At 30.8% G+C, this 252,886-nt stretch overlaps 1 protein-coding gene across 2 annotated transcripts; it reads right to left on the bottom strand.

The window, feature by feature from the left end:
- Nucleotides 1-13,508: 13,508 nt before the first annotated feature.
- On the bottom strand, nucleotides 13,509-237,521 carry lft (Limb expression 1 family member lowfat). Of its 2 annotated transcripts, none has more exons than XM_085946754.1 (5): nucleotides 237,115-237,521; nucleotides 178,866-179,356; nucleotides 28,145-28,308; nucleotides 23,759-23,949; nucleotides 13,509-15,870 (listed from the first exon to the last, which is right to left on the bottom strand). In XM_085946754.1, the coding sequence occupies exons 2-5, from the start codon at nucleotides 179,065-179,067 to the stop codon at nucleotides 15,510-15,512; spliced, it is 918 nt and encodes a 305-aa protein (XP_085802880.1). In that variant the 5' UTR covers nucleotides 179,068-179,356; nucleotides 237,115-237,521; the 3' UTR covers nucleotides 13,509-15,509. The 2 variants fall into 2 exon arrangements, with proteins under 2 accessions (XP_085802880.1, XP_085802882.1); XM_085946756.1 differs by lacking the exons at nucleotides 178,866-179,356; nucleotides 237,115-237,521 and adding exons at nucleotides 47,336-47,679; nucleotides 81,686-81,763.
- Between the last annotated feature and the right edge of the window lie 15,365 nt (nucleotides 237,522-252,886).

The raw sequence follows: 252,886 nt of genomic DNA on the forward strand, positions 1-252,886 counted from the left end.
AATTGAGGTGCATGTCGCCTACTGTCACGCTGTTGCGGCGACAAATTTAGTCTATGGTTTCGTCATTTTGTAGAGTATTTTGAACGATCACCATCTCTGTAAATTCACTCAAGAATGACACCGATAAAGGTGACAGTGGTCTATGTGCATGGGCGCGAAACCTGAGAGATGCAGGTTCCATTTCTGCTGGGTGTCTTACTTTTTTCAAAAAGATTTTTTCTATTGGTTATAATATATTTTCTCAGAAGTGTTTTCAAAATCATGTATGTTCAATAATTAGAATGTTACATTCTTGAATCTTGTGAATTATTCGTTAAATTAAAAAAAATGATAGGTAATTATATACTACAAATATATTACACTACCATTTATACATATAGCGGGTTCGGTATGCGAGTTTGGTTGTTAGAAAAATGTAGGTATGCTGTGATATTTTCGGTAGATAACAAAAAATAAAAAATAAATCAGCGTAAGTAGGTATTATAAATAGAAATATTTTATCACAACGTTAAATATTATATTAATGTAAACTAAATTAACAATTTATTTATTCCAGCTGGTTTACAGCGAAGCATATTTTAAAACTCGCAATAACTTCATTGTTGTAAATGGCGGGTGCAAGTCCGCATATGGCTTATTCGCATGGCGATATTTACACAGGGGAATGTCAACCACTTTTTGTGATTCGAAATTTTATATGAGAGTTGTACATATAACTATTATTGACGGTCAAAGGCCTTTAAAATATTCTACTGATTGGAATAACTTGATGAGCAGATGTAGTCGACTTTTGTCCGAGTCCATTGTCCCGAGAAGAAATGTGCGCATTTTGGAGAGATGACTTTTTAGCCAGAGACGTAGGCGCGTAGACATTTTATAAACTTTTGTTAGTGAAAAAACATTGTCTAAGACAGTATTGGAAATACTTTATTTTCCTTTATTTATGATAACCATTTGTTGTTTCTCATTTTTTCACTGTTTGACAAATTTAAGCATAATATGCTATATAATATGATATACATATTATGTATTTCCATCTAATGAAAGTCGTAAAAGAATTTCGAACAGTAAATCTGTCCACAAGTGGAGATAGTACCCAGCTATGGAAAACGGAAGGCTTTAAATTTAAATCTTGGCTAACGCTATACTATATTCTGGTGAAACATGAGGAAGCAGACCATCGCTCGAAATGAAAAAGTTTACAAACCGGAGCGCTCGACAATTTTCTGAAACTGTTTACATACTTACCAATTTTTTGTGTATTTTATAAAAATAAATGTGCTAGATTTTCTATTATACGGCCTATCTAGCTCAGACGGTCAAAATCATAGAACAGATAATAAATATAATTCCGATAGGCTATCCGCTATACGTATACCAATACAGTAAATTTTGACTCAGGTTTTTGAATGTTTGAGTGTCCTACGAAAATGAACAACACATTATATACGTACAATAGTGTGTGTAATACACTAATATTAAATGAACGTCAATGCATAAACCGAGAGCAGTTATCAGTATTCGACGTATGACTTATCCTTGACACATGTTTAAATTTATCCCGTATTCTTCCTTACTCGAGATCAGTTGCATGCTTCTCCTTACCCGTTAGGTATTTTAGTTACCATTATTTCTAAGTACCCTTGCCAAAATATTTTTTCAACGAGACGGAACGATGATTTTACCAATTTAACGAACCGGAACGGCGCTCCGGTGCGCTCCGGTCCATTTCGAGCCCTGAAGCAGACCAAGAGAGATCCAGGGCATGTTCACAGGCCCCAAGATGATATTTATAGGATGATAGACATTTATTTATTTATTTAGAAAAGAGTAATATGGCATTACAGCGATTGGCCAATGCACCATAATACATAAAACATACAAATTATAAAAATGACTTAATAATTACAAATAACAACCAATATAACAAGAAAGTAGGTATGTGCTTATGTAGATACTCGTATGAAAGTAAAATGATAAATACAATTATAAATTTTACCTATTTAACACGTCCACAAACATGATATTATTATAGTTAATAAAAAATAAATCAACCTTTATGGTGGCATCAAATAAGTTAATCGCACGATACACAGCATCATGAAACATCACATCCGTCCTACGACGGGATATCATTAAGACCGTAGAGCTACGAGTGATATTGGTGCGAACATGAAAATTAATATTCGCCAGTATACGGATTGTAAATGAACCCACGGAGAAGTAAAAAGAAATGCTTTAAAAGAGTAATCACTCTTCGGGTGGACAAGGATTGCATTGATAGCATACCTAGAAGAAAACTAGTAGGAAAATACTTTTTATTATCATTATCAAAAGGAAAGATTCCGTATGTCCTAAGTAGAGACATCTAAGAAATCTATTGTGGACTCGATCCAACTTGCGTGGACGGACCTGTTAGGACTCCAAATAATGCTGTGCATATTCAAGAATACTCAACACAAATGATACGTATAATGCACGTTTATAGCGTCATGGAAGGCGGCCGTGTACAAATCATTGCTGCATATACATGGCGGGTGGAGATGGAGTAACTTTTAAAAAGCTCCTTCGTTAAATTCTATCAAACCTTTTATGTAGGATGTGCGTCCGTCACTGTGCGATAGGTAGGTATCCTTTTGCATTTAATTGACCGATAGTGGGCTTCCGAGAACTGCGTATTCAATTGCGCATGCGCGAGTCAGTTCCCAGGTTGCGCGGCGTCTACCGACCCAGGCTCTTGCACCCATCCTTCGCCCGTCACAATTATTTCGGTGACATTTCTCCGCTCGCGACAGGACCGTACTCACCGTCAATGGCAAGGTATGGATACTCAACGATTATTCAATGTTTACCGTGACGTGCTAAAATACTTTTAAAAAGCTTGACATTGCGTTAAGCGTCAATTACATTGAGCTACTTTACGAGCTGTTTGCTGGCGAATTTAAAAGCGGGCGATTCAGCTACTGCGATTGTGATGATGACACACAAAACTTTCCATTCGCTAAGAAGCCACAAGCCAGCGACTATTTTGACAGAACATAGTTCGTTTTTTTACCGGGAGGTTGCTACTACGCTCTACTGTGCAGACGCAGTAGGCCCACACGCCGGCGTGTAGCGTGTAAAGTTGACCGGCTTTCAACTTTTCTCTGTATATCGTTGACAATCTGCTTGTTAGCTTGCTCAATGATTATACTGGGTGACTTTATAGGCAGGTCGTAAATTCGCCAAGAAACAGCTCGTAAAGTAGCTCAATGTAATTGACGCATTAGAAATAACAAAACAAGTTTTTTTGAAATGTTTAGTTATATATGCCTTTCTCAAAATGAGATGCCTATTTAGCAATCGAGACCGTAACCTAGGTCTGAGACTGCGTATGGTACGTTGTTATGTTCTCTAAATATTCTTTTCTTTGGTATGGTAGTATGGACGCTAAACCAAGAGATGTCATGGAGAATTGAAGCTTTCGAGATGTGGCTGTACAGACGCATCCTCAAAATTACTTGGACTGACCGGGTGACAAATGTTGAAGTTCTCAATCGAATGAGAAAATCTGCGTAGTATCAAAATCAGGAAGCTACAGTACCTCAGCCACATTATGAGATGAAACAAGTACAGTATTCCCCAACTTGTCATTCAAGGAAAGATCAATGGAAAGCATAGCAGAGGACGGCGCCGCATTTCGTGACTTAAGAACCTCCATGATTGGTACGAGTGCAGCTCCACTGAACTGTTCCGGGTAGCAGACGGCAAATCGAAGATCGCCTTGATGGTGGCCGACCTCTGCTAGGTGATGGCACAATAAGGAAAAGAAGTTATAATATTAAATTTATTCGTTATTCATTTCACAAATTAAAAAAATAATTAACTATTTTTTTTTACTCAACAAATAATTCACAAGATATAAGAACATAACATTCTTTTTATTGAACATACATAATTTTATTATTGATTAATTTAATAAAACGCAAATATTTTTTTAGCACTTATTCCACTTTTAAAAAATAAATCTGGACCGGTTTCGTGCGCCTCAGAGGGATATCAGGGACAGTTGAAAATGGGAAAAAGGGACATATTCGACGAAACCGGTCCAGATTTATTTAATAAAAGCGGAATACGTACTAAAAAAATGCGTTTTACTAAATTAATCAATAATACAATGTAGTTCCACCATGAATTGACAATTAACACAATAAATAAAAAATACATCATTTTGAAAACACTTTAAAAAATATACGACACCCAGCAGGGATCGAACCTGCATCTTTCGGGTTTCGCGCCCACGCACATTGACCACAATGCTATAGGTGTCATATCTAATTGCAACAAATTTTAACTAATGGCTCTTACAATACTCTCGCGCTTTCAAAATTGAGCTACTATTGGCGATCGGCTTTTGTATTTTAAATCGAAGTAGGTACCTATTACATTGTAATTGTCACGAATGACTTATTGAGTGCGTGATAACCTCAGTCTTGTGAAACTGCTTCTGAGCGTCATAACAAATACTCATGCTTGACATTCAAACGTAGTGTCCCGTGATACCTCTGGTTAAGACTGGGTGTATTTTGGTGGCTCTCGTGGTGCAGTGTGTAAGGCGCTGGCCTTCCATCCCGGAGTTCTAGGTTCGATTCCCGGCAAGGTCAAAATATATTTACATAATCTAATAATATGTAAATTCCTCAAGCGTGGGAGTTTTACCACTATTATTGGTCTTCACGGCCTGTTGTGGTGTTTAATAAAGAAACAAATAATAATAAAAAAAAAATACACGAATGATGCGTGTCACGTCATTAATCGATACGTAACTACCTAAATAATACAACACAAGACACGGCGACATATTTAAATAAAATGAAATTATTCGTTTGTACTCGTAACTAATATTTACATGAAAATACCTAGCGCCACGAATAATATGTAAATTAAACTGAAAATATATTATACTTATTCAGTTTTTTTAATGAAATTTTCATCATAAGGAGAAAACAATAGCTGCGAGTATGAAACTAACCAATTATGAAAAAAACTTCGTAAGTATTGTCATTTTCAAGTATGGCAGAACATGTCGTATCTCAGTATGTTTATTATTTATGTTAATAGATTTCTATGCATAGTCATACTTACGTTAAATATGGGCATATTGATAGTTTATGTGATACTTGGAATGGACACGCATCTTTGTGAGATAAGTGATTTATACTTATTGTCAACTTCACTTATCCCATTCCAAATAACGCACAACGCATCAGTCCTCTTATTTACATAACTATGACTGTGCATAGGGGCTTTACACTTTAAAATAGGTAATCATTTTTTGACTCGTCCTGAAATATATTTTGACTGTAAAATTACCGTAACACGATAAATAAAAAGCAATTCACATCAAATGACATTTTAATTTTTTATATTTTTTAGATGAAATAAAAATTTGTAAAAATTTACAACAGTCATAAATTCTCGATATACTGCAGGAATAGATTTTATAATGGACTGGTTCAATTATTAACTAAGTTGTAGCAGTGCCCAGATGTCCATACTCCACTTGTTTCGTCTTCCTGTTGTCCATTCAACGTCATCTAGTCAACATAATGGCGCTGAATTGTCGTATTCCCGCATAGGATGCAATTAATCACATATTCTGGGAATGTCTTAAAATGTGTACGGAAAGGGAAGAGCTACTCAAGTTAGTTCAATCAGCTGTCGGGGCCATCGAACCGCCACAAATGCCAATTTTGTTACATTTAGAAATTTTTCGGCATCACACTGGCAATGTGAAGATCTTTTGTTACTTACTACAATTTTTAATTTTCCTCAACGCGCTCCTCTTTCCCATAGGTTATCTTATTTTAAAAACATGTAAATTCAGTCAAAGCACATCTGAGTGCATGGTGACCCCAGTCTTCGGTAACTGCTCCTGAGACATTCCTTGTCATAAAAAAAAATGATGCTTCACCCATACGTAGGCTCCCGTGATACGCCAGATTAAGACTGGGTATGGTGTGGGGCAAGTCAGGTTTGGTGGGGCCATTAAACCAATGAAGTTAGTATCCCCACTTGGAACTATGTGTGGATTTGTGTCCTCATCTATAACTACCAGTAGCGAAGGGTGGAGGTAGGCTGTTAAGATCCACCATAAATAGTGCACAATAAACTTTTTTAGTCATACGTAATTGTTTTTATTGAACTAAGACTATAATTTACAGAATATAGTGTTGATTAGTTTTTAAAAATCAATTAAACCCTGTCTAATTGTTTTGGTATACTTTGGGCGATACGACAAAAATTGTGCACACTTTTTCATTCATACTCATTTGTTGTCGTTGGATTAAGTATACATATTGCACAATATAATATATTTGGTCCATTTTTTTCAAATTCATTAACCCCTGCCTAAACCAAACTATAATAGTTAAAGAAATATTATTATATCTATAAAATATCTAAAGTTATGTATGGTTTAATTGCATAATTTTAGATATTTTATAGATAGACGAGTATTTTTTGACTATTATCTATTACGGCTTGGTTTTCACAGGGTTTAATTGAATTTTTAAAATTAACCAACACCACCTGTAAATAATAATTTTAGTTTTATTTCAAAGAAAATAAATACGTATGACTGACAAAGTTTACTGTGCACTATTTCTGGCGAATCTTAACAGTCTACCTCCATCCTTCGTCACTGATAACTACAATGTTTTTGTTTTTGCATAATTACAGTAAAATATCTAGTAATAATATGTATCATAAATAAATATATCTTGTAGTATTAAATTCTTTAGTAAAGGATAGTTTTTAAATGATTTAATATAGTAATATTGATTATCAAAATTCTGGTTTTATAAAATAAAACTATTTCTGAATTAATTAAGAATCTTATAGTGGTTAACGACTTCTGCAGTTTACTTTTTATTACATGACGTAGAGTGCATGAACATTTTTAATTACAATGAATGTTGTTTGATTTTTTTCATTGCAGTGTGAAAATAACATTAATTACTTACACCAAATAAAACATAGAAAATATTTTTAAATTCCTACCTGCGCATCTATTCTATACACAATACTGCTATTGGCTGCTATCGGCGGTTATCGAACTTAGTTTATCATATTATGTTTGTATTGAAGTATTATAAGTTTTACAATAAGTTAGTTGTAATTGTTACAATAAGTGCTATGTTTTAACAGCAACTCTCCTGGCTGTGCTAAATTTTAGAGCGAGATAGACAGTTTCGACTGTGTAGACGGCTAACTTATTGTAAAAATTATAATACCTCAATACAAACATAATACTACTCTCGATAACCGCTGATAGTGGCCGATAACAGTTTTGTGTATAGAATAGTTGCGCTGGGTTGCGTTATACTGTCTGATGTTAAGAATCAACTCAGGGTAGGTACTTGGTCGAAATTGAATATTTATGTATATTCAAAATTATCTCAAATTTTATATATACGTAAGTAAAATTAAATATTTAATTTTATTTATCACAAAAACTGTATTTTTATTATTTATACTGAATCAACATTTCAAGAAAATATTGTAGGTAATGGCCTTAATAATTTTTAAGTATAAAAATCAATTATGTATGAGGCGTTTGCGATACTTTCTTTTCCCTTCACCACTTGCCACGACTCCACACCCATTATGCAGGCGTATACCGTGGCGTGGTGGCCGCGCGGCTTAAGCGTTGGACTATAACGCCGTAGGTCCCAGGTTCGAATCCTGGGTCTGGCAAGTATACGTATTGTTTTTCAATTTGTGTGTGTCAGTGTATGGACCTTATAGGTTGAGCAAGTGGCTGACATCCATTTCTCGTAAAAAACAAAATCTGTTAATACAAACCTCTACTCTGTGGAGGCCCATATTATGATCCTACTAGGATCGGACATGGTCGAAAGAAAGATACCGTGGCGTAATGAATATTGGCCCCTTCAACGTTGTGCTGAAAGTGTTTATAGAATTTTCCAAAACCTCGGTTGGCGTGCACTAGATTGTGTTGTGATTCATATTTAGCTAAAATATAATTACTTGATGAGAAAAAACCTTCAAGCTCTTCTCTTTTTCTCCAATTTCTCGCAAATATAACCTATTAACTAACCTCTTCTGGAGATCGCCAGGATCACCACTGAATTGCAGTGTTGTGTTGACGATGGAAGTATTTTATTTATTTTCTATCTTACCACCCCCTATATAAGATTTAATCAATAATAAACAGTTTTCCTTTTATATGTAAGCTCTATATTTGTAAAAAATATATAATTTACCCATGTAGTTCCATGTACGTATAAAATATATATGTGGGTATATTCCAGTGATTCTTAACCTTGTTGGAGGTATTGACGCACCAGTTTTATATGCGCAATCACCGAACCCTTCTTAATTGGAAAAATAAAATATGATTTTTTTTCAAATTCAAAACATACGTATATATTTTACTGGTGCATAAAATGAACCGTGCATCAACATCAACCATTAAAACATGATTTTCACACAAAAACAAAAACATAATAATGAATATTTACTGCAAATCAGTGTGACTTCGGCTGTTGCCTTTCAGAGACCAGTTCAGAAATGCGCGGCTTCACCTTGGCAAGTACCACTCTCATGTCATTTTTGCAACAAAGTCTGTTCCTTTTCTTCGTTTTTATGTCCAGCATCCTCGAAAAGGATTGCTCGCAAAGATATGTTGTAACAAACGCCGAACCCCTGAGACTGACTCACCGAACCCCTGGGGTTCGATCGAACCCAGGTTAAGAACCACTGGCCCATTCTATACACAAAGCGACTATCGGCGGCTATCGACGGTAGTTTATAATATTTATGTATGGATGCGGTTAATTGTTACAATAAGTTAACCGTCAAAAAGTGTTATGTTTTAACAGCCCTTCTCTTGGCTATGTTAACTTTTAGAGCGAGTCAGTTTTATCAGCTAACTTATTGTAACAATTCCGCCGCCGATAACCGCCTTGTGTATAGAATAGACCAACTGGATTGGATATATTGAAAATATTAATAGTAGGCATATTATATGTATATTATGTAGGTATAAACAGGGCCATGTAGATAAAAATGAGGCTCTAGGTAATTTATATCTTTGCCCCTCCCTTCAAAATTCAAAACTATCAGTGGAAAAAAATATAAAATGCTGGTTTTATTCATGCCATTTAATATTATTTGTTGAATATATAAAATATTCAACAATAGCTTTTCACGATTTCGAACCAGCAAATTTAGGAATACTTAGTCGAAAGAATATTGCGCAAGCTTTCGTACTTACAAAAACATAATATTATGATTTTTCTCTTCTTCTACCCTCAAACAAGGTTAAAAATTTGACGAGCAATAATCAACACCATGCGTTAATCGATATTTGTAAAACAATAAAATTTGTTATATTTTTTACAAACAAACGACCACCCCTTCTGCTCCCTCTGATATTATGGCCTGTGTATAAAGTGTAATAACCACAATATTCCCTATGGCATTATCAAACTCTTGACAATTTTTATACCACTCGTGTTATGTCTTTCTATGTTGGTTTACATACTGGTTAATAATTGCATACAAAATAATGTAAAGTAGATAGGTACACACTGAATTCATTGAATATATGTACTTTGTCTGAAGGTCCTGTAGATCAGGGTGAAAAATTAACGGATTGTAATGATAACCATAATCCAGGAAAGTGCCTTTTCTAATTTATAGAGCAACAACCTGAAGTCGATGAAGAAAACAGTAGTTTATTTTTTTTTGTGTTGATGGGCAAGAAATTATGATATCAATAATTTACTAATTATTATAATTTTTTGGCTTTTAAATAATGCACTAATGTTGAGCTTATAGAGCTCTCGTGGTGCAGTGTACAAGGCGCTTCAAGGGGTTCGATTCCCAGTGAGGTCAAAATATATTTACATAATCTAATATGTCAATTCCTCAAGCCTGGGAGTTTTACCACTATTATAAGGCTTCACGGTCTGTTGTGGTGTTTAATAAAAGAAAGAAAGAAGAAACAAATAGCTAAGCATAATACAATATCAGGTACATGGTCCCCCAACGGCTGACAGGGCTCGGGGGAGGGGGGCGCGGTTGGTCGACCTAATAAGTGAGATATACACACATCACACATTTTCTCTAATGGGAAAAAACTCACCTGCGGAGCTATTTAACTTGGAGAGTATTAACTGCTGACTAGATAATGATTTTTTAATTATCACCTTTAAAATGCACGTTAATTACATCGATCGGCCGCCTGGTCATTACGCGCCAGGTGCATCTTCAGCGTCCAAAGTATTAAGATGTGGGGCCATGATCATGTATCAATATTATTCTAATCATATATGTAGGTAACAAATTTTGTATGTCCAATAAATATTATTACGTACATTTTTATAATATATATTGTGTATTATGCATAGTACGAGTACCTATATAAAATAACTTAATTATAAAATAGGATTATTTATAGATAATAAAATGATGTAAATATTATCTTGATTATCGAAGTCGTGTACTATGATACTGGCATATTACAATACTATCTAATACGTTTTCAATACTATGTTGGTTTTAAATTTATTACTTAGGTACCTATACTTATACTTAATTTAATTCCGAATATTGAAAAAATGTCCATGGAATTTTACAGGTTTACTGCATCGATGGATTTAATTATGATGTTTTATGAATATTGACAGGATCGAAATGGTCCAGATGAAAACGAATGAAAACAAAGCATCGAAAAAAGATGCCTTAAACATATTCGTAGGTGCTACAACTGCGGAAAAGATATTAATTGCTATAATTATATCGTATCTCCAAGATAATCCAAAAGGAGAAGTTCATTGAAAGTCTGAGTAGGTCTATTAATGGGATCCTACGATACTTGCGTTTACTTTTGTTTGCTTTGTCAATAATTAGAAAATGGCAACATACTCGTATTATTCCGTGTGTTTTCTATCCAAATGAAAAGTGTTTCTTTGAAACGTAATTAAAATGGACTTTAACATATCAGTCATGACGTAATGTTTTTGTAGATTTAAAAAATAATATTTTATAGTTATTTTTATTTAAAATTAATATTCTTATGATTTTTTACCACGTTTTTATTAGCTCGTATTCTTCTTCGTAGTGCGGCACAGATTTTTTCTTGTGCAGTACACATGTTTTCTTGTTTTTCCAAGATTTTTAACTAACTTCCCGAGTAGCTAGATATTTGAAACTTTTAGAATACATCAAAACACGACGACAATGCATTCTTTTAATACTTTTGTACATCTTTAAGCAGAATTGAATTCATTTTCAGTTAATTCTGTTTTGTATATTTTGGAAGAAATTCGTTAAAACTAATATTTACTACTCACTATTATTAGTTGCTAAGGGGTCCTAGCAACTAAATTATTAATATTATATACGTGCGTTACTATGTAAATCAATATGAAATGTCAAAATGACATTTCAGTATTCTAATATATTTATTCAGTATTTCTATCAATTCTTTTTATACATAGAATTGTCAAGTTTATATGATTCCACAGAAAATTTAAAAACGTGGTAGGTATATAAAAGGTTCTTTTTATCTTGTAATTATTTAATTGGTTATGTATTATAGTATCCAAATAAATTCCTCAAATATTGTGATCTTATGCCAAAGCATATTTTAGAAATTAATACATATTAGTTTTAGAGGTGTGGGTGTATGGGAATGTTTTTACAAAAAATGACAATAATAATATGTCCAAAATATAATATCTGTATTTTTATTCATGCTGAAAGAAATGAAAAACGTCTTTTAATAATACATTTATTTTATTCATATTTATTGACTTGTTTATTCGTTTAAAAAATATTTTACATCAAAAGCTGATATCGAGAGTTAAATAGAGCCGACTCAATATCGAAGAAAATATTATACATAACTGACAATTTTTTTTCATAAATAAATAAAAATATAATTAACAAAAAAACTCTAAATGATGTATGTGTTGAAAGCATAAGAACGTTTTCAAATATTAAAAAAAAATAATGTGTATGATAAGTATGTTATGTATATATAATTCCATTTTTTATTTACCTTGGTAATTGTAGGAAAATGTTGAAACTATAAAATCATGGCAGACGGGTAGGGTATTTTAAAATTTTAAAAGTCGATATGCTATAAAAATATGTTGCAAGAGCAGTTTGAATGATGGAATAATTATTAATGATGAACGTAGGCGCAATAAAAAGTGTACCTACCAAAAAAAATAATTTAACTGAAACTAACCAGTGATAGTTAAAAGTAATAATTATTATTAATAGTTATTTAAAAAATGTGTTAGTATAGGAATATTGTAATGGAAAATCAGATGCTTCAAATTTAATAAGATATTGCAATTAAACTATATTATTATAATATAAACAAAGAACAATTTTGTGACAAGTACGTGAGATCATTATAATAAAAATATATGCTTTAAATCTTACTTTATAAAATAAATGTGTATGTTCATATTTTTAAAACTTGATTAGATAGGTATTAAAAATAATAAAATTATACTGACTAACATATAAAAGTATATAATATATATATATATATATATATATTGTGGATATAAATATACAATCATATTGGGCGTTGCGCTTTTCTGAAGTCACTCGTAAGTAAACAAAATGATTTAAAATGTATGCTAAAAATGTTTATGATTAGTAAATGTCAATAAAAAGAAAATAAATTTGTGGATAAATAAGTTAAATAATCATTTCTGATTTGCATATTATTGTATACTTCCAATGACAATATTTTTTATGCTACCAACATTTTCTATTTTAACGGATTTTCAAATGGTTAAAATATCGTAAAAAATGATGTATTAATTAAAATTAAAAAAAAACAACACGGAGCATGTATCTTCATAATTTAATTAATGATCAGGACCGGTTTTATCCGATTCAATAGTATATGCTCAATGATTAGTAAAGCTGGAAAAACTGGTACTGATTATTACTAAATTATCTGAAATAATTACTTTACATTTCTTTTTATTTCAATTTATACTATATACTTTTGCCACGCGTTGACAGATAACACCATTAAAGTGATTGAAATATTATGTTGATTTGTATCAAATTTAAAGTATACACATATTGCGCATATGTGTAAAGATAAATAAATAAAAAAAATGCATGAAAAATAATTGAAGTCGATACAAGCATATTTATTATGAAAGTATATTTTCCCTAATATTAAATGATCTCTCGCAGGAGTAGAACGTCATTCATTAAAACTATCTTATCATAATATTTAATACCACGATTTAAATCGTAAAAGTAATTATCACTTTATCATTTTGATAAATATATATTTACAAATCCAATGCATTTATAGACGTACTGCATACGATTAGAATGCATAAAAAGGGTATACAACAAAAAACAAAAACATAGTTTTTTAAGTTTACAAAAAGTTGCTTTAAATGATTAATGTTGATCATATAATAAAATTAAACCTACTATTTAGTCATGTCATTCTATAATTTTGTATATAAATATATTACTTAACCATTTTATTGAGTAGAAGACATAAATAGTTTTAATAAAGCATTAAACATATTGCAATAAAACTGAAATACATGAAATTGTATTAAACAATATTTATATTGCTAATTTTTTCACATTTTTACAAAGGACAATTTATATAAGAATGTTTTTAATGGATTGTAAAAAGGGGTTTATAGAATAATCATGATTCATGGCGAACAGTATCAAAATAGTGTTAGATCTTTAAACACAAAAACCACGTATGTACCTACTCCAGTGGAGCTTAAAAATGCATCGAAAAAATGGATTGACAAAGTGTAGGATAAAAGAATAGGATGGAAATGCAAGGAAATTAGGGAAAATCACCGAGAGGTAGGAATCAGTTAAGGATACTTGTGGAGGTGCTCAAATCCTTCTATATGGTATAATCCCGAGGAAGAATATACTAATATTACAATGCAATTCTATTTTGAATATTATGTTTAATACAATTTTAATAAAATGTTTGAAAACTAATAGAAAGACACTATCAAATAATAGGTTAAATTAATATAAATATAAAAATGTATCATTATAAGTTGACATAAAAAGTGGACAGATACCAGAAAAATCTTGTGAAAATATTTCTACTTAGATTTTTGGTCTTTCTTCTGATGGCACATTAACATAACTTTCCATCAAATGAAATTCGACTTTCAATAAATTTCATAATATTACAAAAATCCAACTTCTAATGTGATTAAATTATTCTTGAAAATTTATATAATATCCATAACAATAAATTGTATTCGTACCTTAAAATTTAAAACACAGCCAAAATATAAAACAATTTGTTTTTTTTACGAATTTAGAATTTATAATAACATCATATTAATTTGTTAACAAAAAGGGAATTACTATTTTTCATTGTGCAATTCAGAATATATTTACTAAAAATACACAGTTTTTACAAGAATTTATTTTAATATTAAAATAAATTGTAAATAACCGTTTTCAGCCCTTGTCAGACCACATGGAATTCTTAATAAAATGAACGTTGTGAAGTATTATAAAATACTGTTTAAGTAATTTATAATATAAACCAAATCATTAAAATATAAGAAGGTATTATTGATTCTGCCATCGGTTAATTTTTAGAATTAATAAAAAAAATGTGTTTTTCTTAAATTTCTGTTTAGTAACAAATAATAGAGGTGCTGAAGATTGAATTAATACAAGTGCATCGGTGACCAAGTTGAGTAAATTTTTTCTAAGTTAAATATACGATTTTAAATTCTACATGACTGTTATCAATATTCTGTAAATGATTCTCAAATGATTTTTTATTTTACAAAAGATTGAATAGGTTTATATTAATATGTTTAGTGTTTAAAGGAGGACAAGTCAAGTAAAAACATTCTAGTTCTATACGAAAACTGTGTTGAAATCCTGTTTCATGAATAAATAAGTATATGGTGATGAGAAAACTGCTCTTGACTGATTTTTTTTAAATAATAATCGTATGTCACATCTTGTACACGTTTAATCATCAGCACCTCAAAAAAAAATCTAGTTTTACTTTTGAGCTATTTTTAGTTCAACTAAAAATATTTTAATCTAAATACCAAGATAACACAGATTACATTCAGTTTTTTTTAATATACATGAAAAGATAATATAATTGTGCATGTACGTACATAATGGATTTAATTGAAAAAAATAAAATGAATAACATGCAAGTTTATAATTCTAAACAAGACACACTGATAATCGTAATAATGCACGCAGCGGGCACTAAGTAATTAAAAATTGATTAATACCAATATTATTAATATGCATATTGTTCACGAATAGTTATATTATATTCTTTCAAATATTAATGATCACAGAATCCTAGCGCTTCCGCACACTAAAGAGGCTAGTCACATTTTCTTTAAAGTTTTTCGTAATAAAATTAACCTTTTTAGCACATAACAACTGGCGCGATGCTTTGAATCAATTCGTTTCACAGTTTATCCATTTCCGGCAGCACTGAGTTGCGCATGCGCCAACATTAAGATATCCTTCTTCTCTTTTGGGAAACGAAGTTCTCTTCCAGCCAGTCTTGCCGTGCGCAGCTCCCGTTCCGCCCTGGCGAGCTCTCTGGCCAGGGCGCCGGCCGCTTCTCGTTCTCTCGCCGTCCAGTCCAGCGCCATCTGCGCGCGCATGTCGTCATCGAGGGCTCGGTTGGAGTAGTGGGCGACGACTTCTTGGCGTGAGCACTGCCGCTCTCGCATCGCCTTCAGGGACCCGTTCCAATGGAGCAGTTGAAAGACGGTCATCAGCTCTTGAAACTCGAGCATGGTCCGGCCTTTATTCGTCTCCAACATAAATCTGAAAAATTAATTAGGAGATTATTAGTTGTGTCCCCTAATTTTCCAACAATAAATACTATTCAATGAGTTTGTGATACTATGCCTAATCGTCCGCACCTAGAAAATTTCCAAAAAATTAAATGTACTTTGAACAGTTTCCTTACATACATACACTTTAAGCGATGATTTCTCGGCGCAATCCGCTGTCATTTTAACAGACTCCAAAAGCGCTTTACAACATCTTGCCGCAGCAACTCGCTCACATAACAGTAAAACCATAGCATACCACATCCTTGACCAGATCGACGCCAAGAAAAATAGAGGAGGAGATCTATGCCTTCAATGGATCCCATCGCACATGGGCATTGAGGGAAATGAAAGGGCAGATGAGCTGGCAAAGGTAGCCGGCCATTCAGGGGTACCATATCAATGGATACCAGAAAACCTGGACTGGAATGAGGCTATAAAGAAAATGTGCCATAGTATGTGGATAGATTTTCACCATAGGGCATCATTAGAAAAGGGGAAATGGAGTAAGTCGATTCTACCAACACCACGAGAGGTGCCCTGGTTTGTAGAGTCTTCTTTGACGAGGAATGAGCTTAAGTTAATACTGAGGCTAAGAACAGGGCACACCATGGGCAAAAGATTTGATGTCCTCATGGGAAGAAGCGAATCGCAGCTCTGCGATGAATGTCATGTTTTAGAGGACATTGTACATATAGCACTGCAATGCCCCAAATATGAAGTTCACAGAGTACAGCTGCGAATCGCAGATATCTATGAGAATGTCGACGAATTGAAGGGTGTCCTGGCGGTGGGTAAGACGGAAGAGCTAGGCAAAATTGTAAAGTTATTTAACAGAATAGGAGTGAGGACCTGATCGACGGATCCCCTTCTAGAAGAGAAGAGGCGATATGACAGCGAGTCGCAGTCAAAGCCTCGGTAAAATCACAAAAAAAAAATAAAATAATATAGCTTACATGATATTAAAAGTATATAAAGAATAATAATAACGTAAAATAGAAAGACCTCGTAAGGAAGTATATAGAATAATAAAAGAGAGAAAAATATACGTTTTAATAACGATTAAGGCCAATAATTAAACAATATGTTAGAAATGGCGTGTTTAAAAGAAGCATGTGAGTAAGTTATTCAATGGTGGAGAAATAACTGTCATGATTTTAACAGAAGCGTCAATATTTTGATAAATTAATTGATTTTAGAATGTGAACAAATGAAGAAGAAAAGAAAAATAAAAATACAAAAGAATAAACTTAAAACTTATATCTAATAGTTATAGGCAGTGTAAGAAATTGAACCTCACATCATAATATTCTCAATTTATTTTTAATATTTTGTATGAACACTTTTCGTAATACACCAAAATTGGATTTTCTCCGTTTCACTTTAACGTACTATTTTGACTGAAACATAAAAAAAACCTCATTTACTGCAAAAAAATGTATACATTTTCATATGAAAAATATCATAAAGTTTTGTTAAAGTTGTTAGTGTTAAATTATGTCATGAATAATGCAATGTAAAAGCTCTAACGTATTAATAATTCAAACATGTATCGCGAACAAAACAAAAATACGCAAATCGATATGCGACATACACGTAATATCATTGTTTTAATAGCTTGACATGTAAATGTCAAACTTTTCCCACGAAGGCCAATCAATATTCTCGAGCTTATCTCGAACCAAATGAAATCAAAAGCGCCTTGTGTGAAATTCTGGTCAGCCATTTTTACAAGGACATCGCAACTTTTGCACGCTGATACCATGGTAATTACCCGTGTGATTCAAATAATCTTGTTTTTCATGACACAATTAGTACCTATGATTAGCAAATCATTACAAATAAACCAGCAGAATATTAAATCTACCAAGCATTAAGAATATCTTAATTTGAACCCTATATTATTTTTTTATAAATAAAAAAATATTGAATAACTACATATTGTCATATTAATCGTTTTGCATCCTGGTGTCAAACATACCCAACTAATTAAATTTCGGTGCTATATTTGTCACTAGCCTACATTGCTATCCTGCGACTTTGTCCACCTGAATTACGGAAATGAAAATAAGACGGATATACAGATTGGTAAAATAGACTGATTTGATTTTTTAAAACAGACAGGGTTTCAATCTAGTCGCGCTCTCCAATAATCGCACCTAATCTCTTTACCACTGCAAATATGATCACTTTACCTACTTTCATTGAATTGTTGCAAGTGCATTCATTATTACGCACTTACGAGAAGTTTTATTTTAATTTCGGAACCTTTCGAGATATTATCAAGATGGAATATTAAATTGATGTTAACAATATAGGTAGTCTATAAGCGTTTAAGCTATGGAAAAAATACAGACGGATATACTTACAAGATTTATAAAAAAAGCTTTTATACTTGTAAATGATCAAAACGTGATCATGTAAAATGTGATCATGTAAATAATCAAAACGTTGATCGAAAGACAAAATTCCGAATTTAAATTAATCCTATGAGGTTATGCCTGGTTCAATAATTTTCTTCTGGGCTCATTCTCGTAATAAACATTTATTGAACATACATAATTTGAAAACACTTCTAAGAAATATATAAAAAATACACTCTGATCTGTTTTTTCAAACGCGCCAAAAAAAGTATAACTTCAAACATCTTTTTGGAAAAATTGCGACACCCATCAAAAAGATGAGTCCTAGTGGTTATATTATATTTCTCATAAGTGTTTTCAAATTATATCCCAATATTCAATAAAAGAATGTTACATTCATAAACTTCGTGAATATTTGTCAAATATAAAAAAAATGAATTTATTGTTATGATTACAATTATTTATTTGAATTGAAGTAAATTTTATCAAATAGGCATCACCGCACCGAGCACATAGTCGAAGTTCATACACACCGTGATCCTCATATTCAACCTTCAAGTTTTATAGTTTCACGCAGTATATTAAAAATCACCCAACAATAGGCACTTACTACTCAAGCTGAGGTATCAAACGAGCGTGTGAAAGGAAACGCTTTGAGCACGCCTTTCTTACTAAACTCGTCCGAACTTGCAATGCTTGACCTTTTTGCATCATATATAATTTATATTTTATAAAATGTGCATTTATATATTTAAAAAAAATATTATTGCGCATTTCTGAGAACACCTAATTGTTATTCACGCGCTTAACGCAAGCGTTCAGAACACATTAATAACGCTGTAAACGCTATGCGTTATCGGGAGGATGAACGTAGTGTTTTTCTTACCCCCGATGTTAAGTTTAATGTTCCGAAGGTTGCTTGATATTGTGTGTGACATAGTATGTTCGGGCAATGATGAATAATATACGGAGTTGGTATTTTCTTGGTTTTATACTGAAATAATAAAGTTTGGATAAACGCGGCACAAAGAAGTTACTGTCACATTGATTTTAGTTTGGGTTGAATGGTTTATGTTAATTTGGAATTTTGATAAAGTGAGAGACACAGAACAGTGAGGGCGTGTCGACTACATTGTAGGAAGGCCGAAAGACAACTGTGTCCTAGAAAGGCTCAATGACAACTATTGTTTTTCCATTTTCGTTATTGTCTATGGTCATAGACAACAACATGACAGTTGTAGAGTTAAGCCTCAATTACATTGAGCTTCTTCACGAGCTGTGTGTTGGCGAATTTATAATCTGCCCGTAAAGTCGCCCAGTGTAATCATCGAGCAAGCTAACATGTTCGATGATTACACTGGGCGACTTTACAGGCAGATTATAAATTCGCCAACAAACAGCTCGTAAAGAAGCTCAATGTAATTGAGGCTTTATATACAAAACCTCTACAGCGTACATTCATATAAAATGCTGAAATTAAAACTCGCTTAAAAAAAATCTCCTGACACTAAGTGTGTCAGGAGATTTCCATTGGTTGACAGGTCGCATCAACTGGAGGGTTAGCGCAGCCACTAGGTAATTTCATCCAAAATTTTACTAATATTCTTATTATGCCATCCCTAGCGGAGGTCGGCAACCATCAGGGCGATAGCTTTGTCATCTGCTACCCAGAACAGTTCAATGGAGCTGAACTCGTAATTTTACTAAAAAGCGTCTATATCGAATGACTTCATTGTATCTAGGTGTTAGTGGCGACGGGTGAAGGTGGACTATTAAGATCCAACATAAATAGTATACACTGAACTTTGTTAATCAAACGTATTTGTTTTCATTGAACCAAGACTACAATGTGTAGATAGTGTTTGTTATAGATCAGTGTTTCCCAACCTTATTTGTGCCATGCCCGACTTCAAAGCTTCAAAAATCTCCATGCCTCCCCCCCTATCAAAATTTCATGGTTAACTAGAAAATTTTAGAAAAATATGAATTGATTAAAATAAAAAATACACATAGGCAATACTATTTTTAATTTAAGTTTCGTAAGTACCTATATTTGTTATATTAGATGTACAACTCGGAAGAAAATTACTGCGATCCTTGTGCTTGATGTGAGCTGCAAAGAGTTTTTTATGTGAGGTACTAATTTGATTAATTTTTAAACTTAAATCTCCACGATTTCTTTTTTTTTCAGTAACAAATCATTAACAGTACTGAAGCGCCGCATTCAACTAAATATTATGATAATAACAGTAATTTTCTCGGAAAGTCATGGTTGTAATATAAAAAAAATATTTTCGAAAATACGTATTTTTACAAAAAAAATGTACCAAATATTAATGATATGCACATTGCCCCCCAAAAATATTCAAATTAACCCCCGGTGGGCCGTACGCCCTACGTTGGGAAACACTGTTATAGATGGTAGATAATAGTAAAAAAATATTCGTTCATTTATAAAATATTTAGAATTATGACATTACACCGTACATCATTTTAGATATTTTTATAGATAGAAGAATACTTTTAATCGATGAAGGTTTGGTTTAGGCAGGTCTTAATTAGTTTTAAAAAACCAACATCTATATTATGTATTCTTAATTCAACAAAAACATATACCTTAGTATGAAAAATTGTACAGTATTTTTTTCAGATCACCCATAGCATACTATTTGTCAATTTGGCGTTTTCTTGCCAGATCTTGCAGATCCAGCTTGCAAAATACGCATCTGGGCATAAATATGATAACTGAAACCGACAAGTAACGAGGCAGACAAGACTACAAGATATGATAGAGGCGGTAACGTGCCTTGACTAAATGCCGCCCCATTTTTATACAGTATATTTTATCATCCCTTCATGACTCCAATATCTAAGAAATGTGTTATATAGATACATTACTAACAAAATATATACCACTAAATCTAATTTAAATGCCATCTCTACTTCAATAGATAACATTGCAAGTCCACGGTTTCAGATACATTTAAAAATACACCTGACAACTTTCAAGCCTCGCGAGTGACTGGCAAAATAATTGGATCAATTAATTATGTAAGTATGTATCTACCTACCCTTAATTCGCAAATATGCACGTGTCATTTTTGGTCATCAAGGACGTGAGGTTCAAGGACAATGGAAATAAGCTAGACATCGCAAACCCAATAAAAAAATTACAGTCCTGTTAAACCTTTTATGTTTCCAACCAGTGAGCTGATTTTTTTAATGGACAGATATTTCCGTTGTTACTAAGTTTAGGTACCTATTTCTATATATACCTAATGATTCTTCTCGATTTGCCGCCCTTCGAGTAACTGTTGCCCCCAAGCCACGCTTAATCTGCCTACCCCCACGGGATGTCACTGGATAGAGGTCTTGAAATGAATTCAAGAGAAATGCACTGAACATTATTTCGCGAGTGGATAAGCGCTGGACATATTATTATAACGTCAAGCATTAGTCCCCATTGGGGACACAGCGACTAAATTTGATGGTTGTATGTGGCAGTAGAGCTACTGTGAACCAAAAAGAGTAGAGAAAGCTTGGAGAGGCCTTAATTATTCAACAGTGGATCTCCCTAAGTTGATTACGCTGATATCTTTTTAGTATTTATATCACATAATAAAACAAAATAATTACAAGATAAAAAGAACTTTTTATATACAACGTTTTTAAATTGTCTGTTGAATCATATAAACTTGACTTGACTAGCAAATTTGACAATCAAAAAAATTTGTACTTGATAGAAATAATACTGAAATGTCATTTTGACATGATATATTGATTTCCATAGTAACGCACGTATATATTAATAATTTAGTTGCTAGGACCCCAGACCCCTCCCCTAGCAACCAATAATGGTGTCGAAATAACTTTTCATACAAATAGAATTCAATTCTACTTAAAGATGGCTAAAAGTATTAAAAAAATGCATTGGCATCGTGTTTATCTTTATGTAAGTATATATGTGTTATCTGATATATTCTAAAAGTTTCAAATGTCTAGCTAGTCGGGAAGTTAGTTAAAAATCGATTGCAAGATTTGTACCAGACAAAGAACCACCGGACAAACAAGGATAAGAGTTAAGAAAAACGTTGTAAAATGGCGTCGTCACTGTATGATCAAAGCATCTTTTTACTAACTCTTTGACACATTTATCAAGTACCTAGATTTTGAGCGAATCACATAAACTTAACACTTTTCTCTAAATGACAAAAAGTTTATATCAAACTAGGACTGCAATTAAACTGACTGAAAATGGTCATCTCTATGAAGAGCGAGTGATACCTGGTCTCGCGTCATAAATTATGTATTCTTTTCCAAGAACGTCATTTCTGAGCGATACTAAAAACCAGCTTACTCCTATTGAAAATGACCACTTCTTTGTGTTTAGGTATAATATATCTTTATATGTGAAGATATCATTTTAAATATCAAATAGGGATTATTTTCTTATACATCCGATGACACTCTATTATCATCAGTTTTTTTTACATCAGCTTAAATTAAATATTTCAATGGCTGAGTGGACATGCAATTTGGATTTATTACAAATTAATATTATTTGAAACATTATCTTTACTTTATTATGTTCCTATTATATTCGATTATACAAATATTTCCGTTACATATTATTATAATTGTATGGAAATATATCTTTATAATAATTATAACTCAACTGTATTTTATACTTACATATCGGTGTGTTCTACCAGTAAAACTACAATTTATTGTTTGAATATATTGCAGCGTAACTTATTGTACCTACTAATAGTACTTATATAAAACAAAACGTATACATAATTACGAGTTAATTGCAAAGTCCAATAGAAAGTTTGTTGAATACAATTTTACTATTTAACAATAAATATTATCAAAATTGATAGTTTAACCATGGACATGGCGATACTTACAAAAATACCTTTTTATTAATCTATTTTTTATGATTGATTTCTAGAATGAAAATAAATTTGACATAGTAATGAAAAACTAATAATAATATACCTACATATTTTTCAGAGGAATTCTACACTACAGGTTACTCAGAGTAACGTTTAACCTTTACAGGGCATGTGGATCATTAAACTGAATATTCAACATTATTCTAATTGAGTCAATTTTTTTGCGGCCCGGGTTTTGCCTTTTGGCATCTTCGGGCACAATGCACACTCACCAATGGGTAATGCACACTGGCACTGAATGTAGTTTGTTCTTGCTTATATACCAAATTCGTATCGTAGTAAATAAGTAAGTAGGTAGAATACCCAAAGTGTTTTACATAGGAACTTATCCACTGTTAATAAATTTAGCAAGCATATTAAAATGCCATTATTTAATTTATAAACAAAGAAATAAAGTCAGCCAAATATATCAACATCATACCTACTCATATTTATCAAATTCGATTAAGTATATCAAAATTTACAAATCACACGTAGGGACACTACGTTAGAACTAGGGTGATAAAGTGTTTTTTTATAGAAAAATAATTAATTAACTTTGAAATAACTTCATCCCTACCTAAAAGCTCCTATTCCTGTATTGGGGCTGTCAGCTTCTTCAGGTCCACCCTTAAAAGAGGCTCTGGCTTCAGCAACCGCCTTTTCAATGAAGTCATCACTGATTCTGCGGCTGGGGTGCTCGTTGAATACGCTGTTCATGAGGGCGATCTTCGCGGCACTCCGCCTGGCTTCGGCTTTCGTCGGACAGTTCTATAACATTATAATGAACATTAGTCATGTTTGAACACATATTTTAATTTTAAAAGATTATACTATATTATAAAATATACACCCTACGACTACTATACAGTGGCTGTCTCGCCAGAACGCTGAGAATTGTGTGTAATAATATATAGTGAAATGAAAGGGGTATTTGTTGTATGACTAGTCAGCCACTGCATGTTTATATTAAACATTTATTGGATTTTTTGTGTTGTTTAAAATATATAATATGTTTAATCAGTTCAAAACCGCTCATGCAACTTATTGTGCTTTTAGAATTCCGAAGAAAATATAATTTAATTTGTATTTTATTATCATCATAATATATGCGGTATAAAAGCACAACACGTAGTTACATTTTTTCAAGTATAACAAATTTTGTGTTCTAAACATTCGGAACTAAAAAAATAAGTCTTAAAATTAGTTAATTTGAAATTGAGGGCAAACAAAAGGTTTTTCGATTTTTCTTTTTTCGTTTTATATATTTTTTTTTAAATCGGTAAAGCCAATTTCAGTTTGACATATTTGTATCACGTATTTATGGGAGTATTTTGCCTGGGTTTTTATGCATATTTGTGGCCTTAGAACATTTTCATACTATGTTATTGAAATCTGATAAAAAATAATAAATACATATATGCAAAATAACGTATAAATACAATATTTAATTTTACAAACTTGTCAAAATGTATATCGGATATCACATAATTTATACTAAAGTATTCATAAAGAATGTTAAATCATGAGTGGAGTATTTGTCATATTCGTCAAGTATTTTATGAATTTTAACGTTAATACAATCTTCCCATAATTTTCCTCAACTTAACCTAAAATATTTTTTACTTATTTGTATTGTATTGAGATATGAATATTTGAATATCCACCTACTTTTATTTTTCAGGAAAAGGGAGATCAGAATCAGTAGTATGTTTCTCCGTTTAAAATATATCTAAAAAACAATATTCTGCAGATTTATTATCGTATTAGGTACTATAAAATATTAATACATAGAAATACGTCATCTGAATCTTATAGTTTCGACTTGTCTATCTTTTTTTGAGACCACATAAGTAATACGTGACTAACTTACATATCAAAAATCATATATTTTTATTATAATGTGCCTATAATATGTATAATAAAAATATTTACGACCATGTGTTTTTCAAATTATATAAAAATCATTATTGATCGAATAGCAAAAATAATCTTCTTGTATAATACAATCATAACAGGTCAATGGTTTTATTACAAATATTGAATTATAAAAATAAGTGTACATGACTTGCACACAGGCTAATAACAAAATTTCACACGTTTGAGCGTCCTTGTAAAATATAATTATAATTTAAAACAGTCGATTTGTATTTGCCGACGTAATGGATTTGCAATAAAACCTGTAATAAATGCACAATTCAATACCAAACGTGACATTATCGAGGTGTACACGTTATAGAGTTATTGCATATGGGGATTTTATTGCTCTACTCATAATTATTATTCTTATATAAATGGAACAATGAATGTGCCATGGAAGTAAATAAATGGCGAGAATAATAATAGTGATATTGGAAAAGTCTTACTGCAGCTTTTGGAAAGTTTATTAGATCATTGCCCGTACGGAATGAAAAGATTAAGTTTAATAAACTATGGTGTTCATAATATGAATATTATTATGAATATACATAATTTGGAACACTTAGAAACACCGTTTCCGGAAACTTGTACATAATATGTGCAGTTTGCCGTAGCACACTTCACCGTGAAATGTTGTATCGGAAATATATGGCCGTATATTACAAACCGTCCAACCTCTTTGGGTCGTATAGAACTGACATAAAATACATGTCTAAATAAAACACGGTTCTTGTCGGATTACATGAAGCCAACAGCAAACAAATTTTGAAAATAGCCGATATACTAAATTATTTGTTAGGTTATGTTAGGTTTTCATTCTTAAATTCATGAATTTTGCAGAATCAGCTATGAAACTTGAATTAATTGGAGACCGTATAGAACAAGGTCATCTCTTTCCGATAAGAAAGCTCACGGTGAACTGTGCCACGGTGAAATGTTTTATGCACTATTTACATATAACCTAAAAACACACCTATTAGAAAAAAATCTTAAAAAAATATGGTGCCGGACAGGAATCGATTCCTGCGAATGTGTTTTATTAATTTAGCTATCTAATTACGACAAAATCAACAAAATGGTCATACTATGTGCGACTGGTTTTTATGGTTTAAATCAAGGTACCAATAATAGATACTTACCTCAATTACTATTACAATCCCGAATCTTCTGAATAATCTTAATATAACCATGTAATATGGAGTTAATTTTATTACCGTAGGTAGTTAATAATAATAAATTAATCATTGACATTTATCACAAATTTGTTTTTAATTGGTAACTATTTTGGCTTTTATTCCATTGATGACGAAAATAGATTATTTATAGTAAAATTTAATATTATTATTGATTAGTTTAATTAAATTTTAACTGAAGTGACAGAGTGATCATATTTAAAGCCGTATGTGAATTAGATTTCCGTGTCTAACAAAAATTACATGTTTTGTTTAAATGTATATTTGATTAATTAGAGCCCCTTGGGTTGGATGAATGGCTGAGAATATTTCAGTACCACACATAAACTGTATGGTATTATAACAATATAAAAATATATTTTAATAATATTTTATAATATGTAGTTCCGCTTTTTTTTCCGACCATGTCCGATCATGATAGGATCACATGGGCCTCCACAGAGTGGAGGTTTGTATTGACAGATTTTGTTTTTTACGAGAAATGGATGTCAGCCACTTGCTCAACCTATTAGGCCCATACCCTGATACACACAAATTGAAAAACAATATGTGTACTTGCCAGACCCAGGATTCGAACCTGGGACCCACGGCTTTATAGTGCAACGCTTTAGCCGCGTGGTAATATTAATTATTAATTAAGTAATATTAATTATTGATTAAGTAATATTAATTATTGATTAAGTAATATTAATTATTGATTAAGTAATATTATTTATTGATTTGTTTGATAAAAAAATCAATTTATATAGCAAAGATACTTTCATATTATTATTTTTAAATGTCTCGAATTAACGGTAGTCAGTAAAAGTGACGTAAATATAAATATATTTAAATTCTAATGAATTTAAGTGTTGTACCATTCCATTTGAGATTTTATGAGAGATTTTCAAATGGAATAGTACAAAACTTAAATCTATTAGAATTTAAATTCAAATTTCTTCAAGTGCCTTCCCATAATTTACATAGTTTAGTGAAAAACAAACAGATGCATTCTATAATTTCAATTTTTGAATGAACTGTTAAGTGGTGTGAATACAATATAACATCTAAACATAATCTTAGAACTGATTTTTATTAAGATTTTTAATATTAAGATATATTTTCTAACAAACCATTCCAGAATAAATTATTTAATATAAATATTTATAGTCATTGCGACATTTTTTCATACGAAACTTTTATATACCGATATATTCTATTAATTGGTAAAGCACATTGGCGCGGATCCAGTAGTTACAGCTTCAAGTCCCGTCGGGCATCGTATTTTTGTTTCCAAAAAAGATTCAAAATATGTATATTCAATATAATATAGAATGTTACATTCTCAAATTCGTTGAATAAAGAAAATGAATTGTTAAATTATTAGCATATAATTATTAATACGTTATAACTAAAATTTAGAGTGATCCAGGCATTGTTTAGTATTTAGGGCACTCAATTGATACCTTGATTTACAAAAAAACCCATAGCCAGCATTAACACAATTTGATAAGCATTTTATGTGGTCTGACATTAAGTATGTATACGTACTACGTAAGACATACTAGTTAAATTCGTCGTAATTAAATATGATACCCGTAGCTCAATAATTGGTATAGCACATTGGCGCGAATCCAGTAGTTATAGGTTCAAGTTTCCCGTCAGAAGTCGTATTTTTTTTTAAAGATTTTTTCTAGCAGGTATATAATTATCTGAGGTGTTTCTAAATTATGTATAATATACAATCTATTCTACGGTAATAAAAATTGTGACGTATACAACATAATATCTAGTGTCATATTCCGTATGCTGTCAAAGTTATTAGTGTATGAGATTGCTATATTACCAAACTTGTAGTTTTACTAGTATCTCACCTGAAAGCTTCCAAAGCACGATCCACCCGGAAGTGTTACGTAGCAGATGTAGGGTTGCGCAGTAGCCGGTACGGATTCATATATGACCACCGCCCCGTTGCGCAGCTCTGCCCCCCTCGCTTGCTTCATTTGCCAAAATTCCTGTAGCGCTTCGACGACGTTTACTGCAAAAAAAGAAAGAGTAAAATTATTAGCAAGGCAATTTTAAAATCAATTTATTGGTATGAAAACAGTCATAGTAAAACAATGATAATATCTGCACTCCAGATTCAGTGCGCCTTAAAAATGATTTAGTCAAAAATGAGTTAAGTGTGTATTGAGTTGGTACCTAAGTTATCATTTCCTTCAAAGATAATTAATTTTTTGTGTCAACTCATAGCAAAAACTTGATCTTATATTACATTTTCACAAAAGTGTTCTGTTTAGACTTTGGGGTGCAGATAATATTATTATGGTTGTACAAATATGCGATGTATGGTTTATTCACTGACTATTATACTAAAACGATAAGCGTGTGTTATTCAATTTTAAAATGGATTCCTAAAATTTTGACGAAGGCTTCCGTTAGATAATTCCACTAGTCTCGTTCCCTGCATCTATTAAGCGGTTATCTATTGGTGCATTGTTATTTCATTAGGTGTATTTTGGTTACATGTATATTGTACGTAAAACATTTCACCGTGGCACAGTTCGCCGTGAGCTCTCTTATCGGAAAGAAATGACCGTATACTATACGGTCTCAAATTTTAATAGATTCAATATGAACATTAATTCAATTTTCATAGCTGATTTTGACAAAATGGAGTAAAGTGTAAACCGACAAAAACCGTATTTTATTTATATATGAATTTTTTGTCAGTACTATACGACCCAAAGAGGTTAGACGGTCTTTAATATACGGCCATATATTTCCGATACAACATTTCACGGGGAAGTGACGGCTAACTGCATACGTACAAGTTTCCTGACATGGTCTATTTTAATATTAAAGCTGAATAATATGCAAGGGCGTATCCTTACTATTTATAACACTGTTTCGAACCGAATTTTTCATGATGGATTTGTATCACAAAAAATAAATTACAAAAATCCACACTCCAAAAGTTATAAAGTCCACGTTTTTAGTTATATCGGCATTAATGAAGAATTTTCACATAGGAATAGAAACGTACTTACTTTTTTAGTATCTACGAGAAAAAAAAGTTGAATACTCGCTCTATATTGTAAAAAAGTTCTCAGAACTGCATCAGATAAAAAAAGCTGTGGTGTAAATGATTCGCTCATTATTCCACTATTGCACGTGCCTTTAGCTTTTAGGAACGGTATTTTTTTCAAACCAGTACCAAGATAGTTTACAGATTTTCTAGTCACATGAGAATGTTTACTTTTTTATTTATTTTTTCTTTTGTAGCTTTTCAAGTTATAGGTATAACATTATTTGACCCGTTTAATTGTTGATACTTATTTATATATTTTTTTTTAAATTAATGTATCATTTGGTATTGCTACATAATATGAAACGATATTAATCTTGATATTATTATTAAGCTTGACTGTGAAAAAACAAGAAAGATGTATGTAAATAATAAGTTTTGATTTTTTTCTATTGGTTCTATAATCCTATGTGAATCTTGGCAACCGAGGGTGTCTTGTAAAGTGATGAAGACTAAGTGGGACATCAATATCAAATAATAATATCGTCTCTGTTTTGGCATAACACACTAACTGGAGAATACTAGATTTGAGTAATTTGACTTTGAAGTTGTTAACATGTTTGAAATAATGGTCCATCATGTGAGTTTATTAAGTAATCGTAAAAAGGATGATTTTAAAATGAAGACTGTTTATTTATTAAGAAGGTTTCCAGACGGTAAAGTTTGAAATAAGGAACATTTTGGTACTAACTCAATATGTCATTTTTTCAAATTAGTGTCTTCTGCCAGAACAGTGACGATATGTAAGTATATGATATTAGTTTTCTGTGCTAAGTACCGGTGTGATCTTCTCGGAAATGGCCCGCTGGTAGAAAGTTATGATGTAAAGTTAGTTACCATATTAGGCCTAGTTTATTTACATTAATCTGTGGTTGCAGGGTAAAAGTTCTTTAGTCAAGTTTTAACGAAAATAAGATTTTATTGCTGTAAAGAATTGTACTATTTTTTGTATATTATTATAGATTTTATCACATGTAGGCAACATAACTAGATATTTTAATTTGTTTAATTTTAACTAAAAAAATACTTATTCAAAACATTGAACATTAACACAGTATCAAAAACTTAATTTTACATACATAATGTAAAAGACATAAAAGAGAGTATTTTTAAAACTATGATTTATTTCAAAACCAATAATTATCTCAGCTCCAACCAAACTGACTTAAGCACTTTTACCTCTAAACCACAGATTTATAATAAATACTACTTAAATAAAACATAATATTAAAATTTGTCCTAATCGTAGCTACTCCTTTTTATAAGACTGTCAAAAGTTGGTTCCGGCTGTATCTCAAAAATGGTCCAATTAGTTGATATAAACCACTACATAATATGAATACAACAATTAATTATGTCGATAAAATAAATAACTACGTCTGAAAAAATAAGTCTATAGGATTTCGATTGCTATTTGATAATAGACTTAATTCGACCGGAGTTGATAATAGACTTAATTCGACCGGAGTTGATAATAGACTTAATTCGACCGGAGTTGATAATAGACTTAATTCGACCGGAGTTGATAATAGACTTAATTCGACCGGAGTTGATAATAGACTTAATTCGACCGGAGTTGATAATAGACTTAATTCGACCGGAGTTGATAATAGACTTAATTCGACCGGAGTTGATAATAGACTTAATTCGACAGGAGTTGGATGTCAATTACGGTAGTAGTTAATCTTATGGGTGACTTTCCATATGCGATATTCTAGTCTGGGTGACAGCATGTCCATTGGACACGGAACGGAAACGCAGGCCTTGTTTTTACTACAACGAGAAAGGCTGTGCGCGCCGATTAAAAGCCTTCAGCTACTTTCCGAGAATACTATAGAAAAAGTTCACATCCGGGTGGGTAGGCAATACTTGCAATCGATTTAATTAATGCTTTATAATCTTCTATTAACGGAACATATTAATTATTATTTATCTTAGATAATTTTACATGGAAACATTCTTAGCCAAAAAACTTTGACAATACAATAATTAGCAATGATTCAAATATTTTTATAATATACTTTTGAGAGAAACAATACTATAATATTGTTCGAAGCTTTGCAATATTAATACACAAGAAAACCGGTGTAGTTAACATACGTCTACTGAAACTTTCGTGTGTATTAGACTTGGTGTGTAACACTGCCACGCTTTGTTATGTCAGAAGCACAACACTGTAGTTAAATGACTCATATTATATCAACAACACAATGTTTTTAATTTGGATAAAATAAATAATTATTTTGCGGATTTGTGATACATTTTACAATGGATATTGAATTTAACGTTAACGGTATATTGCAAACAGTTAGTTTTTTTTACATAAAATAAAGTATTACAAGCATGAAAATACCGCAAGTACGGTTATTGGTTTCAGAGATGAAAATGCATTATGTTTCTTTACATGAAAAATATCCATAACACATCTGGATATAACACACCGCATCACGTATTTGAAATTAAAATGCTATTGTATCTTCCAGGCGGCACAGATATTTTGACTTATGTAATATATTGTAAAAAAAATAAGATTATATTTTATATACGCATTTTACAAGGCGCATATGACTAATACTTATATTTTAAAATACAAGTTAAAGTAATAATATTAATACTATGAGCCGAGGGTGCCTACTTGATGGGATTTGAATCTAAATTCTAATCTAAAGTTATAAGTCAACGATTTGTGAATATTATTTGCATATTATTATCCTAAACATTATTCATATCACTCGCGTGTATTTTTATAACTTTACTCGTATAAAATAACAGTCTTCAACCGATTTACAACGGATATCAATATACTTTACTTAGGTGATATTAAATAGGAGTTATTCTATAACTTCTCCTCCCTGTATTTAAAATTATCTGTTTTTTTAACCAAAGCATTTCGTTTTAATTTAAATTACTTTTAGGTCATTTTAGTTAATGATACTACTTCATTGAAAATATTAAGTAAGTAAGGTTATATTCAAATTTTTGACTTTTTATCCATGTCTATGGATTGATAATTATTAAAGTACCATCACATTCCTAATTTCGAGATATAGTTAAAAGTTGGTTCATTGTTTGTACCCCGTTTTTATCGTGGAGAGAGATTAAAAGAATATATTTTTTACTTGAGATCGTATAAATACTATTTCGCTGGTTTTATCCGACTGAATTTCTCTTAGGTATGTTTACATAATATGTCGTCTTAAAGATAGAAGAAATATCATATTTTTTTTACTTAACTATACTATAAATTACTACTCAGCCATTATCGGTAGTTTTAATCTGTATGCTCCTGATAACTATATAAAGAGTCAGGAAAATAATTAGTTTGTTCTTGCAAGGTACAGACATAACATCCCATTATCGATGGCATTTGATAGAGTAAATATTTGTTTGAACGAAATCGCTTCGGATATTAATTGGTATGTTCTACTTGACTGGGGTGAGTTAGATGGACATAACTTTATAAATTGTTAAAATTACATATTATATTTATTGCTCACAAATATTGAAATCAATTACTTATATTAATTTATAAAATATAAATATATTTTGGTTTTTATCCCATACTTGAAGAAAAGAAAAAGCTAAACATAAAATAACCGATTATTATTGTATGTAACAAATGGTTTCAATCGAAGTTTGCACAGAAATAAATTAAATTCAATTAATTATCTTAAAATACAGAATATACATCGAAATTTTTGGTAACGTATATGTACATGCCTACGGTGGCTGAGTGGAAAAGTGTCAGCTTATAATGTCGTGGGTCCCGGTTTAAAATCTAGCGTCTGGCAAAATTTCATTTTGTTTTGTTCAATATGTATTTTGACCCAGGATAAGTATAGACCTAATAAGGTGAGCAAACGGTTACATCAGTTTTTTTATAAAAAGAAAAAAAATGTTAATATAACTTATTATATCATTACAAATTATATGGGCATATTATGATCCTATTAGAATCTATTATGGTGATATAATGTGGTATGTATACCACGCGTATTAATATTCTTTTCCCAATTAATAAAAATAATATAATATGTACTATATTTTATTATAAAAATTTCTTATATTATAAATTAGGTATAATTTATAAAATACATTTGCCAAGATATTCAGAACGCATTTCAATTGCAACAGGATGCAACACTGTTGACCAAGAAGTATAGCAGAGCGAAAAAGGTAGTCCCTCAAACATTATCTAAATCGTTTTATAATAACACTACTATGAAAACTGTTCTTTCCTCTGCATTTACTTAATGTTTTGTACATTTCATCATACAATTTGGCATTTTTTTATTATAAAGATATGGCATAAACGTGTATTTATTTATAAGTACATTGATACACACTTTATTATTTGAATCTCTTGAATCAGCGCACCTCATACGTTTTCACAGCATATTTAAATAAACAAATCAATTCAACTGACGTTCAACATTGTAATATTAGTATAATATGTGTGTATCTTCAAGGCAAATGCATTATATACCATAATATAATTATAAATAAATACTGATGCAATGTACAAAATAATGTTTTCATCTATGATGATGTCTGCGATGGCCGCGCGGCTTATGCGTCGGCCTATAGCGTCGTGGGTCCCAGGTTCGAATTGCTTTTGTTATGAGGGTTTCAAGATCATTTGAAAACGTCCGAGTGCTACGTACATTAAACGTATCATTTGTGTTGAGTATTCTTGAATATGCCAGCATTATTTGGAGTCCTCACAGGTCTGTCCACACAATTAAGTTGGATTGAGTCCACAATAGATTTCTTAATTTTTTCTACTTAAGGACATACGGATTCTTTCCTTATGATAATGCTAATACGATAAATTTTCCGACTCGTTTTCTTCTGGGTATGCTATTAATGCAATCCCTTTCCACCCGAAGAGTGATTGCTCTTTTAAAGCATTTCTTTTTACTTCTTAGTGGGTTCATTTACAATCCGTATATACTGGCAAATAATAATAATTTTCATGTTCCCACCAATATCACTCGTAACTCTACGGTCTTCATGATACCGCGTCGCAGGATTGATGTGATATTTCATGATGCCGTGTATCGTGCGATTTACTTATTTGATTGCATCATAAAAGTTGATTTATTTTTTATTAACTATAATATCATGTTTGTGGACGTCTTAAATAGGTAAAACTTATAATTGTATTTATCATTTTACTTTAATACTAATAATATCTACATAAGCACATACGTGTCGCTAAATTTTGAAATCAGCCAAGTCCACCTTTAGGTGTTTTTAACTTTTTTGTGAATTGCTAAAGAACTACTACTTTCTAACATGTCTACATTATCGGAATGTGGAACTTATTAGTTTTAAATATTCTGTACTCGAAATAATATAAACTTTCACCCTTGTGACTGTGTACTTCAGAAAACAAAAAGTTCTTTTTCTCCTATTCATTTATTATGAACTTGGCTGATTTTGAAATCTAGCGACATATACTTTCTTTTCTACTTTCTTGTTATATTGGTTGTTATTTGTAATTAAGTCATATTTATAATTTGTATTTATTATGTATTATGGCGCATTGGCCAATCGCTGTAATGTCATACTACTCTTTTCTAAATAAATCCATGCATGTGTCAATGGACTAAGTGAGATTGGTTCAGGTGAACGTTTGGACAATAAACAAAAGCTTCAGTTGGCTTTGGTGGATGGAATCATCCATTATAATATTAAGCGTACTTTCGGCAAAAATAATTTTCAATATTACGCGTAGTATTTTAAGTATACATAGGTATAAGTATATACATTTTCTAATGCGCAAATATATAATATATCCTAAATAATTAATAATGCACCTCTGGCATTTGCCGTTGCGCTTTTGTTTGGCAACGGCGATTATATTATATATTTCGCTATGCGTTAATCGCTGTTTGATGACATCCAAGGCCGCCGCGACCGGCCGAGGCCTGCTTCACCGGACAACTGCCTTTACCACCACGTCATTATTCTGCATCGGATGAACGCTACTTTTTATCATTACAATATTGTCAAAGAAGAAAAAAACTTATATGGATAACTGATTGGGAATGAATAAATTGTTAAATCATTTTATTAGTTACAACATTTTGACAACAATATATTTAAGTCGTGTTTCATCTTGTAATAACAGGAAATGTAATAATGACAAAATAAAAAGAACTTTTTATATACCACGTTTTTAAATTTTCTGTTGAATCATATAAACTTGACAATTCTATGTATTAATAAATACTTTTTTTGTACTTGATAGAAATACTGAATAAATATAGAATACCTACTGAAATGTCATTTTGACATTTCATATTGATTTCCATAGTAACGCACGTATATATTAATAATTTTGTTGCTAGGACCCCTTAGCAACCAATAATAGTGTTTTACTTTTTACGATTATTTTCCGAAATATATTTCCATACAAAACAGAATTAACTGAAACTGGCTAAAAGTATTAAAAAATGCATTGTCGTCGTGTTCTGATATATTCTAAAAGTTTAAAATGTCTAGCTAGTCGGGAAGTTAGTTAAAAATCGATTGCATGATTTGTACTGGACAAACAACCACTGGACAAACAAGAATACGAGCTAATAAAAACGTTGTAATATCGGTTGATACAGAAAAAAATCACCAGTCAATTCTGTGAGAGAATAATTACTGATTTATATAAATGTCATCCATATAAATGTAACGTAGACACCTACTTTTGAGGTCTGCGCTCGTAGTGAAAAATGAATTGATCAAAATGCAAAATAAGTGACAATTAAATGAGTAGGTATCTATTGATAATAAATTTTTTTCAGATAACTACATACACACGGGTTTAATATAATATACATTTAGAATTGCTAAGTAAAAGTTCTTGATAATTATATTATGTTTCAATATTAAAAATATTATCTTTAGTGTTGACTGTGCTATATTAACTAAACCTTTTTTTAATGTGTACATATATATACAGTGACTTCCGTTAATAGGCAAAGCACCACCCTAAATCAGACTTAGAATGCAGTCCCCTTTCATTTTAATTTCAAACCTTACTTACTTACCTATTTTATTGTGTAGTTTTGACTACCTATCTTAAACAGACAATACAACAAACATATTTAAATCGGCATACAGGTACATCATCTACTGATTACGTTACTTTCTAATGAAGAGACCGCATCGTCTACTTGAATAAACAGACTGCTTCGTTGAAAACCGCCACTGCTTTCAAAAGTAGTGAGATTTGTGTTTGTTTAATCATTCGCCGCCCCTTATAATGTGCCACCCTTATGCAACGCATGACTTGCCTACCCGTACGGGACGTCAGTGTATATTATTATGTACATAGATACGTCATATAAGTATAATAATACATACATCTTTGTCAACTGGTCAGTTGATAATAATACTATCGACCAAAAGTACGTAATGGAATTTGTATTTAAATTCTAATGGATTTAAGTGATTACAAAAAACGACTCAAATGGAACAGTACAAAACTTGATCAGTTGATGTTTACGGATTAAGTGATTAAGCGTTTTTGGTTCAACTCTCTTTATAGCATTCTAATATAACAGCTACATTACCAATTGTAAAATTCAAATGAGTTTTTCACCTGCAAAGCATACAATCTTCTAATCATCATTGAAACGATATACAATAAATATTGAACAATAAATTGATATAAGTAAATAGAATGTTGTTTGTTTGCTGCATTTAAATTATAATTAAGAAAATCGATAAAAAAGTATTTTATATTGAGTTAAATTAATATTGCAGCATTCATGCATGTAAAATTATCCAGTAAACTTTATAAAAATCCCACGAGCAGCTCGAGGAAGAGAGGTTAACAAACTAGCAAGTTCTCCATTGCTACTTCGAAACAAAGAAATATTAAAATATACTTATATTTTTTGACAAAAGAGAATATTTTGATCAAAAACATTAAACATATTTCAACAATGTTAAGAGCGAAGCTCTAGCATAATTAACGAAAAAAAGTTCACTGATATTCGTTTAGTTCTAATTATATTATAATAAAACTAATTTATTAGGTACAATACCGAGTACTGAGGAATTTACAATTTGTATCACATAATAAGAATATTTTGTTAATTGGATTATTATGCAAGCTAAGTAATTAATATAAACAATAATCATTAACTTTGGAATGGCTCAGATACAAACCATTAGAAAACTTGGTGGGATATTGCCCAATAACGAAACTATTTGAATATATTTTTTAATACTGGTGACCATCGTAATAATAATATTACTAATCATTCATATTATATAAATGATACCAGGAATATGGCTTTACTTTTTTTATTTCTTGAATTTTAAGAATTAACAAAATCAAGAAAATTTGTTTTCTCGAGAATTCGAGATTAGTTTAACTATTTTTCAAGAATTCTCGAAAATTTCGAGTAATCAATATTATAATCAAATAACCTCTTCTTGCCTAAATATTTTTTTTTAATTTTTGCGCTATCTTGGTCAAGATAATTCTCAAAACAAGATTTCTCGATCACAACCTCTACCCAAGAGTAGGGTAAATATTCAACGAATGCTATATTATTGATATGTATGAAGGATTAATAATTGTATTACATGAAAATCTATATTATATTACAAATATATTATATTACATGAAAATGGTGGCGTATTATCATAATATGCCACTATTCTGTGAATACACCGATAAAATCTACCTTCCTCATTCTACGATAGTGCGTAATGTGAATGACGATAATAATACTATATTCAATTGTTTTGAAAATCATGTTTAAAAATATGGTCTTTTCAGCCATTAATATGGCCAACAAAAATGTATGAAGCGTAAAATTTAATTCACGTTTAACCACGATGTCGCATAGCCATTTTCATTTTATGCGTTCGTAAAAGATGCATAAAATATTAATACACAAAGCGTCACATTGCAGGGAGATTGTATAAGACGTATTATAATTCGCCATTTTACTCTTTCGTGAAATTGTTTTTGCAATACTTAAAAACATAACGGATGTTTCAATGATTTGTATAACGGTGGTTAGCACTTAATCTGCGAGTTAAACTTAATTGCTTTTGTGATAGATAAAAGGTTGTTTATAGTGCAAAGAGTAACGCTATTCTAAATTTTACTTAACTTTGAAATGGTGTTTATATTACAACACTCCATATTAATATATTTTTTAAATTGTAATTATGAAAATACAATATTTTGAAATACCTCATAAAACACACATATTAATAAAATCATTGAAACATAGATAGATCAGATGAGACTCGAATTTCTCACCATTTAATTATGACATAAGTGTTCTTATCATTTGAGCTATCGGTCAATCTATGACTCGTGCGAATTTAATCTACCTAATATTTGTACAATCGGAGGTGTTTCATACTTGACAAGTTATTAAGGTTTGTAATTAAAATGAGACAAATATATCATAAACATAATTTTATAGACTAGTAAGTATGCATGACGTAATGAGAGAAAAATTTGTTTTTAAACCAATATATATTGTATTCCTACCATTTTTTGCTAACACTCGATATTTAGATTTTTCAAGAATAGTTTTACAATACAACCGAATGAAACTAAAATCTATGTCAATACACAAATAATTTAAAACATGACATTTTTTTTAATTAATTAATTAATTTATTCTTCGTCAATGTCGGAATATTTAACATAATCGACGTATTTAATAAATCAAGTTTCACTCAATAATAACCATGCTTCCGACTCATACATATAGCGAAATAAATAATGGTATTATTTTGGATCGTTAGTTATTGCGCAAGTCACCCCGTGTAGGGGTCCAAACAATAACTTCTAATGCCGTGGATTATGGGTTCGAAAGCCAGGTCTGGAAAATTCATTTGTTAAGTTGTTAAGATATTGAAATAACATAATATTATACGTATTATTTACAGCTTAGATTTATTTAACGCATAAACCGTGTAATTTAATAGTGAATATCTTACTATAGTACCACCAATAAGGAGACGCTTACAGAAAGAAGGGAGCAGTTTAATTTAAAGTTTTTTGTCACTAAATATATTTGTTCTAGTCTAAATTAATAAATATTGCCAAAGCTGAATTATATTGATTTGAAAATGATAAAAATTATGGTTGAAAATAAATAACTGTTCTAATTTAAAATGATGTCTTGTGTCAGTGGCGATATAAGATAATAAATCCGGACCAGCGCATCTATTCTATACACAAGACTACTTTCGGCCGCTATCTAGGGTAAAAAAGTATTCAAGTATTAGCACTTATTATAACAATTACAATAAGTTAGTTGTAATTGTTACAATAAGTGCTATGTTTTAACAGCATCTCTCTTGGCTGTGATAAATTTTAGAGTGAGATAGACAGTTTTGACAGTTCAGACGGCTAACTTATTGTAATTATTACAATAAGTGTTGATATTTCGATACTTTCCTACCCCAGTTAGCTGCCGTAAAGGTCAAAAGCAGTCCTGTGTATAGAATAGATGCACTGATGTAATAAATAATCTGAAATAAGTATATTTTTAATTTTATTCTAATTATTTAATAAAAAAAACACCAGAGAGGCGGTCGCATCCACATCGTACTATATAGCTAATGATAATTAAACTGTGTGGCATGTCATCAAAGACTGCCCAATACTATAAAAGGAGCGATATACTCTCAAAATTTTGTGTTTTATCAACCTTTTTTACACCTGTGGACCACTGAAAATAGGAGAAACGTTTTGCGGACCACTAACGCAGAAATAAAAATATATTATTTATTTGGTATCGTATAATAACGTTTGATCGCGGATGATTGCATCACATAAAATCATTTAATCTATGCTGAAAACAAAAAAACAATGGAAAAACATTTACAGGTACATGGGTGTTGAAGATTTTATTGGAATTTTTAGCATAGGTATGCTTTTGGTTACCAAAAATTTATTCGGATCACCGGATGAGAAACACTGATGTAGACAAATCAATAGCAAAATTGGCCTCCAAATACCTCACGATATACTAAACAACAAAACACCACAAGAGCACTACACAAAATATTTAATTCTAGCCACAAAGGCTGTATTGGAAAACTGAGTAATCAAGCAATGTTTTTCAATATTTATGCCAATATGTAAATGACTCAAAACTATAATCAACTCTCTCAACCAATTTGTACGAGAAAGCAATGGCACGGCTATTTAATAAAAAGGTACATAAAAAATATGAATGAATAGATAATACGTAAGTACTGAAATTATAAACTTTTTTTGTTTTTAAATAAAATAAAAATCTCCAAGAAGCGTTCGTGGCAAAGTAAGTTAAGTATGTCGCAGACTGTTTTATTTGTTTTTGAAGAAACCGCAGGTTAAGAGTGAAAATAAAACAAAAATAAAACAGCGCAGGATATTCTTTGTCAAGTTAAATGGCCTTGACAACGTGGCTGTGTCTCGCGAAAAGCAAAACCGCATAAACGACAATTTACCGACGCAGCCCAACTGCGGGTGAGTATGCGAAGATAGAACGAATCATTGACAAGCACTGTAACGTCAATTCTGAACCCATTGCTAACACTATTCATATTTACCCCATACGCGCTATAATAAGTGTGATCACATAATACAAGTTGTGAATATGCTATTAGATATTTTTTTTATTAAATAAATCAGCAAATTGTGACAATCAGTGGTAGCTTACATAGTGTCGATAGCGCGAGGGGTAGTTTCCAATCCTGGTGTCCTAATGAATTTGAATTTACATGCGCCTGTCAGTTACCTACGTGGTCGTAGTCATGATTTATTCTGGATCGGAACCATTTCCTGGTGTCAAGCCTATCAGGCACCATTAACGAGGGGTGCTAGATTAGTAAATGCGCTCCCTAAAGACATAGATAGACATTTTCAATGATGTACTTTGCATTTTGTTTTTAAAACTTTATTTAACTGTATAAAATTATATGTTTTTTGTTTTCAAAATCTAATTTTTCTGTATAAAATTATTGTACTTAATAAGTATATTTTGAACATATATAATTTTGAAAAACACTTTCTGAGAGAATATATTATAACCAATAGAAAAAATCTTTTTTGAAAAAAGGTAAGCCAACCCGACGGGGAATCGAACCTCGTATCTCCAGGTTTACGCCCTATCCGTTGCATTACCACTATGCCACAAGGTGACATACTAATTGCCATGACAATGACAAATCAGATTTGGAAGAGCACTGATGAGCAGGTATTAAAATTGACCAATAGTTAAAATTTTTCGCAATCAGTGTGTCACCTCGTAACATAGTGGTAATGCAACGGATAGGGCGTAAACCTGGGAGATACGGGGTTCGATTCCCCGTCGGGTTGGCTGACTTTTTTCAAAAAAGATTTTTTCTATTGGTTATAATATATTCTCTCTGAAAGTGTTTTTCAAAATTATATATGTTAAATAATCAGACTGATATATTCTTCAATCTTGTGAATTATTCGTTGAAAAAAAGAAATAGTTAATTATAAAGTATGTTTTGATTTTTTTTCTGTTATTATTATTATATTCTATATTCCCTTCTGCTCTCTTGTGAGGGTAATATTTGTAATAATGTAAATCTCATGTTGTGTACGTCTTGAATTTAGATTTGTTATGTCCACAATGTTTTGTATTCTTAAATAAATAAATAACTCCAAAAGAGATTTTCTTTGACGCATATTATACAACGCGATCGATTTGTCATAATATTTAGAAAAGGGCTTCAAAATAGTCCAAACCAGTAATACAATTATATATTAAGTTTTACCAAGATCTTATAAATATGCGTATTTCTCACCAATCGAGTATAGACTATTGGTAACTGAACAAAACAGAACACGAATAAATGGAACAGCGATAAATAGAACTATGACCTTTCAGGAAAAATATTACATTTAATATTGAAATTTTCGTATCTATTTATCAATTAAACACTTAAAAAACGTAAGTTTATATTCATTATTTTGTTATAACTAGTGACCTAAGTATTTTGAACATATAAGATTGATTAAGACAAGATTACCTAGCTTGCCGGCAACACCTAGTTGAGTCCCGTTTAATTGAGGCTTTCTAGTGATTAAGAATGCAGAAATTATATATTTTGTTTTTTTTTTTACGGCGTATTGAAAATCTGTGTTAATAAAAATCAATACAACGTAATATAGAGATACTAAAATTTCTATAGTAAATGTCATAGTTCTATTTATCACTGTTCTATTTTGTCACTGTTTTATTTTGTCACTGTTCTGTTTTTTTCATGTTCTGTTTTATCAAGTTCTGTTTATTCATGGAACCTAGAATATTAGCCAAAGCATAATGAAATTCCTGCAGCGAACATCAAAATGACCTACAATATAACCACTGTACACAAAAATAGATCAATGATACTTATATTATGAGTGATCAGTGTGATCACTATCATCTTCAATAATACTTATTACTAGTTAAATGATGTGATTCTAGAAAAGAGATAAATTAATATTTTAACTAAGTGCGTTGGTAGTTGGAATCTGTGACTTTTATTTTTTTTATCGTGGTAAGGGCAAAATTTGTTGGTGACTTTGACCTTCGAATCCCTAAATACAGCTACTGAATCTCTACATGTTGAATTACGAATGTTTTTATTTTAATATTTATTTATGTACAACTAGGAAGGAAAAACATATGTACATGATGTAAAAGAGTTCGCTAAAACTGCAAATAAAGATAGGCTGAACACAGCTGGTTGTACAAATTTTGTCATTGAATGATACTCAAGAGATGAAAAATGTCATACAGCTTGAACTAATGCGAAAGAACGTGACAACGCAGCTCACAGGATGGAGAAGAGCGGACTCCGATTGGAGAGGCTTTATTGATTTTTATATTTTATTGAAAATATTTGTCGTAATCGACGGATTGGTGACTGTTGTATTATCATAATACTGTCATGATTCCAGTGAACACAATCTTATTGGGAAATGGGTTACTCTACGAGGTGTGGTAGCAGCATTGAAGCATGATCTTCTTAATTATTTTTAGGTAAAAAACGAAGGAACACTGAGCAAGCTAACTGTTCGCAAACATTGAATTGGCGTTATGTTTACGTGAATGCATATTATGAGACATCAGTAACTATTGACAATAACATATTCTTTAACAAGTGTTTAATTTATCCTATATTTTCTATACCCGATAGGGTAAAGCCAGTTCTCATTAACTTTGTGTTCCCTGCATGATTCTTTTTTTTGTTGTCTGCTTCATTAAAGGGTTAAGGTAAACTTAGCAGGTATACTGTAAAAGTCATCAAACCGAACACGACGCAAAAAAATCCTGCAACATATTATTGCAACCGTCAACATATTATTCGTACATACATACATGTCATCGGTTCAAATGAAAAAGCAAAAACAAACGGAAGACAACGAACCAAACGGATAATGTCAACTTGTTTCTTGCCTCGCTCTCTACAAAGTGACTATAATGTTGGGTACACATACTTGAAATTCAAACACTGAAAAACATAGCTTGTAATATTGTGCGTTACTAGAATATCTAGTGGTCGATAAATAGTTACAAAGAAAACTGCTTTTTCTCTCATGAAACAAAATATTCTGGAGAGATAATATAAACAAATATAAAAATATTTGCTACAATTTTAGGCCAGATAAACTATTTATATTATATTCTGATAATAAAATTGGCTTGCCCATGATTGGTTCGATTATAAATAAAAAACTACATAAATTATTATGAAACGTGCACAGCTATGTTATTTGGCTACATATATATATTGTGCGTATTACATTTCGCCCTATGACATTTCACCATGAGCAGCTCTACGGAAACGAGATGGCTGTACAGCATTGAAATAAAAAATGATGCGTTATTGACGACATAAGGAAACGGAGTGAACTCATTCTTACCCTATGCTTCGGCCTTAGCGTGATAGGGTGAATAACTAAGTCATGTGTGATATATAATATAATATATAATAATAAATATAAATATTTAAATTTCCAGATTTTCCACACAAAATAAGCTCAAGAGCTTTAAGCTCTTCCTCTTAAAATATGTTTGTGCGCTTAATAGAAAATACATTAATGATTAATATAATTTTAAATTTAAATTTAACTAGGTACGTATTGTTTATTAAGTAAGTATATAAGTCTTAAAGTATTGTAATACATACGATTGTTCTGTACAAATACAAAATAGTAAATAGACCACCAACCATGATAGCTTTCGTGGAAAATCATCGTTAACATGTACGTACTTAACTATTATTAACCACGAGCTTATTTTAAATCTCCAATATGATCAATTTGTATGCAAAGCTGCACATTTGCAGAGCTTTCACGCATATTAACAAAATAAACATTGAGTTGAACCAACCTATGCCTAATACTTCGCAGGTATGCCTAACACAATATTCAGGCTTCTCCAATTTCAAGTAGGCTGTGATCGACTATCCTGTATAAAATTATATACCACACTCTTTTATTGCCATTCTTTAACGTAAACCAACCTGTTGTATTTGGAATTTATTTGAAGCGTTACAAATTAAACAGCAGCACTTTAACTTTTATTTTTCATCATCACAAAGAAATACTCAATCGTATTCGTCATTTTGGTATTTTTTGGCTCTACGCAAAGAGCATACTGCACAACGGTAATTAGCATTAATGTTAATTAACATTTTGTGTCGGATTACGTGGGCTTTCTCATGATTAATTTGAAAACGACTTTAACGAATGCTGATTAAGAAAATAAAATTGATTAATGCTTCCTAATAATATTTTACTAGAACTTTTACATTTTACAGACTCAATTCATATGGGTCTATGGAGCGATTGATGTATTGGACATGCTTACAATGTTATTATGGGGTTTGAACCTACAGTATATGGTTAAAATATACGGAAATTTTATAATTAATGAAATGCAATGTGTAATTGACATGCTGTAGATTAACAGAGTACATTGTTGTATATAGTTAAAAAACGTTTTAATAGCAGTTTTCACATCACCACATATACTTATAATATGTGTGTGAAATATTATTGAATACTATTTTAAATGCATGCTTTTTATAATATAATATGCAAAGATTGTATTCCCAAAATTATACATACTACCTACAAAGTATTCACTTATCCTCTTTCAAACACTTTATTTTTACACGTTTATTTGATTTTAAATACCTACATATAGTGTTAAATCTTTTACGTATGCAGAATTTACAATTGCATATTTAACTTTGAAATCGGTTTACTCAACTTGGTTACTGCAACGCACTTGCATTCGTTCAATCCTCAGTTGTTAAACCTATGAAAAATGTCAATAAAAACCTTATTCTATGAATTAAAGTTGAGATAAAGTAAATGTCAATATAGTGCTAACAATTAAATTAGTTACAAATCATTTTGCATTTCTGATTTATCGAGGCCAGAGTATTAATCCCACAAGCATATTATTTTTTTCCAAAAATATCGATTATTTAGAGGGGAATTCAAGAGTCGAAAAACGGGATATAAAACGATGTTTTTAGGGGTAACAAATGGTTAACAGAAAATACAAATAAATTTATATACTTACCATCCAAGTAGCTATGATACTAAAAAGTCATAATATCAATGTGATTTTATCAATAATAATTTTTATTTAAAAGATTCACTTCTTCGTAATTTTTATTATTTTTTTATACGAATTATTATGACGTCTCAATTATTATTGTATTAAAAGTTTTCCAGAAAAAAGTAATATCTTAATTTTAAGAGGAATTAACCTGTTTCAGTTTTAAGTTTCAGTTTCACTTTGAAGTCTAGTGAAGGGGGGTAAAATTATTAAACACAAAAACTGGGTAATACCAAGCTCTGACCTCTGATTTAGATAAACAACTACGTATACCGTAAGTAATAAATAAGAAAGCCAGCCAATGCAGAGAATACTAAGTTGTCAATATTATGGAATCATTGTCAAATGCTGTAATATTATCGGTTATTTTTATCACATTATAAAGTAGGTAGTTATTATACAATGATAATAATGTTTACAGCATGGTACTACAATTTACACATAGCAGCAAGTTTTGGCAATTTAAAATCAAATTATATCAATTAATTGACTTTTAACATTTACTTGGTAGAATTCCATTTTACAAGAAATAAAAATATAATTAATATTATCATTAGCATAGCAACAGTAATAACATAACGCCAGAATGTTTGCATATTTGTAACAAAGGTCTAAAATTGAACAGTTGGAAATTAATCGCAAATTATCCAAAAGTAATCACATAATTAATGAAAATTTGGTAATACATTCGTCGCCACTATTAAATATAATTTAAGCACATGATTAACACAATTATACTAATAATATTTTAATTGATTAATAATGACGATAAATATCCAAAGCACTCGAACACTGTACTTTCGATCAATTTTGTAAATTTTGATTTTTTCTAGTCGGTATATATCTGAGGTGTTTTCAAATTATGTATGTTTAATATAATATATCTACATATTATTATCTACTTGGAATTGGTAACTACTTGAATCATGTCAAACTTTATTTAACTTTAACAAATTTACTGCTGAGTGGTAGTTATTCTTAACATATTATGTACGGGTTATTGATTATATAATGGAATGCTGTGTACCTAAGTCTCAAATAATATATAATATAGAGCCATTATAAGAAGTATAGTATATTACATTTTGTAGTAATTATGTAGTAATTTACAGAGTATTTCTGTAATGCTCTGCATCTACAGCATCTATGGACCGTACGCTACTGATGCTAATACTGTACACATCGATTGTTCAATACTGGGTATTGAAATAAATAAAATTGATACCCACTAAGTGCGTTAAGGTTGTACAATTTTTTTAAAGAATTTATTAATATATCAAGTTATCAACAATTTTAAATATATTTTTAAAAGCATTCTAAATAAAGCGCATTTATTAGTTTCTTTAAATTACCTCTGTATCCGATGTCATCGTATAGCGATAGCTGAGGTGTCGCAGCGGGTGCGCACTCCCACCTAGGGTCAGGATAGACCATCATCTTTGAAAGTCTTCGTGGAAACCTTCCGCTAGTAAGTCCACTGGACTCCAAGTTTTCACAAGCACTTTTTTCACATTATTAATTGACACCGACTCAACATTGGTAGATTTACGAATGGTCTGTTGCTATCACAAACTTTTGCACAAGTATTTAAAATGAAAATTAATTTTAGTACAGGTATCTTTCTGTCACTTTTGTCATAGACCTTACTAGGTTGATTGTAGAGTATACGTTTATAACTGATTCTTTATTAATAAATCTGAAAATGTATTCAAATAGTTTTGTTTCATGGTTCAGTTTAAAAAACGGGGGAAAATAATGTAATCTTTCTCGCAGTTTGTAATATTTCAGCCTAACTGCCAAATATATATTAATATATTATATTATTCTACTTAGCTTAAACATTGGAGGAACCGTAGTGAAGATAAAATATGTTTCAATACTGATTACGACTTTCTAGAGAAGTAGTAAGTGTCAACTCATGTAACATAGAGCCTTCTTACTAGGTGTGGAAAATGGTGACAGAGCGTAGTTTATGGCAACTTTTCGTATGCAGAAATAACATTTTTTACACGATCAATAATTGCGCATATATATAAAATTTTCTACACTAAATTATTGTGACATATTTGTATACATTAATGACGTATACATAATACTTGGTGAGTATCCATTATTAAGAATTATTTTCCTTCACCTTTTTACACAAATATCTTAAAAATTACAAAAAAGGCTTAAAAAGGCTTTGCTACTATTTTACGTTTTAATTAATATAAAATGCAATTTAACACAAAATTTCTAACATGTGTGAAATTTGAATAAAGATACACGCAAAAAAATAAATCGTTTATTTTAATCAGGTCATGAAAGAAAATAAATGATAGAATACTCTTATAATATTTAATTAACTATTTCTTTTATTCAACGAATAATTCACAAGAATTAAGAATGTACCATTCTAATTATTAAACATAAAGAATTTTGAAAACACTCATTAGAGAGCGCATTTGAGCAGGTATTAATATGGCCAACAGTTAAATTTTGTCGCAATTAAGCATGGCATTCGTAGCATAGTAATAATGTACAGGGCGCGAAACCCAAGAGACGTAGGTTTGATCCTGCCGCGTGTCTTACTTTTTTCGAAAAAGATTTTTTCTATTGGCTATATTTTAGTGTTTTCAAAATTGAGTATACTCTTATAATAGTTTGACAGATGCTTACAGTGCAGAAATGGCATATCGAGTATATACAAAGTATTAAAAGAAATTACGACATTAATTTGAAGCATATTGATAGATAGATATAAAGTATAGTGTCTGATGTATCTCTTGTTAATCAAAATATTATCTGTGGATAAACGAAGCCATATCCAAGACTTTTTGACAGATGGCAGTAAATAATATTATATTCTGCATTCTTAAATCTTATGTAGCATTGAATAATATTAAAATAAAGTCATATTTTAAAGTAAAATTATCTGTATTATATAATATGGTTTTTATTTATTTTTTAATTTCAGAAATAATTATGTATTTACTGCATTAACTAAGAATAAACATCCCGTTATTTTTTGTGAGTAAATTACTTACATAATAAAATTATTTGTCGGTTAATAATCTAGAGGCCCATCTATAGACTGAAACCTATGTGGTTTGGTACCGTGAAATATATTTTCTTTATGTATATAAATATCTGACCGTATCCGTTTATATACCGTATACCAGTGGTGAAGGGTGGAGGTGGGCTGTTTAAATACGATATAAATAGTGCACACTAATCATTATCAGTCATACTTATTTGTTTTTATTGACTTAAGAATACAATTTACAGATTTTGACTGTTAGTTATTAACATTTTATTAAACCCTGTACAACCAAACCATAACAGTGTAGGTATGATATAGGGCATATGCGATCCGACAAAAATAGTGCACACTTTTTCAGTCATACTTATTTGTTTTCATTAGATAAAGAATACGAATTACAGAGGGTGTGGGTTTGTTTTTTAAAATCCATTAAGCGCTGCCTAATTCAAGCCATAATCGATAAACAATATTCTTCTATCTATAATATATCTAAAATATATACGGTTTAATGGCATAATTTTGGATGTTTTATAGATAAACGAATATTTTTTTTTACTATTATCTACTATGGCTTGGATTAAGCAGGGTTTAATTGAATTTTCAAAACTAACAAACATTATCTACACATCTATACATCTTATTTCAATGAAAACAAATACATTTGACTGACAATGTTTAGTGTGCACTATTTATGTTGGATCTTAACAGTCCCACTGCCGTATACATACATACATATACGTTTATAATATACTCAGTGAAAATATATTTCCTTGAACAGAAATCATAAGTTTAATATGATTTACTATAATATGGATGGTCTTCTAATCTGTAGATTGTAGATTATATTAAAACATGCGTTCATTGTTGATAGTCGATAATTATAATTTCACAATGTGCATTACGTTTGCAATATTATTATTATTATTAAGAATCGTTTTTCGCTCATGACGATTGACATGGAGACTAGACTGTGCGTCACTTTGCCGTTTGCATTTACGATTGCGAAATCCTATTAATATTCACTCGGCGTTCACCATGTGGCTTTTTACTTCTCTACTTAATGGTGACCAACTCTCTTCTACGCTTATTGTGAACGATAGAATTTCATCCCAAGTGTCAACTGACTCAGCTTATTCGTTGGAAAATGTGAATTTAATTGCATTCTGATCTCGATCTCACATTCCAGAACAAGGCAATACCACCACGGGGATTGAAATTTATAACTTGCAACTAAAGACCATAGTAAAATGATTTTGGGGGGGGGGATCGATTTTGTAAAAATACCCATAATAATTGATTTGGCGGAGGGGAGGGTGTAAACAAAAATCTACCGTTTTTAATTTCACATTTACTCCATATTTATTTATTTATTTGAAAAAGACACGTTGAGTACATAACAAATTATTAATTCAGGACGTTCACAACATGACATTTAGAATAAAAATTACAAGTAATCAGTTCGGAAAATCAGAAAAAACAAAGTGGAGGAAAAAAAGAAAGCAAAAATAGTATACTTATAGCCTCCCGTTGCTTCAATCACGGAATACCTCACTTTTTCAGGTACATTTTTCATATCCAGATACTCCCAAAAGCCCGAAACTTCTCCCTTTTATAATTTTATGCGAAGTATTTTTTAACCATGTTCGATCCTATGAAAATCACATAGGCATCCACAGAGTGGAAGTTATATTAACATTATATACGAGAATTTTTTGTTAACCAGTTGTTGAACCTATTACGTCCATACTCTGGGTCTAAACACACATTGAAAATTAACATATGATTTTTACCAGTGCCGGGATTCTAACTCGGAACCCACAAAATTATAGATTGACACGTTAGAGACTCGTTTATTGTAGGCGTATAATGTAAATATACCCAACCTTTGTATTGCTATTGAACAACTAAGCCCCTGCAGGGGGTCTTGCATTATAAACGCATACAAAATAAATAGTTAACAAAAAAATTCTACAGGTGCGCGCTATTGTGTATTATGATATGTATAGATTTTTGGCGGAACATGTTAACTCTATGAGAAAATTAAAAAAAAATATCTATGTTTATTAGATTTCGGAAGAAAATATCATGGCACTATCTATAATTTCGATCAAGATTACCTTCAAATATGTTCGCGAGTTAGTAATATTAAAAAAAGTTAAGTAAATACCTAGTAGTGTAGCTTCAAGGGGCGGTGGGGGGGGGGGTGTTATTTTATTTTTAGTAAAAGTATGTAATTAATAATTATTCAAATGAATAATCAGTTAAAATATTGATTCTTCAATATGGTAAATATAGGTAGCAGTTAACTGTGTGTTCCGTAATCGAAAGCTCGCTCATAGGTCACCCGAGAGCTTTATGCATACGTTCGTATAAACATCGTGACAAGGAATTATTTGTCGAGTGTCTTGTTAGACAAAAGCTTCGGCCTCGAAGCCTCGGAGGAGAGTGACTTGCCGTCAACGATACTCCCTCTTCCCTTTGCTCCGGTGTTCAGGCGTCATTTACTTCGCGTGTCTACGCCAACTTACTACTTTGTATACGGAGTCACATTTTATAACTGCACGAGTAAGTTATATTTAAGAAAATATATTCAATAACACTATTTTATTCTTTTTTAATAATTAAAAGTGTGCTTTATGATCAATTACAAATGACTAGTATTGAACGTATTACCAAATTAAGATAGCCTAATTAGGCTGGATCGGCAAAGTGCATAGAATGCTTTAGGATATACCGACGAGGCGAGCTATGTACGCAACCCCCAATGGCAAGAGAAGACTAATACTATAAGACTAATAACCTACTCCCACTCTTTGCCACTGGTATATCTACTCCACAATATTAAAACTTAGTAGAATCTAATGAATTTGCTATGTAGCAAGACAGTACTCAGCTTCTAAGAAGCATCCTAGCTCAAAATTTTGGTGGTTAGACGGTACAACAAGGATGCTAGATTGGCCAGTGCAGATTCTCAGATAATGGTCCAGGATAAGAGGAGATGGAAAAAGTTTGTAGGAGAAGGTCAGGACTCATCCTGGGTTATTAAATAACCGATAATGATGAATCATTAAAAGAAATTAATACTTAGTATGTGTGGCAAACTTGAGATGGCTGGACTGTGCCACGGGAGATTTATGCTCTGTCAAAGCAATTGAAGAGTGTCGGTGCTAGATCGTCCAGGATGGACAAAGTTTTTAAAGAAGATAAAGACCCACCAAGAGTTGTAGTGCCATAAATGATGATGGTGACCTAGTTAAGAAGACATCCACGTTAATTTCTGTTGTATATTTATATAAAAAAATGTGTTTATTTAAATCTAAAATATATCAAATTGCCACCTCAGGGTACAATGGATTGACAAAATATTTAAATTCGTGGAATTACATGGTAGCATAAAACGAGGAACTGATACTTGTGGAGAAATCATGGAAAGGCATTCATAAAGCAGTGTATTGAAGCAATCTGATATTATTAATAATACAATTATTTGAAGCGTTTGTCTGTCCGTCCATTTATATGATTTTAACTCAAAAATTATTAAACCATTATTGATGAAACTTTCACAGCATGTAGAATATTTTGTCGGTTCCAACTTAGTTTATCACCATACTTATATATATTGACTCTCGCTATCGCAAAAGAAACTTACGTACTTGCAACAATATGAGATGAAACGTATGTTTACAAGTAGTTGCCTACAAACCGAACAAATTATGTGTCAATAATTTGCAATAATGTAAAGTGAGGCATCGTCAGTAGAAAAAAGCGCGCTTAGAAATTGAACAATTAATAAGTATTATGAATCAATACAGGTCTGCGTAATACAATAACTTTATCTACCCGTATCATATGCGCATGGCCCCCACATCCTGAAGCGGGCCCCCGAGCCAGGATCTTTGGCGGACCCCCCTACCTATCGTTAAGGATAAAGGCAGTATGACGCTCTATATTAGCGTTTTCCAAATGGTGTATGCGGTAAAATTAATGTGTATATTTAGTGTTTTTTGTATATTTTAATAAATCCATTTGAATTATGGAATTGTCGAGTATTGATACACAATTAATAATTTTATCGTATAACCACATAATTTTAAATAATAATATTATTATTGTAGGAAGATAGCGCCGCAGCCGATTTTTTTTACTATTAAAGCATATTTGTGATGTGTGTTTCTTATCTGGTCGACTCAAATAACTGGGCCCCTCCTGAGCCCAGGCCCCCAGGCTAGAGCCCTGTCAGCCCCCCCCCCCCCCTTGTGAGAGCCATGCATATGCATACGAAATCGTGGGTGACTAAAGAGATCCTAGTTTCGTAATTTAACTATTATGTTACATACGTTCTATTCTGTAACTTTCCGAATGAAGTTTTACAGAATTTATTAATTTTAATAAAATCGTTATATTATAATATTATATTTAATTACTTATTAATACTCTCCATTTCTTTAGTTAGACTTTTTTGTCAGTTTTATCCGTAAATACAATAGGAATTAAATAAAAATAATTAACCATTAATCATTAAATCATTAATTTTAAAGTACAGGTAGTTTAAACAAAAAACATTTTTAAACAGTAGATATAATATTATATAATATTATATTATCGTCATAAATAAAATGTTTTCGCTACTGATTGCACCAGTATATAGTAAAGTTTATGACATGCAGGATTATGACATTTATTTGTATTAAAGTTGATTTATATTGGCATAAGTCTTTGAATACTCGGGGAGTATATACAAAATAAATGAATAGTTAATACCAGCTCTAAGTAATTGAATGTTTGCTTTATTAGTGATTTATTTGAATACATGCAATGTCCACGGATATAGTAGTATTCCGAGTTTTTTTTAAATTTAATTATTAAATCCGCAACACTCTTTTTTTGATCATTGTTCACAATTTTGTGTGTGCTAAATACATACAAATACATCATATCAATCGCTTTTTTTTGTTGGTGTTTTCGTAGATAAATTTAATGATGCTCGGTACATTTTTGTTGATTAAATGATTTCTATTTACATTATTAATTCTATCAACCGATGATACTCAATGGAATTTGTAGTTAAATTCTAATATATATAATTTTGAAAAACACTTTCTGAGAGAGTATATTATAACCAATAGAAAAAAACTTATTTTGAAAAAAGTAAGTCACCCCGACGGGGAATCAAACCCCGTATTTCCCGGGTTTACGCCCCATCCGTCGCATTTAACCAATATGCTACGGCGTGACATACTAAATGCGACAAATTTTAACTATTGGTCAATTTTAATACCTACTCATCAGCGTTCTTCCAAATCAAGCTACTTTGGCAATCGATTTTTGTTTCTTAAATCAAAGTAGGTAAATATTACTATTACTTCGATTACTAACCGACGTCGTGGAATTTCTCCAATATTTTTTAGATGTAACTACTTGCACTTGCTAATAATTTATAATTTAGAATAATCAGAATGATATATTCTTAAATCTTGTGAATTATTCGTTGAATAAAAGAAATAGTTAATTATAAATTCTAATGATTTGAGGTTTCTTGAGGCACTTCACCAATGGCAAACACGTGATATTTTAATGTGCTTACCTACTTTATGTATTAATACTACATACATGAGGTATTTACTATGGGTACACTTTATTACTTAAAACACTTTATTACTTTAAACCTACGCTTAGGTAATAAGGTTTTTTTTAACTACTTTTCTTATATTAAACTGCTGTATTGTTATATTTATTTATATGTTATATATATTGTATTAAACCCTCGTCGCAAAAAAATGACAAATAAAATAATACAAACCTGAAATCAATTAGAATGTTTATTATTTTACATAATAGTCAGTTTTGTATCCATTTCTCAGCTACATACGCTAAAATCGATGCCATAATACATACGCCCACTTATTTAAAACTGATAGTTCTACTACTACACTAAAATAGTTCAGAAGTCAGTAAAATGAATAGTACTAGTTAGTTTGTCTGTATAGCCAGATTTTCTGAAACAAAAGAATAACACTATTTGTCTAGCCACGATTTGTTACACAGACATAAAATAATATTATCGTGAGTTTACCAACAACTTCAGAAACGTCATATTGCTATGTTTTGTATTCAATTAATATCTCACTATAAATACAAATCGTAGGTATGTAGATCTTTTATAAATAGAATATTTACGCGAAACAACATTTGGCCTCATTATCATAATACTTATTTTTTCAATCCGATGCAGATCTTAGCTACTTCTTGAAGAATTTTTTTAACAGATGTTTTACGAGAAATTGTTATTAACCATTCGCTAAATTTCGTATGCATAATATGCTCTGGATTGAAACGTGCACTGAACAAACAACATACGAATTTTCAAGGTGAAGAATTTATGCAAACCACGGCTTTTAAAGTGGCCATTCACAGGTTCGTTCACGCGGTTGTCAAAATTCATGTTATTTCAAAGTGTTTTTGATCCACCGCAAGGCTTCATTGGTTTGGGCGAATGGCTAAGGACGATTCCTCGTAAAAAGTCTGTTAATACTACCACTACCTTGTGGAGGTCTATATGCTCCGCCCAGGAGCGACCATGATTATTATATTTGTAACAAATTATTCGTTTTATCTCGAGCAGTTTTCGTACATTTTCACTTTAGGCATGTCAGTTTACAAATATTAAAAACATATTTGACATATAATAGGACAAAGCGTATTTTATCAAATGTGTTTGAAACATATACTATTAATTGGTTTTCTACTAGATACATAACATACAAAGATTTATTTAATTTTGAAATATAAAACGCCTTAACAATTTATTTTATTTGCAACGTGACAAATTTTCACTTGTAAAACCGCAAATCTTGTAATATTTACGCAATGGTTAATCCAATCCATAGAGAGAAGAACTGAAATTTTACAAATATTTTAGGACAGGGATGACAAATCTTTTTATACTTAATAAACAAACAAATATTACGCCAGCCGGAATACCCTGCGTACCAGTGATTGAGTTTTTGCAAGGGTTTACAACTCTTTCGGGTGTCAGAAAATAATAAACCTAAGTGCCAAACGTAGAAAGCTTGTCATAATATTATGTTTACCATTGATTGCTGTCATAGAAAATGCAATACGCGAATCAAACGATATATCTGATTCGCACACAAATTTAATGTGTTTTTTATGGGTGCACTGTTAATATCCCTAAGCTCCGGACCATATTATAACAGCGAGACAGAGGTCGTCGCTTTATACATGTGCACGGTTATTAAAATTGTTCTTGAAATTAATTTAATATCAATACCCCTTTATTTCAAAGTTTTAGTACTGAATAATATTGCAAAATGAATTTATAGTTTCCGCCAAAGACTTTCATAAATTGGTATAAATATACTGACTTTGCATAACATCTTTAAATAGTAAAACGAACGTCATACTATTATTATCCTATAAAGTTTTACCTGACTGGAGCTTGATTTTATAGAACTTTTATTACAGATAATAGAACATACATTTACATACCTACATATACAATGATGATAATCCAGTATACAGGGTTATAATCCTGTAGATATCCCGGTGGTAAACAATAAATCAATCTCTTCTAATCATATAAACTCAACAGCTTGTCCGTATACTTAAAAATAGTCCTCCACAGCATGGATACAGTTTTACAAGCACAGAACAGATTAATCAAGGCTTGAACAAAACCTACCTGTGGGTGCGACAGAAAAAAAATCGGAAGGATTTAGTGAGAGTCAGATGGAATTAAACTGAAACGTCAGCGAAGTTTCACTACCGTGAAACTGTTTTTTCGGTGGACAGCTATTTATAATAAAATTTGGAATATAAGTGTCACAATCTTATATAACATTTCGTCAATATGTAATGAGTAAATAAAAATCCTCACCTATGCCATGACGTATTTATGAAAAGGTGGAGTATATTATATAGAAAACTACTCTTATGTTCACCCCTCTTATATTGCCTGTGTATGGTATGGTATATAAATAGATAAAGTCAGACGCTTATATTTTTTCTTCCCTAAGACCCACGACGAAATACCACGAGCTCTTCGTAAGTAGGTATACAAACGCGAGTACTAGATATGACGAATATAAAAGGCCTTGGTGCCTCATATTATACTAGATGCTTATATACAGAGGATATCTTAAAATTATCCTTAGACTTTCCATGAACATAAATCATAAGTTTAGAATGACACGGTTCCAAACCACATACGGTTTCAGTCTATGGATGGATTCATAATTCCATAAATAGACGTCATAAGTTTAGTATGCCACACGGTAAAAAAAAAACTAAATGCGATATTCGTATATGCATCGCTTACTATTCTGTAATCTTAATCTTTCGCTTTTTGCCTACCATAATATTCGTACGTAAGAACGGTTTTTGGTAAAACTGTCGATATTTAATTTCGTTATTAAAATGATAATGACTGCTGCATCGAAACGAAAGCCCAAAACATGATATTATAATAAAATTATTGAATACCAAGAAAAAGTATCGGTGAAATTATTGAACCAAAAGTCGAGCCCTCATCATCATCCAAATTAATCTCGCACGCATTCTCGATTGGGCCACGGTCTCCGATTAAATAATATGCCACTTCCAATCAAATAACATTAACCAAGCAGTACCCATGTAATTACTTTAGAGAGGGCAGCATTGGAAAGTTTGGGTGCATAAGAATCAGTCCAATTTTTTTCGAGGTTTTTTTATTGGGGGGGTCAATAATGTTGAACTCGGCGATAGCCAAAAGAAATACAGCAATAATATCTGTTATTATTACAGGTCCACTTTTGACTGATTGGATAACATGGTTAATTTTTACTACACAAATACACATCCGGGAGTTCTTGCATTCTACCTTGGAGGTCCTTCGGGTCTTATAGAGAGAATATAACAATATCATCTGCAAAATGCAGGTGACTGAGGTGCTCCCCATGAATTGGGACACCTTTTTCCTCTTAATCAAGTTTCCTGAATAAGTCCTCAAGAGTAGCGGTGAATAGTTTAGGTAAAATGGTATCACCTTTCCGGATACCTTTGTTGACGGGGAATTTACACGACCGTTTGTGGAGTGTCACGCATTTCATGCAAAGGTTTATAAACAGAGAGATGTATGCTAGGCATAACAAGTAAGGGAAAAATTGGAACATTGGTTTACTAAATTCAGTAAAATCCTTGTATGGACATATGCAGGCACTTTGTTCAAAAAAGAGACAATCGCTGGATAAGTAAAAAATGTCTAAAAGATAGACCTATAGACCAATCAATGAAATATCATGCAAGAGCAAGAGGAATTTAATCTTTGAAGAAGTAAGTTTAGACATTATCCAATACTAGATTGGCTTGGGTTGATAACTATGCCAAATGAATGATTTTAATTATTGTAATTCGGATAGTCAAACATCTGGATGACCGAGCTAATTTATAAATGGATTACTATTACTACTATTACTATTACTACAATGACTTTAATTAATTTTAAAATGTGAATTATTATCAAAAAAATGAACTATACATATACTAAAACAGTACGTCAGATAACCTTTTTGTATTATAACACGTTTTTATGAATTGATAATTAGAGAGAAAAATAAAATTCCCTGCATTGATAGCATTGCATACTACACTGTTTGTAAATGAAATAAAAGAAAGAGACAGTCTGATGTTGACATCTTGCTTTGATTAGATACTTATTTCGTTCAGTTATTTTTAATTTATCGCAAGACATCGTCTTAATTCTAAATACAGGTACACCATGTATGTTCAATAAAAAGAATATTACATTCTTAAATCTTGTGAATTATTCGTTTTATAAAAAATATGGTAGTTAATTAAATTCTAAATAATAAGTATTGCATAAATACACTTCTATTAGATTTATAAATGTGTTTTCTTATCATAGTGCAACTTTGAAATGTAAATTTCAGAGGACACGTGTAAAGTTTTAATTAAATAAATATACAATGCAAAGTGACTTAAGGTTAATGCAATTATAAGACTTAGAAATAGTATCACTGCACCACTTTGACGTGGATAAAACCCATATTTGCATAGAAGAGTTTTATTTAACATGTTGTTGACTTAACATTTTTGAATGACTATTAAAAATTAATAATTACGGTTTGCTATTGCATAGGTATACGTATAGTTTAAATGCACTTTTTGCTTAATGTATTACGTGATTTGTTATGTAACTTATTTTGTGTTGCATCATTATTTTAAAATAAAATTATACTATTCACTCAACACGTTTTTTTCATAATTTACCCTTTCGAATCGATTAGATGTGCAATTAATTTAAACAACTGACGATATTTTTTTTCCTATTCATTAATCAATATTTGTATTGATATAATAAATCCTAGTATCTATTTGACTCACTCCAAACCGGTGAGTTCACATATCGTCAAAACCTAACAGAAATTTGTATATATTCTAAATATAATTTGACACAATATATTATCAACTTTATGTTTTAAAACCTGAAAAAGTTTACGAAAAAAATGTTTTAAAACCATTAAATAAAAATATATGCCAATATGTACAATTTAATTTTCGAAAAAATTAACTTCTTTCTATTTCAAGAATTGATGTGTTGAGGATTTAAAAATCACAAGTGGCATTATAGTTATTAAATAATACGAATTAGGAGCAAAATTCACATTATCACACATATTTAGGTATACGTAAAACAGGATAGAAACTTACAATAATAAACATTTTATTAATAACATTGATGTAGCTATATCCCATAGTGTATTAAGTTTCCATTATTATTTTTGTATCGATGGTATATAGTTTTAAGGTTTTGGTTTGGCTTGTTCTTCACAAAACGCTTAAAATATTAATAAACATAAATAATTTTTATCATGAAAAACTTTATCAAAATCATAGAATCAAACCATTAAAGCCGAGGAAGGAAGTTGTATGATATTGTTTTATATGTATAATTCCAAGAAATGAAAATATAATTAATATTATATTCTACAGGTTTTTGAAAAGGTTTGTAGATAGTTATTTCGGTTGTAACACCATTATCAAGACTGTTCAGATAAGCCGTTTGCCTTTGCTTAAATACTATACGTATAGATAGAGACAGAATTCTTATTTGTTCAAACAATTATGATTTTTATGATTATGATTTTGTATACTTATTATTAATTGTAATATTATTAATACTTTGAAAACCCTAAGTGGGGTTTTAATGGGTATCAAAATTTACAAAATTTATCGAAAGTACAGTGTTCGAGTGCTTTGATTATTTCTTGACATTATTAGCAATTAAAATATTATTGATATAATTGTTGTAATCATGTGCTTAAATTATATTTAATAGTGGCGACGAATGCATTACCAAATTTTCCATAAATTTACCAAAGCAAAGGTAAACGGCCTATCCAAATAGTCTTGATAATGGTGTTACAACCGAAATAGCTATCGACAAACCTTTTTAAAAACCTGTAGAATTTAATTTTAATTATATTTTCATTTCTAGTAAAATGGAATTCTACCAGGTAAATGCTAACTCAATTAATGTATAATTCCCGTGTTGACTCTGACAGCAATAAACTCGAATTTTATATACACGTTAAATTATTAAATTACATCAGTTATCCATCATCATAATATGTATAGTTATTTAAACTGCCAACAGCGTTTCCTTCTAATATTCGGATATCTGAGATTTAAAATTCGGTTTGTAGTGATGATCATACACTATTACGTCAAGAGAATTTTTGGAAGCCCGCTAAATACCATACAAAAGTGTATACGACAGAGCTGGATGATATAAAAAGATGGAAGAAGACTGATACGCGACAATGATTCTTGGAGGCGTCGATATGGTCAATTAAGAAAAAGAAAACATATTACTCTCTATCATATCAATACATGAAAAATTCTGATTTCATTCTGTTTCCTTAATACCGACGCGTGGTATTGATGAGTGCCATATAGGGCAATGTATCCGATATACGAGCAGTTAATAATATTATTACATCCTGAGGTCGTGATTTACACAATGTACCTCCGTCAGTGACTACGAGTGCAATTCCATTTGGTTTCAACTGCAGCCTTTATTGATTGCAATTATTATTTCGCAACTTTCTTACATAACACTACATACTGCAATATCACGAGAACAGTTTGTTAAATCTTGTGATGGTTTGTCATGTAAAAAATAGTTGAGATAATGAGAATTAAACGATTACAACTATCAAATTATAACAAAAAAATGAGTTAATTAGCAATTTTCACATCACTACACACCTATTTATATGTGAAATAATATTTTTATGGTGTACCTAACTGTTTTGTATGAAAAAGATATAATCATTATATTCCCAACAGAGTATATCCGATGGATATGGAGTATCATCTTATAGTGCCATCCCCTAATGGTGGTCGGCCAATATTATAGTCATTTTCACTGTTCAATTTGCTACCCGGAACAGTTTTTAACAAAAACAAATTACGATCACGTCATATGAGCTCACGGTTAGCTCACGCCACGGTCAAAAATCATAATATATTGAGCCGAAAACGAATGGTGTGAGTTAGAAAAATCTGCAATAATATATCAAAACCACACTAAGATCATTTCATACGTGAATATTCGTTCTCAAAAATTGATATATTTTTGAGTCACGTGCTCTGTTTTAGTGGTTTGGAAAGCAGCTACAAACTATATATATTCAAAAAAGAAGTAAAAATATAATTAATATTAAATTCTACAGGTTTTTTAAAAAGGTTTGTCGATAGCTATTTCGGTTGTAACACCATTATCAAGACTATTCAGATAGGCCGTTTTCCTTTGCTTAAATACTATACGCATAGATAGGACAGAATACATTTTCTAAAAAACCTGTAGAATTTAATATTAATTATATTTTAATTTCTTTTAAAATGGAATTCTACCAAGTAAATGCTAACTCAATTAATATATATATCCACACAATATTTTGTATTATTGAATGTTATTATATTTAACTATTAAATTGCAAATTACAAATTTTCTTTAGTGGATGATTAAGATTAGTCCCGGAGCATATTATATTGGTATCCCATAAGATTTTGAGTGAAAAAATTAAATAGCTACCTGAAATATATTTTTGAGTTTAAGTATTCAAAAAATGATAGCTCATAATTGTGACAGATTTTAAAATTGCAATAACTTTTTAACGTTAAAAGATAATAAGAAATATGTAATTACATCATTTTTATTTCTTTAATGCAAACAAAAAATATCAAATACAAAATTGTCATACACCACTTGTGAAATAAGTTATTATAGATTTTTCTTATCAATGTTGGATTCAAGATATCACATAGACTATCTGATACGATTTCAAACAAAACACGCGATATACATACCATTATTGTAAATGTAGAGTACACGGAGAATGTATTTCAGTTATTCATTAAATTTCAACATTAAAAGTCCCATAACTATTATTTGATTAATAAAACGCTAATTGTCTATGTGGCAAGATTATGAATGAATATTTAATTATTATTATTATCGAAATTACTCTATTATAATAATAATGTACTACCAAAATTTAAATTATTAATATTTGAATGGGTACCTTGTTAACTTTCGTCACGAAACACACTAACGAATGTGTGCCTATCGATTGTTTTGTTTTATTTTCGTATTTTATTCGGTTGCATTGGCAGCTCTGGGTGTATATTTCATTCGGCGTGTTGTGGTAGAACGTCTCTGAGTAACTATATCGCAAATAACCAAGATATATCGGCGGCAGGCGGGCCCGGGAAACCGATAAATAATGACGGGCTTAATGAAAGAAACGGTTGACAGCTTATAACCGAAATTCAGATTTACGGCCCAATTCGGAGAGCTTATGAACTCCCGTTGGGTGAGAGTGAGGTCGCTTTTTGTTAGGTAGTTACAACTCGTATTGAGGACAACTGCGTATATTCACGATGCATTCATGACAGTTGTCTTGGCAACAGTTATATTGTAGAGGATAAATAACAAGGAAAATAAAGACACTTGACTTGTTTAGATATAGGCCTTGTTAATTTTAAGATTATTTTTTATAATAGGTATACCTGAGAGCCAGGGTATCGCATGTCTGAAAATAATAATGATGGCAATGGACTAAGTTTCTGTTATAAATAGAATCAACAGTTGAATTTATTATGAAACATAAATCTTGATACTTACAGGGATATATGGCATGATTGTCACCGGAATAATATGTTTACTAATATATTGAGTAATTGAATACGTAAGTATTAAAAACGTTAAATCCATTTGCATATCCTGGGAAATACAAACATAATGTGAAATGGATTGCCTTCTGGGTGAGGCTGTAATAAGTGTGGAGAAATATGGATTGTTATATAAATGAAGATTCTTCAAGAGTGTCCTACCATTATGTCTTAAGCGTAGGGTGTTCAACCAATGTGTGCTACCCGTGCTCACGTATGGCTGCGAGACGTGGACCCTCAACACGAGAGATGTCCAAAGGCTAAGAGTCACACAGCGAGGCATGGAGAGGTGCATGTTGGGCATCACGCGAAAGGACCGTAAGAGAAACGAATGGGTTAGGAAGCAGACAAGAGTACGCGATGTAATAGACGTTGCCAAACAGCTGAAATGGAGATGGGCGGGGCACATTGCTCGCCGAAAGGACGGCCGCTGGACAAATGCCGTCATCCAATGGTACCCAAGGGGTACGAAACGGCCACAGGGTCGCCCTAAAAGCCGCTGGATTGACGAACTGGTAAAGTTCGGCGGAAATACATGGCAGCGAACTACACAGGACCGAGAGAGTTGGAGAAAGCTTGGGGAGGCCTTTATCCAGCAGTGGATTGACCCCGGCTGATGATGATGATATAAATGAAACGCGTATTTAATATTTTTTTTATTTGACGACACTCAGTGTGCTGTTTCTTTCGTTTTATAGTCTGACATAAAGTAATAAACGGAATCTGGTTTCAAAACGTTCATCCACGGTTTATTTTTGTGTTATTAACCTTTTCTATGGTATATCCCATGACTTATATTATTATCTACAAAAAACTGCCCATGATTTTAATTGTCAAGCACGAAATGTGCGTCAGAAAATAATGTAAAAATTATTAATGACTGAACAAAATATTATCTGCCGAAAACGTAATTTAGATTGAATTGAAAACTTACATACTTAAAAATATGGTTAGTTTATTTATTAGGTACCTACATATAATAATACTATAATATATTTCATTAAATATATCAACTATATGTACACATTATATAACAAAACCTCAGAAATACACCTACTAGAAAAATCTTTAAAATATATGGTGACGGATGGGACTCTACCCGCATCCATCAGATTCTGGCAAATATGCTTTACAAATCTTGTCGCATGGAGGTTAAGGCTGTATCGTGTGAAGACTAAATATCGTCTGTTCAACGCGTACGTGCTACCTGTACTCCTGTATGGCTTCGAGACTTAACATCTTATTAAGCTTTAGAGGTCTCGGCTTTTGAGCTTTGAGATTCAATGTCTCCGTCGAATCTTAGGGGTATATTAGTACGACCGCTTTACAAACACTCGAGTGTATGAGCTGACTCGGCAGCCTTCGGTAATTATTATTTAGGTAATCACAAAGAGAGGCTTCACGTGGCTGGGACATGTGTTCCGGATGCCGTCAGAGTGTGCGACACGGGTTACATCGCCATGGCCGGTCCTCCCTCATCCTACAACGGTGCTACAAGACCAATCTACGCACTGAAGATCTGTCAAAGCGGGAGGCGATAGACCGAATCAAGTGGCGCGCACTTGTGATAAACGAAAATGTGTGAACGAATGCTGGGGCGCGATGTGGTGAAAAAAGAAAGATGAAAAATATTTCTTCTAGTAGGTATAATATTGAGTTACCTATTTCTAAATTTAATGTGAGTTATTCATTGAATAAAAAATATATATCAGCTGTGCTTAACACTTCTGGGAAAACGCAGGTTATGATTTTTCAGGAGCTTAAAGTGAATTTAAGGCTTTATAGTTTTAGATATTTCAGGTTACTTTCATGAATAGACTCTAAATATGAAATATATAATATGTCTGAAAGATACGATAATCTAGGCTCAACATATTATGTTCTTAATTCATTTTTAGCAAAATCGGACTAATGTCACAATAACTCTATGGTACAGATATATTATGTAGAGAACAATATATTTTTTAAATTAAGAATACGTACGTACTTACCTACTTTTTTTGAATTCTGGCAGCAAAATTGTAATATTACCTACATATCAAGTTTACATAATTGTGTATTGCATACAAAATTTATATCAAATTTAAACAAGAAAAAAGCTTTTTATATCGGTTTCACTATAATAAAAAAGATATATCCTTGAGTATCCCAACGTAAAGAAGTCATCTCGTTAATTAAATCAACATAATAATACGCTTATTTTGCAGGTCCATGCTAATGAGACACCACTTTTTAAGCTAATTATTACCTCTAAACTTTGAAATTCGTTTCGAATTTGGGACTTTTAATAAAGATTCATTTCCATAATTATTACCTACTTTGCAAGAAAGGGTATTCTTCAATATCCTTACAAAACTGTAAGCGTTACATCTTTACATAATCTAATGCCTTAAAATTGGGCAATTTATTTCATAACAGGACTCTCTGAAAAACGTTCCATCCCGCCTCTAGCCCTTTGTTATGAGTAGTGTGTATCTTGCAAATTCGGGTAGAAAATTTGCATATATATTTCATTTTTCATATTTTTACTTAATATGAGTAAGTATACAGTTTAAAAAAACACTTAAATAAAATTCAAGCCGTGAAATAAAAAAGCTATCATTAAAATAATAATTGATGGGGTAAAATAATGGGGTAAGTGCTAAACAATAGTTTTGGGAAAAAATATCGCACAATGGATAAATAGCATTATGCTTAACATTTTAATTTATAATGCTAGCTGCGATTATTAATAGTTGTCAGCTCAAAGTGATTTTTGGCGATATATAACTAATCATTCCTTTAAGACGGTAATTCAGTAAAACGGCAAATAATTTTCAACTATAGGTGCGACGAAATTTCGGACTGGCTGGCAATCGGAGAGCGAAAGTTGAGCTGTGAACACGTCAATTTGTTTTGTGATGGCGACTGGGGAATTAATTCTTAAATAGCGGAAAGATGACTAAAAAACGTTACCCATTTACTTGAAAAAGAAAACATTTCAATGAATATATTATTATTATTAATAATAGAAAAATAAACATAACATAACAATGGACGCATGTTGACTTTTTACGACAAATTATGTTTTTTTTCTACAAGCGTTATTTGCACAATCTTCGCATCGTGTAGTCACGATCGTTTTAGACCGTGCCCCAGCTGAAGTATAGCCTTAAGGCTGAGAGGCATACCAGCAGAGGCACCTAGCGGAAAAATACGAAGCTTGCAATTTGAGACATTTTTTTGATAATTTACAATTTTAACTGTATTAATTAATACATATGTAGCTGAAAACATTAAAAAGAAAAATATTTTTTTTAAATCAAAGATAAACTTACAATTGTAAAAAAATATTATCAAATGTGGATTTGTCACAGGACCACATCTTATCATTACATTATATTTTATAATCATGTTTATTATTAAAATTTAGTTTATTAGCTTTTCTATTTTTTCTCGTATCTACAGACTTTTGACGATGTCATAGTATTAATATTTTTTTATATTTATTTTAAAATTCATCGATTTTTATAAAAATATAAATGTGTATAAGAACTTGAAATCCATTTTATTTATATCAAATCGAGCTTAAATATTGGTATCATACCCAAATAAGATTAATAATTACCTGCACAATTTTTGATTTTTTATTATTATTGAATAAGTAGTAAGTGAATTGGACTGATTGATTGTCTAACTGACTGGTTGATTTTTTAATTAGCTATATCGGTTAATTTACTACTTATGGACTTCAGTGTTTCATTAATTTGTGTAATGAAATAAAATAAAATTTTCTGCATATTTAACTCAGAAACGGTAAAAACTGGACTTCCGTGGTTTACCTTCTAATGCATGGTTTCCCAAACTATGGGTCGCGAGCGAATATTGAGTGGGCCCTCGCCACTGTATACATGAATTAAAAAAAATAGGAAGTGATAAATTTGATATTTTATTCAGCTATTTATAACTCCTAAAACAGTCTTTCATTCATATTGGTAACACTTATAAAAAATATTTTTTTCATTTCAATTTTAAGTAGTTCCACGACTCGCCACTAGGGAATCTGAGCATTACCAATATTTATGCCCTCTTTTCTCTAAGACAGCTAAGAGGTGGGTCCCAAGATTGGAAATTTTTGTTAGATGGGTCGGAGCTCAGTCAACTTTGGGAACCACTGCTCTAATGTACAGAGTTCATTATAAATATTATGCAATCTTTCTAATTAATACACATTTTTACTTATTGTTAATTTGAATACAAGTTAATATCATTTTTAAATATTTGTACGAACTAAAACTATATTCAAGTATCAAAGTATATATTGAATTCTTTTTAAATAATGTAATATCTATCTACAAAAATTAATAATATCGGTTATTTCAACGCGTAATCATAATAAATAAATTATGCCGGATATATACATCCTCCCGGGCCAGGATGCTTGCCACCTTTAACCGTTCATTTGCCAAAATAATTGAAAACACCAGATTATAGGGTAACTGTATTATTTCTTTACTTGAACTACCCGTATTTTAAATATAAAATGATACTCGTATCTAAAGAACATTCATTATATTTTTGTAAAACATATAAAAATTTTCATCATACAGAGCGATAAAGAAATAATCTAATTTAATCAAAGTTTGTGTATGACGAACACATACGATAAAAGTGAAACTTTTCGTTTTGCTCTCCATTTTCATAATCTCCACCATCAATCGTCGTCAATGACAACTGTGCACGAAGTTTTCGTCATAAATGTAAACTATTCCAATTAACATAGTATTCGTGACATACGAAATATTATGTAAAGTATACGTAAAGGATAAAATACCTAAAGTAGGTTATAATGTAATATGTGTTATATTGTCTTGTATTTGATGTTTCGAATGAATAATGTACTAAATGTAAGTTTCAATCGACGAGTTATATTTTGGTATTATTGAATGTTTTATGAGCGTTGAGAAATTTACGCGGTTCGCCGAAATAAAAATAAAAGAAAATACACCTCGTCCACCTATATCTAACTTATCAGGGTAGATGTATGTGCTATGTTATCTATAAAATGTGCATGTTTCCAAGACCTCAGTTGTGCAGTTGGTAGTATGCTTGTCTATCAAGCAAAATATAGGTGGTTCAAGTATCGTAAGTATTTAAAAAAAAAATATGTTAAAATCGGTTATAACGATTTTTCGTTACACATCAATAATTTAGGGCTCTGAAACAAAAACGGTAGTCTTCATTTTCCCAATATATTGGTAGTCATTAAAAATGTTTCACATCTTTCTTATATGAATAATTTCTGTAAAAATTATTATAACATGTTATATTATTTTATTAGTATACAAATAACATTTCTAAATACTTTGTTTTTGAAATTATATCTATAAGAAAGATGTTAGACATTTTTAATGATTTGCCAAAATATTGGAAAAATGGAGACTGCCATTTTTTTCCTCCTCTTTAAGTCCTCAATTATAATATTATCTAAAATTAAATTATTTCGCGGCTCTTCTGGAGAAGCACTGACTTAAATAATGGCTATATTAACACACATAAAGTCAATTGTATGCAATATTATATTAGAAATTTAAACGACTCTAAAACAAAAAAAAGCTCCGTCGTTTTCCAAATATTAAAAGAAAAAGCTCCATTGAATATTCGGGTATTCCACGCAGCAAAGCTTGCCGGGTATGGAATGGAAGTATTTTCATTAAAATTCATGAGTGCGTAAGGGTTAAAATTCGGCGAGCCGATGGCGGTATGATGTATTCAGTTGTTTTTTGTACGACACCGTTTCAATTATTTTCGGAGAGTGTATGAAGCAAAGTGCATATGAGATTTATACGTGCATTGAACGCACTATCAGCCAAAATGGCGATGCGGCCCGACTTGATGTTATGCAAATTTTGGCAACTGGCTAGTCATAAAACTTTGTTACTTAATTGACTGTCATCCTTCTTTTTTCTGCATATTTGAGACTGTTACGTAAGGTGAATGATAAATAAACCGTCACTTTGTAAATTATTCAATATAATATACCTGCATCAACGTTATATATAAAAATACATATACATAAATAAAAAATAAAAATCCTCGCCTCTCAGATTAAGTTAAATAAACAGATGTAATATTGTACAGAAAAACTACTAAACAATTTGCCATATAATTTAAGCCAATTCAAAAAACCAACAAAAGAGAATACACTGTACCTACTAGGTATCTAATATTTTCGAATTATCATACGACTGAGCCATGCAATTTCATACACTTTCTCGTAAATTACGTTAAAAATATTTTAAATACCCATTACTCTCAAATAATATGTAATAATAAGATGAATTTGTTCAATAAATTAACAGTTTTTATTAATAATTGTAAGTTTAACTTTGAATAATTATAAAAATACTCTCATATTTTTCCTTTTGTTTTTTAATACGAGTACATAGGTATTAATAATTATTTTAAATACTTTAAAATTAAAATGATCAGTAAAAGGATTAAATTTTCTTTTTAGTATTTTATCGCTATATGCATCTAAGTACTTCATAGTAGCATTTAATTCACCTTGATTCACATTGTAGATTCTCTACTATTATATAGCTGATATTAGATAGAGTTATCAACATAAAACATATTTTAACTTTTCTATAGTTCTAATTGATAGATGAGTGTGATACTATTTCATTTGTTTCGAGACCCAGGTTTCTCCTTTTGATATGTTATATCTACGAGAACTATGAATATTCAGTTGTGAAACAGACACGGAGCATGGTTATATACATAATAGTATATTTGTAATTCCTATAGGAATGTTATTATGAAATGTTATAAGATACATATTATGAAATAATAATAATTTGATTAGCTTACTAAAGAAAAAAAATCATCCCTTTGGTTTAATTAAAAAGCATGTGAGTGCATTGTTTCGCCGTATCGTTAGAAATAGAAACGTTTTAATGCAAGAGAGTTAATTGACATCATTAAACATTAACAATGAAAGATGTCACTAAAAACCTTTTAATTGGTGATGAATAGAACCTAAAAACACTCGAGCTTTTGTTTCTAATTATATTTCCGCTCGATTCGTTTGCAACGCACATGCGCAAAGGACGGCATCCCAATTTGTGAAGCCTTTTGTCTTGTCGCTTTATTTTTAGAGGTTCGAATGCCGCCGCCGGCCTCAAAAGCCTCTTCTTATACTGAAAGCTTTTCAAGTTGTGAACTTTTAAAAATCTAGCGCTGCTTACTCGCTCTTAATCTTAAAATGTTATAATCTATTAATTATCAATAATCTAAAATTTGGCGATGTGTTTGTGTAATATTATAATTAAGAATTGATAAGGATTTTAGTTTTTTTGTAGATTTACACAAAAAATGTGTTTACTCTGAAACCAGTTTACCAGAATAATTACGAATACTATAAAGATTAACATCATTGTTTACATAATATAAATGAACAGAATATTGTTTAAATATAATATACACACGATCTGTATTAAAATTTATTTACTCTTTTAAAGACTGTCTTCTTTTTTCAAGTATTTTTTTTAAGAAAATGCAATATAATTAATATTTAGACACTGTGAAGTCGTGAATATAACTTTAAGATTATGGAGATCAATATTCTCCAGCTAGGGATTAAATTATTGGTATTTTATTTACGTAGTGTGCATTATTGAATTTATAGATTGATAATAGCATTATTAAATAGGTAAGTATAATATACAATTTTTTTATCGAAATTTTGATTACAACATTTATAAAATTTACTTCTGCCTTCACAAATATATATTTAGGTACTTAATAAATAAATAACTATATATTGTATTATAGATATCAGCTATATTTTTTGGTTTTAATATTTAATTTCAGTTATATTTTTGTGTGGGATTAAAACTAGTTTTAAAAACTCATTTAACCAGAGAAAACATTTTACCTTATTCAAGGTTATAAAAACCATTTCGATAAAAAAACCATGGAAGGTAAATTCGAAACCATGTTAACTTGGGGCAATAAAAAACTAAGTCAAACTGAGTTTGTCGAACCCTTTTCGATATAGCCTATTTTCGACTATCCCACGGCGTCTATTTTTGGAATTTCCGGCCGCATCAGGCGCAAAAAATCGATTATATTTTGTTGGACCTCATCTATAAATAATTATCAAACTTTTTCATTATACTGCAATATACTACACATAAAATATTCGAGTAATAAAATAAATGTAAAATAATGAAGCTACAATATTAAATGACATGCAGATGGTAATGGAAAGTTTTTATGGTACAATATTATTAATGTAATATTACGAGTATGATATATTTTAGTTCAAAAGTATTAGACAACGCATAAATAAGTACAAATTTTACTATCAACCACGATGGCCGCGCGACTTAAGCGTCGGCCTATAGTGTCGTGGGTACCAGGTTCGAATCCTGGGCCTGGCAAGTACACATATTGTTTTTCAATTTGTGTATGAGTCAGAATATGGACCTAATAGGTTGAGCAAGTGGCTGACTTCCATTTATCGTAAAAACAAAATCTGTTAATGCAACCCTCCACTCTGTGGAGGCTCATATGATCTTATTAGGATCGGACATGGTCGGAAGATAATAATGTCTCCTACTTTCCTTTTGTTAACTAATACATATTTTTTTTATATTTCACAAGTGAGACTATTCCCTCATAGCCACCTTATAAAGAACACCCCATAAATTCTCTTTACTAAATGCAAAATCCACAAAAATGCAATATTTAAGTTTCATTATCTCGAAAAGCATATTGACGGTATCCATGTTATAAATTCAAAACGTACCTACATAAGGAATCTGATGTGGTAAAGGTTCCAGATTGATAAAGTCATTAACAAACAATAAATAGTTTTTTTTAACAAATTTGTATGAATACATTATATTTGGAATAGCAGACCCCTCTAAATTTTTATTTTACCGCATTAACACATGTGAAATGAATTTTTCTTATATCTCATGGTATACCGGAAGTCGATGAAAATTGAGCGTAACAGAAAATCGTTGCAAACTTTAGCTTGATCTTTTATATTGCACAGTAGATACAATATTCAAATTATATTATTTAAAATAAAATTGAGTTTTCTGAAAAAAACATTTAATTATTTTATTAGCGGTGTTGGCTATCAATTTAAAATACATTCCATTCTATCATAAAATACAGTAGGTATACTTAGTACTTTTTGACTTTAATAAGTTTTTGAGAATTGCGATGAATTATTCTCTACAATATCCGACCCTAAATAGATCCCTAAATAGATTGTAATAATAGATTTTTGTTTTCACGAGAAATTAATGTAGGCCACATGCACATGCTACTAGGTCCATATTCTGGATCAAAACACAAATTGAAAAACAACATGTATTTTTTTAGCCAGACTCCAGAAGTATGACATTTTAGGCCAACACGTTACCTGGTTAGCCATCGTGGGCGTACGTAGAATAAGTACATACTAAATATTTTATTTTTAAGTCATATAATTTTTTTAATACTGGCAATAACATCATTTAATTAATAACTTTACTGTTGTATAATAATTCTAAATCCATATGTCAAATAATTAAAAATATTCTTGTTTGTCCGGTGGTTGTTTAGCGAGTACAAATCTGGCAATCGATTTTTAACTTCTAGACTAGCTAGACATTTGAAACTTTTAGAATATATCAGAACACGATGACAATGCATTCTTTTACTACTTTTAGCCATATTTAAGCAGAATTGAATTAATTTTCAGTTAATTCTGTTTTGTATGGAAAGTTATTTCAGAAAAATCCGTAAAAAGTAAAAGAATATTATTGGTTGCTGAGGGGGTGGTCCTAGCAACTAAGTTATTAATATATACGTGCGTTACTATGGAAATCAAAATGAAATGTCAAAATGACATTTCAGTATTCTATATGTGTTTGTTTGTTTGTTTTTTATTTACTTCATATCAAGTACGAGTTTGAGCATAATAATTCAACAGAAAATTTAAAAACGTTGAATATAAAAAGTTCTTTTTATCTTGTAATTATTACTAACTTAATTAACTCTTCACTACTCTGAATATGTACCCTCAGTTTTACTGTATATTTAAATATTGTTTTTATTATGTAAGTACATATTTAATTTCATTTTTTTTAATCTGTGACATATTGTAAATAGTTTGAATTAACAATATGTCAGTTTATATTTCAAATTATATTATAAAGGATTGAAAAAAAAACAATAGTTAAAATCGTATTATCAAAAACGCGATAATGAACTACGGCCCTGTTTCGCGAAGGGCGAGAGAGGGCGACAGATCGACCACAGACAAGCGGCAAAGGCTGTATTATATTTTTTTGCGCGCAAACCATCAACACAAAGGGTCGAGCGCGCTAGCCAGTCTTCTTCTCTTTGAGCTGTGGATTGTGATTGAATTATTCTGCGACAAAATGTCAAACCTCAAACGGGAGCCCGACAACATAGCTGCGCGTCTACCAGATTCGACCCGCGAAATTTCACATCGAGACAGACTCTGGATAAAATAAATGATCGTTACGCTCGGACAATAGACGGAGTTTTTTTTGTTTTTGTTTTGTTTTGTGTCTTTTATTTCGAATAAACCGTGTGCCAAATTTAATGAGCGCAGACCTCAAAAGTAGGTGTCTACGTTACATTTATATGGTTGACATTTATATAAATCAGTAATTATTCCCTCACAGAATTGACTGGTGATTTTTTTCTGTATCAACCGATATTACAACGTTTTTATTAGCTCATATTCCTGTTGGTCCGGTGGTTGTTTGTCCAGTACAAATCTTGCAATGACATTTGAAACTTTTAGAATATATCAGAACACGATGCCAATGCATTCGTTTAATACTTTTAGCCATCTTTAAGCAGAATTGAATTCATTTTCAGTTAACTCTGTTAAGCGTAGAAAGTTATTTCAGAAAATTCAGTAAAAAGTAAAAGACTATTATTGGTTGCTAAGGGGGTGGTCCAAGCAACTAAATTATTAATATATACGTGCGATACTATGGAAATCAAAATGAAATGTCAAAATGACATTTCAGTATTCTATATTTGTTTGTTTTTTATTTACTTCATATCAAGTACAAGTTTGAGCATATTGAGCATAATAATTCAACAGAAAATTTAAAAACGTTGTATATAAAAAGTTCTTTTTATCTTGTAATTATTTATACTTTTAATTCAATAATAAACACTTGTTTAGTTCTTCGTTTTATTAATAAATCTATCTCTATAATATAACATTATAGTTTATTCCAATTTTGAATTTCTGCCACAGATTAAATAAAGTAAAGTTTGCATATGGATTCGATTTAAATTTGGTGTTCTTTTGTTTGACGTTTACTGCTGTCAGAATTATTTTCATTTTGACATAATATTATATGCATAATAATATTGATATTGAAAAAATTAGCTAATATTGCTTTATGAAATAAGAGAAATGTATATCGATTAAGTGACCTCATGTAAAGCCGGGTATTTTAGCTAGTAAGTACTCTATAATACATTTTTATACCATCAATGCACATTTTACAACATATTGTAAAGAACGTATGTACAATTAGATTATTTTATTCTTTTAGAATGGTGCTTTTGACAGTCTTACATGATGAAATCCTAAAAATAGATTGTATGTAATAATACAATATATGGATACATAATAATATATTTATTTAACCTTATAAAGATGTTATTAGTAGGTAATAATCTCAGTTGGACATCATATTATAAACATAATAATTAAGAGACATATGGATGAGATTAATTGTTCACTGAATATGAAACATAATCATTATCTCTGTATCCAAACAAATATTGAATAAACTAGGATATGAATAATTATTTGGCAAACACGTAAATCGATCATGCAACGTATGGCTTCGCTAGCAGACGTCAATGTACCTATACCTATCACATGAATATGTGCGCAGATAAAATGTTAGTGGTAGTTTTATTTGCTGTCAATTCTTTGTGTAAATACAATTTATTATTTAAAATAAAACATTATATTTAATGGGTAAGTACCTAATAATTCTAGTAATATTGACCAGTGATTATTATTAATCTAAGTGAAATTTGTACTACATTGTGTTTTAATTTAATTGATAAGTTGGTAGTGATATTAATTGGTTACTAATTAAAGTGATATATTATATTATATACAAGGATTAATTTCAGTTATGATCTGTTTTTATGGTAATCATATATTTAAGTTTGAAGAGATTCAAATTTGTAATTTATTTTTTATGAAAAGCTTTATTTCTAACTTACTTTACCAAAAACTTAACGTGTTATTTGAAAACAAGATCAGCATTTAAAGATTTTTTTAACAGTTATGACGTGTAATTCAAAATAACGTATTTACATTCGTATTATAATTACCAAACTTTGTTATATAAGAGCATGTAAAGTATATGTTTTATAACTTTTTTGCACTTTTTACTACACTGATAGGCCTCTTTGCCTGATTACCTCGCATAAAATTAGATCAAATGATTTTCACTTGACCACAAATTTCAAATCCAGAAATGCCCACAGAAAAACTAAGACCCGGCTCTATAAAACCGTCATATTATGCACAGTCGTTGCATATGGATGCGAGTCATGGATGCTTAATATGAAAGCAGCTGAAATGGTGTACTGCTTTGAGAGAAAGATCCTAAGGAGGATATACAAATGAATGATGGTGGGGAGTGGAGAATTAGGTACAACATGGAACTATACCGCTTATACCAAGATTCAAAACTCTCCACCTTCATAAAACTCCAAAGGCTAAACTGGGCAGGCCATGTCCAGCGCATGCCTGAGTCACGGATACCGAAGAAGATCCTCGAAGGAAACCCAGGGGGGAAAAGGCTAGTGGTAAAGCCACGCACACGATGGGGTGATAACATTACAAAAGATGCCAACCAGCTGCTAAAAATCAGGAACTGGAAAAGACGTGTGGAGGACCGTTCCGGCTGGAGGACGGCGGTGGAGGAGGCCAGGGCTCAATTTGAGCTGTAGCGCCATCGAAGAAGAAGATTTTAACTTGTATCAATATATGCAGTGGGTATGTAAAAAATATATTTTTAGCATATATTACATCATTTTCAACCTAGAGCTGGAGTGCAAAGCTTTGAAGCGTATACTCTACGTAGTTGCTTTTCAATCTCAGCTTCATAATAATTATCAATGTCAATTTTTCATAATACCTATTAGTTTTACAGTACAATTTCTCCATTCTTGTTTCAAATTGATTATTTTTCAAGAAATATAAACATTTAATTATTTTTCTTTGAAAACTAATAAAATATAAAAAAAAAGATTTATATATACTTACTATCTAGTATTTACTAATCAAATTAGCTGCATATTAAAATGTTTAGTTTTTATAACTAAATTTCACTTATACCATAGGCGACGATACGTTATTTTAGATAAGCCATAACACACAAGAGGCGTTATCTTATCACTCACACATAAAGCTCGACATAAACAGTAAACCAGTTGCAATCATAAAACGACTTCGTAGACGAGTTATCTCACATACAAAAAAAATAATGTTAATGTCCTAAAAGCAATAAATGCATAAAATTAAGTGCAACCGGACTCCATTATTAGTGCGAAAAAAGTCGCACGACGTGACGTATCGGTGGGGCGGCGGGAGGGGGCCGCGCAGGGGGCGGTGGGGGGCGCTATGCCAAACCAGTATGCAAAGTCTGCTTGGAGATTTTTTTTATTTTGTGAATCGACTAACTTTTGCCAAGTGGTCGAGCCGTCAGCCTGCCGAGCGCAGGACAAAGGCGAGATATAAATAAATACATTACCTCTAATGCCTACATCTAATTTAATGCATCTAAGCATGAGTTGTATGGACTCAAAAGTAGAACTATCCACGATTCAATGTGCGGAGGAGCTATCAACGAAAAACTAGCGTATCGTAAGTAGGCAATCAAATATTATTACAAATTTACGAATCGACCTTCATATTATGAAATATAATATAGGAACCCCGATTTTACGTTCCCGGAATTTACGTTTTCCCATTTTTGCGTTTATTTTATACAGTCCAATTTCATTTTAGTACATTTAATTCCAGATTTTACATTTTTATTTCCCGAAATTTACGTCCAATATTCAATTAAAATTACGTACCTATAACAACCTATTTATTTGTACAAATCTAATTTAATACAATCGTGACAATCATGGTAATTATTAAAATGAATTCCAGATGCAAGTGACCATTTCTATTTACAGACATGTCTGCATCTGTTCATCAACAAAGAAACAGATTTTCAATTCATGAAAAAACATTCTCAAAAAGATGAAAAAACACATTATACTTATATAATGTTCTCGAAAACAATAATTATTATTTGTATGATTAAAAATAAAGAAATACCTAGTCTTAATTTACTTTTCTTGATATTTCCTTGATAAACTTAAAATTAAGGATTCACTGTGAACTAAACTCATTTTTAAACATCGGTTTTAAATATTGAATTATGGATAGTTCTTTTATTGTTTTATAATACCCACGTTATCAACTTTATAATTATTATCATAACTAGGAACATAATAAAAAAAAATTAAACATGAAATATCTACATACCTACTCGTATTTTTTATCGCAAAAATTGACCAAGAGCCACTGCCAGAGTTTGGAAAAATTTTCAGTATGTTGTGTATTCACTACCAATGTACATTTATACTAGATGTACATGTCCATTATATTTTATATTTTCTAGCTTTTTAGCACATTCAAATAGTATAATATAATATATATTTGTAATTCAGAGATTTTATAGAGAAACAGTCACATATCTACAGGTTGTGTACTTCAGGTGTCATAATTATTTTTCAAAGGTAATTCAAGTTTTGAATATACTTATTATATTTATAATATAAACCCAAAATTTCTAAAACCGAAAACCCGTGAGTCTATGTACCTACTTTAAATGGTTGAAATTTTTTTTCTCAAATGTTTAAATACGTATTCGATACACTGATTCTCAGATACGTAATATTAATTATTCTACGATTATACTATTTAAATGGGTTATGATATAAAACAAGTAATTAAGCTCCATAAAAGCTCAGTGGTGATTTTATCAAAGTGTGAATAATTCACACCTGTACTATCAGTGAAGCATTTTTCATATATTAATATTATTAAAAGTATCAAAATGGGCTTTATTCTCAATACGAGTGTAAAACATCAATCAAAGATTTTATTAAATCTTTGCAACATATCTTCTTATATCTATATTTTACATCCAAATACGATTTATTCTATAGGTACGAAAAAATATTCGCATTCTGAATCCAAATATATAAGCATATCGGTCCTCCACTGAGCAACATAGATCAACTTCGTCAAAATTTACTAATTAAAACCAGACAAATAATATAAAACTTAGTAGGTTTTCAATTTCGTTCCTAAATAGTGTTCTTATGGAATGAACGTATCTGGGTTTGGTTCTAAAGTTAACTTTTATAATAGTACATAATATATATTATCAATAAATTCGATAACCATAGAAAAATAAAAGAATATAGTACATATTCGGACAAACCATAAACAAACCTTATTTATGTCGGATAAGATACCGGGAATTTGAATGTTGATTTTATGGTTACGATTTCAGAATAAATTAAATATAGATTAAAATTTATTTTACATGTAAATCCAACATAAAAACGGCATCGTCATAGATGAGGATTATTTCTTGCACCTACATAGGGTCAACTAAATTTGATATAAAGCTTTGGAGTTTGTATTCAATCAGAATAAGTATACCAAAAAACCGACAACCAGATACGCCATGATTTCTTAGTCGACACTAATTCAATGCAAAGAATAGTCCTCAACTGTACGACGCCACATTTACATTCAAAATCAATGCAATGACCTAAGAAAACGACTAAAAATGTAGAACCTTACCGCCCCAAATTTGAATAAAATGCATTGTTAACATTTAAGTTTTTAGGAATACGGGAAGCAGGCTAAACATCCGGTGCATCATTTGTTTTTGACAAATAATATACCTATTTATTGACCATTTTATTACATACTTATATATTTATTTAAACAGATCCACACCAAGTCTAAATTGAATTTATATTCGATAAATAAAAGTAACACTATATCGGAGGTAGTAAACAAAAATACGAAATTTCTAAAAAAATCTCGAAAATTCTAATTTATCTGAGTTGTTTATGTTCACAGCTGTTTTGGGCTATAAAGCTATCTTCGAAGTGGTCGACCATGTAACTTAAATAAAGAAGAATTAACAAAACAACAACATTATAATGGGTTCTATCATGTAAACGCCAGTTCAATTTATAATTAATAAACCAATACAATTATTGCCTATTTTATTTTGCAGTCTTGTAAAGTTTCAAAATATACTGTAAAAAATATGTTTTAAGCTTAGCATACTTAATTTAAAACAGTAAAAAATAATTATAGTATGATTATCTAATTGTTTTTTTCTCAGTTATAACTTAAGCCTGATAATTTGATAATAATAATTAAAAAATCTGAAATGATTTAAGTATAATAGTATTAATGACGATATGTACGTGATAATTTATATAATATATATTTTTTAATACAGCAAAGTTAAAATGTATAATGTTATCCAAACGGCTCGAATCTCGGCAAAAAGCGCACAAAAACAAGCTCCCCGAAGTAAGCACACCAACGTCATGGCAACGATGTTGTTGTTTATATGAAAACTTTGCACAAAGCACCAGGAAACTACCTGTCACAGTGTCAACGTACTTTACAAGAACACAATATCAATTAAATATATTATTAATCACGAAAACATATCGATGAAAATGAATGATAACTATTGCATAATAATAATTTTATGTTCCACTTCAATTTCAATCTGCTTATTACAACAAGTAAACAGTCACAAGTAAAAAATAACGCAATTCTGTTTATTAAAAATGTAAATAAAATTACTCTATTACAATAATTTGGAAAACATTCTAATTAATTTTTTTTTTTTTAAATTATCGATGTTTGTTTATAGCCCGAAATAAAATAATAAATATCAACAATAATAAATTTAAAAAAAACTCATTATTATTTCTAAGCCATTGTGTTTGTTTTTTTTTTAAGTTCATTCGTAGGTATAAATGAATTTTTTTTTTTTTTAATTTCAAAGTCGTCACACATTTAAAAAATGCAAGATTTTTTATTTTAAATATGACATGTTTTGTCGGTTATTTAATTTAAGCTGCAATAAATGACAACAAATAATTAATATTGTGATGGTTATAAAAAAAACTTTATCTTTATTTGTCGTATTTCGATTAGTAATACATAGTTTACTCGTAATATTAACTGATATTTTAAATTAGATAAGTATAAAATTTACGATAATATTTTAGTTGTTGAAATAGAAAAGTATTATTATTTAGGTAATAAATATAAATATAATATAATATGCTCTCAGGGATAAGGGAGACAAGACAAGTAAACAGATACAATTTAGATTTTTCCCTATAACATTTCATAATAGTAATCAATAGATACGCCAATAGTATTTTTTTTCAAGATATTGCTAATTGCAAATTGTCGTGCACCTTAATTAAAATCATTAAATAATGGTAGCTAGCATACGCAACTTAATCTCGCGTTTTTTTTTTTACTTATGACTATTTTCATTGACATTGCGTAGAATATTATATTTTCCGTCTTAATAAAATAATATTATTACACTTGACACGAACGAAATTGATTTCAATTTGTATATACAAATAATAGCGATGTATTTTTAAATGATTACTAAGTTTATAATATTATGTTCCTGTGTAAATACAAAACTGTGTTAATTGAAAAAAAATGTAACTAAATTAATGTTATAATTTTTCGTTGTTTCATATGCGTATGTATCTACTAACGTTTATCGCGTAAACTTGTTTGTTATTTATGTTTCTGCAGCTTAAACCGTGTGTTATTTTTGTTGATTTTATTATTATAGTACAATTTACGGCGCGATTCCGGTAGTGTTTTAAAAATATTACTCAAATCTTAAAAAAATATTATCAGAATATCATAAATCAGTACTAGTTTTAGAATACATAAGAAGATCAACGCTGTTTAAGAAGAATACCAAAAACATTTATATTAAATGATTTATATTGACAATCAGAACTGACCGGAGTTGTTAAATAGAGTGTTATTATTTGTGAATGTTATATTAATAATTATATAAACAAATAAAAACAAATGCTTTATTCATTTAAATAGATCACAATAATATATAACTGTGAATGTGGGATTGACCGGACCCTTTGGAATAGTCGCGACAATAAGTGAGGTTATATTGTTGTGTGTGAGCTATTGTAAAGTGAGGTTATGTTGGAGTGTAATGTGTCAAAAAATAGATAACAATAACAATGTTTGTTTTCTTACATGGGTAGGTAAGGTTAGGTCGGCGACGGTGCGCGGCGGACGCGGCATGCAAGGGACGGCGGCGCTCGGCGAGCTCTCGCACAAAACAGGCGGCGCGGGACTGCGCGGCGGTTCGCGAGGCCCCCCGCCCGACTGGCCCCCGCAGCCCGCAGCCCCGCGAAGCCCGGCCGAGGAGCGCAGGGGCGAACCAGATTTTGCGAAACTGGCTGGTCCCATTCGATCATAATTGCCCGATATTTATCGTATCTACTTTCTTACTGCATGCATGTTATTTAGTCCTAGCTGGGTGTATTGTACCGCTTAAAAGCTCTACTATATCAAACCAAAAAATGCACGCCTCTAAACTCATATTATATGTATACTAAGCGCGTTTATAAGAGAGGGGGTCCTCGGGTCCGGATCATTTGGTGTCGACAGGTCGCAGTATCTCGTAAATGAGCATACGTAAAAGCTACTGACCAGTTGCTCGTCGCTAGACTCAAAGTGCGGATTGTCTGGATATGGGGAAAGATACTGGTCAGTCAATAGCATCGAATAGATTTTTTTAACACCCCCCTTGACCCTCTCTTCGACTATCGTAAAAAATCAATAATACAATATTACATTATTAGACTTTATTGTATTTATGTGTGCCAAACGAAAAATGGAGATATATTATACTTACATACGTTTTAAAAAAAATAACAAATAAATATGTTTGTTTTATTACATAATATTATGTAGTTATAGACTTTTACATCCATCGAAGAATATTGTTTCGTTATACACCCGCATTTTATTTAAATGTTGGTCGTAAAGTAAATACCCGTCATCATTTTGGGTGACCTGGTGACCTCCAATAAAGGATGGCACGATAAGAAGAAATAAAGTGAACAAAATAAATAACAATATGATAAAAACTTCGTTGGAGAGATTTTGTACCATTAATAATATTTTGCAATGTGAAAATGAAATGAGTAAATATTTTCCAACAGTTTATTGAGTTTCAAGTAACATAATATTATATGTTTTGGATTCAGACCACGGATTGGTTAAAATGTTACCCTCCTTTTCATGACCACTTCATTCAACAAATCGTATGAATTATGAGTTTGCAATGTGTACTGTTAGGTACCACAAATAATAGTAAGAACGATATGATTTTTAAAATCTCATTTCTATAATAACTGTTTTAAAAAAGTTTAATATTAATATCGTCTTCTATTGCTCTAAATTATTTTCAGAAATATGTGTATTTTTATATCTAAAAATTTAAATCAGTGTATTTCTTATTCACTTATACGAAGTTAATGCTCTTTTTTTTAATATGGGTAAAATATATTATATACATTTATTTTGTGAATATAAAAATAGAAAACAGATCAATGTAATTGAGTATAATTTTACAAGTCTCAATCATCATTATTATTCATTAAATATATAATCCAAATCCTACACTGATAACTGAAACCACTACTAAAAGGTGAGTCTACTCTCTAAAAGTCTCAAATCGATAAGGTAGTGCGCGTGGTGGTGGTTTCACGAATTGTGTCTTTAAGTGTTTCTCGCGAAAGGACACTATTCGGGGCATCACTCCGGCTGGCTGATCCATCCTTTTAAACGTTCACTTGCACTCTTCAACTCTTTGGCGTTTCTTTGAGTTTCTCAGGCGAACCTGTGAAAAAACTTACCCATGGCCTTTATGCGCGGCAGGCATATGAAACCAATTTTCTCATTAGGGTTAATAATTCAATTATTTTGACTTACTCAGTAATCTTTACAATTGAATGATATCGATTATTAATATAACAGGTTTAATATATCTTCTCGTATACAAACTTAGCTTTATTTGATATGTGTCAATCACTAATAAGAGAGATGCAATTTTGTTTATAGTCGTAACCTAAAATATTGATTTTCATTTCATCGTTCAGTTGATAAAATCTTATTATTTAAAAAAATATATTATCTATTCATTTGACCACATAGTTTAACAAAAACCACAAGTTCTATATACCTACTTATACAATTAAAATATAATTAATAATACAATTTGTCAGAGTAACATGTCTCATTTTCATATAATCGTAATACTTCCAACGTACGTATAATGATGGATCCCACACTTACCTACTTGTATTTTAATTAAATCTATGTAAGTATTCAAAATGTATAGATCTTTATTTTTATCTCTCCTGTCAAATTTACATGTTAGTCAAATTTGAGGTTTTAACAGGTTAGCGATGATTTATTGGAAAAAAATGAAGACGATATAACGAAATATTATGCAACTCGTAGATAAAACCATTATAATACACATAATGTACTATTTATGGTGAATGAATTAAATTGATACGGAGTTTAATAAAGATAAACATAGTATTATGTAACATTCAGCGTGAATTTGAATACAATTGATAAGCAAGTCGGAGAGAGAAGAAGGACGTCCTTGCTCAATATGCTTAGAGACTCGATTGATCTTGATACTCCATCCTTGTTCTGAGCATCTAAAGGTAAGGTAATGATGGCCAAAATCATCGCAATAACGTTCGATAACGGTTGGAAAAAGGGTGATATACCTAGTATTTAGGTAGGTACCCGTCGTTATTATTATCAAGAATTCAATTGTATTAATATATAAATACAGATATCTCAAATACAATTGCTTTTCTGGGCAATCAGGTCAATCACCATGATGATTTCGGCCAATATTACTTATTACAAGAGTTTTTTGCAAATTACCGAACAAGATTACCTAATTTAAAAAAAAAATACCCTTAAATACCAATAAATAAAGTACTTATACGTTTTATAACTTTGCACTTTTAACTATATTGATTATTTGCCTGATTACCTCGCATAAATTTAGATCAAATGATATTCACTTGTAATAATATATGTAGTAATAAATAAATAAATAAAAAGATAATAATAATATGTAAAAAAAAATTTTTTAGAATTTTCTTCCTAGAGCCGGAGTGCAATGTTATGAAGCGTATCTATAGGTACTCAAGGTGCATTTTTTTTATTTTCTCGGATAAAATGGAGTAAGTATTATTTATCGTAATACTAAATCACTAAAAATATACCTGACAATTAAATATATAGATTAATATTTTGTATTATTACTTATACTTAAATAAAAATTCTGAATTTTTTTATCAAAACATTTTTCATGTTTTTATCCATCACTTCATCGCAATCTTTGATTAGTGGGTGTTAAAACAAATAAAACAAAAATAATGCTTGAAAAATCTAGCTTATCCGCCCATTTTAATTAATTCACGATAGAATATAATATTATGTTCGTATAACGCACGAAAGCTTTGATTATCAAAAAGCTCTTCGGTTCGAAAAATTTCCCATGCCTGACACAGTGAGATTCGCAAGTGATCGCGGTCCACTATTCAGAGCCACATTGTGCCACATTCACATATCTCTGTTTATGTTTTATTCATTAGAGTTTGGTATCGATTGTTCGTGTGATAACTGTGTAGTCTATACACGAGTAAAATAAAGTATACAGCACTGTTTGCAATTTACTTATTGCTTTTTAGATCAGCCACAATATTAGATTATGTATATCGTGGAACTAAAATTTTGCATTTCGTGATGTTTTAAACTAGCCACTATATACTATCATGAAATTGTAAGAGCTCAAAATCCATATTAAACTGTATTAATTATTATTAGCAATTGCTATCAATTGAATGTACTTAGTGTCGGTTTTCCATGAAACTTATAAGGTGGTTGCTTCACCAATGGCATGAATATTTTAAAACGGTGTATATTTATGAGTGTAAAATATTAATAAATTGGGATTGAAATGCCTGATAAAATAAATATTACTGCAAGAAAGATCAAAACTTGTAGGTGCCTTGGTCCGCCATATACTTAAAGCCACTACTGTTTGTACTCTGGGCTGTTAAAGAGTGTGCTCTAGAGGTTGACTTCTAGTATAGATTCTATTTTAATATAATAAATTTAATCTAGTTTTCAAAAATTATTTACATTGCTTTATGTATTATTTTATAATAGTTTTGTAATGAAATAAAATTTTATTTTAATCTGTTTTTAAATAATGCAAATAAAATAATGGTAAAGAAGATATCAAAAAGTGAGTTTCTCAAATCAATTTCTATAGATTACTATGGAAGCCTCAGTAAATATAATTTAAGACCAGTTTTCATCAACTTAGCCTAAATTCAATATTCATCGATTGTTTTGTGTCTACCTAAATTATATTTATACAGAAAATTTATCAAATAATTTACTTTTTAATATTATTATATTGTTTTGTTTCTGAATATTTTTTAATAATAAGCATACAAATCCGATTATAATTCAGGAATACACAATTATATATGTTAGTCTAACATAAATTCGGAAAGCACATTTCCCTGGTAAATCCTATTGACTGAGTAAAATTTAATTTATTTGTATCCATAATATGTATATTTTTACAATACAATGTTTCATCATTTTCTCCAGTCTTTGACTAAGAGTTATGCATCGATCATACGCTAATCTCTATTAAAAGTCTATCATTCCACATTGTGAAAAACGAAGATTACAGCATAAATGTGATTAATTTTTTTTATAAATAATGTCGTACCTAATTGACTCACAGCTGAGTAAAAGACATGCACTTCCACACTTCTTCCATGTATAAATACGAAGCACACGACATATGTCTCATAATGTATTAAGTATAAGAAATCACCGCTACTACGGATATAATCCATACTATTTACAGTGCGCCAGTCACTTTAAATTCTAGTCCAAATGATCGCCATACAGCCACTGTAGCCTGGTAGTGTCAGATCAAGAAAGAGCAACAAATTCAATGGCACTATGAATTTGTATATTTCTAATTGATAACGAATATATACCCCATATTTTCACATATTTTATTGTCTTAAACGCCAATGCGAAATCGCTATATCTTTGTCGAATGTATAACGACGTTTATCCAAATTCGGTGTGAATAGATACGCGAGAGTAAATAGATACAACATTGTTTGATAGTTCTGATTTATGAATAATATGTTGGTATGGAGCTTAATTTCAGTGTGCATTGTGCCTAATAGACACTCAGTATTACTAATTGTACTAACGCTAACAGTATACAGGGTTGTTATACTCATATATTTACATAACCTTACTGTACCTGTTTTTACACCCTACAGCCATTCAAAAAGAATATCGAATTAAACATATAATACATATCTGTATCTACCTGCTCAAATAATATAAAGCTTTTATGATAGTACATAAGTAATATTATAACTTTTTAAGATATATATACCTTATTAGCTATTTGAAAAACTGCATATCACAAAAACGTATTTTGGATTATTTTAATCTCATAAAAAGATAATATCATTTACCAGTCCTCGAAACGAATGAAGACCTCCTCCAAATTATCCGAGACAAAACAAACCGGCCGGGTCAAGATCTTGGTGCCGGCGACTGTCCCAGTTTATTTAAGACTATTGGTAAGCCGCCTGCATATAGACGGCTACCTTCACCTCGTCCAATTCAGTTCGCAACTACTGAAAGAGCGGGATACCTGCCGCTTGGAACTGGACGTTAGAAGAGGACGGCGCCCCGCGATTCTGATAAAAATATGACAAAATGAGATGGTACTATTAGCGCTGGTGATGTCCGACAGAGATAAAAACAAATTGTTAAGGAAAATGAAAGAGAAGCTCCCGTTGCGAGGCGCAAGCAATATTGTCTTGCAAACTCACACATGCCCGCGCGTGTGGTGAGATATACGTCATAATAACCTGAAGGTACACACTCTAAAAGAAATTAAATATCACCGCTTGATTTAAAATTCAATACTACTTATTCAACATAATATAATAAATCCAGATACTAGCTGCACAATGTTCGATTTTTGAAAATTCGAGATCTTACTTTTATAACGACTCTATATTTGATTCACTATAAAACATTTAATAATTTAAAATGATTATGGATTAAAAATTAATAATTACTTCTTAGTTATAGTAAATAAATAGATATTTTTATATAAAAACACCACTTAATATTTTACAGAGAATTTAAGCAAATTCCAAAAATCAATAATGTTAAACCAATAATTGTGATACCTACATACTATTTTCATTTTTTCTGTAAACACGAATCGTCTCACAACTGTGCCAAAGGAATTATAATATTTACCACATTTCAATCATTCTGTATTTCAGACTGGTTTTGTTCTAAGATTTTGTAGAAGACTTTTTTCTCCAGATGAAGCTTTCAGTAGTTATCCAATCAAAATCACTGAAGAAGAGTTTTTTGTTTACTATTTAGAGGTTATAAGAAAACTAATAAATCAGGGGAGGGGTTATTTTGTAGTTTCACTTTAATATATTTATTTCCCATATTTATAAAAGAAGATTTCATAATTCGTTTTAATACATTTCATAATATTAAAAAAAAAAGCAACGAATTGTGTAGTACCTCGGTATAAATAAAATATGAACATAATTAACTGATTAACTAAAAGTTTACCAGAGATAATATATTTAAATATACTACTTTATGGTTGCTCTTTTTTATTTGGGCTTGAGGTTAGAATTAACCTTCCACTGGTGTAACTCATTTATTTCCTGTAAACTTATATTATTCAGTATTACAACGGAAACATTTCATTCCATATTATTAAAATGATATTATATAATAAAAAATACACAGTTATTGAAACGTGATGATTATTATTTTTCTTCGATATAAATTTATTCGAATGTATTCGCACGTTCAATCACTCATTGTTCGTGCGGTAAATTTTCTACCACACAACAAACGCAATAAAATCGACGAATGTAGGAAACGACTTCAACGATATGACAATCGCGAAACCTACGCCACATCAATGTAAAAATATTAAATAATATGAACTTATTCTTTTCATGAGATTAAGCGTTTATTTGGTAATATTTTTAAATATTTAGATACCTACTACTTACTTTTTATTATTTTAAATTCTAATTTCTTTCCACCTTCCAGTAAAATGTAAATTTACCAGTTGTCCCTCTCTCACATTGCGAGACTGTCTTTTCCTCTTCTCCTCGTATAGTATTACAATATTATGTTATTATATTCAAACATTTTTTTTTTGGTATTTTTACTCACCCAATTAAACATAAGTATTATAATTTCAAACATTTGCACCTGTATCAAAACTTGTGAACTATTTGGTGAAAGAATAGTTAATTATACAATTAAATTTAATATATATAATAAAAATTCATGCCCGTATATGTGTAAATATTTTCGTTACACGGAAATTTATTTTTCGACAAAAATCATTGTTAAATAATATGAAGGTTTTATTTTTTTTATTTACTTTATTATCATTATTCAGGAATACGTAAAAAGAAAAATCCTCTGGTGTCACTTATTTCACTAGCTGTAATGGCTATAAATTTCACCGGATTACATATGTTTATTTTTTTGACCATGTCCGAACCTAACAAGTCCATATGGGCCTCCATATTGTAGAGATCTGTATTAACAGATTTCTGTTTTAAGATAAATTGGTGTTAGCCACTTGCTCAACCTATTAAGTCCATACTCTGACTCCAAACGCACATTGAATAAAAATATTTGTATTCGCTGAGACCTGCTACCCATGACATTATAAGCCGATGCGTGAGCCGCTCGGCTATCGTGGTCATATACTATGTTTAACGAAAAGTGCATTTAAACTAATGTATATATATATGTATATAAAAACAAACATTAAATATATTTATTTTTACGGGGAGTGAATTTAATGATACCAATACACATTATTTATTTTTTATATGGTTAATAAATAACTCACTAAAATGTTTTGAAATTGCAATCAAGTTTTGAAACACGAAAAAGTCGAAATAATTCCTCTATTTTAATTAGTTTAAACTCTTTTTGTATTGCTTTAAGAACTTCATAATATCAGTTTTGTAGATATACTGCGGCGCTAATTAAATGTTTTTTTATAAAGTATACCTATTCTAACTGTAGGTACCTATCTGCGTAAGTAGTTAGGTGCCTACTATAGAAATATCTTCCATCACTTAAAACTTCAACTAAGATCAGTGATAAGTTCTGTTGGTGAAAAAAACACCACCTTGAAGCTCTGCCAAACCTTCGATTCCTATTAAATTCGTGTCAAAATTCCAATTATTTATTTTGGTACAGGCATGCCAGCCCACAAAAATATCAGGTTCTTTTAACACTCTCTGCACATTTAAATAAATAAAATATGGAACAATCAAATTTATAAATTTCTGTTTTATAAAAATATACTGTCTGATTCATAGAAGGTCAGAATTATAATAATGCTATAATTATTGAATTAGTAGTTATGTATCCAAAGCTGGTCGCTTTTCATTTGATGGAATTCAATGTAGGTAGGTACCTTAGATGAACATGGTTTTAAGTATTAATTCGCATTTTGAGCTTAGTAGGTGTCTACCACAGAACTCAGAAATAATTGGGAACTGAAATACCTAACGGGTAAGGAGTAGCAGGTAACTAATCTCGAGTAAGGAATAATCCGGGATAAACTTAAACACGTATCACGTCGAATACTAAACACGGCTCTTGTTTTATGGATTGACGCTCATTTAATATTGGTGTATTACACATACTATTGCATATGCATAATGCGTATTTCATTTTCAGGACACTCACACATTCGAAACCCTGCATCAAAATGTAGTGTATTGAATATTGCATATCGGGATTCTATTTATTATCTGTTCTGTATTGTCCACCTACTAAACTCATCCTCACTCAAGTGAAATAATACTACTAATCTATTTGGTTGAAAATGGTTAACTTATCCTCTCTTTAATTGATACCAACAGTAATCTAATCGATTAACTTATCATTTTGTTACGTAGATCCCACGTATAATTTGACTATAAAAATATAAAAAAAAATATTTAAATAATATTAAAGAATCATTAAGTTTTCCAATATAATATTATAAGTAAGCACATCAAAGTTGAATGTTGACATATAAACTTACTAAGCCGCTAAAGTTCAAAGCTCGCTCGCAGACATTTTTAATGATAGATGTGGCGGGGAAGATTAATAAAAGTAATATTGTAATAATTTGCATTTCATTTACTTTATTAAGTTGTTTTTGGAAATCCGTTAATACTATGTCTTATAAAATATGTAAAATACGTATATAATATTTACTATAAATTAATTATATACGTCATATGAATATAACATATTATAAAATTAGAAGTGAAAAATGCTTAAACGCTTGTTATGCGGTAGATTTTGGTATTTTAAAATTGAATGCAACCTCATAGAATGACTGAGGCATCTAATTCCAAAAAGCGATAAGTGCACATTTGGTCAAAATCGAGAAAAAAATACGCACGCATTCTTAGTATAATTTTACACAATATGTATTGATCTATAAATTCCAAAAGACGACATAACCCTACGAAAAAATATATTTTAAGTCTGATTTATTCCAAAAAGCGCCAAGTCCGTGTTTCATATTATTTAAAGCTTGGTTGATTTTGCGCGTGTTTAAGTCAATCAATAAGGGAACGTTCAATATTGAAAAGGGCGTCTCCCATGCTGTAGCATCTGGTAAACTCATGACAGTGCCACGGAAATATGTGCCTTATGCGGAGTGAATTAAAAAGTGAGCTACAAATAGCGCTACGTCCAATTTTATTTTGCCTATATTTATTACATTTAAGAGTTTATCGGCTGAAACAAATTGCCATTTGGTTCTAATTTTGACATAGAATACAACGGAAAAAATAATCTCACGTTAAAACAAATAATTGAAGCTTGAAACATAAAACGTTGTTTACCGAAAATATTGAAATGTGGACTTGTCGCTTTTTGTAATTAGAAGCCTCCTATCTAAAGTCGTCGGTTGTATATTTGAAACTCACGACTGGCGAAAATTCACATTACTTTTCAAAGTGTGTTTAGATCAGCACAAGATTTAGGAGAATAGCTAATATTTATTTGTCGAGCCAAATTGTCAAGCCAATATAAATTAATATAATTGTGAATTAATGAATTATAATTTAAGAGGTTTTTTAGTGGCACATTACTCATTATAATACTCCCACCAGATTGATTAAGTAACCTTACAGACAATAGCTAGACTTGACCAGGTCTACCGTTTATCATTGTATAATGAATGTCAAATCAGCAATCAAAATGACATAAGTGAATAACACGACGGCATGTCTATGCACGCCCATGACCTTACCAGGGTGACAGTGCGTTCTCTTTTTTTAATGCCACACGTATCGATTTATCTCTCATCCATGTATTTATATTTCTCTTAAAAAACTCCTAATAAATAGAGTGGAAGGAAAATGAGGATCATAGGATCCTCTATGATGGTGATGAAATGAATTTTATTATGTTAAGGGCGGACATGCTCAGCGTAGGTCAAAATGGAGCTTTTATTGCATTTTCAAAGCATGATCCTGGACATTCTTTAAACGCTGTAGATAATCTATTTATATAATTTTGAAGCCTTATTATCCTTTATATATATTTTAAACATTTGATGACTGCATAAAGTATTTTTATTACATAAAATAGTATTATTTAAAACCTCTCGCTCTAATGTTTTAGAATATAGTCATATTTCAGTACATGCATGTGCAGTGGTGTTAAGATTTTTTACATTTATTAATTTTTAAACGCATTTATCAAATCATCAGTATAATTTATGTCGACATTATTATAGTGAAATATTTACGATAAAAATTATATTGATAATCTCTGTGATCCCAAATTTGACAAGAATTAGGCATTCAAAACACGTATTCAAAAAAATGTGCAAGATTAACACATTTTATGATAATTCTAAAGATACTAATTATAAGTTATATCTTTGACCATGTAATGTGATAAACATCCTACGAATAATGATTGCTTTATAATAATTACTGACCTAAGAATACCTATATCTCTACAGCCCTAGGTGACTCTTGGTTGCATCATGCAAACTTCTCCAGTCATTTCTACTCTATGCCTTGTTGTATCGATTGATGATAGCAAGAACTCGAATTTTCTTCTCCACCAGAGTACCGAAATTGTGGTATATTTATTAGCACTACGTCTTGCATCAAGTCTAAAATGTAGTCAAACTTTTTACAGAAGCTATGTCACTCTTACTGGCAATATTATTATCCGGCCCAATGGGGATGCTAAATCTTAATAAACTTGACAATTTCACCCTACATCACACGTACAATTTACTGTATATATTTAAATATTTTTACACACGTATTTGGAATATTTGGATAAATTAATTGTATTGTTAACAAAATAAAATCATGATTTCATCATCATCATCAGGGGTGCGACAACCCGGTGTGGATCCTGGCCTCCTCCAACAGCTCCTTCCACCTGTTCTTATCCAGTGTGGCCGCTTTCCAATTTGGTATCCCCAGGATACGGCAGTCACTGGCAGCTCCATCCAACCAGCGAATCTTTGGCCTCCCTCTTCTTCTACGTCCTATTGGATTGCTGGACATCACCCTCTTTGCCGGTTCATTGTCATTCATACGGTGCACATGATCTAGCCATCGCAGTCTCCCAATCTTAATTGATTGAACTGCGCTGCAATCTTCGTTACAGCCCGTAGAGCTCAGCATTATATCTTCTCCTCCAATTGGTGCCATCCCTGATCGGTCCATATATACGGCGGAGAATTTTTCTTTCAAAGATGTTCAGGGTTCGTTCATTTCGCAGAGTTAATGTCCAGGTTTCCGATGCGTAGGTGAGCACAGGCTTTACAAGTGTCTTATAAAGAGTGCTTTTAGTTCGGCGAGATAGTATGCGGGACTTTAAATCATGATTTACCTACGTTAAACTTATGTATCATTAATATTCTAACACTAAAAAGTATCATGAATTAGCACTGTATAATAACCATCAAATCATTACCAATGTGTAGTATGTGGTTATATCAGCAAGTTTTTGCATGTGGAAAACAATCATGGCCCCCACATCCTGAAATGGGCCCCCAGGCTAGAATCTTTGGCAGCCCCCCTACCTATTGCTAAAAGGCAATGTTACGCTATACAAATATTTTTCAAATGATGTTCGAGGTAAAACTATGTGTATTAAGTGTTATTTTAGCGATTTTTTGGAATTATCTAATTGAATTATGAATTGTCGAGTATCGATGGACAATAATCAACAATTGTATCGTATTAGGTACCACATATTTTAGAATTTTAGTATTTTTGAAGTGAATTTCCGCCGCAGGCCATTTTTTTACTATTAGAGTAAATTTTTAATGTGCGTTTATCACACTTATCTGATCGACCCGCCACACCGGGCCCCTCCTAAGCCCGGGCCCCCAGGCCAGAGCTTTGATAGCTTCCCCTTTGTGGGGGCCATGAAAACAATCAAAAATAGAGACAAGACAAAAATATAACACAGAAATTGAATGGATCAAGTTAAGTTCACCTTTAGTAATATATTATCATCCTTGATCGTAGTGGTGTTCTGGTCACCCCATAGTAAAGGTCAAGCATCATAATATCTCAAGCAAAGAATGAGATAACGACGCCAATGTCTCATTGCAGACAATAGAATGTCAGTGAGATGGAGAGTGTTTTTTATTAATATGTTTTTTTTTTTGCTGAGTACTATCTACCGTTACGCGCCAAAATTTGCATGAAATTCTTCGCGTCACGATAATATAAATCATTCCCTATACTCATTTTAAAATACGGTACAAAAATGACACGAGATTTATAGATTGCTTGTGAGATTTGTAAACATAGTTCTTTATAAAAGAGTTGATCGCGACATGTGTAACTTTTCCTATTTTTCTTTTTCTAATACACAATATAGTATAATTCGAGCTTTAACATTCTCAATCACTCTCCTGTAGTCAATTTGGTAGCTGCGATTTTATACATTTACTAGATAATTATCTTGAATCTTTTATCACATTATCCTGGTGTAAGTATATACGGTTTTCAGTGACGATTTTATTGAATTATCAAGTTTTTTTTATGCATAATAAATCATTATTGACAGTTTAATATAATATATCAACAGCTATATAATTATAAATTAATATTTTACACTGGCACCTCGCAAAAAACACATTTTATACATAATTTTACATTATCTAACCTGAAATGCGTATGGTGCATATTTGACAGATAAAAGAAAATGCATTCCAAAATTTTAATTTTCTCATATATATCTATTTAATATGATTGATTTTTAGTTCAAGCATGTATGTTATTTAAATTCCACAATAAAAGGTAAACTATTAACTGCTGTGCAGAATATAGACAAACTTTTATTGGAAATGGTTGTTAGCCATTAGCCCCACCCACTGGGTTCTAGATCAAACACACGTTGAAGAAATTTTATTTTCAGAGAAGAGATCCTTAATCAAAAGTTTAGGGGTAGACAATCTACAGTTTCTTCATTAAAGGGCGCGTATTGAACGTTAAGAAAAAACACACAATAATGAAAATCTTGTTTTCCAACACAATTGTTATAAATTCGTACACTATCCTATACTGGTGTCTAATTATTATTACACTAAATAATATTATTATTAGTTCTTACTGAATTAATTAATTCGTATGGTGGCAGATTGTAGATAAAAATACACATGAATAAGAAACAGTTATCACACAGTTACCAGTAGATCCTCAATCCATGGCAGCACATTCTCATCAGCTTGGTGGACTGTAGAATGCAGTGGCGAAGGGTGAAGGTAGGCTGTTAAAATCCGCCATAAACAGTGCACATTAAACTTTTTCAAACATACATATTTGTTTTCATTGAAATAAGACTACAATTTACAGATAGTGTTGGTTAGTTTTTAAAATTCAATTAAACCCTGAGAAACCAAGCCATAATAGATACTAGTCAAAAAATACATGTCTATCTATAATATATCTAAAATTATGCAATTAAATCATACATAACTTTGAATATTTTATAAATAGAATAATATTTTTTATTTATTATAGTTTGGTTTAGTCAGGGCTTAATGAATTTAAAAAATTAACCAACAATATGTGTAATATGTATTTTTAATCCAACAAAAACAAATAACTATGAATGAAAAAGTGTACACAATTTTGACGTATTGTCCAAATTAGACCAAAACTATCATGGTTTCGTTTAGGCATAGTTTAATTGATTTTTAAAAACTAACTAACACCATCTCTAAATTGTAGTCTTAGTTCAATAAAAACAAATACATACGACTAAAAAAGTTTAGCGCGCACTATTTATAGCGAATCTTAACAGCCTACCTCCACCCTTCGCCACTGGTAGAATGTGTCCTAGGGAAGTCATGTAGAACATACTATTAGCACGCATATTGGAAATCTATTACGAAAACGCACTACTGTGAAAGTCTCAAAGATTATATCGGTAATAAATATTAAATATTTACCATATTATAACTCACAGTTTGTAAAATAAGCTACATTACCCGATTATCAAGAGTATACTGGCTAATCTATCTTTTTCTTATCTGTGTTTAATGACCCATTAGGATTATGAGGTTCGATATATAACTTTTTATGAGAATTTAAGTTTGATGATATTGAATTTTACGTATGTGACACCAAAATAATGTTATTGCTAAAAAAACGGTCGACGTTGATTGTAGGTGACAACATGAAAGTATTTGAGATAAGATATTCACTATTTTGACGAAAATAGTTTTTTTTAGTTATTCTTCTACATATAGCTATAAAACCCTCTAAAGACAATTTCAGTTTTACATAATTTCCACTTCGTATACAAAAATATTTACTCTCTTTTCAGAGTTTGTATGAAAACAAATTAGTGGATCTTTTTTGCCATTCCTTCTATACGTTTAGGCATCACCTCAGTTTTTAAGTGAAGGTTTTCGTCAACATTTTTGATTTTAATGAGACTATTACTAAGTATACTATTGACGCCCATGCTGGCTGAACGGCTTAAGCGTCGGCTTATAATGTCGAGGGTCCCAGTTTTGAATTTTAGGTCTGTCAAAGAAAAACAAATATTGTTTTTCATGTGTGTTTGGAGTCAGAGTACAGACCTAATAGGTTGAGCAAGTGACTAACATCCATTTCTCTCCATATGATCCTCTCAGGGTTGAACATGGTGAAATAAGTAAGTAAGTAATTATACCAAGAAATTAAAAGATTGTGGGTCTATACCTTAATAGACGTTATCCATCTGCATGCTAAATGGAATATATTGATCCTTCACAATGTCGAAACGAAAAATATTTTGTTGTTTAGTTATGTTTATTATACCTACAATATTTTCAATACAATAAAAATAATGATTAAACATACCTACATAATTTAGGAAAGTGTTTTATAATCTTTTTGGCCTGTGGCTCTTTTTTGGGTCTAATATTTTCTATAGCCCTCCACCCATACTAGTTTATCAGGGGGAAAATGAAAATAAGTAAGTGCTTATGTATATATTATATTATTTAAAATTTAATAAATTGATGTTTTTTAATTTTTAATTGTTGGGGTTTTTTCTTTAAATTCTGGTTGCAATGCTGTTTGTTAGTGACAAACGAGATCGGTGATATCAGATAAATAACCGACCAAATCCAGATTAAACAAGATAGAATATCGTGGGAAATGCAATAAAATATAAATTAGCTCCCTCACAGAGCTGTGGAAATGATCTCGCCACCTTACGATGTATCTTGAAATTATCTTGTTTATCTATTCGGTATCTAATTTAATCTCTCGTGTCACTTTGCAGTCTTATGACTTATGACAGTTTCTTGTAATTTAATTTCAGGACCAATTTGCATTCACATCAACTGAGTATTTTACATGTGTATGTATCAGATCACTAAAGCAAACTTCCATATTATATATTGTATTAAATACTTACTATACATAAACAGATCATTATCCGGTAGCTTATTTAAATAGTGTCCAATAGTAGAAATTTCTTTAATGAGCAACGTCCAATAATAATTTTGAAAAGATTGAGCTTTTCGAGAAAAGTTAGAAAGGTTTCTTTACATTTTTCAAAATAACAACCCTGTAGCTGTTTGTTTAAAAAAAATATATTCACATATTTCTGATAGATAACATTTTTGTCAAATATAGCACCAGCGATCTCTTCTTCAAATTGTCACTCAAAAGAGATACGTTACTGTCCCAAACTGTAAATGACGCGACGAATAAAACACAATTTCCCTTTGATAACCAACCGATCTGTAATTTATTATTTATCTTTTAAGAATACAAAACATTGGGGACATAACAAATCTAAATTCAAGACGTACACAACACGAGATTTACATTATAACAAATATTACAATATAGAATATAATAATAACAGAAAAACAAATTAAATCAAAACATACTACAGTACAATTTAATATAGAAAAATAAAATTTTAAAAACAAAAGACATACAATTTTACACAGAAAAATAAAGTTTCTAAAACAAAATGCAAAGTACATCACTGAAAATGTCTATGTCTTTAGGGAGCGTATTTAGTAATCTTGCACCCCTCGCTAATGGTGCCTGATAGGTTTGACACGGGGAAACGGTTCCGATCCAGAATAAATCATGGAAATCGTAATAATATCATAAGCACTAAAAATCTTTCTTTTCTTTCTCACAAAGTTGTCGGAAAGATGTATCTTGGTGTGGATTTGATTTGATTTATTTACGGTTTTTATTATAATAATATTAAGGGTCATACAATGCCCTCTTATTTTTTTTCCATTCGAAGAATGACAACGGATTATGTCAAATAAGACATTTAAGCTTTAAATTTTTAGGGAATTTATTGGAAATCATTTAAATAAAATTATTTTATGAATTTATATTTTTGTAATAATCTGTTATTTAATCTTAATTGGCATCATTGGTTTTTATATAATTTTATTCTGACCGTGGCCCCATAAAGTTGATTTTTGAACGGTGACCTAAAGCTACAGAACTAATAATTGATTCCCGGGTGAGAAATATTAGTTCAAAACACATTAAGAGCGTACATAAGTGAAACGGCAAATAATTTTCAAGAGTATGTGGAACGAAATTTCGCAGTCGTCGCCAGTCAGAAAGCGATAGTCGACCTGTTCGCACGTCAATTTGTTTTGTGATGGCGTCGTAGGAATATATTCTTAAATCGTGTAAAGATGACTAAAAAACGTTCCGCATGTACTTGAAAAAGAAAATATGGCAATGAATATACTATTATTATTACGAATATAATAATAAACATAACATTAAACGAACGCATGTTGGATTTTTATGATAAATTATATTTTGTTTAGCACGCGTCATTTGCACAATTCGCGCATCGCCTAGCCACGACCTTTTTAGACCATGCCTCAGCTGAAGTATAGCCTTAATACAGACATCTTAGAAAAATCGTAAAAACATGTACGGAATGGGATTCGAACCTACGTCAGCTGCAGATTGCGATGGATGTGGACTGTGAATACATATGTATGTGTATGTAATTTTTTCAATCCTGGGAGTTGTAGGAGCTTCTGTAATGTGTTTTACTAGCTATGATTGGTAGTCCTGGGTTATTGCAGTTAGTGATGTCCATGTAAAAAATGTCGCCCCAGTATACAGTATTTTACAGTATTTTTATCATCCATGCACGTGACGTTTCTTATCACCATGGATGTCTAAAGGCGATGGAAGTAAACTAAACATCGCATATCCGACAACAGTCCTGGTAAATCTGTTATGTTAATTAATACATTTTGTTTCCAATCAATGAGTTGATATTTTTAAAGGGAAGATATTTTCGTTATTACTAAAATTAGGTCGCTATTTCTATATATACCAAATAGTATTCCGAGATTGCATACCCTACCGGCCTTACCACCTACCGAAATAAGCCCCAGTCAAACAAATGAGAAATTCTCCGCAGTAATAAAATGGAGTCAGCGATCGGAAAGCGATTATAAATGAATGCGGTGTCTTAAAAATCGATCCTCGTAATAAAAATGGGGGCGTAGCTCGCGTGTACCGGTCAAAACATGCGCCAAATATGCGAACTCGTCACAATCAATTTTAGGGGGCTGCGCAGCGGAGGCGGGCGGCGATTGCGCGTTTTGATACCGAACGGCTCCCGTGCGCAACGATATTTTGTGTCGGCAAATTTAATACATTACTATAACGTAATAGGTTATACAAAACTTATTATGCCACAGATCCTCAATTACTAACAGTGACAGAATATTTAATTAATAATAAAATTAACATGAAAATCACATTTTTTTGTCGAATTTATGACACTTTTGAAATTAAATACAAATACCCCATCTACGATGATACAATGTCGACTACATTAAGGCCGTGGCACTAAATTTATAATTACGATAGTAGTGCTTTTTATCAATTATCTTTGAACCTGTTCGCAATAAATGAATGAAGATTTTCGATTGCATATTATCATTTTCTACAAATAGTTGGGCATTTACATTCGAAGTATGACCAATAACTAGTACTACTAGTGAATTTTACATTTTCGAGCCACGGTCTAACTATAGTAAGCTTTGACGACGATGGTGTATCTTATTTGCCATGTCCGATTATAAGAATATACTAATATGGGCCACCACAGAGTGGAAGTTGTGTTAAAAACTGTTTATACGAGAAATGGATGTTAACCACTTTCTCAGCCTATTATATCCATACTCTAGTTCAAACATTCTTTGAAAAATATCATGTGAATTTTCCAGACCCGGGATATACGTATTTACGATATATTAAATTAATTGGTTTATAACATCTACTTATATAATAATTATGTACCTACCATTATAAAACGTCCGGTGTTCTAGTTTAGAACTAAGCTCATCACAGTATAAAAGCTATTGAATGATATGTCAAATTTATTTTTTGGCGCCCCCACTCAGCGGACAACTTATACTGGTGGAAAGAGTGGTAAGAATCACTAAGAATTAATGATAAGTAAACAGTACTTATGTATTTTTACAATAATTAAAATCTGGTGGCAGTGGCGGGTTTAGTGACGCGGAGGCCTGACGAACTCACTGGTCATGATGCTCCCCATGATAAAAAATAAATCGTAAAACACACCTTTTATAGGTCATAAGCCTTGAGGGTGACGGTGATGTGATGACTAATAATAATATTGCTTAGTGGTTATTTTGTATGTACATGTACGTATCTGTTTGAACAGTCAATTTTGATATTAGCTAAATGGATTGTGTTATGCTTTTGGTAATATTTTATACTCAATTTGTGAGACATAAGCAAATTTTTATTATTTTTGAATAATTTAATGATTGTATGACTTACTTAAACTATTTCGTTTGATAAATCGATTGCGTCTTCTATGTCAAATAAAATTGCCACTGTCTGGTGATATCGCTGCAGACGCGTTCGGCAAGGTATAAAACAATAGTACATATATAATATTCATTATCAAGGCAGAGTTCAATTTTCCATCACTTTCGTTTGTATTTATCTGTTTATTACGAGACAATAAAATCTATGTGAGAGGGGTTTGCCAGACTGATAATATAAACGCAGCATCATGATATTTTACTGTTTGTCCATTCAATGCCTCAATGTTTGAGTATTTATGCAATAATTTTAATGAATTGGAAAAAATAACAATACTTTTTGCCTGCAACAGTTTTGAAAGCATTATTTATAACGTAATTAAACTGCATTCTTGCAGATTATATGCATAAAAAAACATTTTTATTTTATGTTATGCCAATTGGTCGATTAACTTTACTTATCTATGATTAAAGTAAAAAAAATATTTTTCAGTTCAACTCAGGTCAGTATATATTATATTTTTTTTATTCGTGTACAAATGCAATGCTTCCATGCAATTATTTGTTATTTATGTGGCACACACTTAAAAGGTATATATTTTTACTACCATACCATTTATAGATGACCTTGATCCATGCTGAGTATTTTTTCAGCGTGTATCGATTTTAGAATAAGATCATTTCAGGCAAACTCTTTGTTTATATAAAACAATTAGCCATGTAATTATTATTTATCAACATAGATTTTAAAAAGAACTGGTACGATATATTTGTATTTATTTACATAATTTTAGCGTATTTTTAATAGCAAAATTACCGTTTCCAAAGCTATAGATCACGGGTTCGAAACCTGCAGCTGCATCAAATTCAGAAGCAAAGAATGGATCAATTGGATTGCGTCCATTTTTTTCCAAATCACAAGAATATGGGCCTCCACAGGGTAGAGGTTTGTATTAATACATGTTTGTTTTTATAAGGAATGGACGTTAGCCACTTGCTCAACCTATTAGGTCCACACGCCAGACCAGCGGCTAATGCGTTGGCATATAATGTCGTGGGTCTCTCAGATTCCATTATTAGGCCTACAATGTTTATTTTGTAGCAAAAATGGTAATTGTTTTAAGATATAAATATAACGTACGTTCACAATGTTTTTTGTCTGTGATAATGGATCGAATACATAGATTCTGGTTGTATACGAGTATCTAGTCCAAAAATATAATGTGGCATAGTAATAAGTGGACAATTTAAAATTTTCATGGAAGTATATGTTCAGAAATAAAAAATATCTGTTGATGAAAAAACTGACAGATATCGTACAACGTATTGCAAGGCTAAAGTGAATATATGAACGGTAATCAAGAAAGTTGTATAATATATACCTATATATATAAGGACATCGAAGAATTGAAAGGATTGGAAGATACGTATGAAACATAGATGCGTAAAGCAGAAAGCCAATATAATAATGATGAAATGGGAAATTGAATGATTAAATAGTACAAATTACACGAACATAATTTCAAACTCAACAGCTCTTGCCAACTGTCTGTGGAGTCGTTACCGGAATAGAAATATTTGTATTTTCGTCCCGATCCAATTCGACCTTTGTGATAAAAGAATGTGTTGAAGGCGGTAGGTTCCACCTCTACAATCATTCACAGCACTCTTCGTTTAAAATTTGGTGGTTTAACGTTTGATAAAATGCGCATTTTGGCAGAGCGATTACGCGTTGGCTTATAAAGTTATGTGTCCTGGGTTTGAATTCCGGGTATGAAAAATTCACATGTTGTTTTTCAATGTGTATTTGGACGCAAAGTATAGACCTAGATTGATTAAGTAACAACCATTACTCGAAAAAACATTTTTTAATAGCTACCACCTCCAATCTGTAAAGGCTCTTAATCATCTTAGGATCAAACGTGGTGATATAATGTAATATATAATATATTTATACGTACTGATATTATTTACTGTCAGCTCTTATATTCCAGTGCATAAGACACTGGGCTCGATTCCCGATGAGGTCACAATAATAGTGTTATCTCAATACTACAACAAGATAACTCTAATTAAGTAATTGTTGGGAAAATGAAGTTTAAACTTTACTTGATTAACATAAATCTAACAATTAACTAATAACAATTAAGTAATTTTCAATTGCATGAAAACATATAGTAGATATATTATTTTATATATTTAATGCATTTATGGTTTTTAAGTTATCTAATAATTTCAAACACAAAATTAAGTCAGTTCCCATTAACTTCTGACTTACGTAGTTTTATTATATTGTAGAGAAGTAAATGAAGAATCATATTCAATAGCTATCTTAAAAACAGTGAAAATGAAGTTATCTAGTTGTAGTATTGAGGTGACGATATATTATTTATGTGATTTTCTCAAAGTCTGGTTTGTGATTGTTTCACTTTTTTTATTAATTACACTATTGCCATTGGGCCTTATAACCTGTTGTATTATTTAGTGTTAACAATAATATATATGAATCTATAATATGTATTTTCATATTTATAATAATATTGCTCTCATGTGTTTTGATACTTTTCAATATGTTTGGTATATTTGCGTATTGTTTTAATAAATTTTTATCATAGCAAAAATCAATAGACATGAAAAATAAGTTTAAAAGTGTTATGGCGCTATGTTGACAATGATTAATTAATCACTTTTTTATTATAATATATTTTAATGAAGGTAAAATCACAGTTATAACAAGAGCCTAATTTGAATGACTATCTCGATAAACGGACTGCAAACCGTGCGAAAAAATACAAGAACAATATACGAATACTTTTTTGCGAAACGTGAGCTAGATTTTTGTTGAATTATTATAATACGAGTACATTAAATTTAGAATAGTTCGTCCTTTGATATGTTCAATTTACTTACACCAATAGTGGGTATTTTAAACTATCGCGGTAATAACTGTTTATACGTAAAAGTGCTTACTGTCTCGCCAATCTCATTCTTCAAGAGTGAGCGAGACGCGATGTTGTCATTTGATGGTACTATTTGACAGGTGGTGAAAATCGGTTAACCTCAAAATTCGTTCGTAGTTCGTTTTTTGCCGGCAGGTTTCCTACTATCGTTCTACTGCACTGGCGCAGATCGAAGAAATTCTAATTACCGCGTGAAAATTCAGAAGATAATACGTATTGTCAGCGGTAAATCAATGCACATGTGAACGGGGTATTATCTTTTACATTTTTCAACTAAACAACGCGCAGTAGTAAAAAGTTTATCGACAATACAAATTATTTTACATTTCTATCTAAAACCCGTTAATTAGTGAAGGATTTCAATCGATAAGGTCATTAAAAAAAATAAAAAAATAATTTTTGTGATGAACATTGTATGAAAATCCATCGCACTGCACCGCCCCCAAATTTTTATATATTATATTTAAACCGTATTAGCACTTCTTATTATTTTTATTATTATGCACCGAATTCTAAGTAACTGGATATACGTAAAATAAGCGAAATGGTTTTCAACATGACAGAAAAACGTAACCGAAGAACTTTCAGATTTCGCATATATTTGCGGTTAACGTGTCGGTTTATCATGTCGTGGATCCCAAGTTCGAATCTTAGGCCTTACTTATACACATATTATTTTTTAATATGTGTTTGGAGTCGGAGTGTGGACCTAATAGGTTGAGCAATTGGCTAACATATATTTCTCGTAAAAAATCTGTTAATACAAACATCCACTCTATGGAGACCCATACGATCTTTTTAGGATCGGACATGGTCAAATAAAAAGATATGACATGCATTTCGGTAGACATTTTGATAATACGCTCATGTTTGTTAATTTTATCTATATTATTATATAAATTATGAACCGGTCACATTGAACTAAAACTGACACGAGCAAATTTTTTTGGTAGTTCTGATACAGCGACCTTGATCAATACGTACGAGCATTTGATAACGGTGCCAGAACTAACATTACCTTGTTTATTACTTCATAATTTCTATTATAATATATAAGAAACGATTATTAATCTTGTGCTGATATTCAGATTAGGCAAGAACCTTGTAGCCGGAAATGTGTAAGGTTTTTCAATGTTAAAAAACTAGATGTATTATTCACACTTTTTTTAAATTCACATTTTTTTCTTCTTGAAACATCTACGTGCAATGTCTAATGGTTCATTGCTCGGATGAATATTAATAATGCTAAATGAATATGTAATAAAGTACTCACCATTTTAATTAAATCACTACATATGAATAATTGAGGGTATTAGTTAGAAAGTCAGTCACCTTTACTTTTTTTATATATTTAGTATAAATTATTTATTTTGTTGATAATTAAATTTATTTAAATACGTTCTGCCGAGTATTAATATATAAATATGTGATCCAGGTCTTTCTGTTAATAATATTGTCGTAATTAGTTGCAACCAGTGCTCGAAATGGAAAATTTTACGAACCGGAGCGCTTGAGAGTTTCCAAAAATATTAAAATATTTCCTTATCTAATTTAATGCATATTTTATAAAAAGTAAATATGTTTGATTTTGTGTTCTATGCCCAAAAGCTAGCTCAGACGATAAAATTAACTTGTCCACGAGACGGAGCGATAATCTCGGAGATTTAACGAACCGGAACTGCGCTCCGGTGCGTTCCGGTCCATTTCGAGCTCTGGTTACAGCGTTGGTAGAATCAGATAGTATTTGACCAATAACGAATTATACTATAATAATTATTGTATTAATATCAATTTGTGAAAATCGCTATCTGAAAGCAACAGTTAGAGAAAAGGTTCGATTTTAAGATAAGTATAACAATGCATTGCTGATAGCTATGCCTACATGAATCACTGAGATTTAAAAGAAATGTAATAAAAATTCTACCAATATCATCTATTACAAAACGCATATAAACAGTCAACTATTTCATCTATATGACACAAACATTAAAGTTCAAATATTATTTTTAACTAATCATATTGTTTTTTTTTTCATTTAAAATGAGGGATCTGAAAACAAAAAGGGCAAAGAAGTCAATAAATGAGGCGCAGTAAAGTAGAGGTAAAATATTTTCGTAAATGTCTAGGCTTTGAGAATTTCATATACATTTATTTGGATTCAACGGCAATTGAACCTGGAGTCCATGGATGCTTAAGGCGGCTGATTATTTCGGTCATCCTGTTTTACTGTTCGCATTTATATTATTTGACAAAATAAGTTCATCTAAGAAAATGGTCTTCCCATTTTGCATACTTAAGGCTTTGGTCACTGATTTTTAACTAGAACCTTCAATTCAATACGAACAAAAAACGACCCTTACGAAAACAGTTTATTGTTATTTATATGTTTTCATTCAGCATTCGCAATATAACACAACGTGGGTCTTAGCCACCTCTAGGAAATATCTTCACTCTTTTCCGTCTATCACAAGTTTTCTTCACTGCCTTACGCCCAGGAATACTGTATCTAGGTTTCCAAACGATAATCCTTTAGATATATTTAAGCGAAGCTTCTGGGATGTTTGTGTATTTTAGATACTTGATAACATATTCATATAGCTCTATTTGTATTGTATACAAATAACTGTGTTAGATTATTTTGTTATACAGACAGCTACATAGCTCGGACGGATAAATTGTTTTAACACTCTATAAACTTGTGGTATATAAATGTTGCGAGCGCCGCAGGCGAAACTGTTTTTATGACATTTCACAAATATTATTTTTCACCATATTTTAAACTTAAAAAATTAAATATATAAAGTAAGTTAATTTAGTTACCGTACTCCGGTACGCTTCGGTACATTTCAAGAGCTGCTATTAACGTTATTTATATTACATATTTTAAAATTGGAGATTTTTTTGTAAGATTAATAATTGCAGGTATTGCCGCTACTTTTCATGATGAGCCAAATATTATTCCGGAATTGTATTCGTAATTAATTATTTAGATAATTTTAAGTTCTAATATTATGTTTTATTTTATATTTATTAAAAAATACGTATTTAATGATTTAATTACGTTCGTACCGTTTTATAAGTTGACCAAAGTAGATTATATTTTAAATCTATATCATACATTATACTTACCTACCAATAATAATAGCGATTGACTGTTAAAATATTAATTAGCCATGCTTACTCCGTGATTTTGGCGAGGATCGTAAACGTAGGTGTCAATTGAATTGATTCGAGCGAATTAAAATTATACCCGCCATTTTGATAATTACACAAATGTCCAATGTGACACTTCAACACCGCGTTCTTTTCAACATGATAATACACAGGTTTGTCAAACTTTATTGCAACTTATATTTTGTTGTAAAATAAATGATAATATTAATTTGAGTTATAATGTTATAACTGTGTTTTTTTTCAATACACTTAAACAACTGTCACGATGAAAGTAGTAATAAGTACTATGTAAACATATTTATTCGGAATACATGTTTAAATTTCTAAAAATTACATAAATATTCTTATTATTGAGCTTTCGATAAGTTTTTATTGATGTACTGCTTGTTTCACATTGCTTCATTTTTTTAAAAAAAATATTCTTAATTGTGTTCTGTAACTATAATATTATTAAGAATACTATTATCATAATCGTTTAGAACTGTTATATTTTTTTCTCATTGGGAGCTTAAAAATTAGAAGCTTAATAAAGCACACGAGAAAATAACTGTTCTTAATATCATAATATGACGTTGTCTTTCAAAAATAATGAAATAAATACTGAAATAGGTACCAGGCGTAGATGTTTCTACTTTGAAAATAGGATGACTACAGTATAATTTACTTGACCCATTTTTCTAACTATAATAGGACTCAACCATGTCAACAACACTTTTTCCATCTGTGCGGCTTATATTTAGTTGCTGAAAACGTCTTTTTAATATATTATCACGCTACGTAATACTACTAATGAAGATAGATCGCTGCCTCAGTACAAAGATACACTATTATTTGACGAAAACCTGTTAGGATATAATTGCTGTCAAAGTTCTTGAATATTAATAAAAGAGTAATTAGATATTTCTATAAAGTATTAATTATATATTATTATTATGTAAATATCCTAAAAAATGAACATTTTACCTAAAACGATAAAGAACCACCTTAAATAACCTCCTATATTTAAGTTATATCAATTAATGTAATAAAGTGCATTATTACACTAAAACTCATAATATATCTACTCCTTTGATATTCATGTTGATGTCATACAAATGTATCTGAAATATTATGGTAAAATAAATTTCTACAAAAATAGTGCTGCCTTGCCCAGAAACTTCAACTGATTCTCGATATTTTGTAATTCAAAACTGACATTTTGTCAAATAGTTATACCCTTGTACGGAGATACTAATAATTATTTAACATCCCATTTTGAGAACCGTTTTATATCTAATCGCAAATGTCAAATAGCAGAATAAATTAAGTTGACATTATCACGTCTTGAAAATTCTGTGGACGGGTACAAACGGCACTTACTAGACGCTTGACTTGCAGCCAAAAAATTCTAGATCCAAGAGGCAAGGTGACGCAAGTGAAAAAATGGAACTATTTTAACGAATTATATCACTAACTTCGTTTATTATTCATCTATTTGCTTAATATTATTTTTAATATATCATTAGCAATTATAATACAATAACGTACAAGTATCATTTAATAAATTATTGGTTTTATCTGAGATAGTTGCGTTTGTTTTTTTCCCTGTGCCAGATTTTTTTTTTAATTTACTCACCTTACCTCTCGGGACCATATTTGTTAATTTATGCACTACCACATCCTTGTATGGCGTATTCCAACATTTTTGCTAATTAGTTGATTATATATAAATATTAATATATGTCGGAATCAAGTTGACAAGTCAGTCCTGTGTAGGTGTGTTAATATATAAACATAATCAACCAAACAAGAGGAATAAAACGTGTTTTTTGTACGTAGGTATATTAAGTATTAGGTAACCATACTAAACCATTCGTTTAAAATAACTAAATATCCAGAATCTTACCATACATATTCATTGTTTCTTCAGTAATTAAATGAATAATATTTAATTGCTGTAAACGATAATGATACGTTGGTTATGCATATATATTTTACCACGTTTTTATTAGCTAGTATTTTTGTGTGTCCAGTATAAATTTTGTCTTGTTTGTCCAAGATTTGTATTGGACGATTGAAGATTTTTAATTAACTTCTCGACTAGCTAAACATTTGAAACATTTAGAATATATCAGAACACGACGACAATGCATTCTTTTAATACTTTTAGCCATTTTTAAGCAGAATTGAATTCATTTTCAGTTAATTCTGTTTTGTATGGAAAGTTATTATTGTCGGTTGCTAAGTGGGTCCTAGCAACTAAATTATTAATATATACGTGCGTTACTATGGAAATCAATATGAAATGTCAAAATGACATTTCTGTATTCTATGTTTAATCAATATTTCTATAAAGTACAATAAAAAGTATTTATTAATACATAGAATTGTCAAGTTTATATGATTCAACAGAAAATTTAAAAACGTGGTATATAAAAAAGTTCTTCTTATCTTGTAATTATTTTAAACAATTTTACTGTAGAACGTGAAAATGTCGTGATACGACTCCATTGGGTAGACATCCCATGAGGTTTCTCTTTAATATACAAAGATGAGATCTAGATTGTGGTCAGCAGTTTTTTTGACGTAAATGACGCAAGTAATTACACAAAGAAATCAAAATGGACGTCCAAATAGTTCAAACTAGCCATACGGCGCTTTTTAGTGGACTGTAGGAAAGGAATTATTTGGATGTTGGGGAGGGGAGTTTACAGGGATGCAATCCAGGCACTAATCTTTGGTGTTGATAAGACGGGTGCGCTGGGCTGGCTCCGTGTCCCCGCACTCATCCACTCCTACTATCTGTTCGATTATCACTCTCACGGTCACACTTTGGCCTTGGGATGAAGATGAGTTTATGATAGATGGTAGGCATTCACGCAATCCCTAACAGACTTAGCGGTAACGAAGGTCGAACGATTTCTTGATGAGTCACCCTGTATCGCAGCGATACAATCTCAAAACTTATACCGGTAATGACGTCTCGACAGGTAACAGGTAAGCAGGTGTTTATGCCAATAATGTTGAACTATAACTCAATTATTGATAGCGTGCCTGGTGCACAAGGGATGATGGTGGAAGATAGGTTAGGAATTTATATAGGATTAGAGACCCCCATAGTTGGTCTAAATATTAAATTATTACCTAAATAATATAAATTCATGATAAGTTTTTGACAAATACTTGCACCAAAATATTGCTGTATACAAAATAAAAATAATAAATTATTTGAATGCTTGAATTTATTTTCAAAATTTAAATTTTATTGTTATTTTTTTATCGTAGGGGGCTTAAAATCAGTCGGCGTATTGGGCTTCTACGTCACTAAACGCACCACCGATTGCGGTAGTTAGACAATGTAGAATGCGATACAACATCATTGGAGCTATGACAATGGAGGAAGCTTGTAGCAGATAGAGGGGAGATAAAAAGGGATTAAAGCTTAGACTATAGATACATGGTTAAAGTCACAGTGATGAATGAATGAAGTAAAGACATATGACGGGTATTACTATTGTCCAGTAAATTTTACTCTTGTTGTAACAAATTACATGTAATAAAAATTATGTATGAAAGTATTTATCCCAAAGTTTCAGTCGCCTGTAAATATATTTCTAAGCTACAGTTATTTTTACTTTTTATTAAAATTAAATTTGAATTTATATTCCATTTTCAAAGATAGTTGACAAGTGAACAGACACTTGGGAAAAAACCAAAAAGTTATGCATATTTTTTTAAATGTGTACAAATTAGCGCTCAGTTAAATGCTGGACTAAGACCGTATCATGCATTCACAGTGCTATTCTGCCATTTGTTATTTGAATACATGTTTACGGCCATAACGTGTATAATGTACTGAAAACGTTGTAGCCAAGGGGTGTATAAAGTCTTAATCAGGCCCTGAGTATTATAGGTCAGAAGACTCTTAGGCCCGTTTCAGACGGGACACCGGTGTCGCGCTCGATATAATATAGAAGGCTATTGTATTCTAATGAAATGGCCATTGTATTATGTTTATAAGCGCCCTGGAGCTAATGAGTCAACGCATAATTTTGAGTTATAAATTAGAACATAAAACTGGCTGCTGTAATAAAAACAGGTGTATCAGCGGCTTGAGAATGTAGCGGCCGGCGGAAAAGTGTACTGGACACGCGTTGACTCATTAGCTCTGGGGCATTCATAAACATAATACAAAGGCTCCTTTGTTCGAATACAAAGGCATCCTTATTATATACCAGCGCGACACCGGTGTCTCGTCTGAAACGGGCCTTAGTATAATATAAAGAATTGACTGAGGTTTTGAATATGTATTGAACCACAGTCATTTTTTGCCGATCGCCATTCACTTAGACACATTATACGGGTTCGTTAAATATAATGCGAGGGATAATAAAAATGTTCTAAACAATAACGTTTATGTGCGCCAATAGGTAGGTATCAATAAAAAATATTACTTTAAATTTGAACAAGTGATACCGTTAACGATATCTAGGTTAGTTTTAACGATTCATACGATTCTAAAATTACTTTAGATTAAAGAGACGTATTGGATATGGTAACATAATTTAATTTAGTTACCTACTTCAATCTATGTAGCGGCTCTCGTGGTTCAGTGCGTAAGGCGCTGGCTTTCCATCCGGTAGCTCTGGGTTTGATTCTCGGTGAGGACACAATATATTTATTTGATTTTATAAAAGCCTGGGTATTTATAATTGTTCAAAATTACTAACAACCATCTAGTATGAAAAAAGCAAAGACATGGTTATTAATAATTAAAAAAAAAACTATATCTATTAATATTAAAAATGTGATAGAGTTAAACAGAAAAAAATAAATATCTCCGTTCTTGTGAATAACCGGATCTGTCCAGTGCGATTCCAGAAAACTCTGCAGAAAGCTCACAAATTCATTAAATATGTAAATAATGAAAGCATAAATTGTACTTACCTATATTTAATTCATTATTAAGTAGCTACGTGTTAAAAATACTTATTTATATGAATGCATAACATATACTACAAAAAGGAGTTATGTTATGTGACTTAAAACATCACGATTTATTTGTATTATTCATAAAACAATTTACAAGTTTAATACATCTATCAATAGTTAATACATCCATCTATAAATCCGTTAGATGCAGGCTTTAATCTCGTGGATGGATTAAATTCACAAGTTATTCTTTATAATATTTTTTTCAATTCAGTGTCAATATGTCTATTCTATTGGGTTTAAAAAGTCAAATGCATTGCTAACAATCATAGATCTTTATATAACATATGATAATGTACATTTACCTACATTATCCATCTAGTGGCATTCAGGGGTAGAAATTATATAAAAGGTAGACCTGGTAATTGAGAACTCAGAAATAATGGGACTGAAATACTTAACGGGTGTGGAGAAGCAAGCAACTGATATTGAATGTGGAAGAATACGGGATAAAGAATACGTCACACGTCGAATATTGACAACTGCTCTCGGTTTATGCATTGACGCTCATTTAATATTGCTGTATTAAAGGTTGCAACACACACTATTGCACGTCCATAATGCGTGAATCATTTTCGTAGGACACTATGTAGTATATTGGAATATACCCTATCGGAATTACATTTATTTAGCTGTTCTGTGCCTGATGACCACCACATCGACGAAATAAGTCAGTTATGCAAATGCACGTGGCAACATAATGCATATTACCGGAATCAACTTGGAAAAGACTTCATCTAGTAGTAGATTGATCCATACTGATGACGATATTATTTGCTTTGTATTAAAGATTTTGGGTGGATGCTTAACAGTCATTTTACGGTGAGCAACTAATTAATTGAGATTCCCTCAAATCTTGCGCTGATCTAAACACATAAACTCACTTAGTGCTGACACCGCGACTGGCGCGTTTGCGTTGCCTGGCCATTAGATATAATTATCATAATATTTAAATGTGGTAATTAAAAATTAATTAACAGGTCAGTAGTGATTGTGTTAACTACCAAATTTGGGTAATACATGAGCAATCCATGGTTCGATATAATATGTAATTATTGTTTCACTATTATACAATGAAAGTTAGATATTAGTGAAGATGGTGATTTTATATACAGGTGCTATTTTACAACGTTTTTCTTAGGTCGTATTCTTATTTGTCCGGTGGTTGTTTTTCCGGTACAAATCTTGCAATCGATTTTTAACTAACTTCCCGACTAGCTAGACATTTGAAACTTTTAGAATATATCAGAACACGATGCCAATGCATTTGTTTTATGCTTTTACCCATCTTTAAGTAGAATTGAATTCATTTTTAGTTAATTCTGTTTTATATGAAAAGTTATTTTGATACCATTATTTGTTGCTAGGGGTCCTAGCAACTAAATTATTTATATATACGTGCGTCACTATGGAAATCGATATGAAATGACATTTCATTATTCAGTATTTCTATCAAGTACATTTTTTTTCGATCGTTTAAGCTATTCAAGTCAAGTTTATATGATTCAACAGAAAATTTAAAAACGGTGTAAGTATATAAAAAGTTAATATTAAATTCTACAGGTTTTTAAAAAAGGTTTGTCGATAGCTATTTCGGTTGTAACACCATTATTAAGACTAGTAGGTAGTCTTAATAGTGGTGTTACAACCGAAATAGCTATCGACAAACCTTTTTTAAAAACCTGTAGAATTTAATATTAATTATATTTTCATTTCTTGTAAAATGGAATTCTACCAAGTAAATGCTAACTCAATTAATATAAAAGTTCTTTTTATCTCGTAATTATTTTGTTTAAATTTTAAACCAAATCTATTATACAATAATTATTTATAATATTTTCTACCAATCCATCTCTGCCTTAACCGAAAATTGAATGATATTCCATATGTTCTCGCAAAGAAATAAAAATATATTCTGCAGTTACCTACTTGACCGAGAACGAAGCGAAAATACCGTTAGAGGATAATTTTCTATACAAAATCGTCATCAGTCATAAAAGAAACTACGATAATTTGATAATACACACACACATAGCATAGCATAGCATAGCATAGCATAGATATATCACAAGTTTATATCGCATTGAAAAAGCATTATGATAGATGGGTCTCTAGAATACCTCCCAGATTGTTCCATATCGCTAAGAGTTTATATATGTTTTATTACTTGGTGGCAATATCGTATATATTTTTCAAATGCATCTTTCGAAATGATAAATTTTAAATTATAATCATTGTGCTAAAAGCAACAAATAAATGAGACGTATATTTCAATAGACCAACACGACGATATCTATGATCAGAATATAAATAATAATTACAAGATAAAAAGAACTTTTTATTTACAACGTTTTTAAATTTTCTGTTGAATCATATAAACTTGACTTGACTAGCTTAAAACGATCAAAAAAATTTGTACTTGATAGAAATAATACTAATATGTCATATTGATTTCCATAGTAACGCACGTATATATTAATAATTTAGTTGCTAGGACCCCAGACCAACCAACCAACCAATAATGGTGTCGAAATAACTTTTCATGCAAAACAGAATTAACTGAAAATGAATTCAATTCTACTTAAACATGGCTAAAAGTATTTAAAAAATGCATTGGCGTCGTGTTCCTATATATTCTAAAAGTTTCAAATGTCTATCTAGTCGGGAAGTTAGTTACAAATCGATTGCAAGATTTGTACCAGACAAAGAACCACCGGACAAATAAGAATACGAGCTAAGAAAAACGTTGTGAAAATACGTATGTCATATCAGTTGTGTAATTTCTCGCAACATTCAATAATCTTTAACTTCCAACACCCGCCAAAAGCACAGATTTTTTTTTTACTTGCAGAAATTAATTAAGTAAATTAATTTTAAAACGCCAACGGTTTTTATTTCTTTTATGATATATATATATATATATATATCATGATATCACGCATATATTAAAGAAATGAAATTATAACAACATATACATATTATTTTCCATACAATCAACAGTATATTTAAGCTAAGCTTGCCAATATACCTCCATTTTTACAACGTTTTTATTAGCTTGTATTCTTGTTTGTCCAGTACTATTTTTTTCTTGTGTGTCTAGTACATATTTTTCTTGTTTTTCCATGATTTGTATTGGACGATTGAAGATTTTTAACTAACTTCCCGACTAGCTAGACATTTGAAACTTTTAGAATATATCAGTACACGACGACAATGCATTCTTTTAATACTTTTAGCCATTTTTAAGCAGAATTGAATTCATTTTCAGTTAATTCTGTTTTGTATGGAAAACTATTATTGTTGGTTGCTAAGGGGGTCCTAGCAACTTAATTAATAATATATACGTGCGTTACTATGGAAATCAATATATGATGTCAAAATGACATTTCTGTATTGTATATTTATTCAGTATTTCTATCAAGTACAATAAAAAGTTTTTATTAATACATAGAATTATCAAGTTTATATGATTGACTTTGAATAATTATGTGGAACAAGTACTACATAAAATTGTGTTTTATTTTAATGGATATAATGTTTCTCCAATAAAAATTTAATGTTTACTATATAAAAGTGATTTTTAAATAAGACGTTAAAAGCAATAAACAAACACATCGAAGGTAATCGCATTGGCGAGCAGCGTTAAATCCAGCGCCGCGGCCAAAAATTAGGGGCAATTTTCCCCTCAGCGCTGTTGAGGAGGCTCGCTTCCGACGGTGGTCACGACGGTGATTAAGAACGCGTGGCAGGCGCTCGCCTGACCGGGGGTCAGAGGTCCGCAAAGAACCACGCCCTGCAGCCACCGGCCGACTGCCTGCTTCAAAAATGATGGCCAGAGAGAGTGCGTTTGCTGCTTTGTTCAATACGGTACTTTTTCCTGATCAGTGATCACGTTCTTTGTTTTACGCAGTTTTTTCATAAGCGTATGCTTTAGTAGTCTTTTTTTAACATTGCACTTACCACAATATATATAAGTATATATATATATATATTAACTGTTGATAAGGGTTGCCAACTTTTTTTTTAAATATTCCGGGATATTTTGTAAGCAAGTGTAATCCACATTATTTTGTAATACCTAAAACATTGGTATAATATTGAGCTTGTGATTTCTTGACTTTTTTATTTCTTGAGAATCGAGAATTATCAAATTCAGGAAATTTTAAAAAAATAAAAAATTCCGTATAAAATGTAAGCCGAAAGTTATTTTAGCTCTTTCGTGCAAAAAGAATATTTATGTATTTTTTTTAAATTTCGGTTGATTTTTTTCCATTTCAACTTTCCCGTAAATGTTTGCTCTAATAATTGGGATCGTAAACAAAAACTTAAATTCTATTACGATTTCGGCCAACCAGAACAGCTGGTGACCGTAGCGTTAATTCTAAATGTGATTAAAATTGAGTAATTGACTAACATTACGAAATTTCTGAGGTCTTGCAAATTTATTAATACCGTCAAAAAAATTAAATGACATATTCTCACGATTAATTATTAAGTATGTCAATTTTGGCTATATGCCTTTGTGGTATGACTCAATGAACAAATAATGTGTCCCTTAATTCATATCTAGCTTCACAAATCTCTTAAAATTTTAGGCTAAACATTATAATTGCATTTGCTAATAGTCAGATTTTTCTAGTTAGTTAGATACCTAGTAGAGATTTTTCGATTCCATTTTAAAGAGACAAGTCATAAGAAAACGTGCCGTAACAAGAGGTTGAAACCGATAAATGTTATCTCGTGTATTATGGAGAAATAATAAGAAAAACTGAATATCGAATCAGCTTGCTTGGAAAAAATAACAAAGGGATGTTTAAACTAAGTACATACCGCGATCGGAATTTAAAAAAGCTGTTGTCTTTGATTCTGAACAGAATTCCTCTAATTTTTTGGTGAAAATTTATTTGGTCTATAGATCTATACAAAACTTTGAGAAATACATAATCAGGATTCTAAATTAATAAAACGATCTCCAGTTCGCGAGAAAACAATAATATTCTACAATTCGAGAATTCGCGAATCTAAATAAATGAAAAAAAAGTCAAGAAATTACAATATGCTCTAGCTAGTTTTAATTGTTACGTTAAAGTTTGTGAGAAATAACACGATAACAGCTAGTTCTCATGTTAAAACAACGTATTATTTCAAGATATATTAACACATCTCTTTAATATGCACGTATAAAATAACATGTTAATACATAATACCCAGATAGAGTGACAGAATTGCAACATGCAAAGTGAAACGCGTCGTTGATTTCAATCGAATAGATTGTGTGATCGATACTATTATTCTACTATACATTTTATGTTCATAGGTAGATGATTGTAAGCTGAGATCTTCCTATATCACTTACTAACCTATGTCTTGCAATATTTTAAGCGTTTTACAATCTCACACTTTCTATAGAAATGAATACTTCTCACGTCGAGGCGTAAATTGATAGCTCGCTAAAAGACAGAGGTTTATTATGTAAGATAAGTTTTACAAACGCATTGAGATAGTTCGCGATATTTTCATACATCATAATACAAAAAAAAAATATAATTTAAAATTAATCATTTACAAAAGTGAAGATTATAAAGAAGATTTTAACAAAATAAAACAAATAAGTTAAATAAATAGTAACACAATATACAACGAAAGCAGTGAGAATTTACTAAATATATTATTATATGTATAAAAAAGAATGATTTAATAAACATAACATAGAAAATTATATATTATCTCATGTAAAATATCTTGGTTGCCATCTTCAAGACGAGTAGAGCATGATCGGAATTGAGATGACAAGAACTGCATATGAAAAAATTAAACATCTTTTCTGCACTCAAGCTGGATTTGGGGCAATCAGATATTACACAATTAATACTCTATACCAGAGGATTTTGTGCAGCCACCGGCATCATTTTCAGTGTATAATTTAATTAACTGGGCTAACATTAAATATGCGTTATTGAAAATGAGTCATGACTAAGTACTTAAAAACCATTTTAATAATACCACGGTTGAAAAATTTTGGTCGAAGTTATACGTTGACCAAGAATCAAGTCAATTCAAAGAATTGGCAACAATTACTTTATTAATATTGTCAATTTTTCCTACTACTGTATACTGTGAGCGATCATTCAGTGTAATGCACTTCAGAAAAAACAAATATCGAAGCCAGTTGACAGATGACAGATGTAAACTTAGAAGCAGCCATGCGGCTCGCATTGGAAAAAGGAGTATTGAGGAATTTCCATTTGCATTATTTTTAAATAAATAGATATGTAGGTACTAAAATGTTCAAATGTAATTTTATTTACTTATAGACTTGTCTATAAGTAAATAAATTGATCCATTTTCAGTACTTAAATAAAATTTAATTTTTTCAATCATAACAAAAGTGAAATTTGGTGCGGCCACCAGACGTTTCCATAGAACTGTCAATGTCGATTGTGCGGCCACAGTTAAATTTCACGCGAGAACCACTGCTCTATACTGATCTACGGAGTCGAATCCTGGACGTTGAAGAAGTCTTTTGAAGATTATCTGTATCGTCATACGATGAGAATTTCCTCGATAGATCACATTGTCAATGAGAAGGTTTTAGGACTAATTAATTAGCAAAATAACTTGTTGCTACTATCAAGCGCAGAGAGACAGCAAACTTGGGCTATATTTTCTGCAACTCATTACAATCTAATTACAATATAGGTACTACACAGCATCATCAACAGCCGTGGTGGATACATTGATAAATTAAGGTCTTCCCTAGCTCCGCCTCTCTTCTCGATCCTAAATGTCTATCCAGTGGGTTTTAAAGCGTCTCTGTAGTCGTTTTTAGTGCCTCTTAAATACCACTGAATGACGGCATTAATCCAGCTATTGTCATCTCACCGCAATGTCCAGCATATTGGCATCTCAGTTACTTAGCGACCTCTATCACATCGCGTACTTTTTCCTGCTTCCTTATTTATCGGTTTCTTTTTAATATTATTTATATACGTATCGAATCACAAAAATTAGACATTAAAGAATTTAATTATCCCTATTAACATAACGGCCTGTCTGATTAAATTTAGTTGTCAATTTGTCTTAAAATACCACATAAAAAAATTGTCAAGAATCTTGTCTCATTATTATTAATAAAATATTTTCCGAAAAATGCCATTTAGATGCCGGTGTATCCACAAAGAGGACTTGTAAGAGTAGAATAAATAATACACATAGAAAGATTCACTGTGTCTGGCATTAATTTTTACGACCGACGAATATGTTGTGATTATAGACATACCCTTACACATATAGAGATATAATATGATGTCTACGGTTAAGATATTTTATCTCTGTTATTATTTTACCTGGGCATGTGTAGTGACTCACATACTGGCCGTAATAGGAATTTGATTGTGCTCATATTTTTATAAAGCTATTATTTATAAAATTGACATCCAGAAAAAATAGTGACATAATGCTGACTATTATAAAATATTATCTGCTATGGATAAAATACTTCAGATGATTTATGATTATTAAAATAAGTTCTAAATATTTATATTACATACATACTGAAATAATTTTGCTAAAAATCAAACTATCTAACTGAAAGTTTATAAATTTCAGTTTCAATTTATTATAGGGCGACAATTCATTTTTTTTTAATTTAATATAATATAAATAATTACTAGATAAAAAGAACTTTTTATATACCGCATTTTAAAATATTCTATTGAATCATATAAACTTGACAATTTTATGTATTAATAATTTAGGACAAATAAGGCAATTGGCAACAAATCATTTTTTTTTAAATTTAGCAATAAACTAACAAACAAATATAGAATACTGAAATGTCAATTTGATTTCCATAGTAACGCACGTATATATTAATAATTTAGTTACTAGGACCACTCCCTTAGCAACCAATAATAGTGGATTGGATTACGGATTTCTTCCGAAATAACTTTTCATACAAAACAGAATTAACTGAAAATTAATTCAATTCTACTTAAAGATGGCTAAAAGTATTTAAAAAATGCATTGGCATCATGTTCTGATATATTTTTAAAGTTTAAAATATCTAGCTAGTCGGGAAGTTAGTTAAAAATCGATTGCAATATTTGTACTGGATAAACAACCACCGGACAAATAACAATACGAGCTAAAAAAAAAACGTGGTAAAATGTGATTAGCTAACTGAAAAATGACATAGGTACAAATAAATTTTCAATTGATAAATTTTATTATTTGTAGCTATTTTAATCATTAACTACAGTAACGTTTTCTTCAGCGTCAATTTCATATATTTAGAATATACATAAAATGTTTCTTCTTAATTTTTCAGGGTAATGTAGAGCAAAAATAATTTGGGTAATTTTTTTGACCATCACCGATCCTATTAAGATCATATTATCGTCACTGTTCTGGCAGAAGACACAATTCGAAAAAATGACATATTGAGTTAGTTATATTAAAATGTTCCTTATTTCAAACTTGACCGTCTGGAAACCTTCTTAATAAATAAACAGTCTTTATTTTAAAGTCGTCCTTTTTACGATTACTTAATAAACTCACATGATAGACCATTTCAAAGATTTTAACAACTTCAAAGTCAAATTACTCAAAACTATTATTCTCCAGTTAGTGTGTTCTGCCAGAACAGAGACGATATGGACTTCCACAGAGTGGAGGTTTGTATTAACAGATTTTTGTTTTTACGAGAAATGGAAGTCAGCCACTTGTTCAACCTATTATGTCCATACTCTGACTCATACACAAATTAAAAAACAATATGTTTACTTGCCAAACCCAGAATTCGAACCTGGGACCCACGACGTTATAGGCCATCGTGAAACTGTAATTTATTAATCAGAAATACAACTTATAGATACACTGTAATGACTTAAACAATCATTGTAATTAGGGCACATATTATGTTGTAATATATGTACCTATATTATTTTGTCATACTAGGGCTTTTGGCACTTTATTTGTGAATGCCAGAAAACTCGATATTATTTAAATTCGAGAATAATTAATTAATTAATAATAGGTACTTCATTGACAGTCGGATCCCATCAAACACATTTATTTCGGTACTAATTTACACATTCGACAGACCACGAGTATCTGATAATTACACATGATTATGTTATTGATTTTTTAACTTATTAGAAGGGGTACGCCCTCTCGCCCCGAAATAAACAACCTTGAGAAATTTCCATTTTTTAATCGGACGCTTGTTTTTGTTAGCATGGTTTCAGGACAACTGACCGAGATATTTTATAGATAAAAGAATATTTTTTGACTATTATATACTATGGCTTGGTTAAGGCATTGTTTAATTGAATTTTTAAAAACTAACAAACATTTTTACACATCGTCACTGTTCTGGCAGAAGACACTAATTCGAAGAAATGACATATTGAGTTAGTTATACAAAAATTTTCCTTATTTCAAACTTTATCGTCTGGAAACCTTCTTAATAAATAAACAGTCTTTATTTTAAAGTCATTCTTTTTACGATTACTTAATAAACTCACATGATAGACCATTATTTCAAACATTTTAACAACTTCAAAGTCAAATTACTCAAAACTAGTATTCTCCAGTTAGTGTGTTCTGCCAGAACAGAGACGTTATTGTAGATATATCTTCAATGAAAACAAATACGTTTGACTAACAAAGTTTAGTGTGCACTATTTAGATTAGATCCGAATAGCTTACCTCCACCCTTTGCCACTGCTCCATTTAGCTAAATGTACTACCGCACTCCGCATAATTGCAACATTTTAGTTTGAAAAAAAAGCTAGTGTCGTATGCAACAAATTTCACCTGACATGCAAGTAAAGTTTGCAAGTTTCACCATGTTACGCCCTAGCATTGGAGCACAGGTCAAGCACAATAAAAATCAAAGTAGGTATTACTTTAATTATTACCAGCTGACGTCATGGATCACTCCAATATATTTTAGTGTTGTAGCTTCCTTAAGGGGGTACATGTTCAGCGTAGGTCAAAATGGAGCTTTTATTCTATTTTCAAAGCATGATCCTGGACATTCCTTAAACATTGTAGATAATCTATTTATATAATTTTCAAGTCTTATTATCTTTTATATTTATTTTAAACATTTTATGACTGCATAAAGTATTTTTATTACATAAAATAGTATTCTTTTAAACCTCTCCATCTAATGTTTTAGAATATAGTCATATTTCAGTACATAAATTTACAGTGGTGTTAAGATTTTTTACATTTATTAATTTTTAAACGCATTTATATAACCATAAGTATAATTGATGTCGACATTATTATAGTGAAATATTTACGATAAAAAATTATATAGAACATAAATCTAAAACCATCGTAAAAATCCCCGAAACAAGCATGGCATTCATAAACTACAAAAGAAGTTGTTTATTGTAATGAAGTGCTGAACCGCCGGCGCTGGTAGGTACCTACTGATTTGGATTTTTACATGCAATTTCAACCATATGTGTGGATACTTTTTCAATGTTGTCGGTGAAAACACTAATTAGGTACTTATACAAGCAACTAGTGTGATAAACGTAATCCGATCCCGGCGGCATCGGTCTAGTTAATTGCCCGTTCCAATTTTATTGCTTAGAGTCGAAAATGTTGTTTTTAAACGATCAACATATTAACAGTTTTGGTCGGTATACCCGAGAAGTAGCTCGTTATATAAGTGAATAAATTAATGGAGAAAACTCTTGATATCTCCAAGATCTTGCTATTTCCGTGATCGTAATAACCAAGTTCGACCTTATTAAAGTCTCAGAGAACACAACGAGTGGTTGAAGAAAATGAAATTGAGAATTTGCATCTCCAACAGTACATAGGTGGTATTCCACGATTGACGATATATTGTATGAATTATGAATACTCGATGAAATATGCTCTCTGACGATCATTTCGCGAGATACCTTGGTGAGTTATATTACTTAAACCGTAAGACTGGTTTCCGCGCACGGCTCAAATATGTATTTTATTTATAGCGCATTTAAAAACATACCTACTCTCCTACCCAGACAGACGGCTGGCTAACGGAGATTTTTCGCGACGCAAATTCAATGCTAGAAACCACGTGTGCCAATTAATATCACCTTACTATTGATTATATTATAATGGCTACATTATTGAATACACGAAATAAAATAGGCACTATGTACCAAAAAGCTGAATCTGAGATATGAATACTTCGTTTATTTTTCATAAAAGCATTGCTTTATCAGCTTCTTAATAGATTTAACCCTTTATTGCCTAGTGGTTTTACTGAGAAACCACCCGCTATTATTTTTGTGCTGCCATTGCCATCTAGTTTTAAGTAACCAGATTTTTTTATAATGATAAACTATGCAGTCATCTATGTATTAAAAATGAAATTCACGACCTAAAAACAGTTACAACAGATTTATGCCTAAATAATTGTTATAAATGATTTAAAGCAAAATTACACTAAGTATATTTAAAACACCTAAATATTGTCTGTTGAGTATTTCTAAGTATTGTTTATATTATGTAGTCGTAATATAAAGTATATATAATTCATTAAAAGTCCTTTCAATTCATTATATTATGCTAAATTACATACAATTAGTTGCCATTTTCTATGTGTTAAATATATATTTTTTGTTCTAGTTGCCCAGTGGTTAATACGTATAACTACCCTAAAAACTGAACTATAAGTAAAAAAAATATTTTTATCTATGATAAATACATGTAATTATAAAACTCTTTTTATTTTCGTTTATTTAAACAATTTGAGGTCTCGGGCCGCAAAAGGGTACATAAGATCTTAATGTCCTTAGAAAAAGAAATACTATTTATAATTAAACATTATAAGAAATCACGTTTGAAGAACAATATTTCAGAAAACCACTGTCGTAACACTAATTTCTTTAAAAAAAAAAAAAAAAAGACTAAGTGCCACGCTTTATATCAAAAACGAAGAACTAAGTCTAATGACACATATTAGCTAAACGGCACTTAGTGCCTACTTTAAAAATAATCATGCTGACTTTTACACCCAAAGACATATCTAATATCTTTTTGACACTTAACACTTAGACATATTGTATTCAGAATATTGGCGAGACAAACATAGAAAATTTCTGCATACTCACTTTATTTTTCGATTTTCGGGCACTTAGTGCTTATTTTATTTTGTGTGTTCATTTACAAAACACTATTAGTACAGTGAAAATAAAATTGATATATATATATATATATATATATATATATATATATATATTTATATCCGACCACATTTAGCGGCTCATGTGTGAATAGACGACCTTCGTCGATCACTATTTCACATGTCATATATAATGACATGGATGAGGTAGCAACTTGCTGTCTTTTTCGTTATATTTAAAACATGGTCAGCTATCACTTAACTATAAATATTATGTTTATACCCAAAAAAATATCATCTATTTTTAATGTCTCTACATTGATCATTTTGATCAACACACTTGTTCGTTCATGCAACGTTGCCAAATTATCTTGAGAGCTAGCTTTGTTCAACTAATGTTTACAGCTGTTGTATTGTTATGATGAGAGTTTTTAAGACCATTTTATATTTGAATGTAAATTACAAGATAATAATATTAGAAAAATAAATAAAATTAAAATTTGTGTACTAACATTATAAGTATTTGAACATTTACAAAAAAAACCAAGTTGATACAGTTGATATATTTTGGAATGAGTTTGTTGCTTTGAAAAATGAAATTTGACTATCGATAAGAAAAATATCTTTTTAGTCGGTATCTTGATAAAATCATGAATAAAAGTATTTAGAAATGATTAGGACGATAGGTATTGTACCTAAATGAATGATTTACATGAGTGGTGTACGGTGTGGTGTACCTTAATTATTAAGGTAAGTAGGTACATGCAAAAAAATAATTCGTCCACACCAGGGATATGTACATACTATTGGAGAAGACAGATAAAGGTGTGAACTGTAATAATTATTCTAATTAGTTTTTCGGCAATTATAAATATGTCTCCAGTGCCAGTGGCACCCATACTACCAAATAATATTTTGTATGAATAAAATTATCTTGTGAAGTGCATGTAAAAACAATACATAGCATTATGACCACTGTACTGCTTGGGCTTATTTTTTTTTCCACTAAACAATGGCTACCTTTTTTTGTTTACTAATAATTGAAAAATTACTCATTTTACGAGATTCTCATTTTATGCCGTGCTTATTCATAAAAACTTTTTAGATTTTAGAACTGTATTAAATTTAATATTTGGCGTTTTTTAAATCATTCTTTTATTATGCCTACTGTTAATCTTTTCGATGCACCCCAACTATTTTATAACTTTTTAATATAAATTCTCCACCTAAAAGCTAAATATTAATAAAATAACCATACAATTTGAATTTGTGAAATGATACCATCTTATTATTAATTTTTATTTTATGGTTATGTTTTTCACCCTATGATTATTGGTTTTTCTCTTGTGCAGGACAAGTTCAAATGATTTTGAATAATTCATTTTTTTGATTTTTTAGATAAATAAAAATATGTATAACGCGAAATCCAAATCTGTACCTTAGCGTCAACTTGACCCAAGATTTTATAATATTTGTATGTATGTGATGCAATTTTATGTGATATAATAAATTATCTAAATTTGATGATAATTCACATTTGGAATTTTATTTTATAATTATCTGTAGTGTGTTTCCTGACTAATATAAATGGCTATTTATCCAATATGTAAAGGGTCGCATGTTAATATGTTACCATGAAAGGGGGTCGCGATCAATGGTTCATAATAAGCCAACAACTCAATAATTCAAGTGGATTTATTTGAAAATTACAAAAAATACACAGAATACCATTCATTTTACCTCGCCAAACCCTGGGATTCTACGGAATATCATTTAGGGATAATATGGGGAATACTACTGTAGAACATCATACTGCCCTTAACCTCAGTGATAGGTAAAGGGGCACGCCAAACATCCTGGCATGGGGCCCCGGTTCGGGATGTGGGGACCATGGCCAAAGCATAATAAAGCAAAAAAAAAACTGTCTACGATGAGAATTTTCACATTCAATGACTGGTGTAATTTTGTCAAAGAATGCGGAAATTCATTGTCTCAATGACGTTTCAGGTTTTTAAATCATTCGCATCTAAATATGATAACCCAACGCACCATTTAATTTATATTACAAAAAAACATTGTGTGGTAAAATAGTTCCCATATACAATATGGCGTGGTTTCACGTTTGAAGAGATGATTTTTAGAGACTCTTTTTATATAAACATCATTTGAAGAAAATGATTTTATGGTAGTTGGTTAACGACGAAATATAGAAAGAATTCCTGTTATTGTTCCAGATATACCTATAATAATTAAGAATCCAAAGAAATCATATTTCTAAATTAAAATATCGTGATTTAGTGACAACGCTAAATACATACCAGAGGAATACCAAGAGTATTTTCGTGGGCTTTCCAGACAGTGAAGATTATGCCTGTTTTGTACTATTCTTTTGTTGATAAATGCAAACCTAAAAAACAACGAAGATCTTAATGTTATCTAGCTTATGTATCTACCTACAGAACCCAAATCATTAAAAAACAAGAGATTCTAATATTATTTATCAATAGTTATATTTTTTGTTATTTTAACCAATATGCAATATTTGAAAAAACATGAGAGCCAAAATTTCTTAAAAACCCTAAATACAGTCAAATTTACAGGTACCAAAACAAAACATTTTTCACATCATTTTTCAATAGTGCATGAACTGTAAAATTTTTGTTTTTTTCAAGTGAAAAACAAAATACCTTTTTAGTGATGCGTGTGTGTAAGTAAAGTGATTGGTATTATTTTGATTACATATACGTAATTATTTTCGTCGGAAATAATTTTCGATATTTCCATGTCGCGCCAAGTTGCATTAAATGCATTAACCAATGGTTATACGGGTTCAAATCTCGTCGAGTTTCGTATTTGTTTTCAAATATGATTTTTTCTAGTGGGTATATATCTGAGGTGTTTTCAAGTTATGTATGTTCAATATATGGAATGTTACATTCTCAAAATCTTGTGAATTATTCATTGAATAAAAGAAATGGTTAATTCAAAGATGTTTATTTATTGAGTGTATTTATGTATTCATATTGGATCAATACAAGCAAGCAAAAAATAAAACATTTGGTAGGTCGTGCCATTTATTTCAACTTTAATAGTATGCTTATAGTTAAGCACATATCTACTAAAATGTAGTCTATACAATTATTACGCACTTTTTTTGCTATTCAAATCATTTGACGACCTCCGTGGACGAACGGTTAAGATTCTCATCTACGAATCCGGAGATCGCGTGTTCGAACGCGGCGTGCTAAGTCAATTTTATTTGATTCATATGTGTTATTTTACGTTTAATTACTATAAAATAATATAGTATAGTATACTTGCGGCAAGTTCCGGAGCGGTGGATACTCTCAATATCGTGAAAGACAACAATTCAGAATCGAAACGTTGCTTGAAATGACTTCTAGTCCAAATACTAAACAAAAAAGTATCAAAATACTAAAAGTATTTTGATATCCATTAAAAACCCACTTAGGGTTTTCAAAGTATTTATAATATTACAATTAATAATAAGTATACAAAGTCATAATATTGTTTCAACGAATAAGACAATGTATTCTGTCTTCATCTATACGTATAGTATTTAAGCAAAGGCAAACGGCCTATCTGAATAGTCTTGATAATGGTGTCACTTCATTCAAGTGTAAACAATGGACCCGTCTCCAGCACCTGTACCTACAGTAAAAAATATTTCTTATGCAGTTTACGCAAAGGATATTTTCGCATATCATTGAAATTATACAATTTCACGCACCGTTCCCGTTCCGTCTCACCTTCCTATCACCTCTTCCTTGCAGTGGCAACGTCGCACTCTCCGATCAGCTAAAGGCGATTAATAATGAACGGAAATAATCAACGAAGTCACGTTCTATATTCAGGGATAAAAAAGTATATAGGAGCCTATTTACTGCCTTCGAAATTATCACTTACCTTATCAAATTGAGTTATAGGTACCTACGGTACCAGCTCGTCGAGCTGGTCACAACTGCATATAAATCTATACCTGACAATGATCAAGTAAGTGACAAATGAGCCAATAAGTCGAAATGATCAGGTAACTCCGGTAATTTGTGGACGGTTTGATTCACTAACTGCCCTTAGACATACTTATATATATATGCCTGTGATTTCTTTTTTGACAAGTATTTAAAGTAAGGTCATGCTATCTAAGAACAAAATATATAAATTTTTAATTTTTATCTATCTTTTTTGTTTATTTTTTCCATTATAAATCCATCGTAAAGATATACTATTTAAACAATGTGCGACGTAAAACATTTGCTGGTGAGACCATTGTTAATTTTCGATAGACCGAATTTTTTTAAAACGTATTTTTTAGTTCTGCCAGAGTAATAATACTCAAGTACGCTGCACACTCAATTATTGAGAGTCAAATTAATGAAGAAACCAATAGAAGTTTTAGATAATTTATGGTTTTTGGGTCTATGCGCGTAGGACGCTCGCTAACTCTCACTTGAGATTTTCCAAATTTGGAAGTGCTCGAAACAATAATTATCGATAAAATTTCATTGGATTTTATGTTTGAATCGTTGGATATTTATCGAATTATAGAGTTTTTACGCAACCTTATTTTATTTTGTCATTATTTTTAATTGAATTATGAAAAACCTTATTTCACTATACGTTTTAAACGTGACGTAAAGGCGAAACCTTTTTCATTGAAAAGTATACATACTAACCTGCATATTACCAATGTTATGCAATTCATAGATTTGTGTATGCAAAGTTTGCCCAAAAATATTCTATAAAATAGTAAATATTCATAATATGGTATCATTAACCCTCAACATATTTAAAGTAAAATTTTATCCTTATTTCAAGATTCAATTAATTACAAAACCCTGAGTGTACATATGTAGTTTTTTGTCAGCATGCCCACTAAAAATTTAAAATAGTCACTGCATGCTTAGAAAATTCAAATTGATGTTAGCCACTTACTCAGCCTATTCGGTTGATACTCTGACTCTAAACACATACCTATTGAAAGCAACCTGTAAATTTTCCAGACCTGTAATTCGAACCTGGGATCCTCGACGTTTTACGTGGGATTACATACTATTTATACATATCTAATTTAGCTGCAAGGCAATTACTGTCCGCGATGGAATAGTAACACATCGTCCACCTCGATATGCGCTAGTCAACGTCCTCATCTATGACGATGGCTTATTTATAATGTATTGTTTTAGATTTAAAATATATCAAATCAAATTTTATTAATGTTACATATTAAAGTGAATATTATATTATAAAAAAAGAAATAGATCAGTATTAAATTATTAAACAGTAGAAAGTCTAAATACAATTTTTTTTAAATAAAATCAAGGAAGTACACCGAATGAGCTAAGGAGACCCCACATAGTTGGAATATGTCAATACACTAATCGATTTGGTTGAACAGAGTTATTGCCATCCCAATTGTCATTACCAATGACAGGTTAGTTTTGCAACCTAGGTCCTAGGAGAACATACAACTGATGCTTCCAATTTCTAAAATCGATTTTTTTGACCCAAAACTATTTTTTATTTTTTACTCATACAAGAAAGAATATGATACATATTTATTTCTTCTTTGTCTTAAAAATAATTTAAGACGTCTAATAGTATAATGATAACAATCAGTTATAATAATGATGCTTTGTGAAAATAGGTCACAAGACTAATACAAACAGGCTGTCTAGTCGTATAGACGTAAAAGCAGCCAGACAAATTTAAAAAGAAATTTACGTTCTGTATGAGAATGATGACATTGCAAAATTGCACTCGCTTGACCTTGTTAATGTCTGAATGTAGGTTCTTTCGATGCAAAATAGTTTTTTTTAAGAAACAGTCTTGGAATCATTCGTTATATAATTAATTTTATTTACTGTAAATAATTCTTTGTGGAAGGCCGTATTAGTTATATAAATAACAACATCATTAACGGATTAATATTGTATTTTACTGCACCTTTATTTTCCACTTTGTATTATTAACAGTTTACCAAGACCTTGATAAGTGTTTGTAGTATAAATAGAAAGGGTCAGGTGAACTGTTTGAATTATTAATATACCTACTGAGAATGTATGCATTAAAAGATGGCGGCAATGATCACTTGTTGATAAATAGCAGCCATCTTTGGAAGACCGTTTTGACCACAGAAAAGATTAATAAATATAATTTAGATAGGCTTTACCCCAATAAATTACATTTTGACACAGGGTTTTGAATAATATGTAAGTGGCCTACAAAAATGAAACAAACATTATAGACGTGCAATGGTGTGTGTTGCAACCTTCAAGTACACCAATAATGAATTAGTGCATGTGCATAAACCGAGAACAGTTATCAGAACGAAGGACAAGTCTAGAATGATGTATTCTTGATAGGTACTTGTTTAAGTTTATCCAATATTCTTCCAAACTCGAGATCGGTTGCCTGTTACTAAACACCAGTTAGGTATATCAGTTCACATTAATTCTGTGTTCCCTGGTTTTGACGTTTTGTTGTAATGTACGCATAACTGACTTATTTTGGTACAGTTCGGTTATGATGAATACAGCGGAAAATATATTTTGAAAATACCCGATATACTGGATTATTTGTTAGCTTGGGTTAGTTTAGGTTAGGTTAGGTTTGGTTAGGTTAGGTTGGGTTTGGTTAGGTTAGGTTTGGTTGGGTTAACCTAATAAATAATCTAGTATATCGGCTATTTTCAAAATGTGTTTGCCGCTGTATTCCTCATAACCGAACTGTACCCTTACCTTTCTTTGCACTTTTTGTGACTGTTCATTTAAAAAATAATGAATTTTAATAACAACTTATCATTTTGTTTAATATGTATTGAAATTAATTTATTAAGTGAATCATCGTTCGTCTTCTTAAGATTTCTAACTAATGCCGGCGGAAACATTGTTAGGTTTGTGATAAACCAATTTGCAACTTGAAAAGACAAAAAACAAATAATAAAATGGTATATAATATGTAATATAATTTAGTTAACGTCATAAATATTTTGAATTAGCGTCTTCTTATTACACCTTTGCTATTCAGTGTCCTCTACTGCTATTAGAAGTATTAGAACCAATGCCCCCAGATTCTTCCAGCTACCGCAAAAGGGCTATATCACATACGTTAGTTACTTAGTTTTGAATTTACTGTTTTGAATAAATTTCAATTCAATCAATTTAAATGAAGTACCCTCAGTTTGAACATAAATTCAAATATGCTCTTTCACGAAAGGTCTTTAATTTGACCGAGATAACCATCTACATTTACGGGGCCATAAAAATTTATTCCACTAATTATCAATCCAATAAATACCGAGTGTAAAAAATTAATCATGTCTTCAGATAAGAAGCGGAATTATATTAAATCAGTTTTTCTTCTTCCGTTTATTTTTATCTTATCTTAATCACACGGAATCATTAAATGGATAAACCATTCCTCGCATAGCCATATTTGATGTAGGTCTATACCATCAGATTATGAAAAACCCAATCTTCGTAAAAGTATATCTAAGTAATACAAGTATTTTACGTATAATATTCCTTATGATTTATCTATTGACACATTCAATGCCTTTAAATAGAATTTATATTATGTTGTATACCTACTGAACTTGCCTGTTGATTTCCTTTTTACAAAAATAATTGTAAGCAAGTAAATGGTTATTTAATTTTCTTTATTTTATTTACATTCTTAAGTTACCTTTTTTTAGTTCACAAAAATACGGTTATTTTTCTGAAAAAAACCTGTGAAGTTTAATATAAATTTACTCATATTAGATAAAATATAATTATTACATCGCCCGACAAAAAACATAACTGATTTTTTAACTAGTATTTTTTCTCGAATTAATAATAAAATACCAAATTAATTAGATAATTTTAAATTGTTGTTTTATTATGAATATATTATATATAAATATACTAGTCAGTATTATTTATAAATATGTCTAGAAATTTGAGCGTGGTTCATATTCTAATGGATGTCCCCCTATTTTTGTAACATTGTTTTGGTCCAAGATCTTGGGTTAAGCTTCTGAATGTTGAAAAACTTAAAATAACAATTAATAATAATATGTTAAGATCAGTTAAATAAATGTCTAAAGCTAAAAGATATATGTTCACTGATAATATTATACTATTCTATTATATTGTTTACTTTATTTTTCATTGTTTTATAACTTAACCCTTAGGTAAGGCTCCCGAATATTATAAATAAATTTTATGCATATTATATATGAATTAATTAAGTTGATAATATTGTTTGTAAGTCAGTATGTTATAAATAAACCCATATTTTATGTTAGAATAAAATCTTGTATTTTAAAATTTGCGAAGTGCGATTTTAAACATGGAGTTGCTGCCAAAAGTTGGTAAGTCGATAATATAGGTATTTAGAGTTAACTACGGATTATGTGTCTATAAATTATATAAACATGCATGTTAGAGAAAAAAATCAAGATCATCCAACGTATAGAAGATGCACATAAAGAACATTGAAATTAGCATTATGCCTGTTTTTAGAGGGCATCTCAAATTTCTAAGTGGAATAATATTATTCCATACCTAATATTATCATTTCAAGACTTGCCAACTTTTGGCAGTAACCCCTACCCCATATATTATAATGATTATAATCTGCGTATTTTCTGTAACATTTTGTTACCAAATAGATTATAATATAATATAACAACCTTTGACAAGAATAATTAATATCTAATTATAGTTATTATGATATATTAGGTATTGAAATTCGTGCAGTCTGTTGGTGTGCGCCACAAATAAATAAATAATATTTAACATTAAAAAATATCGTCGGTGAGTGATTTATTTCGAAAAATTATTTGCACAGGCTATTTCACATCGATTCCGGCGCCTAAATATTTGCCCCCCATTCTTGATTTATCGGACGAGCAATGCAAAAGGTTTATTTATGACTCCAGTAGTGACCATCATTACAGATTCTGATTCAATAAATTTATGTGTTTTGTTTGTTCCGCCATAGCAAGCGATCCACTCATGTGCTACATACAATGAATTTGCTCTCATCAAAATATTATTGAGAATATTTTCCCACACATAAATTCACCACTTTAATTAGAGTAATAATTTTATTATTATTTTTTTTGATGAAAAAATCCAGTTTGTTTTGAATATATCGTTGATTTAAGCGTCAATTACATTGAGCTTTTTTACGAGCTGATTATTGGCAAATTTATAATCTGCCTGTAAATTCGCCCAGTGTAATCATCGAACAAGCTAATAAGCAGGTTGTAAACACTCCACCGAGAAAAGTTGAAAGCCGGTCAACTTTATAAGCTACACGCCGGCTTGTGGGCGTATCGCGTCTGCGCAGTAGAGCGTGGTGGTGGAAAAACGAACTACTCATTTTGAAATTTACCTTTTTGACGTTTAATGGAAACATTATTATGGAGCGTAGCGACCTCCCGGCAAAAAAACGAACTACGTTCCGTCAAAATCGCTCGCTGGCTTGTGGCTTATCAGCGAATGGAAAATTTTGTGTGTAATCATGAAATCGCAGTAGCTGAACCGCCCGCTTTTAAATTTGCCAATAATCAGCTCGTAAAAAAGCTCAATGTAATTGACGCTTTACTATTTCATATTTTTGGTTGTAGGTTGTAGTGGGTATACACAAATAATGAATATTAGATAAGTTATACTTGAGAAACTACAATGAGAATATCATAACATGATAAATTAAATAAGAAATGAAAATATAATTAATATTAAATTCTACAGGTTTTTTTAAAAAGGTTTGTCGATAGCTATTTCGGTTGTAACACCATTATCAAGACTATTCAGATAGGCCGTTTGCCTTTGCTTAAATACTATACGTGTATAGATAGAGACAGAATACATTTTCTTATTCGTTCCAGCAATATTATGAATTTTTACATTATTATTAATTGTAATATTATTAATACTTTGAAAACCCTAAGTGGGTTTTTTAAAATGGATATCGAAATTTTCAAAATTTATCAAAATTACAGTATTCGATGGTTATTTATTGACATTATTGATCAATTAAAATATTATTAGTATAATTGTCTTAATCGTGTGTTTAGATTATATTTAATAGTGGCGACGAATACATTACCAAATTTTCATTAATTATGTCATTACTTTTGGATAATTCGCGATTAATTTCCAACTGTTCAAGTAAATTTAATTTTAAACCTTTATTACATATATGCAAACATTGTGGCGTTTCATTGTTACTGATGCTATGCGAGTTTGATATCAAATGTTTAGCAAACTGAGAATCTGTTTTACCATTCTTAAAAGACCGGAGGTGCTCTTCAAAACGAGTTTTTATTGACCTGCCAGATTGACCAATGTAGCATAGACTACATGTGCCACATGTTATTTTATAAACTCCGCTTTTCTCCAGTTTGTTGATTTTATCTTTACTATTTTTTAAGTTTAATCCTAGATTATTATTAGCTTTGAATGCTACGTTAACGCTATGTTTAATTTCTTGATAAATTTTGTCTGAAATAATGCCGTGATAACCAATGGACTTGTAATAACGATTTGAATCTAGATTACCTAAAGTATAGAATATATTACATAAATATCTTCTTAGGTTAGTTTGAAAAGTTCATTAAATTTCTAGATAAGTAGCCGCCGATGTACCTCACACAGCTCAAAGTTGTGATGGTATCGTATCATGGCCCCCACAAGGTGGGGCTGACAGGGCTGTAGCCTGGGAGCTGGCTTGGCGGATCGAACAGATAAGTAAGATAGACACACTTCACAAATTATCTCTAATAGTAAAAAGTCGCCTGCGGCGCTATTTCGCTTAAGGGGTTTTAACATGTGTATTTATATCGACAATTTCGAGTGAATTTATTAAAAAATACAAAAAAATCGTTTAAAGTACACTGAATAAGCCTTAATTTTACCTAAAACACCATTTGGAAAACGCTACTGTAAAGGGTCACACTACCTATTTTAAATCCTATCAATACGTAGGAGGGGCGCCAAATATCCTGGTCTGGGGGCCCGCTTCAGAATGTGAGGGCCATGGATGAAATACAATCACTATGTAAATAAACACTGGTGCAATTACGTCTAAAATCTAGGAAGAACTTCCTTTGGTCATCTAAGGAGATTTTGGAGCCACTTATGGTGGAAGAATAGCGAGATGGAGTGAAAGATGCCACTATGCAGTCTTCTCAATGCTGCCCAATGAGAAACTGCCATCTAGTGCCGTAACTAGTAACTAGAACCAAGAAAGTGGTGATACTCTGATAATTCTTCAAACTGTGGAATATATGATTGAATTTGTGAGGAAATTTCAGTCAGATGTGCGTAGTTAATGTTTGTCACTCATCTGAATCGTACACTATCGTATTTGCCGCAACAATGAAAAAAACTAAGTACTTATATGCCGTTATAAAACATTTTTATTTTTAAAAGTTAATAATTACACAGATTTAAGCAGAGTTAGATGAAATTCACGAAGAATTTTGATGAATTAATTTCAACGTGGCCGTATTAGCTTCGAATATAATGAGCAACGTACTTTACATTCTTGAAACTTTCTAAAAAAAATCTACAGCTTCATGACAGCAGACTTCCTAAACCAGTTGATCAAAGATCTAAACAATTATTACGATCCAGCCATCCCCACCGAATTTCAATACCACGAGCAATACTGCTCTTAAAGTCTATATTTTTTCCCTACAGTAGGAGACAAAAGCGAGTCCATTTGGTTCCCTTTCCATCTGCATAGATGTAACAAATAAAATATTTAACAGTACTGACTCCGTCAATTCAAAGGAGAAACCACTGTATAACTTCTATTTTCCCAGTTTTTTTTTCAAATCCACGATTAAGGACCGTGAGCTTTTCGTTCGGCGCCTCATATTATACTTTATAATTGAATTTAACTCAAGTTTTAATGCAATATAATTGATTTAGATACGACATAAATCTTGGTCTTAACACTATGCTGATTGTTATTTAAACAACTATACATTATTATCTAAACTCCATACAAAATGTTTCACAGCCTCTCGGATAATATTATAAAAGACATTCGTTCTACGCAATATTTCTCATGCTATCCTTTTTTGCTTTATAAATTATGAAACAATCAATATGCTTTCAGCCATTAACGTTTTTTTGCAAAAGTACAAAAAAAATGACGCAATACGATTACTTCAGCATCACATAATTACACATCCAAAAAAAAAAATCACGAAGTCGACCCCAGAGCTGAACTCTGCTGCAGGGAGGCCCCTCTCGGATAATGTTATGGCATTAGGTGGGCGTGGAGGCTCCGTAGCGCTACCGGCCGGCCCTGGGGTCAGGGGGCGATCGCCGCTGATCCGGCACCCATTCAACAAAACGAGGCAACGCTCTGCAGAGGATCGCCATCACAATATTCAAGAGTCAACGACGCCCACTTTTATCGGCCCCGGTTAATTGATGGATTGTTGCGATTCTTAGCTTATAAATAACACTCATTCAATGTAATTTCTTCACAATTTAAACTATCTTCATAGATCTTTGTCTAGAATAATAATTTTTAACCAGGGTTGAGTAAAAAATAATAAATATGAATTGTACTAATACTTATTTTCAAAACTTAACAATTTAGTTCAATATAAAAAAATTGGGAACACCTCTGATATACCTACTATAAAAATCTTTTTTTCGGTGCCCAACTTATACCTGTAACCACTAAAAAATTCGCGCCAATGTGCATTACCAATCAAGCTACGAGCGTCTACTTAATTGTGACGAAGTTAACTAGTAGTCTTTACATAAAATGCTTATCAATTTGCGTTAATGTTGGCTATCTGTTTTTGTGTTTTAAATCAAGGTAAGTATCAATAATTATTAAGTGCCGTATCACTCCCAGATCACTCCAAATTTTAGTTATAACGTACTTGCACTTGCTAATATTTTAATAAACTATTTCATTTACTCAATGAATAATTCACAAGATTTAAGAAGATTTTGTATAAGTAGTGAATAATATAATAAACTTAATTTAAAAGCTTTTACTAATAAGTAGGTAGGTATATACCTAAGGTATTTTCAAATTAGGTATGTATATTCTATATAAATAATGTTATATTTTCAAATATTGTGAATTTCGTTGAATAAAATGATTTTATTCATTAATCTTTTCTTATTAGTTATTATCTCATGGCTGAGAATCACCCAGAAACAGAGTAATTTTCTGCATTCCTCCACAGTTCTTTGCTTCTCTCAGTACTTAGTGGAGGCTGCCCCCAATAAGTTCCTTCACTTGCTCGCTCCAGCGCGCTGACGCTCTCCCTTTGGTATTTTTTTTACCGAAAGCTTCCCGGAGCCATCAGTTTCTCTAGAATCTAGCTAGATTATTGGGTCAGCACTAAATTATATGTCAAAAAAATCAGAATGTATCCTTAGACGTATTGTCGAGAACCGTCCTCTTATCTAGTCTCTGGATGAAGTCATTCGCTGCTGACTAGATAATGATTTTTAATTACCACTTTTAAAATGCACGTTAATTACATTGATCGGCCACCTGGTCATTACGCGCCAGGTGCGTCTTCAGCGTCTAAAGTAGTTATTCTTATAATAAAATTATTATTGAAAAATCTAAAATGGGTTATATAACGTGAAAGCTTTACTATCAAAGTAAAAAATCGTGAGGTACTAATTACAAATAATTTTAATTGTTATATTTATTTTTATCTCGCCATGATAAGTTGCATCTTTGGTAAATAATAATCATGGTTTCAATCAAATAGTAATTATACAATTATACATACATGACTGATTTATCCTAGGATTTAAATATTGTTACAAAACAACGATTTTTTAGTTAATATATTTGCGTTGCATAGAATAACTGATCCACAATTATTGCTACTGGACATGCATGCGTAACAGGTTGAAAGAAAATAATTCAATGCCATGTTTTAAAACACAATGTCGATATCAATTTCATAAAAAAAACCATTAGCGGCTTTGTCATTTAATATATACATATTTATATGCAATATTCGATACTAATATAATTTATTAGAAATTGGATATCTCTAGACTGGACAACCATGATAAAATTAACAAGTTTTTCCAGTACTCACGTGTATACTCTCAAACAATAGTCAAATTTGACCAATTGTTTCTCACTGCCAACTCTCAATATCTGCATAAGGTTTTTTCTTTTGTTCAATAAGACTAAAAATACACTTGACTGTTTTTCTACGTGATCTCACATTACGATATATACCAACATCATTATGCGATAGGTACACTACGCTAAGTCAACATTGACAACTATACAGGAGCAATATAATATATAGTATTTTTAAATGATAAAATATAATGTATCTACATTATTTTCTTCATATTATATTCTTTATAATATAATATTCCTATTAGTTTTAAAATACTCTTTTTGTATTTAGTTTTTTTTAATGCCTAAAACGCGAATTTATTGTTTTTTTATTTGTTATTTATAATATTATAGAGTACTTAGGTAAAATAAAAAATAGCAAGGAAATTACCAAAATTCACCAAATTCACCAGATATGTTATTCCGGGTAATATTTTGATTAAAGTAAATTATAGCATCTATTTAGTAGAATTTCATTTTACAAAATGATATATACGTACAGGTATTATATATTATAGTAAATTCAATAGGACGTTGTTTGATTGGTAGACATTTATTTTGGTTGTAAAACCGTTATCAAGATTAACAATGGTATTACAACCGAAATAACTATCAAATAATGAAGCAACCTGATTAATTTATATTAATATTATGTAAGATACATTATATTCAATTAGACACTGTTTACTAAAAGATTATCTATTACGATATCAAATATAGATTTTTTCATAAAAATATAATATTATGGTTTATTTTTTGCCAGTATAACGCCATAAGATGGGTTTATTTATGATTACCGTCAATTTTAAATTTCAATTTCTGTCTAAATTAATTATTATCTACTTATTCATAAAAATATCATAAACATTACAAAAAATATTATCGTTGCAAAAAGATAGCTGTACTAGATGTAATCCAGAAAAGAAAGGAGGGTCGGAAGACCTAGGTTGTATTTGAGAGACTCTGTTGAAAGAGTCACAGTTCCCTGAGGTTAAACCGATGGAGAAAACTTGACATTAAAATTACCCCTACTAACGCATCTCCGAGAATTATACATCCATTTACAAACCATTAATGCATTTAGCACCAAACCTGCTACTATTCGTAGTTGTCATATGCGCGCTGTCTAAGTCGGTGGGCTAACCACCAGATGTTCTCGATGCACAGTGATACCTTACCATGCCTGATGACTCCCGCAGCGGTACTCTTGCTTTATTCTGCATCGTCTCTCTCTATACCCAGATAGTACACAATCTTCACAGACTGCATATGATTATATTTAGCTAAAAGCAGTAGGTTCAAATTGGACCGGCCGGTCATTCTAACGGACGCGCAGGCTAACAGTCAAACTTTAGATAGTTATAGCGATTATTATTAAAACTTTTTCACGTTGTAAACGGTTAGAGTCACACAATCTGAAATTATTCCGTAAATCATTCTGGCGGCATTATAATTAAACTTTTGTGGCTGAATATTTGACAACGACGAGTATAATTATCACAACAATCTTCAGATACATCGTGAGATAACTTTTTTTTAATTAATAGCGGAAACCGTGCCTTTTTTCAACGACCTGTGATTTATTAGTTTGGTAAGAAAGCTATTTGTGAATTTAATGTTTTATACACACGACATCCACATATCATTAAATATTACACCTTATTTACTATATTATATTTTAACGATTGTTTTCATACCTTTGGACAATAAATTTTAACAAGTACCTACAGTCGTGACTAGCATAAATAATTGTGCGTAAAAAAACATAAGTATAAGTTCTCAATTAAATTTAGATTTCCCCAATATTTATAAAATTTATTCATTACTTTACATTTAGCACATATTAATAGTATTTATTAACATAAAATAATCGCTGTATCTTTTGAAAATATTCTTCATTCATTAATTTATTTTATTTTTAAGAGCGCTGTAGAACGCGAGCAGGGAACTCAGAAATAATGTGAACTGAAATACTTATTAACTGATCTTGAGTAAGGAAGAATACGGGATAAATTTAAACACGTGTCAAGAATACGTCGTACGTTGAATACTGACAACTGCTCTCAGTTTATGCATTGACGCTCATTTAATATTGGTGTATTACATACACTATTGCACGTATATAATGCGTGGTTAATTTTCTTAGGACACTCACACATTCAAAACCTAGCTTCTAAATTTACTATATTGGTATATAGCATATTGGAATACTATTTATTATCTGTTCTGTGGATAGAGTAACTATGTTTTATTATCTCTGACTATAGAGTCTGTATTCTATAAACAGGCGTACACGTCACTTGGAAAGCATTGTACCATCGCGTTCAACGGTTGCAAGTTTTCAATGGAAGGGAACAAGATGGATGCTGAAGCGAGGAACAAGTTGAAAAACAATATGTCTACTTATCAGATCCAGGATTCGAACCTGGGACCCACGACGCTATAGGTCGACTCTTAAGCCGCGCAGCCATCGTGGTATGGGTCGGTGCACAAATCATATAATGTATATATACATAATGGATGGATATGGGGTAAGTCAAATCATTTTCCTCCAATGCCGAAGCGTTAGTCGTTTTGTTAGTTTGATTCCTTTTGCGTAATACCTATATAGATTTTTTAAAAAATACATCAATAAGATTCTGTCTCAGATGTCAGCTTACTGCTGATGAACTTTGTTTCTAAATCATATAACAATATAAGAATTTATATTGGCCATAACTTGAAAAGACCACAAAATAAACCTATTGATAAGTAAGCAGAAAAAAATACCTAGGTACCTAATGTAATATTTTTGAAAAATTGATGAAATGAAAATGGCTGAATATATCGATCGGCAAGTGAAGAATGAAAATAAAATCGATTCATATATGAGTCGTATAGTATCAAATGTAGAACTGTCGCAAACATATCGAAATTTAACTAAGTATGCCAAATTATTCTTCTGACCATAATGTACGACTAGCAATATAATATTCGAATCACAATCATATGTATGCGGTATAAAATTGTGAAGAAAAATAGGGTTTGGTATCAGAATTAGAACTGTTCAATACTTTGGAAACAAACGTAGAACTGTTGAATTTCAATTGAATTTCTAATTTCTAAATGTAGAAACATATTTCATGCTATTATAACACTAAAAAACCCAACAAAACGTTTTTCGTCATTTTCTCGAAATGGTGAATAACGCACTGATCTACTTTTGATACTATACGACTCATATATGTAGTTTTACCCGAACACCACATAAATATGAAAAAGTGTCATAGTGGTTATCTTGGAAAGTTCTGCGACACTAACACCGTTTTGCATGTATATCATAAAACCTATTAGGTATTGCTTAAGATCACGTTACAATAAAAAGAAGAGTCTTGCAGGATGGCTGGTTCATTTACACGGCGTTTGCGTGACTTAAATCATGTTTTATATTTAATAGATGACGGCTGAAATGCGATAGTTTACCTCAGTATCGTGAATCAACCGCACTTTTTATGCCAATAATATCCTCATTCTCAGGCAATAAAATTGCCAGACTATTTACACACTAGTGACTAGTATTTAATCCACAGATCACACATTATTATCAAAAAACATACCTATATCATTAAATACCAGGATTTTTAGTCAGATGTAGCATTCTTGAATAGGTTACCTGGCTTGCAAAATACGAATCTAGGGTATGGCAATAAATCTAGCGTTTTTCGACACCGTAAATGGCTTCATTTTTTTCATATTATTTTTAAATTTCACACCGACTTTGCTTAAATCTCGACGTCTCTGGAATATTGTATGTATGCAGTTCGCTGTTTCACCGTAAAATATTATATCAGAAATATATGGTCGTATATTAAAGACCGTCCAACCTCTTCGGTTGTAAAACCCGGTTTAGAGGAAGCCAGCGACAAACAAATTTTGAAAATTGCCGATATACTGGATTATTTATTAGGTAAGGTTAGGTAAAATTGGATCATTATTGTCTGCAGTGTTCCACGAATAAGGCGTATTTTCATCTCGGTGCTATAGACATTTAAGGTAACCAAATCTAGATGGTAGTATTTTGAAAACCCTTAGTATATTCAATTCATTACCATTTTTATGTGCATTATTTTGTATTATTATTTATTTACTTAAAATAATAAGTTCTTTCTTTATTTTCGTAAAAATAATGTTAATAATAATTATTATGATTATGGAATTATATTTTTTAATTTGAAAAGATCTGGCATTTTTCTGCCATGTCTAGGTGGCATATTTTTTTTAAATAACAGTTGACACTATAAACAACCTAAATTTGACCAAATTATATATAATAATATCTACATAGGTATATATTACATAATATTTACATTTATACATGATATTATTGTAACATTTCCTACATCGGTATAATAATTAAACAGTGGTGTAGTAGTAGAAGTGAAACAATCTCATAAATACCCAAAATTTAGAAAAATCAGCTTATAATGTATTGAAAATTAATCCCGAAGCTCATGGATGAGAAACCAGTACCTTAACACACGATAAATGCGTGAGAAGGTCACGTCACTACATCCAACCAATATCTATCTTATAAAATTTTAAAAAATCAAATCACATCGATCTTATTCTCCACTGTATATAAAATCGTGGTATATAACTAGTATTAAATCTGTATCGTTCTATATTATAACAGAGATCATTTGGTAGAGCTGCACCCATACCAATCATAGAGGTCCTTAAGCCACGAAACGCGGCGTCGTCCTCTCCAAAAATATCCAGTGATCTTTTCTTAGACGTAATATTGGCAAACACTGTTCTGCACAATTTTGTCATCGCACAATGAGTTACATGTAAATTGTACGTAAAACATGTCACCGTGGCATAGTTCGCCGTAAGCTTTCTTATCATAAAGAGATGACCATATACCTACTAATCGCTCTCTAATATTGTATTAGATGAAAATATACAAGCACGGTGGCCACGCGGTTTAAGCGTTGGACTATAACGCCGTGGGTCTCAGGTTTGAATCCTGGGGTTGGCAAGTACACATATTGTTTCTCAATTTGTGTGTGTCAGGGTATGGACCTAATAGGTTGAGCAAGTGGCTGACATCCATTTCTCGTAAAAAACAAAATCTGTTAATACAAACCTCTACTCTGTGGAGGCCCATATGATCCTATTAGGATCGGACATGGTCGAAAGAAAAAGAAAAGAAAATATATAACATTAATTCAATTTTCATAACTGAATTTGGCAAAATTCATGAATTCAAGAATGAAAACCTAACCTAACAAATAATCCAATATATCGGCTATTTTTCAAATTTGTTTGCTGCTGGCTTCCTGTAAAGTATAAACCGACAAGAACCATGTTTTATTTAGACATGAATTTTATGTCAGTACTATACGACCCAAAGAGGTTAGACGGTGTTTAATATACGGCCATATATTTACGATACAACATTTCACGGTAAAGTGTGATACGGCAAACTGCATACGTACACGTTTCCGGACACGCTCATAATGTGGCCGAGTCTAGTTTTGATATTACGCAGACATTCTCAGTCATTTCACATTCATTTGAGAACGTCAACCTTTGTCACCCAGTCAGTCTAAGAAAGATTAGGGATACGTTTATAAAGCCACATCTTGAAAGCCTCAACTCTCTGTAACGAATCCTGATTTAGCGTCAATAACATAGAACATAATTGAGAGAATATAATAGCAAACGATACTTATAATAGTATGAATTATGTTAATGATAGGTATTAGTATTAAAAGAAAAAATCATTCATAAATCATTTGCCTCGTATACTCACGTAAGTCCATGTTGATTAATAATAATATATTCGAATGTTAGAATATCATTACGCTTAGAGACGAGTATATCTCAGAGACTACAAGTTGGCATTTGCCCATCAGTAGCCGGTGAGATAAGATAATACAAGACATCGAAATACTCTCACCTTCCATCAATCACACTAATGTTGTGTCGTTTTGCCTTTATGATTCCATATATTTCAATACTAACTTCACGTCTTGTCGTATTCTTGTATTTCTCAGTAAATCTATCAAAATATTCTTTTAAAATTTAGCGTAGGTTCGCTAAGCTATATATATTATATGAGTGTGATCAACCTTGAAACTACAAAAATCATACATCTTGTAAAAATCATATACCTATCATCCACCTATACTTAGGTATCTACATCATAAGATTAATATATTTCCATTTAAAAAATTCGTAATATACTCGTACATTAAAGGAAAATAATTAGATACTTAGGTATATACAAGAACAATTTAATATTTGTATTAAATAAGCAGACAGTATATTAATAAATATATAAATTTCATTTGCTTCTTTTAAATCAATAAGATGGGAAATGATTACATATATCCATGCCACGCGCACTTCATCTCACCACTCCATCACTGCTATCTGACTACTTTTACGGTGTTGTTTTATTTACGAAAAGTGTTTTTTTTTTTTTTAATGTTTTGAGATATTGAGATGAAACTGGTAATTTGGTACGGTACGCCCACAATGGACGAACGGTAACGTATCGAATGGATCTGGTAAATTCACATGTTGCTTTCCAATGTGTGTTTAGACCTAATAAGTTGAGTAAGTGGCTTACGTCCGTTTCTTGTAAAAACAAATTGCACTCTATGGAGGCCCATAATAATCTTCTTAGGATCCACCTTAGGAAAAAAAATTTGTAAAAGTAATAGTCTATTTATTGGTTCTGTACCTAATTTTTAAGTTCAAATGGAACAAAATACAGTTTTTAAATGTGTTAAAGAAATACAGACGCTTCAATTTTACGTACAACCTTGTTCTAAGAAAATTCTCATTTTCTCATTTTTGAGGAAAATATTATATTATTGTTATATTTAGTCTAAAGGAATTTACCAATGCACAATGAAATTTTATAGTTTAACAAAGAATTAATATGGACTCTCCCGTATATACCTAAATGAATTAATGATTAATCCTAGATTATATAACTAATTAAATAAAAAACTGACTTATTTTGTTGTTGAATTATAAAGAGAAAACCGTTCTACATCGAATGACATGATTAACTCAAAACCTTGAAATTATAAGTTGTTTACCTATTGAATTAGGGTATCGGTATGCTGAATTTCGATATCAGATTCTTGTGGTGAGTATGCATTTCAGTAATGTAATTTTGCCAGTAAATAGGATATAAGATAATAATTGATCATGCAGCTTTATTCATAAAACACACGCTGCCAAATTGCAGATCGATCAAACGCAACTTTTTAGTTTAAAAAAAAACATCTACTGTTCAGTTGCAATCGGCAAGTTACATGCTTCTCGGGCAGCGAGTCGAAGACGCCAGGACGCATACACATACGTCATTCCTATACCGGCTCGCCGATCGGCGCATCCAAATATCTATACGTTTCGAAGGTTACGTGCGACTGTCGCTAGGCAGATAGATGTGCGCGGTATTCATATACGTCACCGGAACGACGTTCTTGTAAGGTTTAATGTATGGCTGTGCGGCAGACGAGGCGAGTTAAGATGTGAGAGCAGGCTTACATGTAACTAAAATTAAGTTGCAATGTACCTGCTACGGATTCGTAAAGGCAATTTTGCTTGCGTTTTATGTGATTTTAAGGCAACTGAATCTCGGCGTCCTGAAAGCCTAATAAATAGAATCCATATACGACGACAGGGATTCTTAGAGAAGTTTTGTAGTATCCATATGCATTACTTAAAGAGTGGACATAAACAAAACAAAAGAAATAAGACAATTGATAAATTTCAAAGATATAATATTGTGTAACAAAATATTGTGAACATGGTTGGGTCACTTACTACGTCATTTCTTGAAAGGCTGTTTTAAACATGTATATTTATCAAAAAATAACGGAATCAAATATATTTTGAAGCTACACACAATGGGTTTTGGGATTTAAGCTCCTTGTGGCCACTGAATAGTGGCATATCTTCAATATAAAAAGAGCCCCTGTCTGCAGTACAAAGGTGATTTACGAATTGTTTACTGTCAGAGGCCTACCAGCCGGACCTTAGGTAGGGCTGACAAAAGTTTCTCACATAGGGTAGGTCATAAAAGCTTTAATATACTGTGAAAGTTTAATCAATAAATATATATTATAATTGATCCGATATCTATCATTTGCTAAAAATTTACAAGCTGATGTACCTAATACCTATGCATGTATTATAATAATTGCAATATATTATTATGTACACCTTCTACAGCAGTCTCTCACGATTGTCTAATCATATCAAAACGTATGGTATCTATCTACATATTATAATTCGGTATGTTTTTATTGAGAAATAACTTTTTTTAAAACTTATAAGCATTTATTTTTATTATTCTGACACAATATACATGGGAATTTGAACGAGAGGTGAAGCTAGCAACCCCACAATCATGCTGGGTTCCACATGATGAATGATTATTGATTTGTATGTTTATCTTCTAATACTTCAACATACCTAATATAGAATGGCTGGGTAAAATATAAGTTATTGATTTGTACATTTTGATATACTATCATATTACTAATTAATTAATAAGTGGTAAAAGTATAGGTAGGTACGAATTATTAACATTAGCTGAATTTTGAAATATTTATTTATATTAAAATATTAAAAAGAATCTCATAACATTGTTAAAATTGAAAGAAATATCAATCACCAAATTTAAGAAGTTTTACATGGGTATGACACCGTCGATAATTATTTCAATAAAATGTCTTTTCATCAAGAATTAATAGTAAAACAAATATAATATTTTTATATATGGACAAAATAATATACTGTGTGTTAACAATATTACATGCATTGATTGTAAATACAATTAAAACGGTGGTCTACTGCCGACATACTTAACTCTGTACTTATGTACACAATATGTATAATTTTATTGTATAATTAAGAAGTACCTATCGTTTATTATACACATTGAGGCCCCTGGAAACAATGACAGCAGTTTACATTTTGAGAAAATGTTGACAAAACAATAAAAATGGCTCATTTCTCTATTATATACATAAATTATAAAATTTTAATTTATGATTAGTATACGAATAATATTTCAGAATACTTTTTGCCTAAATAAAAGAAAGAAATAAACATTTTATAGGTTTGCCAACATTTTTACTTAGAATGGAAACTATTTTTTTTTGTTTTGAGAGCATTCACTAATTCACGACTTGTTTATAATGTCAAAGTTTAAATCAGTACGGATATTAATACAAATGAACACAAAACGCGAAAGTGTGACTTTGAGTTAATTTAATCATAATACTCGTATTATTAACTATTTGTAACTTTATCTAATATAAATCTAAGTCGAAAAGTAATCACCAAAATTTTGGTGATTGAAATATACTGAATTTTGAATAATAGTCTCTTGTAGAAGACGATATAGCAGTGATGGAATTTGTGGTAGTTAATGATAAATATAATAATTTACTATGTAGTCATTGGTAACCCTGCAATTGTACTTAAAGTTTATGTAGTCGGTGGGGCGCCCACGTGCGCCGTGCGCCTTCTTCTCGCGCACAAAATAATAATAAATAAATAAATCCATGAATCGCACACGCCAGCCTCAATGTTACATAAATCTCAGCGCGATGAACAACAAAGGGTTTAATTAAAAGGGTTTATTCCAATATTGCCGCGCATGCGCTTGGGTAGCTCTTTTTATAATACCGTTAACGACAGCTAAGTGGTGACTAATGAAATTACTTTAGTAATAATACGATAATAGATATACTCACAAGTAGTTTTGATAAAGCGTCTGTTTTACCTACATATCTACGCAAGTGTCAAATAATAATGTCAACACGTGTACATAATGTAGGTCTAGAAAATAAGTATCGATTTATTTGTTTCATTGTCTTTTTTACCGGTAACGATTCGTCCAAAAAGTCCAGAAAGTGGTTGGTTTAATTCAGAAAATGTATTAACAATCTCAAAACCTTCTCAAAATAACAGACGACGTTTTATCGAAAAAATATTAATAAGTATCCAAAAATGTCAATTCTTTGATTCGTCAGTAATACGTAATTACCGTTATATTAATAATATTGAGAGGCAGAAAAATTCTGGCCGTATTTATTTATTAAACAATATTATTTTTTATTGTATCCCCTATAGACAATGGTAGCAATGAGCTTATTTTTAATGAGTACCTATTTCAAAAGTTTTTTTACGAGAGTCATTTTTGATTTCATCTAAAAATTCAGTGATTATAATAAACAAGCATCCATGGTTTTAAATATGTCAAGTTAAATATATCGTGTCATTCTTTTATTGCGGCGCCCGTCCTATTTGGCCCAATTTTCGAATATTTTCGAATTATTATTAAAATATTTAATAATACTAAAAATTATCTTTTCGGTCGGGATATAAATACTGGTAGATTAGCAAATACAATACATCGATATTAATAAATGTTGATTCGTCCATCAACTTCTTTGGATTGTTTCATAAAAATCGTCATATTTCAACCCGGGAGCAGTTGCGCACGTTTTGAACTGAAAAACATTTTCATCTTATTTTGATTTAGGGTCAGCTTGATTGTTTATTGCTTGCCCGATTAATTAACTGTTAAAGCATTAATACTTAAGCATTGCAATAATTCATACGTTAGGGAACCTCATCCTCAATACCAATTTTAAAATACCTTTTAATCCCGGTTGCATTTTTTTGCTTCAAATAGTGTTGATTTTTTTTTAAATCAACCCAAATTAAATGTGATATTTTTTGAAATTACTGATTTTGCGACACTTGTATTTTTGGTCAAAATATATTTTATATTAATTTTTGTACTTGCGATAATAAAAATATCGTTGACAAAAAATATTATGTTTATATACCTACTTTGATAATATCCCCTTTAAGCGTAGGGTTTCCAACCCCCAACAAAGGTCACTAATTTTACTACTACATAATAAACTGAAAAACGATGCAAAATTCATTTAATACAGGACTTTTTTCGGACGTAATTTCATATTTATAATAATTTATTTTGGTGTTTTAATATATAAGAAAATGAACACTGAATAAAATTGTTCTCGTCAATCGAAAATCATTTTTTGGTAGAAAAGGTATCTTAAAGATAGTAAAAATGTGTAATGTTTGACAGTAATACAACAGCGATTTGTAAATTGAAACCAAACGTGATGTTGAGTAATTTAAAAGAATAAGCAAATCCAATGCAAATTGTGTATTTTTTGACAGTAAAAAATCAGAGATATCGGTAGCACTAGTAAAGTAAATATTAATGACAAATCTATATAAAAAAAATGCCAGAGAAAAAAAAATAATTGCTAGATTAGTTACCTAATCCTTGTTTACCTGTTACCCAATGTAGATTAGGTAAGTAGACAAACTGAAAAAAATGCATTAATTAATAATTTAAGTGAAAAACCCCTTAACATCAAATAAAATGTACTGTTTGTGAATTCAGATGAGTAAATGTGATTTTTTAATGAGCTGCATTTACTATAATAAAATTTATTTGCCTGTAGAGTTACATCTTACATGTATATTATAAAAGGGGAACGCGACTTACAAGAGGTTGAGAACTCGCGTTTTAAGCAAAAAAATCGGCTTTAATGCTTATTAAATTAGGTGAATTGTATAATTTATATTGTGTTTTATTTAAATTAGGTAATATAATATTATCATTCCCATAATAATTGACATTGAAATTAAGGTCATTCAAGTGATAAAATCACGCATTGATATTTTCTTCATCATTCACATTGTATTATATACGAATATATAATGGCTGAATATGCAGAAATGCAAAAACTCCGATTGCAAAAAAACGATCAATTTAAATTTTTACAATATACAGAAAGTTTTGAATATAAAGGAAGTTTTATTGATATATACAATAATACAATAAGGACATAAAAACTATATTTTACGGTATTTTCATTTATGTCAAAACTTTTAAAAACATTATTAATATATTACTTACCTAATAATTTCTTGCATATAATTTACATCTTATTATAATGAGCGACGTCTTATAATACATGTATTACCTACACGTAAGTTTCATCACATTAAAAGATTGATAAATAGTTATGATCATTTAATTAATGAGTGTTTGGAATGAGTCAATAATTTCATTCGTCTGGTTTCTCCGTCTACTTCTGAGGTCATCTACCTACCTGAAGTTATTTATGCGATATATTTATCTGCATTTTGCATAATGGATTTCGTTTTGATTACGTAATATTACACTTAGTGAGTCATATTGTGGTGTCCTTACCTTACTCACTGCAATGCCCAGTCCAGACTTAACAACGTTTGTACGTGAACATTTTGTTTTCCATCCACGGTGGAATACAAAGAAAACATAATCATTTTGTTTCATTTTAAATATTCGTTCAAAAGATATATTCATAAACAGTTTTTTTTATACAATATACATTAAATTTATTCAACAACACGTATCTTAATCTGGACAAGGAATAATGCTTGATCAGACTATAAAGAGCTTAGTAGAGCTTCCATTACCATCATCACCCCCTATTAGACGTTCGTATCCGGAATTTTGTCATTTAATCAAATGACGAGTTCTTCGTTGAATATTTCACCGTGAAGTATATTTGTACGTATGCTACAACATGTGGCGAATTTTATGAGATGTTTTTACTAGGTTAGGTTAGATTAGGTTAGGTTATGTTAGGTTAGGGTTAATCTAATTGGAACAGTACTATTTACAAACTATCGCTACATTGTGTAAGATACGTACAAATGTATTCCACGGTGAAATGTTCAACGAAGAACTCGTCATTTGATTAAATATTACACGAACTCATGTTTCACGTACTGCGGCGCACGAATAAGTGTCCTGCGGTGAACTGTTTACGTAAAAATTTCCGGATATGAACATCTAGTAAAATTAAATTATTTTGTTTTTTTATGTTAACATATATATATAACTAGTATGTACATATCTAGTTGAAATAACGGAAAATATAATAATAAACCTTAACAGTATGTGTGCAATACAAAGCGGCGCATATGAACGTGTATGCAAAATTAAAAAATATAATATATCAACCAGAATGTCGCATTAATACCAATAATCAGATAGCAAAATCCATTTGCGAAATCGTGTCGCCGCGAATGACAATGATGAATATATGCCTTTCGAGACTTGCTCAAATTGTCGATCTAGTTTCGCCTCACTTCACATACAGTCAGAAGTTTTCAATAAATTTTCTGACTGCACATTTTAAAAGCTTTAAAGAAATTTAAATCCATTCTCACTCATTTATACCACGAAATTTAAACTATAATAAAAGAGATTCGGTACAAGTCGGTTATGTGGAATACAGCGACAAACACATTTTGAAAATAGCCGATATACTGGATTATTTTTTAGCCTAACCTAACCTAACCCAAACTAACAAATAATCCAGTATATCGGCTATTTTCAAAATGTGTTTGCCTCTGTATTCCACATAACCGACTTGTACCAAATTATTCTCTCCTTGTTGGCAATTTTTGACAAAATAACAACAATCAAAATGTTGGCGTTGGTTGTTGAGTCTGGATGGAACCAATGTGCTAAGTTTTGTGGTCAATTGGGATGGCAAAAATAATTATTTATACTTACCTACAGATTTATTTCAATTAAAACAGACAACATATTATTACGAACTGCATGACATACAACACAAATAACTAATTCTACAGAGTTTATTTGGATGGTAAAGAAATATAGTGGAATGATTTTTTCACGCAAAAAATACGTTATGCAGAGCGAATTACTTAGCTGAGAAAGATCAGAGAAGAATAACAACGAAGATCTGATACATGGTAATTTTGTAATTTTCCCAGTGTATACAGAAATAATTACATAGTATACCTACCTCATGTATAATTATCATATAACACAAATCCATCATTATTTTGGGAATAGTATTTATAATAAACAAAGCTACTGACTTATCTAATATGCATTACCAAACCATGTATACTAACAATTGTCAGTCATTTATAATGTAGACATGCATAGTTTTGTACATACATATATTTTTTATAGTTACATACTGTGCCTAAATCATCATATTATAACCTTGATTTAAAAATAAATTTTAAAAATTCATATTTTATAAATATTTTATTTTGTCCTATTGATGACAATGACTAATAATTTTGCTGATAAAGTATTTCAATTACCTATATACCCCGTTTACATGTACATTGATTTATTGTTGACATTAAGTATTAACAAGAAAATGTATGGGTAGGTAAACATGTATTATCCTGCAGTTGGCAAGATTGCATGCATGAATCAAAAAAGTTTGGAATCTTCTAAATTTTCATGCGACAATAGGATTTTTTTCGATCTACGCCTGCGCCGTAGAACGATAGTGGCGAATCTGCCGGTAAAAAAACAAACTAAGAACGATTTTTTTAAGTTGACCGATTCTCACTACCTGTTAAAGAGTACGAAAAAGTACTATAAAATGACAACTTCGCGCCTCGCTCACTTTAAAGAATAAAATTTGAGAGACTGCCAGCACTTTTACGTGTTAACAGTTATTGTCACGATAGTTTAAAATACAGACTATCGCTGCCAGTAAATCCATGCACTTGTACATGCGGTATTAGTTTGTAAATATTTTTAAAACCGGAAACAAAAATAAATCCTTAAAGTGAAAATAAGAAATATCATAGTATGAAAATATTTTTTTAAATTTTATTTTAAAAGTTTTCAAGAGAATCACCGTTTACTTAGTGAACTTTATAAAAAGTACTTATCAATCATTTATATTCCGCACATATATAAATGGTTTTAGGACACGTGTTTTTTCTATAAACGACTTTACGACACGTGTTTTCCACATTAAATGGACAGTCCTCTACCCTAACCATACAGTATTGACAATATTTTTATTATAACATTACACTCTTGCTTAAGCTCACTATGTGAGAGTTAAACAAATTTCATAAATTATCTGCCATCGTTTAACTATTTATATAATAAATTTATTATATATTAACCAAAAATAATTATAACTATAAAAATATTTATAGGCTTGTGGTTGCAGTTATTATTGCTACCGTTATTAATATTCGTTAACATAAAATAAAAATATCTTCAATCATTTTTATTGCATACCTTAGCCTCACCTGTAAAATATAAAAACAAGCTTTATCACTTAAGTACCTGTTACCAATTATTACCGATAACATGTTTTCTACGAGTGCATTTTATCGTAGGATTTTTTTTATGAAACATTCAAACATTATTGCGGATATTACTTTGATATGGATTCATGTAAACTGGTTTTTTTGCTATCTTTGTACAAGTTTCTCAATTAAGTGTGAATCTATAAAATACAATTTGAGAATCTTCGGAATAAATAATTACAAGATAAAAATAACTTTTTATATACAACATTTTTAAATTTTCTGTTGAATTATTATGCTCAATATGCTCAAACTTGTACTTGATATGAAGTAAATAAAAAACAAACAAATAAATATAGAATAATGAAATGTCATTTTCATTTTCATAGTAACGCACGTATATTAGTTGCTAGGACCACCCACTTAGCAACCAATAATAGTGGATTGGATTACGGATTCTTCCGAAATAATTTTTCATACAAAATATAATTAACTGAAAATTACTTCAATTCTACTTAAAGATGGCTAAAAATATTAAAAGAATGCGTTGGCATCGGGTTCTGATATATTCTAAAAGTTTCACATGTCTAGCTAGTCGGGAATTTAGTTAAAAATCGATTGCAAGATTTGTACTGGATAAACAACCACCGGACAAATAAGAATACGAGCTAATGAATACGTTGCAATAACTTATATGTACACTTTTCACTCCATGCTTGAACAAATGTTATATTTAGGAGCTAAACATGTAATTTTTAACCATACCGGTAACAGATCATAAAAGCAAAGGATTTAAAATAGATTGATGCCTTTGAAATATGGTGTTGAAAGCCTATGCTCAGCATCCTTTGAAAAGCTAGGCGTACCATCAAATTCTTGACAATGATTTGAAAATTTACAGGAGAGCAATTTGAAATAGTGGTTTTATTGGGTTCTTCATATATTTTTATCAATAACTTACCCAGAACTAGTCGTAAATTTTAGTACAGGTAAATAAATAAGCGTACATTATACATGATTTTTAGGATATTGAACCGTTTTAAAATTTATCGAGGACCCTTTAAATTCAATCAACAACCTTAACATTAACAACAACATTAACAACGTTATCACAAAACTGTTGCCAACTAGTCCAACTACTGTAGAAATAAAAATAGTATTCAAAGTATAAATAGTACCAATACATTTTAATGCACTTGGTCTCTTGTTTTACGTTCGAAAAAATATTACCAAGCAGCGAAAGATGTTCATAAATTTTAGAGTAAAGACATGTTTTAAAATTTATAATAAAAATTCCGGTTAAAACGGAATTTTGCTCTACAATAATTCATCAGTTGTTATTTGTGGTTATATATTGTGTATTATAATTACTGAAGGTTTATCGTTAATACCAATCTCCTTGCACATTCCACTTTTATGCGGTTCGATCAAAAAATATTTTTAACCCGTCCAAGTCTTTGTATTAAAATATCTTCATCTACAAAAAGGATGATTTTTAGCATCACAGTGAGTTGAGGCTTTCGACATGTGGCCGAATAGACGCATCTACACTGTTCCTCGGACTGACAGGGTGACAAAATGAAAACTAAGTATTATCAAAACCTGCGTAACACAGTGCGTCAGCCACGTTATGAGTAGACTACGATAGAGCTAGGACCGTCAAACAAGTATTAATAGTTTGAATTATCGATAATTTCTTTCGATTTCATGACCATATTATCCAAGAAAATGTCAACCGTAAACGTAGTAAAGGATGATTGTGGCTTAAGAACATCCGTAATTGTTATAAGCACACTGCCACTGAATTGTTTTCTACTGATAGCAGCCTACCTCCAATAAAGGAATCAGTTTGCATTTTCTCAAAAATGTGTTATCTGTCATATCATTTGAGTATATGTATAAAAGATTTCCAAAATCAATAAAAACTATACAGCCGTAAGTTCATTAATAAAGACATGAAAAATCTTTTATTTGTTTATTTAACATAACCAAATACTGATTCTTGTGTTTATATTGATTCCTTAATTATTTACCCCGCAACCTCCGTAAATTGCTTAATGTCTTTGGTGATCTAATACGATTGGCCCAGGATTGAGAGATGGACTATAATTATGTAACCCAGTCTTTTATATAAGTCGTCATCAAAAGTAAATAGTTTAGCTAAAATACGTACTAAGGAACGTCATGTTAGTATAATTACAGGTGCATTCATCAGGTAGTTGGTTGAAAGTGGTAGAGTTTCATCGGGAAGTTTACCATGGTGGAGTTTTTTTCACCTTCTTTTACTTCTTTATTTAACATATTATGTATGGTTTATGCAAAAATAAATAATATAAAATTTATTTACGCAACTTTTATCATTTGGCTGTAAGCTGAATTTATTGAAAATTCAAAATAATTTGATTCGTATTATCTAGCATTATTTGATAAAATTAAATGATGATTATACAATTAATATTATTTCTCTTCAATATCACAGTTTTTTAACAATCCTTAGAATTCATTCACATTTGAAATTGATTACGTGAACAATTTATCCGGATAGGATTTAAAAAAGAAGCAAAATCAATTCTGGCGCATAGTTCGATTGATAACGAGCTAACTTTTAACACGTTTTTGGCACAGTAGTAGCATGGCCAGTGTCTTTAACAAAAATTGAAAATAACTATAACGACAATGTGTTATGCATTGTCCATTCTTAGAATTGGTTTAAATTCCCTGGCAAATACTGTAGTAGTATTTTTAATATATGAATACTTAATCTGTTTGTTTACTAGACATATGAACAAGCATACTATTTTGTGAAAGCTCAATAATTGTAATTTTGTAAGGTGACTACTTTAAAATTATTTAAATCAGCTTATGATTTAACTAAAATATTTTATTTATTTATGTCGTTATAATTAAATAAACGTATAGGTTTTCATTGCGAGAGGGGTTATCCGATGATGTAAATGATTTTGCGCAGGCTCAGTGGCCAGCTATGTGGCGACGCTAAAATCTGCCAATTTTATTAAAAATTTTATGTGATGATTACATATTTTTATAACCAGTTTTTTCATGAAATATTGACGACAGACATGCCAGGGTAGACGGACCTTCGAGGACTTCGGGCCCGGGGGGCGGAGGTCGGCGGACAGTGAGGCGGAGGGAAGGGGGCGCTTGTTTTACGATCCTGAGCACATGATCGAGCAACCGTTATCTGCAGTTTTCAACCCTTTCTGCACGCCAATCATTCTATTTCCACCACTAATAAGTACATAACTATTAAAAAATCTAAATTCAAATTAATAAGTTTAACTATTAAGTATTCTATTAAATCACCTACCAGTAACGTGTGCGTGTGAAACATAGATAAACCCTTAAGGGGGGACATGCTCGTCGAAGGTCAAAATAGACTTTTTATTGTATTTTCAAACCATGATCCTGGACACTCCTTAAACGTTGTAGATAATCTATTTATATAATTTTGAAGCCTTATTATCCTTTATAGTTATTTTAAACATTTGATGACTGCATAAAGTATTTTTGTTACATAAAATAGTATTCTTGTAAACCTCTCGCTCTAATGTTTTAGAATATAGTCATATTTCGGTACATAACTGTGCAGTGGTGTTAAGATTTTTTACATTTATTAATTTATAAACGCATTTATGAAACTATTAGTATAATTTATTACAAGATAATTTTTGTAAAATATTCACGATAAAAAATTATATTGATAATCTCTGTGATCCCAAATTTGACAAGAATTAGGCATTTTATTATTCAAAAAATCGGCAAGATTAACACATTTGAAGATGATTCTAAGGATATTTATTACAAACTATGTCTTTGACCATTCAAGTGTGATAAACATCATATAAATAATGATTGCTTTATAATAATTATTGACCTAAGAATAAGGTAGTTTTTTTTTAAATACGCTATTTTTCTTTTCATTCCCTAGTAGTTAAGCTACAACATACGGCCGTAGCCATAGATTGACAAACTATAATTAAAGTAGGGAGTAAAATTATGTTAACGCGCGTGTTTGAACATGTACTTAACCGAATTTTTTTTTATTTTTTTTTAAACGGTACATGTTCAAACACGCGCGTCAATATCATTTTACTCCCTACTTTAATTATAGTTTGTCAATTTATCGCTACGGCCATATGTTGTAGCTTAACCACTGGGGAATGACAAAAGAAATGGCGTATTTCAAAAAAACACTACCTTATTATTAGGTCAATAATTATTATAAAGCAATCATTATTCATAAGATGTTTATCACACGTGAATGGTCAAAGACATAGTTTATAATAAATATCTTTAGAATCATCTTCAAATGTGTTAATTTTGCCGATTTTTTGAATAATAAAATGCCTAATTCTTGTCAAATTTGGGATCACAGAGATTATCAATATAATTTTTTATCGTGAATATTTTACAAAAATTATCTTATAATAAATTATACTAATTGTTTTATAAATGCGTTTAAAAATTAATAAATGTAAAAAATCTTAACACTACTGCACAGTTATGTACCGAAATATGACTATATTCTAAAACATTAGAGCGAGAGGTTTAAAAGAATACTATTTTATGTAACAAAAATACTTTATGCAGTCATCAAATGTTTAAAATAACTATAAAGGATAATAAGGCTTCAAAATTATATAAATAGATTATCTACAACGTTTAAGGAGTGTCCAGGATCATGGTTTGAAAATACAATAAAAACTCAATTTTGACCTACGACGAGCACGTGGGCCGTTAATGGAATTACAAAATTACAATAAGTGCAACGTAGCATAGAAGCATGTTAGGTTGATCCACGGGGATGGCTATACAGGACATGACCATCCTCCTTAATGCAATTATTTTAAACAAATATAATAATATATATAACCTTGTCCACTTTCAAGTAAATTTGAATAAAATATCTAATACATATTTAACTATTTTTTTTATATTATACCTATTATCGTCTTTAATTTTGTTGTGTTAACTTTCTATTCATGGTGGAAATACATTGTAGTACTTATTAATTTTAATAAAAACGCAATTTTTTTATTCTACTTTTTATTAAATAATTGTACTGGTTTCGTCTGCCTCAGATGGATATTTTTAACCAGCAACAAGTTTAATAATAATTATAATAATGATTTTCTACGAGTATGTCTTGAAGCTATTTTAAAGAGGCCTTGATCAAAAATGTATCACTTCCAAAAATAGTAATATTTTTATTTACGTTTCTAAATTATATTTACATGACGTTATGACGTTTAGAAAATTTAATTATTTAACAGCTGTCAGTTGTTTTTGTAAACTCTGCGCGCAACTTGTTAGTTATTAATCACTTACTATCCAAAATAAATATCGACCGATTAGTAATTATATCGATATATTTAAATGAGTAGATACATCCTTAACAGAGAAGAAAATATTTTTTTATAACATAAAACTATTTCCCTTTCAAAGTGGCGGTTAAAATAAAAATGCCTTTCTGGGGGACAGGTTCGAACGAGTAAAGACTATGGAGAACTAGGTAGATAAAAAATATTGTTATAATTATAAAACATATAAAATTATGTAAGTATGATTCAATGGAATAATTTTAGATATATTTTTTTCAATTATTAATAACCATAATAATTTTGAACAATCATAAACACCCATACTTTGAGAAAATCACATAAATATATTGTTTTCTCGCCGGGAGTTGAACCCAGAGCTTCCGGATAGAAAGCCGGTGCCTTACGGACTGCATCACAAGAGCCGCATAATTTTAGATATTATAATATATTATATAGAAGATTATGTTTTATCTAATATCTATGTGTTATGGTTTGCTTTAGGTAAAGTTTAATTGAATTTTATAAACTAGTCAACGACATCTATAGTTTCATAAGTATATATGCTTCAATAATCATATAAGCTAAAATTTAAATAAAAACAGCCCTAATTTCCTGAGGTATTAATACAGAGTGTTATGGTATAGAAACAAGCATAAATTAATCAATGTACAATATTCAAAAACACTTGGTATTTATAAATAAGTCTTAGTATTTTTTCAGTTATTACAAACCGTTTGATAACATATCAATGACGTTGTTAGATTATTTTATCGATTGCCATTTTTCTTTTTGTTGCAATAGCAATTGATAGAGAAAGTTTAAATTAAATAAATTGACACTGCAAAAATGCACTACCAGTATGTAATATGTGATACAAATTGTTACAATCTGAAAAAATGATATAACACGCTATTAAACTGTTACTGATTTAATACAGAGATGTCTGGAACTAGCACTAATACATATTGCATGTCTGCATTTTCTTTTCAAAAAAAATTCACTATCATAATTTTTATGAAATATATTAATAACATAATATATAACTTTTAGATTCACTCATCTAGAAATTGTCTATATACGAATGCAGAATGAATAATATAATTTAATAAACCTAATATTTTTAAATAACATAACTTGAACTGAATAGAAGAGGCGTCTAAGTACCTTTTGGTCGTAGAACATTTTGATGTGACATTGTTTTAGAATTCTCGACACCATGTCATTAAAAATAATTTCAATCTAATGACAGGTAAATATATTAATTAGTGATTAATGTATATGGATGCGCCCAAAAAATTTGGACTATAAATAGAAGGGTTTTATATATTATTTCTGATATGAAATTCAAAATTATTTTGCAAGCGCTTGAAGTATGGTTGAGTTGGTAAACACCACAAATATTAAAATCCTCAGTTTTATTTTGATTATGTGATTATGAGTGGTGGGGATGACCCTTGTAGTCTAATGCGTAAGGCCTTTCATCCGGGTATACCGAGGTTGATCCTCGGTGAAGTCACAATATATGTAAGTGTGTGATTTTTTCAAAGACTAGGTGTCCTATTACTAATTGCAATACCGTTATTGGGCTCCATGCCCTGATGTAGTATTACAAAGAATATAATATTATGTACATATGCATTGCAATTATAAACGGTTTTATATAAATTTTACATGATTTTTCAACTAAATAATAATGCCGAAGTTGGCTGCGTATCTACTCATCGTGGCGGATTGTCCGTTTAGACCCCATATAAATTGGCAAACAACACGTCAGTAGTAATATGAAGTTCTCTGGAAATTAACCTGCAATGCGAAGTTATTTGTTAATAACTTCATATGTGGACCAGTGGTCCTTTTTTGCTTCAATTTCATACATTTAGGCTATATCTCTTTAGAAAGAGTTTTTTAACATCTTTGGATACCTACGCCCTATTTTCCTATAGTGTGAATCTAAAGTTATGTGTTGTTTTTTTTTAATAACTATGCCCTCCGTTTTTCATACAACACTGTGAATAGGTACGAAATAACTTGTAGTTAATTCGGTGACCAGCTCTTATTATTTTATTTTTAGATTCACTCATATATGTTAGTCCTTAAATGCATGATGTTAACATTTTATAGGTACATATTACTTTTTGAATCATCATATTTAATGTTTAATCTTGTTATAAATTAAAAGTCGCACCTGTGAATAAAACTATAACTATATTTTCTGCAGACTCTGTCCACTGCAGATATTACTGCATGCTTTTAAATACAATTTCATTCACACAAAAAATATAAACAATGACACAGTTTATTGCTGAAAGGCAACAGGATGCTGTCTATATAGTGAAGCTTTTCTTTAAAGTATTTGATTAATTATAATAAGATTATTATTAGTATACTTAATGTTGCCAAAATGAGTTGTTTATCGTTAATCGAATAGGATCTTTAAATTATGAAATTTAATACTATTTTTCAATTATTTATTCGATTGTTGTATTTGCATATTTATTTGTTTTCATATCGATATTTTTAATGGGAACCATATTTTATGACTTTTAATATGATTTTCGTTCAACACATTATACCGCATTGTGAATACAACTTAACTATCTAATTCACTAATTGCCAGTATTTATAATAAAATAAAAATATAAAATTCACATGCGTCCGAAAAACATTAGCATATTTAAGCCGTCCGCCGTTTTGAATTGGTTTATAATTAATAAAATAACTGTTTCTGGTATATATTTTGGAAATAGCGAATGTAAAAAATATTAAAACTAACATTTATTGGTCACTTGAGAATTTTATTTTTCGATATTATTAATTATATTATTAGAGGCCATCAAAATACCAATATTAATGTGATGATCATTAATTCGCGTGCAACTTGCTGAATTTATTATTTTATACTGAGAGAAAAACATACATTTTGGTAAATAAATAGGAAGGAATTAGGGCTTGATTGTGTTAATTATCTGTAAGTTTAATGGTTATTTTTTTGTAGATTGCCACGATGGCCGCGTGGCTTAAGCGTTGGCCTATAACGTCGTGGGTACTAGGTTCAAATCCTGGGTCTGGCAAGTACACATATTGCTTTTCAATTTGTGTATGAGTCACAGTATGGACCCAATGGTTGAGCAAGTGGCTGACACCTATTTCTCGTAAAAAAAATCTGTTAATACACACCTCTACTCTGTAAAGGCCCATATAGTCTTATTAGGATCGGACATCGTCGGAAAAAAAGCAATGTTTTAGCTAAAATTTATTTTGGTTTTTATATTTTATATGGTACTGTACTGTATGTACTGTATGAGTTGTAAAGAACCAGTAATACTTATAGGTACATAATTCTACATTTTTGTTATAAATATAAAAAACTTTTCATATTATATTATTTTAAGACACGGGTAAGCCATGGGATGCGTCTCCTAAAGGGGTTACTTTGTATTTTCTAACAGGTTGCTTACTATATGAATATAAAGAATATCTCAATTATCTTAGAATTAAACAGCCTTATTTTAAAACCATTATTTCCTAAACTATTCTTTTTTATTCAACGAAAGTTTTAGAGAAACACTTCAAAATGTAGTAGGCATATTATAATTCGCCTTAAGTAAAGAACAATGTTTTACTATTAATATATTTAGGTATCACTTAAATTAGCGGTAAATCTCTTGTATAGGTAGGTAACTGTCAATTCATGGTAGAACTGCATTGTTTTATTAAATTAATCAATAAAGTAACTATCAGTTACATATTTATAAAAAATAATGTTGATAATCTGATAGTATATCTATAACATTAAAACAATATTTTAGTGGAAATTTATCAAATTTTGTTATTGCTGCTTTAATACTAAATTAACATTTTGTAACATTCTTAAATAAGTAAAATTTAATAAATATTTACAAGTAATTTTAGTAAGAATGAAAAATCTTTGTAGATTAACATTAAAATATTTGAAAAGAGCATTATACGTTAAACTAATATTAAGTGATAATATATTAAATTTAACATAAATTAAATGATCTTATTGTATTTTTGTAAGTAAATATAATACTTTAAATAGTTTTTCCAAATTCTCTTATTATTAATATTATTTTAACTAATATCAGATTTTTAGCTACGTGAAAATGTTTTCTATGATTCGAATAACGTTTGTTTTGATATGAGACCAATAACGTCATTTAGATTTTTCTTAAACCAATACGCCGTAAGTGACTGCAATTCACAAGCGGACTTACAACCTTTTGCAATCTGAACGGTCGATATGTTCTCATATCTGAGACTTCGCACAAATCGTGACCGCGATAAAGACGCTCGGCGGCAACGCAACACGCTCGATTAAGTCGGATAAAACGTATCATCATCTGAGATAATCTGCCTTCAAACGCTACCGGATGTATGGACGATGTTCCGTCATCGAGTTTGCTCTAGCGGATCAGGTCTTTGCTATTTTGCCGCGAATCAACTGGCGAGTGGTAACCCACATAGCGAGGAGTGCCTGTTGGGGGAAGTTAAACTATAAGTGAACAAAATGAATATTAATAAATTATTGTATACCAGTATCTGCTGATACACTCCCATGCACTTTTTGAATACAAGATAGGTCAGATTGTATGTCTCTGTATTGTAATAGAAAGACAATTATTAATTAATAAGAAAAAAAATGAAAATGTTATCCCACGTAAACATACTAAGTACTATTTTATCGTATTTAAGTAAATACAAGAAAATTCCGAGGTTGCAATCAAATTTTACTAAACAATTTTCTTTTAACATTATTCAAACAAGCCAATGTATCTTTGTGGTATCAATTATTGATGATAACTATACAATTTACTGTATTATATTGTGTTTAGAATTGTCAGTTTATACTAGAAGATAAACTTAATTTATAAATTATATATAATATGTCGATAAATATAAAAATTTAATTAAGTCACACTTCATAAAATCTTGGATAACTCGTAGGTATTGTCAATTTTTACCATTTTAAGTAAAGGCAAAAAATATGAAAATATAATTTTATATAACTACTTAAACAATAAATCAGCAAATTTTGGGTTATATTTTTAATAGTTCAAAAATATAACAGATTTTTAAATGGACTTAATCTTTGATAAAAAAAAAACAAAAAAAAACATGTGGACTTGGTAAAGTATGAAACAAATATCTGGTGTAATTAAGCGAATTTGTAAATATATAGGCATTTTATTTACGCTATCAAAACAAAAACGGCGATAAGACTAAGTGTCATATTGACGTATGATTAGCAACACATTGACTGCTGACTAGATAATTACTTACTTTTTTAATTACCACATTTAAATAACATGCTGATTATATCGAATGGCCACCTTAATCGTTACCCGCTGGGCGCGTCTTTAGCGTCAAATGTATTAACTGGACACACACTTTGAAACTTCAAATTTAAAGAAACATGGATTTTAGTTTATTTAATCTGCATACAAAATGTACAATTGCTATATTATTGTAACAATCAATCGACTGAATAATCTTTAAAACAATTCATAGTGGAATTCTATACGTGTTATGTTTTATTTTATTTCATAAATTATATCGGTGGCAATAAGTGGCGGTAAGGGACAAGATTTTTTTTCTGTAAATTCTATGTACTCGTACTTATATTAATTATCGGATTTCTATCTCAAGTTTTCTTATTTTCTTTTAATTAAACCGTTTTTATATACTTAGATCAAATAATTAAAAATCATTTTGGAAATATGCACATAAAAAGTCGTCTACTTAATTATAGAAAAAGCTTTTGTCAAAATTAGCATTAACCTTTCATGTTTTGTGATATCAAATTTAATATTATTATCTTTTGATATAGATACATAGTTTATATTTTACGCAATATAGGTACATTTCATTCATTTCATTAGTTATCCCTAAATTCATCGACAAAATATAGCAAATAATGATTAAAAAATATTTATAAATGCTGTCCCAAAGACTACGATGGGTGGGACATGTGGAGAGAAGCCTGAAGTTAGAGCGCCAAGGATCATGGCAAAGTGGCTATCTTTACGGAAGAGACCCAGAGGCCGTCCAAGAAGGAGATGGGTTGATGCCGTAGAAGTGGTCTGGCTTCATATAGGAAGACCCGGTAACTGGAGAAGTGTGGTGAGAAATCGGAGTGAGTGGAGAGCGGTTGTGGAGGAGGCCCAATCCCACCCCGGGATGTAGCGCCGTGGAAAAAGAAGACATCAAATGACAAAGCGGATTTTATTAGCCCAGTAAGACAATGGTTAATCTAAACAAATCGGCCAATATCAGCCATTATCCGAATCTATATCGTAATAATAGCCACTTATCCAAATGTTTATTGATCCAATACTCCATTAAATCGCTATTTGAATGATACAGTTACCGGGCAGCGTAAAGATCGACCGCCTAATCTCGCCCGATCTGTATTGAATGACAGACGCTAACTGACCACTTCATCTATTCGGAAGCCGGGTCTGCGGGCAACAACCGCTTCGGAGATAACCGATAATATCGCTTGGACATTACAGTTTTCCCTATGCGGAGTTCGGGTGAAAACGCCGCTCCGGTGAGTGCCTATTGATTTGTACACAGAGACGTCCATTCTATTTAACAAACATTGAATGAAAGGTGCTTATCATGCCAAATAAACTGTGCGTTAAATAAATTTAATTAACGTGCCATTGCTATAATCCTTTCATAATGGTTACTGTTGGTATCGAAGATACTACAAGGAATGTCTTAGGCATGGAGGACTGGCAGGGTTCTGGCCTGGGGGGCCGGGTTTTAAGGAGGGCACCGGCGTGATGGGTCAACCAGATAAGTGAGATAAATGCACATTTAAAAATTTCTCTAATATTTTTGATTATTGTGTGTCAATACTCGACAACTTCATAATTATTCAAGTAGGTGTTTTCAAAAATACAAAAATCATATAAGTACTAAAATAATATATCCTCGAACACTATTTATAAAACGCTTGTATAGTTTCACATTCGTTTTACCTTAGCGATATGTAGGGGGGTCCAAAGATTCTAGCCTAGGAGCCTGTTTCAAGATGTGGGGCCCGTAGTCTTAGGTTCAAACCCCAAGTTTTCCCATCAGAATTTTAGTTATTATAATTATAGTAAAACATTATGCTCGTTATTCTTAACATAGATTTTACATTTCTGCATCGGGTCAAGGACGATTCGGCGCCGGGACAACTGGGCGCAACACAATCGAATAAATTTCGAAAATTAATAGACGTTCGTGAATTATAGGTACTTTTAAATATTATTATTTATATTAAAGATAATTTATTATTATTTAATACTTGGTGACAATATAAATATGCACACGTAAATAATGATTTAATTTTGCATATATAAGTTCTAATCAGAAGACAGTTCTTTAATTTTACCACGTTTTTATTAGCTCGTATTCTTGTTTGTTCAGTACTAATTTTTTCTTGTGTGTCCAGTACATTTTTTTTCTTGTTTGTCGAAGATTTGTATTGGACGATTGAAGATGTTTAACTAACTTCCCGACTAGCTAAACACTTACTACTAGACTAGAAACTTTTAGAATATATCAGAACACGACGACAATGCATTCTTTTAATACTTTTAGCCATTTTTAAGCAGAATTGAATTAATTTTCAGTTAATTCTGTTTTGTATTGAAAGTTATTATTGTTGGTTGCTAAGAGCGTCTTAGCAACTAAATTATTAATATATGCTTGCGTTACTATGGAAATAAATATATATGAAATGTCAAAATGACATTTTAGTATTCTATATTTATTCAGTATTTCTATCAAGTACAATAAAAAGTTTTAAATAATACATAGAATTGTCAAGTTTATATGATTCAACAGAAAATTTAAAAACGTGGTATATAAAAAGTTCTTTTTATCTTGTAATTACTTATATAAAGCCTCAGGCATGATAGTTATCAATTCGCAATAAAAAGCATTATGTTAAAACCAAAATGAATTAAAACTACTAAGTACTAGATAGAAACTGATTAAATCGTAACGAACGTCTATTTATTCAATTATATAGTGTAGTGCTCAATTTTCCAGGCGCCCAGTTGTCCCATTCCCAACGCATCTTGGATAATAATATCTATAAAACTGATAGTTGCATAGACATAATATTTTTGTTTTAATAATGCTTGAATACATTGGTGGCAAGGAATGAACAAGTAAGAAAGTGTAGGTACAAATAAAACGCATTTAAAAAAATTAAATCGACTTTCATTAAACATCTTTAATCAGGTTTCTATAAAAACGAGGTTTATTATAAGCCAACACGTAAGTTACATTTTGGTAAAAATTCAATACCTATTTATGGAATTTGTATAGTAACATTAATTAGAATGTGATAAGTGATGACTAGGGCCTGGATTTATATGCTAGTGCATGTTTTGTTAGGGTGTATGCACTGCTATGGGATTTGCACGGAAATCCGTTTCGAAAGACGCAGAATCCAAAAGTAAAATTTTATTGTGCATATAAATGCATATTTGAGACATTAGTGCATATTTCATTAATAAATGCATATTTTAGGGCTTTTGAATTTATAATTTTATCGAAATATAACTAAATCAGGTAGATGCATTTGCATTTTTAATGGCATACCCGAGCATTTCATTAATTTATCAAAAAAAGTGAAGCCAACTCAAGCACCTTTATTTAAATTTTGCGCTATCACCTCTGTGGACGTTGAGAGATCATTTTCCGCATATAAACAAAATACTAACAAATATGCGGAAAATTTTATGCCAGAGAATAATGAAAAAAATATTGAAAAAAACAGCAAATAGTATTTAGGAATAGTTAAGTGTGTCGTTTTTGTTTTAAGTTGTGTTTAGTTTCCATAGTTTACATTTACATTTTGCATTTCTTGTTCAATTATTTGTACCTACTTGTAAACAAACTATTTTGAAAATTGTAATTAATTAACTTTATATTGATTATTTGTGTTTTTTTTTTTGTTATAATGTTTAAGATTATTGATTTGTTATTCGATTTTTATCGGTAATATTGAGTGAAGTGGGTATTTATAATATTTTCCATAAAAATTTCAATTTATAACTGCATATTTCTTTGGTTTTAGTGCATATTTCAATGATTTTAAGTGCATATGTGCATGCATATAATCATTTTTTTGTTGCATATAAATCCGCTCCCTAGTGATGACATTCCAAATAAGATGTTTAGCGTCCTAAAAAGCAAGAGTTAATCAGTGACGAAAATACAGCTATTTTTTCGTAGTTTAATATTAAACTAATAAAAATATATTTCAATTTGTCTCCAGCTATAAAGTTACAAATTTTTAATTACGTTGTTTTGGATTAACAATCTAGATAACATCACTACCACCGCTGAATATAAAAACCAATCTTGTTTACCCTATTTTAATGAGCTTTATATAAACAGCTTCCTGGAAACGTCAGTCAGCAATAATAATTATGAGGTGCCACTATTCGTATTCGATATCGACGATTCATTTTATGACTCAATTGATTCTCACCTTTTCTCTTCTACGTCTCTCCCTCTAATCATTCATTTAAATTTCAGTGGCGAAGACCCAAAACAACCTCTATTTCAACACGTATTTTAAATATAGAATACAATATAAAATTACGAACATTTATGACAGTTATAATAGGCTTTCTGTAATTATTTTTTTTAAACCGTGAAAAAATAAAATACAAAACTAAAAAATATAATTTATTTATTGAATAAAAAAATTCTACATTGAAATTGTAACCAATTATGAATGGTCTAATTATGACTGACATAACAATAACAAAAATACGCACACTTCATACCATGCTATGATGTGACACCACTTGAATATGTATATTTTAAAAAAAAATGGTTTACAATATCGATATATTGGGCGTGAATCAGCAAATAGGCACTAAAATACCATACACAGGAACAAAATGACAACTCGGAATTTCGGGACCAATTATCAGACTGGGACAATCCTGGTGAAAACGGCACGTATGGTAAGCTTAATTCCGCCTGTTATTGGAAACATCGCACAATTTTATTGGATTGAATGTTGGTATTTACTTAAATATATTAGAATGAAAACATTAAACATTTGAATTTAATGTCACAATTATTAATGTTACATAATATATAATATAGTATGACATTCGTGAGACCTATAAAACCTTTTTCTTTCTATATGACATTCCTAGAAAAATCGTAATCACTCATGAATCTCAGTTTGGTAAAAAAAGTAGATTTTTAATAAATAAGTAGGTATACCTAAATATAGTTATATCTAAATAATGAAATAGTTTGCAGTTCTTTTTTGTTTTAATTTTTTAAATTTCGATTATTTTTAAAACAAAAATTAGGTAGTTTTTACTGTCTTCTGAAAAAAGTTGTTTTGGATTTATTTACACGATAGAATGATGATTAGATTATAGATCAAATGGAAATAATACCGTTAATTTATTTAATTTGTGTCAAAAAATATTGCATTATTCATCTTGTAAATGAACCTGCACTCAAAGAGTGCCATTTTTTATTGTGTTAGGAGATATTTGTATAAGAAGCAGTAGGCGTAAAAAGAGGCTCAAAGTCGGCTTTATTAGCATATCTAGTATTTATACGCAATAACAATTCATCACAGTTGGATTGTTTAATTACAGGAAGCATATTATAGAACAGATGCTAGCGAAATATTTCATCGAGATAATAACAATTATAAAATTGTCAAATTAAATTTTAAGCAAACGTTACGCCATTGTGGTTTGAATAAAAGTCAAATTACGGTTAGAATGATGTTTTAATTATTTGTATTTAATTAAAAATTATAAAAAACCAATACTCATTCATAATGCATATACTTTTTATGAATTGGATCACAAAGTTTTAGTTGTGACATCGATTCCCAAAGCTTAAAAGTTGAGACGCTTGGGCCTCGGCTAAATGTCATTTCTCATTAAAAATCAGCCAAAATCCACATTTGATTTTAAAGCATAAGAAAAAAACATATGCATTATACATTTTGTTCAGCACGGACCGGATAACCTGGAGAGAATGGTGGTTTTTGGTAGCCTCCATGGAAGGCGAAGCAGACGAAGAGCATCGGCGCGCTGGAGTCACCAAACGAATGAACTGACTGGGGACAGCTTCCACTTCACCCTGAGAGAAGCAGATGATCGAAAGGGGTCGAAAGTTTTGGTCGCTCAAAAGATCACAGAATTTCAAGATGGTCACGATCCGTAGCCGTGAGGGAATGACCAAGAAGATGCATTATGTATAGATAATTTGACATATACAACTGAATTTAAAAAACAGAAATATCTTCCTTTTCCTTTTGAACAGAGAATAAATTACTATAATATGCAGAATGGTGATTAGTATACAAAACACTATAAATGAATTATTTCAAATATATACTGAGCCCGATGTTGGTATAAACTACACTAATTGGTAATACATTGTATATAACTATCGTTCAAAAATGTGTTTTATTCAATATTCTTTCATTTCTTATTCAGTCCTTTTTTTGAGTTCTGAGTTTCCTATGAGAAAATAGAACACAAAAACAAACCTATAGCCGGTTTCGGGTCGTATATGTATTTTTTTTATTTTTCGGGATTTCGGCCTTCGGGATTCCAGCCATTCGGGATTTCGGCCATTCGGGATTTCAGCGTTTGGGATTTTGGTATTCGGGATTTCGGCTTTCGGGATTTAGGCTTTCGGGATTTCGGCCATTCGGGATTTCAGCCATTCGAGATTTCAGCATTCGGGATTTCGGCCTTCGGGATTTTGGCCTTCGAGATTTCGTCCGGCACCCCTACAGACAACTAAAAATCTTATATGTCTTGACATGCTCGATGCGATTATTAGCTATCAAAATTGGATGCCTCAGAATCTCTTAGGACTGTTCATGCAATGATACTAATTATTGAAGGTATGTTTGACAATAGTATTTTTATACAAATAATAAAGTAGGTATATACCTACTAAATAATTTAGACTATACCTAAATATAAAGACTCTTACATATTTTCGTTTTATTATGATGTTTGATATTATTTAGCAAACGGATGAAGAATGGTAGGTACAGTTGGCAAATTCCACAAATATTAACATCGCTTAGTTGTCATTCTGATTTTCTTACTCAAATGATGACTGCCATCTTGTGTGTTTATTCAGAATAATTACTCGACTGCAGTTAGTTATAAACGGTTTTCCACAAATAATACAGGGTTTTTCAACTAATGTGACGTATTGTTTTTTCATACACCCCGAGAATTGCAAAATAAATATTCTGGTAGTAACATACATAATTTTGAAAACACTTCTGAGAAAATATATTATAACCAGTAGAAAAAATATTTTTTGAAAAAGTTAGACACCCCGCAGGAATCGAACTCTCTCGGGTTTCTCGCCCATGCACATATGCTAAAGGCGCCATACTTCATTGCGACAAATTTTAACTAATGGCTCTTAATACTTTCTGAAGCGCTTTCGAAATTGAGCTACTATTGGCGATCGACTTTTGTGTTTTAAACCAAAGTAGGTATTACTTTAATTACTAACCGACGTAACAGATCACTCCAAGATTTTTTGTTGTAACTTACTTGAACTTACTAATAATTTTTAATTAACTATTTTTTTATTCAACGAATAATTCACAAGTTTTAAGAATGTAGTAGTAGTTTTAAGTCATCTGCAAAATGATGATGAAGTCAATCGTACCTAACTTAATCAGGGGATCGGATGTCCATTTTTTTTTTAAATTTCATTCATGTAGGCTCCATTTTATAGAAGAAGATTTTTTCAAGCATCTACTATAATAATTTATTATAATGACAAGGCCAATTTAAGTTTTCACACAATAAAAAACAAGATGTAAATAATCGCGAATAATTATTTTCATTCTCATTAAGAGTAATTTGGTCTGATTTAAGTGTGTGAACGTTTTTTTTGTAATGAAGCGATCTAACGATAAATTTTGGGCCATTCAAGATATTTGCTGAGCGAATTCTTTTGTTACTTTGGGTAAATAAATATACCTAATTGTATTGTCATAATACAAAAGATACGCTTTACCATGGGAAAAGCTCATTTAAATGATAAAAACCTTTAAATTTAGGTAACATTTCAATCGTATCATATTATAATGAATCTGATACAAAATAAAGTCAATATATTTTTCCTTTACATACTAGTAAATGATTAGATAATCAAATGAGACAGTTTAACGGTTCTTTGTGGAATAATCGTAAGGTTTCTATAAACAAAACCTTACAACAAGAAGATACTTTCAACACATTGTCAACATTTAAGCTGTGATTATATTAAAATGCATATCACGTACTATCACGCTGTCACGACAACAAATTTAGTCTATGGTTTCGACATTTTGCAGAATATTTTGAATGAACACGGTCTCTGTACATTCAATGATGAAGTAACCTAGTAACGAGACTCTGTAAATTCAATAGTATTTTGAACGGAACCCAACCCGCAGACCATAGATAATAGACAATATTTTTATAGAAAATACATAATGCCAACCGCTGAAAACAAAAAATACGTGATTTCAACATGATTCAAAAATGTATAGGCATGTAAAAAATGATTAAAAAAACGTTCATTGAGTCATGCAGGTGTCGATTCAATGCAGTACAACGTGAGGTGACTTAGTTGTTGTTCTGGTGATTTCGGCAGATTTTGCTAACTGACAACGTTCGTTTAAAGGTCAAAATGTAGTACGGGATGAAAACATTAGTCTGATAACAATTTAAACACCAAAAAAACGACATTACATAATTTTTTCCCGTAGCTGCAGCTTACTATGACGTCACGTGATAGTACGCGACATGCACCATAATATATTTCACGCTTTACGGTCATAATATTCACCAACACCCAATTTTGTACATAATCAAAAATATAATAGCTAACAATAGTTATTACATTAAAATAAACTATTTTTATATTCAACGAATAACTCACAACATTATTCTATAGGACATACGTTAATTAGAAACACGTATGTTTCTCAGAAGTGTTTTCAAATAATATGTGTAGGTACAATAATAAAATGTTCAAAAATATATCATTTGTCATACAGGATGAACCAGTCAATCATTCAGATACTGTAGATAAAGGAACGGCTCTCGACAATAATATGGCTGAGACGTATTTAGCAGTCTTTTGGACATATTATTTGGCGTGGAGCAGATAACTTGGAGAGACTAGACCAACTAGGATTTTGGGTAGCTTAGAAGAAGAAGAAACCAAACCAAAACATTTAAAATACGGTTGCTATGAAAATAATAACGATATTTTATACAAAGTATCCAAATGTTAGGAATAACAAAATTACAAGATAAAAATAACTTTTATATACTTACTACGTTTTTAAATTTTCTGTTGAATCATATAAACCTGACAATTATTTTATGTACTAATAAAAACTTTTTATTGTACTTGATAGATTTTGACATTTCATATTGATTTCCATAGTAATTTCTATTTCCATTTCCATTATTAATTTAGTTGCTAAGACCCCCTTAGCAACCAACAATGATAACTTTCCATACAAAACAGAATTAACTGAAAATGAATTCAATTCTGCTTAAAAATGGCTAAAAGTATTAAAAAAATGCATTGTCGTCGTGTTCTGATATATTCTAAAAGTTTCAAATGTCTAGCTAGTCGGAAAGTTAGTTAAAAATCTTCAATCGTCCAATAGAAATCTTGGACAAACAAGAAAAAGTATGAACTGGACACACAAGAAAATATTAGTACTGGACAAATAATAATACGAGCTAATAAAAACGTGGTAAAAAATGGAGGTATATTTGCAAGCTTAGCTTAAATTAATATACTGTTTATTGTATGGAAAATAATATGTATATGTTGTTATAATTTCCTTTCTTTAATAATTGCGTGATATCATAAAATATATAAATATCATAAAAGAAATAAAAACCGTTGGCGTTATAAAATTAATTTACTTAATTTCTGCAAGTAAAAAAAAATCTGTGCTTTTGGAGGTTGTTGGGAGTTAAAGATTATTGAATGTTGCCAGAAATTACACAACTGATATGACATACGTATTTTTATTTATATTTTGACCATAGATACTGGATACACAAGAAAAAGTTAGTACTGGGCAAACAAGAATACGAGCTAATAAAAACGTGGTAAAATGGTCATATCTTTTCATGTGAATTAGTTACATGTTTCGTTTATTAATGTAGGTGGTGATGTGAAATCAACTCCTAACTCATTTTTAGCCGGTTATTCCTTGGCACCTCAATTATTGTTGGCAGCTAGTTCTAGTTAGAATACTACGACAAACTATTCCATATATTCGGTTTATATTATATTTTCAATAAAAATAGTATGTATCTAGAAGATATTGCAGTACCGGTATTCCAATATTTTTCAATACCAAAATACCGGTTTTAAAAATCAGGAAATCCAGATATATTCGGTGTTGAAAGTGGAAAGAAAATGTTTTAATTAACATAATATAAGACTTTTTACGACTGTTATTTTACGTGATGTCTGGTTTACTTCCGCGCCTTTCATTATTCTTGGTGACCAGCAATGACACATGCTATACAATATTAATATTTAAAGAGATTTTTACACACTCGTAAATTATATTTATTGGTAGGATCTTCGGTTTTTACCAATTATTTTACGAATACCGGTATTAATACAGATATTCAATAATAAATACCATAATACCGGTATTGTTATTTTCACTCGGTATTGCAATCCCTGGTATCTAGTTACTAAAAATAGTGAATTCAAAAGGCAAAAGTTTAGTATAATCGTCAAATACAAAATAATTTATATGGCGTGTTGAAACAATGGTTATATAATATTTATGATATAAATTGTCATAATCATCTGACATATTCATAGAACTTTATCTTAATGAAGATGTCATTTGAAGTGATTGTTAATCTAGAATTTCTCATCTGACCTCAGAACAAGTCAATTTTCTGTATTGTATTGTTACGCGTGTATGTAACGAACGACACAGGGCGTGGTGGCGTACCTTGCCCGTCATGGGAAATAATTTTACAAGTGAGTGAATTTTAAAAAGTTCTCACAGTAAGAAAAAATATACTGCGCCGGCGCAGTACGCATTATCAAAGCAACAGCGCGAAACACTTAAATCCTTTAGAATAACACCACGGTGTCCGTCATGAGCAGGTTCCTTCTTCCAAGCTTCCTCAAGCTCTGTGATGAAAGAAATTTGTATGGAAGTGTTTGCTTAGCAATTCCCACGCTGTGTCTTCACGTAATAATGTGTGAATTAAATAACAAAAATCATAAATCATTATGATAATTTATACGAGCGAACCTAATGATTTTATTTAAAACGCGTGTTATAATTTTTTCCGATTAAAATATTAAAATTAAATTCGCCAAAAAACACAAATTGAGAAAAACCTCAGAGCAATCATACTAAAGAGAAAGGGTATTGTCTGGCTAAATGAAGCCATTTTCTTTGCATATGATGCACAGTAGAAGCTTAACTTTATTTTTATTAACTTATAAAACGTTATACCATCATCTTGCTTCTCGTGTACAGCTACCAAATTTATACACATCACACTTAACCATCTTTTCTACCAAATTAGCTAAAAATATTGAAAGTATATTATATATTTCAGCCACACGTACTCCCGGGTTTGACTAAAACATATAATATTAAGTCAAGCCAATATTATTTATCGGCTTCACTTCTAGCTTTACTAAGTCGATTATGTATAATATGTCTTATAAATTACTCTAACGAATATTGCAAAGATTATATGAGTGGTAAAAGCTTTCTCAGTCGCACTCATCATTTGTTTTTGTTCAGGCTTTGAGACAAAAAATATATTCGAAGAAGTACGACTTATTCATATTCTTAAACGTAATGTCATATTATACATATTGAGATTGACACATCTTCGACTTTGAACTCCTTCATTTAATAAACACCGTTCTGAATTATTCTACGCGGCATTTTATTTCTTGAGTATGGTCCCAATTATCATTTTCTAGTATCAATCAACATTCATCAATTATCATCTTAAATATGAATATACTAACCAGTTGTGTCCCTGATTGGCTCAGAAAATACACACCTATATTAATTTATTCATCGAATCTTTTGATGTTTTTTTTTATAAAATATCGCAAACGAAATATCAAAAGTAAACTTAGAAATATCAACGAAGAAAGAGTTTTTTAATACAATTATATCACAATAATATATTACTATTGATATGACTATTTTTAATGAATTTTAAATCAAATTGATAATATGTATACTATTACAATATACTAGGATTATATTTATTTGGAGATAGAATCGTGAGTCAGGAATTTTCATTCGTTTGATTGTGATTATAAAAGTAAAATTACTAATAACACTTGAAAACCAAATTATTCCAAGGAATATTATTGTTTAAATTGACTGCTAACTATGTAACTACTTTTTAATTACCCCACATTTAAATAGCATGCTAATTATATCGAATGGTTCCCTAATCGTTATCTTTAACGTTCAATGTATTAAGCAAGAAAATAATTAATAACAAGAGCGTTTCTATAAAGTATACATAACAATTTTATATCGTGTGTTTTATATTGCCAGGCATACGTTTTGGTCGCCACAGATTAAGGTGGATCCTATAATGATTAATGTGCAGTCTTAATGAGATAGTACATTAACTTAAAAAGTAACCTTTGCTTAAAATAGTTAAATAATTAAAAATATAGGTTTATAAAAAGGATTCGGTTACTTAAGTGTTGACTCAGGGTCACAGTAAGTAATACTTTTATCCGCAACATTTTGTTGGACTCCTACGAATCGAGGCAGAAAACTCTTAAATTGAATGACTTTGAGAAAAATACTATTCTCGTCTTTTATTTCATATATTATTATGAATTCGGGTGCATTACCGTAACAAATCTTCTCATGGTCCATTACAGAATTATTTTTAATGACTTATTGACCGTGAACGCGGAAATTCTTTAACCGTAATACAAAATTTATTGTCTACAACAATTTTCGGAGAGTTTATTAAATAAAATTGATCCGAAATTATACACGTAAAGATAAAAATACTAAATAACGTTGAATGTATTATTAATTATACAACGCATATACAAAGATTCGTTGTTTATATTGAAAGCTGTTATTTTCAATAAAGTTTAACTACCGGACATTTATTTACCTGTTTCAACTATAATATATTATAATGCTATTTTAAATCGTTAAAATGTTTAACTTTACGATATTATTATGTCTTATTATTAACCTCATTCATTTTACTGATACTCAATACCTATATACTTGTTTCATGATTTAACTCGCTTTAATATTAAGTTGCAGGTATATATTAATTATTCAAACGTAAAAGTAATTAACTATTTATTTGCAGACAAAGTTATAAAAGCATGACTTACTTCATGAATAATATTACACTCTAATTTATTTATAATAATTACAAATAATTACAAGATAAAAATAACTTTTTATATACAACGTTTTTAAATTTTCTGTTGAATCATATAAACTTGACTTGACTAGCTTAAACGATCAAAAAAATTTGTACTTGATAGAAATAGTACTAAAATGTCATTTTGATATTCATATTTATATCCATAGTAACGCACGTATATATATTTATAATTTAGTTGCTAGGACCATCCGCTTAGCAACCAATAATGGTGTCGAAATAACTGTTCATACAAAACAGAATTAACTGAAAATTAATTCAATTCTACTTAAAGATGACTAAAAGTATTTAAAAAATGCATTGGAATCGTGTTCTGATATATTCTAAAAGTTTCAAATGTCTAGCTAGTCGGGAAGTTAGTTAAAATTCGATTGCAAGATTTGTACCGGACAAAGAACCACCGGACAAATAAGAATACGAGCTAAGAAAAACGTTATAATAAAAAGCATATTAACCACATAACAAATGCATACCTACAAATTTCACAGAAAATTAGTATTGGAAACCATGTCAAGCGAGACCAGGGGGAAAATGCTATAAAATCAGAAGTGACCTACGATTATTGAAAGAATAAAAAGCGTACATTGAAAAATGATTGGGTTTAGATAATGTTTGGAATACGTTTATAGGAAACCGTTTAAGGACCCCAGATAATAAAGAATACTCTGCACTACTGTAGGTAAGACATTCGGATTATTGAATGGCTTAGCTTGTCATATTAAGAATCCTAAAAGAGTGCTTGAAAAAAATGCCGTGTCAAACAATATGCCAAGATCTTTGACCTTGTACTGATACTCTAGTAAGCTGTTTGATAAAATCTAGTTGTATTTAATTAGGTATCTTGACCTAGAAAAATTAATACAGACACATTTGTCAATATTGAAATTTCGTCGAAAAGTGGACATGTTAACAGATGAGTTAATGAATCCTTATTATTACGGCACGCATTTAAAAGTTTATTTTTAAATGAAGTTTTAATTTACAACCGATAACTTTCTTATCATACCATTTACCAATACCTACCTTATACTTACAAACACCATCAAGAACTGCAAATAGTATATTTTCTTTATGCAGACATATTAGAAAACAGTTAAAAAAAAGTGAACGACATTCAAGTTTTAAAAATGTTAAAGTTTATCGTAAACTTTACAATCAATTTCTGGTTTAATTGTATTCAACTAAGACAAGGAACTGGATTTGATATGTTATGATTTTGTTAACAAAATTAGAATCAAGAAAAATGTCAAAAAAGTATAAATGGAGGTCACCAACTTTGAAACTAATAGCCTTAAAAATATCATCATAAAATGGATCACAAATAACAAATTATAACTGCAAAACTAAGCTAACTGCATGAAAATAGGTTCAATTGTGTATCGTACATATCTCTACACTAAATTTAATAGAAATTAAAGTTAATAACAATTTTAATCGAAGTTAAAAATCAATATCTACTAATACTATTTTAATTAAAAAATCATGATGAAACTCACCTCTCCCGTAACCTTGCGTATGCTTTGCGAAGCTGTTGACAACGGCATCCACAGCCTCCTTCAGCACCTGCTTGGCGCGGGCGTCGGGAAGAGCGACGCCGCCGGGAACACCCCCTGCCGCTGCGACGCCATTTCCCCCCACCCCCACTCCAACACCTCCTATCGCACCCACCTTTGGCTTGCTCATCACTACACCTTGCATTATCAAGTGGTCACCGGCTGCGTAATGTCCGGCGAATCAACGCACTTCCCTTCGACGCATTTCAGTCAAGTTTCCAGGCTGCTGTCCGATTGTTAAAGCACATCACTTATTACTATTTATAAACACACAACAATAAACTCGACAAGTCGAAACGAAAATTAATAATTTCCCATTTTATACACTAACTTTGCAACAACAGTCAACTGCATTTACTGTGCCTATTTTTAATATAATTTATAATTATATAGACTGAAACTGCTTTTCTCCGCACATTAGTTTTTGTTGAATTCTGAAATGAAACAAAAAATACAAAATTAATAATCATTATATTATACTTCCAGTAGTGAAGGGTGGATGTAGGCTGTTAAGATCCGTCATAAATAGTGCACAACTTTGTCAGTCATACATATTTGTTTTTATTGAACTAAGACTACAATTTACATATTATGATATTGGTTAGTTTTTAAAAATCAATTAATCCCTGCCTAACCAAACCATATTGGTTTTGGGTATATTTTGGGCAATACGACAAAATTATATACACTTTTTTATGCATACTTATTGGTGGTCGTTGGAGTAAGAATACATATTATTACACATATTGGTGGTTCATTTTTTTAAAATTCATTAAGCCCCGCCTAAACCAAACTATAATAGATAAAAAAATATTATTCTATATATAAATTATTTAAATGAGTTTCATTTGTTTCATTCAAGGTTTAATTGAATTATAAAAACTACCTCCACCGTTCGCCACTGATTCCCCAATAATAGCTGATGTAGAAACATGGCGTGAGGAAAATTTTGTATGTATGTGCTTTACACTAAACTTATTAACTTTAACGTGATTAAAACACGTAATTTTATCGATCATCTTTAAATGAGACTAACAGAAAGTTTACATTAAGCTTGACAACTTTCGAATAAAGTTTATTTAAGAGTCTGGAATCGCGTGCAAATTGCACAACGATTATTTGACAGCAAATGTTGCTACAAATCATCCAGTAAAAACACACAGCTCAACTGTGAGAACCGCCTAATAGAAAATGCAGTCGAGCCAACCAGTTTCTGTGGCACTCATAAACTGAACAAGTCATTATATTATTATTAGATGTCCGCAAAGTTCTTCGTCCGCAGTAATTTATCGACACGAATTCAATGCCTGTTGTGAATCCATCGAAATAATTAGTAATGCCAGTGACATAAGTTATTCTCGAATATTTTCCTTTTATCATTACCAATGTGAATAATAATTTTCCATGTTATATTATTAGCATATATTTTATCACTGAAATAATTAAAAGATTCCAGGATAATAAAATACATAATAATGTGTAAAAATCCACTGACCAAATCCAATGTAACTGTATACTTAACTATTTCTTTTATTCAACGAATAATTCACAAAATTTAAGAATATATCATTCTGATTATTGAACATATATAATTTAGAAAAACACTTTCTGAGAGAGTATATTATAACCAATAGAAAAAATCTTTTTTGAAAAAAGTAAGCCACCCCGGCCGGGAATCGAACCCTGCATCTCCACGGGTTTACGCCCCATCCGTCGCATTTAACCAATATGCTACGGCGTGACATACTAATTGCTGATTTGGAAGAGCGCTGATGAGTAGGTATTAAAATTGACCAATAGTTAAAATTTCTCGCAATTAGTATGTCACGCCGTAGCATATTGGTTAAATGCGACGGATGGGGCGTAAACCCGTGGAGATGCAGGGTTCGAATCCCAGCCGGGGTGGCTTACTTTTTTCAAAAAAGATTTTTTCTATTGGTTATAATATACTCTCTCAGAAAGTGTTTTTCTAAATTATATATGTAACTGTATACATCAATGTTGTGATTTCGAAATGTTTTTCTTTTAATCAGAGTATTTTGCAAACCAGCACTTTTGACACATTGACATGGTTTTAATATAAAACATGTCTTCTATGCTCACACAAAATTTCAAACTCCTAAACCTATAAATAAATGCATTATCGATATTCATACAAAACAGCCAACTGCAGGTGCCAAATTTCCAATATTGTTAATGGAACATCTACATATCCTCTTTATATAAATTGTCTTTATATATAAATGGGAAGCTAAAATAGTGCATTAATTTTATTTATAGTGCAGCTTATTTGTAAAAAAAAATCCAAATATTTTTAGAATTGTTAAATTCCGCTCGATAGCTAAATTATTAAGTTTCTCTCCTTCTGAACAATTTGCCCAAATGGAGTTGAGATTAAGCAGTCGATATGAAAAGTTTGGCGAACAATTGTTTGCGTAACTTTCTTGTAGTCTAGTCTTATTTTATACATATTAAAAGTGGGTTAGACATCGACAGATTTATACTAAGATTAGATCACTTAAGTTTATAAAACCGATTTTCCTTTGTGAAATTACATTATCTTCAATTTGAGTTTTATTATCATGTTTCTAATAATTTATCCAACGGTAATTAAAATCACATTTATTTTTATGCGCATGTTTTACATCTAAAAAGTAATGTCTATGAATGACATTAAAATACCTTTTAGTATTTTTATCACGTATTAAAAAGTAATAGTACAATAGTTTTACATATATTTTGCATATGAAATTTATAATAACATGATTTTAATTATTTTTCAGGTAGGTAAGCGATACATTGTTTATGTGAACAAGGCGTAATTATTTTTACATGGAATTTAATAAAATTCTATAAACAATACTTATAATAATATATTCTAATTTTCGTACATTCGTATTTTATCTAGAACAAATATATTCTTCGAAAATTCTTTTCCATTGACCGAAAGGAAAAATAAGGATGTGAATTTCTACTACCTAAACTGGGGTAGGTAGTTAGAATATGTAAAATAAAACACATTATCACTAAGGCTTAAAAGCACTGGAGAATTCTTACAGTGAACAGGTGGGGTTGGAGACGTTTTCTGGAGACGGTTCAAAATCCACATTGGATTGCGAGGTTAGTGATAATAGCAGCATTCCATGTCTCTAAAAATCACATGTTAGAAAGAGTCATTGGCGTCGTAAAGAGTCATTGGCGTCGTAAAGAGTCATTTAAGACGTATATCCATTACTATATTTAATTTAATTTGTAAATGAATTATTACAATATTTTAGACACGTCACAAATAATTCAAAATTGTATTTAAATTATTTACAACGCAAAAAACGACTTCTGTATAATACCAATTATGGTGGTAATCTATGGGATGGTTTGACTGTAAAATTTGTAATTAAAATAAATGAAAAACATTAGCATCGTCCAGTGGTAAAATAACGAACATATACTATCAACGTTTTTAGGCTAATAGGTACGGCACATCGTGCATTAGCAAGGCTAGAGATCTCCACGAAAGAGAAACAAATAGGGAGTTGTACACTTAACACATTATATTGGCTTTGTTTCAATATAACCGACGACTTGATTTCGTATATCGTATTACAATGCTCACTATAGCCAGGCCGTGACTTGACACTATAACTTTCAATCTTAGTGCTATTTATTGATCATACCGCATTATATAATCAATAACTAGCACTATCATCGTAACTTGCAATTCAGTGCCGCAGTCTGTACGTCTATAGTGATTGTATTACGTAGGTAGTGTGGACAAGATTCAAAACTCTCCACCTTAATAAAACTCCAGAGGCTAAACTGGGCAGGCCATGTCCAGCGCATGCCTGAGTTACGGATACCGAAGAAGATTCTCGAAGGAAACCCAGGGAAAAAAGGCCAGTGGGAAAGCCACGCACATGATGGGGTGATAGCATTACAAATGATGCCAATCAACTGCTAAAAATCAGGAACTGGAAAAGACGAAGAAAGAAAAAAGAAAAATAAAGTAAAGAAAAAAAAGTGCGGAGGACCGTTCCGGCTGGAGGATGGCGGTGGAGGAAGCCAGGGCTCGACTTGAGCTGTAGCGCCATCGAAGAAGAAGAATGTAGTAGTCCATACTTCCTCCTTCATCCCTCCAATAGGCTATTTTCCTTGTTAACATTTTAAACCAAAGTGTAGTTAATATAACGTTATAAGGTAATCAATGGCTTGCCAAACAGATTATTAAGTATGTATTATTCAAATTTAATAACAAATAATGAACTGTTTTACAAAGGTAATCTCAATTATTATTAATTGCAATCATTAGGCTCTCTCCACACGACGCATACTTATAATATCATTAATGCGATCCCACACGTAAGTACTAATTAAATTTCAACAGAATAGTTGTAATCCATATGAGTAAACAGTTACCTAGATCAAGCAGCATTCAAGTTGCCTCGGGCTTGTTTTAATTCTTCCAGCTTCAAATCACATGCCTCCACATTTCATACTAGTGAAATACTGTTACGTATTCAGTATAATATAAGCAAATACATCACTTTAATTCTTTAACGTGACGTGTATTTTTCACAGTTTCAGTGGTTAGTGTAATTCAAGTTAGCCGTGTTTACGAATAACCTATAATTGTTTGTTAAATACGAAATACACTAATATGAATAGTCTTGAAACTAAAATAGTTAACCTTATTTTAAAGTAGCGCTGTATATTAAAAATAACTTTTATTTAAAATATTTTGAGATTAATAATAAGTATGAATATTAGTTGAATGCAAAAACATTTCTTTTTACTACAAATATAACTGCTATATTTTACCATTCCAATAGGATGACGCCTAATAATTGAAGACACATAATATGTTAACTTTGATAACAGCGTATCCTAATTGTATATTATAGCATTATAAACAAATATAATATAAACGTATTAAAAATGCACTATGTATAACAAATCTTAGTCTCTTGACAGTCTCTCTTAAATGTAACATTTTAAATATAACTCAATTACAAATCACGATGTATGATGACTCCACTAAACATACTTTGATATTAAAAATACAGCGCTCGCAATAGATACTTTTACGAACCGGAGCGCTTGATAATTTTCCAAAAATATTAAAGTGTGCTCGTTATGTTTTTTTATAGTAATATGTACCTTAGACAAACTAATGCAATACAATCTTTAAACAAAAGCTGACACGCATAATGTATATAATAAAGATTTTGATAATTAATTTAAACAGTAATTTCTGCTAAATATGCTGTCAAAAATAATTGCATTATTCCTTCACCAATAAGCAATGCATGGTATTTATTACCCAAAGCGATGTGATTTCTTTATACTTATAATTAATGTAATATTTACGATAGTTAATTTAGGGATTGTTCGTAGAAAAAGAGCTTTACGATATGTCACACACATATATATATATTACAATGCGTCTGTCTAGGATTGTACTAAATTATAAGAATAAATGATATTTTTAACACGAGATAGAGCGATAGTCACAAAGATTTGACGAACCGGAGCTGCGCTCCGGTCCACTTTGATCTATTTCGAGCGCTGTAATTTCATTATATTTACAATATAATATAACAATATTTGTTTATTGCTGTTGATTATTTATTATATTAACTAAATTTTAAGCAAAGGTAAGAGAATGGTTAATAGAAAATAATCTTTAATAGTAGTTACATAATAATGTAATCTGTTCTTTCAAAATATAACATAATTTTGTACTCTGTAATATCATTTGATCAAATATAATAAGTCCACAATGTACTGTTAATTATGGTTCGTATACAAAATATCAATAGACGTAGAGTGTTACGTTCATTCGCCCATACACAATGTTATAACCTAGTCAAGCAACATTTCATACGATGTAAGGGGTCAACATTAAATTTCAATAAATTACATATCGCTGCCAATCGTTCATCGATCATTTTTAAAGATAATAAGCTACTGCGAAGATCATCGCTTACGACTTCTGATTCTGGCACTATCCTCGTTTCTACGTCCATTAAGTAATTATCAATTTGGACATTACTATCTGCCATTATCTGGTTTTTTGTCGGCCAAACCAATCCATCACACATACCGATATGAACGCGTTTCAGTCTTTACGTTTCTTATTGAGTTATATACGCCAACTTCAGTCTTAACATAATAACGTACCTACTGTATAGCATCCACCAGTAGTGACAACTATCCGGATAAGCATACAGATTCAAAATATTTACTACTCACTGCTATATTTAAAAAAACCTAATAATAACTATAACCACTATATTGATATTAACTGTAACTTGGATTTAAGTTTTATACTATTTGATTTGAGTAATTTTTTGCGACCCGGGTTTCACCTTTCGGCATCTTCAGGCACTATGTACACTCGCCAAAAGGTAAATAAATACACACTGACAACGAATACAATTAATTCTAACGTATATAATAAATTAATACAATAAAGTAGGTAAAACTTTATCATCCACCTATTAAGTCAAGAAATTATGAATAGTTGAATTGTTTGTAAAAAAAACACTATCACTAATAATACAATCAATAGGCGTATACATCGTCAAACTCTAATGAATCATTAAATAATAATCAATAAATACTACATTCATAGGTCAATCGTCAATACTAGGAATTTAATGAAGTTAACTAATGAGATACATCAGTAATACATATCAGTCTTTAAAAAGTAATATTAGACAAATATTCGTACATGCTACTATTATTAATGTTTGGTGGAAAAATATTGTATTTTGTAGATAATTAAAATTAAAATACTACCTATATATTAGGTACGTATTCTCCCTCGTGGTCCAGTATGTAAAGCATACTCTTTTCATCCGAGGACTCCGATTTCGATTCCTGGTGAGATCACAATATATTTATGTGATTTTCACAAATTCTGGGTGTTTATGGTTGTTTCACTTCTATTACTAACTGCATTACTATCAGGGGGCGTCGTGGTCTGTTGTAGTGTTAAAAATAATACATATCAATATAATATGTACATAATATAATAACCGGTTCTGTTTAATATTTTAATAAAACTTGAATTAGTCTTATAAAATTTCGTTTTATTTAAATTAATAATACAATGCATTTCTAATATGAATTAACATTTAACACCATCCAAGAAATCTAATTTATTATTATTTATTTTTGTGTGCTTTAAATAATTTTGAATAAGACTACATTTATAAGAAAAATGCGTGTGATTATGATTTTAGTATTAATTTAATAATTTTATGATTGATTTGAACTGTTTCGGGATCCCTTTTTCAACCTTCTAACGAATGGATTCCATCATTTGCGCCAAAAAAATTCGCCGCACATAAAGACTACATTTATAAATAACATACTTTTGTAAGAATATAATAAATACTCTAATCGAGGTTGCTCAGTCAACAGGGCATAAAGAACACTTTGGCAAAATTGAGTTGTTTATTAGGTTAGATTATTTAGTATATTGTTTCTCAACTAGCAGGGCTATTCTAAATAAATAACATGGTTACACGTTACCGATATTTTTAATTGTCCAAAATAACACAGATATCACTCGAAGCAATTCCATAAACAAGACGGTTATTTACAATAATCATTGTTAGCACAGTTAACACGTCTTACTTGATTCTAATATTGGAATCAATTAAGAACTGTGTTACTCAACGATATTTGACAGCTCACGATGAATGCGTCATGGCGGCCGTTTTAAAAATATTACGACTGACAGTTAACTTCCCGGGATAATTAAATGCCTGAATATGACATATCATATTTATCACTTTTTTATTGATTTGACATATTTTGGAGTTAAGTGATATATTAGAATAACCCTGCTGGTGTACCACAAGTATCCCCTAGTGTGCGAATAGGTAATCGTAAGCTACAGCCATCTATAAAGAGCATCATAATACGAGTAATATATAATATGTTGACTGTCTAACTGAGAATTGAAAACATATGCCAGATACATTAAACATCAAATTTTGAATCAATTTCTGATTATATATTGTTTTATCTTCTACATCATTATTAAATTTGAAGTCTAATATTATTTTCAAAATATATTTTATTATTGCAAACCTCTCCAAACAAAATATTTTACTTATCACATTTAAAATTATATAAAAAGTGAATAAATTATATAATATTATATAGAACCAATAATAATAACAATAAAAGAGCAAAGTTACAAAAGATTAAAAAAAAAACTATATAAGTACATATATATAAAATAATAAAGTAATAATTATAAAACTATTAATATTCTAGTAACAAGTTAATTATACTTCTGACAATTCAATAATTTTGAGATACGGAACTAAAGAATGAAGGATTTGATATCAGTTCACTTTTTTGTGGATCCACGATGGCCGAATGGTTACATGTCAGGTTTGTAATGTCGTTGGTCTGGAAAATTTGTTTTTCAATGTGTGTTTGGACCTAATAGGTTAGTAGCTGACCTCCATGTCTCGTCAAATAAATCTGTTAATACAACCTCCATTCCGTTGAGGTATATATTATGATCGAAAATAATACAAAAAAAAACAAACACGAAATATGTAATTTTCATTTAATTTATAGAGAGCGTCATATATATTGTTATTTCGATGCTTGAATTTGGCAGAGGGTGAAAAACACTGATTTAGATTGTGAAATTCATTTTCCATAAATTTCACCAGTTAGTATTATATTGTAAAGAAGATGACAATTTTTTGGTAAGTTAGTTAATGAAAAAAATATTTTAATTCAAATTACATTGTTAATTCACGCATATTGTGATATTACGCCCTTTTGGTTTGGCAATGTTGATATAATGCACGCCAAAATAATCAATAATGGCAATGAGTGACCTCACGAATAAGGCTTTTACTGATCTGCATTTCGGTGGTCCGGTGCGATCTGAGCTTTGAAAACACTTAAGCTTTTTACGACTTAGCCTAAAAGTTTCATTGAAGAATAAACATGCCATTTGGAAGAGATTGCTCATTCGATTGATCATTACTTAGGTAGGTACCCAACTTCGTATAAGTACCTACGCACTTATTAATTACAATTTTATCACGTGGCATCACCATCAACCCAGGTAAATCCACTGAAAGTTAATGCCGCTATTTGACTACGGTACTGTCCACCGTTTATCCATATACTGAATGATGTCTCCATACCATTTCTATTTCATAGCTTAGTGACATTAATTTTATCGCTTAACCATGTCTGCCTGTTAACCCATTTGTTTATTCTATGTTTTTGTCGTTTTCGCGTTATGCCTATCATGCACATTTTGGTATATACTCTAAAGTAGTGGTCCCCAACCCCCGGTCCGTGGATCTAATGTACCGGGCCGCCTAAGGAACATTAAATTATTTCCATTTTATTTACTGTGGTGTATTTTTCTCGGGTTTGTGGTACTTTCCATAGACGAGAGGTTAACCGGGAGCTGAAAGACGTCACCTAAAGCCGCTATTGTCATTTCTGACATCCTATCCGTGTGAAGCAGGGTTTTCTGCAATGACAGCAACCAAAACAAAATAACAGAATAACCTGGACATAAGCAACACACTTCAGGTGTCATTGTCTCCTGTTACCACCAGATGGAACCGTCTCGTTGCAAAGAAACACGCTCAGGGTGCTCATTGATTTAGCGTTCTAGTGAGTTAAAATATTAAATCACTTTATATTATTTTTTTAGTGTAACTATATTTTATTTTGAAGGCATGTTTAAAAACAATTAAATTAAAATTAATAAATCAAAACAATCTAAAATATAAACAATCAACGTCCCCCCCCCCCCCCTCAGCGGGCTGCGGTAAAATTATCAAACGCTGACCGATCCGCGGCGATAAAAAGGTTAGAGACCACTGCTCTAAAGCTTTGATTTATTTTTAATTAGATTTTGCTTACATTTTTAGTACTGGTTTCACAGATAATTTGACCACTTTACGCATAATATATTAAGATACTGTCTGGACACCTTAATTCAAGCTCGATTTGAGTGTCTGTCATGAGGAGTTAACAATATAGCCTACGATGTTCCAGTAGTAAAACGACCACATTTGAAACCGTGGGTGCATGTACGAATCCCGTTTCTGCTATAAAACTATAGTTTCATTTTTTCATATGTGTTTGATCCCGCCATCCAAAAAAATTTGTGAGGTATTTAGGTACATAATATGTTTGTTTTTAAGCGGAGCGTATTAAGAATTTTCTCAAAGCTTAAGCCACTCAGTAGCGACGGTAGTTTGCCTTTAAATTCAATGAAGTCAAATATTATATTATATTAATTTAATTGAACATTAACATTGAACATTGGCAGACTTCATTATATAAGTTTATGTAAGTTTTTAGTTATTTATGTTAAAAGTTATATCAGTATAAAAGTAATATATGGATTGTTTTGGTGGCAGATTTATATTCTGAAAGAGCTGTAAATATAACTGAAATTTCATAAAATTACTGAAGACTTTCAAACCCAAATGTTATATCTACTAGAAAAATAGTAGGGAAACACACTTTTTTAAAAGTGAACTAGCTAATATTTATTACATATAACCGTATATTAAAACAGCTATGAAATACACGCAAAATCTCATGTGATGGATAATATTGTAGGTTCAGTTTTTATAGAGTAGAAGGTCGAACCAGTTTTAGTGTAAGTGCTTTGTACAACTAGGCCAGTTTTTGCAATGCTTAACTGATTGATAAATAAATTTATATCGATGGGCAGAGTCGAGTCTAGGTGTGGTTATTTGCAAGACTTATTGCCAGTGATATAATACCTACGTAAAATAATAAAAAAGTGTTTCCTCCTAAGTACAGGCAGACTTGTTTTTTTTTTTTTAATTAATAGCTTAACTACGAGGGTGGGTCAATAAGTCCTTAGAAAAGCCAACAAGTGGCGCGACTAGTACTGTAAGCGGTTTGTTTTCATGCAGCGGCACTACCGATTCAGTATGCTGCGAAGTTTCAATCAGATTGGTCGGGTTGTTGTGTGTTTTTCGTACATTTAAAAAAAAAATTTGCTTGTGGAAAATGGAAAAATGGAAAATGGAGAAAATTGAGTTAAGAGCTGTTATTAAACATTTTAATATAAAAGGGTTAACAGCAAAGGAAATAAAAAATGAGTTGGATTTAGTTCACGGCATATCTGCTCCTTCACTTGCAACTATTTATAACTGGTTAAAAGAATTTAAACGTGGTCGTACATCAACAAAGGATGAACCACGCTCAGGACGTCCTGTAGAGGTGATTACACCAGAAATGATCAATAAAATCCACGATATGGTGTTAAGTGACCAAAGATTAAAGTTGAGTGAGATAATTGAGATTACAGGGATCTCAAAAGGTAGCGTCATTTCTATTTTACATGACAAATTGGGCATGAAAAATATTTCTGCAAGATGGGTGCCGCGTTTGCTCACAGTCGACAATAAACGCAATAGGGTGGTGGCCTCTAAAGCCCTGTTGTCGCTCATGCAATGCAATCCGGATGAATTTTTTCGTCGCTTTGTGACTGTAGATGAAACATGGATACACCACTATACTCCCGAGACGAAAGAACAGTCAAAGCAGTGGATTGCGAAGACAAACCATGTCCAAAGAAGGCGAAAACCGTAAAATCAGCTGGTAAGGTTATGGCTACTGTATTTTGGGATGCACGTGAAATTATTTTCGTTGACTATTTGGAAAAAGGAAAAACAATAACAGGGGATTATTATGCATCTTTATTGGACCAGCTAAAAAACGAAATTGAAGAAAAATGGCCTCATTTAAACAGGAAAAAAATCCTCTTTCATCAGGACAATGCCCGTGTTCACACATGTTTACGATCAATGGCTAAAATTGAAGAATTGAAGTTCGAATTGGTCGACCACCCACCGTATTCGCCAGATTTAGCCCCCAGTGACTTTTTCCTTTTCCCAAACTTAAAAAAATGGCTAAGTGGACAACGTTTTTTTTCAAATGAAGAAGTCATCGATCGGACAAATGCTTATTTTGAGGACCTTCCGAAAACTTATTTTTCTGACGGTTTAAAAAAAATTGAGAAACGTCTAACCAAGTGTATTGAGCTCCAAGGAGATTATGTTGAGAAATAAAAAAAAAAATACAAAAATAAAAACTGTTTTAATGCTTTTTTCTAAGGAATTATTGACCCACCCTCGTATTATCCATTACAAAACTTTTGCTATAAGCCCACGCATTTGACGGATAAGGCAGACTGCAATTTCGCAAATCTATGTTATTAAGTGTAATATTTCATGGACGAAATACTAAGTGTATTTATTAGCATTGAGTAAACGTCCAAATGAATGAATTATATTATATTAAGTATATTCGTTAATAAAAAATGTCTGAATATTATCCGTCCTCTGTATATACATTAAATATACACCAGACAAGTCCAAACATCGATCGCATCATTTTCCTATAGACATTGAGTCATGAACATAGAAATACGTGTACATTCAGATCTCATATGATATGGTTTTATTGAGATTTTGAATGGAAAGCATTAACCATTCCTATATTATTATTTAACCAGCTTACACGAAAAAAGTTTTAAAATTAACCAAAAAAAAACCCGTGTGACTTCGTTGTATCTTTGATTCATATTGCATAATTTACTGATTACTTAGACCAGCGCATCTATTATATAATATATACAAAACTGCGTTCAGCCTCTACGGCAGCTATCTAGGGTATGTTTGAATCGAAGTATTAGCACTTATTGTAACAATTACAATAAGTTAGTTGTAGTTATTGTTACAATAAGTGCTATGTTTTAACAGCACCTCTTTTGGCTGTGGTAAATTTTAGAGCGAGATAGACAGTTTTGACTGTTTAGACGGCTAACTTATTGTAATTGTTACAATAAGTTCTAATACTTCGATACAAAACTACCCTCAATAGCTGCCTTTAGCAGCCAATAGCAGTCTTGTGTATAGAATAGATGCGCAGGAGTGAGAGAAAGAGAATAATATGTTAAACTTTACGTTAACTACTAATATGTATACTTAATGTTTTTGTTTTTCCAGTGTCCATCAATGTACACGTTATTTTATGTGTCACTTCTATTGCTGACTATGTATTACACTTATTAACGTAATATGTTTGTAGCTCTACTCTTGTAGGTAAGGGTCTGTCAAACACGGCATTTTGCAACAGGTCCCGTATCCACCGAACGAGCTTCACGTCTATAGGTTTATACTCAAATATAGTGTATATCTGTAAATATAGTGTACTTATATTATGTTGTGCTTATATGATGCATATGTGAGGCTTGAAAGAGTCTCTGCCTTACAAGTGTGGTGAGACTCAGATCATGGAATACTTTGTAGAGTCCTGTGAGATATACGTCTTCCCCGGAGGACGTTGCACACATTATAGTACGTACTGTAATTTTGTTCCCTGTTTTTTACTAAATTATTTTATTGCTATTGCCATTTAATTTTATATGTATAATTTATTATATATTAAAAACTAGAATAAACTTCTAAATACACTCCTGTAAGAAACTGTTTGCTCTGACTTCATAGATATTCTGTAAAGATTCTTTGTGGGAACACACATTCTGAATATGTAGGTATAATATTTCTAGCGTAACCTGTTTCAAAAAACGTTTGTTTAGGATTAGGTTCGCCTAAAAAACATTGTTCCTGTATGATGAATTCAACAAACTTTTCTTCTTTTTAAAAATATCGTAGGTATGTAAGTATAACATATTAAGATTTAAAGCCGTTTCCTTTAAGACCAAACTATCTTAAATATAACTTATATTTATATTTAATAAATTTATCACAAATGTACTTACATAATAATAACGCACAATCACTATAATATTACGTTCGTAAAAAATACTACATTTTATTATTATATTAAACAGCTAATATCACAAAAAGAAAACAATGTTATAAAATTAGATCTGACTCATTCGTACTCATTTATAAATTTAGATGAAACTTTCTTTCATTAAAAAATTATTAAATAAAGATTAGCGACTCTTAAATAAACGTAATGTTGTTTTAATAACTGTAAACAAAATGGCGTTAAAAATACATTACTTTTTTGTTATTTTATTTTCCTTAACTTTTTTAATTAATGATATTCTTCTCTTTCATATGACTGCCAGACAAAAAAGATTAATCTTATAATATGGTCATTCTAAGATAGCGTTTCCCAACCTGTGGTGCACTAACCCCAAAAATTTGTAAACATAGTATTTGTCTAGCAATAGAAAAAATGTCTTCGCAATAGATAAATTTGTAAAATTTTGAACGATTTTAACGAGTACTTAGATTATTATTATTTTTATATGGGATGCGAGCATTGATCAAATAGTTCCTTAGGGTGAGACATTTAAAAGGTTGGGAATCCAGATAACTCTGTTAGTGTAATAGTTTACATTTTTTATATTTTTATGTTTAATCATTCCACACAAAATTATCAAACCATTAGATCATTCCAAAATACTCCAATTTACACTATTTTCAGTACCCAGTGTAGTAGAATGGAGCGCGCCAAGTCAGCAATCCTAGACTGTTTTCTAAGCCAGAGTGCTCTCCAACACTTAATTAAACAATTTTCATTAATATTTATTCTCGTGATTCAAAATAATTAAACACTAATTTTGAATCACTAGAATATGGATAATTATGTCATTGTTATTTTTATCTTGGAAAAATTATGGAGAAATTATATAATAAATAACAAATTGAATAATTACAAGATAAAAAGAACTTTTTATTTACAACGTTTTAAAATTTTCTGTTGAATCATATAAATTTGACTTGCTAGCTTAAACGATCAAAAAATTTGACCTTGATAGAAATACTACTGAAATGTTATTTTGATTTCCATAGTAACGCACGTATATATTAATAATTTAGTTGATAGGACCCCAAAACCCTAGCAACCAATAATAGTGGATTAGATTACGGATTTCTTCCGAAATAACTTTTCATACAAGACAGAATTAACTTAAAATGAATTCAAGTCTACTTAAAGATGGCTAAAAGTATTAAAAAATGCATTGGAATCGTGTTCTGATATATTTCAAATGTCTAGCTAGTCGAGAAGTTTATTAAAAATCGATTGCAAGATTTGTACCGGACAAACAACCACCGGACAAATAAGAATACGAGCTAATAAAAACGTTGTAAAATACTGAGATAAGTGATTAGTCTGTGTTATCATACAACAATGCATTGACTTTTTTACTTTAACGGTGAAATTCAAAAAAATCTGTACCTACCTAACCATTATTTTGAAACTGTGCTTTTGGAAAAGTTTGTCGGGGAACATGATTTTTAATTAACATTAACCCAGCAATATTATATTTGCACTAGATAACTGATTACTGTACGTATTAATCTTGCCGTTAAGATTCTATATTATAAATATTAAACGAATTTTCAACACACTGTTAAATTAAAATTAAACAAATATTTTCCATACATAATTTTGAAAAACACTTTCTGAGAAATATATTATAACCAATAAAAAAAATCTGTAAAAAAGTGTTTTTCAAAATTTTGTATGTTCAGTAATCAGAATAGTAGGTACATTCCTTAATCTTTTTAACTAAAATAGTTAACTAATGTATAATACTTAATTAAGTTTTGTCAAACAAATATAATATTATCTGCATATTTTTTATCAATTCTTCCTTATAATAAATATTACGTAAGTGTGTGGTGATACATTACAACATTGTATGATATAACGAATGTTTAGTTTTTAGATAGGTACTTAGGCAGGTACATAATATTACGTTTCACTTGCAAAAGTTTATTTACAAAAATATATTTTCCCAGAAAGTGTTTTAAATAATTAGAATGGTACATTCTTAAATCTTGTGAATTATTCGTTGAATAAAAGAAATAGTTAATTATAAATTATTAGAAAGTTCAAGTAAGTTACATCATAAAAAAAAATATTGGAGAAATCCACGACGTCGGTTAGTAATTGAAGTAATAGGTATCTACTTTGATTTAATAAAACAAAAACCGATTGCCAAATTAGTTTGATTTAGAAGAACGCTGATGAGTAGGTATTAAAAAGACCAATAGTTAAAATTTGTCGCAATTAGTACATCGCCTTGTAGCATAGAGGTAAATGCAACGGACGGGGCGTAAACCCAGGAGTTGCAGGGTTCGATTCCCTGCCGGTGTGGGGTGGCTTACTTTTTTCAAAAAGATTATTTCTTTTGGTTATAATATATTTTCTCAGAAAGTGTTTTTCAAAATTATGTATGTTCAATAATCAGAATGGTACATTCTTAAATCTTGTGAATTATTCGTTGAATAAAAAAATAGTTAATTTTAAATATTTTCATTGTGATATATAATCCTAAGCAGAATGCTGGATCTCACTGATGTGTGTAGTAAAGTAGGCTTAAAAATAAACGTAGCAAAGATAACATTCATGTCTGAATGCTTTGCTGACAAAAAATATCTTAATCAAAGGCACTCACCTGGTGCACGTGAAGAAATATATTAATCTGGGGCAACAAGTCTGTATAGATAATTGTACATTTTATAAAATTGTTTATATAACAAATCTATGAAAAAGTACTTTTCGTCGCCTGAATAATATCTTCAAAACTGACATACCGTAGTGCCTAAATGCAAAGTATTTAGCCAGTGTGCACTCCCCGTAATGATATATGCGCATAAAACATGGACAATCAGTATAAGAGAAATCCAGAAACCTACCTAAAGTAGCGCAGCTTGATTTGAAAAGATGTAAGCTGGGAATAACGTGTAAGGACAAAAATCTGAATAATTTTATGAATAAATTAATTGAAAACAAGATTAGGTATGCGAAGTGATTGATTTTGATAGAGTACCTTAGAGCTGAAAGTGCGGAAGTCACAGTTTTATCATTATGCAGTTAAGTATGCGGATTTAAACGTGTATTCACGTTCTCTTAATACTGAAAAATTGAACGTCCAATATCACATGGTTTTCAAAATAATTACTTTTAAAACGACGGTAGTCCAATTATTATACTTTAGAGCTGAAAGAGTGGATGTCCAATTTAAGTCACTTTTGCTTTAATCTATAGCAAAAAGGTTAATTGCACAAGTGCGGAAGTCCAACATACGGAGTTTTAGTCGAAACGCGAGTGAGTATTTTAACTAGATTAGATTAACTATTTTAAAATTGATCTCCTGTAAGATATCGAATATGTAACTTTCAGACTTTCAGCTCTAAAAAAGAAGCTCTAAGAAGCTTCAAAGAAAATAAAATCGCAGGACACACCTAGTCACAAGAGATACAAAACGTTCGAATGGTAGACCTAGAGACCGATCGATGAAGTTATTAGTTATGCGGATGTATGTATGTATGTAAAAATATGTAATATAATGTATATTTTTTAACTCTACAATATGCCATACGATTCAATGACAGTGAAGCCTAGGTTTTCAGAAAATCGCATAAATATATTGTGACCTCACCGGAGATCCCGGATGAGAATCAAATGCCTTAAGCACTGGACTAGGACGATTGACGCAGTTATAGAGGTCTTTATCTAGCAATGGCCATATCCGATATGATGGTGATATAACTGTTAGTAGGAGATGGAATAAGGAACCGGAGGGTAGGTTGGTTTGACTCCCAAAATGGATAACTCAGAATTTGGTGCGTGAATGAAATGAACCCTGGTTTTATTATCTCCTTCCAAATAAATATCAATTTAATTATTACAGGTAAGTTTACAGATTTATAATTTAGCTGAGTGAAAGCACGTGTATGCGTTATGAGAAATTGCGAAGTCGATCGGGCGGAGTGAACGATAACCTTACCGTTAAATCTTTGATAACTGACTGACATATTGATTTCATGTAATTGAGTGTTTTATACAGATTCGATACAATAGAAAATGCTGCTATCACTATTTGGATATTTTGATAATCATGCTTATTAGGTTTATTTTGTAATGCATGGCTTGTTTGTAAATTATAAATAATTGATTTTAATTTTAGACAATTAAGCACTTTTTAATTATTAGGCACGATTGATTTTCATATAAACAATTTTATGCATATCATGATGTTTTGTAAATTATAAATAATTGTTAAATATAATTATTTTGCTAAATAAGCTTTCTGTTAAAAATTGATTTATTCACATAAATCGCTTGTTCTGCTATTTCAACAGTGTTATGTTGCAAGATACATTGTAATTATAAATTAAGTTATGCAGATGGTAGGGTATTGACCCCTACATAACCACTATAATAATAATTTTAAATCAATTCATTATCATAATCACTGTTTAAGCTGAGGAGATGCTGACTAAACTGACTGCCGTATGCATGATGTACCGCTTTGAAGAAGTGCTACTTTAAATAGAGACAGGTGATGAGAGTCATTGAAAAAATCTAAGACCTACCCCGTTTTGTCGTATTTCATTTTAAATCATATAATCGTAATCATAAATCGATTGTTTGATTGAAATACGACCTTATAGTGGAGCGAGTTCAAAATAAATCGTTGAGACTCCTTTACTTGAGGTTGTATGGATACTATCAATGGATTTATCTATCTGGCTTCTTCTTAGGTATGCTTACATACCCTAGTTTAATCACTAGACGATATTTATATTTAGCCACGTATTTCCTACTTATACGCAGTGTAAATGGTCATGTTGTGAACATCCTAAATAAATAAATTGTAAAGCTCACTTTATTTTAATTAAAAAAAATTGAGTTCTATAATAAAATGTTTGATATAAATTCCATAAATGAAAAATGTTATCATCGTGTATGTGGTACCACGTGGTTAAACTAATACTAACTTTTTTATGTACGTACGCAAGTGCTTAGATCAGCTGATCCAGTTTAATATAGTGGTCATTTAACTAGAACAAAAAGAATACAAAAGCTCAAAGCATCTAAGGCAAATATGCTTGGAGATGAAACCCATTTTGTACGCGCGCGCTTTCGTGAATAAGATTGAGTCTATCGAAAAAAGTTAAAAAAAAAAAATTCCCACACCGTCGTTGTATGACACGCTTCACGTCTTCTGATGTATTTTTTTGCAAACAACACTACTCCACTAGAGTCAACAAACTATAGTCCGTTATCAAATTTTATATGGAGCCTTTTTCATCCAAGCAACATGGAAATACTTACTCATTTTTGTGTGTACTATTTTTTTAAACTGAGCTCGTTTCATTCAGTAATATCTATCTGAAACAAAGAATATCGAAGTTAATGGCCTCGCCAAACCACACCCGGCTTTAATCAGGCTTTGCGTGTAAAGTATCAGTATTATTTTATGACTGGGAATATCTCAGGAATAGTTACTCAAAACTGAAGTCAACATGCACTCAAGTGTGACACATGACTTTAAGTAAAAAGTGCCCATGGGAGATAGAATTTAAAAAAATGATAAATAATAAAAGCTATTACAAAACTACCAAATTATCTAAGCAAAGAGATCTTCACATTGATAGTATGGATCCACACATTTTTTAAATGCAACAAAATTGGCCTTTGGATGGGAAATAAAGAATGTCACACAATAGCACACATCAACAGACATAATTTAGAAACACACATATTACGAGGAATGAGCTTAAGTCAATACTGAGGCTAAGAACAGGGCACACAATGGGCAAAAGATTTGATGTCCTCATGGGAAGAAGCAAATCGCAGCTCTGCGATGAATGTCATGTTTTAGAGGACATTGTACATATAGCACTACAATGCCCTAAATATGAACTTCACAGAGTACAGCTGCGAATTGCGGATATCTATGAGAATGTCGACAAAATGAAGGGTGTCCTGGCGGTGGGTAAGACGGAAGAGCTAGGCAAAATTATAAAGTTATTTAACAGAATAGGAGTGAGGACCTGATCGACGGATCCCCCTCTAGAAGAGAAGAGGCGATATGACAGCGAGTCGCAGTCAAAGCCTCGGTAAAATCACAAAAAAACACACATATTAGAAAAAGATCTTGAATAAAATATGACGCCGGACAGGACTCGAATCTGTATCCATCAGATTTTGGACAATGTACCAATTTAACGATCTACATCCTATCTAATTATGACGGAATTAACTAGTGGTCATGCCACTAAAGCACTATACAATTTTTACTAATATTGGCAACTGGCTTTTATTGTTTGAATGAAAGTAGTCATAACGTCTTGATCATTAACCAGCGTTTCTAAATCAAGCTTCAATATTGGCACCATACCTAAAATAAAATTTGATATAAATAAAAATGATTTCAAGTTATACACATTTATATTTTAATAAAAATCGATGTTTTTTTAAATAAATATAAAAAATATTAACACGATGAATTAGTCAAAAATCTAAACGTCAAAAAATTGAAAACTTAATAAACTAAATTTTAATAATAAATAGGACCATAAAATATCATTAATAATAAGATGTGACCTTGCAACGAATTCACATTTTTTTACAATTGTAAGTTTATCTTTGAATTAAATAAAAAAAATCTTTTTAATGTTTTCAGATACATACCTACTTATTAAATAATACAGTTGAAATTGTAAATTATCAAAAAAAAATCTCAAATTGCAAGCTTCGTATTTTTCCGCTAGGTTCTCTGTTGGCATATAGGATTTGAAAACATCTCATGCATATAATACACACTAGAAAAAATCATTTTTCAGAAAAAAAAATACGACATCCGACGTGACGTGAACCTGTATCTTGACCTATATTAAGGAATTAATTGATACCTACTTTAATGTAATATACTAAAACCGATAGCCAACATTATCGATAAGTATTTCATGTATCAACTACTAGTTAAAATCGTCGTAATTACCTAAGATGCCCGTAGCTTAATTGGAAAACCATACTGGCGCGAATCTAGCAGATTCTATTGTGTATATGTGCATGATATGTTTTCAAATTATGTATATTCAATATATAGAATGTTACAATCTCAAATCTTGTGTCGTATTCGTTGAATAAAAAAAATAGTTTATCAGAAACTATTACCAATCATGTACCTATTGACAACAAATATGAATTTAACACGTTATAATTTCTATCGGGTTAAGTGTGAACAATGGCAAGAAAACTTTTTTATATCTGAGTCACTCTGCATACAACCAATGTAGATAATTTTTCAGTACACAGCCGACAAACTAGTTTATGTGTTTAAACTACAGGCATTTTCATTAGTCTTGTCGGTCGCAAAATGTGTTTTCATAAATTTAATTTAAATATGACACACCTTTATTCGTCCAGTCTAGACAATCTAGGCTACACAGTGTGAAATGGAGTGTCCGATTACTGTATTACCTATCAAATCTTGAGGAAAAAGATTTATGATAATATATTTTATATATCATTATATAATAGATTCAATGTGTTTTTTTATTTCTTGGTTATAAAATATGTTTACCATTGTAACAGTTTGTTTGGAAAATTCATTAGTTAATTTAGATTAAGTTAGGTAGATACATGGATTTACGGTACTTGAAATTATCTACCAAGTTTAGGGTAAACTGTATGGTTAGTTCCAAGTAAAAAAAAAACAAATGACGGGTGCGCAGACGTCGCGTGGTGCCCGCGTCGGTTTGGTTGTTGCAGTGCTTTTTGATTCCCAACTTGCCACAATTTATTAAAAATAAATAACACGTACAATTTTTCTTTTTAACATTTTTTGCAGTAGTTAATGTTTTATTGTTGGTACTTGGTGTGAAACATGGACCCTAAGTAAAAGAGAGATCCAACTTAGAGTAGCACAACGTGGTATGGAGAGGTGCATGCTGGGCATGACGCGAAAGGACAAACAGAGGAATGAGTGGATAAGGGAACAGAAAAGGGTTTGCGATGTAATAGAGTTTGCTAAAAACCTCAAATGGAAATGGGCTGGTACATAGCTCGAAGAAAGGACAATTGTTGGATAAATTTAGTCATCCAGTGGAATCCAAGAGGTACAAATCGTCAGCAAGGTTGACCTAGAGGCAGCTGGATCGATGAAATAATAGTGCTGCAGAAGTACGAGGCAACGCAATTCACAGTATCGAGAGAAGTGGAAGCAGCTTGGAGAGGCCTTCATCCAGCAGTGGATAGATTCAGGCTGATGATGATGATGAGGATGACTTGGAAGTATGTAGGATATTCTGTGCTGTTCCAATTTTAAAAAAAAAAATATTTTGAAATCAATAATAGATTAAAATACTTTGGACGCTGAAGACGCACCTGACACGTAATGACCAGGCGGCCGATTGATGTAATTAACGTGAATTTTAAAGGTGGTAATTAAAAAGTCATTATATAGTCAGCAGTGAATGAGTAATGATAAAGTAAATGAGTAAGAATGAATAATAAAACAAATGAGCAAATTTGCATTATACACAAAATAGTTATTTATTAAATTATATCGTGGTGGTTCCTTCAAATGACAAAAGTAAGACGAAATCGAAGCTGCATCTCTCGGGTTTCGCGCCCACGCACAGAGACCACTGTGCTAAAGGTACCATACTTAATTACGACAAATTCTTACGAATGGCTCTTATAATACTCTCTGAAGCGCTTTCTATATTGATCTACTATTCACTATTAGCTTTTGATGACATAGACCAAATACTACTTTGATTTAAAGTGTTTTCAATTTTTTTTAGGTATATATTATTTATTATTAATTCACTGTTTTCTTGTAATACTAAACTTATAGAATGCTTTATGCTGTGTTGTGAGCGTCTTGAATTCAAACTTTATAGTGTTTACTCGTGTTAATAAATAAAATTAATTGAATAACAAATTTTACTGATAATACAACCTCATTTTTTGCACACTGTCTATGGTGTTCGCTTATGAGAAAAACTCTATTAAATAAACACAATGGATGTTGCCAGCAACTTACGGTTTAGATTTATAGACATAATAAAATTTTCAATAAATGGCACGTTATTTTTCTCGGCGTTGGAGATTTACTGTTCATGTTAAAAATTAAAAGACATCGCATTACTTAAGTGCACTATCTAGAATTTATCGCTAACATAGTTTTAAATACCGAATATAAATAAACCCATTTATTTACGGCCATCGATCGTATTCATTGACACAGTTACCACATAAAATTTAATAATATAAAATACGGTATGAAAGAACTATTACGTAAATTCAGTATGGAAATAATAACATAATATAATATACGACCTCGATGTGGAATTTTGTAATACAATATATTGTAGTCAAACACTTTGTATTTTATAATGTATAATTTATAATACAATAGAAACACCAATAAAGTTATAAAAAATTGAATGATTATGCTGTCATTATATTATGATATTTAAAACCTACAGAATCATAATCAGCTTGAAGCTATCCACTACTAAATGAATGCTTCTACAAGCTGTAAGTAACCAACTATGTACTTTTCGTAAGAAACACACATCCAAAATCAATACAATCACAATATAATTTATTCTGTTACGATTATGCCACGATTACATTAATGTATTATGTTAAGTCAGATCGTTTGGAAGGATAATTGAGTTAATTTTGAACACAGAATTTTTTAGAATATAAGATTTAATTGTTGTTCATGACTACAATAAATAAGTATCATTCAGTCGTATTTTACATTCTCCAAAAATCAAGTTTAGAGAAAATCGCAAAAAAATGTAGAACCTTATTTTTCCTAATTTAAAAAAAAGACCAGTCCCGTGTATGTTAATGAATTATTTTTAATTTATAAATAAAACTCACTTTGTGTTCTTCCTTAGATACGAAATCCGCCATGACCGTGGATAAATACGGATTCTTAATTGGCCTAGCTTAAATGGAAGAGCAGAATTCACCAAGTGTTAATCTTTTATATGATTATTACATGGTTTCAAGTTATTTTTTATATTCTATTATTTTTATTTAAGAGTTTAATGGATTTAAAATCAATTGTCATGACAAATGCAAAATAATATAAACAAAAAACTCCAGATAACTAACTCCAACAACCTTTGTCACAAAATTTATTAGATTAAAGTGGTGATAGATTGTATGTTTTGTATCAGTGGAGAATGTCTTATTGAGATGTACTGATCATAATTAAATTATCTGGAATAAGTACTACAAATTTTGATCAATTTTAAATAATTTAATTATCAATTCATATGCTAAGTAAAATAATAAGCTATATAATAATTATTATAATAAATACTTATTTTGGAATCAATTAGATTCGAGTGGCTATGCGATTTTGAAAAACTAACCTAAATTTATCAAAAATGTCGCAACCTTGCTATATTATCATTCGCCTTGGTCACCACTACCAATGCAGTGAAAAAAGAAAAGCCATATATGACGATGAGGTATTTACAGTGGGTTTACCATCGTTTTACATTTTAATCGTATCTTTAATTTGATTCAACTTATTCAGGGGTCGAAATCTTACATATTATTACTTCAATTAGCAATATTTAAATATTTTTTGTCAATCCATAATATAGGGGTCGTTCTTATATTGCGTCACATCCTATTGAATGAAAGGGGTCTGATGTAATAATATGATATATAAATGTGATGATATAATATCTCATTAGTTAACATCATTAAATTCCATTAATATAGCTTTTTAAAGACTGATATGCGTAGATATTATTCATAAATCTCATTAGTTAACTTCATTAAATTCCTACTATTGACAATTTTAGATCTCTTGAATGTAGTATTTATTGATTATTATTTCATGATCTATTATTAGGGTTTGACGATGTATACGCCTATAGATTGTATTATTAGTGATAGGAATTTTATACAAACACTTTAACTATACATAATTTATGGGTGATAAAGTTTTTACCTACTTTATTGTATCAATTTATTATATAAGTTAGAATTAATTGTATTCATTGTAAGTGTGTTGAGTGCACATAGTGCATGAAGATGCCGAAAGGCAAGATCGCACAAAACAACTCAAATGGAATAGTTCAAAACATAAATCCATTAGAATTAAGTTATCATTTAATATTACACAAAATTGGATTTTTTTTTAAGTGGGAGAGTTCTAAAAAATTAAGTAATTGAGATAAATGGTAAAAATACCAAAAATCGTGTAACGTCATTTATGAAAAACTTTTTAAACTTTAAATTGTCATTTTATTCATCCATTATTTTTGTTTAAAGTGTGTTTAAAGTCACTTTGTCATTATATTCCTGACGATTCAGAAAACATAATATATTTTTTGCAATTGTTTATTTTTTTATTTATTTATTTAAAAATAGCTTTACGCTTTGACGATCCAAAACGCCGAATTAACTTTTATTCCGTTTCTCAAAATAAACTTGTCGGATGATTTGCCGAGCAATAAAACCGCGAATCAGATAATAGCGGTAGTAATAAAAAAATCTTTTTATTGTATATACGTGTGCGTGTGTGTTTTTTTTATATTATGGCACCGGTGCTCCTTGGTCGTCCACTCGTCAAGTTGGTCAAAAGCTTGTTTATTGCACGCATGGCAAATCGTAAAGCTCTCCCATATAAAATAGATTTCAGCTGTACAAAGTATTGTTTTTACAGCGTCGGCTATCTAAGACTAAATTCCAATGGTTTAAATTCCGCAGACGATTCGTCATCCTGACAAATAATCGCGAATAAAATTATTTAATAAAAACTCTAAAGCAGTTAGCCGTTGCAATCCGATTATTGAGCAAATTTTCGGGCTAATTTTTTGTTAATCGATTAAACTACGTGTTTTTACGGTGACTTTAACAAGTTAAAATACAACTATAATCGACAAGAAAAAGATTCCACTATTTTTGTTGGTCTAGTCCAGGGGTTGCCAAAATTTTGACACAGAAGAGCTGAATGTATTATGCGCTGACTATTACGGCAGCGACTTGCCTGTGCGGTATAGTTTGTGCTAAAAATACGGAACAATTTTACAGCGCTTTTCGGTTTGCGTGAGCTACAGTTTTCTCGTCCATATTACACGGGCTTCCCGATATAAAACTTTTGGTAAAGCATGAGCGTCTAGTCGGCGCTTTACAATGGTCAGGCACGCGCATGAGGAGGGGTTTTTGGGTACAAACTAAAAAAAAACGAATTATTTAGGTGAATGTAAATCCTTATAACAGGAGATCGTGACTCGGATGATTTGGCTGTCGAAGTGCTTTTCAATGGGCTCGCAAAACCTATATCAGTGGAAAACCCGTGGCATTCATGAATTGGTGCAACCATCTGGGGCAATCAATGTTTGCTTTAACATTCTGACGCGGGATGTCCAAAAGACAAGACAGCTTGGACGACACAAACAGATCCTAATAATGATCTCTGCCTATCATATTATAACGCTTTGGAGAGTGAACGTATGTATAGCTGCATGTTAGATGCTCATTGCTATACTCAAAATGTGGAGTGTCTGGGTATGGGGAATGTAGGAAGACCATGCTCTAATAAGAAAATTATAGTATATTTCTTAAATTATTTTAAACTTCAACAGCTGATATGCACGGTAAATCTCGAAATACTGTTGCATTTATCAGCCCATAGTAGGTAAATATAAAAAATAATTACAAGATAAAAAACTTTTTATATACATTGTTTTTAAATTGTATGTTGAATTATTATGCTCAGTGTATTGGATAATAGTGGATTGGATTACGGATTTCTTCCGAAATAGCTTTTCATACAAAACAGAATTAAACGTATTAAAATAATGCATTGGCATCGTGTTCTGATATATTCTAAAGGTTTCAAAAGTCTAGCTAGTCGGGAAGTTAGTTAAAAATCGATTGCAAGATTAGTACCGGACAAATAAGAATACGAGCTAATAGAAACGTTGTAAAATCGAACACACTTCTTTTTTTGGGAAAAATATTAAAGTGTTCCGGTTTGTATAATTTTTCATTTCGAGCACTGTAATGTGGTCAAATTACTATATTCCTGACAAATGGTAGTTGAGTACCTATACATACGTATTTAATAATATCCATCTCTAAGGTTTTAAACTCTTCTTAAGTATTTAAACATTCATGCTATAAAAAGTATTAAATTAATTCATTTTAAATAGATTAATGATTAATTTTATTTAATATTTATTTCGTATGTAATTTTATAATATTATTATTCAATTATTAAATTAAAAAATACTTTCGGTATAGTCAAAATTATTAAGCAAACCAATAGATAAACAATGAAAGGTAGAATATTTTAGTTGTTAAAAAAAATAATTTGATTATTTCTAACTTTGAGTAATAGTTTAATTTTATCCGATATACCCATAATAATATAACCGTAATCAACAATGGTGCACTAAATCAGTGGTACCCAACACGATATCCTCAGGCGTCAAAACACAACTCAACCTATTTTCACGCATTCGCAAAAGTTTGCCTTCGGATGATTGGACGATATCAAAGCGAGAAAAATATAGACACAAACAAATACGTATTTATTTATATAAAAAATATACCTACTTACATGTTATGAAATAGTCTCTTAAGAATCTACTTTATTCTGTATACCATTATTTCATACCTCTCTTAGTAACTCTTAGTTCATAAAAATGTTATGAAGTTAAGTTAAGAGTCGTAAAACATTATGGCATTATTAAAAAAAAGAAAATTATTTCTTAAGATAACGAGAGGTTTTTAAGAATCCTTTCCTGTTATATTATATTAAGTAAGTATTTCAATGTTTTTTTCTTCATATATTAGAACTACTGCAATGAAAAAAAATGTTATATACAAGAAACTCAAAAATAATGGGAACAGAAATTATTAGATACCTAACAGGTGTTCAGTAACAGGCAACCGATCTCGAGTGTGGAAGGAAATGGGATAAACTTAAACACGAGTAAAAAATACGCCTGTTCTTCGTTCTGACAACTGGTCTAGGTTTATGCACTGACCCTTATTCAGTATTGCTGTATTTCAAGGTTGCAACACATACTATTGCACGTCTATACTGCCCTTCTAAGGAAGAAGGCAGTAACTGACTCTCACACACTTTCGAGATAAATGATATAATGTGGTTTTTTTCCAACTTTAGTACTGTGAATTAATAAAAAACGGTGATAATTTTTATTAATAGGGTGTTAAAATACAAATAAAGTAATAATAAACAAGCAGTAACAGCAATACATAGGTGAAATTACTGGCTTTTAGCTAAGAAATTTGTATTATTTTAGCAGATATCCATTTTTTCACTAAGGATTTTAACGGTATTTTAGTGATAATTCTGATTTTAAAGTGAACAGAGTACATAGCTTTCAAAATTACCTAACGGATGGCATTCATAACTCAATTTCACAAATTTTGCGAGTTACTGCCTTCTTCCTTCGAAGGGCAGTATAATCTATGGATCATTTTCGTAGGACACTGACAAATCCATTCTGGCGCAGGTAGTGTGTTATTATAGCTTATCGGAATTCTATTTATGTTCTGTGGTTAAATAATATAATATATTAATTGAATCATCGAGTCACAAAATCCGCTCAAGAGATTTTTTCCACCTAAAAGAATTGTGAACAAAAACAGTTTTTCATTTCATAGTTACTATGTATGTCAATAGGTATATTATATAATTTTATTTTTTCATCATATTCACTGACATAAAACAATGATAATAAATGCCCCAATTTGCAGAGTAACGTCATGTAATTTATAAAAAAATAGATCTGGAATATGTTAATTTAACCCCCACTTATTTACAAAGTTTAAATTACCATTTTCACTTCTGGGTGGAGCATACGGTGTAATATTAATAGTTTTTTTTTATGAGGACTCGCCCAACCTAGGTCATTGGGTCACTTGCACTGAATTAATTACATCTTGTAAAAGCATGCAGTCGCCGAATCATGGGTTCGTAGATGCCCGCTCTACCAATTCGCCCCTGTGGGTTATTATATTTATATATGGTACTATCTTATTTACCTATTTTTAATTTATTAAATTATTAGCAAAAAAATGTTTTTTCAATTATAAGCAATTAGTGCATCTACATTATAAGTACCTCACTAAAATTTAGAGGAATCGTGACATCGGTGAGTAATAATTATTATTACTTTGATTTAAAATATAAAAACTGACTGCTAGAAATTAACGCGATTCAGAAAGGGCTTAATTTTAAAACTAATTGCTAGTTAATGTCATCGCAATTAGATAGGACGCACATAGCTTTGTTGGTAGGGTGTCGTATTTTTATTTTTCAAAAAGAATATCTCTAGTGGTTATTATATATTTCTCTGAGATGTTTTAAAATTATATATGTGATGTCTTATGCTTTAAAAAAAGCCTATTCGACGTGCCACATAAAATAATACAAAACCATTCCTTCAGACATATTTACAATGCATAAAAAATGTATCAGTTTAAAATATTATTTATTTTCTGTTACAGATAAATAAAAATACCAGTACAGGTTTTAAAAATCATTTCGAATGAAATATTTAAGCATTCGAAATTCATTTACTTTCAAAATATTTATTGCAGTTTTTTTCATTAATTTTTACTGCACGCAACAACTCTCCGCAAGTTGGCCATATTTAAATGAAGAAGTCCGGATCCGGATGCAATATTTTAAATAAGCAGTTTATCTTAGAACCATCGACAAAATTATTTTACACATTTAATAGACGAAGTATGCAAATATGTTTTTTTTTGTTTTCCTTTGTACAAAAAGAGATGACCCGGTATGGAAATCAGTAGATTTGTTTGTTCAGTTAAATCTTTCACTGAACATCGTACTCAACGATTATTTAAGTTTTCCTTGAAATAATGCAATAAATTATGTACTACGATTAATTAAATAAACTTAATACAAATAATTTTTTTATTTATCGTAAAGTGAATTCTTTTATTGTACATACGTAATTTGAAAACACCTCAGAGAAATATAAACCACTAAAAAAATCTTTTTGAAAAAACGTCGACGCCCAGTGGGATTCAGACCCATGCTCGCTGGATTCGCGGAAATGTACTCTGCCAACTGAGCTCGGTGCATCCCATCTAATTGCAATAAAATTAACTAGTAGTTGTTTACACTTCTCAGGTACGCTTCACAAATTGCGTTAGTTTGTGGCAGTCGGCTTTTGTATATCAAATCAAATTTTCAAATAGTGAGTGTAATAATATCTGAGGTGTTTTCAAGTTATGTATGTTATTGATTTGTTTATTTATCATTTATGAAAGAATGCGTATGAGGAATAAGTAGATGGCGAGTCGCGGATCGTGAGAATCGGACGATTATCGACGAACTTGATATTATTCGCGAGGTCGAGATGAATCAGAGAAGAATGGAGCCGTGGATAGTGAGCAAATTAAGAAACATGTTGGGGCCAGAGTGCCGCCGGCTACACGCCCCACCAACAAAGGACCACTGCACACGTCTGCGGCATTGGTCGACAACACAACAAACAAAATAATATAAAATTTACTGGCACACCATTCAACTAATTCCACTAATGATAATATAGTTGGTCGGCTAAACATTCAATTTGGATTTTTTTTTACTCGAATGTCGAATACCGTTTGTTCAACGCGTGCGTGCTACCTGTGCTCCTGTATGGCTGTGAGCACAGAATAGATAATAAAAAGAATACCGATAGGCTATATTCAATACGCCGCATGTTGAAGCAGGCTTTTGAATGAGTAAGTGTCCTACGAAAATGAAGCACGCATTATGCACGTGCAATAGTGTGTGTAATACACCAACATTAAATGAGCGTAAATGCATAAACCGAGAGCAGTTTTCAGTATTCGACGTAAAACGTATTCGTGACACGTGTGTAAATTTAACACGGATTCTTCCTTACTCGAGTCGGTTACCTGCTATCGCCTTACCCGTTTTGTATTCCAGTTCCCATTATTTCTGAGTTCCCTGGCTGTGAGATATGGCATCTTACTAAGCTTCAAAGGTCTCGGCTTTTGAGCTTTGAGAATCGATGTCTCCGCTGAATCTTAGGGGTACATTGGTACGACCGCGTTACAAACACGCGAGTTCGTGAGCAGACACAGCAGCCTTCGGTAATTTACGTAATCACGAAAAGACGTTTTCGTGGCTGGGACATGTGTTCCGGATGCGGCCAAAGAGTGCGACACTTCGTACTCTTGTGGCACAGCCTCAAGGCTTCCATCGTCGTGACCGGCCCTCCCTCACCTATTGCACGTTTGCACTATTGCACGTCTATAGTGTGTGGCTCATTTTTGTAGAACACTCACACATTCAAAACCCTACGTCAAAATGTACTGAATTGGGGTATAGCCAATCGGAATTATTTTTAATAATCTGTTCTGTTTTTGATACGTTAAAATTTGCTGAATGTAATAATTATTATTGATTAAAACTACTGTGGAATCGTAAAGGAGAAAGTGTGAGGTGAGATAAACAGCTGTAGTGTAGATATAATATCTAGAAGTTTATTATCTTGATGTAGATTACAGAGAGTTACAATGGTTGGAGTAAAGTGAAGAGTGAACGCGGTGAGCTCGTGATCAGACCGAGCCGCGATCTGGTAGCGACGACTATCAATCTGTTAACATTAATACTGAGAATGAATTACCGTTGACTGTGTCGAGTGACCGGACTCAGATGAGTAGTTACGAGTAATTGATCGTCCCTACTATTTATTCAAATGAAATCAATAAATTACAGGGGTCATTGTCACAAATAAATAAATCATAATAGACATTGTTGATCTAGGTTATGATTGAGGAAATACTGACAATCGCTTCGATTTTGTTTTAACAACAAAACATAAATATCGATGTGTCACCCTTGTAATGATATGATTGTTACACTACTTTCCAAATATCTTTGTGAATTATAATTATTTAAATATGCGATTAATTCTCACCCTAATATTTTCAATGGTTACCGATCCATGTTTCACGAAATATTATTTATAGTGAGAGCAGAACGGCTGATTGGATAAAAATAATTAATAACATTTCGATAGTCATTACGGTACAATTTTTATTGCGAAGAAACTTTATGTTTAAGGTTATAACAGATGCATGTTCATACGTCAACTTTTTTTTTCTTCGGCAATAAACGTCATCTCTATAATTGCACAACTATATGTACACACTAAATAATAATCATGCATAAAATAGGTTTTTTTTAGTCTTAATAGTAAAGTATACCGTTTATAATTTATCTATTATGAATATATACATTCAACGATAGAATATATTATTATCAGCTTTTTTACACTTATTTATAAATAAAAAAAATATGGTACTGTTCGGTTATCAGGATTACAGCGAAAAACACATTTTGAAAATACCCGATAAACTGGATTATTTGTTAGGTTAACCTAACCAAACCTAACCTAACCTAACCCAACCTAATCTAACCTAAACTAACCCTAACTAACAAATAATCCAGTATATCGGGTATTTTCAAAATGTGTTTTCCGCTGTATTCGTGATAACAGAACAGTACTAAAAATATCAATAATAATTGAGGCGTCTATGTTTAAATTAAATTGGCTGGAATCCATTAAATGCATGATCAAATCTCGCTCTTTACCAATATATTTTTAAAAACCAAACTTCGGAAGTACCTATTCAAAATTGTATTTAAATCAAGTCTACAATTTAATGGGTGGTAAAGGTAAATAAACGTTTGGTAAATAACTATAAAGTAGTCAAGAAGAGACTCATGTGGCTGGGACATGACGTGTTCCGGATGCCGCCAGAGAGTATGATAATCTGTGTACCCTTGTGGCAAAACCTCAAGGATTTCGTCGGGGCGTGGCAGTGTGAAGTAAGTAGCAAGTAATCAAAGGACTTTTCTGTTTCAAGCATAAGTGTTTATTTAGATTAGTTTCCTATTTACATTATTTTACTGTTTCGAATAAGAACAGTATGCCCATTTTAATAGCAAATTTAACATTTTTGCAATAAATTTAGACATATTGTCATTTTTATATATTGTACTAGCTGAAGTATCCGGCTTCGCACAGGGTCGCTTCGAGGTTATATTTATCTTAGATATTTAAAAAATAATAAGAGGTAATTATTTTTTTAATATTAAAATATCTGTGTTATACAATATGGCAATATGAAAATAATTCTAATAGGAGTAAAGGTCAAACAAAAGACCACTAAATTAAAATCGAATCCAAAATATGCAAACGTTATTAATGTTATTAATATGTAGTAAAAAAAAATCAAAATTGCATGGAACAAACAAACAACAAACGTTGTATTTTATATTATACTGATATAGAAACCTTTGCGGGTGTGCGCACAACAACTGACGAAAGTTTCGTCGCAATCAGATGAATGGTATAGGAACCATACGAATAAAAAAAAATATAATGATGAAGAAGTAGAAGATGATAATTTTTCTAATTCAGAAACCTTTGCGGATATGCATACAACCACTTACCAAAATTGCATCGCAAATCGGATGAATGGTATAGGAACGCATACGGGACAGATAGAAAGACAGACAGACAGACATTCATTTTTATATATAAGATATAGCCTATACTCTTTGCGGAAGTGCAAGCAATAAGTTAACAAAGTTTTATCTCAATCGGATGAACGGTATGGCAGCGCATATAATACGAACAAACAAACAAACAAACAAATATTATTTTTTATATATTAGATTGTTGGAGAAAATCAATTTTTGTCAAGATATTAAATTTTAAACATGTTTTGTGTGCTTTTAGTGAATTTTGAAAGTTACACATACCTATTGTAGGTAGTGTAAAATTATACATAGGTAAGTATAATAATAATATACCCACATAATTTTTCATATTTTGACATTTTATAGATGACTTAAAAATTATTACAGGTTAATACGAATTAGTACGCAAAAAATATATTTTAACATAGGTAAAAGTATCTTAAGTAATTATTGCTGGATAAACTCCTCTCATATTTATTGGTCCCCAATTCTCAAAGCATGCTGAATTCGTCAATTCAGTGGATTCCAGTATACCACTTTAGTCATTTAGTATCCTTTGATATGACTGAATTTGTCATGCGGTTATCCGACTCATTGTCATTTCAATATCTAGGCAACCTATATTATAAAAATATACTGTACCCTTATCGACTTTCTTAGCCATTGGTTTCTTTGTAATTTTCAGCATAATGCCCAACATGAATGAATGTTATGTATATTTTAAATATATTTAAGTATATCAATATATTTCAAAACAATACCAAAAATCTCTGAAATTAAAAAGAAACTATTGTAAATTAAAAATAAGTATGCAGTGTCCAGCATGTGTATTTGATCCAGAACCAAAACCCATTGGATTGGGAAAAATGACTGTATATACTTCAACTCTAGGAATGCTTATACACATCTTTTTTTATTTTAATGAATAATTCAAAACGCTTGGGTCAAACTCACATGTAGTTTCTACACGTTGCGGACTGCATTTCCCATATCGTTTGTATGAGGCATTCTCACATACAACGTCTCTGTATTAAACAGGTATGATTTACTACAGTATTCGTTCAGTACGCAGCTCGATGCCGCAACCACCCTCTCTGATATTTCCGCACCATGCCCAAACACTCGTCGCTTTAGTGCGAGCACTGAACACGTGGGATGAAGCTGCAAGTAGCTGCATGTACATGCGACCTGTCGCAGCGATAAGCGATAGTATTTATGCTTGGTCTTAGGGTTTGTTTACACGGGCTTAGTACTAATCATTAGTTTTCGCTACTCGCACTAATACCGACACGTGGTAACAGGCCGAATACTAATGCTACTTACTAATTCAGCCTGTTTACACGTGGCGGCATGGCCCTCAAGCCACTAAGTATTGCTAAGGTTAAGGGCAGGGTAATGTTTTACGTTAACCAAATGATATTCTGCGAAACTGGACGGTTCCGCCAGGTAAAATTAAAGAGACTCCATGTATTTATAGTATTTTTTTTATTTGTAAATTAATCCACTTCAGTTATTGAGTTGTCAGCACTCGGTTTCATATGAATCACTGATCATGTAGTAACCAAGTAACATACGATTCGATATTGGGTAAATAACCATTTTAATTTATAATCAGAAAACATAATATATGTAAAAAAAATTGGGATTCGTGAGGGAGAAGGTGATGAGGTGATGAGGTGATAAAGGCAGCAGTAGTAGAGATGGATGTAGAGTTTATTATCTTGATGAAGAGTTACAAAGGGTTCCAATAGTAGGAGTAAAGAATAAGCGTGCAGAGTAATCGCGGTGAGCTCGTGCTTAGACCGAGTCGCGATCTGGTAGCGACGACTACCAAACTACTGTTAACGGTAATACTGTGATCAAATGTCAGTTGAAAATGTCGAGTGACCATACTTGAGGTGAGTGAAAAGTTATGCCTCACCCTTGCGTATTTATACAAAAGAAGTCTATACAGCATACATCATAAAAGTCATTGTTGCAACTAAAACATAATGATTATTTGTGTTATTCGGTTACAAGGAAGTGCTGACCAAGCGCTTTCACAGTCCCGATTTGTTTTGAAAACAAAACATGAATATCGAAGTGTATTATATTTTTGTAATGCTGAGTGGTGTGCTCACCATAAACTCTACACGTGAATTATCATTTATGTACATCAATTATCATAATATCACACCAAATTGGATCGCATAACTACATATTATAAGTATAATGACTTTTTTACTATTAGAGCAAATGTGTGATATGTGTGTCATTTAGCTAGTCACTCACCAGTTAGGCCTCCCTAAGCCCGGACCCCGAGGCTACGGCCATGTCACCCCCTATCGCCATGCATCGCGTGGCGGTTTAGTACGAGTAATGATTACTAATGATCAGAACCAAGCCTGTGTAAGCAAGCCTTTACTCACCTCATATGAACTTGAACATAATCAATTCAAGCTGTACCTACTATTTAGATGGTTAATTAAATTAACGAATGTTGATTATCGGCTAAATAATAATATAAAAGATATCTTGACAATTTTATTTAATACTTGCTCGATAATCAATCACCAGTTTTTTTCCGTGTGGGAGTTCTGCCTCAACTATAAATTATATAACCATTTTTCTTGTCTATATGTAAAATTGTCAGTACATCAACAAGTCTTAAAAAAACGTATTTAGTGGGTTTGTTGGATTTACTCTCAAAAGTTTTCAATTATTATCTTGTTTGCATTGTATTTTCGTCATTCATACTTGATGAAAAAACACAGTACTTATTAGAAATGGTTATAATACAGTTATGAAACAGTTCACCGTGAGCTGTCGTACTGGAATGAGGTGGCCGTATAGCATAAACATAAAAAAGGCGCATTGTTTGCAGAGCTTTTGATATTGATCATTATCCGCTATTTGTACGACTTGATACTTACTTGCTAATCTATTTTTGAATAATTCATGATTTTTATCCAGTACAAATCTTTCAATCGATTTTTAACTAACTTCCCGACTAGCTAGACATTTGAAACTTTTAGAATATATCAGAACACAATGCCAATGCATTTTTTTAATACTTTTAGCCATATTTAAGTAGAATTGAATTCATGTTCAGTTAATTCTGTTTTGTATGAAAAGTTATTTCGGAAGAAATCCGTAAAAATTAAAACACTATTATCGGTTTCTAGAGGGGTCTGGGGTCCTAGCAACTAAATTAATAATATATACGTGCGTTGCTATGGAAATCAATATGAAATGTCAAAATGACATTTCAGTATTCTATCTAATCTTTTTGATCAGTTAAGCTAGTCAAGTCAAGTCAAGTTTATATGATTCAATAGAAAATTTAAAAACGTTGTATATAAAAAGTTATTTTTATCTTGTAATTATTCTTCTGTATTTCTCATATATCCCGGTGATTTTTATTACATGTTTTATTTAGACATGAATTTGATCGCCACAGATATATATCTGAGGGGTTTTCAATTTATTATGTATATCATGAAAATAGTCAAAACGATTATCAAAAGTCAAATATACGTACAAATAGAACATTAATTTTATTATTGCTCGTATTATGTAAGTCCAATTAATAGTCCTGATAAAAATAATGGTGCTCAGAATTATAGTGTTATATCAAAGACTTCAATAATTAAGATAATCATGTGTACTTTTAAGTATTCCTGCTTAAATTATTATTTTAATATTTTGGACTATTGGACATATATATTACTTATTAAAAAAACAGACACACGTCACCGCCGACTGAATTAAGGTGTGATACACATTAGAATGTAAACACTGAATATGAATAAAATTATGACCAAACATCCTCGAGCAAATCAATTTCTCTTCAAACACTCCTAATGCAAAAACCCTCAATAATTATATGCATACAGTATAGTGTGCAGTATGTAATGAAATCGGCCATAAAATTTTATTGAATAAAGATGTTTATCGGAACTAACAACATATATGAACGATGATTCTCAACACCCACTCCTGTTTGATTCGTGCATCATAAAAACTGAAATTCCCACAAATTATATCATCAGTCTGCCGCCATATGAATATTCTATCAGCTTAAAAATTATTGTTAGACATTTTAAGTGCCAAATAATTTTCTATGCCTGTACGCTGAAGCGGCTTTCGCCCACTCACTCGGTTACATATATATTTTTTAATAAAAATAAAAAATAATTACTCAAACGAGTGTGTTTCAGAATACAAGTCGTATTTTATGGAACGTATTTCAATTATGTTATATGACATCATTGTCTATTGTTTCTATTGTATGTGACGTCATACTTTCAATTATAAAAATAGAAGATTCAATTAAGATTGCGTGATTATTATAATGTTGTAAATTATATTGTCTTGATACTCAAAAATGAAACTTTTTACTAAATGGTGATTCATTTTACGTTCAAATTATTGTAATTCAGAATGCTTTATTAAATATGTAAATAAAAATATGAGCCTGTTGATGACACACGTATGCGATAGCTTTCAAAACTCTCAGTACATAATAATATGATGTTTTACATTATTATACTGCTAGCAGTACATTTTGTCGCGACCATAAAAATAAAATACACTCACACATTCAAACCCCTGCTTAAAATGGTTACATGTAAATTGTACGTAAACATTTCACCGTGGCACGGGTTCGCCGTGAGCTTTCTATCGGAAATAGATGACCGTATACTATACGGTCTCCAATTTTATTAGATCCAATATGAATATTAATTCAATTTTCATAGCTGATTTTGGTAAAATTCTTGAATTCAAGAATGAAAACTTAACCTAAAATAACAAATAATCCAGTATATCACCACATATTTGCTCGAATAGCAAAAAAAGTCACCTGCGGTGCTGTTTTCTTTAATGGTTATTAGTATTTTAAAATATGTGACTGTGGAGTGTAATTTGATATGATATGATGATAGATATTATTAAACGATAATTTACGTATAGAATTTTACGTTATAATTATTTTAAGTGTGTTTATTGACTTGTAAAATGGCTATTTATCCAATATAGCGAAGAGTTGCATGCTACTTGGCAACAACAAAATGACTTCGTTGTGATCAGTGCTTCATAACAAATGCTGAGTTTCGGCATTTCAATAAATCTACTGGATTTATTTAAAAATCGCTAAAATTACACGGACTACGCTTAATGGCCTTAACCCTGGGGTTACGTGGAAACCACTTGGGGAACACTACTGGAGAAAATCACACTAAATTGCCCTTAAGACGCTACATCAGTGAAACGGCAAATAATTTTCAACTATAGGCGCGACAAAATTTTGGACTCGCTGGCATTCGGAGAGCGAACGTCGAAGTGTGAATACGTCAATTGTATTCGTGATGGCGACGGGGGTATTAATTCTTAAATCGTGTAAAGATGACTAAAAACGTTACCCATTTACTTGAAAAAGAAAACATGTCAATGAATATATTATTATTGTTACTAATAGAACAATAAACAGAACATTAAATGGACGCATGTTGGATTTATATGACAAATTATATTTCGTTCGGCATGCGTCATTTGCACCGCGACCCGCAATCCACACATCGCCTAGCCACTATTTCCGATACAACTTTTCACAGTGAAATTTGATACGGCAAACTGCATACGTACAAGTTTCCGGACACGGCTTAAAATGTAGTATATTGGCCTATCTGAATTATATTTATTAATCTGTTATGTGGTTTTCCTCAATATTGTTGATACGATCAATGCATGTATAAAAAATGAGTTACAACAATAATAAAAGAAAATATACCGATAACCATATTAGTTCGATAATAATTTAGTATGCCTACGTTAAAAACTCTTTAAAAATAATTGCCATACACGTATTAAAATGAAAATGTACCTGCCTACATAATCCATAATTCGGCGTTAGTTATTTTATCATGGGAGGCGTATGACAAATGGTATAACACGTATATGATAAAAACACAACAATTAATCGATTGGATTCGAATGTTTCCATTAAATTTTATGACACGATAAACAAAAGTAACTGTTTATTAATATCTCACACGAGATAGCATTCGGTAACGACATAATAATATAACTTACAAAAAGTGCGGACATTTTTTTTACATCAGATAAACTTAATTATTTATGCAAATTCGTCAATAATATTAATCTTCTTTGTCTTACATTTGAATACCTTGCATAACGTGTTTAATGATTTTTCCCTAATGTTAATCGACGTCCATTAAAAGATTTTATTGCTTTCAAAAAGTTATTATATCTATTATGAATTATAAAATAATCTATAGATTGCATCTTTGGACTTTTAATGCAAATTAAGGTAATATGATTTTTTTTAATATAAAGTAAAACCCTGTTTACACGTGCATAAATTTACTACTGACAGTACGTATATATTATCGCAGCCATAACAAAAAATGCATGTGTATTATCGTGAAAATGGCAAGATTGCATGCATGCATCAAAAAAGTTCAGAAGCTTCTGAATTTTCATGCGAAAACTGGACTGTGCGCAGTCAGAGAACTGAAATACTTAACGGGTAAGAAGAAGCAGATAACGGATCTCGAGTAAGGAAGAATACGGGATAAAAAAACACATGTCATGAATAGGTTATACCTACGTAGAATACTGACAACTAACTGCTCGAGGTATATGCATTGACGCTCATTTAATGTTGGTATATTACACACACTATTGCACGCCTATAATGCGTGGTTCATTTTCGTAGGACACTCACACATTCAAAACACTGCGTCAAAATTTACTGTATTGGTATATAACCTATCAGAATTATGTTTAAAATTATTATTAAAAAATTAACTACACCGCGCAAAGACCCATTTTGAGGTTAACCTATTTTCACGACCTGACAAATAGTACCATACAGTGACAATATCACGTCTCGCTTACTTAAATAAGATTGTCAAGACAGTCAGCACTTTTACGTGTACTTTCACAGTTATTATTTACCCGCTATTGGTGTAAGTAAATACATGCACGTGTACAGGCGCTATTAAGATACAGTGTTAATTAATATAAAAAAAATAGATTCTCTTTGCTACATAACCTTCATAAGTGGCTCAATTTTCAAGATACAAAAGCCGCACCAAAAATACAAATATTTTATAACATGAAAATAAATTGCGCCGCAGATTGTTTTATATGGAATAAAATCATGAAAAAATTTTACTCAAATTTTATATTTACTGTAGCAACGTTTTTGCCTCTACTATTTTGAGATACCTAATGATGTTTAGCATATTTTTATATGCAACTTTAAAGTACGTAGGTACTAGTAATTTATATCGGATATTTTAATCTCTTAAATATAAATATAATATTATATATTTTTTAAATATATTTGTATTCATTATTCAATTTGCCGCTCTTTGGTAAGTGCCAACCTTCGGCGGTACACAACAAACTTACATTAGATTCAGAATAATATATCATTTACTTTGTATATTTACAATATTATTATTATAAAATGATTTAGTTATCATAGTGTCATTCTAAAGATAGTTTCATAGCCCAAAATAGCTGTCAATACAAATAACTCAATCATCGTAGAATTTACAATTAAACCATCAGTCCCATCATTTCGTGGTGCAGTACGTATTTTTTAAATAATTATTCAAAAACTTTGTTTCTATTCATGAACTTTACTACCAAAAATTGTAAACTCTATCTATTTTTCATATTATTGTAAAAACGGCTGGTTTTGTGGAAACAATAATATGGTACTGTTTGGTGTATCAGGAAAACAGCGGAAAACACATTTTTAAAATAGCCGATAAACTGGATTATTTGTTAGTTTGGGTTAGTTTAGGTAAGGTTAGGTTGGGTTAGGTTAGGTTAGGTTTGGTTAGGTTAACCTAACGAAAAATCCAGTTTATCTGCTATTTTCAAAATGTGTTTTCCGCTGTATTCCTGATAACCGAAAGTACCAATAATATTTATAGCAAGACAGCTCTCGTGGCGCAATGCGTAATGCGCTGGCCTACCAGCCGGGAGCTCTGGGCTCGTTTCCCAGTGAGGACACAATATATTTATGTGATTTTCTCAAAACCTGAGTATTTGTAATTGTTCAAAATTACTAACAACCATCTTGTACGAAAAATCAAGGACATGTCTATTAAGAATATTATAAAAAAAACTACCAGTAAATGTATCTTTCGCCTCCTCTAACTCCACATAAGATCGGATGATATAACCTTCACTTTACGAATACCCAGCTGCTCGAATTAGAATATAAAATGGCAATTAACCATTTTAATGTAAATCAACACATTTAAAACGTTGATTTTATACTTCACATGGTCTTTCATTTCCTTAATAGACCTATGTCCGCTGCAATTTGTAATCGATTATCAATTTAAAGTACTCAACTCCATTAAGAAAGACTCGCCGAGGATCCTATCATTTGAATCGAGATATGAATCAAAGTCATTACTTTCCACTTTCCAGGTAACTACCATAATTGCTAAACGACAAGATGAACAACATTCGCGAGGCAACGCCACTTAGCGACCTCGTCTAAACAGGTGACTTGCAGGAGATACCTGTAATAACGTTCTAACGAAGAAATATAATATTGGACATTGATAAATAAGTTAAAACACTATTAAAGCTCCTGTTTTCTACGTTTAAGAGTGGGTATTTATTGTAATTTGTGAATCGAGCGATTTTTAAATGTTAAAACTTAAATGTGTACCTACATACACATTTAATTAGTCTTCTTCTTCACTCCATCCTAAATCAAACGTACGACCTTTCCAATTTTCCGCCTCTAAAATACTTGGTCCTCCACTATCTCCATCCCAGTCGTTCTACAACAAAGACTCCCTGACGTTCCTGATCAGTCTTCCTTCTTCAGATATCCATTGATCATCTTTGTAATCCAATGGTCGCTCGTTCATTGTAGGTATCCCACCCATCTCATCCAGGCTATATTACTATGTACCAAAATCTGTACATTTTTTCTATTATTTACTGTTCCATATATTATGTGTATATAGCAATGATTCTCAGTCAGCGTTTAGTAGAACCCAAGATTGCATTAAAGTGAAAATGTTATTACATTCATGGATCTCAACATAAATTTCAGTTAGATAAGGGTTCTCGGAGATTTTACAAAGTTTTTAAATGTTGTGTCAACCAAAAAGGGTTGAGAAATACTGGACTCGATAAACACACATTTACTTAATTAAAGTTGTATTATTGTTTTATTATAATATAATTTATTTATTTTTCATATCATACATACATTTCATATTCATAATTTGAAAACATCTCAGATAAATATATAATCGTATTTTTTTTTGTAAATGGTGTAATACAATAATCAGAACTTTATTTTGGTTAGACGACTTTAGTGGTCAGGACACGTGCAGCACATGGAAACAATGCAATCGGGTGATTTATGAAAGTCCTAAATGACTAAAATGAGCTAGATTTATAAAATTAATAATAGTATAGGTAATTTGTTTCAATAGTAATAATATTATCTTTTTTAACACATTTAGTAGTACTAGTTTAAAGGTCATTAGTCATTAGGTTACCTACTAAATTATATTATATTATGTAGACAGATTCAACGTTGCATGTGCGTATGAGTTAAATAATATGATTTTAAAATAAAATTTGTACCTATTTAAAACTGCAAAGAATCTAAGATTCAATGTTTCGTAAAAGCTTGTCTAAACATAGTGTCGAAAGCTCCGAAACGATCCCTCAATTAGCTAAGCTTCTTCATTTACAAACAGTGAGAGAGCAAAGTGTTCACGCGGGTAGGAAGGCTGTGTTGTCGGCAATGAGAACAGGTGATCGCCGCGGGGATGACCCTCGCGAGTGTGTTGTGAAGGGATAGGATCACCCCTGCCGAGAAGCTATAACACAGATACTGAACAACTGGATCACGAGCTCTAATTAATAAATAAAGACTACATATTATTTATCAGCTATTCAAATTCAAATTATACATTTAAGACGTTCATTACATGATATGTAAAAACATAGACAAAACAGTATAAAACTAATTAACACTTTTGTCATATAAACTATTATTACCAAAAATAATTATTATAATTCTACAAAAACTTTGCAGTATAATATTTTAATCAATTTTTAAATAATAGTTTTACAGGTTCGTAATATTATCATAAATCTAAGGGTTTCGATCAATGTGTGTTCTAGTTAATGACATAGGGATTAAATAATAATGGATCCTGACAACACTCCTAGCAGACAAATTAAGAGTGATATACTGCTACGAGTATATAGCATGCGATTGGAGAAGCGATTAGAAATACAAATAATTATAATAAATGAGGCTGACTCCGTCTCAATTCTTTTTGATATTTTTATTGATTCTGGTTATCTAAGAACTTTTACATTAAGTGAGTATATATTCATTCAACTATCGAATTTAATAAAACTATAATTATTAATTTGTTGGTAAAATAGCTATAAACCAGTTGGTTCTATTCATCGGCCGCAATTTTTTATATTTCTCGAGCTACTTTAAACACGATTTTTAAATATATTTAATGACCTTTGGGTCATTTCATTCACTTATTCGGTTTTTTTAATTATCTACTAATATATTTGTAATCTTGATGTTTGTTAGGATTATCTCAAAATTACGGAATATGACAGTCACTGACTTTAAAATCAATAGCCTCAAAACCTACAGATATCGTCCGTCACATTTGGATGACTTAAGTGACAGTAGAACGACCAATAGTGGAGGAAGTTTCTAGAATGGAGGCCTCGAACAGGACTTGAAAAACAATACATCGACAAGCTGGATTGGATGGGAAAAAACAACAACAGAATTATGGGAAGAATATAACATCTCGATTCCTTAAGAGATAATACATGTCAAAATAAATTTGACACACAAATATAAAACAATACTATAATAAATTGACATAAATCTCTTTAAATTGCATAGCTTACTCAGTCTACTAGCATTGAATTTTGAATATAAAAACTAAAATAAGTATTGTAAAAATATAAAATACCACAGCTCATTTTTAAATTTAGATTAAATTAGTTACTTTTTTTTAAATTATTCAGATAGATAATTTTAATGTTATGACAACATAAAATTACTATCTCTTCCGGTGTCAATAATACCAATTATTACATTCGAAATAAAAATAAAACTTGATGACTAAATAACGATGTTTAATTTACGACCCCTGGTTTTTTTATTGCAGCAGGTAGGAAATAGCTGACGTTAACGGTGAACCACTCAATTATTTCTTCAACGGCAATGAAAAAAGCATCCCTTCGGCAGTGTTTCCCAATAATACATGTGTTTGCCTAATAAATTACTCCAGCCCACACAGAAATAAATGATAACATTCATTTTTTATCATTCATCTTACCCCAATAAAATTAGGGTAGGTATCAACTATAAATTACGACAATTAATTTTAAACTAGAAATTCACCACCATAACAATAGATTTTACTGTGCTAAATAAAAAACCAAAATATTATTATTACAATATGACTCTTGGAGTTGCCTATATAAATACTTACTTTATCGCAAAGGAATCGAGGCAAAAGTAAAAAACAAATTTTATAATTCTAATCGTTTTTACACTGTTTTATTTTTTATTTCTCGTATAAATAATTAATAAGGTTTAATTTAATCAAATATATATATTATAGGTATCTACACATTATAGATATGATTCATATAAGCTAATAGCTGATTAAATACACACAGGTCGTGGAAGAGTTTTCTCAAGATGGACGAACCAAATCAATAATGCCTTGGGTTTTCCATTGACACATGTATCGTTACTGAGAGGGATGTGAAGGAAGCTGTGGAGAAGGTTTTCAGATGGACAAATCATCCAAATCAAGATCCTGACAAATATAAACATTCTTTCTTACTGTTATTTGCGAGTATTTATCGAAATAATACATTTATAATTATTAACCTCATGACCACATTAAGTTAAGAGGAACCACATGTAGAGATATTGCCTTTTTTAAAACGCTCCACCAAAATTTTTCGTCCAAAATCTAGGTCAACAGCATTTTTCGCTCTTTCTTCCCAAAAAAAATCTTGTTTAGTGCATTTTTCCACCAAAATTATAAATCCAAAATTATAAATTTCGTCCAATATCCTCGTCGATAGACAACGCAATCATACCATGGCGTATATATATCGTCTCTGTTCTGGCAGAACACACTAACTAGAGAATACTAGTTTTGAGTAATTTGACTTTGAAGCTTTTAAAATGTTTGAAATGGTCTATCATGCGAGTTTATTAAGTAATTGTATTAAGGATGACTTTAAAATAAAGACTGTTTATTTATTAAGAAGGTTTCCAGACGGTAAAGTTTGAAATAAGGAACATTTTGGTATAACTATCTCAATATGTCATTTTTTCGAATTAGTGTCTTCTGCCAGAACAGTGACGATATTATATATACAAACTTTGTTGTGCATATCATACTCAGACAAGTATGAACACTGAAAAGTGAATTTGTTACAAATGTCCCTGAATCTACCATTCAAAATGTTAATATTTAATGAGAACCAGTGTTAGAAAAAATCAGATTAACTTTTATAATTTAGGCTATATCTAAAACGAAAATGTTTTTTTCAATATATTTGATAATAATGCGTTTTTCGCGCAAGTCTAAGATTCCACATTATTGCAACATTTAACATTTTTAAAATAAACACATTATACTAACACCAGTGGCAAAGGATGGATATGGTCTGTTAAAATCTGACATACATAGTGCACAATAAACTTTATCAGTCAAACGTATTTGTTTTCATTGAACTAAGATTACAATGTGTAGATAATGTTTGTTAGTTTTTAAACGTCAAGTAAACCCTGTCTAATCCAAACCATAGTAGATAACAGTAAAAAAATATTCGTTTATTTACAAAATATCTAAAGTTATGTATTACTAAAATATTTTTTTATCTGTTATGGTTTGGTTTAGGATGGACTTAATGGATTTAAAAAAAACTAACTAATTCAACGAAAACAAATAGATATGCATATATATATCATACCTAAATTATTATGGTTTGGTTTAAGTAAAATTTAATTGAATTTTAAAAACTAACTAACTGGATTAAGAATACATATTAGACATATTGTTGGCTCATTTCTAAAATTCATTTAGCCCTGTCTAAGCTAAACTATAATATATGACAAATACTATTCTATCTTTAAAATATTAAAAGTTGTGTATGATTTAAATACATAATTTTAGATATTTTATAGACAGACGAGTATTTTTTTACTATTATCTATTATGCCTTTATTTCCTCAGGGTTTATTTGGATTTTAAAAACTATCCAACACCATATGTAAATTGTAGTCTTATTTCAATGAAAACAAATACGTATAACTGACAAAATTTAGTGTACACTTAATATGTCGAATCTTAACAGCCTACCTCCACCCTTCGCCACTGCTAACAATCGTGTTATATATTTGCCATTCTAAAACTATTTCATTGAACTCTTTTGGGCTTCATATTCGTTTTGATGTTTTTAAATTGCCTACTTTCAACATATTCTGTAGAATTTATTTGTAGACATATAATAAATACTGTATTTATGTAATAAACTGAAGTAATTAACAGTCAAAACGTCATTAGCATAGGTTGTTAGCTTCTGTAATGTCCAGACACGCGAGATGATGTCAGAATTTCAACTGTCAACTCGACAAGTATATTAAATTTGTCATTCTGCAAATGCTTTTTTCTGTCCAAACAGGATACGAATGGTAAGAACAAACACACGAAGACGTGATTATATGAAACATTTCTGATAGACCCGATAAACAATTCCGAAAAATTTATTGCGACGTATTTTAATTTATATAGTAGTCATTGTAATTAATAAGAGTTTTTAAAATTTTTCTGTTTGTTTTTTTTCATTCAGAGTTCATTAGTGTCTGTTATAATACATTAAGTATTTTTTTTTATCTGTCTCTAGTGATTTATTGGTGCGGGAAACATTTAAAATAAATTATAATTGTGTAGACTTGTATCGCATTAAAAAATGTACTGTTATTTTATAATATCTACGTTGTTTGTTTTAATCCACTTAACTACATTCAAATTTATCAATAAAACTTCGAACAACTATCACACCAATTTTGAATTAATTATTACGAGAAAAAAACAAATAACAGAAAGCAAAAATTCTTAAAGTATAAAATAGACTTGGTTAAATTTAAATTGCACATATTACATTTTGCAGTACCATGCACTGTCATACCAGAAAGAAATGGCCATATAGAATTGAGATAATAAACAATATTACAAGATAAAAAGAACTTTTTATATACAACGTTTTAAAATTTTCTGTTGAATCATATAAACTTGACTTGACTAGCTTAAACGATCAAAAAAAATTGTACTTGATAGAAATAATACTGAAATGTCATTTTGACATTTCATATTGATTTCCATAGTAACGCACGTATATATTAATAATTTAGTTGCTAGAACCCCAGTCCCCCAGCAACCAATAATACTGGGTTGGATCCCGGATTTCTTCCGAAATAACTTTTCATTCAAAACAGAATTAACTGAAAATTAATTCAATTCTACTTAAAGATGGCTAAAAGTATTAAAAGAATGCATTGGCATCGTATTATGATATATTCTAAAAGTTTCAAATGTCTAGGTAGTCGGGACGTTAGTTAAAAATCGATTGAAAGATTTATACCGGATAAACAACCACCGGACAAATAAGAATACGAGCTAATAAAAACGTTGTAATAAAAAGTAGTCGATTTTTTTTTCTCAATGGTTTTTTATAAATCACGCTCCTTTCAATCGGCACCTGACCCCACCATTCCAACGCTGCTATTCAACTACTTTACCTACTCGCGATGAATTTTATCAATACCGCTTTGAGATATCAAGATGATTTTTAGTTCTACTATTTTTTTTATTAATAATTAGTTCTGTAAGCTGTGCAAATTTGATTTATGATTTTTAAGTTATAACGTAAAATAACTATATTCTATATTAAAATAGCATGGAAATAGAAAAGGTGCTTATTAAATTGAAAATATTTAATAATAACAGGCACACTTAAATTCTACAGTTTTTATTGATAAATATACTTTCCTTGAAGCCGGTCAGGGCATGAGGGCATTCCATGGAAAATAATTATGGAATAAATACGAATATTACAACCCTACAAAAGTAATTGTTGTTTTGTTCGCCTTCTAACCTAAGGGTTCGTGTGGTCTTCATGGATGTTCAAATTTTTCACGACTTTTATTCTATTTCTTTGGTTATCATAAAATAGGTAAGTAGTTGTTGAATTAATTGGCATACAATTTGAGAGTAAAAATTATTTATAGAGGGCGACATTTGGGGTTACTTTATTCAGGGATGTCACTGTATATAGTATAAGTATACCAAAATAATATACAAATATAAATCACACTGGAATTAGTTAAAGTAAAGGAAGCATTCCTAATATGTAAATTAATTTGTGTAAATATGTACTAATTTCTAACTACCTATATGATGTTACAGTGTTGTTTGAATGCACAGCTTGATAATTACACATATTATATTAAAATTTTATTCACTGCAAGAATGATAACAATATAATATTTTAATGTTAGTTTAATTTTCTTGTAACTGTATTTTTCAGAGAAACCGTAGGAACATTTTCCAACAATAACAACTGAAGAAATATAATATGAAAACAAGCGCAATTCATCATTTTAATAATTAGCAACAATCATTAGCCATGCATTGTATCGTAGGAAACGTCTTCAAGATCTCGTTTATGAAACATTAATATTAAAATAAAACTACGACGTGGTGATTTAAATAAATAATTAAAGCATGGGAAAAATTTCCCGCTGCATAAGACAGTTATAGTGATTTTTTTTAATTTTTAAATATTATATAGGTATAAATAGGAATGTTTCTAGTCTGCGTAAGTGGTATACTAGTATTATGTATGGGACTTAAAAGTTACCTATATTGAGTTAATACAAAATATTATGTATTTTTGTCAGTATCTGGATGGAACTTGTAACCAAAATACTATTATAAAAATATAGAAAAACGTAACCTGCCTGCCAATACTTACTTATCAGTGAAAAGTAAAAGGAGATACCTACTTCTGAAATTACTATTTTTGTAGAAGAGCCAAAAAATATTGAGTTTTGTACGAAAACGTAAAATGTACTATTATTCTATACAAAATCTGGCTATCGACGGCTAGAGTGATAAATATTATCACTATATCATATTTATGTAATGATACAATTAATTATTACAAGAAGTTAACCGGCTAAACTGTCAAAACTGTCTATCTCGCTCTAAAAGTGAACACAGCCAAGAGGCAGTTTAGACGGTTAACTTATTGTAACAATTAACCGCCTCAATACATAAATATGATAATCTACCATCGATAACTGCCTTGTGTATAGAATATCTTCGCAGAGACTAAATTAAATAATTTATTTTTCCCGTTTACGTCGTCGTCATTCTCAACTCACTTTTATTTTTTCTCAAAAAAAAATATAAATGTTTCATATGACTGAAAATCGATTTAAATCTTTTATTAAATTGGGTTCTAATATTTATAAAAACATATTATATTGATAAAAAAAAAAGATTTTCAGTTTTGGCCATTTTTTTAATATCTTGGATCTAATCCTTATACAGGATTAATAGTAGGTATATGTCTCAGCATTATAACTGATTACAAAAAATAAATAGCCCTAGTTTAATAATAGGTAAGAAAATTAAAGCTCGACCATTTTCAGTTCCCGAATTTTGCCAATTTATAGACAATGAATCAGATGAAGACCCCTTTACATGTATACATTTTTTCATCTTAATAATTAAAATTTTAAAATGTCATATTTCTAAATCATTAAATTTATTTTATTAAATTAAATCACACAATAAAACTTATTACAGTACTTTATCATTTTTAAACAACTCCCATTGTTTTTTACATAAAATATTCTTAGTGTGTGTCTACCATGATGAAAATAAATATTAGTTTTTCTACCTTCATATTTCAATACTAGTTTTACATAAAATTATATGCATTCGCTTTTTTATGCAGTTCTTTAAACAACATATTATGAGTTATTATTTGTCAACATACTAACAATATAAATAAAATCATATGACAAGCTGACAAGTGTACACGACAAACGAACAAAGTGTGAACAATGGTTAATATTAAGATTCTCCGAACATCCGTGTTATGTCAGTTGGTCTGCTACTGTAAATTCCACCAGTCACTACCTCGTCACATTTTTAATTCGAAATAATTCAAACATTGATGATAACATCTAGCGGTGATAGTTTTGGAGGAAAGATGGTGAGGAGGGCTGAGAAGGGCTTGCGTGTGCATCCGGTATGCGTATCACTGCCATCTGGTCGACGAATTTATAAGCATGGAAAAGTTATACATCTAATATAATACTGTTTTAAAATTAATATGAAATTTGATTTCCTTTAAAAAATATAACAAGCCACCTACTTATAAAACATTAGATTAATACACCGATGGTGGCCTGGTTGGTAGGTAATATATAAAGCTGGGCAAAATAATGCGTTTTAGTTTTTTAATATGTGCGCAATTGATTTTGTGAACAGTTAAAAAAATATTCTAGTAAAAAAAACCTGTTAATATAACCTATACCCCATATACTTGCATTGGAGTAAAAATGGTACGTTAAAACATTATACAAATTATTTCCTGTAACAAACATTCAGATGAATCTCGAATTACCAAAATAAATGAAAAAATCTATTTTCCAGTGCCTAGATCATCACAGCACTATAAATATTTTTGATTGAATTCCGTAATCATCAAAAGTTAGATCGCGGCAATAATTTGAGATTTCCGATAGTAATGCTAGTTACTGTTTAACTTAAAATGCAATGACCATCATTTTCTACAAACAGTTTACCATATTGTATTCGAAGTAGGTATAACACTACAAAAATTAATAATAATAATAACTAAATTCACAGTTTTGTATAGCGGCTTGAATTATAGTGAGCCTTACCTTTGGAGTTGTACTCATAGCATCCCAGAAAAAATCTTGAGTTTGTGTAGGTAAGTATTAATCATTTTTTTGTGAATCCTTCGTAAATTTTGTAAATAAGCCGTAAGTTGCTACCTAACTATAATCCATGTAAGCCGTATATTTATCACAACTGATTATGAATAGTGCCTTTCAGTCGCGAAGGGTGGAGGTAGGCTGTTAAGATCCGACATAAATAGTGCACATTAAACTTTGTTAGTCATACGTATTTGTTTTTATTGAACTAATACTACAATTATTTACAGATGGTTTTGGTTAGTTTTTAAAAATCATTTAAACCCTGCCTTACCAAACCATAATAGTTTTGGTATACTTTGGGCGATATGACATAATTGCGCACACCTTTTCATTCATACTAAACTTATTTGTTTTCATTGAATTAAGAATACATATTAAAAATATTGTTGGTTCATTTTTAAATTCATTAAGCCCTGCCTTAACAAAACTATAATAATTATATAAAAAAATAATATTCTATCTGTAAAATATTCAAATATATATGATTTAATTGCATGATTTTAGATATTTTATAGATTGACGAGTATTTTTTGACTACTATATGGCTTGGTTTTCGCAGGGTTTAATTGAATTTGAAAAACTAACCAACACCATCTGTCAATTTGTCTTATTTCAATGAAAACAAATACGTATGACTGATAAAGTTTTTTGTGCACTGTTTATGGCGTACCTCCACCCTTTGCCACCGGTGCCTTTAGATGTTGAAAGGCGATACTCGGACTTATAAAAAACGATTTAAGTGGAATAGCACCTACAATACTAAATTCACAAAAATCAATACTTACCAATAAGTACCTACACGTATTTAATAAAATTTTAAATTATTTATGATAATGTAAAAAAAATACGTAATGCCTACTGCTAGCTAATAATTAGTAGCTTGTTTCAAGAAAAAAACACAGGATATCCGGGCAGTAATTACTTCGAAAGCTTCTTCATACATACAGGTTTCGCGCTTCACCGTGCGTTTGATTTTTTTATAGCCCGCGGACAAACTTCGGTACCATTTTGTTCGCAAACAAAGGATAACGTGCATAATGATATTAATTTTGGTTATATGTAAATTGTACGTAAAACATTTCACCGTGGAACAGTTTGCCGTGAACTTTCTTATTGTAAAGAGATGACCGTATACTACACGGTCTCCAATTTTATTAGATTCAATATGAACTATATATTATATATATCTATATATCATAGCTGATTTTGGCAAAATTCATGAATTCAAGAATGAAAACCTAACCTTACCTAACCCAGTGGCGAAAGGTGGAGGTAGGGTATTTAGAGCCGATATAAATAGAGCATACCTACTAATCTTTGTCATTTATACGTATTTGTGTTCATTGAACTAATTTGCAGATGGTGTTGGATAGTTTTTAAAATTTAAATAAACTCTGCGAAAACCGAGCCATAATAGAAAGAAATATCCGTCTATCCATAAAATATCTATAATTATCATATTAAATCATACATATTTTATAGATAGAATAAAAATGTGTAACATGTATTCTTAATTCAACGAAAACAAATAACTATGAATGAAAAAGTCTGCACAATTTTGTTGGATCGCCCAAAGCATACCAAAACTATTTTGGTTTGGTTTAGACAGGGTTAAATTTTTTTTAATTAACCAACTCTATCTGTAAATTGTAGTATTAGTTCAATAAAAACAAATACGTACGACTGACAAAGTTTAATATGCACTATGTATGTCGGATCTTAGCAGCCTACCTCCACCCTTCGCCACTGACCTAACCTAACCTAGCCTAACAATGAATCTAGTATATGGGTTATTTTCAAAATTTGTTTGCCGCTGGCTTCATGCAAACCGACAAGAACCTTGTTTTATGTATACATCAATTTTATGTCAGTACTATACGACCCAAAGAAGTTGAGCAGTCTTTAATATACGGCCATATATTTCCGATACAATATTTCACGGCGAACTGCATACGTACAAGTTTCCGGACACGATTAATTTTATCGCCAGTGAAGTCCCCTTTTGTTCTTAAATATAATGTACATACGCGTACATTAGTAAATCAATGCCTGCCAAATTAATATTTACTGCAAACGAGGCCGAAGATCGCCATCTAAATAGTGTATAATCGCTCAAAGTTTCGACGTCGGGCGAGAGATTGCACATCTTAATGGGAACAAAAGGTAAATTTCGCCAAGGCGCGCAGGTAAGAGAGAGGCGGCGGAAGGTACCTTCCTCCGCGGGTCTGTCCTCTCATCTGACGCTGAACACTTCACAAATTAGTTGAATGAAATCATCCGGTATCATATTTCCAGCAAAGGTCAACGGACAAGCGATACAGAGCCACCTCGGACGGTTAATTCTAAGTTAACCATTTCGGTAACACGAGCGGACATAAATTATAATATTATTATATTTAACAGGTAATCAACAGGTAGTAAAAAATAATGTAACTGTTTGTTTTCATCATTAAACTAAAATAAAATTACTAATATGGATACTACATCAAAATTAAACCTAATTTATCACATCACTTTTATTATGTATTTATATTTATGTAGATATTGTACTTATTAAAATAAAGTACAGTATTCATTTTATAATGTCATGCTAAGCGAACGAAACCGGGTGTTCTTTTTAAATTAAAAAAGTAATTATTGTATTTTATTTTGATTATTAAAAAAAATCTTAATCATTAAATACAACAAATGTACACACAATTAATTATAAACAGTCGCTAATATTATTACAACGTTTTTATTAGCTTGTATTTGTCCGGTGGTTATTTATCCAGTACAAATTTTGCAATCGATTTTTAACTAACTTCCCGACTAGCTAGACATTTGAAACTTTTATAATATATCAGAACACGATGCCAATGCATTCTTTTGGTACGCCATCTTTAAGTAGAATTGAATTCATTTTCAGTTAATTCTGTTTTGTATGAAAAGTTATTTCGGAACAAATCTGTAATCCAATCCACTATTATTGGTTGCTAAGTGGGTGGTCCTAGCAACTAAATTATTAATATATACGCGCGTTACTATGGAAATCAAAATGACATTTCAGTATTCTATATTTGTTTGTTTTTTATTTACTTCATATCAAATACATATTTGAGCATATTGAGCATAATAATTGAACAGAAAATTTAAAAACGTTGTATATGAAAAGTTCTTTTTATCTTGTAATTATTTTTAAGAAAAGCTTCATTTACTTGACTATTAGTTGATTACGTCGTAATTAGGTAAGGTGACGGGATTGATAAATCCGGCACGATATTTTTTCAATAGAGAATATTACATTTTTAAATATTATGAATTCGTTGACTAAAAATAATTTAATAATTTAATATTTAGTGTAAAACCAATCTAAATGAATTATTGATAATATTCGATTAAACAACGGAAAATTAACTAAATTCCTTCGTATATATTTTTTTTATATTATTAAGAACAATCTAGGTTTATATAATAGTAACATTAATTTAATTAATAAAATTGATAATACTGAGTATTATTTTTCAATCTTCAATACATGTTATGTGCATAAAACCATACTTATTATCCAGGGAATAAAAATATACGTAAGTTTAATGACAGTTAATGATAGATGAACTATCTTAAAACTCTAATTTAATTGGAAAACTTTCAATTCAATTATGTAATCATAAGTATAAAATAGTAATTATACATAATAGAATAAAATTTCTTACATAAATGTTTTTTATTAATTGTATAAAGATTCCAATTGCATAAGGTATTATAATCTAACAATGAAAAAAATAACATATTAACCTTTTTATTAAATTATGTGAAATAAATATTAGAATTATATTGTGATTAATAATCGAATTAATCATTAATTGCAAGGTATTGTCTTTCAGCAACAAACTGTATTATTCTTTTTTTTGTGTGAATGAAATTTTATTTTAAAATTTGTAGTTCCCTATAGTGAAGAAAGTGGGCTGACAGTACAGTTATAGTTTTTATTTACATGTGCTACTTTTAAATAATAATAATATTAAACATTAAATATGTGATCAATATGTATGTACATTACAGGGTTGCTAATATACATTTAAGAGTTAACCCATAGGACTCTGCTCATAACAATATTAATATTGTAATGGTGAGTGAAAAATTTTAGTATTCTAATTACTGGCGTGAAATAAATTAATTTTCCTGCGCGACTTGAAGGTGTTGACTAAATTGAAACACACCTGTGTAATACTACACTTTATCGATACGCCGACTCATAGATTTGACAAATTATTGAATGTATTCAAATTAACGTCACAGAAATCAATACGCCTTCGCAATTATCATACTGATTCGACTTTATCCCTCGCCTCTTGCATTGTATGAATTTAATCCGTGATTCCGTGGATATAAATGTTCGCAACTTTGCACAATCGGAGCCGTTTGACGTCAGTATTAAATTTCACAAAAAAAGAACACCCAAAAAGTTTACAGCATTTTTATTGGTTTTTAATTTTTTGATGCATTCAATTATGTCTCCATAAAAACGAAAAATTTGAATAAACGTTAAATTAACGACTATTTTGTCTAACAGCTATGACAGTCTGTTTACTATCCCAATAATGATTACATTAATATTTTTGGGGCCTTATTCGAGAATGGCCAATGTGTAAAAGTACCTTTTTTAATGAAAACAGCGTTTTTTTATTATTTTTCTTCATATATTTTATTTGTTTCACTTTTTAACACAACAAAACTCCATAAAGCCAAATGATAAAGTATAATAGTAGCAGTTAAATAATCTGTGAAGCAAAAAAGCTTTGAGAAAATCATATAATTTTATTGTGACCTCACTGTGAATCAAACCTGGAGCCCCTGAATTTAAATCAAATGCCTTTACATTGAACTACGAAGGCCGCATTCATAAAATCGATAGTTTGACATGATTATCAATAGTTTTTTTTTTATATTTCACCCGAGACTTTATTTAGTCAGTTTAGTGGAATTTATTTATTACTTTTTTGTTGATATATTGTGAGTTTACGCATATTAGCGTTTGGTTCTTAAACTGTTTTATTTAAGTATGGTTTTTTCAAATCAGGTCATAAGATATAAAGATAGTAAAAAAACCGTCTTTTGTAGAGATCAAGAAACTAATTTTCATACAAACTGTGAGAAAATTGAGGCGCAGTTTATTTTGGTGCATAGAATAATATAGAACTTGCTCAATAATTTTGACAGCAATAGTAAAAGACGCAATAAGGATTTCTTTACATCTTTTTGGCGTATGTACTTATGTTAACTTTGATAATTTTATAACGTTGTATTTAGAGAAAAAAATTAACCAAAAATCATAACATTTGTATAACTACCATTGATTTTTTGTTGCATACCTAATTGTACATATTTCATAACTCGGGTACCATATCGTCACCTCAATACTACAACTAGATAACTCTAATATGGTCATTATTGGGAAAATGAAATTTAAATTTTACTTGATTAACATAAATCTAGGCTATATAATATAATTATTATTTAAAATAAAAATGGAAAATTGTGCTTGTCTTATTGGGAACAATTAAATAATGCTTATTTGTATGAAAAAATATTGTCGATATATTATTTAATTTATTTAATGGTTTTATAGTTATCTAATATCTTAACATACAACATTAATACAGTTCCCTTTAACTTCTGACTTACCTAGTTTTATCATTTTGTAGAGAAACAATTTATTAATGTGGAAGCATGTTCAATAGCTATCTTTAAAACAGTGAACATCAAGTTATCTAGTTGTAGTTATTGAGGTGACGATTTAACTAAAATTCAATAATATACTACACTACAGAATAAGGTGCCTGAATAAAAAAATCACTTGTTTCTATGACAAATGAGTATGTAGCTTTATTTATAATATGAACACTGCATTTAATATCGAGTTCTAGCGAGTGTAATTATAAGTAGGTAGTTGTAAACACATTAAGTCTCTGTAATGTATTATTATAATCAGGTATCTGTGGCTGATTGGTATCTAATAAACTTGTATTTAAATGGTGTGTACGAGTACCTATTAAAATTAATTGTGAATTTTATACTTTTAATTTGCTTCGTATGGTTAATAAACAGTTATAGGCATTACATTATAATTTAATATCTACACTATTTCTACCATACTATACTACATTATATCATTGTATTGTTTAATTGAATGCATTTATATTATACGATTTAAGTTAAAATTAAAAAAAAAACAAATTTTAATTTCTTAGATAATTTATTATATTAGAATTTACTGGTAGGATTATTTAAAATTCATTTATTATAAAAAGACGTACAAATAAAATACATATAAGTAGATAGATACCATTGTGTTACGCCATAAACAAAATTATCTTTTTAATAAAACATTAAAAAATAATTAGTTTTTTAAATAAAAAAGAAACGATTTGTCACTACTGTGCTTTATTTAAATATATTAAATATGTTAACTGGATGTTATATTAAGTATTTATTTTAAGACTTTACTACAAATATATAACTCACTTCAACTTCAGTTAATTATGTTCTGTATTATTTATTTTAAAATTGTAATATTAAACTAAATTAAATGTTTTTCTATATATTTTGATTGTTTTTAGCTTTCCTGATTATATACATTTAAATACCTATGTTAAAATATATTTTATTTTTATTAAAATTAAGCTTTTTTATAGAGTAAATTAATTATAACTCACCACTTGAATAATCTGCAGCAGTTAACGATAGGAATTAAAAACTCTTATCATGTACACCTTTATCACGAGTAAAATCCTATCCAATGAAGCAATCCTCCATCAAATAATAATAATCACACTTGTCAAAATGATACAAAAACGACGAATTGAAAATGTACCATTCGCAAATCTATATATAATTATTACCGGCAGAGGGAAAACAAGTCCGAACGGGGAATGTACGACAGCTGTCACATGCGATCTAAATTGCGTCGCTGAAAAGCTTTCGTTATTGCAAAGCTTTTTTTTCTTTCTTTATTTGTATTACTTATACGGATCGAGAATTCGGTGCACTCTCTCGCGATGTTTGTACAAGGTTGCGCAACCAGTGATACGCGTCCGTCTACGCCGCGAGCCTTCGGCATACTACCGCCCGGTTCCCTCCGACTGCAAGCGATTACCTCCCTGGTACTCACTGTGGGTACTCTCGGTACTTGGACACATTCAATTGTGCTTCTATGAAATGCACAAATGCACCCACAAGTCATGACCTTTACATTCAGACCCTTTAATTATTGTGATAGAAACGTACAGAACATCAATAAATCAAGATATCAATGATCGATTCATTGAGATAATGTAAAATTGTTTTAATTTAAAAGACAATATATTATTATGAAAGAGAGAATATAAAATCTGAAAAAAAAATGTGAAACATCAGTTGCACTCAAGAAACACAAAAATAATAAGAAGTTAGTTGCCTTCTGGGAGAAATTAAAGCAAGTTGTAATTCTTATTAAAGTGTTAAGAAATATGTCATAAACTAAAACACAATATCATGGGGTTGCTGCCAAAAGTTGGTAAGTCGATGATTTATGTATTTAGAGTAAACAACGGATTATATGTTTATATATAAATATGTATGCTAGATCAAAAAAATCATGGTTCTCCGATATATGGAACATACACAAAAAGCACAAAGAAATTAACATTATTCCTGATTTTAGAGAGCAGATTATTGTGCAGCCACAGTTATCATTGATAGGATAGGATAGGATTTTTTAGGCTTTATGGCATATCATAAAACAAATTTTGCTTAAAATTCTTGGTTTATGGGGACTGGCTAACTGAAGATTTCTTGTTGATTAATCTGTTTCGTGGCTGCACTAGTTTTAGATGTTATCACGTGTATCCATAAACGATATCAATATTTTAATTAATTTAACATAGTAGAATTCATTGTATGAAGTTCTCTAAAGAAGACAAAAATTACATAAGTAAGTATATTTTATTTTTGAAAAATTAAGTGATCATTTAAAATAAAGCATTAGGTAGAATGGTGTCAGACTCTTCAAACGACACTAACACCGTTCCAAAGTCATTTCGTCGTGGTCGCAATGCCATAAGAATCTTTTCTTTCTCTACTTACCTACCACAGACTAAATGTATCAATTCAAACATTTCAAAAAAATATTTAGTAAGTTAATTTCCACATGAATAATTTTGACATGTAGACAACTGATGATCTTATGATAACTGAAATAGCTATTGAAAAATAAACTGACCTGTATAATTTAATCTACCTACTTATATTATTTTGTGCATAAATATGGCATGTTATTGTATCACTTCCCGGGTCTTTTCGGATGTTACTGTACTAAAAATTCTCTATAACTCCTTAGTTAGAAGCAGACTTGAGAGTGGGTCTATCGTTTGGGCCCCGCATTAGTTGAAGTACGGCCTTATGGTGGAGAGAGTCCAAAAGAAATTTTTAAGACTCCTTTACTTTCGGCTGTATGGATATTATCCGTGGCTCTATCCGACTGATTTTCTCTTAGGGATGCTTACATAGTGTAGTTTAAAATTTAGAAGGGATCTTTATTTAGCTATATATTTTTTCAGACTTATACGCGGCGTAAATGTGAACTCTGCCATTCTTGGTGGTGTTGGCTTGTGTGTCTCTGATAATTACCTTAGGAATCGAGGGCATCCGTTGTTTGTTCTCCCACGGTGCAGAACTAACCTGCCATTAGTAATGCCAATTGGGAGGGCAGTAACCATGTTTAATGAAATCGCTTCGGATATTGATATATTCCACTTACGTGAGGGTGAATTTAGGTGGACGTTGTTTTCTAAGTTTTTAAGATAGGGTCTATCAAAGTTCACTCTGTGTGCTTCCATCTACTTTTATTTTGTTACTTATTTTATTTATTTTTTTATTTTATTACTTATTCTCTGTATTTTTATTTTTAAAAAATTATTAACACTTATTTTATGTCATGTCGTGAACGCTTTGAATTTATAATTTGTTATGTTCATTATATGTAAAATAAATAAATTTGATTTGATCATAATGTGTCTCTGTGATATCCTCCCAATCACTTTCTATGGTATAGATAGACGCTAAAGCAAGAAATATTACGGATACTCGAAGCCTTCTACATATGGCTTCATAAACGAATCCTCAAAATTCCTTGGACTGACGAAGGGACCAAGTGAAGTTGAACGGTAAACTTAACAGAAGATGACACTGTATTTCGTGGCTTAAATACACATTTAAGTGCATCTCCACCAAACTGTTGCTGATACCAAACGATAAAGCGATAATCGCCCTGACGGCGGCAGAAGAAGAAGTACTTGCTATGTAATGCTAATCAATTCCTAAATCAAAAAAATTGCCCGGCAAAAAATGTTTAAACAACCTTCTACATGGGTATAAGTTACGTACACATTTTTATATAGAGTATGTTTACCTCACTTTGTATTATTCCTAGTAGGAAGTAGGAACATGACGTGTATAATTTTAATATTTTTTTTTATATAACGGATTTTAAAACTTTTTTCAACAAATTAAACTTTGAACATTTTCCAGTCATGTTATGAACATCATAAACTTATAATAGTATGCAATATTACGCTTATAATTTATATAAAAAAGTTTTATTGCATTATTGTATCATGAAATAAATATAGGCATGTATGCCATTAGATAATGAAATGATTAAAGTTTCTCTCGTGCATTTATTATTAAATATTTATTCAAGTGGCAACACAGACATCTATTTTTAATTATAAACATGATCCTACCTATAGATATAAAAGAAGAAACATTGAAATGTAAGGTCTTTTTTACTCGCACTAATGTTTCATAATCAAATGTTATTGTTGAGTTCTACTAACTACTACTAAATAAATAGGTAACACTTGTTTAAATGAAAAATATAAGCAGTTCCACATAAGGAAAAATATGTATACTACTAAAATATGTATACGTACTACATATTATTGTAATTTGTATATTTCAATACCGTAATAATCTATACTCTATTTATAGTCTTATGTAGATAATTAATTTGATAGTTCTACTAGCGAGATATAGCGACAGACTACAAATAATGCAATTTAATATTACAATGTTTTGATAATTTATATTTTAAAGTGTTTAATTAATGCTTATGTATCGAAAAAAAATATTACTCAAGAACTACTAATGTTATATAATTTTCGTCATTTTATTGTTATTTTTATCATTAAATTCATTCAATTATCATAATGAGATTTTATAATACATCAGCGCTCGGAATGGACAGGAACGCACCGGAGCGCCGTTGTGGTTCGTGGAATTCCAAAATATACCGTTCCGGCTCGTGGATTCATTTAAAATTGCGTTGCGGTTCGTTAGATTGAGATAATTATATATGAATGTATCTTTTAAAGTTTTTCTCAAAATTAAAAATTAACGAAGTTATGTTATGCCGGGCGTGCAAGGGTTAAAAATAAAAATTATGACATCCCTAAATTTCTTTCAACCTTCTTATTTTGTGTCGATATGTCCATGCCTAAATGCATTGTCTAAATAACAAGAAACAACCAGCTGCAAGCGTAAATTACTTTATTACCCAAAAAAATGTGCCTTGCTGACACTATTTGAAAACTCTTAAAAAATAAAGTATACATTGTTTAATAATTTCTAAAGGATGAAACATTTAAAATCTCAATACAATCTTGCCTTTGACTTACGCATTGTTAATTTACTTACCTACTAATTTATTATATTATTTTATTCGGAGTGACAAAAATTATTACTCCGCCATTTATTTTCGGGTGAATGAATTGTGTTTTCGATGGTTAAATTAGTACAAAAAAGTTTGATAATTTGACTCGTGCAATCCGCTATAATATTCCTATTAGTTGCCTTTTAAAATATTTTGTATTATTTAAGATATAAATACGTTTCTAAACAAAATTGTTTATATTATTAGTTTGGTGTTTTTTTGCTACATTCTAGTAAGTTTTGTGTTTTAATTTTAACTGTGTGTTTAACTTGATTTTTTAATAAAAAATTGTTCTAAAAGTTGGTCAAAAATGTCATCAGGCGAAACGTGTTAACCGAAACTATTGAAAAATATTTTGTCGCAGGTAACGTAACGCTGGCCACATACCTACACAATTTGATCATTTAAAAAATGATATTGAGTGGTTATTTATAAAAATAATGAAGGTATAATAAAGTAGTAGGTAATTCGTGTAAATCTGCTAAAACCACATTACATTACATTAGGAATTCACTCCAATAACCATTGAAGTGGCAACAGATGGTATTCATCTCAACAATTAACTTTTGTTAAAAAAAGCTTATGACGTGTCGTAAACCCCTCTTTTTACGATGTTTACATTTGTTTTGTAATTTACATTATTGTTGAATTGCGACTATAGTACAATAAATCTTGTGATATAACTACTACATTCATTCATTTATTTGCCATAGGTCATGATGAGTATACTTTTTTGTAAGTGAATTTTGTTGCTTCTGGTAAGTTTTGTGTTTTAATTTTAACTTTGTGTTGAACATATTTTTTAATAACAATTTGTTCTCTTAAAAGTTAGTTAAAATTCTCAGCAGGCGATACGAATACCTTTATATCGTCGGTGTATTGTAAAAATGGCGAATTAACTAAAATACTATTACAGGAGGAGAATTTTTAACCTTTGACATTTATTTATTAATTACCTGTGGATGAATACTTTCCTTATAATAGGCTTTATAATATAATATTTTAAAAAGTCTATTATGTTAAATTCGCTTTTTCTTCGTAACACTAAGTGGATAATCACCCTTACAATTATCGTTTTTAATAAGTACTTTCCTGTGGGATACAAATTCGCCATTTTTACATAATTATATTATTACATATATACCTATATACCTACTATTGTCGCTGGTATCCAAACTGATTTAAGATAATTCTGGCCACACGCACAATTTGATAATTTTGTGGATATTTATAAAAATAATGAAGGCTTAATTACGTAGTAGGTACTTCGTGTAAATCTGCTAAAACATTAGGAATTCTTTCCGGTGGACAATACAGTGGCAATATCTGTTCTGTGATTCAATAATTATTATCATCTCAACAACTTGACTTGTGTTAAAAAAATATTTATGATAAGTCGTAAACCCCAATTTTCACAATGAATAATGAATGATTTTTTCTACAAAAATGTGTTTGGGCCATTGATGGTTTGGGCAGAAAATATTGAATAGCCTTCTGCAGTTTATTTATTTGGGACGTTCCTATTGTATTACAATTATTATTACATGCATTGTAGCTTGTGACTTTAAAAATAATAGAAATAATACATAGGTAGTGTGGAGAGAACTTTTACTTTTGTAAATTTGTTTAAAAAAAATATAGGAATATCCTTTAATAAAAATGTACGACTATCATAATATCTGTATTGTATGTAGGTACCTATTATCATTTCCATGGCAATAATAATGTGAGTAGGGAAGGACAAACAACATAGATTGAATCGTTTAGAATAAGTAGGTACTAACAAATTAGGTACCTATGTGTCCAGTGCGGACATCTAATTATCTTAGGTGGTGTTAGTCATAGATTATTAAATAAATACGGTGGTAGATGTATATTACAATAATGGTAACCAAAGCATCACCATTGTAACATAACATGCATACAATACAATATTAGTCCTTATAATGTTGAATATAGTAGGTACTAATTAATGACAAATTTATATTATTCTATAAGAATCGCGCTTAGCAACCTGAGTTTCACCTTCCGTCATGTTTTATCTTATATAAATGAAAATGACACACCATTGGTAATTTAATTACAAATAATGCTATGTTTACGTTGTTTGGATGACTTGAAACTTTTATTAGATGTAGGTACGGCCTTATGCCCCTTATAGTGGAGAAGGTTCAAAATAAATCTTTGAGAATCCTTTAAAGCTGTGTGGATAGTGGATACTATCCATGGTTTTATCCGATTGATTTCTCAAGACGTATGCTTACATACTGTATTCTGAAAGTTAAAAAGAGAGCTAGGTATTTAGGCTACGTACTTTTTCCAACTTATATCTACCCAGTACAAATGAGAACTCTGCCATTATTGGTACTTAGTATTGATTTTATTATATATTATTTTATAACTTTCTTGATAATCTAAGTTGTTTGTTCTGCCAAGGTGCAATAATTGCTAATGATAATTGGGCAGGAAATAACTATGTTCAACCAAATCGCTTCGGATAATCGTATATTCCACCTGCGTGAGAACGAGTTTATGTGAACGCTATTTTATAAATTCTTGGTATAGGTAGGCACTTACTGTTTTTTCTAATACTATTTCTTTATTTTTTAAACACTATTTTAATACTATTTCTTGATGTTTGATATTCTGTGCTCGTATTTAAATGGAATTTGTAAAATTTTCTATAAGTACGTAAATATTTTTTTAATTTGAATCTATAAGGTACTTATGTGGATATGTTGTTTGTTATGACTAATTAATTACAAACTTATCTATCCCAAATGAGACAGTAAGTTATAATCAGTGACGAGTGGTGGTAGAGGTATCATGCACTGGTTATAGTGGTAGATAAAGTAAAAATAAAGAATAATACAATTTTTGACGGTATACTTTGTTAAAACAAGATTATTTCGCCTGCGGCGCTGACAATCCTAACCAACCTGCCCAATATAGATCCACGTAAGAAGTTTAAAGTTTATTGTTGCATTTTTATATCAAAAGTACGTACGTACGTAAAGAAAGGATTAGCATAAGTACTTAGTTTCGGAAAATTATACAGCGTTCCTGTTCGTGAAATTTTCCATTTCGAGCACTGATAATACTGTATAATTTGAATGTAAAATTATCGATTATATCAAATCGAGGTTTTATATCTAAATTTCGTCACGTCAATACTACAACTAGATAAATCTGATTTGGTCATAATGGGAAAATGAAATTTAAACTTTACTTGATTAACATAAATCTAGGCTATAATTATCATTAATTTAATTATGTTCAATTAAATGAAATAATATTGTAGAAATTTTAATGTATTTATTTAATGCATTTATAGTTTTAAAGTTATCTAATATTTTCATACACAAAATTAATACAGTTTCCATTAACTTCTGGCTAACCTAATTGTATCATTTTATAGACAAGGAAATGTAGAATCATATTCAATAGCTATCTCAAAAACAGTGAAAATCAAGTTATCTAGTTGTATTATTGAGGTGACGATTTGATTCGATACATATTAAAAAAAAAACAAATAGGTACCTAGATCTTAGTAGTTTATATTTTTTTTAGAGAAATCGATGTTTCTTTCGTATATTGAAATATATTCTAACATTCACCAGTATTTTTTTTTTAATTATTAATAACCATGTCCTTGCTTTTTCGTACAAGGTGGATGTTAGTAATTTTGGACAATCACAAACACCCAGGCTTTGAGAAAAACACATAAATATTGTGTCCTCACCGGGATCGAACCCAGCCTCGCCCACTGCACCACGAGAGCCGCCTTCACCAGTATTATTAATTATAATCATCCTTCTCCAACCCCAATAAAGTATAATCTCTTTATTGTGATGAATTGGTGATCATGTCCTGGCCCCTGGGTCTGGCAGTACATTTGGATAAAATATATATAACGGTTGGATGTGCGTTATTTATACTAAAGTATCAGGAACACATTACATTTTGAAGATGAGTCACATATGAAAGCATCGTTATCTCCTTCGCGAAATATTGCCTTTGAAACATGAGCATCGAGATGCTTTTTACAATACACTTTTATTGTATATTCGTGATGAACATATCTTATATATTTATATTATAACAATACGTTTATGCCATAAAGTTGAACGAGTCACACTCGTGAAAAATAATCATATATTTTCATATGACAGAGGAAGACTCAAATAATAATATGGTTACAATAAAATCTTATAAGGGTATAAGAAAAACTTTAATGTAGTTCAAATAGAGACCAAACTTACACATAAATTTTCCATTAAGTGTTTTATATATTATTGTATAATATATTTATGTTATCCTACCGCAAGCTGTAATGTCATATATTAAAATTTATGTGTAAATAAATAAATATTTAGCACGCATTCTAAGATAATTGCTGTCTTAAAATTTTCTTTGGTACTGTTCGGTTATCAGGAATACAGCGGAAAACACATTTTGAAAATAGCCGATAAACTGAATTATTTGTTAGGTTAACCTAACCAAACCTAACCCAACCTAACCCAACCTAACCTAACCTAAACTAACCCAAACTAACAAATAATCCAGTATATCGGGTATTTTCAAAATGTGTTTTCCGATGTATTCCTGATAACCTAACAGTACCTTTTCTTTTTGTCGGGACCTCGTGATGACTCGATTTGATCATGACCTGGATGGTTTGGACATTGGGCAACATTCTTCACTGCTTGTCTCCACGCTATTCAATATTCAACGGCTCGAGTCAATGGAAAACTGGTGTTCGGTTAGGTTAGTTGGTTAGGACCGTCTATCTAACCAAAGAAAACTTTTCCTCATTATCTCCGACGTTAAGCCTAACCAAGTAACACATTTATTCCAGATTGATGTCATTTCTGTGAAGTGTGTGCTATATATATTATATGACCAAAGATTTCAAGAGATTGGTGCAAGTAAACTCAAAAAAATCTGTGCAACTGTGGACTTTGCTGACTTATTACTTATATGCCTTATTTATAATCAAATTCTGGATTTTTCCTTGTTAAAATAAATAATAAATATGGTAAAAATATTTGTGATTGTTCATCTAAATGTTTGAAAATATACGGCCGTTCCCTATTTGTTATGAAAAATATTCATCATTTCCAGATAGCCTGTCATTACTAAGCAAATTTCAATTTCAATTACACAAATTCATTAATTTGATGAATTGATCATAACAATTATTATAATATTAATAATTCATAGAATTGACTAAGTAGGTACTTCAGTTATCCTGGAATTGTATTGATGTTTAGTTTAAATGTTAGCAGTTTTTGACAAACGTGGGTAAAAATAATGAAGCTTGCTACAAATAAATCAGCAATGCAAAGTGAATTGTAACTAGATATACGTATTAATAGGTCCGTGAATTATTTTTTTAACTAAACTTTCATAATATAATATATTTAGAATATGAATACTATCGACCGAAGGTACTTGATGGAATTTGAATTTAACTTCTAATGGATTTAAGTTTTGTATGATTCCATTTCAGTACAAAACTTAAATCCATTAGAATTTAATATATTTTGGTTTAGTCTATTAAAGAATGTGTCATTCAACTTCAGTTGTATCTTCTACGTACCTACCTTTATAATATATAATATATTAAATTTGTTAAATTATTAACAATATTGGGCACAGTGTGATAAAAAATAATAATACAACTTCATAAGAAAGACTTTAGAGTTTATTACGAAGATTTTACCAAAAGCTCACTGAATTAGGTAGGTAACATAAAATATTTACTCACTGTATTTCAGACCGTCAGAGTGATATCGAAAGCTTTTACCGTCAAAATTTCGACAAAAAAAACTTTATTATTTAGAGACCGCATCGCCTTTCATAAAAGCAAAACACTTCGAAACCCAATCACTTGAAAGTCACGATTGACGATGTTGCTTTATTTATATAAGTAGTTATTTGTTTTTATTTAATACTGATTCAACACAAAATTTTGAAATGTTAGATTCTTTATTATTTAAAACACGTATTTTGAAAAACTTATTGTATGAATCATGTTTAAAGGATGGAGCATTCACCCAGACAGTAAAAAATGTTAATTCGAAACTCAATTAATTAGTAGGTAGGTACTGATACCAAATATCATAATGCCTAAATCCCCCATCAAAAATCCTCCAATCGACAGAGTTGGGAATATAATGGTAATATTATTGTAACCGTAAATGAGTCAAGGCTAAACGATGATGCACAGCGAAACAAACAAAAAGAAAGTTACCGTTATCTGTTTCCGGGCGAACGAAGGATCAAGAGTTCTAGGTACGGGCAGTCGGTTACCTACCCTTGAGCCTTGAACGTCGCCTCTAAAGACGATTTGCTACCGTTTACAAATGTTGTTAGAAATTGATTGTTACTTGTCAAGCGAAATATACTTAATGTCCCTGAATCGGTGTTTTTAGTAAGTGGAAAAGTGTAAATCAACACCCTACGTAAACCCTTACACATCAGTACTTAATGAAAAAGACAAAGTGCCGGTTGTCAATTACCTATCTCTCGTTCGAGATTGTGTCCAATTTCCTGCCATTCCTCGCAAAGTATCTTAAACCATAGTTTAACAGTATATAAATTTGATATATCATAATACTGACAACATAATAACTTTACTGTTATGAAACAGTGGTAAAGAGTGACTTTTTAAATTAAGTAGTATATGCGCATCTTACATAATTACTCGTCATTCATACTTACAAGAATAAGAAGATAATAATATATTTTCTATTAATTTCTTTGATTTTGTTAACTGTCAATTCATGGCGGAACTGCATTGTATTGTTGTTTTAATTTAATAAAATGCAATTTTTTTTGTAGTACTTATTCCATTTTTAATCAAAAGATTAGGACCGGTTTCGTCCGCCTCAGAGGGACATTTTGAACTGTTATTGTTGTTGTTGTTAATTACCAACAATTTAACAATAGCAATAACAGTTCAAAATGTCCCTCTGAGGCGGACGAAACCGGTCCTAATCTTTTGATTAAAAATGGAATAAGTATCTACTACAAAAAAAAATGCACAATATATTTTCTAATTTGATAGATATTGCAATTGATGAATAACTAAGAACTAATAATAGAATAACTAACTTAGAATAACTAACTAAGAAACACTAATGTCAACGTAGAGTTAAGAAAATATATGGTGTGGTGTTAGTTAGTTTTTAAATCTTAATTAAATGTATTAAATTAATTTAATTCATAAGAGATAAAATTTTAATTTTATTTTTTTAAATATCTCAAATTAAATAAAATTTGACGGCCGGCAAATAATGTTTTTGAAATTATATACTAACGCTTTCAAATTTTAGGGCAATTCGCAGGCAGATTTCACAACAAAAATAGATATTTACATACGGATTATTACAGCCTTTAAATGCACAAAATAAATATGCAACGCATCGCATCTATATGTGGACATATTGCGAGAATTTAAAATTATATTATGTATCCAATGCCTCTGTTAATCTGTTGCTGATAATGTAAAATTTATTTCTAATAAAGTAGGCACTAAATAATCGCGAACCAAGGAGTCTTCGCTTCTGCTATAAGAACTACTACACATTTAATACAATAAGATATAATGTTGATCATGATTCATGACGCTGTCGATTCCAGGAGTCAAATAGTTAAGGTTTTACAATCAGGCCAAGGAGCTCGGTTGACGGTTAGTCTGTCGTAACCGCAGTCTTCCGGCATATTAGCCGCTACTACCCATTTCTCTTGTACGATGGGCTTTTTCACTTATTGTATACCAAACGACGCTTAAAAACAGACATCCTTCGATCTTGAACGAGTTTCTTAAATCCTTTCATGCGAATCATATTTATCGAAATTGAGTTAGTATGAATACTGGATAATATATCTATGCTCAATAAAAAAATGCTACATTCTTAAATCTTGAATATATTCCATCTCGAATATAAAAAATAATTCAATTAAAAATTATTCTAACGGTGTCAAAACTACAAATTAAGTGCATAGCGCATGGCATATTATAACCTATAATGGTTATATAATGTCAAAAAATTGGTGCATACATATCGTATTGAAAAATTATATCGATTATCTACACAAATACGATTTATATTATGCGTAAGATAAAATCGAAACATAAATGCATGTTAAGAAGTATGACAAAACATTTTGTTCACTTCACAAAACTTCACACGATGCGAGTTACCGGTCTCCAGAAATATGTCATTATCATTAACCTTTCCGCTGTTGATTCGTTATAATGACAATAGTAGTGTTCTTATATTTTTTTATAACCAACACCAGCTGTTTTAAACCTTTTTACTAAACCGCAACACTTGACCCTTCGCCAATGGCATATTATCATCATCGACATATTAATTAATATACCTACACTTCAAATATAATATACCCACTAGAAAAATCTTTAAAAAAAAAATGGATGCACAGCGGGACTCTAACCTACATCCATTAAATTCACGCCAATGTGGTTTATCAATTGAGATATGTGCATCCTATCTAATTGCGACGAAAATGATCACAGTATTTACATCTTAAAACGCTCAACAAATCGCGTTAGCTTATGGCAATTGGATTGTGTGGCCTAATTCAAAGTATCAATTATATTAATTACTAACGATGTCTGGATCTATACACATTTTAGTTACAACTTACTTGCACTTGCTAATAATTTGATAAACTCTTATTTTATTCGACGAATAATACCCAAGATTTTAAATAATTTAAAATAAAACACTGCAATAAATGAATGTTACAATTTCAAATCTTATCCTAAGTGAGATTAACACAATAGGTTTAAACAAATTTACTCTAGTAGTTTAAAAAAAGTCAGCTGCGGCGCTACTTTACTTCAGCGAAGCTTTTCTATACACAAGCTATCGATGATAGTTTAACATATTTATGTAATCAGGCTGTTAATTGTTACAATAAGATAACCGTCCGAACTGTTAAAAAGTGCTATGTTTTAATAGCCCCTCTCTTGGCTGTGTTAACTTTTAGAGAGAGATAGACATTTTCGACGGATAACACAATATAATATTTATGTGATTGTCTCAAAGCCTGGGTATTTGTGATTGTTCAAAATTACTAACAACCACCGTGTGCGAAAAGGTAAGGATATGGTTATTAATAATTAAAAATAAACACTTATAATAAATCAATACATACATATTATAATAAAGTGATAATATTATAACTTTAGTCGTCGATAACCGCCTTGTGTATAGAATAGACCCACTGGTCTATTAAATATGTTATATATGTGGTTGTGCGTTGTAATTTGATATCATATGATGGTTGATATACTTAAATGATAATTCCCGTGTAGAATTTAGAAAACACTACTGTAGAGCATCACACTGCCCTTAATCTCAGCGATAGGTAGGTGGGGGGGGGGGGGCACTTCAGGATGTGTGGGCCATGTCTAATACCTAAAACCGCCACTATACCAGGGTAATTCAATGAAAAGGTAAAGGCATTTAAGTGCAACCAACTTATATAAGCATGCCCTGACTCTAAAGCGCGAATTATATTATGGTGCATGTCGCTGACTATCACGTGACGTCACAGTAAGCTGTCGCTACAGGAAAAAAGATTGTAATGTCGTTTTTCTTGGTGTTTAAAATGTTATCAGACTGATGCTTACATCCCGAAGCACATTTTGAACCTTTAAACTAACATTGTCAATTGGCAAAATCTATCTCTGAAATCATCAGAACAATTATGAGGTCACCTCACGTTTAACTGCACTGCATCGATACCTATATGACTGAATGAACGTTTTATCATCTTCTACATGCTTACACTTTTCGACTGTCATGTCAAAATCACGCTTTTTGTTTTTAGCGGTTGGCACTATGTATTTTCTATAAGAATGTTGTCTATTATCTATGGTCTGCAGGTTGGGTTCTGTTCAAAATATTATCTATGGATGTCATGTCGCAAGGAGTTTTAACGTACGCACACGTAGACATTAATTGAAATTAGCTTGAATAATTAATAATAATTCAAATCACTAATACATTATAGTTGGCACTCTTCATCAGTGTCAGTCTTCGGTGAATTGACAGAGATGGTGATCCTTCAAAATATTCAGCAAAATGACGAAACCACCGATTAAATTTTTCGCCGCGACAACGTGACAGTAGACGACATGCACCTCAATTTGATTCGCGCTTAAGACGTCGCTATTTGAAGGCTTATACGAAGAGTCCACGGCTGCGCAGGATGATATTCGCATTGCGCAAACAACGTAATGCTCTGCACAGTGCGCCAAGGCATCTCACGATTTGCACATTAACGTCCCGCGTAACTGCTTATAGGCAATGAGCATTGTCAATGGTAGTCTCTAACTCGCTATAGAGGCTCTTACTTTGCTGGCAAAGTCTTTACTGGTTGGGTCCGTTAGCCGACTACAAACATGCTAACCTATATTTCGACTGCAACGGTCGACAGCTGTTTGATGTAAGATTTCTTAGATTTTTTTCAATGTTCACTTCAAAATTATGTCTATAACGGTGAGTTTAGCTATTATGTACGGCCATGTAATTGATCTTCAATGCCAAACGTCAAATATTTCCCGCCTTTCAAAATTATGTAATAAATATAATGTTGCCAGTAAGTAGATTCCAATTAGAATAACACACTTTATTTAAGTATGCAATTAAATATTATATACAATGGGTAGGTTCATATATTATTTTGTAGCATTCTCCTTTAAAATAGTACTTACGTAAATTTAATCTGTAAGCCTAGTTAGATGCAACAAAAATTATATATGACCCCTACTATAAAATATCTGGGTCTACCGACATCCGCTCATATAAATTGCATTCTTTTGGAAATATTAGTTAATTTCAATGATATTTTTTTTTCTAGGATTTCAATAAGAAAATTTCTTTTTCAAAACTAATTTTTTATTCAAAAAATATTTCACAAGATTTGAGAATGTAACATTCTTTATTATAAAAATAAAAAATAAATATTATAAAAAATATATAAGTACTTATATAACAATAGATATTCTTTATAATACTACAACAGACCAAGAGGTTGAATGACAGTGAAAAAGAAAATAAAGCAATCACAAACACACAGGCTTTGAGAAAATCACATAAGTAAATATATTGTAACCTCACTGGGAATCGAACTCGGAACTCTCGGATGAAAGGCCAGCGCCTTTCGCACTGCACCACGATAACACACACACATATACATATATATATGAATACGACACCTGGCGGGACTCGAACCAGCATCCACTGGACTCGCCTCAATGTGATTTACCAATTGATCCACGTGTATCATATCACTATGTACGATGAAATGAGATAAATATCAAATAGTAGGAAAGACAATATAATAACGGATCATACCCAGTCTTAGATCTAGGGTAATAATAACTCGATTGCTAAGGAGTCGTCTCATTTTGAGAAAAGCACACATAACTATCTCAATTCTTGCTTTTATTGTCTAGATCATGGTTTCCCAAACTATGGATCGCGACCCACCAGTGGGTCCCGAGCGAATATTGAGTGGGCCCTCGCCACTGTATACATGAATTAAAGAAATAGGAAGTGATAAATTTGATATTTCATTCAGCTATTTATAATTCCTAAAAATTGAAATAAACTTAAATAAATTGGATATATCACACTCACTGCGATTAAAAAATAGCTAAAGTTGAAGTTGATGCTAAAGCTGTAATGAAGAAA

The sequence above is a fragment of the Rhyacophila brunnea genome, unplaced genomic scaffold, assembly GCF_057557595.1.
Source record: "Rhyacophila brunnea isolate RB1 unplaced genomic scaffold, BYU_Rbru_1.0 scaffold_2, whole genome shotgun sequence".
NCBI classification, from domain to species: domain Eukaryota; kingdom Metazoa; phylum Arthropoda; class Insecta; order Trichoptera; family Rhyacophilidae; genus Rhyacophila; species Rhyacophila brunnea.

What these genes read in the sequence shown, in the direction of transcription:
- lft (XM_085946754.1), bottom strand. Translation starts at nt 179,067, where the DNA reads ATGCAAGGTGTAGTGATGAGCAAGCCAAAGGTGGGTGCGATAGGAGGT. An exon ending in CGTGCTTTGGAAGCTTTCAG is followed by an intron (nt 23,950 to 28,144) that starts GTGAGATACTAG and finishes ATAATGTTATAG; the next exon opens with AACTGTCCGACGAAAGCCGA. An exon ending in ACAGGAATAGGAGCTTTTAG is followed by an intron (nt 15,871 to 23,758) that starts GTAGGGATGAAG and finishes TTAATTTTTCAG; the next exon opens with ATTTATGTTGGAGACGAATA.